The following is a 263,953-nucleotide window of genomic DNA, read 5'->3' as shown; positions in this document are numbered from 1 at the left end:
ATACTTTAAATGAAACACTTAGAGATATACCACTGCTTCTGGACTATGGAAGATACAATTAAAACTCCCACATTTCCACAATCTTTTCCCTCGTCCCCTGCAGGCTGTCACCTGTACAGCTCTCTCTGTGCAGTCAGGGTCCATAATATCTGCATTTGGTTCTGCAACAAATTAAGATTTGAGTGTTGACAATAGGTTGATTCTTATCATGAAAAAAAAGGAACAATATCCACAATAATATGATGATGTAAATATGTGTTGCCAAAGAAGTGATATTCAATTTTTTCAATTTTATAATGTATTTTAATATCCATTAATTCTCATTTTATGGATAAAATATCATGTAAAATGTCACAGAGTTTTTATGTACACTTCTGTCCTTTATATTACTTTTTTCTTCCTTTCTTCTGCCTCTCCTCTCTCATGGTTTTGCTTTCCACAAATGTCTGGTGATCTTTGATTTAACACACAAAATGACAAATGAAGAGTTGTTCTGATTCACTTTGGTACCAGGAGCGGGCTTCTTCTGCAGATTTGATGGTCTGTTGATCCAGCAGGTCTCTGTTTAATGGGCTGGCTACCTGTGGGATCTGAGTATATGGTTCATGGGGAAGGCATAGGCAGGCTGAGTTAGAGCTCCCACAGTTGCCAAGTGATGAAAAGTCTCTACTCTGAGGATAGGATACTTCAGTGTAAATTCACTTCTGGAAAAAGCTGTTTTTTCCTTCACCTCCTCAATCCCCTGTGAGAGTCTAAGATTATTACCACATTCTACTCTGCCTCTCTACCTAGATTCACAACTCACACCAAGGGCCTCTTCCAGGCAATCTTCCAACTGATTCAGAGAGCACTTCATGGGGCTCCAGCTGGTGGCGAAGCCTCTTGCTCACCACCCTGATTGACAACCCACCACCCATCCCTGCCCTCGATATCTGCTGACTCAAAATCTGGAGCCTCTCTTCTGGTGAAATCACTTCCTACCTCCTCTGACAGCTGGCTCAAGTGTCCTGCAGGCTGTGGTTTATGGTTTCCTATGCCTGTGTTATTTACGAATAAGAATATTGGGTACCTTCCTGGCTCCCAAATATTTGTCCAAGTGATGGCATCTAGATTGGTTTCAGCTTGTGCGCAGATATATTCTTATTCATATACATTGACTATCACATCAGTGAAATCTATGGATGAAAGGAAAGGGCTCAGGTCTACCATTTTGATCAAGAAGCCTTTCTGGAATCATTTTAATAGCCCAGAAATTACCTGCTCCTCCTTAATCTTCTTTGTTGGATTTTTCTTTCCTCCTTCTTCTCCCAGCCTCTGGATATTGGAACATGCCACAGCCTGATCCCGGAGCAGCGTCTCTCTCTTACCTCTGTTTTCCCCTAGTGATCTTATCCAGCCATCTCATGCAAGGCTATAAATACCACAACATGCTGAAATTTTTGTCTTTAACTCTATGCTCTCTCCCAAGCTTCATACTCACATTTCTAACTACCTGTTATAAATGAGCCTTAAAGTTTCCTCCTCTTCCTCTCTGCTCTATTTCTGGGCCTGATCTAGGAACAAAGCTGAAAACCTCTGTACAGCTTGGTACTGCCTTTCATGTTAGGGAGGAGTGCACACTTGGTCTCCCAGTGCTGTGGACTTAGATACTCATTCTCAAGAGGGCAGATCTGGCCTGGTTTAATAACGTCCAATATCCTCGGCCATTACAGCTGGCAGAAATTCACCATTTCTTGCATGTATCTGTTACCCATTCCTGATTTGCAGCACTGGTGTGCATGTTTCCTTTTCAACATGGTCTGTTACTCTGATGCCTTACTCACACCCCCTCTTTAGCCACAGTCTACCTTCCTGGGGGGAGGGTTTGCTTGTCCTTGTGCATTCACCTCTTTACTGCAAATGTATTTCGGGTGACTCTTTTCTTTGTTTCAGATTTATTTAAGTAGCGCTGTCACCAAGATGCATGCACTTACGAACCTTAACTTTGGTACAAATCACCGTAGAAACAAGTAGTTTTCAGTATGTTATTTCAGAATATTATATAATTACAAACAAAAAAATACACACCTAGATGTTTGCCTTGCCTTCTAAAAGATCATGTCATCTCAGTATAAAGCAAAATAAAGGTGAAGGAAAAGAATTACATGACTTCTAAAGCTTTACTTGTCTTCCTTAGTGAGTCCCTCCTAATTAAAAACTCCTAAGAGATTCACAAAGGCCAAGTTGTTGTTTTTCTTTTTTATAAGCTTCGTCATCATACCTGCAATTACACAAGTTACCATCATTACCCTTCTCTCAAACCACAGCCTCTGGAAAGGATACGCCATATTTAGAATTGTGCCCTGAAGAGAGGGAACCACCTGTACTATCTAAGGTTATGTTGGAGAGAATGTTAACCACAAAAAACCCCGGACTTAGATAGACACTATCATTTGCTGGGTGTGCTCTTAACTATTTAGAGCTGTGATTAAAATTAGAGTGTTAGTATGACATTACTCTCTCTTTTTTTTTTTTTTTTTTTTTTTGCAATGGTGGCACCATGGTGGTTAGTATGAGGCTCTTTCCTATTTCAGTTGATTCTTGACACAAGTATGGACCAAATACATGATTTAAGGTCAACCCTATTTTTACTACCTGTTGTGTTTTTTTAAATTATTATTGAGCTGTATTATATTTAAGGATCTAAAGAGAGTCCATTAAATGTCATATATTCATTCATTTTGTCTTTATTCATTGAAGTCACTCATTTTATCATTATTTGTTGAAGTCACCTTCCCAGAACACTGAAGATCATTCTGTCCCATATTACTCTGTTCAGATCGCTTTGTTTATGGCAGCCTAAAAAAAGAACCACCCCGATTTCAGTCTATTCCCCAAAGCCTCTCAGAAGGGATGGGCGGTGAGGAATAAAACCACAGAAGAAGCAAGAAAGACCTACAGAGGAATGAAACTGAGAGAACAAAGAACCACAAGTAAACTCAGTTTCTAAGAAAGCCAAGACCAGGAAATGCTTGAGGAGTCACAATTTTTAAGATAATCTTTAATAATAAGCCTCTAATATTTTAAGAAAAACATACTTATCTCAGTTTCTATGGCTGACAAACCCAGTTTCCAGTGAGGAGATCAGTTTTGCAAAACTTTATGAAAACATAATTTAAATATTAAAATACTTATGACAATTTTGGAAGGAAATATGCATCTACTCATCCAATGTTAGAGAAATTTGGAGAAAATTCAGTTTTTCTTTTTCTTTTTCTTTTTTTTTTAAGATTTTATTTATTTATTTGACAGAGAGAGAGAGAGAGAGAGAGAGAGACTGAGAAAGGAAACACAAGCAGGAAGAATGTGAGAGGGAGAAGCAGGCTTCCTGCTGAGCAGGGACCCCAATGCGGGGCTCAACCCCAGAACCCTGGGATCATGACCTGAGCCGAAAGCAGATACTTAACAACTGAGCCACCCAGACACCCCCAAAATTCATTTTTCTTATGAAAGACCTCTTATTGCAGCAAATGTGAATTTATCGGGCACTTGCTCAGAACTTCTCATTACGAGGTAAATCATTGCATCTTCAGCATAGTCAGCAAGAGGAGTCCAAAGCCCTCAGGGAAAGATCCTTCATCCTCTGACATGAACCTTTACACTTAGATGCTGCACTTTAAAAATCTACACTTTATAGAGGTGCCTGGGTGGTGCAGTCAGTTGAGAAACTGACTCTTGGTTTTGGCTCAAATCTTGATCTCAGGGTCATGAGATCAAGCCCCACGCAGGGTTCTGTGCTCATCGTGGGGTCTCCTTGAGATTCTCTCTCCCTCTCCCTCTGCCCCTCCTGCTCTCTCAACCTCTGTCTCTAAAATAAATAGGTCTTAAAAAAAAATAAAAACTACCCATATATATTTTTTTTCCCCAAGATTGCCTAGTTATTTAGTAACTTGCTAGTGTTCCATTATTAATCGATTTGGACCATATTTTTATAATTTAAATATAAACATTTGAAACATTATTTTAATGGCTGTATAACAAGCCATTATATACAAGGGACATAAGTGTTATCTAGACAGACAGCAGATAGAATGGTGGAAAGCATGGACCCAGGCACTGACGCAAATCCCAGCAACTGACTAAATCCCTCTGGGCTTCAATTGTCCTCATTTATAAAATGAGAATGATAATAACACTTTATTCATAGGTTGTTGGAAGGGTTAAATGGGTTAATATGTGGACAAAGCTTAGGAAGTGCCTGATGCACAGGAAATCCTTCCAAGGGTTTTGATATACAATTGTGTCTAATTTTTGCTGTTATATAGAAAGTTGCCATGAACCATCCTATAGCTAAATCATTGCTCACCTCTATTCCCTATTTCCTAAGGATACAGTAATAGAACTGAAAAAATTGGATCAGACTCAATAAACATTTTAAGGAATTTTTTTTTTAAAGATTTTATTTATTTATTTATTTGACAGAGAGAGATCACAAGTAGATGGAGAGGCAGGCAGAGAGAGAGAGAGAGAGAGAGAGAGAAGCAGGCTACCTGCTGAGCAGAGAGCCAGATGTGGGACTCGATCCCAGGACCCTGAGATCATGACCTGAGCCGAAGGCAGCGGCTTAACCCACTGAGCCACCCAGGCTCCCCCATTTTAAGGAATTTTAATGTATGTTGTAAAATTACCCTCCAGCTACCTTGCAACAGTTCATACAACCAAGAGCAATGTGTGAAATTACCCATTTCTCATAATCTAGCCAACTGGGAATACCGTCAAAATTTTTTTAAAAGATTATATTTATGTATTTGACAGAGATCAGAAGTAGGCAGAGAGAAAGGCCGAGAGAGAGGAGGAAGCAGACTCCCTGCTGAGCAGAGAATCCGATGCAGGGCTCAATCCCAGGACCCTGGGATCATGACCTGAGCTGAAGGCAGAGGCCTTAACCCACTCAGCCACCCAGCTGCCCCACCATCAAATTTTAATATTTAACCTGATAAGGGAGAAAATTTGTGGTCTTGCTTTACTTTAATTTTTTTTTTAATTCCTAGAAACATCATGGATTTTTTTCATATCTTTAAAATCTTTTTTGTTGTTGTTGTCATTTTGTGTACTATCAAGTGTGTTCCACAATTTCTTTCCTACTGATTGTCCTTTGTCTGTTCAGCTCTAATTTTTTGGAATCCCTCTAAGAATGCATGTTCTGAGATGGCCTTCATATTCCTTATCTTTACTATCACTGAATTAATTTTGTATCATTTCCCTTTGAGACAGGATAAGTGTCTTAATTGATTTGCTAAAGCATTACATTCTTATCTCAAGAATCCAACCTACTTTCCACTGTTTCCATTGCATTATTGTATTTTTATTTAATTATCTTTAGTAGGCAATACATTTATTTGAGTCAACATCGAAAGGTTATAAAAATCTATACAGCAAACTTCCACTTCCAGGAAGATAGAGTAGATGTGCTTTTCCCCACACCTTCCACTAAATACAACTAAAGCTCATGAATGTCACGTATAAAACAAATATAAGGAGATTAAAAGGAAAGAAGAAAAGGCAGATTGGGTAAGAAGAAGACCCAAGGAATGACACATGGTGACTTCTCTAGATTTCCTTTTTGCTTCAAATATCTCAGACTTGAAGCTTAAAAAGCTGACAACCCAGAAACACCAATGGACATTTAAAAAACAATAAAATAAAATAAAATAAAAGCCCTAAGTTGCTCTCTTTAGTCAAAGGACTAGGAAAAGGGCACCATAGCAAAGCAGAAAACATTTAAACACTGCAGGAAAACTGACCTCACCCCCACCCAGGCCAAAAAAAAGCCAAGTGGGGGCCTGAATGTCCATCTTCACCAGGTCATAATGAAGCAACACCATCCTGCCCAAGTGGTGTCAGAAAAGGCTGAGTCCAGGTGGGAGCTAAGACCTTCAACCCCACTGGGTTCTAAATGTATGTCAAGGAAGTTTTTAAGGCAATTCTATTATAAAGAGGGGAGGCTAAGTTAACAGACTCCAAGTTGCATAAATATAACATCATACCTAGAAAAGCCAGAAAAAAAAAAAAGTATACAGAGAGACATACTTAAGATCATTATAGAAAAATCAAAATGGAATTTTGGAAATTGTTCAGTGAGAGGGGTCAGGAAAAAGAAAACAAGAGAAACAGAAAACCAGAACAAACAGAAAACAACAAATAACATGGCGGACTTGAGTCCTAACATAGTAATAATTACAGTAAGTGTTATTATGGTGGAATTTTATTATTTTTTTTATTTTTATTTTTTGTATTATGGTGGAATTTTAAATGTTTCAATGAGCATCCAGTTCAAGACGGGAGGGGGAGCACTTGCGTTTCCCTCACCACCCCGGGGCCTCAGTGGACTGTAGATTTTGATACATTTCTGGAAGGTAGAAAGTAGATGAAATCATGCTGACAGAACATAGAACACAGGAAACGGTAGAATGATATGAAGGATGTAGAAACCATTTTTCTTGGCTAAACACTTGAGAAGCTAACCAGACACAAATTCCCTAGATCTACTAACTAATACGTTATTAGCTGGCAAGATGGGACTCCACACCCTATGGATGGTGATTCTTTTGATTGTTGGGGCCTGGGCCATATCAATAAATATTTTAACCCTCACACCTAATAACCAATCTCCTCTTCAGTCATTCCTTCTTCCGACCATTTATGAAACTTCTGCTCATTCATTTAACCAATAGTCACTTAATAGGTATTAAATGCTAGGCACTGCTGTAGATACTGGGAAAACCTGAGTGAAGAAGATGGACAAGGTCTAGGATGTGGTGGATTTTTCATTCTAGCAGAAAAGAAACAAAATCATGAAAATAAAGAATTAAGCAAGAGTATTCCAAATATAAATGAGTGCTATGAGGCCAGGACATTGCACAGACTAGTGTACTTACTTCCACCTGCTCACCACAAATAACTGTATTAGTCATTCCATGGCTACCCATACCAAGGGCTATCAATACTCTGCCTACCCCAAGTGATGGGGTCCTTGTTGCTCTCAGGGAGTGATCTGAGCCCAGGAGCTCCTCCGTAAAGAATGCACTCTTACCTCGCTGTTTTAAGTCAGGTTTCCTAGAAGCCATGTCTCAGCTGAGGAATCCTGTGCAGGTGATTTGTTGAGGGAGGGTTCTCAGGGGGAAATACTGAGGGAGGGAGAGAGGGAAGCAGGATTGGGCAACAGAGGAGTTGGGCAAAGGGGTGTTTTCAGCTGACATGTGGCTCCTCTTGACCTCACTGGGAGCTCTTGAGCACAGATTATACCACCGAGGTTGTCCTACCCAGAAGCAAAGGAGACTGAGCTGGTAGGCCTGTGCTTCGGTCAGCCTTTGGCTAGAAGCCAGCCTAGGACAGGGGCAGAGAGGGAGGGATTGTAGAAGGTGACCTTTCCAGCAACACCATATGAGACAGCTCCTGTCACTGGAGGACTGTCCCCTAGAGAAGGGTGTTGGGTTGCAGCTGGAGAATGAGTTTCTGGGTCTGGGAAGGAAATGGGACCTAAGTGGAGCCTTAAAGCATTGGCTAACCACTGTCTTCTTCAGCTCTGTCATTCTGAATTAAAAGAGATGAAGATCTTTTTTAACTGCTTCTTAAACAGTCTTCCATCAGGAGCCATCAATCCAGATTCACCTGCTCCTATCTTACAAAGAAAAATCTTCCAGGTCTCTGACTTGTAGATGATACCCTTCTCTAGTTTCCATTGCTAAAACGATGTTCCCTCTCACTGGACTTTTTTTCAACTGACTCAATTAAAATATGGAAGAGGGGGAAGGCGTTAAAGGGGTGCTGAAATCACTCTCTTGAATTCAACATCTGAGTTTGTTGGCTTTTTGAATTTTTTAACTTGGAAATTTCCCTTATTATAGGGTATATTTTTGTGGATGCCATCCTGTCGTTAAAGGTTAGCCTTTTGTGGTGACCAGCTCCCTTAGTACTACTGGCAGAGTATAAATCCTGGTAACATCAGTTGTATCGTTTGGTCTCAGACCCTGCCTTCCTTTTTCATTGAAGCAATAACTGAATTTCAGGGGGAAGACAGACTCTCCAAATTCAAGCTTAGCTGACTACCAAAAAAAAAAATGAGATGAAAACTCCCTGGCTCCACCTTTTTTCTCTGTGACACTAACAGCACACATTTAGCTCATTCATTCAATCTTTTTAAGTTACTCCTGATTCCTAGTCTGGGGGGTGGCACATTTTCCCAGGCTTTTGGAGTCCTCAGAGTGTCACAAAGGCTGAGTTTCCTTGTCTCTCATTCCTGAGACAAGGAAAGAGGAAAGAGAAGAAGCAAGAAGACAATTTTCTATCCTCCTTACCATTTACAAACAACAGTATGTCCTGATTTCTATCATGGATGCAACCTGGTTTCTCAGCACTTAAGAAATCAAGTTTTTCCCGTAGCTCTAGCAAAAATATTCCTGGAGGTCTATGCCAACGTGCCAGAAATGAGAAAGGGAAAGTATCCCAGTTGAAGTTTGGTAAACCATAACTCTTCCCCTTGTCAAGGATTTCACATCTTTGCTCACACTTGAGGAAATTTTCAAAGCTGATTTGGGGGAATTAAAAAAAAAAAGCCTATTTGATAATATTTCACAAACATCTCTAAAGGACTTGCTCAGCTAGGAAAATTCCAAGCTTGGCACTAAACAATGTAATCCATCAACAGGCACCAGTAAGTCTCGCTCATTATGAAAAATCCATAGCACAGATCGTTACCAACCATAGACCTGGGCAGAAGGGGGCCCTAACATAGGCCTCATAGTTAAGAGGGCCTCACTCTGGTCCTTCTCTAGCAATGACCCTCCTCATGCGGTGAGAGGTCCCAAGGAGCCACAGAGACATGCCTACTTAGGCCTGTATAGCTCCTTATAAACCGTGTTCCAGGTATTAGGTACCCTAGAATTTCAGCACTGGCACAGCCCCTGTCCCGATTCCCTCTGCCCCAGAGTGGACTGTTCTGGTAGACACAGCTCTCTGCTGGGGGTTAATCAAGGGCTACTGCAAAAGCCTCTGTAGCAAAGGAAATAAAACCCTTAAAACTGGGAAAAAAATCCAGAGGGAAAAACTATCTTAAGTAGCTCTAAATTTTCCAGAAGCAAAAAAAAAAAAAAAAAAGTAAGAAGTAATATTCCAATAAACCATCATGTAATCAGTATTTGAATACCTTTTGGATTATTTGCATATTTTAAACAGCACTATAAAAAAAAATCATTGCATATGTGCCTCTTTTCTTGAGCTGAATTTCACACAGCAGAAACAGGAGATAACCCCTGAGGGGCTGGGCTTAAAAAACATTTCATGGCTGAAGGGCAAAGGGGAACCTCTTGCTACTAGATGGAGTTTGCTTTCCCCAGAGACACCTTAATAATGTAGCATGGAGGCAGGACAGACTAAATATAGCATGGAGGCAGGACAGACTAATTTTCAGGAAGCCAATGGTTTTCTGGAGGAAACTCAGCTCCTGATGCTGAGATCCAAAGTTGGAGAACTGGTCAGAATGGATTGTGATGGTCTGACCAAGTTCTGCCAACGAAGAACAGCAAAGCTTCACAGAAACACTGACCAGAAGAAAGAGGAGGCATGGGATGGTACTGGAGCTCAGTGTATGAAGTATGGGAGAGGAGGCTAGTTCTATACAGCATGAGGGGGGAGTGGAACGCACCCCCAGACCGGTGATCCATGCAGAGGTTTGTCAGTCTAAACCCTTGCCAAAGCGCAGGGATGGGTTCAGACTAGCAAAGACATCACGGCAATAGGGGACAAGGAGAAACAGACTGTCCGACAGCAACAGTTACAACAGTAGGTCTGATGGACCGATTCATACAGTCCCCTCTCTTCTCTGGATTGCTAAGGCAGAGCTGGTCCCCCCTGACTGAGTCCTTCTTTGGACAATATAGGAGGAGAGAATTCAGGAGGAAGAATTTGTGGGTGTTTGAATTAGTAATTGGAAAAATAATGTAAACACATTTGCATCTCAGTCTGAAGAAACAGGTCATTAAATACATATACTATCAGAGTCACAGATTTATTCACACCACAGTACAGAGAAAATGCAAGCTTTCTTACTGCTTCTTCATGTATTCCTACCTGCTGCCTAGAATGGAAATCTATGTTTTAGTTGACCGCAGTAAACTTGTTCCCTAACATTATTTAAATAGTTCTTTAGGAACTCCATCACTTCGTATGAAATTCTCTGGTTCTCAGATGGATTCATTCATCCTCTGTCTTTTTTCAGGATGGGATCTGGGTAAATGGCAAAAGATTCTGGCCTCATGAATATTAAAAAATAGGGTCCAAGGTTATGCACAGTGCCCTTGGATCTTTGCTGATCCCTACAGAAGCAAGCTTGTCTGTGTCTCTTGCACTGGTGATCATTGAGGCTTATGTGACTGGTTACATACTAGTGTATATGATCAGAGACCATGGCGTAAAGCTATTTGGCCTCATCCTAGAGTTTCTACCTTATACCTATCATAAACCAAAAAACAAAACAAAAACCCTCAATTGAAGTAAAAGAGTTAAACTGGAAATAGCTCAAATATTGGAAAATATTGAGGGTGTGAGATTATTCACAACAGTGTTACAATTATAATGTACTTATATAAAGGACCAATTGGTTTAATACATGTTCTTTTCTTCTATTTGTATGTACTGGTTCATTGAAGTTAATAAATCCCAAAATAAGTTCTAGGAATTATAATTCTATGCCTTTCGTGATTCAAGGGTCAAACAAAATTCCAGCCGGAGATAAGTTCCAGTGTTCTGGGGAAAGAAAGGCACATGTTTACGATCATGGTTACAACCATTTACAGTGATATTGTAAGCAGTCAGGATGTTCTTCTCATTTCCCCAAGCCAGAAAAAAAGGAGAAGTCTCCCACCAAAGAGTTTGAAAGGCAAAGAGTTTGAAAGAATTGGTCACCTTCCCTAAGCCTTAAACCTCAAAGATGGGGGTAACTAAACTAGAGGTCTGCGCTGTTGGATAACCCCTGGCTGCCGACCAGGGTGTGCAGTGGGCAATTTGCCTGAAGTAATTGTGAGCCCGGAATCTCTTGGGCAGAATCCTTGGCTTGAGAATAGTGTGTCTCCAGGAAATTTCTTTGCTGGGGGGTGGGGGTGGGAGTTAGAGGGTGAGGGCAAAAGGGTCTACTTTACTTGAGAATTTTTCTTCCAGCAGAGAGATTGCAAAATAATCCTTATTCATGGCTAAATGTGTCTTTCCCAGAGAGATTAAAGAAGTTTCTTAGAGCCAGAGAACAGCTTTAAGGGAAAGACTGTTGAATTGAAATTAGATTGAGCCTGGAACTGCTTTGGTCAATCTGTCCTTGGAAGGGCTAGTAACTTTTGAAAAGAAATCCTTAAAATTAATATCCTATTTTTGTTACAAAGGAAAAATTGAACCATAAGGTAACATAAGTGATAGAAAATGGACAATGTTAATATAAATCAATTGACTGGTATTGTTTAACTTGAGGATTTAAGTAGTTAAGTAATTCTTCATCTGGAAAGGGCTTATGGCGAGGTTATAAATGTTTAGATGGGCTTCCTGTTCAACATGGGAGAGGAAACACATGTGTTTGTCTCACTATCCAGGGCCTCAGTAGACAACAGATTTGATAACTTTCTGGAAGATGGAAAGCAGACGGCATCATGTTGACAGATAACAGAGCCCAAGAAACAAGAGAACAATTGCTGTGACGATAGAAGCCATTCCCCTTGGCTAACCCCTTGAGAGGCTGGCTGGGAAGAAACAGGTATAAAGAGTTGAAAGGGACAGAAAAATAGAAGTCTCTTTCTGCCAAGGCAGCAGCTGTTCCTCTCGGCCATTCACTCCTTTCCCAGGCTCCTGGCCACGCAGAAAGATGGCTGGCACCGGCACTGACTCCCCTATTCTCTCAAATTAGCCCCATCTAAACATGGATAGAATCAAGGCTGCCCATGTGGATACTGATACCTCAGAGTAAAATGACCCTCATTTGGGTATTTGCTAGCTCTTATTCTCTAAATTGAAGTCTGCCAAGTACACCAAACATGCAGTCAGCTCTCCCATGCAGGGGAGAGGTCAACTGGAAGAAAGACTGATTGGAAAAATCTCACAGCTATCCCTTCTGTTAATCAACCCAATCCTTCACAAAAGGGAACAGAGATCTCAGCATCAGCAGACATCTGAGACGAACCACAGCACCAATGAGAGGGACGTATTATGAAAAAATAATGACTCCTGAGGGGCGGGGGGGAAGCCATATTTCACAAAACTAAGAAAATTTAAGAAAAAATATTTCAATTAGTATTCTCCAAGCAGTTTAAGAAGATACTAAGAGACTGAAACCAACATATAAGAACAGGTTGCTGTAGCCATGGAGAGAAAAACAGCAAGATTTTTTGTTTTTGTTTCTAAGATTTCGTTCATTCATTTGACAGACAGATCACAAGCAGGCAGTGAAGTAGGCAGAGAGAGGGGGAAGCAGGCCCTCCGCCAAGCAGAGCCTGACATGGGGGTCGATCCCAGGACCCTGAGACCACAGCCCGAGTCGAAGACAGAGGCCCAACCCACTGAGCCACCCAGGCGCCATGAAAAACAGCAAGTTTTTAAAAACATAAATATTTTGGCTTAAAGAGAAAAATTAACAAAAGAATATATGGTTGATCACATCATGACCCCATTTTTTCACCGGTGACTTTATCCACATCGCTTGCTATTTGACATCGTGGTACATCCCCTATTTGTCTCTGGGTTTGTCCACACCAATTCCTTTAGCCAGTGATGCTGGTCAGTGTGGCAGAATCTGGAAAAATTGCTCCCTTTCTTCTACTTCTGCCATTGCCGTGGAAATGCCTAAGACGGGAGTCTAGATGTACATGGAGTAGAGCCCCAGTTGGCAGCTCTTAGACATACTACAGAGCCCAGCAGACATCAGCAAAATTGCCTAGTTGAGTCTCAGCTGATAATCCCCCTCAGGAAGGCTTTCTCTAACCCTTCCATCTAAGGAACCCCTCCTTGGCAGTTATAATGGTCCCCCCTTATCACAGGGGACACCTTCCAAGAACCCCAGTGGATGGGTGAACCAGGGATGGTGCCAAGCCCTACAAATACTGCTTTTTCCTACATAAACGTGCCTATGACTAAGTTGAATTTATAAATTAGGCACAGAAGAGATGAACAACAACAGCTAATAATAAAATAGAACAATTATAACAATAAGCTTATAATAAAAGTTATGTGAACGTGGTCTCTCTCTCATTCAAAATATCTTATTGTGCTGTACTCACCCTTCTTAGGTGATGGGAGAGAACATGCCCAGGAGTGGAGACCAAGAGAGGTGAGTGACCCCGGCGTTGTGACATAGAGTTGGGCTGCTGTTGACCATCTGACAAGTCGTCACAAGAAGGTACATCTGCTTCCCAGACGTGGTTGACATGGTCACTGAAACTGAAAGGGAAACCACAGATAGGGGTGGGACTCCTGCATCTCCTGGAGTTATACTGGCTTCATGGCACCCAACATTACTAAAGGATCTCATCTACATCTTTGTATTCATAGTGATTATTGATTCTCTCTACTTGGAAGTAACTGCTACCAGATCAGGGACCTCGTCTGTCATATTCAGTAGTGTTTCTCTGGCATCTACAATGCCTTGCATTTAGCAGGACAGCAGTAAGTATTTGTTGAGTAAATGAACAAAGAAAAAAAGAATGAGTTGGTAGAATGAAAAAAGAAAGAAGATTGGTTATTTGAAGTGATCATTAAAATATTTACCAACTGATACAGCCCAGGCACTGGTAGATTATGGAGGTAACCATCCAAAGAAGGCCTCTCCTCTTGCTAGATGAATAACACTTGAGTTAGGATATCTGGGGAAGATCCAGAGGATCCTTGAAGCATTTTGATTTTTTAACAACTGGGCTGGCCCCCAGTGCATACCATTTGAAGAGCCCTCTGCTGGTTAGGACAACCACGTGATGTGCAACAGTAAGGTCCTGTAAACTGGACAAATCCAGCAAGCGACTTAAGTCGCCCCCAAATCATACATTGCTATTGTTGGACCTCCTCTCTGTGCATCCATGGCTCCGTGAAAAGCGCTTGCCTCCCTCTGGCTTCATGGGATTGAAGTCATTTAAGGAAAAAGAATGAGATCACTTACACTTCTGAAAAACTGCGGGACTTCTAAGCTTCCCACCAGCCCCACTCACATTTCTCTGAAGTCAGTGAGGCACTACTTCTGTTTGGCAACTAAGTGCTGCCCTCTCTTATTTCCCAACGTCCCCCTCCTCTGCCAAGATAATCTTTCCCAGACAGGAACATTCAGAAGAAATAGAAGTCTCCAGAAATGGGAGGGGGGGAATCCCACAGAAAAGGCCCTGGCAGGGCTTAGTTAAATGAACTCTGCATTTGGATAGAAACCAGCAATTGAAACACATATGAGAAGATCAGGAGAGAAGGTGTACTGGGTAGTTCATCAAAACAAAAATTTAAAAAAAAAAAAAATTTTTTTTTTTTTAAATTTTCAGGCTATGGAGAAGAATGCTAGTTGAAAGAATGAAGTAATTAATTTTCTATACAAAATAATCGTTAACCACAGACGGCAAGCTAACTACTAACCAAACTAATTGGCGTTATAAAACTTCACTCATTCCGTTGAAAAAAGAAGAAAGCCTGTTAATCAGAGCCAATCTTTAAAGAAAGGAATGGTTTATTTCTCTAAATTGCCTTTCCGTGAACAAATGAGAGTAACTGCTAACAGTCCTTTGGAAAATCTATCAAGAATGAATGAGAACAGTTTTAATGGCTTCAAATGGTTATACCCAGTTGTTTCTAGCATATGTAAAAATTGATCATCATTGTATTAAGTATCCTGTCTTGTTTCTTAGAAATAGTTTTCCCCATACATGTTAACATTTAAGACATCAGACCATGCAATGATACGAGGATTAAAACCACAAATAAGTTGAACATTAATTAAGAAATGTTTCCATTTATAGAAAAACAGAAGCATTATCCCAGAAAGGGATAAAAGAGCTGCAAGTACACAGCTCTTAACCCTAGAACCTCCTGCTGCCAAGAACCTATTAAATATTTGTAAATAGAAAGCAACCATAGAAGAAAGGCTTTCTGATTAATGGGGGCAAGTCTCAGGAAACGTCCAACTTGAAAGATATTATTTTCCCTGCCTAAAGCCAAGAAAGTCTCCAAACCCTCATCCACTATAGCTTCAGGAATTTTTTAAATAGCTTTTTTTTTTTTCCGCCAGAACCATTAATATTATAGAGCCGACAAAATTCCAGCATCCCTATGTCTTATAATAGTGAAAAGGACTCAAGAAGAATCAAAGTAATTAAAAAAAAAAAAAAAGGTGACCAAACTATGTAGGCACAGCAGAAATTAACTTTGGACTATTGGTCCATTATAAACTCTGGCTTGTGAAATTATTTTCATATTCATCTAAAATCAAGAGGTAACTAACATGATATATCCTATGTGACATGGTGTGTCCAGAAAAGACCAGTGTAGTAGTGATCATTCCACGTTCAGGGTTTAAGCAATGACTTAGTAATTAGAACTGGAAACGAAGATGGAGATGTATGATAGATAAGCATATGGAGAGAAAGGGGATGGAGTAGTCAGTGATGACTAAGATTATTTCAAAAAAGTACTACACTTCATTCTATAGTTTGGGTGACTCACTGTTTTATAAACTCCCAAGCTGAGTCACTTCATTATCAAAAGCCAAAAAAAGATGCAGTGAGAGCGTCAGCTGGCTTGTGTCCTTACTATCTTCGGGCAGAAACTGGCAGCCTCAAACCAGAGTGATGCCTGAACAGGTCCTATTTCTCTTTCAAGTAAACTCTACACCAAAACTAGTGCAAAATCGCTATTGTCACCCTTACACACTTGCTCTACTTACAGAGAAGGCCAGAAATATACTTTGAGAATCAATGTGTAATCGGGGAAAAAAAGGTTGTAAGAATCACTTATCCCCATGTTGAATCAGTAGCTCAGGCACTTTACCTCATGATACAATGTTAGATATAGCTTATTACTATGTCAGTTGGAGCAAAGCTTGAGACCAAGGTCAGACCAAGAAGGAGATGGACAGGATGGCAATAGGTAAACGTTGAGCGAATGTGGAGGACAGACACACGTCTAACATTAAGAGTGCAAAAGACCTAGTGGCCATTGAAGGAAACTTAAACACCCCGGACAAAGAGGTGCATTCAAGGTCAAGGACACAGAATTTGGAGGAGTGCATAGCAGGTGTCAGAAGCCATGCACAGTTTCTCCAAGAACCAAACCCCACACCAAGAACAAACATGAATAACAAGCAAGCGTGGATAAGAGGTGGAGAAGCACAGAGGGGGGAGACCAGAGACTCAAGATGTGAGTCCCTAACACCTTGTGTAGTGTGGTTCTTACCCAGTTTTAAGGTCCAAAGGTAACTCTGCCTTTGAATTGCCTGTGATAATTTGGTAGTCTTAAAAGGGGTGGGGGGTGGTTTCTTGTAAGTCAATTCAAGTTGCAACCAAAGAATTCTAATTAACTTAGTGTATGTGCATTATAAAGATCTTGAAGTATATTGCCAAGATACTCTCCAGCAAGTTCCTAAGAACTCATTTACACAATAACAGGGTCTTGTTTTTCTCCACTCATATTAACTCCGGAATTTCCATGCTTTCAAATCTTTACAAATTCTCTTTTATATTCTAATGGCTGGCATAGTCAGAAACATCTTTTGTACAAGATGGCTTCACCACAGAAATATAGGAGGAATGGATGGCAGGAAAAGATTCTGGATGCAGAGAACAAGTGCTCCTATTGATATAGATTTGTGCTATCTTCCATTTGGAAAATGATGAGATCATTTGTGGCTAATTATGAGATAGTAAGATCATGCTAAGCAAAGGAATCTTGGAAGGAAGAGTAGAAGGGTGGGTGAGAGTATGCCACATCATCGTCTAGGGGGAATGGAACACAGAACCCATCCCTGAGTCTCAAGAAAACTGCCCAACCCATAAGGGAGATGAGCATTCAAAAGGATACCTCACCCACCATACTGTATTAATTATAACCTGACACAATAAGAGAAGATGTGGTGTAAATATTAGGAAGAAGGAAACACTATCATTTTACAGAGAAGACTGATAGCCTATGAGTCACTGAAAATTATATATATATATATATAATGTTATATATATATTCATAATTTTATATATATATTCATGAAAGTGTTCAGGGAAGTAGTTAAAAATAAACATATACAAATCAATACATTCCTGGTAAAGCTAATTAAAATATACAATGCAGACTGTGACACTTTCAATAAAAAGCAATAGAAAATTCCTGGGAATGGTCATGAAAATAAATCTGTAAGATCTATATAAGCAGCAGCAACAACAAAAAGCTGGAAATAAGGACTGTTTAAGTGGAGAGACATGTTTTGAGAAGGGATTATTTAATATCATACGATGTAAGTTATGTCCTGAATCAATTAAAATTCAATGATGATTTGTTTAGAACTTGACAAAAATATTCATCCAAGAAAAAAGTCTATGAGGTTTATAAAATGTTGGATTAATAGGGGGCACTTATCCAAACACATATTAAAGCAGTAATCAAAAAAGTGTGGCACTGCAGTAGAATAAATAGAAAAAAATTCAATTAAATAAAAAGAATAATGTGGGACAGAGACACATGTGACTTGCCCGCTGCCCTCGGTCTCCCAGAATCCTGTTGATCCACGGATCAGTAGAGAAGGGAGAGCATGGGGGAAAAAAACAAAAAACAAAAACAGACTAAAATATATGATTATTTGGCATACGATAAAGGTTACATTTCAAATCAGTGGGAAGAGAATGGATTAATTAATGAATTATATTTGGGAAAAAATTAAGTTAGAACCATCTATCACATTCGGTCACAAAAAACAAACAAACAAACAAACAAAAAAACAGTATCTTTTCCAGCTAGTTCAAGCGGAAAGGAATTTATTGCACGGTACTAAATTGTTTGCAGAATCACTAAGAGGACTGGAAAAGATAGGCTATCGGCTATATTTCCAGGAATGACTCCAAATTGGCGGTCCAAATTGCTGAGTCGTTTCCATGGTTGCTGGATCCAAAAACATATTGCTTCTGCTAATTTCTGTATCACTGAAATGAATGTCATATACCCCACCTTTCTCCCCGTTCAACTTACTGGCAAAGTCAAGTCTCACATAATTCCATTCAAGTCACAAAATCTAAATCACATCAGAAACACTATTTCGTCAGGTTTCAGCTTTCCTGCACATGCAAGGCAAGGAGGTGCTTTAGATCAATTCGCACAAACCAAAATAACCCTCAGATAAATTATATATAAAGAACCAAATTACAGAGTAGAACACAATATAGATATATTTATGTATTTAAACTAATTTAAAATTATAATCACATTTTTTGAATTATCCTTATAAATTGTGTCATATGCATTAATAGATCTATTACATGTAATATACATATTTAATTTATAAAATATAACAAAACACCTATGTACACATATTCATCTGGGACAGAGAAAGAATGAATGAGAAACAAAAGACAGTATGCCAAAGTGATATCAATGACTATTTCAGAACAATGGGATTGTGGGTTCATGTTATTTCTTTTTCCTTGCTTATCATTTCCTTTTTTTAAAAAAAAGATTTTATTTATTTATTTGACAGAGATCACAAGGAGGCAGAGAAGCAGGCAGAGAGAGAGGGGGAAGCAGGCTCCCCGCAGAGCAGGGAGCCCGACTCGGGGCTCGATCCCAGGACCCTGGGATCACAACCTGAGCCGATGGCAGAGGCTTTAACCCACTGAGCCACCCAGGTGCCCCTTGCTTATCATTTCTCAAGTGGATAAATAATAACATAGTATCTCCTTTCCTATAAGATTATTTAAAAAAACAAAACAAAACAAAAAAACAGAACAATGAACAAATACAATTTAGAAGAAAGATTTCTTAAATTCTAAGTAAAATATTTACTAGCAAATATTTTAAAGAAAAGTTAATGCTTACAGCAAACTTACTCTCTCACAGACACTGCTCTCAGTGCTTTAAGGGTATTAAGATAGTCTTTATAACACCCCGAGAGGTAAATACCATTATTATTTTTATTTTACACAGGGAACATAAGACACATAAAAGGTTAAGCGAGCTGCCCAAGGTGGCACATCGAGGAGGTGGTTGAGCTGCGGAAGCAGCCGTGTTAGAAAACCCAAGCTCGGGGCGCCTGGGTGGCTCAGTGGGTTAAAGCCTCTGCCTTCGGCTCAGGTCATGATCTCAGGGTCCTGGGATCGAGCCCCACATAGGGCTGTCTGCTCCACAGGGAGCCTGCTTCTCCCTCTCTCTCTCTGCCTACTTGTGATCTCTGTCAAATAAATAAAATCTAAAAAAAAAAAAAAAAAAAAACAAGCTCTCAATTGCAATACTCAATACTGTTATCAATATTAATATTGTTAGCTATCATAAGCTGGGGATCGACATACAATGCAATTCAGCCATTTAAAGTGTATTATTTGGGGGCTCCTGGGAGGCTCAGTCAGTTAAGCATCTGACTCTTGATTTCAACTTAGGTCATAATTCTGGGGTGGTAGCATCAGGCTCCCCACTCAGGGCAATCAACTTAGGAATCTCTCTCTCCCTCTCCTTCTGCCCCTCTCCCCATGTGTTGTCTCTCTGTCTCGCTCTAAAAATAAATCTTTTAAAAAAATAAAGAATATTATCCAATGGCTTTTCATATATTCGCAGAGGTATGTATCCATCACAACAAATTTTGGAACATTTTCATCCCCCCAAAAAGAAATCCCACTCCTCTTAGCTGTCACCACCCACCCCTCCCCAGGGATCATAGGCATCCTACAAATACTTGACTCACATAATTTATTTATCCTGATAACAGCCCTGCAAGGCAGGGACTTATATCCCCACCATAGAGAGGAGGAAATGGAGACACAGAGAGGTTAAGAAATGTGTGTAAGTTTGCACAACTAGTCAATAGGGAAACTGGGACTTAAATTTAGGCAGTCTGCCTCCAAAGCATTTCTCTTAACTACTGTGATATTCCACCATCTACATATGCTATTACAAAAATGAAAACTTATGGGGCACCTCGATGGCTCAGTTGGTTAAGAGTCTGACTCTTGATTTTGGCTCAGGTTATGTCCTCAGCAGGGAGTCTGCTTCTCCCCTCCCCCACTTTTTGTGCTCTCATGCTTTCTCTCTCAAATAAATGAACTCTTTAAAAAAGTGAAAACTTGGGGCGCCTGGGTGGCTCGGTGGGTTAAAGCCTCTGCCTTCGTCTCAGGTCGTGATCCCAGGGTCCTGGGATAGAGCCCCGTGTCAGGCTCTCTGCTCAGCGAGGAGCCTGCTTCCCTCCCTCTCTCTGCCTGCCTCTCTGCCTACCTGTGACCTCTGTCTGTCAAATAAATAAATAAAATCTTAAAAAAAAAAAAAAGTGAAAACTTATGGACAAATGAGAATTATTCCAGGAGTATAAGAATGATTCAATTTAAATATAGTAACTTGTTATATCATGTCAATAATTATGGTTTAAAAAAATCATGTGTCATGGGACGCCTGGGTGGCTCAGTGGGTTAAAGCCTCTGCCTTCAGCTCAGGTCATGATCTCAGGGTCGTGGGATCGAATCCCACATCAGGATCTTTGCTCGGCAGGGAGCCTGCTTCCTCCTCTCTCTCTGCCTGCCTCTCTGCCTACTTGTGATCTCTGTCAAATAAATAAATAAAATCTTTAAAAAAAAAATCATGTGTCAAAAAGCACTCAATAACATTCAATATCTATTTCTTGGGGGAAAAAAGTAACAAAAAGACAGACGTAAAAAGCCCTAGACGAGTATAGAAGGATGCCGACACACCTATTTCCAATAGCTCTAAAACGTTACAGTGACGCAATGAGGACATACATAAATAACAATAAAACATGTCCATTGTTGCTATCTTAACTTAAATTTATTCTGGATCTTTCAACTAATGCAGTAAGTCAGAAAAAGGAAAAACAAAGGTTTCTCTTGAAAAAGAAAATGCAAAGTGCTTATTTCTCTATAATAGATTACATACATAAGCAAATACTATCGGCTTCAAATCATTTTCGGCAATACAACATTCCAGTAATCTAAGAAATTGAATGAAGACTGTGAACAATAAAACAACAAGATAAAGGTACGGGGGAGGAGTGGGGGGCGTGGGGGAGAGCTCGAATCCATCTTGGCGGCAGCACAGCCCCCATAAACTGGAAATCATTAAGTCTGGCTTCACCTTCCAAGAAAGCATACCCGTTAAGATTCTTGACATTCTTTTCCCTCGCTTATTTTGCCTGGAAAAATACTTGAAACCACCATGTTGGACAGATCGTTTATTTTTGTGTGTCAGTGTTTTAACTGGAAGGAAAGGGAGATGATTTTTCATGGATCTTTAGGTTACCATGATCTGACATTTTATTACTTACTGGATTTATTGCCCACATGGAAAAAGGAAGAACTCAGGCAAAGGAAGAATGGACAAGCTACAGACCAACATTATGGATCCCCTCCTTCCCCGACTAGGTAGTCAAAAACTCGAGTTGTATGGAATAAAAAGAAAGAACCCCAGAGTCCTTTCATGTCCTTGTGGTCACGAGGAAATTACATAGTGGGGATGTCAAGGAGCATCTCGCAAACTGGAGCCACCAGAGATCCAGGCTGAAGGGAATCCTCCGTTTTGCATATCCAGGAGCCCAAGTGTACCTGTTCAACCAGGGGCCATCGGGATATCCAAGAGCTGTAGCTTAACAAATTGACCAGGTACTTTTGATTCATCATTCACTTACGCTTCTTTACTCCCCACCCCCAAAGACTCTGGTGGTTAAGAAATCAATATATTAATTTCTCTCTCTTTTTTTTTTTTTTAATTTATTTATTTATCTGACAGACTGAGATCACAAGTAGGCAGAGAGGCAGGGAGAGAGAGAGAGGTGGAAGCAGGCTCCCTGCTGAACAGGGAGCCGAATGTGGGGCTCGATCCCAGGACCATGGGATCATGACCTGAGCCGCAGGCAGAGGCTTTAACCCACTGAGCCTCCCAGGTGCCCCCAATTTCTCTTTTTTAAAGACTTTATTTATTTATTTGACAGAGAGAGACCGCGAGAGCAGGAACGTGAGCAAGGGGAATGAAGAGGGAAGCAGGCTTCCTGCTGAGCAGGGGAGCCCAAAGTGGGGCTTGATTCCAGGACCCTGGGATCATGACCTGAGCCAAAGGCAGATGCTTAACGACTGAGCCACCCAGGCGCCCCAATACATTAATTTATCTTTAGAAACTGATCAGTAGCTGAGAGGTCCCAGAGAAAAACAGACTTGGAGCAGAACCCTGGTCTGAATCCCAGAGGACCCACTTAAATACTATGCATGACCCTGGCTGAGGCACCAAACCATCATTCACTGAAAATTAACCACATCAATGTCACCTTTAACCTGCCGGTTCCCTTTTTTATTAAAATCTCACTTAACCTCTCTATGGTTTTGGCCCCTACTGATCACCTTTCCTCCTTGGTCTTTCAGAACACAACCTTTCCGAGTTTCCTTCTACCTGGCAGGCAGATGGTCCTTCTCCTTATTCTTGAGCTCACTCCTTACCTCTAGGATCTGACTTCAGCACTCAATGATTGGGTACTTCATTTATTTGGGTTTAAATCCTTCTCCCTGTGTAGACTCATCCAAATCTAGAATTAAGTCCCAGACCTTGATCCTGAGACCTGGAACTCCAGACAAGCCATCTCCCCTGGAACAGATCATACAGACCAAAGTGCAACAGACTCTAACCCGAGCTAAATGTCTATGCTGTCCCTACCGGAGTCAGAAAATGAGCTCCTCCTGTGAACTTGACACGACCAGTCCATGCATCACTCTTTGAGGAGCAAGACTTCTTTTCAGATCTCCAACGACTAGATCATCAAGTTTTGTGGATTCTACCTTTTGCCCCCTCATTATGCCCACCTCCATCGCTTTAACTCAAGATCTTATGACAACCCCTTCAACAGCCTCTTTACTGTCTCTACTGATCTCCCCAGCATCGTTCCAGACCATGCCAATATTTCCTACACATTTCTCCCAGAATGACCTTTGTCAAAGGCAAATTTGAGCATCTAAAATGGCTTTCCATGTCCCCAAATTATTAAAGCTCCTTTGCTTTGTACATAAGGCCCATCATGGTCTGACCTCATGCTCTCTGCAGACCCTGATCTTCGATCACCTTCTCCCATTCGTCAATTAATTACTTCTATTTTTCCCAAACACCTCATGCTGCTCCTGGTATCCTTGCCTTCCTACCCTCCCTTCTTTCTGTTGGCGTGTCATTCCAAACCCCTAGGCTTACTCTTTTTCCATCCTCCAAGGATTGGTTCATCTGTCCCTTTCACAGGAAGTCTTCCTTTATCCCCAGCTTAACGGGAGGCATTGGTGGCCACAGTTCTTCACCATTATCTGAATTTAGGTTTTTGCCATGGCTTTATCATGAGCAGAGTACACTTACCCACACTTTAATGATGAGGTTGGCCTTGTACCTTGCTTTGGCCCATAACACAGATGCACCAATGATGATGTGCCGGTTCCGAGTCCCTTTAAGCAAACGTCTGACATCACCATGAGAAGAACACATGAGCCTGCCCCAGAAGGAACATAAGAAATTCACGGAACAGAACTTCTCCAGGGAGCTGACCTGACCAAGTCCAGCTTTGATCAGCTCACCCTCAGAGGACTCGCAAGCCCTGGGATAAAAGCTTATTGCTCTGTACCGCTGAGATTTTGTGGTTGCCTCTCAGGCAGTAGGCTGTCCCTCAGTCATACAGCCAGTATGGTTCATTTGTCCCTTCTCTGCTACCCACCCTCCCCCTGTTGCATCCTCACATGTTTCCAGCCAGTTTCTCTCCCAAATGAGAAAAGCAAAGACTGGTATGTGTTCCTGCCACTAACAATACTAAGCATATCACAAACTTCAGTCAGAGGGGAAAAACAATGCATTCTTATAGCTTCTTTCCCAGTAGCAAGAACACCCCGCCTACCACTATTCCCTCCCAATAAATAAAACCTGAGCTCTTTCCTTTAGCTTATCCTCTAACCAAAACAAGTTTACCCTTGACTTTTACAAGACTGATACCTACGCATATATGTGAACCTTTATGAACAGATAACCGCCACGTGAAGAGACAAGTTTTTCTGCCATGAACAAGTTGACTTTAACCTAAGTTATTTGAGGAGCCCAGCTTTCTTGAAGTCTGGAATCACTTTAAAAACTTTGAGTAAAAATACTTTTATTTTTCCAGGGCTTTCAGCTGAGTTTTTCTTCATCACCAGCAAGGATGCTGGGCATTGGGCCATGTTGAGGGTTTCATATTCCAAAAGATTTGGTAAGACATGGAACTGTGAGAGCAGAAATCTGAAGGCACTGTCTTAGGCCATGGTCCAAAATCAAAAAGACTGGTCCATGGTCCAAATTCACCATTGAAACTGGCAAACAGACAAGGCAAGCAGAAAATCCCTGTGTGAATCTGGAGACAGGCAAGTTGGGTGCCCAATTCCCACAGTCACAACATGGTACCACTGACCTGTTTTAAGAGTCAGTGCAGCCCCCAGGCACTGACTGAGACTCCTGCTGGCATGAGCACCATCTATTGGGAAACTTTTCACGTGGTCGCCCAGAAAGTTTGTTTTGAATTTTCTCACGTCATAAATATAGACAAGCCTTGTGATACTTGCACGGAGATATTACAAGCAATGATTAGGTATGGGATTTAGGTGTGGGGGACATGCTTCTGATAGGATGTTAAATGAAAAACAGAAAACACAATTGTTTGCACACTGGTCTCATAATACACATTCCTAGAAAAGACTGGAAGGAAAGACATGCCAAAAATGGTGGGTAGGTTAAGTGAAATGGAGTCATTTTTTTTTAAATGTTTCCATTTTTTAAAGTGCTTGGTGTAAAAATATAACTTCATGATGAAGATAATAATGATCTCATATAAAATAATATCTACAAATTAAAACTGGAAATTGAAAAAGAAAGGTTTCTCCATGAACCCTGCACCAGAGCCTTGCTCCAGAACAACCTCCCACCCCTGCCTCCCCACCCTCCCCGGAGATAAGCCTCTCTAGGGCTAGAAGGCTCATTCCAGTCTCCATAGCCCCTTCTCCAAACTGGGCTGGAGATAAATGACTCACCCTTTGGCTCTAGGTTTCTAGACTCCACACAGACTATCGTCCTTCTAATACATTACAATTGAGAAATTACTGTTTACTTCAATTCTATGCCAGTCATATAGTTGCCAGTCATATAGCTTCGTTTTCTGGATTAAACATGGGACATTACCTTCATCTTTTGCTGAAGGCTTTGAAATAGTTCATCAGCAGAGGTATTCTGCTTTTTTATTGAGTGTTTCTATACACAGAATAGAAGGCTCATTTTCATTTCTTCTTCAGAGGATAAATTTGGAGACCTCTGCAAACCTAAGACCTCCTCTGCTGAACATACTGTCCAGCCTGTTCTAGCTTTAAATGAGTGTGAGTGAAAGCAGCTGGTTCCAATCTCATTTGGAGTAACCCTTCACGGGCTTGATGTTAAAACTGCTGTCAGCTTTCATTCATATGAACTCACCTGCTCTGCTTGACCTTAACCTCTGAGGTTGTGTTTCCCAAGGAAAGAGGTGAATTTTTTTCTGGATACTTGTGACTATCTCCTTCCTTGACTCTCTCCCCGCTGGAATTAAGTTGAAGATTTCTGAAAAGAATTTTCTATATTGGTACAAATATCCCCATCATTGCCTGCAAGCATAAAGCAGAATGTAGGGTAGGGGTTGGGAGGAGGAAGCAAGTGAAGATATGTTTTTCTGTCATAATTAATCTCTTTTATAAGATGGCACAGGGGCACCTGGGTGGCTTAATAGGTTAAGTGTCTGGCTTTGGCTCAGGTCTTGATCTCGGGGTCCTGGAATCGAGTCTTGCGTCAGGGTCCTAGCTCAGGGCAGAGTCTGCCTCTCCCTCTGTGCTTCCTCCCCCTCCTCATATGCTCTCGCTCTCAAAAAATAAATAATAAATAAAAATTTTTTAAAAATAAGATATCGCAAAAACATGACATTATGAAATAAAGGCTAATACAGTTTCTTCCTGCCACAGAGGCAGAGAGATCAGAGTCAGATGCTCATGTGCTAAAGCCTGAAGAGCCATTTCAAGAAAAAGCTGGAATTCTGAACTTTGGATTAAGAATCAGCCTTCAGAGGGGTATGGCAGCAGGATGAAAGCCTGTGACCCTTACCAGTCTTGGGCACCCATGCTTCTGCATGATGTCGCCTTCAAAGACACACAGAACAGCCAAAAATCATCATTTAAAAAAAAAATCAATCTTAAGCATGCAATTCAAAAAACAGTAGATGATACCCAATTTGAAACCCTTGTCTTCCCTCAGATTTACCATGAAGATCAGGTTTATATCTCTTCCCCCCAATCTCTTCTACCCTCTTCATGCTCCTGTCCCCAGTGAGAACTTTCTGTATCCTTCCACTGTTTCTAGGAGCAGAGAACAGTGCTCCTCAGAGAGCAAAAGCCGTGGTGATAAAAGGGCTTTTTCATGGGGAACACACACACACACACACACACACACACACACACCACACCCCCCCCAATGTTAAGTGGGGATCCCAGAAGCTCTTTTTATTTACAGCCTAGACTTCCTCCTCTCTTCTGTTGGGTGTCTTGGATGGACCTTTGTCATCCAAGGGACCTTTTGAAGGGACCTTTGGACCCTTGGATGTCTTTCAAGTCATCAACCATAGACGCCCACCCTCTCACTAAACTTCACTCTGACAGATGGACAAAGGTTTTCTTTTAAAGATTTTATTATTTATTTGAGAGGGAGGGGGAGGGGCAGAGGGAGACACAGACTCCCCACTGAGCAGGGAGCCCCACTCAGGGCTGGAGCCCAGGACCCTGAGATCATGACCTGAGTCAAAGTCAGATGCTTTAACCTACAGAGCCACCCAGGCACCCCTGGCTAGGGAAATTTCTGAGAAGCAAACACAACCAATTGAGTATTTAATCAGATATCACACCTGGAGCTCTGTCCCAGCTGTTCCACATAGAAGTCTTAGCTCTGGTAACAATCGTCCTGGTTGCAGACTACCAGTAGATGGCCCTCTTCCCCTCAAGCTAAACAGGAGTCTACACCCCAGGGGGGTCAGTGACGGTAGTGGAGTGGGGAGTGAGTATTAGTGTGGGCAGAGCCTCTCCATGAGGAATTAGAAATGCAAGTCAGAGTCAGAATTTGGCCGCCTCGGTGAATCCCACTGGCGCCCCTCCACCAGGTGCTCTGTCTTTAGGAGTGATGGTGTCGGCTCACGCCATCCCTGCCAAAGTTCTAAGCTTCGTTAAGAAATCCTGTGCCTCCAAAGTTTTAAATGTTGACTTCTTTCCCTCCTTAACCCTCTTCTTCACCAGTAATGAGATTCATAGGTCTTCAGAGTAGCAGTGAAGTTAATGTTTAATAATACCTGATTGTAAATCCACACTGGATGAATTCTAGAATCTTCGACCATTACACATACCCAGAGAAAAGTTTGTTTGCAGTCTCCTCCAGTCAGTAACTGGTCAGGTCAAGCCATACTGGGGACACCAAAAAGTGACATATGTAATTGCTAAAAGGCTCAGATGAGCTCCAATACTGACCAAGCTTACTCTTCACTGATAAAATAAATTTAAAAATTTTTAAAAAGGATAAAAAGTACCTTGCAATGGAGAGGTACTTGCAATGGAGAGGATCACTAGCTTAGTACTGAGCTCCCCTTCTTAGAAAAACAGAGTTAACAAACACAGAAAAAAAAAATTTAAATATTAAAAAAATATTTTTTAAAATCAGTGTGTATTTTCAGTGCAATTTAATAGACTATAAGGATGCATACAACTTATGTTTTTTAAAAATATTAAAAAATATTTTTTAAAATCACAGTGTGTATTTTCCGTGTAATTTAATAGACTATAAGGATGCATAAAACTTATATAGGGTGCTATGGGAAAAGTTACAGTCAGAAAACAAAAATGAGTTCTTATGGGGAAAAAAGATGATTTATGTAATTTAAAAATAAATGATAGAAGCCAAAAGTAGCAGAATGAACAAATGGACTACTAAAAACAAGTTAGAACAACACCCCAAGAATTCACTTGCCTGTTCAATACATTTTGCCTAAGCCCTTCTTCTGTCCACTGTTCTCACTCATGTCCAGACACTGGGGATACGAGAGGCAAACTGGTCACTGCTCTCATAGACCTTTCATTTTAGTGAGACTCACTCTAGCATTTGGAGCAAAACAAGACATTGATATAAATGATAAGAGGAATGGTCCGTAATATGAATAATAGAGGAAGATGACCCTACGTCTTCATAATAAGGTCTTCCAGAAGGAGACTAGAGAGCAAATGGAAAAAAAAAAAAAAAAAAAAGGTAAAAGAAAAAGTGTTCTGTGGGCTGACGGAGGTTTACATCACAAGGACTCACCGAGTCCCAATGAGAAAAGTTAAAGAACCATTCAATTACATTGATTCAAATGTTAAGGCATTTAAGTTAAAAAGCATTATTGGAGGTAACAAGGACCACTCCATTATGGTGGGAGATTTAATTCACTAGGAAAATAATTTTAAACGTAAGAACACCTAATAAAATAGCCTCAAAATATAGGAAGTAGAAAGTCATAGATCCTCCAAGGAAAAGTTGACAAATATGCCATCAAAGCAGATCTCAAGATGTCGGTCTCACTGGTTGACAGGAAAAACAAAACAACAAAATAACAGCGAGTGTTAAAACATAATCAACTAGCTCAATCTAATGGAAACATCCAATTTTGCCTCCAACCATTAGAAAATAGTAGATCTTCTCAAGAGTGGCAAGAGATGTTTAGGGGAAAGATACCAAGACAGAGACTTGTGATTTCTGAATTCCAAGATGAAATGCTGCACTCCAATGATGGGCCAGACTGGCACCATTCATCACTTCTGCAGCGTTCAACACTACAGACAATTGAGCAATGTTAAAAATTTCTTAAGAAAAAGATTATTACCCAAGAGCTATAAACTGAACCAAAAAATGTTCATGTGAGAGGAAAGCTGAAACATGTTCCCCCACATACAAGCAGTCACAAAGTATGCTTTCTAGAAGAAAAAAAAAACATTCGCAGAGACCACATGGAAAATGACTCAGCATAAAGAGGTAAAGAAAAAGGAAGATAGGGTATAAAAATTCTAATGAACAAAATAATAGCAGAGCAATCTAAGGACTTATTGGCATATGTTACGAAAGAGGCTTCAAAGAGAAATTGCATTATGAGGAAAGGATCTGAAAACAAGTATGCAGATTTTTAAAGATATATGAAGAGTTTTTAGAGGAAAGGGTAGGAAGGAAGTAAAACTGGTAAATTTCTGAACTTGAAAAACGGAAATACACATGGACATTCTTTTATTGGTAGAGGTTAAAATATCCTTGAAAAACATTTTTAACTTAACTAATTAACTAAGATTCTATTTATTTATTTGACAAAGAAAGTGCACAAGTAGGCAGAGAGGCAGGCAGAGAGAGAGGGGGAGGCAGGCTCCCTGCCAAGCAGAGAACCCGACACGGGACCCGATCCCAGGACCCTGAGATTATGACCTGAGCCAAAGGCAGAGGCTTAACCCACTGAGCCACCCAGGCACCCAATTAATTTATCTTTAAAGGCAATACGAGAGTGTTATAACTTGTGATGCTGGTACAGTAACAGACTCTCAGACCTATACCGAGGTTGGGATCATCACAATTTCTCACCTGGTTTCAAATACTATTCAAAACCCAATTGCACTCTCCAGTAGCAAACACTCCTATTTTTCCAAACATACTTTTTTGTAAATCTCAGATTTACAAAATTCAGATTTACAAAAAAATTTCAGATCTGCAGGTGGGCAGCTCAGTGGCCCAGGATGCAGACTCTGCAAGAACCAGGTGCTGCACAGGACACAGACACTGAGATGACAACATTTTTAAATGTATAACTTGGAAGAAACTGAAAGATAATTTCAAGGTGGAAAATTAGGACAAAGAATACAAGGATACACAGAAACCTAATGAAGAGAAGAAAGAGAATAAACTTAGTAACCCAACCATACAAGGCTCCATGGAATAAATAGCAGAGTAAAATCAAGCTTTTTGCTGTTGATAAGCTCTGTGCCCAAAACAAAATAATAGAGAATTGGAAGATTGAAAACACAAAGAAGAAAACAGCAGGTTTAGGAACATTAACATCCTGAGAAGTCTCAATTTAAACAAACAAAAAGGGGCGCCTGAGTGGCTCAGTCTCTAAGTGTCTGACTTGGGCTCAGGTCAGTATGGAGCCCAGCATTAGGCTCCCTGCTCAGTGGTAAGACAGCTTCTCCCTCTCCCACTCCCTCTGCTTGTGTTCCCTCTCTTGCTGTCTCTCTCTGTCAAGTAAATAAAAATCTTAAAAACAAACAAAATTCTATTTTACCAAGTGAATAAAAAAATGTTCAACAATATCAGTTGAAGCCCTAAGTACTTTGGCCAAAATAATCATAACGAGAGACTATGAAAAGATCATATGGACTTGAATCCTACACAGAGCGTAAGTTATTTTAAATTAAATATATCACCACAAACTCTATTAGGAAGAAAATACAGATGTGCATCTAGCAAGAAATTCACATCTTTTTCAAGTTTTTTTTTTAATCTGACACATTAATTCTAAATTATAAATAGAATAAATGTGTAAGAATACTTACAAGAATACTGATACAAAGAAATAGTATGGGTAAGTTTCCACATTGTATTTAAACACATTTACCATTGTAATAATTAACATAGACATTAAATTATTAAAATTAATGTTAAATTATCAAATATAAATTGTTAAACTGAGTTAAGATCAACAGTTTTTGTTTTCTCTTTCTTATCCTTTCTCCTTCCCCAAATGCATAAACATTTGTAACTCCCAGATTGTATATATCATATATATACATATACGTGTGTGTGTGTATATATATACAAACAATTCCATAATTGGTGTTTAAAAAAACTGGCTCTCTTCTTTGAAAAAACAAAAGTACATCTCTACTTCTTATCACACATTTAAAACAAATTGCAATGAGGTTGAATACTTAACCACTAAAAAAATAGAAGTACAAAATAAATGGAATAAAAGATAATCATTTATAAAATGGAAGATGACGAAGCATTTCTAATTTTGTCATAAAATTCAGGAAACACAAATGAAAATAATATAAAATTAAGGGAAAATGAAAAACACTATGTGGCCAAATATATTGTATTCAAAGCTAGGAAAAACATTTATCATATATATAAGAAAAACAAAGGGCCATTATAACAAATAAAGAACTTCCAAATTAAAATGACCAATAACTCACAAAAAATTTTAAAAAAGGTACCTACAGAAAAATAAGCTTATGAAAAAATTCTCAATTTCACCAAAAAAACACAAAGAAATCAAAATTGAAAGAAAGAAAGAAAGACATACCAGTTGGCTAAGAATCAAGAGATTGTTCAGTAGGAATATTGATGAAGACTATAAGGAAATGGATTAGTAACTGGAAATCTTGAAAGACACCCAGGAAGCAGTATCAAAAATGGAACACAAATATTCAGTTGTTGTATCAGCAATTTCACTTCTAGAAATTTATCTTAGGGAAGTAATTAGACAAGCGCACAAAGATACATGATTCTTATCTCAGCATTTTTTTTTTCTAAAGGAAAATTATAAAAACTTCAATGTTCACCCAGCATTATTTTAATTACAGGACAAGCACACAGTGGAGTATCATATAGCAATTTAAAAGTCAAGATACATGTGTGTATATATATATATATATATATATATATATATATATATATATATAAAAGTTGTTCCCGAATATGAGGGGCAAAAAACAAAAAAAAACTGCCATGACCCAATTTTTACATGATGTGGTTAAAATGTATAGTTACATCCTGGAAGTATAAAGATGTGACTTTATTTCGTTATAACTGAATTCAATCTTTTGAGGTCCTAGTTCTATTCAGTGATAGAAAAACATCAGTATCAGTCAAGCAGGGTGACTTTGAAAATTATTTTAAAACCGTTTGTTGAAGCTTAACTCAGTCTCCTCTGGGAAATCTCCTCATTCCATTTTTTCCTTTATTCTTATCTGCGAAACTTCTCCCTTGAAACATTGGGCTACAGAAGGAAGTTCCTGGATATGCCCTCAAGTGACAGAGGAGGTGTGGTCTATCTCTGAGATTCACAAGGATTGCAGGGTCCTTGCGAACCTGGGGTCAGAGGACTGGACCTCAGCTTCTGCCCAGGCGTGGAGGATCCTGTCTTGCTTTCATTCATGTGTTCGCAGCAGTCATTGCTGGTGTCTGTGGTTCCTGACACACCCTTGTGCCATGAGCTCATGGGCATTCTCCCTTCTCCATTCCAGACTCTCTGCCTCTTTCCACACACCAGGTTTTTCAGTGTTTGTTCAAAACAACATGGTTTGGTTTGGTTTTGTTTGATTGTTTTTAAGGCGATAATAGTGCTAAATGTTTTTATGTTTTTTTTTTTTTAGAATATGAAATCACGACTTTCATAGAAAAAGAAAATGAAGACACGGCAAAGATGTTGTTTCGCTCATTAATTAATAAGGAAACCAGTAAAGTTGCAACCCAGTTCAAGGAACTCTGAGAACAGACCTGGAATTCTTCCCATCAGAATTGAGATGGAGTAGGACCACTGCCACCAGGAGGCGCCAAACTACAGTTGGGAGGAGTGAGTTTTGGCCCGCGCAGGACACCCTGGGGCAGTCTCTTAAGGTTCACTGCTTCCAGTTTGCCTTAATCATGTCATTGACCTTTAAATAATATGCCACTGGGTTTAATGTAATTAAATCTGATTGTATTGCTGGTGGGGTTTACAGTATTTGATTGAATAATGTCTTGCTTCTCTAAAATCTAAACTTACTCATCAGCACTAGTGCAAACATCTGACGACCTTATTTTCTCTACTGTAGTGCCTTTCTGTACATCATTTTATTGTAAATTCATTTCCTTTCCTACATTTTCTATTATATCAGTTACAGAATTCCAAAGATCTTTTAAAAAAATTTATGAGTTAGGTAGATTGCATTATTTAAGAATCTCATTTCATGATAATAATTTCTAAACAGAAAATTGTTCATAAAGGTAGGTATTGGCTGGGGAGAGTCTTGAGAACCACTGCATCAGACCCTTCTGCTTCGTTCTTGAGATCTGTGCTGTAGGCATTAGGGAGAGAGAGTATCTGCAGTGGAGACCATGACATTGGACTTCGGTTGGGTTTGCCTTCCCCGAAATTGTGAGTCTGAGGAATCCTCCTATTAAATGGCTTCCTTGGGGCCGATGCCTCATTAATATAGAAGATACTTGAAATTTACCATCCCATTTCTGTTCCAATAAATGTGTATAAATTAATGCAGTGAACACTTAGGGCACTTCTTGATTATTATTTCCCATAGTACTTCCAAAACTAAAAATATGCTCACTTATCAGCATAATTCTATATTCTAAATATGTCATTCCTTTCTCTATTACTCTCTGTGCAAGGGTAACTTCAATTTTACATGATAAATTAATTTTTAAAATTTATTTAGTTTAGAGAGAGAGGGAGCATGAACAAGCGGGGGGGGCGGGCAGAGAGGGAGAAAGAGAGAGAGAGAGAATCTTCAAGTAGACTCCCTACTGAGCACAGAGCCCGACGCAGAGCTGGATCTCAGGACCCTGAGATTATAACCTGAGCCAAAATCAAGGGTCGGCCACTTAACTGACTGAGCCCTCCAGGTGCCCCTATATGATAAATTAATTTTTAAATTAAAATTAAAATTGAATTAAAACTAAAAATTAAGTTAAATCAACTTAAAATTTAAAAATTAAAGTAAATTGCACAGGTCGAAATCTGAATTCAGGATTCAGGGTAAATTCACATCTTTGAAATATTCTATGGGTACCTGAGGGGGCTCAGTTGGTTGAGCCCCCGACTCTTGATTTTAGCTCAGGTCATGGTCTCTCAAGAGAAGGAGGCCCAGATAGGGCCCACTCTCAGTGGGGTGTCTGCCTGAGATTCTCGCTTTCTTCCTCTGCCCCTCCCCCCACTCATTCTCTCTTTCTCTCTCCCTCAAGTAAATAAATCTTTAAAATTTTTTTAAAATTTAAAATATAAAATGTTTTGTATCTGAATGGAGTGTTTAACTCACATGTCACAAAATAAGGCAAGGCTATCAAAGAAAATTAACAAAAAATAGAATCAAGAATTAAATTCAAACATAAGAAGGTAGCAGGAGAAATAATAACACAACCCAATAGCTATTGCTTGGAAAACACTAACAACAACCTCTCCCAAAGCTAATCAAGAAATAAAGGACATATCAATACAGTAATAGTGAGAAGGGAATATAATTTACACAAAAGTGGTATCTTTTAAATTTTTAACAGACTTGTACTTTTTTTTTTTTAAGATTTCATTTATTTATTTGACAGACAGAGATCACAAGTAGGCAGAGAGGCAGGCAGAGAGAGAGGAGGAAGCAGGCTCCCCGCTGAGCAGAGAGCCCGATGCGAGGCTCGATCCCAGGACTCTGGGATCATGATCCAAGCCAAAGGCAGAAGCTTTAACCCACTGAGCCACCCAGATGCCCCAGACTTGTACTTTTTTAAAAACAAAAGTTGCTAGTTCTGCCAGACCAGGTAGAGCAATCATTATTTTTTTTAATATTGTTGCCAATTTCAGAGAGATATTCACTAATAAGTGTATGAAGTATATCAAGTATCACCTGAAAAAGTGATGTTTTAATAAGAGGAACTTATTAACATACACTCAATCTCGTGCTTCAGAAGTAAACGGACCTCCTTGGAGATATCCCAGAGGGAGCCACTACCAAACACATGTGCAATGACCTCATATTCTTCTCCTTACCCTCACCCCGAATCTGTTCCTTCTGAGTTTTCCTGTCTTAGAAAATGGCCCCATGACCATGCAGTGCTAAGTCAGAGGAAAGCAAGTTTTATTTTTCCTTTCCCCTTACCATACACATTCCATCACGTTACTAAATCTTGATTGCTTTTTTCTCTTACATGTATCGAAAATATTCCCACTTCTGTCCATCTTGACTGCCAACAACCTAGTCTAAGTGAACACCATTTTTCACATTAGCACAGTGCACTGACCTGCTTTCATGCACGCATACCCCCATCTAGGCCCTTACCCAGTCAGGAAGCTTTCCAATCAACACATCCCATCATTTCTCTCCCTGCCTTGAAACCCTTGGGTGGCTCGCTAGCCTTTATGCCAAAGAAAAACTCAGCACAAATGACAGGGTTCCACCTGACATAGTTCCTAGTAACCAGCCCATGGTGGCTCCCTTTTTCTTCACGCTCCTTGTGTGGAATCTTTCAGGTACTTCGGAACATGCTTTAACACTTTCATGCGTGGCCTTCTTCCATCAACCTTTCCTGCTCTCCTTCACCTAGACGTCTACAGTCCTCAGCTGTGAATTTTATTTTATTTTTTAATTTTTAAAAGAGTTTATTGATTTATTTGACAGACAGAGATCACAAGCAGGCAGAGGCAGGGAGAGGGGGAAGCAGGCTCCCTGCTGAGCAGAGAGCCCGATGTGGGGCTCGATCCAAGGACCCTGAGATCATGACCTGAGCTGAAGGCAGAGGCTTTAACTTACTGAGCCACCCAGGCACCCTCAGCTATGAATTTTAAAGGGACTTTGTCAGGGAAACCTTGCTTGGGGCTTCATCCCCACTCTTAGACAAGGTCAAGCCTCCCACAATATTCTTCTCATTTAGAATCATTACTCTCCCAATGGAAGTCTCTCTCTCTCTCTCTCTCCCCCCCACTCCCCCTGCTTCTGTCCCCTCTCTCACTGTGTCTCTCTATATTAAACAAAAAAACAAACAAACAAATAAAATCATTTAAAAAAAAAAAGGTAAGGTGAAGTATGATCCTATTTCTGAACTATTAAACCCAAGTAGAGATAATGTAATATGATCTCATGAATATGTAACTGTGATTAACAGGAACCTGAAAAAAAAAATTAGGGCTTTTCTTTTTCTTATATCCTGAAAACCCTTTAGATAGGGAGTCCAGAGCCCAAGCAGCAGTCACAGATAAAAGTTTAAGAGTTGTCAACTTAGAGATGTTTTTAAAATGATGGGACTAGATGATAGATTCTAGTAAGAAAAGATAGGAAAGCAAAAGAACGGGCACAAGACCCTAGTTGAGGAAATGATTCAATAACACATTCCAGTAACACCAAAGAAGTGACCAGGTGAAATTTCCAAAGCTGGTGTCATAAATGTGACTTTTAAAGCTGCTGCTGGTGAAGACTTTAAAGTGAAAAAAAAAAAAAAAGGTTTTGGAAACTAGCAAAGGGCTCTCTTTATTATTTTTTTTAATTTTAAAAATTTTATTTATTTATTTGAGAGAGAGAGAGCATGAGCAGGGGGAAGGGGCAGAAGGAGAGGGGGGAGCAGGCTCCCCACTGAGCTGGGAGCCCGATGCAGGACTCAATCCCAGGACACCAGGATCATGACCTGAGCTGAAGGCAGATGCTTTTTTTTTTTTTTTTGACAGAGATCACAAGTAAGCAGAGAGGCAGAGAGAGAGAGAGAGAGAGAGAGAGAAGAGGAAGCAGGCTCCCGGCTGAGCAGAGAGCCCGATGCGGGGCTCGATCCCAGCACCCTGAGATCATGACCTGAGCCGAAAGCAGAGGCTTTAACCCACTGAGCCACCCAGGTGCCCCCGAAGGGATCCTTTTAAAATAGAAGCAGAAAATTTAGCAACTCTGACACCCACAACAACATAGAAAGTAGAACACGTACCTATCAACTGGGTGGTTTAATTAGGAGGTTTCCAGGTAGAGGGTTGGCGGTTTTGTTTGTCTTCCTTTTGTCATTTATAGTAAAAGGCAACAAGAGAGGAACTAAATAAAAGATTGGTAAATATAAAGGAGCCAGAATTGTTTGAAAATGTCAATTTCTAAAACTGGCAAATGATGCCAAGCTTCTGGTGTAAAACAGAGAGAAGGCAGCATCAGGAGAACACGGTCTAATAATGAAGCTCAGCTTTCAAGGGTAAAATATTTTCCTTGGAGATTAGAAAGATCTAAGTTGGTGCTTCGAAGAACCATTCGAACAACAAGGCTTCTAAAAAAACAACAACAGCAACAAAACACTAAAAAGTGGTATCTCAGCTATAAACATCCACACGCAGGTCTCTGCGTAGACAGAAGTTTTCAGTTTCTGGATGAGTATCCAGGAGGATGACTGCTGGCTCATAGGCTGAGAGTAAGTTTAGTTTTGTGAGAAAGCTTGAAGCTTTAAGTTAAGTTAAAGTTTAAGACAAACTTTTCTTCCAAAGTGGCTGTACCATTTCGTGTTCCTGCCAGCAATGCATGAGAGTTCCTGCAACTCCACATCCTAACCAGAATATGATGTCTGTCGTATGATTCTAATGGGTATATAGTAGTATCTCATTTTTCTTCTACTGTGTAATTCCTTAATGATAGAGGAAGATGAGCCTCTTTTCATATCTTATGTGCTATCCTTAGAACTTGTTCTCCAAGTGCCAGTTCAAGTCCTTTCCCTGCTTTAAAATGGATTATTGTTGAGTTTTAAGAGGTTTTTTGTATTAAAATAAATACAGAGGTATCTTCTGCAAATATTTTCTCCTAGTCTGTGGCTTATTTTTTCATTCTCTTATGTCTTTTACTGAGCAGATGTTTTTAATATTAATGAAGTCTAGTTTATCAGTTATTTCTTTCCTGGATCCTCCCTTTGGTGTTTTATCCAGAAATGCATAGCCACGGCCAAGATCATCTGGATTTACTCCTATGCTAACTTCTAGGAGTTTTAGAGTTTTCTATTTGACATTAAAGTCTCTGATCCATTTTGAGTTGATTCTTGGGAGGGGGTATAAAGTTTGTGTCTAGATTCATGTTTTTGCCTGTGTATATTCTGTAGGACTCTTAAAATGGTACCCTTTTTCTGGAATGCATTCTGGTATCCTCCACCAAAGTTCAAAATTTTAATGAACATTCCCTATGATCCAGAAAAGGTTAGAATCTTAATATTCCTCAAAATGTAACACTATTTGTTCACATAAGTTGGTTATACTGCAGTAACAAATGAGCCACAAAGGCTCACCATAAACACAGCAGAGTGTTTATTTCTTGATCATACTGTATATTCGGTATGACTTGGCAGGGATTTTCTCTGCCTTGTGGATCAAGGTCTCAGGTTGGTGGGGACTTCAGTCTTTTCATATTCACCTCTCCGTGCTTGGCTTTCAGGGAAGAGATCTGAAGAGTAGCACAAAAACTTTTACTTTCTCAGCCTAGAAATGACATTTGTCACATGCACTCAGTCTTCCGGCCATAATTAGTCACATGGACTCACCAAGCAGCAACGTAGTTTTCCAAGAGGCTTGGAAGGAGGGGAAAATAAAATATGGATGAGCTCTAAAAATCTCGACTTCAATTACACATTAAGGTGGCTACATATTTACCAACCTTGGATATTTCTGTTACTGAGTTAAAAAACAAAACAAAACAAAACCCAAATATGTCACAGACAGCTAACCTCATTTTGTTTCAAAGAAATCTCTCTGCTTCTTCCTGGATAATAGTTTCAGATATTAAGTTCTATTCTTTTATTTCTCCCCTACTCTTAAACATATCAAAGGCTCTGTGCTTCTCAGCTTGAGGAGGAATGTGGCAGGACCACAGCAGAAGACCTTGGATTCTACATCTGGATCTTCAATCCAGAGAGGTACCCGGGGCTCCGTGTATCACGTGACTAATTTGCTACTGCATCCTTCTCCTTGGGTAGCTCATGGATATCTCAAATTTTACTCATTATCGTTTTCCTGGAAATTTGCTCCTCATCTATGTTCCTTAGTTCACCACATCACATCCCCATCTGTCCAGTGGCCAAGGTCATCACCTGGATTTTGACCTTATCCACACAATCTCCGGGCACCAAGTCCTCGAGAATCCAGCCACCTCCTTCTCTGCACCTCCATTACCACCTTCATCTGTCATCCCAGCTAATGGGAGAGCCACTGATCTTGTCTTTTTCCTCTGGATTTCCTCATCTTCAATTTCTTCTGAAATGTAAAGCAGACCGTGTCACTCCTTTACTTAAATACTTTAACCCATTCCCCATAATTACCAAGATAAAATGACTCTCTAAATCACTCAGAAATCATGCCTCCCTGCCTTTTAAGCCTCAATCTCACAGTCTATACTTGCTCTTCTTTCCAAAATGACATGCAATCTCTCACCAAGCACTTACACACCTTGCTGGGAATTCCTATCTACCTGGGCCAGAAGTGTGTGTGCCCTTTTTCTAACGAGTGGTTTGGGTGTGTACTAGTTACCAGAATGGATGCAAGTTCAGGAGATTAACAGAGTCACACCTTTGTGCAACTCTAGCCCAAGGGGAGCGTTTCGAAGGGACAGTTCCTGGGCTAAGATGGAGCCTTCCTAGACTATTCTTACAAAAATAGTCCCCCTCCCTGCCATCTTTATTTCTTTTATTTGCCTTGAACTCTGTCATGCCAGAGTTTCCTTCATAGCTCAATATATTTTCTGCTTCATTCCTACTAAATTCTAAGCTCCATTAAAGACCGTGTCTATCTCATAAACAGCAGTACCAAACACACCTAGTATAGGGAGGGCTCTCAAAGAGTTCTTGGGAACAAATAAAGAGAATGAGATCATGATGACTATCACATCTAATTATGGTTTTATAGTTCTTAATCAAGAACCATTAAGCAAATGGCACCAAACTTGTATTTTTGTTCCAATCATTTGTATCATAAAAAGGAGGCAGAAAGTATAAGATGATCTCATTCTCAAAGAATTTATAATCTCGTTCGGGATGCAGTCTCACCTGCACGCCTCTACAAGCATGAGCACCCCACAGAATGAATCATGCACCTGTTTATGACCTGTTACCTTCTATCGCTTTTCCTGGGCCAAGTTCTTTAAAGGATTTAAAATAATGCAACACATTGTACCTCTCATGGAACTCATAATTTGGGAAGCCAAGATAAGGACATATGAGGAATTATGGATTGCTATATAAAATAGATGTAACTATGTTCCAATTAATTCTGTAGACCACAAATATTAGGTCCCCGACTTTTCCTCTGAGATCCACTTTCCTCATATGTAACAGGGGCTTTGCAAAGACCAAAATACAAATTATATGAGTGTCTTCTGTACGCTGCAGAACACATTACAAATCCAACATGTACTAAATTAAAATCTTCCCAAAGCATACCAAGGTAAGTTAAACAAGACACACTCAGAAAGTACAAACTCATATTGACAAAATGTTAAGTCAAAAGCCTTGACCTTGGCTTTTCTTTGTTCCTACTTAATTTTAACTGATTCTTAAACATGAGGGAAAACCTGCATCAGGTTTATGGAACCAAGGAGCCATTTCTTGGTCTTGAGTGCCTTTATTTGTGGTTCACACATTTTACTTCATTTAAACAAGTGCGTTTTAAGCACTACTTAGCATTGTGCTCTGTGAGGTGGGGAGTATCAAGTCAGATTCCTTTTCTTGAACGTTTCTTGAAATGTTCAAGAGATAAAATACAAACCAATTATAAACAATATTATACCACAACAGAATGCATTCTGGCTTCCCTGATGTCAATGCAAAGACAGAGAGTATTCCATAAAATAAAATATAAGATCACTTTGTGAGGGTCTCTGGGTCTTAGGTAATGTGTGCAACAGAGATCAGTGGTCTAGCTACAAACCTTTGGGAGTGATTTTTACTTTCTACTTTATTCACTCCTGTATTCCTTGAAATATTTATAAGTGTGTGTAATTTTTATCATCATAAAACTCAGGACACACACACACACAACCGCTGGGGAAGCATCAACCCCAATTTGCAACTATTGTGATAAAGAAGTTTTAGAAGCTTCAGTATGAAAAAGTTAAAATGTATCTGAAGAATTGCAGAACAGATTAGTGTTCAGCCAAGATGGGGGTCAGGGAAAGGACTGTGGCTATCAAAGTGTAATAGGAGGGATCTTTGTGCTAAAAGAACTACTCTATACATTGTATCAATGTCAATAACCTGGTTGTGCTTTAGGCTATGGTTTGGCAAGATACTGCCATTGGGGAAAACTGGGTGAAAGACAGAGGAATCTCTCCATATGATTCTTACAATTGCATATGAATCTACAATCATCTCCAAAGAAAATTTTCAAATGTTAGCAACATTATAATTGAATAAAATTGGAATCCAAGAGCCCATACTGGTATACATAGATGGAAGAGGGCAAGACTTTCTTACAATAGAAAGCTAACCAAAAATTAACAGGAAAAAAAAAGAATTAGAAAGTCATCACTTGGCAATCATCAGAGTAATGATTCATTCATCCAAGAAGTATCAATTGATGCTAAGACTAGACATCAAAATTCCATGATGAATAGAGTATTTCTTACAAAATGCCATTATTACAAAGAAAAAAGCAAAAAGAGTGTTTTCTTTACAGTGAAGAAATCTGACAGGCAATATCGTCATCAAGTAATCGAAGCTGACATCACCAGGAAAGGAACAAATCAGCCTCCTGTGTTACTTGCTGGGATGCAGTGAGAAGAACCACAGCAGCACTTGTGTTATCTTACCAAAGTAATATCAATCTAATCATAAAGATATACTAAATGCACCCACATTCAGGGACATTCTACAAAATCACTGATCTATGACCTTGAAATGCCAAGGTCAGGAAGGTCAAGGGAAAACTTAGGGATTGTCCAAGATTGAAGAAGACTCAAGAGATGTGGTAACTAAGTAATCAGTGATCCTAGACTGGAGTCTTTTGCTGCAAGGGACGTTTAGCTGAAAAACTGGTGAATGAAGCTTGAATGGGGCTGTGAATAAGATGGTTGTTTATCAGTGTTAATTGCCTGATTTTGATGATTGTATTCAGGTTGTGAAAGAGAATGTTGGTAGGAATCACATAGTATTCAAGAATGATGGGGCATTATGTTGGCAACTTCCAAATGGTTCCAGGAAATGTTCTGTGAACTTGGCAAACTTTTGAGATTGTTTCAAAATAAAAATTATGTTTTATATAAAAAACACAACTGATAATTTTTTCTGTAGTCTAGAGCTCAAGAGATCGTGGTATGCCCAACTTCTTCCTCTTCTGATAAGCAATACACAAACAAGGAGGCCAGCATGAGTGAAAATGGAATTCTCTAAATCAGGGGTTGGTACAGTTTTTCTGTAAAGGGTCAGATAGTAAATATTTTAGACTTTGAGGGATGATCTCTGTTGCAACTATTCAATTCTGCTATTGTAGTACAAAAACAGCCATAAACAATAAACTGGTGGGTGTGACTGTATTCCAATAGAACTATTGACACTGAAATTTCATATCATTTCCATGTGCTGGAAAATATTCCTCCCTCACACCCCAATCATTTAAGAATGTAAAGCTCATCCTAAATTCACACAAAAACTATAGATTTGGCCAATGGGTCTTAATTTGCTGATCTCAGCTTTAGATTTTAAAATGGTCTTTACATGCCACATCGTTAAACAAATTAGTAAATAATTGGTAAACATAAGCATTATTAATTTATGAGAACTAGAGAATTTTATGTGAGGATTATCAAGGTACAGGTGAATGTTATAGAATGAACACACCCAGCTTTGGAAGATGGCGGACCCATTCGGCTCTTAGTTACACACATTTCTTCTGTCAGATCATGCCTGAATCCAAGCCCATCCCAACTCACATACAAATCCTATTCCCTCTGAGGGCTTGGGGTTTGGTGAAGCTCATTTGGTGCTAAAAATAATTTGTTTAAAAAGGTCTTGCATTGAAATGTTCTTACCTTGGTGTAACGAAGGGAACTGATAAAGGCTTGTTTTTACAGTTTAATCTAGCAAGAGTCACAAGCCAGGTTTAAGAAAAAGGACTAGAGAGACACCTGGATGGCTCAGTCAGTTAAGCATCTGCCTTTGACTCAGTCATGGTCTCAGGGTCCTGCTCAGCGGGGAGTCTGCTTCTCCCTCTCTTTCTCCCCCCGGCTCATGCTCTGTCTCCCTCTCTCAAATAAAATCTTTAAAAAAGAAAAGAAAAAAGGCTTAAAAGCATTATCACAAAATTATACTTCCAAAGTTGAGGGACTCAGAGTAAATTAGAAGGAAGACAGAAAGTGGAACCTAAGAGTTAATTGGGAAAGAAAATGGGAAAATCATGTATCAACTGAGGCTTTGAGTATAGGAAATTACGGTTTCACTAATTTAAAAAAGAAAACATCTAAGAGGTGGCTAATTTGTGAAGAAGAGTTCTAAAATATCTGATTTCTAACAATCTTACATCTACCTAAATTTAAAGGTTCAGAATTCTCTTCCAAATAATCATTGAGACATTCATTTGAATAAACATTTTGTTATCTTTTCCAACATCTTAGCAATATACCAAAACAAATATGATTGGCATGTAACTGGAAGATGGCTGTGACTTTTGTTATTAAAATTAATAAGTATGAAGGGGCACCTGGGTGGTTCAGTCTATTAACTCTCAGTTTCCCCTCAAGTCATGATCTTATGGGTCATGAGATCGACCCCCAACTGGGGCTCCGCACTCAGTAGGGAGACTGCTTGAGATTCTCTTCCCCTTTCTCCCCTAAAATAAATATATCTTTAAAGAAAGAAAAACAACCAATAAACATGAAGAGCACTGTCATTTTATAAACTCCTAGTGAGAGTTTTTCATCAGGTCAACCAGAAAGTTTTCATTAAATCACTTTTTCCAAAAGAAAGTCACGCTAAGAATAAGACTTTTTCCTGATGTTGAAAAGCCGCCGTTATGAGCTGGGGAAGCATATGGTGGCTTCACCTCAAGAGTACATAAGCCCTAGTGGCAGGGAAATAAACGTTGTTCACAGAAGGCAGGCACCATGAAACCCAAGCTGGAAGACTCAGGGGTAAAAGAAACAGCACTGACCACAACCGCACACCGCCAAACACTGACCGAAAATGAATTTATTAAGGTCCAATTAGTATGTTTTTAATTTCAAATCATCCAGAATATATGCACATGAAAGTCCAAGTTCATTTCATCACTTTCAACATAACATGCTCTGTATTTTGTATAAAGAATGTGCAAACACCTTTCTGCTGACTGGTTCCCGCTGTTTTTCTCACGGTGGGCGCCTTACAAGTCTGCCCTCTGCTCAAATGCTGACCACGCTGACTTCTTCCCTCCTAGACAAAGTGATTCTTCTGGACATCCTTCTCTTAAACGTACTCCCGACTTTCCCACACCTGCTTCATGACTGTGACTTTTACCGGTTACTTTTGCGAACAAACTGGTGCAATAACTAGTTCATCTGGACCATTCATTGAGCAGGTATCACCTACCACGGTGATTCCTAAAGAACAGTCAGTATCCAGTCCCATACCAATGCACTCAACCCATTTGCTACAGGAGGGTCCCAAGCCATTTACTACGAAGATCCTTTATTCACTTAGCATGTTTAATGTCTCCCTGTGACCTTCCTTCACTTCTACATATGGGCGTGGCCACCAAGAGCTGGACATTGGCTCCTCAAACGAAATTTGGCATTGCTAGACATATTCATTAGGGTGTCATGGTTATTTGTAACAACTGTTTCTAGTCCATCTTGTGATATAAAAAAGTCACTCTCAACTAAAGTGACCACTGCATTTCCTTTGTAAAAAGGCAATTTAACTGGCTTTCCTCTCAACTGCCACCCATGTGGCGCAAAGCAGGAAATCCCTTTTTATAAAAGGTAAGAGCATAAAAAGACATTTCACATTTAAAAAAAAAAATCCTTCATGGGAATATGTCCTAAGTAAATAATCAATTACACGGACAAAGTTGTATGTACACAAAATTTTTGCAACATTGTTTATAGTAGTGAAAATTAGAAATGACCTAAGGAGTCAACGGTGTGGGAACGGTTAAATAAATGGAGTTGCATCCATTAAATGGAATATTATATAGCCAGTAAAATCGTTTTTGTAAAATTTTTAATGCTGTAGGAAAATGTGGCAACTCTGCAGTGGAAGAAAAAAAAACTGGTTATAAAATCATTTACGTATGATCCCAATTATATAAAAAGTTATATAATATACATAGAGGCATACACGAGGGAAAAGCTGTTAATGGTGGTTACTTCTGGGTTGTGATAGTACCAGTAATTATTTTTTTCTGTTTTACACATTTCTGTATTTTTCAAGTTTTCTACAATGACTATGTATTATTTTATAATACAGAAAAACACAGGCTATTAAAACATTCTTCTGATGTACTGATAATTAGAATGTACTTCAATATTATAAATATGTGGGAACAATATTACTGTGCTTCGACTTCTAGGACTTTTTTTTTAGAGTACATTTTCTTTTGGTAATAAACCTACATTCCCTGTTTTACATGTGTTATGACACTTTGATAAGAAGGTAATATTAGAATTAGAGCATTGTTTCATAACCTAAACAAATACTGGCTTTGACATCTAGGTTCTTCTAGGTCCTAGAAGATTTAAAATCAATACTCTTTAATCTTTTTAAGTAAGGCATAATGCATACATACATTACATGCATGCTTTCTAAAAATCATTCTAATTTACAGTTTCCCTACAGAAGGAAAAAAATGGAATTATAATAGTTCAAAAACCGCCTATAGTCTTATCCATCGCAAGCATGCTGGTAAGTATACATGTTTATTAAATGAAATGTATCCTTCTGGAATAAAAAAAGGGAAGCCTGTATGTAGATGAAATTGTGGATTCAATTAGTCAGAATTTATTCTGACTTGCACCAAACCACACCAAATCGTCAGAAGTCTAGTTAGTGTAGTCTAAATGGGCACTCCCGAGTCTGTTTATGAATTCCATTGCAAGATCTCCATTTTCTACTTTTCAAAAGGAACGGGATCGGGATGAAGGGTGTCCCGTGTCCCGTAAGCTAATTTCCGCATACCTCAAGTCTTGCTGGGTCTAGGAACGAATACTGCCATTGGTTAGTGTTTTAAGTACAAGAGTTTATTTTTCCTCACTCTCTCTCACACCCCACCTGGCCCTGGCCCTGGGGAGGGGGAGCTGTTCATCCCTCCATCCGTGATGGCTGGCTCCTCATCTTGGTTGCCTTTCTAAACCACAGAGTGGTCATTGCTGTGAACTCCAGCCAAGATGGTGTGGTTGAGGGAGGAAGCCGAGCGGTCAGAGCCTTCCGTGGGGCCACTGGTACTGTCGCTGCGCTGGCAGCAGAGGATCTGTCTGAAGGTGGCGCTCATCTCCTTGTCGCGGTAGGAGTAGATGATGGGGTTCATGGCGGAGTTGAATTCGGCCAGCAGAAGGAAAAATTTCTCATAGGCCAGGACGTCACACTGTGGACAGCACACATCGAGAAGTAACAAGACCAATCCAGGAGTCCAACAGATGATAAAGGCACCTGTAAAGGGCAGGGATTGAGAAGATTTTTATTTTTCTTATTTATTATTTATTTTCTAATTAAAAAAATTTTTAAAGAGATTTTATTTATTTATTTTACAGAAAGAGAGAGTGCTCCTCAAGAAGATTTTAAAAGGAAGAACAAATATTATATATATATATGTTATATATATATATATGTATATATATATATATATAATATAAAATTACAAAGCAAAGCAACTTGGTTCAATATAAGAACACTGAGATTTGGGGCACCTAGGCAGCTCAGCCATTAGGCATCTATCTTAGGCTCAGGTCGTGATCCCAGGATCCTGGGATCGAGTCCCACATCGGGGCTCCCTGCTCAGAGGGGAGCCTCTTTCTCCCTCTCCCTCTGCTCTCCCCAACTTGTGTTCCCTCTCTTGCCATCTCTCTGTCAAATAAATAAATAAATAAAATCAGTAAGTAAATAAAATTAAAAGAAATACTGAGATTCAAAGCCACCAGACCATCATCTGAAAGGAAATGCTCTTTTGCTGGAAAAAAAAAAATGAAGAAAATTTTAATGTTAAAATAATTTAATAGTATCTCATTGATCCAGATGAGATTTGGATCATTTTGAGTACTTATGATGCTCAAATTGAGTATTTATGAGACGATGATAATGATTACTTCAAGCAAAACTCTGAGTTCCCTAAGCAATTGAGACATGATGGACTGGATAGGAGATACCCACCTCAACAGTTATGACGGTAGGGTTTTGAGCAGTATGAAACTGTTTTAGGACAAAAGGTAAGCCTGTGACCAATGTCCTTTAACATTTAGTTTAAGGCATAATTTCTGAGTTCAAGTTGAATGGACTCAAATCCTTGCTTTGTCGTTTAAAAAACTGGGTGAATTTGGACAATAATTTTCTTACTTCAGTTTTTGGTTGTGGAAAATAGAAACAATCGTATTTGCCTCATCCGGTTTGTTGTAAGGCATAAACGAGTGCTAAGAAAGTAATCGTTAAGCATATATTTTTAGCAGTAACAACAATAATACTGTTATTACCTGCTCAGTATCATGGGCCCATTTGGAAATAGAAATTTCCAACAATAAGATGGATATTTATTTTTTATTCAGCAATCACTTAAAAGGTACTGTTCTACACCTTTAAAAATACTAATTCATTTCATCGGTACACCACCATATGAGAGAGAAACCATTACCCCATCACGTGATGACGGAGCTGAGAAAATACTAGGTGATATTCCTGCTTCCTGAACTTAATAAAATTTAATGTTTACACCAAACTTCATGCTTTAGATGTTTTACTAATTTAGATCCACTTTCTCTTCTTCCCAGCTATTCCGAATTGTTAAGATTTTACTAGAACCGTCGAAAGAAGGGAAATATAGACTATATTCTTAATTTCAGCTGATTTTGTTCCTCAAATCACTAATCTGGCTCGCAGGGGAAATGGAAGTTGTGAAACAGCACCAAAACCAACTGCTGTGTTACCCTGGGATCTGCTGGGGTTCCTCAGCCAAGAGGACATGGGTCAACAGAACCAGTGGGCCCCGTTTCAACCCATGACAGATCACCCTGCACGGGTCATCAGGCTCCATAGCGAGCAGACAGGAACAGGGAGGACCCCCGAAATGCATCTGAATCTTCAGATGGAAAGGACAGTGGCCTACGTGGATCCAGGCTGGGACTGGGGTCGTGGATCCCGACCAGCCTCAAGGAGTGAGTTTCGTAAAATGTAAACACAAGAGATTTAGTCTCCAAACAGCTCGGTTTTGAATGCAAGCTTTCTTTTTTGAACTGATTCAGCAGGGAAATGAAAATAAAGGAGAGAAGTACCCCCATCAAGCTCTTTGTTCGAAAACACAAATGTGTCTTGGTTTTAAACTGCTGTTCACTTTGAAGACTGTCCAAGGTGCTTCATTTTCTAATAAATACAATACCTTAGACTTTCCTCAGAGAGGAAAAAAAAAATATTTCAAGTATCAGGAGATAATAGCCAAGGAGCTATTTGAACTTCAAGTAAAAATGTTAATAAAGCCTACATTCCAAGTCCTTGAATTTCCTTGCTTGAAAATCACTCAGAAAGCTAAACATAAAGGGAAATCAAAGGAATGCCTCTTGGGTTTCAGAAATAATGCATTATTCATTGAGAAGCCAGGAAGGGAATTATTCTCAGGGTGGAAAATGCTTGGATGGAAAATGCATGGTCCCATTATTCCATTTACTTGGAAACTAAAAACATGCAGGCCCTTCATGAATGGGAGAGCATTCTTGTAAGTTTCCTTTCCCTTTCTTTTATCAAAGCTCGAATTGAGCTCAAATTCAGAACTTGATTAGATATACCAGCAACATGCATCTCAACAGATTTATTTGAAATAAAATGATCTTTTTCTCCTCCCAGGCAGCAGAAGGGAACATCCTTATTCTCACAGACTTTAAGTGACAGAATTCAGATATGGTCATTTGTTGCTTGTAACTTCTTCCAATTTTTAAGTTCAAAAGGAGCAAGATCTTTTCAATAAAAGCCAGAGTCTCAGAAACTGACCCATGGGTGTTACTTTCAGACCAGAAGGAGAAAAAAAAAACAAAAAGGCAAGGAGACTTGTTAGATTAGAGACAGGAAGTGGGGACACAGGAGCTGACACAGGAGCTAATACATGTGAACACTTCACTGAGGAACTCAGACTCATGTCCCTTCTTCACCAAAAGGAACTGTTTTTTAGTGCTGTGATCAGGCCCAACTACACAGTCCTAAGACTGTTTGGTTCTTCAAGACTCAAAGAGTAATTCGAGGGACTCACAGCAGAGGCCTCAGAAATCAACACCTGAATCCAATCATACAGTTTTCCCTTCTTCTCCCTTCTCTTCTCTTTCACTAAGGTGCCAAGGACCAAACTGACCAAAAGTGAAGATGGGCTACTGAAGCAGAAAATCTCAAGGTGCTGAGGCTTCTAAACAATAGTCAGTGGGACTCCTGGTTCACTCAGTCAGTAGACTGTGTGACTCTCGATCTTGGGGTGGTGAGTTCAAGCCCCACATTGGGTGTAGAGATTACTAAAAACTAAAATCTTTAAACAAATGAAATAAATGAGTGAGTGCATGTTATGGAATCAAGTTTGCTTAAATTAAGGATTTACCCCCAAGCTTCTAAAAACATACACAAACTACACCCAGGCCCCTTTAGTAATAAGCAGTCAACCATAATTCCATTGGGTTATGGACCCTATCAACACCTAATCTGTAGAGACTCAAGGGCACACCAAGAGCAGGTTAATAGAGTCCAAAGGACTTCCATTTCCTCATCAGTGAAGTGGAAAGGTGAAAGCTCCCTGCCTACTCCATAGGGTGCAGTGAGGATCACGCTAAGAAACAACGTGTGAAAGCTCTCTAGACACTGTGTATCTACGTGACTATACTACCTACACACACTGTGGGCAGCATGAGCAATGCCTGGTGTAGCAGAACCAGAGCAGATTTCTGCCAAGGGCAGAATGTGGAAGCATGTTTCGATCTGTAGACGATCTGGCAGCTCCAAGAAGAAACCACCTCAACTGTAAGAGAGTCCAAGGCCTTACAGTTGAGTAGAATGAGGTAAGAAGGGAGAGCGAGGGAACGCAAAGAAGCATGGGAACTCTAAATCATTCTGAAGGTTCTCATGGGTCAACTCAATACCTATACCAAGATGGCACATAAAATGATGGAGTACTTGGTGGGGACACTGCTTTATGTAGCTTGTACATTTCCAGAACATTTCCGATGGACATATTCCCACAGATTAAGGCATAAAATGTTATCGTAACATTTTAGATCTACGTTTTAGATTTACATTTTACGTTTTACATAAAATGTAAAAAGGAATCATATGCAACAGTAGGAAAGTAAAAGGAAGCATAAATACTTTATGGTTATTTACTATAAATTCAGAAGCAGAAGTAGCAGAAGATAAGATGTTCAAGGTCATGAAGGCTTTGGGTGTCTGGCTGAGACATCCGAAATTTCTCCAGTGTGGCACACTAGTTCTCAGGACTAGTCACACATTATAATAACTCATAAAGCTTATAAGAAAGAAGGATCTTCACCTATACTCCTCCATGAGATTTTAATGTCATTGGCCCTCCTAGTTGGTGTCTCACTGAATACGGAACACTATCATAGAGTAGGAGAAGAAAATAATCTGGATAAAAATAAAGACAAAAACACTGGATGTTTCCAAATTCCAGAGGAGAAATAATGAAAGCCTGAATCAGGGCAGTGGCACTGGGGGTGAGTATGAAAGGATCAGTAAAGTATTTAGGAGACGGACGCATGAAATGGGTAAGATAAAAAGAATCTAAGTGCGATGCTTCGATTTTCCACTGGGGTGAAGGAAGAACATTGCTACCTTTCCCTGAAGGAGGAAAACACAAGAAAACAGGTTAATGGGGCTTTTCTGAGGGGAGATGAGGAGAGCAGAGAGGATGACCGTGAGTTTACCCATCCATAGTCTGAGGCTCCTGCCAGGCTTCAAACGCAGAATTTTAAGGACATGATACGCTCATGGCAACTTGAGTTCTGGGAAACCATCTCCTAGCACGCTGAACAAGAGTGGTTACATCCTGCACTATTTGCCGATGTCACAAGTTACACGGGGAGAGAGCTATTCAAAAAAATAGCCATGGGTTAGAATAAAATAGCTGAAAGTAGCTCTTCTTAGACAAGCTTCATTCCTTCCTTCCGCATCTGTCAAATCCATCCGTGAGGGCCCCCGTGCCCACGAAGACGGAAGGAGAGGTGCTGGAATGCAGACGTGAAAAGCAGAGAGGAAGGAGGCTGTTTGGGAACCACGGGTCACAGCTGCAGATCAAGATCGTATTACCACACCTTCCTTCAAATCTACACAACCTCATCAGCTCAGTAATGCTTACCATCTGGTCTCACAATTAGAGTCTTTTTTTCTAGAGTGGCTTTTCCCTAACGAGTTAGACTCTGCTTACATATGGAACATCAGGACCAAAGTGAAAGAAAGTGTTTGACAGTTGAGAAGACTGCTAGGAGGGACCCCAAGATTTCTGATGAAGAAAAACCAGAAAACATTTCCAATCTGGCTGGCAAATTTATGTTTTTATAAAAACAACAACAACAACAACAAAACCCCCAGACATCCCGCAGATCTAAAACGACTCAAGGTTAACTCAATTCCACACCAGCGGTGTGTTCAAGTCAACCTCTTCCTTGGTCTCAATCTTCTTGTTTCTCAAAAGGACTAGGACACGAGTCTAATCTCAGAGGCGGGTAGTATTAGAGGCTGAGGGGGACTTAGGTGTTCAAATACATACACTCCTTCCATTGCCACTAAATTGTGTATCCCAGAATTCAGTCCAATTTCTATAGTTGTTATGATTTCTGCTCCTGAGGTACACATAAACAATTTGGCTAGCTCGGAAATCATCTAAACTATGTATCTTAAAAGAGGCTACATTATTAGATAATAGACCACGGGTTAAAAAGTTTATTCCTAGGTCTAGCAGTCAAGGGATCATTGCAGTAGAGATGTAAATGACTTTCCGAAATTAAAGTTTTTTTCTGTAAGAGTAACCTAGATTATTTATAAGATCCTTTTCTGAGAACACGGAGAAGATAAAAGTAATGCATTTGTACTTCTTCATGGTCTTAGTAAATGCTTCATATGTTTAAAGTTGCACGATTTCATGCATCGTGTGATGTACTCATCGTTTCCTTCACCCCTGAGAGCAACGTTTATCCTTTAAGGAAGAACATTAGCTACATGCAGATCCTCGGGGTGCCTGGCTGGCTCAGTTGGTGGACCATGCAACTCGATCTCTGGGTTGTGAGTTTGAGCTCCACCAGGTATAGAGATTACATTACATTGGAAAAACAAAACAACAACAAAACCTTAAAAACAACAACAACATAGAGATTTCAAAGCAGAACAGAATACTCATTATGTTTTCTTTTGAATATTCCTGAATAAAAGCTTCAGCTAGTACTGTCTTTAGCAAGGCAATGCTGGCTTTCAGATACACAGGAGAATGCCACCCCGGCTTCCCTTCGGCATATGACGCTCTCTTTCACGTCAAATGCTGAGTACCATACACATACCTGCTCCATATCCTACAAGAGACGGTAAATCTCATCCTGCAACTGGACACTGGAAAGCACGTGCCGAAGTGGTTTGCAGGCCAGCATCCCCTCTCATAGAACACATCTGTGCTTGACGACATAAACCACTTCTCCATGGCTACAACCCCAGCCGAGTAAGCAATGCCTTTTATCTGCCAGTTGTGACAGGCTCCTGACCAATTCCTCTTCCTCAATGCTTCTTCCCCAAAGCTTGCACAGAATAGCCAGAGCGATCTTTCATAAGCATAAATCAATTCGTATTACATCACTTGCTTGCTTAAAATCCTACAAGGTTTTCTTCTTGAAATCCTTACTGTGATCTGGAATGCCCCATAGGACTGGCCCCTGCCATTCTCTCCAACATCATCTCTTTCCACTCATCCCCCATTCACTAGATTCTAATCACATGCACCAAGCTCTTTTCTGTCTCAGGACCTTTGCATTTGTGGTTCCTTCACCAAGGAACACTCCTTCTGGAGATCTTCACAACTACTTACTTACCATTAAGCATCACTTCCTCAAAAGCAATCCCTGTTATCCTAACTGAAGCTGCACACCCTCCCCACTACACTCTCCCATATTTTGTCATCTTCCTATCGCTTATCTTTACCCTAAATTCTCTTACTGATTTGACATGTTTATTTTCTATCTTCCTTCGGTGAGAATGTCAGCTTTGTAAAGGGAGTAACTGCGCTTTCTGTCATGTCTGGATCTCCAGGGTCTAGAACAGTGGCGGGCATGTGGTGGACATTCAATATATCTACCACACATCAGTCACATGTAACCACCCAACAGACATATCAGAAACAAGGAAAATTAATGAGTAATAAAGTAACTGCATAAGGTTTAGAAAATAAACATCAGGGGCGCCTGGGTGGCTCAGTTTGTTGAAGCTTCTGCCTTCAGCTCAGGTCATGATCTCAGGGTCCTGGGATCGGGCCCCGCATCAGGCTCTCTGCTCAGCAGGGAGTCTTCTTCCTCCTCTCTCTCTGCCTGCCTCTCTGCCTACTTGTGATCTCTGTCTGTCAAATAAATAAAAAAATAAATAAAATCTTAAAAAAAAAAAAAAAAAGAAAGAAACATTAACACCAACAGGACGCAAGGTCTTTAAATGGGTGCTACAATGCATTCCAAAGGGCATGAGGTGGACCCTAGAGGCAAAAGTCTCACCATATATGCCTTTGTTACTGTAACATAAGCAAATCTATTGCTAACAATCCTAGTGGACATCAGATTCTCTCGTGAGTTCTGGAGAAACGTGTTGGGCTCAGTGATGAAGGGAGACACGGCATTACCCATGTTGCTGCTATAGGAATGGTTCCGTAGAATCATGCTGTCCCATCAGATCCTGGATTCTGCAGTGTCACTAATGCACCAGACACACCTTTGTGCTAATCCCTCAGAATTCAAAGTTCCATGTTGGGGCTCTGACAGGTGGTGATTAGGTCTCATACCCACGTTCTGGCTCTCAGTGTGTGGAGAGAGAATATATTCTGTGCCTTGGCATACAGGATCTTACTTTTTTTTTTTTTTTAATAGAATATGAAGTACACTTCAAGGGATGTCTGGGTGGCTCAGTCGGTTGAGTGGCTGCCTTCGGCTCAGGTCATGATCCCAGGGTCCTGGGTTCCAGTCCCACAACAGGCTCTCTGCTCTGCGGGGAGCCTGCTTCCTCCTCTCTCTCTGCCTGCCTCTCTGCCTGCTTGTGATCTCTGTCTCTCTCTGTCTCTCTCTCTCAAATAAATAAATAAATAAATAAATAGAATATTTTAAAAAATCATTTAAAAAATAGGATATAAAGTACATTTCTAATCACTTATCATAATCAGTATCCATGCATAATATTAGTGAATATTTGCAGCACTTTTCCAAGTGTCATGCCTATATTGCTGTATTTTTTTCATATACTTATGTCTTGATAATTTATAATAGTTTGCTTACCTCAAGGAAGACTCATAATTTATGAGAGGATAAGGATAATTCTCATTAATTATATTTTTCTTCCCAGCATATTGTATCAGCTGTGTTCCTTTCAGTGACTGATGTCTAAACAATGGTACGAAGCTAATTCCTTCAATTATTACATCTTTTTTTCCCCTATAGAAAATTTGGAAAATGCAGGAAATTACAAATAGGAAATTTTAAAAATCACTTAGAGCCCTGAAGTCTAGAGATACTTCAGTATGTGATCCTCCACTTTCAAAATGTTGCTTTTTTTAAATTCTAAACGTGTGCCTTTTTTCTGATTGCATATGAAATTAACATGGAATGACTGTTGATTAGTGATAGGGAAGGGAAGTAGATCTTTTATCTTGAGGACCATTATTTTGTTATCTAATTAGTGTTTTCATGTAGTGGATGTACCCTAGCTCGGTCAATACAACATCCACTGGAACTGGTGAGGACATTAACTATAATTTATTTGTGTTTCCTGGAGGACTTCAGGTTCAATGTAAGATACTGAAGTACATGCAAATCCATGCAGGGACATCATGCTTCAGGGAATGTGTGTATTCACGATGCAGGAGACTTTCCCGAACAGGGGTTTCCCTGGGAAGTCAACTGCCATTAGAGCCAGCTTTGTCCTATCCCTAAAATATCCAGTGATCCCATCTAACGGGTAAGCAAAATGCTGTATTAGACAATCACACAGAGAGAAGTACACTCCCGGGAAAGTTCTTATCTATGAGCAGTTAATACAAGATTGTAATAATGTTCAAATAAGACAGAAATAGCTTGGCCAACTCGTTAGCTCCAAATTCTAAGGACTCAAGAGACAGCTGGTAAATGAAAGACGCAATGAGTTATATGTCCTTACACAGCCACAGCCATGCCCCACTTCCAGCTGTAGCTAATAATCTCCCAGAGTAGTATATGACCCCTGAGGTCTCTATAAGCATACAAAACAGGAAATGCTTGAATTTAATTTTAACAAAACCAATGCATATGAAACTATGTTAAAATGGATAACCATCTCTCCCCTTCCTCCCTAAACATGTTTTCTGATTTCTACCCAGCTGTGTCTTGGGGTGAACTAGCTGAGGACAAGACTGGCTCACCAGAACATCCCCACCCACTAATAACCAAAAAACAGTGCTCCTCCAAATGCCTACACCAAAGCATTTTCTTGCAAGTGCTTACTATTCTCAAATGATGGATTATAAAATTGTAAAAATATATACAATTTATATATATGCTCACACACATGATATGAATGTAATAATATAACACAAATGTGTATGTGTGTGCACAGATATACATTTACATGTGTGCATATATATACATACATATGTATGTATGTATGTATATACATATATATGTATGTGTATATATATATATATATGCATACATAAATACACACACACAAGAGTCATATATTCATATCCACATCCATCACTGCATTTTAGGGTATTTAAAAAAAAAAAAAAACGAGATTTATTTTCTTTTGCACACAGTAAACTCTGAGACTCAAACAAAAAGGATGCCACTTAACATATTCTTCACATAGAAAATAATTCACCATTTTCAGAATAGTGATATCTCTTTTGCCTTCCAAGCCCTTTGATGGCAAATTTTTTTAAAAAGCAAACTTCACCCCTTATTTTAAAAATGATAAATCTTAAATCTCACTGACAATGTTGTCGACTCCAGACCGACATCAACTAACTCAGAAAGTGATACTAAACATATTGCATGACTGCGTTCCAGCTGTTACCAAGGTAATTTGAATAATATTTATTCCTTTACAAAGATAAATAAAATCTACCCCCCAGAATCTTTCCCTAGCAAAAGTTCAACATAAACATGGAATTTATAATCAGTTTTGCAACATAAATAAGGAATTTGTAATAGGCTTTGCAATATATTTAATTTTTCCACTATGAATTAAGATTCTCCCCAAATGACGCAAGTCTAAAAAATGAGTATTAAAATCTGGTTGAAAAATATTCACAAAATGTAGCTGATGACAGCATCCTATGGATCTTATTCTTTACAGTTCATGAACTACTGGCATGGGTCACCAAGATATATATTACTCAAGAGACAAACTTGAAGAACAAAAAAATGTAATGAAAATTCCATTTATTATTCATTTCCTTACTAACAAAACAGGGGGAAAATTTAACCCAAAAGCAAATTCAGCAAATTTTGTGAAATATTATTGCAACCTAAAAATGTTTATATAAAATTATGTGTGTATAAATATATATGTGTATACATACATTTTAATAGCTAAAAGATAATGAAAAGAACAACAACAGAAATGGTAAATCTAATTATTCTTTTCAATAATGGCTATCCCTCCTACAGTTACTAGATGTTCTGGATTGATATTTACAAAGCACAGATTCTTGGCAGAATAGGAAAAAGATATAGTCTGTTCTACTAGGATATGATAGTTGTATGTTTAAGAGATCTCTCATTATCAAGAATTTTGAAGTTTTAAAAAGAAAGTTACAAAAGCAACCATTCAATTGGGAGGTGGGGATTTAGGCTAAAGAGTTCCAGACTTAAAATCATAAATATATTTTTCTACATGAACTTCAATTATTTTAACTACAAGCTCCGAGCAAAATATTGATTGCTCAAAACTAACAAAACAAGATTAAATATCACAAGGCAAATTCTAAGACATAAATCCTGAACAAAAGCCTATCAGTTCTAAAGCCTTCAAAATAAACTGCAACAGTATCACTTCTGGGAATCTGCCATACAGATATACTTACACACAATACAATTGCGCTTGTGCAAGGAATTCTTTGCAGCATTACTATTTAATTCCGGTATGGTTAGCATTCAGTGTTATATTAGTTTCCGGTGTACAATACAGCGATTCAACAATTCTCTATATTACTCAGTGCTCATCATGCTAAGTGTCTTCTTAATCCCCATCACCTATTTCACCCAACCTCCCACTTACTTCCTCTCTGGTAACTATCAGTTTGTTCTCTATAGTTAAGACTATTTCTTAGTTTGTCTTTGTTTTTGTGTTTTTGTTTTTTTCCTTTGTTCGTTTGTTTCTTAATTCCACCTGTGGGAGAAATCATACTGTATTTGTCTTTCCCTGACTGACTTATTTCACTTGGCATTACACTCTCTAGTTCCATCCATGGTTGTTACCAATGGCAAGATTTTGTTCTCTTTCATGGCTGAGTAATATTCCACTGTATGTATACACACCACACCTTCCTCATCCATTCATCAACCGATAGCATTTGGGCTGCTTCCAAAATTTGGCTATTGTAAATGTTATTGTAATAAACATAAGGTGCATATATCTTTTCAAATTCTTCGGGTAAATACCCAGTAGTGAAACTACTGGATTATATGTTGATTGTATTTTTAATTTTTTGAGGAACCTCCATACTGTTTACTGCAGTGGTTGCACCAGTTTGCATTCCCACCAACAGTACACGGGGGTTTCTTTTTCTCCACAACCTCACCAACTTTTGTTTCTCAGCATCATTTATTTTTAAAAATAGGAAATAGTCGAGGTAATCACAACTAGAGAAGAAAAACAAATAATACTGTATTCATGAAGTAGAATCCTAGTCAACTGGTTATTAAGATACTCCATCCTGATACCAATGATCTCCAAGATACACTGTTCAGTGAAAAAAAAAAAACATAAAGAAAAATATGTACAATATGCTGTCAGTTATGCTTTAACAGCATCGAAAAAGCACGTGCGAATACAAACACAAAGCAGATGTCCTATCACTAGCCCCAACTGAAGCTATCTATAAATTTTAAAAATGTTTAGAACATGAAATTATTAAAATGATACTTCAACGTTCTATTTGAACTTAAAATACCAATTTGTTTTCTCATTTGCCAATCCTTTCATATCGAGCCGAGGCCCTCTATGTGAATATGGGTCTGCTAATTGGAGTTCTGCATCATCTTTCATGCAAAGCCACACCAATAAAGCATCACATATTACTTCCAAGTTGGCTCCTTCAAAGTGGAGTCAGAACTTTAAAATTCTTGTAAAGCAGTTTAAGTACAAAAACCTTGCAAATTTTTTTTTTTATTTTCTCCAGACTTAGAGTTGTTCTCATCAGCAAATCTAAATTTCCTTTTGCAACTTGCTTTCATTAAATATTAATAAAATATCCACCTTCATTTTCCCAGAATCATCTTGTTGTACTCATTTTCATTCGATACTGTAATATTTAATTAGTTACGCTATTTTATAATAAACTGGCATAAAGAGCTTTAGGAGCAAAAACCAGCAGGTTCTTAGTAATAGGAGCTGAATTACTTGGCTTTAAAAAAATATTACATGTCAAGTACTCTCCTAGGTACTGGGGATACCACAGTGAATCAAAAAGAAAGAAATCTCTCACTGAGTTTAGGTTCTAGAAGGTTCTAGAAGGGGTGTAAAAGACTGTGAATCAAATAAAATCTCTCTTAGAGGGGGACAGCATTTGGAGCCTGGGAGAGCAGATGTGGAAGCCAAGGAGACCAGTTGAAGGTTCTTGTAGAAATCCAGACAAGAGACAATGACGGCTTTGAACTTGGCAAGGTGATCACAGATGTATGCTGACGGTCAAACTTATCTAATTTGAGAATAGAATGGATGTTTGAGAGAGAAAGAGAGACAGAGAGAGGAGTCAGAAAGCCTGCAAGCAACCAAAATAAAGGATTTAGTGCCAAGGAGTTTTGATAAGAGTTCAATATGTCTTGAGAACGAAAGCCTGACTGGAGTGGATTCAAGAGTGAACGGAGAAATTGGATACGGCAAGAACAGACGATGCTTTGATGCAGTTTTGCTGTGGCTAAGAGAAAAAGGGTTGTTGGCATTAATTGTTATGTTTTAGGAAGTTTTTGTTAACAACCATGCTGGTTAAGATAACATTAATAGGTCTATACTCTGTGTGTGTGTGTGTGTGTGTTTGTATACATATGTGCTTACCCACCCCCAACATATATATAAGCTCATACATATACAGAATGTTTTTAGAATGCTACATCAAACGTTGATTATTGTCAAGTACATGTAAATGGCCAGTGGCTCGGTGGGTGAGTCTTCTGATCCAGGAATGAAACGTGAGCCAGCACGTCTGACTTCACAACTAAAACTCCTCAGTGTTACATAGGATGTTCTTATCTTAAAAAGAACAGCTAGCAGACTGGGGAAGGTTTAAAACCCTATTAAGGATAGGATGAGTCATCAATAAACGGGCACGCCCATATACTGTTGACAGAAAATCACTGCACTATCTTTTTGAAGGGCCAGTTGGCAATGTCTAAATTTAAAATGTCCTCTTCTAGCTACCAAGTCCAATGTGCATCATCCAGAAATACTTGAAGCAGCACATAAAATTTGTGAATACAGAATGTTCAGTGAAGCAATACTTGTGATGGTAGAAAATCATAAATTTAAACATCCACCAATATTATAAATCAGCGGGGTACTCAACAGCGGGCACACGGACAAACACTTCTCCACGTAGGTCTTTATCCACATAGGAAGATTTGCAAACTACACATCCGTAAAGTTTATACCACATACCATTCATTATAAAATCGCAATAGGTACTTACATGCATATGTACGCTATACACATTATAGAAAGTCTAGAAAGACACACACCGAATTGTTACCAGCAGTTACCTCGAAGGCTCGGGGTGGTGAAGTGTAGATTTTAAATTTTAATGTCAATATTTTTGTAATTTTAAGTTTGTTTTTTAACTAGGAGCATATTTAATCATTAAGGGAATAGGTGACAATATTCAGACATTATTCCCATGGCACTCAAGAAGCTAGTTGTGGGGAGGAAGACAGATTGAGGTTTCTTAAGGATAACATTTTGTTCAGTCTCCCAGACTGTGTGATTTGGAAGACTTGAAGGGTATATATTCATATTTGCATGGACAACAGAGACAGGCCTGAAGTCACACACAGTTTTTTCCCTTACGAGGGGTGGGACATCAGACAACTTCTTCAGTTCTGTGGAGCCTTCATTTCCTTCTGTGTCAAATGGGGAAAGTACTTTCAGCACTAGCATGAGGACTGAAGGAGGGAGACCACCTCTAGACTAACAGGCCACCTGACAGACACCCTTCATTTTTTTCCCTCTTTCCTCCTCCTTCAGGAAAAACCCAAGGAATAAATCACCAAGAAATACAGGTCTTTGGAGTGAACTATTATTGGTTCTCCAGGCCTAGAAGTAGCAAAGTGGGGAGCGGCACTAACTTCACCCTAGCCACAGAGGGAGCACAAGACCGCCTTCCTCCTCCTGGTTTGAGAATGTTCTGGAGGCGTCCACCAGTGTTTCTTGATGGGCTCTCAAATTTTAGGGCCGGTCCTCTTCCTACTTTAGGTGGAAAGTCAATTAAGTATTTTCTTTTACTTTCTTACTTTTAGACTCTATCTCCTTTGAACAAGGATTGGAGCTAAGAGAAAAATTAGTAAAAAGTTGAAAGGACCCTGATTTTATTGTGCTTCAGACAGAGGAGAACAATTGCTAAACACTAATGGGTTACCTCAGTCTTGCTATGCTATAACAGAGTTCTAAAAAAGGATGAACTCCTGGCTCTGGGGGGCTCAGGTGCAGGGACACAGCTGCCCACAGCCTGGCCAGTGGAGTTCCCGGGGAGTTTGCTCCAGGTTTCTGTGGAGCAGACGCTGGGGTCTGGCTACCTGGCAGCGTGGGCCCACAGCCAAGAAGGGCAGGACTGAGACACGTCCCCTTCCCCAGTCCAGGCCCAAGGCAGAGGCCAGATTCCTCACTGGGAAACTGGATGAGAGGGACTTGTTTTTCTAATGACAGGGTCTGACCCAGCCGAGCTGTCTGAGGAAAACAGATAAGACCGGAAGGGAACTTCTTCAGGGAGTGGACACCGGCCACCCATTTCTATTTTCTCCCAGGTTACCGTTTAGGAAGGGATGGAGGGTACTTATTGGGCAGTACAAGCCCTGAGTGGGATGCTCGGCCTTGGAGGTCCTCCAGCCTCTCCTGTGGGCTTGGAAGCTGCACTCCAGAAGCAGCACGGCCACAGGCAGAGGGTGTGCGCTGAGGGAATTCCAGCACAGGCTAGTTTTGGCTAACGGGGGGAAAAAAAGATAAAAAATAATTTTCCTAAGAAAAAAAGCAGCAATAGTACTGAACCAAATGAAGCCAAGAAGGGCTGGACGTTTTTCTTGCCGTTAGGGAATATACAATTCATTTGCCTATCTGTAGCTCCAAAGGATTGGTCAAATGTATGCTTCCAGTTTACCCTGGAGAGAGAAATGGGCTTTCCCAAGTTAATCCAGGGATACGATGCTAATGAAGACCCTCCGGTCTCATTTGTGATTAGGCTTGTTACCACTTAAGATGTAAAACAGTGCTGATACCTTCCAGGCCTCTCATTTTTCATAAATATTACTCATGGCTTCCTGTTAAGAAACCTTTATTTTTCAGACACCTGCTGTATCATCCAGTCTTTGATGGTCTGTTGAGCTTAACTACCTAAAATGTTGGGGGGCAATGATACCTTTTAAAGGCATTTTTACGCAGTATCTTTTGTAATGTCTGATTGAACTCACCAGGGACAACCCATTCATGGAACTTTAGAAAGGCATCTCAGGATGTGAACTTTAGTTCTGCAAGTTTGTACATAAGTCTTGGGTTTTTTAAAAATTCCCCATCGTGTTCCATAGTACAATGTGGAAAGTAGCCCTACATTAAAAACAAAGCAAAGGATCAGCAAGAATTGCACAGTAAGATGGAAGAATATAATACTAGAACATTCCAGAAAGATGAAACTATGATTTTAATAGTAAACTAAGAGTGAGGTTGGTAGATCAAAGACTTCTAGAGTCAGGTGCTATATGGGTATTAAAGAAGTACATAATACATTCAAACATGGCTTTGAAGTTGGGGGTTGGGTCCAGTAACTTGTCTATCAATATGCAACTTTTTTGTCAGGCAGAAACATTTTTTCCTACATCGTGCCCTCCCATCCTTTCACCCCCTTAGCGTATTTGCAAAGCCCCCACGGATCAGAATTGCAAACAGATCAGACACTGTTTGAGACTGGAATGTCACTTTGTTTGTTAGAGGCACTTGTGTTCTTCAATTGAGAGCATCCCCATCACACCTTTCTTTGCAGATCAGAAGACATAAGGTAGAAGAAAAAGACACCTGGAGAATTAATTCCAGAGAGACAGAAACACTGAGGATATCTAGAAAGAAAAAGAACTGGGTATTCACTAGAATTATTTTATTTTATTTTATTTTTAAACTAAGCAGATATCCACACTACACTTACAATGATATAGTTTCTATACCACTACCGTTGAATTTGAAGACTTTGGGATGATTTCATAAAGATTACATAAAATCGTCAAAGAATTTTTAAAGGAAGGGAAGAAAATATTTAATGGGGAAACAAGGGATTCAAGAAATCCTACTAATTAGACTTAGAGTCTTGCACAAGTCACATTTCACTGGCCTTCAGACATACATTTCAGAAGCTGAAAAGATGGATAGCTCTTAATCATTTCTGTGACATCAACCCCTCAAGAATCCAGTGAAAGCCATGGCCCTACTTCAGCAGGAATAATGTTCTAAAACAACATTTCGCTTATATAAAAAAAAATTTTCAGACAAAATTATTCTTCCCAGTGCTAGTTATGCTTTCAGGAATTTTTTTAAAAAAAAAGTGTTTAATTTTGTCAGTAGCTGTCAATTGTGGAACTATGACATCAGAAAATTAATATAATTTGGCACTTTTATTCATCTATACAGGAAGTAAAAATTCTCTCTTATTGGTTGATCTGTGCAAAGAAACATGAGTTTAAATCTAACTTCAATACCAGTACTACAGTGAGGACTTCCACCCCTCGGCCTGTTTACTCCTTGTTCCCTCATCCCACTCCTCTGCAGACAGAAAAAGCTCACAAGAGAGGCAGTATAATGCTATAAAAAGAATGTTACTTTTAAAATGAAGAGAGCGGGGGTGGGGGGTGGTCCTGGGTGGCTCAGTGGGTTAGGACTCTGATTTCGGTTCGGGTCATGAACTCAGGGTCCTGGGATCAAGTCCCGCATTGGGCTCTCTGCTCGGCAGGGAGCCTGCTTCCTCCTCTATGCCTGCCTCTCTGCCTGCTTGTGATCTCTCTCTCTGTGTCAAATAAATAAATAAAATATTTAAAATAAAGAGAGCTGGACTTAAGATTTTGTTAAAGTTATGAGGTACTCAAGGATCATCTGGTTTACTGCACATATTTATAAGATAAAGATAATGAAATTTAGAAGACCTTGTTGCCCTTTCCATACAACATAAGCCAAAGAAGGCCCATCCTTCGCCCCATTCTTACTTCTCTGGGCCTCAGTATCCTTATTTGCAAAAGGAAGATCACTTACAGCCTGAATAGTCTAAGGCTAATTAAACTAGAAGTTTGATTTTCCCCTTTTCTATAGAACTTAATTCTTATTTATGCTATAAGCTATAATATTCACAATATCCAGCCTTTTGTGTGGTGTATGTCACCTTAACTCCAAAACAACCTAGGAATGTTTTCATTGCATTAGTGTAAAGCAAGAACAATTCCTTGGTGTTTTAATTGTCATATAAAGTAATAGATTTTGATTTGTACCAAAAAACCTGATAGCCCTTAGATGACTCAGACAAACAGGCAATTTTTAAAAATGCAATACGAATTATTCCATCAGAACAAATGATGATTCTGGAGATCTTTGCAATTAATATTATGAATGAAAAGGTTTAGAGGGGGCACCCGGGTGGCTCAGTTTGTTGGGGGTCCAGCTCTTGATTTTGGCTCAGGTCATGAGCTAAGGATTTTGAGACTGAGCCCTGCACTGGGCTTTGCACTGAGTGTGGAGCCAGCTTGGTATTCTCTCTCCCTCGTCCTCTACCCTTCCCTCCCACCCCCTCACGTGCACACATACCCTCTTAAAAAAAAAAAAAAAAAGAATGAAAAGGTTTGCTACATATTGTTACAGAGAAAAATCTGACTATAGCATACATACATACATACATACATACATATGCATTCTCTCCTTCACATCATGAAATCACTAGGAACCTTAAATTCACTATGAAATTTTCAGATATTTGAAAAGGTTATATATTTTTTTCATAGTTGACACTCTAGGAAATGCCCAAATTAAATTATAAAGTAAAAGATGAAAACAGCCGTTTTTTTGGTTAAAAGGAAAACAACTTCCACTGATTGTTCAGAAGTTAGTTCAACAAAATCCAGTCCAGAAACAATAATACCAAGCAGCTATTTTGTGCAAAACGATGTGTTAAGTGTCTTTGCGGTTGGAATGCAGAGATGAAATAAGACACAGTTCTGGCTTAAAGAGCCTAGAAACCGAGGTTGGAAAGAAAGGCACTGACGTGACTAAAAGGGAAGCAGTAAAGGGGGAGCTGAAACAGGAGACAAGAAGGCAAGAGAAAGTCATATGTAGACCCTTTTCAAACTTAAATGCGCATACGAGTCACCTGGAATCTTACTAAGATACAAATTCTCATTTAATAGGTCTGGGGGAAAGCCTGGCAGTCTGCATTTCTTAGAGCTTTCTCATGGTTTGGGAGGCTGGAGGTCCAAGACCAGGACACCAGCACGGTCAGGTTTTGGTGAGAGCCCTCTTCCAGAATGCAGACTGCCAACTTCTCATTGCATCCTCATGTGATGAGAGGGACTAGAGAGCTCCGTGAGGTCTCTTTTATAAGGGCACTAATCCCATTCATGGATGGGGGCCCCACCCCCATGACCCAAACACCCCCTGACAACCCCCACCTCCTAATACCATCACCGTGGGGGGTGGGGTTCAACAAAGGAATTTGAAAGGGATGCATTCGAATTACAGCAGTTATATTTCCTACTTCTTTAAATCCCTCTAAACTTTCTGTTATCTCTCTTAAAAGGAAAAGGAGTATTTGGTTATGTGAACTTGTATCCAAAACATCCATCAGCAACTTTTTTGTATTTTTTAGATTTTTGCTCATATGTGCCAAGGGCTGGGGCATCTTCAGTTACAGAACAATTAGTGACTAAGGTGATTATCATTCAAAAAATACAAATCCTCTCTTCAATCTGTTCCTACAAACTGCTGTTTAGGGTAAAAGCCTACCTCCGCTCAACTGCTTCTGAAAGAGAAGAGTGGTGATGAGCAAAGCCAGATGGCATTTACACTCAGAGTGTCCTTCCCTTCTTGAATGTGATGTACAAGACTGAACGAATTGTCTTCAAAGGCCCATTCTCCCAGGCTCGAGAAGTTACACGTGTTGAGGTTGACATGAGACCCATTAGGAGGAAGGCAGAGGGAGAAGTGGTGGCCTAAGGACACAGCATCTGCTGACTCACTTTCCCACCACAGAGAGTGGCAAACTGAAACCGAGGCTTCAATTTAACTCTTCCTCCACACTCTTGAAAGTACAAGAACTTCCATTCATAGAAGCCTATGATGGCAGCGTGATTACAGAGTGGAGGTGGCTGGGGAGAGGACAGATCGCGCTCTGGTTTCTTACGGGGAACTGTGAGAGGCAGAAATGTAAAGAGATAGATTATTCTAGTTGAAATGAAGCCACTGACTAAATTCATTTTTTTCCCCACAGGAAGTCTTAAAGGGTCCCTCCCAACCCCTCAAAGCCCCCTAATAAGACTTTTGGTCCCAGTAAGATGGTGTAGATTACTTTCTCCCTGTAGCTCCCAGATAACTACAAATATAAACCGTGGGGGGAAACCATAAGAGGCAACCCAAAAAACCCAAAACAAATCAAACCAAAACCAGAAACTTCTGAAATGCAGAAAAAGGAAGGTGAACTGGTTAGAGACCCTAAGACTGAATGGTCTTGCAATGTCCACCCAGCAGGAGAAGGCCAACCAAGCCCAGATTTTCCACATGCCCAACCCAGCAACAGAAGGCAGCCCAGTTAGGATCATACAGAGTCCCACCAACACCACCAGGCTAACCAGCAGCACTGGCAATGGGGATGATTCAGAAGCTCTGCTGACAGTAAGTGGCCGGGGAGAATACTCTCCTTACTCACTAGGCCTCAGACTCCCTTCCCATGTGAGAGACAGCAGGCAGCTGGCTGTACCAGCAAAGGGGACACTGCCACAAAAAAGAGGCCTCACCCAGGAAGTGCCCTCTCTCCCTGCAGTGTTGGGGCAGAGGGAGGAGAGAGGAAGGAGAGAGGAAGGGAGAACTGCAGAAAATAGGTGCCAGGAAGTGTGCCTGTCCTCAGCAGCCAAAGAATGCCTCTCCTCACCCCTCACCAGAGGCACTGGGAGGCCCTTCCCAGGAAAATGCCTCCATTTCCTCAGGTGGAATGAAGAGGGCCAGTGGGATGTCTAGCAACTCCAGATAAACAAATACCACTACAAAGTCTCTGAAAATGTAACTGTCATTGGAAGCAACAGCCTACAAAATTAGGACAAGGTCTCCATGCTAAAACTAAATGGGATGGCTGCCTGGTAAAAGCAAAGATTTATATAAGACCACAAGCCTTCTAATATAATAGTCAAAATGTCCAGACACAATGAAAAAAAAAATCACCCATCACACAAAAAACTAGGAAAATTGCTATGTGATTAAGAAAAGAATCAATGGATTCTTCATCAATCCATCTTGATCAATCTTCATCAAGAATCAATGGATTCATCTCCAACACAGAGATGAATCAGATGTTGGAATTACTGACGTCCTTATCAAAGCAGTCATCAAAAAATGCTTTGATATCCAACTGCAAGTTATTTTAGAACTGTAAAAACAGAAACATCACAGCAAAAAACTAGAAGTTATAAAAAAGGACTGAACTGAAGTTATTTTAATACACGATAACATGCAGAAGCTTAGTGGGTTCAATAGTAGAAATGACAGAGGACAGGTCATCAGTGAAGGTGATAATCAACAGACTCTATGAATTTGAACAAAAGAGAGAAAACAGAACAAACAAAAACAATGGCAGGAACTGAGACAATAAGATCCAACATTCGTCTGTATCATGAGTCCCAGAAAGACAAGACAAAGAGAGTGTAAAAGAATTTTAGAAGAATCAATGGTTTAAACTTTCCAAACTGCAAGAAACTAAAAGAGAATAAGCCCAAAGAAACACACACCAAGATATTTCATATTAAAAATTTAATTAATTGGGGCACCTGGGTGGCTCAGTGGGTTAAAACCTCTGCCTTTGGCTCAGCTCATGATCCCAGGTTCCTGGGATCGAGCCCTGTATCGGGCTCTCTGCTCAGCAGGGAGCCTGCTTCCTCCTCTCTCTCTCTGCCTGCCTCTCTGCCTACTTGTGATCTGTCTGTCAAATAAATAAATAAAATCTTTTTTAAAAAGTTTAAAAATGTAATTAATTAATAATAATTTTTTTTAGAAGAAAATGTTGATGACAACCAGAGACAAATAAGATCCAACATCAGTAAGATCCCTTCATCAGTAAGGGAGCACCAGTTCACAAAACAGTAAAACAGTAAATTTCCTATCTAAAACTATGGGGGCCAGAAAAAGTCACACATTTTCCAACTGCTGGAAAATAAAAAAAAAAAAAAGCAACCTTCAATTCTATATCCAGCAGAACTATCCTTTAGGATGAGGGGGGAAAATAAAGACATCCTCAGAAGAAGGAAAAGGAAAAGAATTTGTTGCTAGCAGACTTACCTTGAAAGAATGGCTGAAAAAAAAATTTTTTTTTTCAAACAGAAAGGAAATGATAGAAGAAGGAATCTTAGAACCAAGAGGGAAGAACAACAAAAGGAACAGAAATATGGTTACTTAGCTGAGAGCTACAGGGAGAAAAAAGTCTCTTGTCTTACTGGACCAGAAGTCTTACTAGGATACTCTGTGGGGTTGGGAGGGACCCATTAAGACTATCTGTAATAGAAACAGACAATCCTCCTCCTAAGTTTTACAAAACCTATTAGATATGTGAAACAAATACTCTACTGCCACCTGATACTCAGAACTATGATATTTCGAAGTGGGGAAGGTCAAGGCACCTCAATGGAAGTAAGGCTTCCACACTGCCAAGTGGTAAAATGTTGACATCAGTATACCATGTTCAATTACGCATGTATGCTGTAATAGCCACAGCAACCATTAAGCGGGAAATACAAAGAGATCCACTCAAAAACACTGCATATAAATCAAGATGCAATTCTAAAAGCCATGAACTTCTATTTGGGATTCTGCACATCAGATACCTACCCATATATAAAAGCATAACGTCATTCAGGGAAAAGTCCTGGAGTGGATGGGTCTCCTGAATCTAACTGGGGATGTAGATCACCAGAACTTACTGGGCCTCAGTTTCCACATCTCTGAAAGAGAAGCAGCTGGAGAGGTATGTCTGTCAGACAAACTGGGACATGTCCAGTGATAAAATCTGATTATAAATTATGAATCTCCATTCTTCTCATTTACCCTGTATTACTCCTTAGGATTCAGATGTCTCTAAAAGTGCTCTGAAAATCAAAACAAAAAAGATTTTTGCATGGAAAATATTCTTAAAATATGCTTAAGAAGAAAAAAAATGGGGGAAAACCCACTGATTTGTTATTTCCCAACAGATAAACAAGGGGCCATTGATGGGAGGCTGAATTATTCAGACTAGATTAAGAGTTTAGCCTTTATCCACTATAGTATAACTTCCTTCAAAATTCATTTTAGCTTTTCCCTGAAATCAGAAAAGTGGTGTGTGTGTGTGTGTGTGTGTGTGTGTGTGTGTGTGTGTTTTAAGGATAAGCCTTTCCTCTTTTTTTTCTGGTATGAAAATTTCAGAACAATTAAACAGATACATGTAAATCAGAAATCTCAAATATTCTTTGAATAGCAAGGCATTCTTTTACTCTTTGTAGTTCCTATGCTACTCTAATCTCTGAATCATTATAACGTTTATTTCCTTCCATTGTAAAGGTAATAGATAATCAGAAAGGAGAACACAAGCAATCCAGGAGCTAGGTAGTGGGGGCAGGGTTGAGTGGTCTGGAATGGACTTCCCTTCCTTCCTGTCCAGAGTTAGCCTTCTGGATATAGTCAGCATCTGTTATCTGGGGTTTAATCACTGCTTAGTTTTCTCTCTCTCCTCTTCCCTCTGTCCCTCCTCCTATTTCTCTCTCTCTCTAAACAAAAAAATCATCTCTGTAATTTTAGCCTGTTGTAGAAACACAAGCTTATCTTTTCTTTTTCTAACACCAGCCCAGTATATGCCAAAATGCTTACCTCAAAAAATTATCTAATAAAAGCACACATTCCACTCATTCTGTGGTAAATTTTCTTTTTCATATTTAAACATTTTTCTTGGATGTGATTCTCACAACTCTTAGAGCTGTTAACCTATTGTCAAAGTACTTTAAAAAACAGTTTTCTTCTAGGACAACAATGTTTAAATTAAAATGCTTTCCTATGTATAACATATAAATATATTCAGCAAAAATGTAACGAATATAAGATACTTCAATTATATATATCTAAGACAGAAGTTTCTGTAGTGGTATTGGAATCACTTTAAGGACCAATTCAAGGATAAAAGAAGTTTCTAAAAATGACGATATGAGGACATTTTTCACTGATGCAAAAAGAGTTTTAGATTTTTATAATTTTAGAATTAAAAAATTAAAATTAAGAATAAGACTTCTATAAATACCCATATAGTGTCTTTTACTATAATATAGGTACCTAGTCACAACAGCTAATACGTGTTTGAAAATATTCAAAATGCACTGATCAAAACACTCTGACAAAGTGAATAAAAGAATACTAATCTAATTAAGTCCTATTATATAAGAGATTATAATCTTAAGAAATTGATGGTAATGATGTCGCACATAACAACACTGCCCAGGGAGTAACTCACGGAACTATCAAGGGAGGGGAGGAAGGGTAGAGAGAAACTACACCAACAGACAAGGGAGGAGAACGGCCTAGAACCACTCATCAGAGACCGGGCAGGCATCAAGGCATCAATGGTTCTCACCCACTTTCGCACTGAAGAAAGGGGAGGGGTAAAGTTCCAGGCTCCCCATGGAAAAGGCTCTTCACTGGAAGAGACTAAGTCCAGAGAAAGGAGCATAGGCTAAAACAGATGATCTGAGGCTAAATTAGATTATCCATAAAAGGCGAAGAATCTGATTGGCCCTAGACTCTTCTAAATCCGCGTCCAGTAAGGCAACATCTTTAAGCGTTGGCAGGACATGTCCTCATCTACTCTTTCTTCTCTCCAGTTATTCACATGTGAGGACCACGAAAGCCCTTCTCAGATAAAAGGGAACATTATTGTCTGCGGGATGGGACCACAAGTGACTATTTTCTTTCTTTTTTTCTTTCTTTTTTTTTTTTTGACTGATTAGACAAGCCATTCTACTTCTACTTATATTAATCTCTTTTTTTAAAATTACGTTCAATTAGCCACTGTATAAGTACATCATTAGTTTTTGATATGGAGTTCAATGACTATTTTCTTTCTTTTTCAGTATTTCCCAATTTATCTTTACAGTGGAAGGAAATTAACATAGTAATTCAGAGATTAGAGCAGAACAGGACCTATAGAGAGAAGAATGACTTTCTAGTCAAATAATTGAGATTTCTGATTTACTGGATTTAAATGGATTTTAATTGTTCTAAAATCTCAATGGTCCCTTATTTGTTTCTGGAGAAATAACAGATCAGCAGGTTTTTCCCATTTTTTTCTCCTTAAGTGTATTTTAAGAACATTTTCCATTTAAACCAGGAATTAAAGTACTGTTAATTTAAAATATTTAGCATTTAACTATTTAAGAAATTCTTAGTAAGCTATTTTAAAATCCTTTAATTATTATTTTATTGTATTTTAGGACACGACTATAAATGATACAATGATTTAACAGTAAAAACCATTTTTCCTATTAGACTTTACTATTAAATTACCTTAATAGTTTAGTTTCAATTATTAAACTCTTAAGGTAGATTACTCCTATATAAATTAATGCCTTATCACATAATATCTTTGAAAGAAACCCAGAGGGAAATACGAAGTACACTAATGACCCAAGTAGATAAATACATTTTAACCAACTGCACTGAATAGAACATTCTCTCCTGCCAGAGAGTCTCACTAAGAAGTCAGGTCTACTAGACACGGTGAAGAAATGCCTTTTCCTCTGTGGAACAGAAACTCCCTGACCTGAATACAATTTCCCAAAAAGCCGCCTAAACTCAGAGACAGCAGCTCAGGGAGGGAGGAAGTGCCTTGCTGAAGGACAGGGAAGGCGTGCCCAGCATCCCTGGAAGAGAGGGTGCACATTCCACACACAGGAAAAGGTCAATGGGGCTTTCCGTTTCCATTTCAGAAGGGACAGGAGAACTAGGGACCGGACACCAGAGGGGTGGATTATGTCTATGATCCTGAGCGCTTTTGTTCCATCCCCTTACTCCTAACACTTCCTGTTTCTCAGTTGAGATCGGAAGGAAACAGTAAGACCCAAAAGATCCAGGTGCCTGTATAAGAGATGACAAGAAAGCAGAAAGGCCAGAGAGCCGCGGCATCGGTCTAAAGGAAACCTCAAAGGCAGAGAACCCCGAGAGAGCAGGGAGATGGATGAAAAGCAACCAGGGTCCCTGTGGACCATGGAAGGGAGAGAGGAAAGCACAAAAGCAAAACAGAAATAAAACCATTAAATCACAGGTTTTAAATACTTCAAAGACAATGGAAAGAAAAACACAACTTCTTTCCAAACACACCCTGCTTTTGACCACTCATAAGACTAGGATTCTGTGCCGGGACCCTCTCCTCATGAAGGTGAGTGGAAGAACCTATCACAGAACCTTGAACTTGGGAGCTGGGATAGTGCCAAGAAGCTCCCTCCCTCGAAGGCAATTCTTGTCTTCCTACATGCAAACGTCTGATCCCGAGACAGAGTATAAAACCTCAAAAAAGGAAAACTCTGGTCTTTTCATGAGAGTTTACAAAAAAAAAAGAGAGAATTAATAGAGGTCAAAGGCCTTTTTGCTGACAGCAGAGTCCTCGTTTAATTGTTTTTACTTTTAAAAGCAAAGAGAGAAGAGGCGAAATTGAATGAACTTCTCCTTTCACAATAAAACTGTTTTCAGACGTTCCTCATTCAGAGAGCTCTGAAATCTTATCAATGGAGCTAATGTTTAGCTCCTCAGGTTCCCATCAACTATAGAAATGTGAACCAACTATTGATACACAGTCCTAATGTCTCTTGCTGAAGACAGTATCTTCACATCCTAGCTTTTCCCCCACAACTCAGAAACTGTCCAGAGAGAAGGGTTAGAGATTCCATTCTCAATGTCCCCTGGAATCTGTCCTTCCTTCTCCAGCCTTCCGGGGAGAGAGGGTTGCTTTCAGTGCACAGGGAGCTCATCCTGCCTCTCCAGGGACTGCCTCAACAAGTGAAGCTGGCCTGAGCAAGCGCTCACACGTGGCAAGGTCAGATGTTCAGCCCCCCGAAGGTCTGGCACAGAAATAAGGCAAGGCAGTTAGCAAGCACCAAATGAGGACTTTGTGGCAGACATTTTGCCTTTATTCTTCAATGCAGTGTGGGAAGTAGGATCGGCTTTCCTGCCTCCCAGATGAGGAACATAAAGTTGATTTCAATGGGCTCATCAAGCTACCACCCAAACTGAAGTCGGTGTGCAAATTCAGGTATACCTCTGTATTCCCAGACCCAGAAACTCATCCAGTATACAGAAGTGCTACTTACTTATCTATCAATGTGGAAATACAGTGTTAAACTATCTGACTCAAAGGTATTTCCCCCAGACCGTGTCATATGATAAATACAGAGAAGCCCACACATTAAGCACAAGTTTGTACAAGTAGCATTTACCACTGTTCCAAGTTGGTCTGAGAGCCAAATCAGAAAGGTTCGTCCTAAGAGAAGTGAAAATCAGCATCAACTTAACACATACACACACACACACGTGCACAAACACACACAAACACACACACACAAACGCATTCTCTAAGTCTCTGAGTCAAGTTTAGCAAAAGTAGTGATGAAAGGTATTTTTCCATATATCTTAAGTAAGTATATCCACTTTTAGCTTTAGACATCACGAGCCCATGGAATAAGCAGGAGAGACCAGCAGATAACCACACGATATGCCCAAGGAACAACAGCCCATTTTCGATGGAAGACAGTAAATGGAGGGGGTAATGGGACATCAGTCTCCAGAACAGACTGGACTATCATTCTAGAAGGATGAAAATATTAGGGTAAGAGATTTAGGCTTTCCTTCTTAGGCAGTGGGGGACCCATCTGAATTAACAAGTAGGAAGATCACCATGACAATTCTGCAGGACAGAGAGGAAAGGTATGATACTGTACGTGGAGGGAAGGGCTCTGACCTTCAGTCTGACGCCTGCAGTACTCCTCCCCAGGAAGGCTGGCAGTTATTAGACTGTATTCGTGAGACGTGTCCAAACCTGACAAGTATCAAGTCCTTTATCTTTGGCAGGAGATGAAGGACTACAGGAAGTTCCCCTATTGCTTTTTTCCTTGTTCCTGCCCACAGAAAATGCCATCATCTCAAAGACTGCCTCTTCTCAGGGGAAAGCAAGCTCCATACCTAAGAACTTAGAAACGTCTAGCTCTTTCAATTCTAATCACATTTCCCCTTATTTTCTCGTGTAGGTATCTCCCTAGCTTTTCAACTGTTTTATCATTATATACACAATGTCTTTAATAAATGTGTTTCTATCAAGCTTCAAGAACAATCTCATTTGTGAGAATAACTCATGGTTTCCTTCTTATGAGAATGGCACTCCCACTATCTTTATTTTACAAATGAGAAAACTGAGGTTCAGAGAGCTCCAGAAACCTCTCCAGGCATTTCAGTTAACAAATGGTGGGGCAGGGATCTCAGTGCCTCCAGAGGTCCTCACTCTAAGCCACAAAGCTAACACTGCCGCAGGAACAAATATACAGCATAGACATATGTCAAAATGGCGGCGGTCAAATTCAGGATGAGTTTGGTATTCTTACTCTGATATTTGTTTATTTTAAAACATCAATACTAGGTGGCGTTTACTTTGATAGTCAGGAATAAATTAGTGATTAGTAAATTAGTATCACACGCAGCCCTTGGGAATCAGCACCATGAAGTCCAGAAGGCCCAGTTCCTTGCTCTGCACAGAGATCCTGGACGTGGCCACGGGGTCTCCCTTTCCTTTCTTTGCAATGGAGGTAGAACAGTTTCTAAATGAGGCAGATGACATTTGAAGCTTCTCAGGTTTCTCTGGAAAATGTTAATTACCAACCACCTCCCCCACACACAACTCACCAAAAAAATAAACAGAAAATCCCACTGACTCCGATCAAACTATACTTAACTAGGAAAAAAAAAAAAGTGTTCAGATGTTATCAAGAAATAGAATCTGAAGGGAAAAAACTTTTAAAAGGAGCACGGTATAAGGTGCATGGCAAGCTGCACCCCTCAGTCTTCTACACGAGCTACAATAAAGTTTCTTAATGGTTGCTGGAAAACGATATATAATACCTAGGGCTATGTGTTCATTCTCAATAATGTAATGACTTTCCAGCTGGAAGATAAACCAAATTCACCTCAAAACATACTCCAAGGGATGAAAAGCAAAATTTTAAAAATGTCTTAAACTTCTGTGTGGAAGGCAGGAAGTATGAAAGAGACTAAGAAGTACTGTGCTACATTTCATTCCAAATGAGTTAACCGATAGATTAGAAAGTCATGCCCCACAGAAAGGCTTTCACTGACCGTACTTTGGCAGCACGCCACCAGCCTTCATGGAAGAATGTTCTAAGATATGACCTCTGGGACACGGCCCTGCATGTGAACACCGTAAGCTGTCCAGCACACCACACCAGGGCCAACGTGTCCACCACAGATGAAGACCCCCAGGAGAAATGTCTACTTTGGGCTCAGTACTCAGAGGCGCTATTTCTCCTGATCTAACCTTTGGTCACCGAATCATGGACCTTTTGTGTTTATGTCCACATGAACTGCCAGAAAGTACGCCCTTACCTCACTCCATATCACTTTCTGACATTGATTCTTCCCTCTCTCTTTCTTGCTTATTTTTAGTTCAACTTTTGTCCTCTGAACTGTATGCCTCTTTCTGAGCTGCCTTAAATTCTTTTTTTCCACAAAGCATAAACCAACACAGGCACATACCCTGCACACGTCTGCAGGACTGTTTATATAATACTGCTATTAGAACATAAAACCACCCAGCATGAATGAAACCAGCGTGTCTCCTACAGACCAAGAAGGAGAAAGTAAATTTTCATTCCTATTTTAACAGCGAGATCCAAACACGCGTAAGGTCCGTGCCCCACAGGCCTTCCGGCAGACGCTCAGATTACAGCCTGACCCCAACAGAGTTGCTGGCTTAGCGGCAGGGTCACAATTATGCTGTGATTATGTGTTTCTGCACCACTGTGCTCAGGAAGTCGGCGGTCGGGGTGTACGACTTCCATCCTTGAGGTGGGTGGACAAAGACAACGGTCAGGCGAGAGGTGTGACATTTCAAAAACAACCAGAGAGGAAGAAGAAGGACAAGGGAAGGGATGCATCAAGAGGCAAGGGAACCCGCTAGGAGTAATTTCCCAGCAGCCAAAGGGAAAGAAAAATCCAAGATGGAGGTGTTCATTGACACATTCTTTAAGGAAAGGTAAATAGCTCAGGTGCAAATACTTTTTTTGAAAAATGTGGACTTAAATACATAGTATCCCCTTTAGTCTTTCGCTCCATAACGGATTCCTTTTTAAATGGTACTTTTCAAAAGTAAATATTTCTTCCAGCTATAATCCTGTTGAAACACACAGCAGGTCTATGGCGGACACGCTCCCTCATTGGACCCCCCCAATGAGTCAGACCCCGGTAGAGCCCACAATCTGCTTCTAACAAACAGAATATGGCAATTTGGGTTGGAGGAGTCACTCTCTGGACTAGGTTCTATTGTAGGGCAGAGGTGAAGGGATTTTTCCAGATGTGATTAAACCTACTCAATCAAAAAGGAGATCAACCTGGGTCAGCTGGACTTGATCAAGTCAACTCTTTTCAAAAAAAAATTCTCCAGACCGGAGAGGAGACTGGAAGCAGCAGAGACTCTCCTCCTTGCTGCCTTCGAGGAAGCAAGCTGCTGTGAAAGCTACAGACCGTGAAATACGCTCTGTCTGCACCGGGGAGGCTCTCAGATGCAGATCCTCCCCAAGTCCAGCCTCCTGAGGAGAACAGAGCCCAGCCCGACAGCTCATTTCAGCCTGGTGAGACCCTGGGCAGAGAATCCACGAAGGAGGGCCTGGAATTCTGACCTGCAGAAACTGAACTAATAAAAAATGGGTGCTTTACCACCAAACTTGTGGCGATCTGTTATGCAGTAAGGAAAAGGAATCTCACATCTCAAGACAATCAGCTGGCACGGGAATTGCTGATAGTATTAGCCAAACAAAAACAAGTGGAATAGGGATTTCAGACTCTTTTTACCCCGGGAGTATCTATTCTTTCTTTGTTGCTTTAATGCTTTTTTAAAGCCACTCTATAAAGACATGACTGACATTAGACTCTTTTTTTTTTTTTTTTAAGATTTTATTTATTTATTTATTTATGAGAGAGAGAGAGAGCACAAGCAGGCAGAGTGACAGACAGAGGCAGAGAGAGAAGCAGGCTCCCCACTGAGCAAGGAGCCTGATGTGGGGCTCGATCCCAGGACCCGGGGATCATGACCTCAGCCAAAGGCAGTGGCTTAACCAACTGAGCCACCCAGGTGTCTCCTGACATCAGACTCTTAACTATTCACATCACTAAAGCTGCCGTCATCACATCTAGAAGACCACCGCATGGCATCCTTGTGAGATTTCAGGGCTTACCTGCTCCCAAGAAACCTGCCTCCCATAGGCCAAGAAACACTTAGGCTGGCCATCCTACGACTTCCATGATTTCCTAGTCAGTCAAGCAGAGAATTAAGCTCCATTTTTAGATTATTACAGTGATTCAGCACATCCAAGTCAATGCCTTTGAGCCTGACGCTAAAACACCATTTCTTTTCCCTCACCTGCCATCTGGACATGAAACCCACCAAACAAGCATGGACCCAGCAAGCTTCTGACAGACCTGAGAGGAGCAGCCTGGGCTTTACTTCCATTTTAACACTGAAATCAAAACACAGTCTACCACCAGGCTACCAAGCAGAGATTCGGTTCCATAATAGCATGTTCTCCTGGCTATGCACAAAATTATACCCTGATGATGTATTTCCATGCCACTGTGCCCAAACAGCGGTTAGGCAGCAATGGCTCCAGCACGGGTGAAGGGGTTAGGCATGTGAACATTTGGGAATAAAAGAAAGACAGGGAGAGGACAAAGTTTGTCCCTCTTTCCAGGGCATTTTCTCTTCATCAGAAACTGAAATTAAATTTTTTTAAAATTTTTATTTATTTATTTGACACAGAGAGGGAGAGAACACAAGCAGGGGGAGCAGAAGAGGGAAAGGGAGAAGCAGGCTCCCTACTGAGCAGGGAGCCTGACACACAGGGCTCAATCCCAGGACCCTGAGATCATGACCTGAGCTGAAGGCAGATGTTTAACCGACTGAGCCACCCATAATGCCCCCTTGCATTATGTTTTTTTGTGTGGTGAATACAATGTTTTTGGTATGCAGTGAGAAGGCCAAGCATTTTCTCTTCTGAAATTATTTCAGGCAACAAAGCATTGGCAATGTTCCTTCAAACTGCTATGACTCCTATACACTAATTAAAACCAGTAGCACACTGAGATGTACTGGACCCAGCAGAAATGGCCAATTTTCCATTTCTAACTTTTGAAATATTAAAAGGAAGCAACACAGCAAATTTGGAGTGCTCGTTCTGAAATTACAAATTCTGAGTGAGAGCGCAGACTACTGTAAATAATGAATAATCTTCAGCAATAATAAATGATAATGATCTCTTGAGACTCAGTTTTAGCATCTCTGCAATGGGAACAATAGTACTTGTGCTGTTGAAACTATAAGGTATACATGTATTATAAGAATTTTTTTAAGATTTATTTTAAAGGGAGCAAGAAAAAGAGAGAGAGAGAGAAGCAGACTCCCCACTGAGCAGGATGCCTGACCCGGGGCTCCATCCCACAACCCCGAGATCATGACCTGAGCGGAAACCAAGAGTCAAACACTTAACCAACTGAGCCACTCAGGCACCCGTCATGAGAATCTTCAGAGATTACATAGGTCTATGAAGATACTTTAATTCCTATAAACCAAATGTTACAAGAATGCAAAGTGTTTCTTCATGTTTAATAATTGATGCTTTTGCCCTTAACCTGGCAAAGACAATCACTAAATTTTAAAAATGAGTGGTTATGTTATTCCTAACAAAATTTGAAATATTTGGAAGTAAATTTCATGGTTACTGTCAGAAAAAAAATATATCAGTACCAGTCAACATTTATTCAGTGCCTCAATGATTTATTAATGTCAGGCATGGCTCTAAATTTTCTCACTTGATTCTCATGAGACTTCTCATGAGAATTAAGGCCATTTTGTAGATGGGGAATATGGAGCTTCGGGAAATGGAACAGTAAGTGGTAAACCAGGACACAAAAGCAAACAGTCTAATCCAGAGCCCACAAGTAACCACTCAATGGTTTCAAACACATTTCCTGGGTGGACAGGCCAAGAACACCGCCAGTGAGATGTGGTCTGGATAGCTCTCTGTCGCTATGAAGCAAAGACTGCTCCTGAAGAGTTGGGAGGTCTGGTGTGGAGGGCATGTCCACCCACACCGTGGGAGAGTGCCACAGACGGACATCTGAAGAGAAGCCACATCACTGGCATACCATTTAGGAAGCCTACAGTGGAAAGGACGCTCCCCAGAGTTGTGGACTGAAAAAGTCCTCTCAGATTTAGAGCCCCATGACTGACCTTGGCCAGCTACCAAACCATGTCAGGACCTCCACGGCTGCAGTAAGGGCTGTGAAGGTCCAGCAGCAACCACACGCAGACCAGTGCCGCTTGAAGGCAGACTAGACAGAGAATGGCCCTATGCAAAGGGGAAGGAAATGAGGAAGCTAGAACCAAGAAATAAATAAAAACAGGAACTAGAGAACAGGAGGGGGCAACTAGCCAGAAGAAAACAAAGCTGAAGTAAAACCAGAAAACAGAAATACGGTAGGGCCCTGGTTCCCAAACTGTACCCCAAGGCACCGTAGGGTTCCACAGTTCATTTGAAAAAGGGCACTGCTGGATATTTTAAGTTTGAGGGCATCAGGGACACTCAACATCTGTCAGAAAGTGTGAAAACTGACAGCTTGAAGTAGTTCACAGTTTCAACATTAGATGGCATTCAATTCCTTTCTATGACATGTTTTTGTGTTCTTGTCTGCTATAATAAAAATCAAACGTTGCCTGAAACTCACTGTGGAACAGGAAAGGAGGATGGTGGTATCTGATTCGAGTCCAAACTTGGAAAAGTTGCACAGTGGTGAAAAGACGCATACAGCCCTTAGTCGCTGCTGTTAAGAATTAGGTTAAAATGATCTTCTTTCTCTCAATTTATTTTATTGTTATTGCTGTTGCTCCAAAATGGCTGCTAGTTTATTAGGAGCTGTGTACTTGGGTTTGTTTGTTTAAGATTTATATATTTATCTGAGAGAGAAAGGGGGTAGGAGGGTGGGGCAGAGGGAGGGAGAGAGAGAGAACCTCAAGCAGACTCCCTGCTGAGCACAGAGCCTGACACAGGGCTCAATCCCGGGACCCTGAGCCCACAATCCAAACCGAAACCAAGAGTCAGCCACTTAACAGACTGAGTCACCCAAGCAACCCAGGAAATGTATAAACTTATTAAGTTGACTTAACTGCTTAATAAATTAAACTCTTATGTATTTACTCAGCACTGTGAAAAGATGGAAATAAGGACACTGAGAAATGATGGGAACCTCTGCATGGGGGACTAAAGTCATCCAGGGCAGACAGCGTGGGGGAATCTCAGAGCTGAGCGGTCTCCAGAGACTTTCAGGATCCCTGAGAAGAAAGCCCCACCCAGTCCACAGAAAACCCGCCTCACTGAGTCCCAAAAGCATAATGGGTCCCGATCCTTCTGTTCTGCAGCTTCTCACAATATAATGAATAAAGACCCACCACAATGAGGACTAATCCAGGGGCTTTAGGTTTCAACATAACAGCATGATCTTTCTATACAAATACCAAGTTATGCCTTTTGTCATAGTATCTACCCAGTACCTACATTCCTGGCATCTTATGTAACCGTCTTACTCATGTGAGGCTTTTCTGTTCCTGCTTCACCTCTCCTTATCCAGACAGAGGAACGGAAGCATGGGGTGACTGCGCCCACCGCCCAGGACGACACTGCTCTGTAGCAGGGTCAGGACTGAAACCCAGGCAGTTGGAACTCCAGAGGTAACCCTGTTTTCCCTGTGCTATGCTGTTCAGTTGTTAGGCCCGTAGGTTTCTAGAAAAATAAATACACTTGTTAGACGTTTACACGGAACAACGTACTTCAAAGTAGTGCAGATATTTAAGTGGAGTGAACTACATGCATTCCTTTTTTTTTTTTTTTTTTTTAAATTCTTAAGTTTCTCAATCCTGGAAAAGCTTCCATTTCTTTTCCAGGCCTGTGCTCATGAATAAAAAGAACATAAATGGTTACAACATGGCACTGTTAAGAGAAAAAAAAAAAAGCCTTCCATCCAAATCCTGGCATGAATATAACAAAATATTCTCAGTTCTTTGTGTTAAGAGTGTAAATTGGTACACACTTACTTTATGGAGAACACTAGTAATCAAGATTCATAAAGTCTCAGTGAGGAGAGTAAATATTCACATTAGATAATATTTATCTTGGGGCCCCTGGGTGGCTCAGTCGGTTGAGCGTCTGCCTTCAGCTCAGGTCATGATCCCAGGGTCCTGGGACTGAGTCCGACACTGGACTCCTTGGTCTTCGGGGAGCCTGCTTCTCCATTTCCCTCTGCCAGCCACAACCTCTGCTTGTACTTTGTCTCTCTGTGTCAAATAAATAAATAAACTCTTTAAAAAAATAGATAATATATATCTCAGTGTTATTTACCATGGCAGAGAGAGAGAGAGAGAGAGAGAGAGAGATGAAACTTAAATGCCCACTGATCTATCACTTGGAATGTCTCAAGTCTGTGTAGAAAACTCATGTTTTCGGGACGCCTGGGTGGCTCAGTTGGTTGGACGACTGCCTTCTGCTCAGGTCATGATCCTGGAGTCCCGGGATCGAGTCCCACATCGGGCTCCCAGCTCCATGGGGAGTCTGCTTCTCTCTCTGACCTTCTCCTCATTCATGCTCTCTCTCACTGTCTCTCTCTCAAGTAAATAAATAAAATCTTTAAAAAAAAAAAAAAAAAAAGAAAACTCATGTTTTCATACAGATGACCCACAGACACATGAAAAGATGTTCAACATCACTGATCATCGGGGAAATGCAAATCAAATCCACAATGAGATATTATCACCTTCCATCTGTCAGAATGGCTAAAATGGAAAACACAAGGAGTAACAAAGTGTTGGCGAGGACCTGGAGGAAAAGGAATCCTTGTGCTCTGTTGATGGAAAGGCAAACTGGTGCAGCCACTGTGGGAGACAGTATGGAGGTTCCTCAAAAAATTTAAAAACACAACTGCCCTATGATCCGGTAATTCCATTACTGGGTATTTACCCAAAGAAAATGGTAACACGAACTTGAAACAACAACCACAACAAAAAAAACCCAGATACACCCCTATGTTTACTGCAGCATTATTTATAATAGCCAAATTATGGAAGCAACTCAAGTGTCCATCCATGGATGATGAATGGATAAAGAGGTGGTGTGTGTATGCGTGTGTATGTACACACACACACGGAGGAATATTACTCAGCCATAAAAAAGAATGAATCTTGCCATTTGCAACAACGTGGATGGACCTAGAGTCTGTGATACTAAGTGAAATAAATCAGAAAGACAAATGCCATGATTTTACTTATACATGGAATTTAAGAAACAAAACAATGAACAAAGAAAAAAGGGGACCAAAAAAAAAAAAAAAAAAAAGACTCTTAAAATACAGAGAACAAACTGGTTGTTGCCAGAAGGGAGGTGGGTGTGGGGATGGGTGAAGTAGGTAAACGGGATTAAAAGGACACTTGTGCTGATGAGTGCTGAGTAATGAATCACGGACTCACTATATGGGATACCTAAAAATAACAGAATACTGTTTGTTAATTATACTTCAATAATAAAAGGAAAACTCATGTTTTTAAAGATTACTTAAGGGCATTAACAAGCACAGGATTTTTTTTTTTAATTGTGCAACAAAACTGTACTGTATAATCTCAGTTGAAAAGTATTCATTAAAACAAAGGACTGGAAAGAAACAGTGTATTCATTTTAATATTTTGCTTTTTCTCTGAAGGGTTTAGAATTCTAGATTTTCTTAATGTTAATTTTTTAATTTTCTTCATCTGCCCTTTTTTCCCTCCTGACAAGTATGGGTTACCTTGGTAGTCAAGAAAAAAGTCATAATATTAAAAAAGTGTTCAGTATCTAAAGAGGTAAATGCAGTCCAGCAATATCTGATTCCTCCCTCTCACCTAGGCTGTACCACTCCAAACCTCATTTACATAAAGCTTTCCTGATTATACTACTGATAGGATTCTCTCCCTTATCTCCATTTTTAGACAGCTTTATCTGTACTTCCTTGTTGGTATTTTTGTGACCGCCTGCCTTCTCCAATCATCACCTATATACATATGGAATCTTTCCTACCAGACTGGGGGCTTTCGGGTGGCAGGGCCAAATCTGCTTCATAACTTACCTGTCATCAACCTTACTCCCATCCGGCCTTGTAGTTGGGTCATCCTGGTAAGTGAGTAGGGATTATACATTTTGGTATTTGTTATTCTAATACCCAAAAGGCAATAGAGGCCATGTGAACTGAATTAATTAGTAAATACTTGCAGTGTTCTTTATGGCCCTCAGGGGCAGTGACTAGATCCGGGGAGTGGCCCCAGAAAATGGTTCCCTCCCAGACTGTGGCTCAGTGTCTGTACCAGTCCCTCTATAGCTGAGGACATTGTGGTCTCTAGAGAGACAAGAGTGTTCCACGCATGTACTGTACAGTAAGTTAGCTGCATTTTCCACCAAGTTTCTCATTCCACACCAAGTTTCTAGGATTCTACATGGATAGATGTGCATGGACAAACTAATGGGCTGAATCCCCATACAGGGCTCTCAGCTCCATTTCTATGGGAAGACAGGGCAAAAGTGCCACCGGTGATAACAGAGGCCCGTAAAGTGGCTAAATATCTCCAAGAAATGGCCGTGCTTTGAAAACAGTTCAAAGGATTAACTGCGGCCAGTTGCAGGCGGAACGTTCATGAACACAGAACAACAGGAAAAGCATGTTCACTCGAACAGGTGCCGGACAGGATTATAAGCACTTAACATGCATCATTTAAATTTTCAAAATAACCTCCCCTTTTGAGGAGAGAGTGGTAAGTAATGCTCTTCCCCACCCGTAGGGAAAAGAAGCTCTGAAAGTTTAAAAATACTGCCCAAGTTTAAAGTTGATAGGTCAGCTGAACTGGGATTTTTAACCCATGGACATATCCATTCTAATCCCATGTTCCTTATGCCAGGCTGAAGAAAACAAAGGAATAGTGGGGACAGAATATTCTTTATGTAACCTGTGAACAACTAAATGATCGCTCTGTCCTTCTCTGTCAAGGTCTCCATGCAGACCCACGTAACTGCAACAGGTTACCCACCCCCAAAAGAACATGGTTGCCTTATCTCCCCTTTAGAGGTAACAAAAACTTTCTCCTTGGAATAGAAAATTACATGTCTACCTGAAAAAAATCTTAGACTTGCCATGATTTCTCAAGGGACCTGTACAGTAAGTTAGCTGCATTTTCAGTCATTAAAGGTGACAAGTTTTCCTTGGGTGCTAACAATTAGCATGGATATTCAACTATTTTGAGAGTAAAGTCTATTTAGTGCAAAAATATCAATCTTCTTCACAGGAAGTTTTTTAAGAGCCAAGCACCTTCTCTTAGTAATATCATTTTCTCCATAATTCCAACCTCCATTACTTTCTCTCTTCATTCCATGGCTGGCAAAGCAAGTCCACAAACACCCAAGTGTGGGGCCCATCACCGGTCTTACTCATTGGGTAAGTGGTACTCATTATGTGTCTCTTTTAGTAGGAGAGGCAGAAATAGATTTTTTCCCCCAAGATTTTATTTATTTGAGAGAGCAGGAGAGTGTTCACAAGCAGAAGCAGAGGGGCAGCAGGCTCCCTGATGAGCAAGGAGCCTGACACGGGGCTCGATCCCAAGATCCTGGGATCATGACCTGAGCTGAAGGCACGGAGCCACCCAGGTGCCCCTGAGAAATAGATTTTAGAAATGAGCAAGGACAGGTTTAATGCCAGGTCTACATGACTCAACTGATGCCGCCACAGAGAATCTGCTCCCGTAGGTCTGGGCTAGAACCCAGGACTGAGCCTGTTCAACAAGCAGCCCAGGTGATTCACGGGCTGGTGGTCCTCCAGGCACACCTGGAGAGATACTGACAGAGTGAAGCCCCTCATGGTACAGATGAAGAAACTATCACAAGGGTTAAGTGCTTTGCCCAAAGAAAGAGGCAAATTGGAAGTTAGAACATGGTTAATGGCTTTGTAAACTCTCTACATCACATTTCTTGCTTGGCGTTCCAAACGTTTTTTTGGTCACTGCTCTATAAGTAGCAGCTGCAAAAACATTCATAACTTACATTTATGTGACATTTCCTATACAAAGAGCTTTCACAACCACTATCATATATGATCTTCACAAAAATGTATTATCCACATTTGCCAGATGAGCGAACTGAAATTCACAGGGATTAAGATTCTTGCTTGAAATTTGTCTATTATATATATTTGGGGCAAAGTAGTAGGATGTAATGAGTCTTGATCTAGTAAGCCCTTGAATGTTAACATTATCTTTTTTTTTTTTTTTTAACAAAACTATAAATATTGACTTGGGAGATGTTAAAATTGGTAGCAAAACTTAATTTAAAATAAAACTAACAACCAAACTCAATAACACTTAATACTAATTAACCCCTCCAAATCAAGTACTTTTTATAAAATTTAGCTGTAAAGTAAGGTCAAGGAAAAATCAATGTGGGAGGAAAAATGAGAACTCACAATGGTAGACAATTTGTTACAACCTGATATGTTTTTAAAAACTGATAAATTAAGTCATTTTATAAGCTATATAAAAACATGATTCTCTTAAAAACTTCAGAACTTTAAATCTGAAGAAAAATGTAGCAAACTAGAAATGCTTTCATTGTGCTATATGTTAAACTGTTGAAGTAATTAAAACAGACTAGTAATATACACTTCAGAAAATACCTTCTCAACAAAAATGTTACTCCGATTTAAATACATATATTTATAAAGATAGTCCTTGAAGTCTGCATGAAACAATGGGTCAAAGTACTCCATACCTCAATAAGTCACAGAGTAATAAAGCTACCTACAACACTATTATTAAAGCTGTAAGCCTGGTTGCTGAGGGACGACACGTGGGTCATGTATTATACTGTAATATATCGCTTACTATGTAATGTACTATAGACAGATCAACCTATGAATGACTGCATTTTCTAATTCTGTTCCTATTTTTTTCTGCTCCTGCTTCTAATGCCTTTTAAGTTTAAATAAGGCATCAGCCTTAGAAGTGACAGAACCAAATCAGATTGAACTACAATGCTAAGACATTCCATTACAGAATTATAGCAGTCTTGTGTTCTAGACTTATTGCTCGCATCTTGTTTCCGCAGCATCCTCTTGCATTTTAAATAAAATGCTGTTATGTATTGATACTTGCAAATATGGTAGAGTATGTGCATGGTACCTTGCGACTAATTTATTTTATTTTATTTTTTTAAAGATTGTATTTATTTATTTGACAGACAGAGATCACAAGCAGGCAGAGAGGCAGGCAGAGAGAGAGGAGGAAGCAGGCTCAACGCTGAGTAGAGAGCCTGATGTGGGGCTCGATCCCAGGACCCTGAGATCATGACCTGAGCCGAAGGCAGAGGCTTAACCCACTGAGTCACCCAGGCACCCCGCGAATAATTTATTTTTATGAAAACCTCTTTCCTGGCCCCCCGACCCCTGACCAAGACAGTATAGAATTTGCCAAACTAAATAAAGCTGGTGCTTCTCATCTCTACAACTTCTGTGTATCTGGATCATTACATACATACTTTGTAGAACGTCCAAATACAGACTCCCATTTTTGGTCTGAACCTCACTAATTCCAGCTCCTCAATTTATAGGGTGGCTTTTCCTTTGGGGCAGGGGCAATTTACAAAGGAGCGTTCCAGGCTACCACGTGCTCAGCTAGGTTAGCGGAGCAAATCCCTGCAGCGTTAACATGGTGAATCACTTGCTGGCTGCCGCAAAAGCTTGTCAGCTTTTCACTTCATCAGTTCGCTGGGCAGGTCCTGGACTCCTAAGTGTATCTTCCCCTCTCCTAAAAGAAAGGAAAATAACTCGGGCAAATGAATTCACTCTGGTTGCATGAAGAGAAGCTTTTTGAAGTGCAGAAATGCCCATTTAGAATGAACTCATGGAAAACCCTGCTTAAAATGCAGTGTTCTTTGTGTCAACAAAGGTCTGCTTGGGCAGGATAAATAGGTGAAGCCATGAATTTCCAGTCTCCCGATGCCAGATTAAATCCCACTTCTTCAAAAAAGACCCTGTTATTGCTGTGTCACCCTATTAGAACTTCTTATTTGCTTTGGATCATCACAGTAACTCCTCTATTGGCGGAGGAGCCCTGCCAGGGTTTAAGTAAAGCCATGACCACACTCAGTCTAGACACTATCATCTGCACTAAAATACATGAATAAAAAGTCGCTTCTCAGCAGCATAAGGCTGTAATTTAAACCTCAAAGAAGAAAAATATCAAAGGTACAAACACTAGGGGGAAAAAAAATCCTTTGTTCCTATGGAAAAACAAACTTTTGTTAAAGTACTTTTTTTTCCCAAAGAGCATGATGAAGAACATGTAAAAGGAGAGAATAATTCAGTTTTGAACTGGATGGATGTCGTATACAGTATGCTCGTAAGCCAACATAACTTCGAGACACAGATAAAAGATTTTATTAAACCAGATATGTCCCTCTATTTCTAGACAACTCAAAATACATATCAGAAGTATTAAATAAGCGAAACCATTCATGTATTTAAATCGATCTCAGGATAATATGGAAACCTATAAGAGAGAAAAATCTTTGTAGAGAGAGTTGATTGCCGTCTAAAATGCGTTCCTTCCCATTCAACGCTGTGTATTGGGGTTGCAGGATAAAGTGTATCATCTAACTTTCAGATCAACAACAAGTACTTTTGTTAGCACGTCCCCCCAAAATTGCTTTTATTTGCTAAATCTGGCAATTCCCACACACATATGTGTGTTGAAGTGTAGGTGTCCATATTTCCTGGCAATACTCTTTCAGGCCCTGAAACATACATGTCACTACAGAGCCCTTCTTACTTCCCACAGGATGTTAATTTACACATGTAGAAATCCATCCCTTTCCTGACAGGTCAGTAACGGAACTCCTTTCCTTTACAAACAATTGCATGTAAAGCTGCTAACTATGGTCAATTTTAAAAAAAGATGTATTATACCAGTTCAAAAATGAGGGCAAAAAACGATACACACAATATTGTCTTAAAATTATGCAAGCCTTCCCTCCCGCCTCCAGCAGATTTGCCAGCCTAGCAGGACTTATGGTCATATCTAAGTGACACATTAACTGCACTCTAAGGAGGTGACTGAATATTTAATTCAATTCAGAGTTCCAAGAGTATTTACTGAAATTATTTCTTTGCTGGGGTTCACATGGCAAACTCTTACGTACCATCTAAGCTGTAATTCCGAATCACCATCACGAAGTCTTTCCTTTTCACCGCCCCGATGGAAAGACAGCATTCTCACAGCACCTTGCATATTTTATTTTTACCATACTATATTGCATCTAACTTAAATGGCCTATCCTGATCTACTAAAATGAGAGCTCCTTGAGAACAGGGCCTCTATTTTCACTGATCTTTGCATCCCTATCCTTAGAGAGGACCTACTCCTTAACAGAGGACCTATTAGACATTCAATACATGTTTGTTGACAAAATAAACTATTATTAACAAGCTCACTCTGGAACGTAGCCCCCCAAAATGTCCTTGACAGGCAGGACATGGAACTGCCTTACAACTACTCCTCTGAATGAGACTCATTATTACGTTATGCTGAATTTCAAGCCAGACAGGTATATTTCTATTGTTACCGGGGAGCCTGTAAAATTCCATCCGGAATAAAAAGTATATTTCACTGATTTATTCTACAAATATCTAGAGTTGGCTAAATGCTAGCCCCTGTTCTAGGTGCTGGGAAATAATAAAGCCCCGCCATCGTTGGAATGTCCATAATGGTACTCCGAGGAGACTGATGAAGTAGCAGTGAGAGAGTAGGAGTTAAGTTATCTTTTATCCTTTTCTTTCCAGAGGAACAGCGATGAGGCCCCAGCTCAAGTAACCCTACCTGGATACACTGTCAAGCTGGGCCTGAATAGGGAACGGCAATAAGGTGTCATGACCCCAGTCTCTGGCTAGTCTTCCATTTACACCAAACGTGTCCTTCACTGTAGGTCCAAAGCAAACAGAACCGGTGCCCTTCACGGTAGCTGGGCTACCAGCTGTGCCCTAATAACAGCACGTCCATTTGAAGGAACTGAAGACCTTTTTTTTTTTTTTTTTTTTTTAAGATTTATTTATTTATTTGATGGGCAGGGCGGTGGGGAGAGGTGCAAGGGCAGGGAAGGGGCAGAGGGGGAGAGAGCGTTAAGCAGACTCCGTACTGAGCCCGGGGCCTGACATGAGGCTCGATCTCACTGCCCTGAGCTCACAACCTGAGCTGAAACCAAGAGTCAGACGGACACTTAACCGACTGCACCACCCAGACACCCCCGACGACCTTTTCTGATAGATACTGGCAGAGTGGCCTGTTCCGTTTCAGAAGCCCTTTTTTTTTTCTTTTTTTTTTTTCCCCAAAATTCATTTTAAGGGTTAATGCCATTTAATCTTCAGAGAGTTACCAAGTCAAAACTGCCACTACTTATGACGCTAACAGGACTTTGAGTACATCGAGCTGCGGCTCAAGAAGATGCAGACACCACTGCAGTTCAGACAAGAGCTCTGGAAAAGCAAGGGCCCGTCTGAACCAAAGGTACAGGCTGTAACTGGAGCCGAGAGCAGCTAAAACACAGTAGGACGTCTACACAGCGGCCCAGAAAGGAAGCACTATCTCAACCACCTAATCCACTGGCCGAGGTCTGCTGGCCTGTGGGTGTGGCAAAAGGACAGAAGGGCGAGGGTGCACGTGCTGACAAGACCTAATGGTAAGGAGGAGCTTTGCTACCTCTCGGGTTTTATATGAGCCGGACCCTGGCTGCCTTTGCTTCGTGTGCGCAGCATCCAGTGGTCCTCACCACTTGAGAAAGGTCCCACTATTAATTCTGAAACTGAGGTTCAGAGGGATTAAACCAAGCACTCACGGTTACGAAACCAGTAAGAGAGGAGTCAGAGCTCGAATTCTACACTCTGGCCTATCTTATTCCAAATCCCCTCGCTCAAGCCCTCAGCAACAGTGGATTCCTGGGGGTCACCACGCACCGTTCAAGGAATCATTACATCTCTTGGGACCTTTCCTGATAAGGACAAATGTCTGTGCAGCGCTCACAGGGGGACTGACAGGAGCCCCAGGAACACGAAGTCTGCATGAGGCCTAAAATAAGAAAGAGCTTCGTGTTCTGGCTGCTCCGTCCACACCTCAAAAGAAACTCTGTTAGGTTCGTGCGGTATTTTTGTTTTTTCTTTCGGTTTGAGAGTTGCTTCTGAGTAAAAATATTTGAATGGAGTTGGGCAACAAAAGGGTATAAAGAACTGGTATTTCAAAGTTGTTTTTGCTTTTGACCAGGGCCGTGGATTTGGGGTCTGGGCTGCCCTGTGGCGCTTCTGTAGGATGTCCCTCCTGACCACACCCAGGGTGCCAAGCCAGCCGTGTGGCTGGCCAGACAATCAGGGCTCTCATGAATATTCTCTTAGGTCCCACCTCAAAGAGGTCTTAACAGGGATGCCACAGGGACCTGAGGAGACTTAGGATGGCTCTAGTTCGTGTGCAGAGCAACAGGATGTGCAGCTGGTCACCGGCGGCCAGGGAATAAGAGCCTCTGGTACCCACTCCTTTCCTCTCGCAACAGGACCAACTGGGAAGCCTTCTCTTCCTGGCACAGAGCTCTCTATGGGGGCGGGGAGGGGGGTAAAGCAAAACAATTCATTTGAGATTATCCTGTATGAATGTGCCCCTCCCTCTAATGGGGCATAGACATCTAAAGCTAATTATTAAAGAAGTGGATGTGGAGAAAGATGACCATCCCTTGCTCTTATTCCATTTCTATTTCTGTGTTTTCTACTAGAGAATTCTGCATGGTTGACCCACGAGAGTTATGTCCTTATCGTTTTATTGACAGGGTGGTAAGCAGAACTGTAATCTTGGAAATCAAATTAGCCAACTTCCTCCTACAGATGAAAGTACAGAGAAATTAAGGCACAGACAAAGTAATTTGCCCAGAATCACCCAAATGGTTAACAGCAGAGTCAGGAAAGATCCCAGAGGCATCTACCTTGATGAATATTAACTGGGAAAACACACACACACATACACACTCCCCGTGGGTAAAACAAACTTGATAATAAACTAAGATAAATGAGAAATTCATACAACTGCTGTTATTAAAGCTGACAGGATGCTATAATGTATAAAAATTACCTGCTGTGCAAATAATTCAGTTCCCAAAGACTTTTGTCATAGTTTCATTACAGAGATTACTAGGTGGTTATAATAAGGCCAAATTCAAGGTGACCCTTTCTGTGGGTCCAGGTACCTTTATAGCCACAATGTTTACTCCCATCCTGGCAGTCTAGCCCCATAAATACATGCTGAAGTTCACAAGGAAGAAAATGATGGAAATTGTGGGTGGGACTGAACAACATGGAGACATACCTGGTAAGAACAGAACCTTTCTGGAAGTGAGCAAACCTGGATCTTGGCTTGGGCCACCAGAGAACTCAGATCTAAATTTCTCAATTAGCCCGGGAGCTTCAGTCTCTCTCTTTGTAGGATGAAGGAGCTGGACGGTGTAATTTTTTTTGTTTGTTTTTGTACTATTTGTAATTTATAAGGACTCTTTCAGCTCTAAAATTCAAATCTGGACAGATCCTTGCTTTAAAACAAAGCAGAAACAAAAAACAGAAGTTCTTCCTCACCATCTATACAATGGATCAAAACCAGAGTTGAAATCTGCATTTAAAAAGCCAAAAGAAAAAGTGGAAAGACCATAAACAAAAAGCAGAACCCAGAAGCAGAGTGACCACACACCCTGCATGGACTACACTTGGTTTAGGCCTGTTGCTCCTGAGTCCCAACCAATTAGTGCCTGTCTTCACTACCAAAGGCATCTCATTTGGATGATAAATTATATGGGAACCCCTACAGGGAACTGGTGTTATCAGGAACCCCTTACCACCTTTGATCACCTACAGCCAGACGCCTAAATGCCTTGGTGTATTATGGAGGCTTTGACTCTCCAGTCAAAACTCTCCAGCACACCCACCATATGCTAATCACACCTGATTCCTTCAGTGCCTGGAAGATAAGGAGCATTGCTCCTGCCACTGCTTTCCTTCTCTGCCTCCATCCTACAGAATGGCATTTCCTCCACAAGCATCAAGACCTCTGCTAGATTCAGTATAACTCTGTTTACTCTGTTCCCTCAGTATAAAACAGGCGAAATACGACTTTCCTTGTGTAAGGACCTATTTAGAAACTGTCCCTGCTCCCCTTCCCCCAGGGGATTTACAGGTAACACAGCCCAGATACAAAGGTGGGTCAGGCCAGGTGGAGACATCCGATCAGTGGGGGGCATGCATACTGTCTCCCTGGTTACCAAGGAGTATGGGCCCCGCCCTTTGGGAGCCCTTTTGGCGCCAATCCCAATCAAGGTGTAAGAGGCTGGTTCAAATGTCTACTAGGGTAAATTGTCTCAATTGGTCACCTAGCATCACTGTGGAGTTGCCTGTGTGTGTGTTACAATCTCATTGGCCACCTGTGCGTGGCCAGGCCTGACCATATGGCCTTTGCCCTTAAAAGCTAGACTGTGAAACAGAGAAGGGTTGCCCTCTCTTGTAAGAGGTGCGGCCCCGAACGTTCGGTTAGATTCTTGATGCTTGGCACGAAATAAAGTTTTGCTTGACCTTCGCTTTGTATCAGTCTCGCTCCTTTAATCACGGACCCATTATTGGGACATAACACCTTGGTAAGATTATATACGGCACGTGAAGACTGGTGCCAAGTATTGACCCTGGCACAGGGTATGCAGGTAAAAGGTAGTAATTTCATTTCAGTGATGATCATTTCCAACCAGAGCAGATCAAACTAGAAAAAAAACCATGACTCCTCCCTGCTCCCCAAAGAGGTAAGCCCCACCTGGATTTATTTTGCTTTTTTATGTCCCTTACTCTCTCCTGGGGAAGGATGCCAAGACCTCCATACAGTAAATATTCTTCTCCTTCCAAATCCTGCTTCTTTGCTTTCCTAATTATCACCAACACAAAGGTCAACACGAGGAATATGGCAAGAAAGGCAAGGACTTAACAACTCAAGATAGACTGTGTTCAAATAAGGAAGAACTTCTTGATGACCACTCTGATTCAACTAGGAACACACTCCAGAATTCTTGGCAAAATGTCAATAGGGAGAATTCAAGCCTGGGGAAGGGTTACATGGCTTTTTGCTTGGAACCGTGAATCCTTAAGTGAAATACACCTTGAGCAAAACACTCTCTCACAAATCAACAGTTGGTTCTTGGTGCTCCATCACCAAGCAGTGGAAACGGACTAACAAAATGACTGTCATGAGCATCTTTAGCAGAAGGAAGAGGAGTAAGGGAATGTTCCCTTCGAGATTTCTTCATCAGAGGAAACAAGGCACAGACAGCTAGGCAGTATCAACAGCAATGAATGGGATCACGATGTTTCCATTAAATAGCACAGAGCTGTTGGAACTTTATAACAAAATACAGCCTGTGCTGGTAGTTGTTTTTATTATAGAGGCAGGATCGCATGGAGGTAAAAACAAAAGACAGGAAAACCCCACATGGGCTCTGGAACCAGACTGCCTGAAATGTTTTCTAGCCTCTGTCCTTATCTAGCTGTGTGGCTCCCGGCAAGTTACCTCATCTCCCCATACCTCAGGTTTCACCTCTGGAAGGTGAAGATAAGAAATAGATAATGGCACCTATATTCTGTAGAGCTGTTTTTTTGTTTGATTTGGTTTTTTGGTAAATACTAATTCCTCAGGTAGAGAAGGGCTGGGCACATGATTAATGGTACATAAGTATTTGACAACGAAAAATATTAAGACTCAGTCCTCAAAAGTAGCATACATACAACCTTGTGCTGAAAAATTGCTACCGGTATTGCCATGATACATCTCAAAGATGTCTTTACTTTATGTTGACTCCTGGGAGTCTGACTTGTTGACGAACACATCTTTCGTTGATCATGGGAACTGAACAGGTCTGAAACCCAGAGGACATTCTGACATGGCAAAATGGAAACTGAAGGTTTCTAACAAAATTAATTAAACCTTAATCATCATCCCATAGTCACCTCCTAAGCTGTTGTATTTGATTGGAAGGCACCTAACGTGATAGAAGTGTACCTAGGTCTATCTTCTGCCACACAGCTCAATACACTGGTCTTAGCTTAGTGAATTCACCACGGCTCTCTCTGCTCCTCAGTTCTGAAGCCTTGATGGCTTTGCACCACGTTCATTCATTCATCAGTTACTTAATAAGCATCTACTTTGTGCCAGATACCATGACAGGTAATGTGGACCAAATGGACAACATGTCATAACAGTCCCTGCTGGCCATCACAAAGCTGACAATCTGGCAGAAAAAACAGATGTTAAAAACCAAATGTGCACCCACAAAGCCTGATGATCAATAAATGAATTTACAGTGGGAAGAGCTTCAAGTAGACTAGATTTGTTTCTATAAGAACAAGTCATGTCTTCCATCCAATCATTATGACTACACAGGATTCAGAAGAACACATTATACAAATTAGACATCACCTTGACAAACATCCAATTGTTGAGGATTGTGAATTCCCTAGGCTAAGCTTTCCAACCACCCATTCCCTCACCCCACCCATTCTTCCACTCATGCTGCTTTTCTAAAAAAGGCTATAGTCCATTTAGTTTCTCCTTCTCATATTACAATCACATACACATCTTGCTTCACCAAATTTTTTCACATATCACCCTGGTTGGAGTTTTCCATGTTCTAAAATTTCTTCCATCACACCCCTATAAAAAATGTTATTCATTCCAGAGATAGTTACACATATTCAATCTTCACAGAGGCTACTAGTTTAAACCTCAGAGGGCAACATTAATCCTGTTATTTTCATGTTTGGGGTTGGCACGGTGGTGAGGGAGAGGCACTCAGGGGCGGATCTACACCAAAGCTATTGCCCCATAAAGCCTCAAAATAATTCTCATCTAACCTGTAAAACGATCCAATGAAGCACAGAAGTTAATTTTATATGAATCATGAAAACTTACTACACACCAGAAGGTGCTACACATTATATAAAGGGCAAAATTAAAACAATAACTTGGCAGGTTCATAGTTCAAGTTCAGCAGTCAGTTTACTGGTGTTTCTGTGAACTATAAGCAGCACTCAAGATAGTAATAGAAAAAGTACACCCATATGAAAAGTTTCAACCAACATTCAGAACATCAGTAAATGAACAACTATTTCAGTAGACGTAGAAGTAAAACATCTCATGTTATTTCATTTCACACAAAAATAACAATCATGGTAAACTAAGACAGGGCTTCTGTTGTGTCAGCCATTTCAAGGTTTTGTTTTTATTCTTGGAGGTCTACCAGAGGACCACAAGCAGGATAATCAGGTATGAACTCCTGGATGCATTCGCCCTTACCCAAATGGATGGGACTGATGCATTAACAAGAATGTTAGCTTAGTTAGCCATAATTAGGGTTCCCTTCTCCAGTGGCTCAGATTAATATGAGTCCCAGAGTTTCCAAGGAGCCACACAATCCAAGTTACACTCATTCAACACTGCTCTACAAATTGATGCAATGAGCATTACAGGAACTTTCCAGTGAATTTCCACGGGAAAAGATGAAATGCTCAAGATGTTTAGATATTTTCAAATGGTGATCAAACATTAATCTGAATGTAGCCTGTGGAAGAAGTGTAATTCAAGAGGGTAATTATTTAAACAAATTTTCACTGGGTGAACTTCTATTTTTTATTTAAAAAAAAAAAAAAAAAGGTTTATTATTTGAGAAAAAGAGTGGGGGGGATGCAGAGAGGGAGAGACTGTCCCAAACAGACTCCACACTGAGCATATAGCCCAATGCAGGGTTCGATCTCACCACCCCGAAATGATGACCCAAACTGAAACCAAAGGTCAGATGTTTAACCTACTGCACCACCCAGGCACCCCTCACTGGGTGAACTTTTAAAACAGGTACTCTAAGCTCAAAAAGAAATGTTCTCTGTTTTTCTTCTTGGGTACGTGGCCAGGAGTCAGCACAGGGTCTGGAACATATGATGTACTCAGAAGTATTTTCTGAGTATGTAAATGAATAAATATATTCCCCTGATCCTTCCCATGCATTTACATCTAAGAAAAACAACAGTGAAACGCAGAAGTTACCGGAGTGTATGGAAAATAAAATCTTCCTCTTCACTTTGAAATATGAATTTTCCGCCACTAAAAACAGAAACTTAATGAAAACATAAGTTTCCATTAAGATGGTCAACAGAGTGCTATTTTGTGCAGCAGATCTATACAAAACCTTAGCATGTTTACCGCCATATTTGTAATTACAACTACAGAATGTGGAAGATAACTTATTTAGAAAGAGTCTCAGAAAAACAACTATATATGAAAGCATATTCATATTATAAAAAAGCAACTTACTTTCTGAAAATCTGTAATAAAGAGACCACAAGGCAAAAAATAACATGATTTGGGCTATAAGGAAACCCTTTGAAAGCTGTTATTTTCAATACTTGATAGCTAAATTCATTATGACCTCTTTTACATTGTATTACTTACAGCGCATCACTGAGACATTTCCCCAAAACCAATTCTGCAACTGTAGAAAGAGCTGTGTGCTGACTTCATCCTAGACATTTGCTATAAAGTGCCTCATCCCCCTTTTAATTCCTGTATGTTCATTTGCCTACCACTATAAATACGGTTTTATATAAAGACAATAATATTCTATAAAATAAGTTAACGGTCAAGACAAAACTTACCAAGCACAATGACCACCGTCTTCAGAAGACTCATCATGGTATCCCGATTCCGCCGGGGTCCAGAACTATGCCGAGACATTCTCATAGTCCTCTGGCGAACATAGCCAAAGATATGCGCATAGAGAACCACCATGACGACAAAGGTCACCAAGTTGAAAATGGCCCAGAAGACTAAGTAAGAGTCACTGTAGAGGGGTGCCATGTTGGAACAATTTTCGATATCACAGATGCAGTTCCAGCCCACACTGGGTATAGCGCCCATGACAATGGCCATAGTCCAGATGACCACAATCACCACCACCACCCGCCGATTGCTCATCCGGGTGTGGAGCTGCATGCGGAAAACCGTAATGTGCCTCTCGATTGCAATAGCCAGTAAGTTGGCCACAGATGCTGTCAGGCTGGTGTCAATGAGGCCCTGGCGGAGGAGCCACGTGCTGACAGTCAGTCTCCGAGTGTTGGGTCCTGTGTTGAACATTAGGTAGAAATAAGCCAACCCAGCAAAGAAGTCTGCAGCAGCCAGATTGGCCATTAGGTAATAAATAGGAAAATGGAAGCGGCGGTTGACATAGATTGCTACCATGACCAGTAGGTTGGCCAACATGATGAAGATACAGACAGTGATTCCAAGTCCCATCACCAGCTTGCTGACCGTGTTCCATTCTGTGGCGAGATACTTTCCACTCCGGTTATAAAAGAAGGCAATGGACTCATTGTAGAAGCACTGTGGTTCATTCATGGCTGTGAACTAAAAGAGAAAGGAAGATGAAAAAGAATGAAGAAACCACAGATCCAAATTTAAAGATGTAAAGTATGGTAAATGTGGCAAAAAGAAAAAAAAAAAAGAAAGAAAGAAAGAAAGAAAGAGAAAACCTACACACACACATATACAAAGGCAAAGAATCTGAAAATCTGATCCTGCATAACATTCTATTATTATGCTGAAAACCCAAGGCTCTTCAGTGTCTTAGTGTCCTCAAGATTAAAGACAGCTGGAATTGAATAAATGACAAGGTCTATGCTTAGTGGTTGCAGGTCATTGAAGTCTACTAGAAAAGCCACATGGCCCAGAAATCTTGCTTAAAATACATGAGACAGATGAAAATTGAGCAGAGATTGCAACTGGAGTATTTACCGTCGTAAAACCTACACTGACCTGTTATTTAGGCAATCTGTAAACACAGTTGGTTTATAGAGAGGGTATTATTGCTCCATTATTCTGCATTTCTGTTCTCACATAGTATGTTCGATCTGTGACAAACACTTTGTAATGCAAGTCCCCTCAAGGCCCATCAGTACCAACATTTCAGAGAGGTCACCATGCATCAAAGCTGCTCTGCCCAAAGCCAGCATTTGCTGTTCGACATTCCTGTGGTCAACACTGTCTACCCCCATGACTCCTTATCCCCAGAATAGCATTTGTCGACCAATCTATGACGTTGGAGAACTTTTTTTCTCTTTGGAGGACATAAAAAATATGTTACCTAATGTAACCTCCAATGTAATCCAAACTGTAGTTGACACTTTGACGCTGCTCTACAAAAAGTGAAGTGTCTTTCAGGTTTTTCCAAAATGTGAAGTAAGGACGTTTTATTATGTGTTCTTATTTTTCAGCAATTAGAATACACTCATTTATTAATTATCCTCACTTGAATCCAAAGGGGACTGAGCAAGTTTATAACATAATATAGGTAGTCAATAAAATGATTAAAATTAGAAAATAAAGAGTAACATAAAATAGAAATGTGAAAATTACACATCAAGTACAATAGAGATTTTCCTGAAGCCTTGAGTTTGTCTGAGACTCCTAGAATCAGAAATTATTTAAAGACAGGTCACATCCTAACTTTTTATGCTCAACCAATGACTTAGCAAATATGACAGTTTTAACCACTATTTTTTATCCAATGTTATACTGAATATCCATAGGGTGTGCATAAATTTTAATAAACACTGTGCGAAATGCTTATTAAATGGTTACTATTCTGACTTGTCCAGACATTTAGTCTCTCCTCATTTAGACTGTAAGACCTTTTAGATCATGTTTCTATCATTACCCTTACCATGTGTATCATTATTTATCAGCTGTTTGATAAGGAGATCTCATTAAGCTGTCTCTTAAGGAGATCAGGGCCCAAGAAATGAGTGAAGACCTTGTCTTACACACCCTGGTAATTTTGTTTACTTTCCAAAAAGTCTCATTCATTCGAGATCTGAGAACCTGGTTTGTCATGTCCCACTCTACCCCAAATCTTGCCAGTCCTCTGGTTATTTCATCTAATTTTCTTGCCTTTCAGTTTCTTGACCCCAACCCTAATAACCTTCTATTTCATTATAATTCATAATTCATATAATTTCAGCTGCCCACTCCCATGGTCACACCCTGAACTTTGTAACCACTCGGAACTATCTCCCTCTGGAAATAAATTTTACACTTTAATTACTCACCACACCTGTCATTTTTCCAATTTTCTCATTTGATGCCCAATACATCAATTCTTTGAAGTCATCTATTTCCTTACGCATCCTACCTTCCCCACGGGATACTCTCGCTATTTTCTCCCTTTCCCTATACAGCTTAGATTTCATAGTATCCATTTCAACCTCTTTATTGCTAAGACAGAAATACATTCTCTCCTTGAAGATTCTGAGGTCAGATCCTTCAAAACTCAATTATTTTTTTTCTGGTTTTAAGAACAGTTACACAGTAGATAATCCTCAGACAATAAAATATCCCCCAACAAAATTTGAAGCCTCATTCCATAATCATACACATTATTTTCTATAGCAAAATATATTAACATATACATTAAATTAGATAAATAAGTTATAAATAACCTCACATAAATTCATTCTGAGGTTTTGCCACTAAGTGAATTATGAAAAAGTCTTCAGTTTTCAGACCTTGACTATTGTAACTTCAGATAAGGAAGAAGAGACCTTTCTCCTTTAGCTTACTTGCCTCACTGCCCTTCCGCGATCAGTCTCTTGAAATAACACCAGTCTTGGCTGAATGCAACTGGATGTCATTTCCACATCTGTACCAAGGCTTCTAAGAAACGTTCAAGAAAACGGACATATCTGGCAGATTGTTTCTGATCTAAATTCATGACATCTAACCTCAATGGAGACTTCAGGAGCACAAGGGGTTTGATTTTCCCATCATTCTCCCTCTTCTCCACAGTGGCTAACTGAAGCTTACCTACTGTTGTTCTCTTTGATGAAAAACAAAATCACCTATTCAAGAATCCATCCTTTCTTCCTCTTCCGTTACAATGGAAGGGGTCTACCTTCCATCCAAGTGTTGTGAACTCCTACACCTGACCTCCAGCCTCAACCCAAACGGCTAATGACTTCCAGCCCTCTTCTTTAGCTCTAGGTAATGGGATGTGCTCTCCCTCATCTCTGCTTCTCAGAACAGTGGTTTTCTCTAACAAGATCACTTGGAGGGTTTCTAAAACATGGATTGCTGGCCAGATCTTGAAAATTACTGATTCGGCAGATATAAAGTTGTTCCCCAGGTGATGAGACTGATGCTGCCGGTTCAGAGACCACACTTTGACTCCCACTGGCCTAGAACAATCATCCCCCAGTTTTCACCTGGCTCCCTTGCTCTCATTCTTCATGCAGAAAGGAAACCGTCAGTTTCCCTAGACATTCCCAAGTCTAGGCAAGGTGTTTTCTGCTACAGCTCTCTGCATTTATCCCACAATAACACTCAGCACACTGTATAATAATTGCTCAATTAACACTTCCTCATAATAGGCCATAAACCCTATAAGAGCAGAAATCTTTTCTTGTTCATTGTTGTACAGCATTCAACTGTTAGATTAGATGCTAACTATATGTTGGTTGCATTAATAAATTCCAGAAATGTTTACAAGCTTCCTTTCTGCAAAGGACATATAATACACAAAAAAATAAATTCTAACTAGAAATGCAAAACTCTCTCTTCCCTTTAGCCCCTATAACCGTTTACTTTCTCTGGACAAATCCATTTTTTTTTTTTTTGACAAATCCATTTTTAAATCAAACACCAAGCACACAGTATTTCACAGTGTTCCAACTTTGTAAACACCAGACCACATTTAATGACATAACTTACATGACTGTTTGAACCCCAGTTTTATCATCTGTGAAATAAGAAAACTGAGCTAAATTATTATTATCTGTATCAAGAGAATTCTGAATAAGAACTTTACATTTCATAAAAATTGCAAGCTAAATATTAAGACAGCACAAAATATGCCTGGAGTGGAAATAGTAAGGATAGAATATACCTGAGAAAAAGAGGGAATGTCAGCTGAATTGAGGGTAACAGGACTGAACTGAAAGAAGAATGAAATCTCCTCTCTTTTCATCTGCAAAAAGGAGGTCTGGAGTATAAGTGAAGGTGACCCCGACAAAGCCACCAACGGGGTAGAGTCAACCAGCTTTCTTACTTCTTGAGGACTCAAGGGATTTAGGCAGAAACCCAAATCAAGCTCAGGGAGAATCTAACTCAACTATGATTGGACTATAATACACTCAAGCAGTCATGCTTATAACAGTACAGCAAACAGAAAAAAAAAATTAAATACAGTAAGACAAAAATGCAACCTCAGAGGAGAGGACCATTCTGAAGAATAGAAAATACCCACCTTGAGCAGATTTACTGGTGGAGGAGGAAAGGTTAAAAGAAAAAGATTAAGTTATAGGACATTACTGATTTGTATTCTCAAAGTACTTTGTTAGGGTACTAGCACTGAAAAGAGCACAAGCCATGGTGAACACACAAAAAAAACCAAACAAAAAAACCAGTAAAAACTACATGGAGATTGTAGTTTCCTACTGCTACTGTAACAAATCACCACACAGCTTAAATACAAATTGATTACTTTGTAATCCTGGAGGTCAGAATTCCAAAGTGGGTCTCTCACTGGGCGAAAATCAAGGTGTTAGCAGAGCTGTGTTCCTTTCCAAAGGTTGTACAGTGACTTTTTCTTGTCTTTTCCAATTTCTAGAGACTGTCCACATACTTTGGTTCTTGGCCCCCCCTTCCCTGAAAGCCAGCAACAGCCAATCAAGTCTTCCTCACACTGTATCATTCTAATGCCTACCCTTCCCATCCACTCCCCCTTTCCACATTTAGGGACCCTTGTGCTTACACTTAGACTACCCAGATAACCTAGGATCATCTCCCCATATCGAAATCCTTAACTGAATCACATCTTGTCCAATAAAGTAGAATATTTACAGGTTCCAGAGGTTAAGTAATGGACATCTTTGAAAACCACTATTGTGCCCACCAAAGATGAAAAACAACTTCTGAATTAAAATCAGCAATTCAAACAATGAAACAAAGTTGAAAATTCCAGAAAACATGAAATGGCAAGTTGAAGACATATTGAAGAAATTCACTCAGCACTCAGAAGATCAGAGATGATAAGAGTCAAAGGAAAGGAGGCATATAGAGGGAAACATCTAGTTACTATGAATCCGAGAAAGATCAGGACAAAGCTGAGTAAGATAGCTTGAAACATAAGTTACTGCTTAAGAAGAAAGACCTCAGATTACTGGTTTGCGTTTGTGTAAATTACAAAACAGAGTTAATTAAAAGCAACCAGAATTTAGATATAACTTGGTTAGATTTTGCAATTTCAAGGGTAAGGATAAAAATTCTTTATGTATAAAAAGAAAAAACAAAAAAATAAACAAAAAGCTAACAAATCAAATACCTAGAGAAAGAGAGACAAAATAGGGTATTGCCAAGCTACTGCGACAGAAGAATTCCAAAGGACAGAACACAAGCAAACTAAATCTCCATTAAATAGAGAAAATGAGGTCCATAAATCCCACAACCAACTATACTGATGTTCCCACATGAGGATATTATACAACAGTTTCAGAAATGTGGCAGGTCACAAAGAACATCCTCTACATTTCCTGCCTAAAAAACACAACAGAGCAAAAGCAGTGGCAGCAAGCATGGAAAGCCCCGGGAACACAGGTGCCTAAGTCACTGCTCTCCATGTGGTTCTAAAACTTAAAGCAAATATCAAAAGTAATGCTTGACAGTGTACTTATAAAAATAACTTAATCTGGAATTAGAATCACTTTATCAAGAAGAGCCTGGACTACAATGCACTGAAATGAAGGAGAAGTATATAAACGTTCATTTTCTCTTCTTTCTCAAGAATCAAGACGTGCTATTTCAATCATAACAGTAATTTTCAAAAACGTTAAAAAACCACCTCATTGAATTATTATCATATCATTCGTAAAAAATCTAGGGAAAACAAAAACATGATCAGATGGAACTCAACACTTTTATAAAGCTTACTGTGCTAGGGGCGCCTGGGTGGCTCAGTGGGTTAAAGCCTCTGCTGCCTTCAGCTCAGGTCATGATCCCAGGGTCCTGGGATTGAGCCCCGTATTGGGCACACTGCTCAGTGGGGAGCCTGCTTCCCCCTCTCTCTCTGCCTGCCTCTCTGCCTACTTGTGATCTCTTTCTGTCAAATAAGTTAAAAAAAAAAAAAAAGATTTTTTTTTTTTTTAAGATTTTATTCATTCATTTGACAGAAAGAGAGAGAGATCACAAGTAGGCAGAGATGCAAGCAGAGAGAGGGGGAAGCAGGCTCACTGCTGAGCAGAGAGCCCGATGCGGGGCTCGATCCCAGGACCCCAAGATCATGACCTGAGCCAAAGGCAGAAGCTTAACCCACTGAGCCACCCAGGTGCCCCAATAAACAAAAATCTTTAAAAAAAAAAAAAAAAGTTTATTGTGCTAAATCCAAATCACAAGTCAGAAATTTCTCTGTAATCAGAGAAGTTGCAGAATTCTGCATTGCCCAAGGAACAAAGATGTAAATAAAACAGGATTATTTTATTCCGAAAAAATTGTCCTTGATGCTAAAAAGAGAAGTCCCCATTCATGCCCTTTTCACATCCACCAATTACATCTCAGGCTGATGGAGTGGAGGGAGGCCTCTTGGCTGCCCTGCACAGCAGATGTTCCCAATCTGAGACGTTTACCTCACCCTATCATGTGATCTCGAAAGAAGTCATAACAATTCCATCAAGCCTGAACGCTAAGGAGCCACATACGGTGTTCATCTTCATTATGCACCTCACTGACTTGTCTGCACACTCACAGACATTTAGAGAATGCCAGCTAGGGGTGGGGCACTGCACGGCACTAGGGCTTACAGGGGTACCAAAATGATCCCCCTGGTGCCTGCTGCACATCCCCTCACAGTCCACACAATGTGATTTTTTAAGACAATAATGTAGTCATTTCCACCTGTAGCCAGGTGGAAAAGAGAACATGTGGCACAAGCTCTCAGACTGCTAATTAACCTTTTGTGATTTAGTAACTATTTAGATAAAAAGTGTGTATGCAACTGACATTCTAAAAGGGAGATTTCACTCTACACTGGATAAAGGACCAGTCGTAAGATATAAATCAAGCTTAGTTTCCCATTTCTGCTAAAGTAAAACAATGGAGTGAATGCTTCTCGCTGATTCTGATGCTGGGGAGAGCTAACTCGTCTTCAGTAAGCCCCATAACTGCCCAGACTGGTGATTCTCTTATTTACAAAGCAAGGTATGAAGGCTAAGTCCCCTAAATTCAAGTTCCTCAATCTAAAATAATCAGGTCTTCTACACATTTCTTCCCCCTTCCAAAAAAAGAAAAAGAAAGAAAGAAAGAAAGAAAGAAAGAAAGAAAGAAAGAAAGAAAGAAAGAGGGAGGAAGAATCAGAAAAGAGCACAGAATTAGATGCCATCTTTATGAAGAAAAATAATTCTTACCCCATTTAGAGCCTCAACTTAGAAACCAAGAAGTGAAAGGATCTGCCACTAGAACTAGAAAATGGGCCACAAAACAATGCTGATAGAAACAAAAAATGTTTGAAAGCTATAATTTGGTGGCGGGGGGCAGGGGGCAGATGGTGAGGGAGATAATCTCAAGCAGGTTCCACGTTCAGAGCAGAGCCCTACGTGACCCTGAGATCATGACCTGAGCCTAAATCATGAGCCAGATGCTTAACTGACTGAATCACCCCTGTACTCCTGAAAGCTAGAATTATTACCAAAGGTACAGAATAGATCTGTTACAGCCCCTTGCAAGGGGCAGAGATAAAGTGGGGAACATTATACTCATCAAATATCCTACAAGAAAATGCTGAGTTGGTCCTAAGAGGAAGGAATTTTTTTAAAAAAAATTACTAAAAGGATTCAGAGGTTATGGAGAAAATATAATACTCTTTTCAATTCATTATTGAGTTAAAAGGGAACCACAAGCCAAGGTGACAGACAGCCCCGGCAGCACACCGTCAGATTACAGAGACAGGGCATTAAATATTACTGGGGGAAAAAAGGAGCCCTGAGCCTTGACAGAGGCAGTGAGCTAAAACTAAGAACAATCACTAAGCTAGAAGGCTTGAAGATCCCTTATCAGTAAAAGAGTGCAGGGGTGTGTGTGTGTGTGTGTGTGTGTGTGTGTGTGTGTAATCTACCCACTTGCACTAGGGAAAACAAGGAAGTCTGTCTGTCTCAGTTTAGGCTCCAGGCTAGGAAACAGATAAAAAGTCTCCCTTCTGAGTCATGACCCCAAGCCTATAAATCACATATAGTTGTGATCTGAAGTTAACTACCTGCCAAGTCTTGTGAAGTCACAGGACAATGACCATAAACCATGGTCCTGGGTGTGCGATATCCTCACCCCCTTCCTCCTGCTGCACACTTGCCTGGCACTAGCAAGCAGCGAACCTCTCCGGAAGACCAGACCTGAGGGCAGCCCCAAACCAAAGACAAACTCATCACCAAAAGAATAAGGACACACGAGGGATACCACATGTGAGAACCAACAGAACAGTCCACAGCAGGATTAGCCCCAAGCATAGCAGATTAAAGATTATCAGAATATCAGATTTAACATGCATACCTGACATCTAGTCTAAAGGTGATCTCCTTCCCCTGATGCAAGCTTTCCTTCCAATGCCTCTGCTTCCCAGCCTGTGTGTTACTGCCACTCAGCATTCTATTTCCATTTGTTTTTAAACCTACCTAAAATTACTTGATATTACTGTTTTTTTTTTTTTTAAGATTTATTTTAGAGAGAGAGCACACAGGCAGGGGGAGGGGAGGGAAGAGGAGAGATAGTCCCAAGCAGACTCCATGCTGACTGTGGAGCCCAATATGGGGTTCCATCTCATGACCCCAAGACCATGACCTGAGCTGAAACCAAGAGTCGATGCTTAACTGACTAAGCCACCCAGGCACCCCTCCTGTTTTGGTTCTATATTTTCAAACTCTACTTGGCTATCTTTGTATGAAGCCAGCATAACTGTTACAAGAACAAACAAGGAAACTAAGAGCAAAAGAAATTATTAGTCAATATTTTTTTGAAATATAAATAAGAGCTTCTAAATACATTATATATTCCTAATGTATATTAGACATTTATGCATTTACATATTATAGTGATATTAGAACATATATATAATTATATATCATACATAATATACAAATATAATTTTATAATTCAAGAATAAATAGGGTTTAATCCAGAATGCAAAGATGATCTAACATTTAAGTGTCTAATAATACAATTTACCACACAAATTCAAGGAAAGGAAAAAAGCCAATGATTATCTCAACAGACATGAGAAGAATATATTTGGCAAACTGTAGTGTCCTTTCATGATAATATGGCAATGTAAAATTAGAAGGGAGCTTCTTTAGCTTGGTAAGAGATCTATGGCAATTGTCAGTGTTGATGGAAGTATTCCCTTTAAAAACAGAAATGAGGGGCACCTGGGTGGCTCAGTGGGTTAAAGCATCTGCCTTCGGCTCAGGTCATGATCCCAGGGTCCTGGAACGGAGCCCCGCATCAGGCTCTCTGCTCAGCAGGGAGCCTGCTTCCCTTCCTCTCTCTCTGCCTGCCTCTCTGCCTACTTGTGATCTCTCTCTCTGTCAAATAAATAAATTCTTAAAATAAATAAATTAATTAATAAATTAATAAAAACAGAAATGAAACAAATTACCAAATACTTTTTTAGCATGTATTGGTGGTCATAGCCAAAGAACAAAAAACAAACAGACTTGGAAAAGAAAAACTTATTGTTTTTCACAAATGAGATAATCAGTTACATAGAAAATGCAAAGATGACTGTATGAATAGGGCTTAGCCAATTTGTTAGATTAAACATCAAGTCACATGAATCAGCTGTGTTCCTACACACACCAGAAAAAGTATTTTTTTCATTATTTCAAGAACTCATTTACAAGAACAAAATCTCTAATGTACCTAAGAATAAGTCTAAATATTCAAAACTTACAAGTAAACCTAAACAGAGAAAATATTTTATGGCTAGAGAAAGATTTTAAGATGTCAATATTCCCACTATTAATATATTAATTCAGTGCAATAAAATGAAAAATCCCAAAGGGTTCATCATGGTGCTTGACAGTTTCCCTGAACATTGACTTGGAGGTATACAAGAATCAGAATACCCAGGTAACTTGGAAGACAAGTTGTCCTATAAGATGCACCACATTTTTAAAGTCATAGTAGTTAAGACATTGTCACAGAAAATCATGAATGGCCCAATGGAATAGCGAGCCAGAAATTTCATAAGAGACATGCTTTACCCATCAATGGAGAAAATGATGTAACTGTTCCTCTATATGAAAAAATTAAATAAATTGATTATGCCACACACAGAGAAATCAATTTCAGGTAATATAGAGACATGTGTGAAAAATAATAAATCTCTAAAACTTTTAGAAGAAACTAAGACATATGTTTATAACCCATAATCAGATTTTTCCAAACAAGGCCAAAACATTGACAAAATATGACTAATTAGAAACCCGAGACTTCTATGCTGCAAAGAACTTATAATTAGCAAAAAGAAAAGCCGAAGACTAGAAGAAATTCTGGCAATGTGCACAAAAAAGACTTACAGTGAAATGCAAAAAGCAAACAATCCAATAATAGAACAGGCAGAGCTAAGAAGAGGTAATTCACAGAAGATGAAACCTTAATGGCCAATAATCACATGAAAAGGCAATCAGGAAAAGGAATCAGAAAAAGTTAAATACAAAGTGCAGTCAGATGCAACTTAGGTCCATCAGGCTGGCAAAAATTAACATGTGTGAAAACATCAGGAGTTGTCAATGGGAGTAAAATTTAGTACAACTGCTTTGAAAAAATGGCAGGAGCCACTCAAATTGGACATGTTCCTACATGTGACTGAGAGATTCTAATCCTAGAAAAAACTCACACATGTGCCTAAGGAGGCATGCGCACGACTTTTCATTGTTACTCTCTTCTTTAACATTGAAATATCAGGGTGCCTGGGTGGCTTAGTGGGTTAAGCGTCTGCCTTCAGCTCAAGTCATGATCCCAGGGTCCCGGGATTGAGCCACACATCAGGCTCCCTGCTCAACGGGAAGCCTGCTTCTCCCTCTCCCTGCCCCTGGCTTGTGTTTCCTCTCTTCTTGTTTTCTCTCTGCCAATCTCTTAGATAAATAAAATAAACACATTGAAATATCAGAAGAACATAAATATCCGTCAAGTGGAGAACGGGTAAGTTATAATCTCGACAGAGAGGTATGCTATGGAGCAGTCAGAATGAACAAAGAGAGCTTTATGTATGCTGATGACTAAAGCAGTGGGTGCACCACACCATTCTTGGGAAGCATTTCTTGCAGAAATACTAAATATCGTTTGTGTTTTCCCACGTATGTATATATATCCACCAACACACGCAGGGAGATGACAAATCTCCATGTCGGACGTGAGCCAAGAGGGAGGTTCATTAAACTAGCAAAGACTACAAGGGGTTTCAACTTTATCTGTAATTATGTGTTTCATTTATTCAAGACCCAAAGATTTTGAAAGGATTACACCAAAATGTTTAAATTTTACAAGGCTGGGTAACAGATCTACCACTGTATTGTAACAGTCTCTACACTTTTCCGTAGGCTTGACATTAAAAACAACAACAACAATAAAAACCACACCGGGGTGCCTGGGTGGCTCAGTTGGTTGACTGCCTCCGGTAATAATCCTGGAGTCCCTGGATTGAGTCCCGCATCAGGCTCCCTGCTCAGTGGGGAGTCTGATTTTTCATTCTGCCCCTCCTCCACTCTCCTGCTCTTTCTCTCATTCTCTTTCAAATTAATAAATAAAATCTTTAAAAAAAAAAAAAAACCCACGCACAGTTAATGCAGTTGGAGTCACAGCAAATGGGTTGCATTGTCAATTAAAGAGGGCACGGGAGGAACGAGAAGGAAGGGTAGCAGCAAGCCCAACAGTGTGACTCAAGAATAACACCTGGATATGGGATGATACTTCCCTTTCAATTGCCCATTTCCTGGGAGACAGAAGGGGAATGGGAGGCGCCACCACAGATTCATAGCGGCTGGGAGCTTAGGTCTTAGACTCAGCGAAACCGGAGTTCAAGTGCCAATTATATACCACTCCCCTCTCAGTGCTCCGTTTCCTCAACTGAAACAAATGGAGAAAAAAACACCACCCATTTTGAAAGATGGAGTACTTATTACTCAGTCTCTGTGAGATCGCTTCTCTGGAAACTTTTGAATTCAGTAACCCAGAGAGCTTGACATTCATAAATCAATGACCACCTCCAAACACAATGTTCTTGAACTCACAGATGAAAACAGTATGTCGTTCATCCATGAAGCAAATGAAAAATTATTTTCCATTAGCCCCTCTTTTTCATAGTCTAACAGTAGAATGTTTCCTTATTATCTTGTTCCAATTTGTTTTTTTCTTTACAGCGATACGGGTGTGGACTGGTGTCTATTTCTCCTGATGCTTTATCTATCCCCATACAAATACCTCACTGCCTTATTCATTTTAACTTTATTATAAATTCTGGTATCTGGAAAAGCACTTTTTCCCATCTAGTTTTTCTTTAAGATTTTATCAGATTTTTTTTACCTTTTAAATTTTATTTTTTTAAAGATTTTGTTTATTTATTTGACAGACAGAGATCACAAGTAGGCAGAGAAGCAGGCAGAGAGAGAGAGGAAGAAGCAGGCTCCCCGCTAAGCAGAGAGCCCGATGCGTGGCTCGATCCCAGGACCCCGGGATCATGACCCGAGCTGAAGGCAGAGACTTTAAACCACTGAGCCACCCAGGCACCCCTGACCTTTTTTATTTTTATACAAGTGTTAGAACTCATGAGGTTTCCAAAAAAATTTAGTATTTTATTGTGATCACATTCAATCTACAAAATGCATTTGCAGGGAACTGACATCAAATCAATGAGTCTTATGATCTGTCACAGCACCTATACAAGTCTTCTCGAAGGTCTATGAAATTTTGATAAGTAATCTGAAAGAGCTCTTACGTCTATTTTACTATTATTCTTAGGGGCTTAATACTTTTCACGTACTTACACGTTGCTTGTCTGGATAATTTTCTCAACTAACAGTGGTTTCTTTTATTATTGAGATATAACTGATAAATAATATTAGTTTCAGGTGCTCAATTTTTAAAAATAAGATTATTTACCTATTTAAATCTTTGTATTCTATCACCTACACTTATATACTCTTTTATTCCTACAGAGCTCGTCTGCTTTCTTTTTCTGTAATACAGAAAGCAATAAAACATGCACCCAAAAGCAGCAGCATTCACTACTTTATTGGTTTTTTTAATGATTTTAAGGAAAATATGTAAAAAAGTTCTAAGAATAAGTGTATATTCCTGATACATCATCTGAAAAAGCTAAACATCACAGTGTAACTACATCCATAATCCTCACAGATTCCCCATCGTGCCTCCCTGTTTCTTCCACCTTTTCTTGCTCCACTATCAAGGAACTGAATTCCCATCTGCAAGTTCAGTGTCATCCTAGTTTTCCGAGCTCATCCTGAATGAAACAATGGCCGATGAGCAGCTGAGTCTCCACCTTGATGGGTCTCACAGAGGTAGGAAGATCTTTGCCTGACCATGACTGTGGAGTCCTGAGTCCCCACTGGTCACCCACTCCATCCAGCATGTCAGAGATAAGCCCAGAACACAAGCCATAGGGCTGGCTGGGGTTCTTCTGGGTCCTCCCCTCCACTGTTTTAACCAGATTCCTTCGGTAACCTAATCGACTACAATTAAGGTCATGCTAGACAAGAGTTTGGGAGTATGCAAAGCCCTTAGAGTTGGGGCTCAAAGCCGATTCTGGATGAACAGATCTTCTTTCCAGGCCTCAACTAAGCCTCCAAAACTTACCCATGCTGGCTGGTGGGGGTTCATCTAAGTGCAAATATTGAGACATCAGGAAGCTACCTAGTTCCACCATGTCCTATCCCTCCTTTCTCTGAGACTGGAGGTTCTTGCTTCCAAAGTGGGTCTGAATCCCTGAAAGTCACTTTACTTCCAACTTAACCTTTCAAGAACTCAATCTATTCCATGACTCTTTCACAAACTTTCTGTCTTAGATGCTAAGGTGAAGGTAACAATACACTTCTTTCCCAGCCTGTGCCTGCCTAGGATTACCGTTTATGAAGTGGGATAAGTTTAACTGAAGGGCAGTTCTTAAGGGATGCTGTGCAATTATGAAATAGCAGTATCATCACAGACAGGGGATGGAGGCTGATTCTTTCAATGACAGTCTTCTTATAGCAAGGTACGATTCTCTGAGGACAGAAATCCGGACTCTGTGATTACGCTCTCCTCCCCTGGGAAACACAGCAGGACCCAGCCCCACCTTAGTGTCTATTCCTGGAAAAGCTGCAGTGAAAGTTCAAAGAAAAATAGTTGGAGAAGCTAGGCAGGTGAAAAGGAAACTAGGCAAACAGCATCAGAATGGGCAGGAAGAGTGAGAAAAACACATCCCTTTTGAAGGCTATAGAGGTAGCTCCATTAATCATTAAAGACTAATTAGAAAGAAAATATTGGAAAGAAAAAGCAGCAAACACGAAAGGTCTTTGTACCCAGATATCTTCATTATATGAATAGAAGAGTCAAAATGTGCCCTCATATAGATGAATGGATAAAGAAGATGTGGTGTGTGTATGTAAATAAGATGTGGCGTGTGTGGAATATTACTTGGCCATAAAAAGGAATGAAATCTTGCCATGTGCAACAACGAGGACGGACTGAGAGGGTATTACGCTAAGCGAAATAATTCAGAGAAAGAAATTCTGTATGATTTCATTCATATGTGGAATTTAAGAAACAAAACAAAGGAGCAAAAGAAAAAAGAGAGAGACACACACACACCAAGAAACAGACTCTTAACAATAGAGAACAAACTGATGGTCACCAGAGGGGAGGCGGGTGGGGGATGGGGGAAATTGATGATGGGAATGAAGGAGTGTACTTGTCAAGACGAGCACTGAGTAATGGACACAACTGTTGAATCACTATACTGGACACTACAGTGTACACTATTGCACATTAGATTATACACCTGAAACTAATATAACACTATATGTTAACTATAATAGAATTAAAGTTCAAAACTTACTAAAATGGATATAATTATTAAACATTTCCTAATCACCACTGCCGAGTCCTTTCTAAGTAAAATCACGTGGCCTCGGGGCTCCTGGCTGGTTCAGTCCCTGCAACCCGCAACTCTTGGATTGTGAGTATACGCCCACGCTGGATGTGGAGTTTCCTTAAAGAAAATGAATAGGGATGCCTGGGTGGCTCAGCCGGTTAAATGTCTGCCTTCAGCACAGGTCAAGATCCTGGGGTCCTGGCATTGAGTCCTGCATTGGGGTCCCTATTCAGCAGGGAGCCTGCTTCTCCCTCTGCCTGCTGCTCCCCCTGTTTGTGCTCTCTCTCTCACCCTCTCCCTCTCTGGCAAATAAATGAATAAAATCTTAAAAAAAAAAAAAAAGAAATACATAAAATCTTTTTTTAAAAAAATCACATGATCCTGGGTACCTGGGTGGCTCAGTGGGTTAAGCCTCTGCCTTCGACTCGGGTCATGATCTCAGGGTCCTGGGATCGAGCGCATCAGGCTCTCTGCTCAGCAGGGAGCCTGCTTCTCTCTCTCTCTTTCTCTCTGCCTGTCTCTCTGCCTACTTGTGATCTCCCTCTCTCTCTCTCACTCTCTGTCAAATAAATAAATAAATTAAACCCCTTTTTAAAAACCAGACGACTTTTTGTCACGTGAGAGAATTAACTCCCTATCCCTCTTCCCCCACCTTTATTTTATGGAAGTTGGTTTGGAGGGGGAAGAAAATGTGCCCTCCTATTCTGAAATAAAATATCCTCTCAAGCTTTCTCTGAGCTTATAAACACAAAAGAGAGCAGAGATGAATTTAAATTGCAATATAAGCACAAGTTTTCACCTCTAAGAGAAATGTGGCTCAAGACAGAGTAAGTCGGAAATCTGAGTGTTTATCTACGCATGCATTTGTTCCTGGCAATAGGCTGGAGTTTTCCGAACTGTTTATCTACCTTGGCTTTCCTCTGATGGATCTCTGGCACACTACATAAGCACATCATACACACAGACCATTGTAGAGGTAACCACCTTCTCCCTGTAAAGAATTCTCAGAATAATTACAGGGAGGGGGGGGAAGGAAGAAAATAATACAGGTTCACGTACCTAAGGGGCTGATAGTGCCCTTAACAGATATTTTGCCATTTAAACAGATAAAGGACTTCACAGATATTTTGCCATTTAAACCTAGGAGCACAGTGTATATTACTTGAATTTTAGAGATTAAAAGAAATAAAACTACAAGAGATACCTATATTAAAACATGCCATAGCGGGCCGCCTGGGTGGCTCAGTGGGTTAAGCCTCTGCCTTCAGCTCAGGTCATGATCTCAGGGTCCTGGGATCGAGACCCGCATCTGGCTGTCTACTCAGCAGGGTGCCTGCTTCCTCCTCTCTCTCTGCCTGCCTCTCTGCCTACTTGTGAGCTCTGTCAAATAAATAAATAAAATCTTAAAAAAAAAAAAAAAACATGCCATAGCTATGGGATTTGACCTAAAATTCACCTGTATCTCAGCTCCGGAACTCTTTTTTCTCAATTCCATGTTAGATGAAGCCAGACCACACCATGTCTTCACTGTGTGGCACTGGAAATATATTTCAAATTCCAACTATTTACATTTTAGTCTAAAAGCCCTATCCAGCTGTCTGTGATCCCTTAGAGACTAAAAATTTAACAATTACAATCATTCTTTTACTTTGGAGCCTTCAGTGTATGTCTCATTTTTTTTTTTTAAAAGACACTTTTTTTTTAAGACTTTATTTATTTGACAGAGAGATCACAAGTAGGTAGAGAGGCAGGCAGAGAGAGAGAGGAGGAAGCAGTTTCCCGCTGAGCAGAGAGGCCGACGTGGGGCTCGATCCCAGGACCCTGAGATCATGACCTGAGCCGAAGGCAGAGGCTTTAACCCACTGAAACACCCAGGCACCCCTGTTATACTATTCTTTTTTGTTTTTGTGAACATTTGAAAACTGCCATCATAAAAGGTTCTAAAAACCTAAAAAACTTTAGTTTCAAAACTTTTCTTTCAATGGCAAAAAATGCAACCCACTTAATATGGAATTCAAGTGCTTTAATCCAAAAGTATCTAGTCTCTAACATCAGAAATAAAACCTCTAAAACATACATTTTGGAAATATGATGGATTTTGTTAGAGGAACCTATTGGGTAATGTTCAAAAACGCCTGCCTTCCAAGAGACAAGTAGAGACCTACTTGTGTTCCATGAGAACACTGGGTATCTACTAGTCCCTATTTACCCAAACTCATGTCTTTAAAGAAAGCTGCAGGAAATCACTTTGAGGGATCAAAATATCTTTGTTTCCCAGGCTTAAAACCAAGATAGCCACTTCGCAAATGACAGAATGAAGTACCTTGTAAAATGCGGTTAGAACAGAGTCCTCTCTTACTGGAATCCCAGGGAGCGGGACTGGAATACCATTGAAATTATCCACATCGATCCTGGGCTTGAGATAGGCCAAACTGTTCATGCATGTAGTGAACCACTCAGCCCTTCCAATCAAAAGGAAAATAAAACTTCTAATCCATCCTCTACCCACGGTCATTGGATGCAACTCAATTAAAGCAATGTTAACCAGAATTCTAGAAACAGAAACCGGCCATTAAGAGTGGCAAGACTTTTTTATTTCCTACCCCACCCCAAGTTCATATCTGCAGGATATGAACACATTAATTTAACCTAATGGTGAACGTGTTCCCGTCTGCCAACATTTCCCTAAAGGTTTCATTGGGCAAGGAACTCTTTATCAAGGCCTAGACTAACACAGGAGTATCTTAGCTACACATGGTTTTCCTGCTGCTACTAGCCCAGTTTCGGGGCAGTATTTATCTCGCTTCGTAAGAACAAGGTGCTTTCTCAACAGGAGAAAACAAAAATCCACCTCACAGTCTAGTCAGGGGCAAAGCAGGGAATACAAACTTGTCCCACTTCAAAGCACAAGGCCTATCTGTCACTAACTAAACAGCAACCCCAGCCCAAGTGACAAAGGAAGCTTTCTTCCCTATTATTGTTTGAAACAATCACAGGCTATTTGTTCATATTAATTAGCTTATATCTAGTATTAGGCAGCCTTGATTAGAAAAATGCTCTTTGTTACCAAATGAATAGAGGAAAACAAAACCAAAAGCTTTTTTTTTTTTTTTTTTGCCTTAGAAAAGGATTGTCAGGATTCTCACACTCGAAGGTGGGTTCATCTTTACATAGGTCCCTGAATTCAGTCTAAAAGAATGCGAGTGGATATGCCAGACGATACCAGGCTAGGCTGATGGAAGGAACTGCTCATTTCGCCTTGTCTGAGGAGATGGTGTATTTCAATTACTTTCACTTTCTCTGAACCTGGAGAAAATCTGGGAGAGTAGACATCCATACAGACTCCTGAGCGAGGGCAAGTCAGCCTGGGACTAAAATCTGACTGCACAAATTACATGTAAAGAACAGATGTACAGATCATCAGAAGGCATGTCGTTGACCAGAGGACCTGGGAACAAAGTGACCCAGGGACATGCAGCTCTCCAGGAGTGTAAGCTCCCTCTCCCTGGGACCTAAGCTGATAGTTTACTGCTGACTCCTTCCAGGTGGACTTGGGTTCCTCCAACAATCCGAGGCTGCTTGTTCCCAGCACATACTAAGAATAATGGGACCTGCTACCCTCATTGAGATCAATTAATGAACTTGTTCAATAGAACTATCAAAAGTCAGAGTCTGAAGCCAGCCCCATGACTCCAAAGCTACACACGCTTCAAGACTGATGTTTAATTCTTCTATGTAGCTTGCGAGGCACTGTAAGAATCTTCTCCGACCTTGTAACCTAACCCATCTCCCTCCTCTACAAACCAGAAGTAGGCTGATAAATACCTAACAATGGGCTCTTAAGAGTCAAGAACTGTGTTTGCCAATTTCCCTGGTTAAAGACTCCACCCGGGCTGAATGCAAGCTACAAGCATGAAGTCAGCTGGCTCGCACGGTTCCTGAAAATGTTAACAGTTGGATCTCAGGAGCTGGCAGAGCTGGCCTGAGCACATCTGTGCTTACCACCTCACAACCCAGTAGACGGCAGCTATCCTGAACGGACCCCCCAAATGCTGGGCTCTCGCTCTCCCCTTGGGACATTCGACACTCACACGTGCTCCTTCTCCTCCCTTGTCCAAGTAAGGACAGATCAGCTCCCAGCCTGGCGGTTCTCCTTCTAGAAGCCTTCCCTGATCCTGCAGATCTTTCCTGGCTGCTTTACTTTTCTCCTAACGTCCCCATACTTCTCTCCTAGCAGGTGTGACACTGGTCTCTAATATTTTGTTTCCCCATCTGCACATTTCCCACTACATTTCTAAACCCTGCAGGGCAAAAGCCTTGTTTCTTTTATTTATTCTTGGACTCCCCAGGCCTGCCCACAGCGAGTGTGCTCAACACTGTTAACTAAAGTGTACTGAGTCCTCGGTGCCAGACTTTGTTCTAAGTTTCAGACATATTATCTCATTTCATCCTTAAAACAATCCTATGAAGCTGGCTCTGTAATTTTTATGGGCATTTTGCAGGTAAGGAAACACCTCACAGGGCAGAAACCTTTCTCCCACCCCCACAGGCTCAGGCAGTAAACGCTGAGCCAGGATTTAAACCCCAGGCAGTGGACGGGAGAGCCCTTGCACATCTACCCCAGGGTTTGACTTTTTGCTGCCCCTCCCACCCCCGCCACTGGTAATTCTCAACAAGAAAACTTACTATATTTAAATTCTCCCCAATGAGTGAAATTAAATACTAAGCGACAGGATGTCATCAGGTAGGGTTAAACTTTAGGAGGGCTTTTTCTGTCTCCCAAGATCCAATTTTTGCACTCTGGGGGAAAACATCACCCCCACTGACAATGTGTGTTCTAGACTTTTCACTATGCGCTTACATTAATGTATCCTACAGTCGTCCCTCAAAACATACGATCTTGGTTTACGGTTTGAATGATATCTTCCTGAATGAGTCTGCATTTTACTTTCTTTTTCCTCCGTCAGGTATCTTAGGGAGAGAGAACTGTGTTGAGATATGTACTTACCATTTTTCTAATTGCTTCATGGTACTTAAATCATAACAGCACGCCTGAACTGTCGCTCTGCTATCGGATATTCAGAAAGTTGTGTACTTCTTGGCCTTCAACTAGTGCTTCAGTGAGTAAATACCTTAATGCACGTCTCCTTGGGCTCATCTACACGTGTTTTTCTAATGCAGTTACTGAGATAGGAAGAGGGTATATGGAAAGGGAAAGAATTTTAATAGATGCTATCAAAGTACTCTCCGGAGTGACTGCACCAATTTACCTTCCCACAGAGGATTTACAAGAGCCCTATTTTCCCCAAGTGTTTGTATTCAATACAACATCTTTCTACCTTGGGTGGTGTTAAACATTTTAATTAAATGAGTCACTAAGAAATACTTCTCCGGCTTGCCAGCTGATAGTAGCTTGTGTAAGAGCAAAGAGGCGTGCGGATAAGATGCTCCTCTGGGAGATGCTGACGGAAGCAACAACCAGACAGAGGGGCTGAAATCCTTGCCCAGAAAACCGGAGCTAGGGCCTACCTCACTTCACCAGAGGCTCAGAATGGCTGCTGCATGGGGACTGCCACAGCAGACTCTGACAGGGCAACCTCGGGGAACGGGTGCTCGGTCTCACTACACCCTTACAAGGTCTCTGCAGCACTAAAAATCCGACTGAGGGCAATGGAAACCAAACAGCCCAAGTCAATGAAATGCTGGAAAAGCAAGATCCATTTACCAGAAAGAGAAATATACACATGATGGTGGTAACAATAAACTTTCTGGAAAATATCAAATGCTTTAAAATCTTAAAAATAACAGGAGGACTTTATCCAGATGACAAATTCCAAGGTCTTTTTTTTAGAAGAGACAAAAATCACTTCTATATACATGAAGTAAAAATGCTCTCTTCCCCCACCCCACCCTCCACCTCCAGCATCTTGGCTCTTCCCTCCACATATCCCTAACTTGAAATACCTACAGAACCCAGGGGCCTGGAAAATGATACAGAACCAAAAAAAAAAAAAAAAAAAAAAAAAAAAAAAAAAAAAGGTGGAAAAACATTCTGTATCACCAAGATTTAAACTTCAAACAATATGGTTCTTTTTTCAAAGGTATACTTTTTTCTTAACCTTGGCTTACAAATGATTATCACAAATGAGATGGGGAAGGCCACACTCTAAAAGGAGGGGCGGAAGACGAAGGAAGAGCAGATGGGAAACTAACTGTTGAGCCCCTGCTACGTGCTCCGCTTATCTGCTATCGCTTAATCCAGAGAACCATCCCGCAAAGTCTGGTGGCACGAGGAGAGGTCGAAGCTGAGCGAGGTCAGCATGACCTAGGCCATCCAACCACCGGGATGTGACTTCCGGCCCAACGCTCGCAAAGGCTGTTTCCCCACTACACCACACTGCCAGTTAAAACGGAAAAGGTCCAATTACTACTCTAATAGATCAGACTGTAAAATCATCTGCAGGCCATGTTCTTGCCACGTGACTGCTGTTCACTGGACAGGAAAAATAACGCATGACTACGGTTCACAAGTTTCGGGAGGGGCCTCTTCTTTGCAAAGCTCCTAGAACAGGTCAAGGCAAAACAGTAATTAGAGGAAGCAGACAATGAGACTGCATTCAGAAAACTTCTAAGAGGAGATCTGGCCTGAGCTATTTCATTAAAACCCTAAAAAAAGCCAAGAGAGGGAAAGTGGCAGGATTTGCCCTCAACGGTCTGGACCGGGATGCCTCTAGGAACAGACAGACATTCAGAGCACTGAAAACGAAAACCCCTCCGCACGGAGGCTGGTCCTCTGTCATCACTTGCTCATTGTTCCAGCTGCTTTGAACTCAACAGCACCTCCCCCACGAAAGCACCGTTATCCAAATGCCCACTAAATGATCATGACAAGGTTTCATCCCGTCCCTAGAGTCAGACGCGCCTTCTGAAACTCAATTTAAATATCTGGTACAATTAAGATTAGTGCAGACTTATGCCAGGTTGAATCACTTACCTGGGGTTGTGAATTTAGAGGGCTGGAAGTGGACGCAGCAGCCATGGCAGCTCCGTAGTTGTGGGCAGTGACCAGCCCCCAGCACAGCCGTGCCACACACAGGAGTCAGGTCACGTTAGCTGTTGATCAGATCACGGTCATGCTAGGAGGAACTGTGTACCTGGAAAAGGGCAGGAAAATCCACAGTTAGCCTGAAAGGACTAGGGCGTGGGAGTCAAGTACCACTGGCCAGAGGAAGCAAAAGTCCCCGTGCCACATACCAACTCCAAGCTTAATGAAAGAACCCAGAAGACAGCATCGCACAACTCAGAGCCAGGACTCCCATCCCACTCAGCCAAATCATGTCAGGTTGATGTATTTTCAGAAATCGGAATCCAGCTGTCCTTGCTGGCTAGATGTTTGAGGAGGCCATTTCAAGCTGTAAAGCTGGGGACGGTGGGCCCAAGGGAGACACCACTCCATCATTCAAAAACAAAGGACCCACGATCGGTAACTGCCAGTTTAAATACAAAGGGCAAAGAGAATAATACCACCGAGTGTCTTAAAGACCATCCAGTTCCAGTATACCCATTTGGAGATGGAAAACTGAGGTGTGGAGAAGACACTACGGTCATACATTTCATTAACGACAGAAGCAGGACTGGAGCCACAATCGAACCCCAGTCTCGTATGGATTATAAGACAGTGAGTATGTTCCATGATCACATTTCCTCAGGAAACTGAGTTACCGCTAAAATTAAAGAAAGGGAAGACATTCCAAAGTGATAGGAGTCCGTTACAAGAATGAATCAAGAACTCCAACTGCTGGCTTCATTCATCTTGCCCATGAGTGGGGAAGAGTGCATTTCTACAGCCTTCTTGACAGAAGGCTTGGAGAGAGGATGCTAGATAGGCACAAAACAGTAACACACCTTCTGTTACTCAAAAAGATATTGAATTCTCTGCAGTAAAGGGTGGTCCCCAGTTCTGTCTGAAGACCGAAGTGATTGTTTCCACACTATAATTCGATCCGTGGGGTTTTCATTGTTAAGAATTTAAGAAAAGTCTTCCCTTCTAAGTTCTCATTTTTAGGTTGTTTTCGGGCCACCTAACAGTACCCTTTCTTTTATTCAAAAGATATTTATTGAACATCTACAGTGAACCAGGGGCATAACGAATCAAACTGAGCAGCCCCTGACCTCAGGGAGCTCTTGTCTGGAAATATCCTTTCTCGTTTCACCAGCATGCAAGGTGATACTCAACACATCTCAACTACTGGAAGATGATACTTTCCATTATAGCAGAAGTAAAGATTTAACTCTTGAGCTGGACATCTAATCCAAGCCTTCTGAATACCGAATTCTCTGGCACCACTCTGTACCAGCTGGATGATGCCAGGCAAATCGCAAAATCTCACAACTGTGTCCCAAGAAATAACCGAGGTTCTATGAGCCTGAAGTTCTGACTTTTATCCCATCTTTGCATATTACCCTTCATCCTAAAGTTTCAATTGCTTTAGGTTTTGTTTAGAACTATGGCTCCTTCTTTCTTTGTCTTCTCTGTTATAGGGATTACAGCTATTAACAGGTAAGGAGTAAAGCTGTCCAACTATTTTGGTATACAACACTTAACGCTAAATTCTTCAGGTGCCCTAATGTCTCCTTAATCCTCGCTTTAGGGGAGAGGAAAAAAAAAAAAAAAAAAAAAAGACCATTGTTCATCATACCGTGACTCTAAGTAAACAGCCTGGGAGAAAGGTGTATGTACAGGGGAGTGGGAGTGCCTTTGGGCTTGAACGCCAAGCCTCCACTGAGAAAATTACAGGACACCCATGGTGCGCTGTTTTGTACTGAACTTATTCCCGGCATCATTTGTGTCCATCCCTACTTTTTTAAAAAAATTTTTCCTCTTTCCTTCTCATGTGTTTATAATTCATATTGTCTTACTTTATCATATGTGGGGTGGACAGATGTATATATAACCAAACAGGCAAAGTGAGATTCTATTCTTAAAATAAGCAGGCAAGTGAGATTGTATTCTCACAGACTCACACACTGTGTGCTCGGGTCCAATATCTAAGCTAAGTCATTTAGCAATATGACGTTAAAAGATTTTTCAATATTGAGAGTACAGAGAATTGCCTGAAAGATGACTAGAGAGCAGCTAGCCTGTGGTGGGGAAAAGGATATAGAGGTGGAGGCGGCAAATATGCCTGGTGGCATCACTGCCAACCAGCAAAGGGGGGCAGGCAAGACACTGGGATTTAATGAAAGCCTAGGAGATGCTGAGCACTGAGAAACTCATTCCGCATACCGTTTGAGGCACAGGGTGTCACCTCATTTCACGGACAAGGACCCTGAGACTGTAAAAGTTTGTGTAGCATAGGTAGCCAAAGCCACACATCCCGGACACGAGGGAGAGGACACCTGTCCAGGCCCCACTCCAGGGCCATGCTCTTTCCACAGACCAGTCCCCCTCCCCAACTCATGTGAACATAAATTAAGGACAGAAAGTGCTTAGGCTTGAAGAACAAATTTCAGACGGTCCTGAAGAAAGCAGGATGTAAGCCAGAGGCCCTGCAGAGTAACCAACTTCCCCAAACTCTGAAACAGAGAACCCTGGGCTGCTGCTCTCATTTGTAGAAAACGGCAACGAGGCATTCCTAATTTTGATTTATGTCACACACCCTTCAGATACGTAAGAGAGAGCCCAGATTCTTAGTCTCCTATTTTCAAGAAACAATCAAGAAAATAAGGCAGAAAGCTAACTGCCTTCTCTAATGCATTTCAGACCTATCGAGTTGTGAGGCTTCTGTGGAACCTATTCTGACATGACAGGAGCCCTTTATGAAATGGCACACGGTCACTTAACTCCAAAAATACGAGGGCTAAGCGATACTACCACAAAGGGTATAAATCAGCTCTCTTGTGGGAGTGAAGCCCTAAAACTACATTTATAAAACCTATGTACTTCCCAGCTTATTTACCAAACTGCACAGATCATGGGGGAACTAGACAAGATAAGAGGACATCCTAAATACTAACATTCAGTCCCTACCCAAGTAAGCCACCTCCCTGTGACATGCTAGTCCCCTGCTGTCCCAGAGCCTCGCAATGCCAACCATAGCATCGCACCGAATTTCTGAAGAAATTAATCCCTCTTTGAACTCTTCCAAATATCTGGTTGCCTGTCCTGTAGTTCTTCCAATGGGCCACCAATCCAGCTCTCCACTCCCTTCACTTGAGCTGGAACACTGTGCCCCAGCTACAGAGAGCCACGGAGTGAAGGGGGTTGGCCCCACTGACCCCAGCTGCCCTTGGGTCATTATTGTTGCTCTCCCCCGCCCCTTCTCTACTTCACTTAATTCTCCATTCTAGGCATCTCTTCTGATCTCTACCATTCTTCCCCAAACCGCAAACCGCTTCTCATGCCCTTCACTTGCAGAAGATCAGCTGTCACTTACTTATTTACTGGCCCATTCATCTACTCCTCTATAGTCATTGGGTATGAATTAACTCATTATCCCTCCCTCCGATTCAAAACAGATGTACAAAATACAATTCCTAAGTAAGAAAGCTACATAGGCTCCTTCCTCCGCGCCACATTACCAGAGAAATCACCAACTGACTCTAAGAACAGGAAATATCCTGAATCAGCCCTAGAAGCCCGGCTATTGCTTGAATTTTCAGAAAAATATTCTAGGAAGAATCAACATGAGAGGCTGACAGGAGGACTAAGGAACAACATTGCCTTCATGTGAAACCACACTGAATGGACAGAAAATAAGCAAATGAGACCCCAACAGATTCATAATGATACTCCTAGTTCAGAGGGATGAGGGGTGGAGGGAATGAAGCCAGGAGGCACTGGAGCACCTTCCCAATACACTCACTCCTTAGATGGGGTTCCTGGCTTCAACTGAGCAAGTCATCTCTGGCTGTATTTACTTCTGATTTACATATGGCCATGATGACTGCCCCAGAAAACATGTGGGGAAAAACATTACCAGCTGGCCTCTGACATGGGCTTGCCAAGTGACAAAGACCTTACTAAGTGCCACCCCAAATACCTAAAAGAAAAGTCTTTGGTTCTGAGGCAAACTCCCCTTTGTTTACTTCTGCAGCTGATGCTGGCTCCTTCTCTAGGCCTCACAGGAAGATGAATTTCTAACTGGCAAATTAATGTACTATAAATCTAACCATTTTCCTTTATCTGGACTTGAGTCCAGCAGTGTCTCATTTCAGTCTCTTGAAAGAATACAGGGCAATACCGGATACTCAATATGCATAGACTTCCCTCCCTATGGATAAGCAACAGAGAAAAATCCAAATCCACCAGGCAAATGAAAAATATTATGGCTCAAGAGAAGGGAAGATTCTAGGATCAGAGCAAGTATTTACTTAAGGAATGGGGGTACTATGTTAAGAAAAAGCTTTTAAACTCTCGAAGTCAGAATGAGTCTGCATTAACCAAAAAGAAAAAAGAAAAAAATCTGAATTATGAACTTGAATGAAGGCAGTCGATAAAGCAGAAAACAAAAAAATAAAGTAAAAGACGGTTTTCCAGAAGAAGATAAATCAGAGCTTGGTGGGGGAGGGGCTTACATGGGTAAAGATTTCAAAGTTTCTATCCCCAAAACATAACAGATGAATGAAAAATACCAAAGGGGGGAAGAAAGAAGTCATCCATGCTACAACCAGGAAAGAATACATTAATGTTTAAAGCTTTAGAAAAGCGTTACATATAAATAAAGACGTTTAGATGAAGTAGGAAAAAATGCCAGACTTTAAATCTGTGTATCCTTCCACAGGGAACTCTTTTTAGTCTGGCAGAAACCAAGTAGAAAAAAATACTCTGAACCTCAAACCTGGAGGAACAAGATGTGAGATAGGAAGGTCAGAGCTAGAGGTTGTCTTTCTTGGTATGTATTCCCCCTACCAGAGCAAAACAGCATTGCGAGCCAGCCTTATAGCATCAAAGGACTAATGTTCTCTGGATTATAAGCAGATGAAAATGTAACAACAGTAACACCAGAAAGATAACATTGCACCCACTGAAACAAACACAGGATACTTAACAAATGCTAATTCAAAATGCAGTAGAAAGACTGAAATATCAGGTTTTAAGAAACTTGCCCAAAATGTAGAGCCAAAAATGCAAAGGAAAATAGAACGGCAAGAAGGAAAAAGGTAGTGGATAGTCCAGGAGATCCAAGAGCTCAAGAAGAGCAATTCCAGAATGAAAGAAACAAGGAAATGGGAGGAGGAGGGACACATAACTCAAAACATTTCCTAAAACAGAAAAGTCATAAATTTGTTGACTATTAGAATCCACTGAGTACCTACCTGCCCGATTCAACTGATTTTAAAATGTCCACATTAAGCATATGATTACAAAAATGTTTTAAATGGTAGAGATAGAAAAAAATCCCATGGCCAATCAGAAATTGGGGGTGGGTGGTGCAGATAAACAAAGAATTAGGGATCAGATAGTCTTTAGACTTCTCAACAGCAATCTGGAAGCCAGAAGACAATGAGGCAAGCCATTTACAACCTACAAATGTATTGGAGGATGTTCTTCAGCAAAACAGGGAAGGAAAATAAGAAAATAAAAGGCATGTAATACAGAAACAGGAGTTCAATACAGGAGAAAAAGCAAAGGCGTGTCTGGCATCATTGAGAAATGCGATCCCTGACTGACAGGTGATGGGACTCAAAAAGCAGCTTTGGCAAAGTAACTGTCCGTCTGGATACATCGAGAGCAGACTTCTAGAACTAACAGAATTTAGGACTGAATGAGTACACAGAACACAAACATAAAAAGAAAGATTAAAACTTTGGAGGATTTGCAGAAGAGGAGAAGGACTCCTAGAATTCTAGACAGCTCCACTATCAACATGAACAAGGTCACGATGGCATTAACACTCAGGAATGAAGGGCCCTAATCAAAATCATGACCTGTATTAGGACAAAGAGGTACAGGATGGGAATGTGTGTATGGCATACCTTCCCCGTGGGACAGCTAGAAATATTCAAAACTGATATACCAAAAAGTACAAGTAAAGATCTTAGAGATCTTAGAGATACAATGAAAATACTGAACAAAGCCACTAAAATGAATGAAAATGCTGTTTACAGTGAAGGTAAAATGGTAGCGAGAGAAGAGCTCCTTTTCTTAAGCAAGTCTCCGAACAGCTACTTGACAATTAAAGTTACAAACATGCAGCAAAAAATAAAAGCAAAAGAAAAAATAGTCTCACTGCTGACACTACAAATTTAAAACTACAGCAGGCAGAAGAATTACAACAGAAAACCAAGTGGATGCCATGGAAGAGGGGCTTGAGAAAAACCACACGTACTTATAGAATTTACTAGACCAATTAGACAGTATGGCTATGGAGCACAGAAAGAAGAGAGTCAATATAAGAATAATTGGTAGATCTGAGGACAAATGGCACTTTAGTTACTTAAAAATACAAGCACATTTTTCTTAAAAGATGTAGAAAATTTAAAGAGCTTACTACAACACAAACAACAATAGAAAAAAAAAAACAAGGTGCATTAAATCAAAATTAAGAACTTCTGTGCAAAGGACACAATCAAAAGTAAAAATACAGTCCATGGAATCAAAGAAAATATTTGCAAATCCTAAATCTAAAAAAGAGTTAATATCCAGAATATATAAAGAACTGCTACAACTCAACAATAAAATCAAACACTTAAAAAATGAACAAAAGACTTGAACAAACATTTCTCCACATACAGATGGCCCAAAAGCACCATGACAAGATAGTCAACATCACCAATTGTTAGGGAGATGCACATCGAAACCACAATGAGATAGCACCTCACCGTTAAAACGGTTGCTAACCAAAAAAGCAGAAAATAAGTATTGGCAGGGATGTGAAGAAATCGAAACCTTTATCTTACTGCTTGTGTACTATGTACTAATGTGTACACTACATACTAATACCAGTAGTAGTATTATGTACTACCGGTAACATGGCTCAGCTCCTATCGAAAACAGGATGGGGGTTCCTCAAAAAGTTAAGAATGGAATCATCATATGACCCAGCAATTCCACTTCTGGATATATCACCAAAAGAACAGAAAGCAGGGTCTCAACAGAGATATTTGTATACCCATGTTCCAACCAGCATTATTCACAATAGCCAAAAAGTAAAAACAACTCCAGTGCCCATCAGCAAGTGAATGGAGCAATGATGTGGTAGTAAATACGAGGGAATATCACTAAGCCTTCTAAAGAAGAAAATGCTGACCCAGATTACAACCCGGATAAACCTTGAGGGCATTAGCTGAGCGAAATAAACCAGTAACGAAAAGATAAACCCTTCGTGATTCCACTCATACATGGTACCTAAAGCAGTCAGATTCACAGAGACAGAAAGCAGAAGGGTAGCCGGCAGCAGCTGTGGGGAGGAGGAAATGGGGAGCTGTTGTTTCATGGGTACCGCGTTTCAGTTTGGCCAAATGAAGAGTTCGGGAGATCTGCTGACCAGCAATGGGAACATACCTAACAGTATTCAAACCTGAAAACAGGTAAGACAGTGAATTTTATCTTAGGTATCTGCTACCACAATTAAAAGGGGGAAAACAGAGAGCTCACCACCTTCCAGGGACACTATGGGGTAAATGACCTACAACTGAAGCACTAAGTTAAGTTAGTGAACCACAAGGGTTAAAGCATTCCCATTAAAATAAACATCAAGGCGGGGCAGTGGGTAGGGGCTGTACATAGCCACCATCATCCTGACCACAACAGATAAGACAGGAACACATTTCATGGTTTTGTCAGAAATACAGAATGACTCAAAAAGTATATGTTCAGGGCGCCTGGGTGGCTCAGTGGGTTAAAGCCTCTGTCTTCCGCTCAGGTCATGGTCCCAAGGTCCTGGGATGGAGCCCTGCATCTGCTCTGCTCAGCAGGGAGCCTGCTTCCCCCTCTCTCTCTGCCTGCCTCTCTGCCTACTTGTGATCTCTGGCTGTCAAATAAAAAAATAAATTCTTAAAAAAAAAAAAAGTATATGTTCATCCAAACTGTCATCTACTTGCAATAGCAAGAACAAGGCACTTTTATTAAATATAATTGGGATATAGTTCTCGAAAAAACCCACTCAATGGTATAATGCAACTGGTCACGTGATAAATAAAAATAAGGTGCTGAGGGGAGCCTGAGCACAGGCAGGCTTTCAATGTAAACACAGAATACCTGGGATCCTAACAGGACCAAAAATTGCAGTTATTGTAACTATTAAAAGCTATGTAACCGAAATGCAGATAGATGTAGTGAACTGAGAGAAAAACTCCATCAGGGCACCTGGGTGGCTCAGTCAGTTAAGCATCAGACTCTTGGTGGCAGTTCAGGTCATGATCTCAGGGTTGTAAGATCGAGCCCTGCATCGGGCTCTGCACGAGTCTGCTTTCCCTCTCCCTCCGCACCCGCTCTCCTCAGCTCACTCTCTCCAAAATAAATAAATAATTTAAAAAAAAAAAAAAAAAAGACTTTCTGAAAATTGCCAGAATAAGGAAAACATTCATCACCTTTTGAGAGTTAATCAATACTCTTTTATTTCTAACGTCAATAAAAGGAGAATTTCAGGCTCAAAGAGCCAAAAAAGGAGGAATAAATGGTTAACTAAAGATCCATGGTGCATTCTTTTAGCTCGATTTCCTAGCCTTACCACTGCTTCACATAAAACCAATGAAGCAAATGGTCCAGCTGGGATGAAGAAAGCTGTGATCATTCTCAGGGTCCATGTGCTTCCCATGCAGACTTAGAACAAAGAAATCAGAAAAGCACTTAAGAAACCGAATCGTTTCCTCATGTTTTGTTTTAAAATACCATCTCTACCTGTGGCGGCAGAAACTTTTCCTCTCTTCTTCAAAGTAACAGGCCCAAGACCTTGCTTCAATATATTTACTGAAGACAAAATGTTTCGTGTTCTTAAATCTTTTCTTTTCCTACATATAGGATCAGTTTTTCCATTTGCTTCTCCAGCTTTTCAATCAGACCTTTCACTCTACACTTGGCCTAAAAGTCTATCATTCTTTCCATATGGCACTCAGCGGACGCATTCCAAGGAAGGGATACATGCGGCCAGCAGAAGGAGAAACGAAAGTACCACCATCGCCCATTTTAACATGTATCTTATCTGTTCAGTGTCCAGCATTCTACAGATGTTAGAAACTGGCCCAAAATGATCTAAAGAAACTCACTGTTCTGATTTCAAAGAGTGCGCTGACAGGCACACTGTTTTCACTTTTGAACAGTGCTCTTGACGGGGAGAGATCCTCTCCTGAAATGTCTCAAAATAACCAGGAATTGTCACAACACAAGTGGCAGAAAAATCTCAGAACAGCTGTCGCTACTAAAGGGGAAAGATGTGTTGCCCATCCTCTGTTTATCGTCTCAAACTCAAGCTAGTCTGTGTTACATTGCTTAGAAAATGGGGGAGAGGGGTTGTACTTTAGGAAGAGTAGATCAGGAATGGGCTAGAGTTACAGCTTTCAGGGTCAGAAAACAATGAACAAGTGAGTGTGCTCCATCACGAAGGGGGAGAGAAGGGATAGGGATGAAGGAAGAAACGTCAACTAAAAAGACAGAGAATCCTCTTGAAAGGTAGGACAAATTTCTCTTTGGATAAGAGATAGACTCGGGATGCCTGGGTGGCTCAGTTGGTTGAGCAACTGCCTTCGGCTCGGGTCATAATCCTCCAGTCCCAGGATGGAGTCCCACATCGGGCTGCCTGCTCGGCGGGGAGTCTGCTTCTCCTGCTGACCTCTCTCCTTCATGCTCTCACGCTCTCTCTCTCTCTTTCTCAAAAATTAAAAAAAAAGAGAAAGAGAGACAGACTCACTACTGCCAAGCCCCACAATGTCTAAGCTCTTGGTCTTCTTGGTATCTCATGCCATGACCCTCAGCCATTTGCACAGGGACCCAGAGTAGTGCAAAGACCAATGGGACTCAGGACTTGTATCTACGGGAAAGAAGTACCCTGACACAGAGCATGGATAAATTTTACGGAGGCATGTTTAGGGAGGGAGCCTCTGAGCTGTGCTGGAGTATTTGCAGTCCCTCAGTTTCAAGACCTGGAGAATAACAACCTCTCTAACCAAGCCTGGGGCCAAGCTAGACTCTGCCAAAAGCAGCCACTGGAGGAGATGGAAGGTATTTCCTCCTGAGAGCAAGCGTGTATTTCTCAAGTCAGAATTCCTAAATGGCCCACAACTGAAGGAATATGGACATGCATATCCACGTTAATGGAGGTAAGGAGAAGAGAAGAGGGGAAGAAAAGAGAGCAAATGGGGGGGGGGGGGGGCAAAGTATCCAAAGAGTTGGCCAGAATACAGAAGTCTACAGCTGTGATAAGACCAGTGACTCAGCCCAGAGTAACAGTTTGTAACAGCAAAGGGCCTGTTAACAAAGGCATCTAGGAATTCACACTGGGTAAAGAATTAATACTAAGTAAAGATTTTGCTATAAGGATGCTTGATACATTGTTGTGTATGACTGGCAAACTTTACAAACAATCTAAACACCTGATACAAGACTTGCCAAACTGAGTTACTAAAACTGTTTACATACAATTTAATTTTATATGATAAAAATTTGTATAATTTTTATACAATGAAAATTAAATTATATTGAAATTGTGTATCTATACACTGCCCGCAATTTGGAAAGACATTCAAAGATAATACATATATATTTACTAAGCCCTGAAATGGTACATGGTATCACTCAGAATATCTTGTTTTGCCAGAAAGCACTCAAAGAATCATGGGGACATGTTAAAAGAACAGGGAAGTTAGTTTGAAGGGCAGTGTCTTGGCCTAAAATAAAAATTTTTAATCTTCAAAATAAAAGACAGTAACAGCTTTAAAACCTTTTAAATAGAAATCCAGGAGTTGATTTTAATGTAAATAAATAATAAAAGGTAATGTAATGTAAATGTAATGTAAATAAATAAATAAAAATTTGGCAAGAAATGGGATATTTACATAGACCCAAACACTCTCCCACAAAATCCCATATACATTACAAAGGGAAATCAGAAGTTTTACAGTGGAGAAGTCTGGAAGACTTTAATCAAATCTTTGAAGTAAGTATAACGGGAAATTGGAACAAACGGACTCTGTGTGCCACTGAGAGGATGTGATGAGAAGAACAAAGTCTCACTTCTGTGATATTCCTGAACAAGTTTCAAAATCTGAATTTAACCAAAGGAAACATGAGCCAAACCCAAATTGAGGGATGCTCTGCAAGATAACTTTCCTATAACCTTTAATTTTAAGTTTTACTTATTGAAGTAAATCTCTACACCCAATGTGGGGCTCAAACTCACAACCCTGAGATCAAGAGTCATGGGCTCCTCTGACTGCGCCAGGCGTTCTATAATTTTTTAAAAGATCAGGTCACAAAAGGGGGGAAATAACACCGAGAAACTGTTCCCTGTTAAAAGACAAGAGACATGGTAAACGAATACAATGCAAGATTCTGGACTGGATCCTTTGCTATAAAGATTATTGAGGTAAGTTGGGGAAAGTGCAGGAGGACCTGAAAATTAGACACAATAAAGATGCTCATCTCCTAATGTGGATGGTGGCTTTGTGACTATGTGAAGAACATCCTTGTATATGGGAAATATATTCTATAGTATTTGAGGGTGTCAACATTATATCAACAAGTCACTTCTTTTTTTTTTTTAAGATTTTTTATTTATTTATTTGACAGAGATCACAAGTAGGCAGAGAGGCAGGCGGGGGGTGGGGGGAAGCAGGCTCCCTGCTGAGCAGAGAGCCCAATGTTGGGGATCATGACCTGAACCGAAGTCAGAGGCCTTAACCCACTGAGCCACCCAGGTGCCCCTCAACAAGTCACTTCTAACTGACTCAGTGAGCTAAAAGGTCCCTTCGTACTTTCGTACTCTACTTGCAACTTCTCTGCAAGTCGGAAAGAGGAGGGAGAGGAGGAGAATGAGGAGGGGAGAAGCAGGGGCGGCAGAAGCCCCCCCATCCAAGAGAAAATGTGTTTAATTGGAAAGGAGTGTTCATGTGTCACCGTTTAACACAGGAATACACAGGCCCGAGAATAAATTGAATTTTACAAAATTTAATCTGGTTAGGAGTTACTGTTACAAATTACATGACTACCCCAGACACACATGCGTCTGACTGTAGAGAAGACAGGAAAAGAGGTCTCAGACAAACGGCTGTGTATGAGAGGCACGCTGCCAGAAGTCAAATAGGTCTTTTGAAAGAGGAGAAAAGTCTGGACCACAGCGCACAATGCAGGCAGCATCACACCATGAAGTTTTGCTTGAGTTTCAAAGCTAAAGAAGTATTATGGCACCAAAGAAATACATTTCCATGCAACACAAAACAAAGCAAAAGGCAGATGATCCACCAATGTGGCCTCAAGACGTCTTCAGTTTCCAGGCTATGGGGGACATGGGACAAGGTACCACGTTCTTTGAAGAGGGTGGATTATGAAACTTCTTCTGCCTACCAGTGAGAATAATCTCTTCCAGATGCTGTTTGGCTCTCAACGTGCTATTCAGAAATATAAACGTTTTATTTTTTTTCAAAGTTCAAGAGCCAAATAAGAAACCGCGTTTCCTTTACTAATCTCTAATTAAACTGGAGATGAGTTATCTTAAAAAAAAAAAAAAAAAGAAAGAAAGAAAGAAAGAAAAGAAAGAAAGAAGAAAAAAATCCCATCCATCCTAAACCTAGACCTAGACATCCTGGCCAATGTTTTGAGGAGGGAAAGAAATAATACCTGTTGAATACAATGGGAACAATGAGGCGCTTAATTTAATTTCCTTTCCTGCTTGCTGTTTCTCAGTGAGGTCCCTCCTGGCGATCTCTCTTTAAAACAGACTTCCTTAGAACAGTAAGTATGGAGGGAAATCTGAAGACCGCTAGGATTGGGGGACAGCATGAATTGTTCCTGACTGGGCGGAGGCTATGTAAATACCATTGGTTCCTGAGAATTCTCGAACATGCTTTTGCCAACTTGAAAGGTCAGTAAGGGAAGGCTGGCCTTCTTCATTAATATAACAATTTCATGAGTAACATTTTACAACATTATCATCCCCGCTGAAGAAATTAGGAATGTGGAGCAAAGGGAATTAGAGGACTCTCCTCAGTGTGCCATGATTTAGTAACTAGGTAAACAAGCAAACAAAAAAGGGGCCCCTCCCGAACTTGCGTGAATGGTATTCTAAGTCTTGTTTTCCTCTTATGAAAGGATTTTATATGTGACAGTGGTTATCTTTTTAAATTATTGTTGAAGCTGTTTATCAGGAAAGCAGCAGAAAATGGGAAGATGGTGAAGCCTTTTTACAAACTGCAGAGATAATAAAACCACCAAGTAGCCGCAGAACCCCTATGCCTGAGACGTGACCTAAAAACCAGCTGCAGACCTAAAAACAGCTGTGAGACACCACTTTAAAGGCTTCTGACCATCTAATCATCAGTCTGAAAAATGCTGTGCTACTTGTCCAGAAAAATCACAGGGGGAAATCCAAATATGTAAAGAATGGAGAGTGTCCTACAGAAAAACATCTCGCCAGTGTGAAAAGATATTATATGGCTAAGCCCAAGAGAAGAAAAAGCATGATAAAATTAAAAAGGGTATTCTGATAGAAAAGGAATCAGAAAAAGAAAAAAAAAAAGTTTTGCTCAATGGATGTTACCTGAAAAATCTGGAAGAGAGAAAACCCTCCAACCACACTCAGTGGCAGAGTTTCTACCTGAACAAGGGTTTCCTGGGGCTTAAAAAAGTAAGGAGTGTTCTGTAAGGCCAGGGTTCATGTGGTTGCCGTTTTAAGCCAAGTCATGGAGATAAAATAAGCAGGCAACAGATCTATAAATCCTCTGTGTTTCGAGATTTCTTCATTCTGCACTACCGTGGCACGGGGTTCCAAATGAAGGTGGTATGCTCAGTCCACAGCCCAGAAGGGGATCCAGAGGCAACAGGAACCAGTCACCTCTCTGAAGAGCCATCCCTGTCTTAGTGGTGGCTGTGAAGGTGACCAGGATGACAAGGGAAGACTCTTCTCCTGCTGGGGCCTGATGGTTTCGTTTTGGAGCCTGATCTCAAATCCATGTTACATGAACTTCTCTCAGCTGGAGTTCATAGCACCACACTGATTTCTTTTGGCCCCAATCCTGCATTGCAGCTGTTTGTACTTATTTGAGGTATGGTGTATTTTGAAACAAAATGAACCAGATTTCCCCTACTGCCTAGGTCAGTGCCTGGTAATGGAAAACATTAACTCTTTCACGACCAGTATACTGACAACTGTAGTACGTCTATCATATATGTAAGAAGACACAAAGGAGACAGGGATCCGCTGCTGGGAGAGGTTCTCCAAATAAGCTTATTTCAAAGCCAAGGGCAGATATTATACCACTTACATAGTTTCTGGGCCCCATCCATCTCCAGTTTCAGCCAGCTTACAGGTTTTAAAAGAACAAGAGTTAAGAGTTCGAACAACTATATGCCAACAAACTGGACAATCTAGAAAAAACAGATATATTCCTAGAAACAAACAACCTACCAAGACTGAATCATAAAGAAAAAGAAGATCTGAGCAGATCAAACACAAATACAAAGATAGAAACACTAATCAAAAACCTCCCAACCAAAAAAGGCCAGGCCTAGATAGTTCTGCTGGTGAGTTCTACCAAACATGTAAAGAAGAATTAATGCCAATCCTTTCCAAATGCTTCCCAAAACAACTGAAGAGGAAGGAATACTCCCAAATCCACTGTATGAGGCCTACATTAACCTGATGTAAAAGCCAGATAAAGATACTACAAGAAAACATAAGCCAATATCCCTGATAAACATAGGTGCACAGAGTGCCTGGATGGCTCAGCTGGTTAAGCGTCTGCCTTTGGCTCAGGTCATGATCCCAGAGTCCTAGGATCAAGCCCCATGTTGGGCTCACTGCTCAGTGGGGAGCCTGCTTCTTCCTTTCCCTCTGCCTGTCACTCCTCCTGCTTGTGCTCTCTGTCAAATAATAAATAAAATCTTTAAAAATAAAAGTGCAAAAATTCTCAAAATTTTAGCAAACCAAATTCAATAGCACACGAAAAGGATCATACAGCATGACAAGTATGATTTAACACTGCAAGTGTGGCTCAATATATGCAAATCAGTAAGTATGATACAACCACGTTAATAAAAGGTTAAAATACTGTTATCTTCTCAACAGATGCAAAAAAAGCATTTGACAAAAAAAGCATTTGACATCTGTTCATAATAAAAAACTCTCAACAAATTGGAACTAGAAGGAACATATCTCAAAATAATAAAGGCCACATATGACAAACTCACAACTAACATCATGTTCAACACTGAAAGGTTAAAAGCTTTCCCACTAAGATCAGGAATGAGGCAAAGATGGCCACTCTCACCGCTCCTATATTTAGTATTGGAAGTTCTAACCAAAGCAATTAGGCAAATAAACAAACAAACAAATAAATAAATAAATAAAAGGCTTCCAAATCAGAAAGGAAGAAAAGTTGTCTGTCTTTGCAGATGACAGGATTTGAGATTAGAAAATCTCAAAGACGCCACCAAAATAAAGAGTTAGAATAAATTCAATAAAGTTGCAGGATATAAAATCAATACACAATCATTTCTTTCTTCACACTAACAATCAACTATATTAAAAAGAAAACAGTCCCATTTAGAATGTGTCAAAAACAATAAAATGTTTAAGAATAATTATTTGATGAAGGCATAAAGAGCTGTATGCTGAAAATTAGGAGACTAATGAAAAAATAGAAGACACAAATGGAAGATATGTGTTCATGAATAAGAACATTGTTAAAATGTCCATACTACCAAAAGCTGTCTATCAATTCAAAGCATTTTCTATCAATGTTCCAATGGCATTTTTTATAGCGATAGAAAAAAAAAATCCTAAAATTCTTATGGAACTACAAAAGACCCCAAACAGCCATTGTTCCTGAGAAGGAATAAACCTAGAAGCACCCCAATTCCTGATTTCAAACTTTATCACAAGCTATAATAATCAAAACTATATGGTATTGACCTAAACACACACACACAGCACTGGGGGTTATAAGCAACCAATGAATTGTTGAACACTACATCAAAAACTAATGCTACTCAAACATAATTTAAAAAGAAAAAACGTGGGGTGCCTGGGTGGCTCAGTGGGTTAAGCCTCTGCCTTCAGCTCAGGTCATGATCTCAGGGTCCTGGGATCGAGCCCCGCATCGGGCTCTCTGCTCGGTGAAGAGCCTGCTTCCTCCTCTCTCTGCCTGTCTCTCTGCCTACTTGTGATCTCTGTCTGTTAAATAAATAAAATCTTAAAAAAGAAAAAAAAAGAATAGTTGTTATCAAAAAGAGATAACAAGGGTTGCTGAGGTGGTGGGCAAAAGGGAATCCTGTGCCCTCTTGCTGGGAACGCAGACTGGTGCAGCCACTGTGGAAAACAGAATGGAGGTTTACAGACAGTCAGAACTACCATATGATCTAGCAGTCGTACTTCTGGACTTCACTACTGAAGGAAAGAAAATCATTATCTCAAAGGAGTATCTTCACTGCTATTTTTATTGCAACATTAACAATAGAAAAGACATGGAAACAACCTAACTGCCCATGGACAGATAAATGGCTAAAGGAAAGATGGTGTATATATGATATGTATAATGAAATATTATTTAGCCATAAAAAGGGGGAAATCCTGCCTTTTGTGACACTGATAGACCCTGAGGGCATTATGCTAAGTGAAGTCAGTCAGACAGAAAAAGACAAATATTGTATGCCCTCACCTGTATGTGAAATCTAAAAAAGCAAAGTCACAGAAATAGTGAGTAGGACAGTGGTTGCCAGGGGCTAGAAAGTGGAGGAAATGGGAGATGTTGGTCAAAGTTTACAAAATTCCAGTGATAAAATGAGTAAGTTCTGGGACTCTGTACAGCATGGTGACTATAACTAACATTCTGTACTATACACTTGAAAGTTATTAAGAGAATAGATCTTAAATGTCATGACCACCAAAAAAAAAAAAGGTAATTATAAGAGATAATGGTTATGTTAACTAAACTTTTTGTAATCATTTTGCAACATATACCTACAAATCATCATGTTGTGCATCTTAAACTCAGTGTTGTAGATCAATAATATCTCAGTAAAGCTGGGGGTAATAAGACTCATGGATAAAAGTGGACAAGGGAAATAGGTATTTCTAAATTGAGTGCAAAATGTTACCAAGCTCTCAGGTAACTAAACCAAAAAGAGAAAATGTGTATTAACTATCAGGAGAGAGAGACTACATTCTACTAAATCTAAGTGAGAGTCAGCATGTGGAAAAAACAGAAAGAAATATTAATATGGCCACCATTTCTTCTCTACCAACCCTCAATGAAAGCAGAAGACAAAAATCCATGGGTCTTAGGATATTTGCAAATGACATATCCAATAAAGGGTTAGTACCCAAAACTTACTTGTTTAAAAAACTTACACAACTCAACACCAAAAAAACCCAAATAATGTAATTTTAAAATGGGCAGAGGACACAGACAGACATTTTCCAAAGGTATACAGATGGCCCACAGACACATGAAAAGATGCTCAACATCACTGATCATCAGGGAAATGCAAATCCAAACTACAATGAGATACCACCTCACACCAATCAGAATGGCTAAAATCAAAAACACAAGACACAAGTGTTGGTGAGGATGTGGAGATAAAGGAACCCTCTTGCACTGCTAGTGGGACTGCAAACTGGTGTAGCCACTGTACAAGACATATGGAGATTCCTCACAAAGTTAAAAATAGAACTACCTGTCAATCCAGCAATCACACTACTGAGTATTTACCCCCCAAATACAAAAACAGTAATTCCAAGGGATACATGTACCTCTCTGTTTACAGCAGCATTCATCATAATAGCCAAATTATCGAAGCAGCCCAGTGTCCATTAGATAGATGAATGGATAAAGAAGGTGTGTGTGTGTGTTCCGCATGTGTACACACACACACACACACACACACATACACACACACACACACACACACACACACACACACAATGGAATATTATTTAGCCATAAAGAAGAGTGAAATCTTGCCATGTCATCATGTATGGAGCTAGACAGTATTATGCTAAGTGAAAAAAGTCCATCAAAGAAACACAAATACCATATGATCTCACTCATCTGCGGAATTTAAAAAACAAAACAAATGAGGAAAGAAAAAGGTAGAGAGAGATTGACAAACCAAGAAACAGGCTCTTAACTATAGAGAACAAACTGATGGTTACCAGAGGTAGGTAGGGAGGTAGGTAGGGTAAGGCATAGAGGAAATAGGTGATGGGGTTTAAAGAGTACATTTATCATGATGACCACCATTGTCGAATCACTATACTTCACACCGCAAACTAACATAAGACTGTATGTTATCTATACTGGAATTAAAATTAAAAACTTAATAAAAAGAAATTTTAATCCACAGTTCTCATAGGGCTGAGACTCTTAAACCCAGAACACACACCAGAATGAACAACTCTCCTCACCTCTACCAGAGGCTTTTGCTTTAGCAGAATCCAGTCACCTGTAGTTTTAACACCTTCTTAAGGAAACCTCCATTACAAGCCATTATCTTAAATCAGAGTTCTACGGAGACATCTATACACGGACAATGCATTATCGTCCATGTGTATACAACTGAGTGATCTAATAGGACACAAGGTGAGAGGAGAGGTTGCCAAAGCAGGCTTTGCCACAGAATATTAAAAACACCGATTCCTGGGCCCTATGAGAGGCTCACTGAATCAGACTGTGTGTGGATGTGAACCAGGAATATGTATTTTAATGAGTGCCCCAAGTGAGCCTAGGTTGAAAGCCAAATGTGTTAACTAGTGCATTAGACTAGTGATTCTCAAACTATACCCTACAATTCATCGGAAGGTTTGTTCAAACACCAGACGGCTGAGTGCTGACCTGCAGAGTTTTTGATTCTATAGGTCTGCAAGGGGCAGCCATCTTGCACTTAGTAACAAGTTCTCAAGTGATGCTAGTGGGGCTGCACCAGAGACTACACTTTGAGAACCACTCATGAGACTGTTCCTTTAATCTATCACTTCCCTCAAATGGCCTTTGATACAACTGGAAAGTAGACAACTCAGGACTGCGGTCTCTGCTAAGTGCCTAAAGTCTAAGTGTTCAGGGCTGTTGAATAAAAACCAGTCTCATGTGTTTTTGATACAAGAAATAAAAAGCAAATTTGGTCTTTTCTTTAAAAAGAAATAACATTGTAATCCAAACAGAGAGCAATTTTGCCTATTCAATTGTGAGGATTTCCAGAAATTTTCTTAGGAAGGAGCCTTTGCATTCTTCAATAAAGACTAATTTAAACTCCACGGGTCAGTGATGAAAAGATCTGAGTTCAGGTGTTGCCCTTTATAAATCTTGGACATGAACAAACACTTACTGAAGCTAAGAACATGTCATTTTGAGCAGGAGTTAATCCCAGTGTGAGTCCACAAGAATAAGAGAGCTGCAAAATGTACCCAGCACACCATTATACGAACTGACCCACGGAATGAAGGGATTTAATGCTGTCCATCTGAACGGTGAAAGGTGTTTGCCAAAACCAACAGTTATCATGTGGACAAAGTCAACAGCAAGGTTTCCTTTAAGAAAAGGACCAGCCAACACGTCTGAGGCATTTTAAATTCATTTCCTGGTCAGAAGCACAAGATCACACCATGATAAAGGAAATAGCTGGTTCATAGAAAGGTTTAAGTTATTAGTCATAAATTTAAAAGAAGGCAGAGGGATGTGGACACAGATAGGTTTTAGATCACTTGGAAATGGAATTGGATCCATCTAAAAGATAATTCCTATACACTACATGATTCTCAGGGCGGCTATAATAACCCTTTTAAATCCTCAAGTCTAAAGTCTTTGAGATCAATCAGTTCAACCCAAGAACCATTTCATTAGGATCAAAAGCCTTGGTTAAGTCAATAAATCACACAAATGGTCATAAACGGACTTCTGAATAAAGATGACATCAGCCCCAATTCCTTGATACATCTCCACCCAATTTCCGGTTAAAAAGACAAGCAAAGGGTGCCTGGGTGGCTCAGTGGATTAAGCCGCTGAATTCGGCTCGGGTCGTGATCTCGGGGTCCTGGGATCGAGTCCCGCGTCGGGCTCTCTGCTCAGCAGGGAGCCTGCTTCCTCCTCTCTCTCTGCCTGCCTCTCTGCCTACTTGTAATCTCTGTCAAATAAATAAATAAAATCTTAAAAAAAAAAAAAAGACAAGCAAAAACCTCAACATGGCCTCAAAACCAAGAATAACGGCCTGCCATTAATAATAATAATAGGGGTCCCTGGGTGGCTCAGTCCTTAGGCATCTGCCTTCAGCCTGGTATCCCAGAATCCTGGGATCGATCCCTACCTCGGACTCCCTGCTCAGCCGGGAGCCTGCTTCTCCCTCTCCCACTCCCCCTGCTTTGTTCCCTGTCTCTCTCTGTCAAACAAATAAAATCTTTAAAAATAATGATGATGATGATGATGATGATAATGATACCCAGCAGTGATATCTACTAAGTACAGTGCATTATCTATGAAGTACAGTGAAGGTGGGGCTGAGTTAAAAGCAGTGAATGTCCACTGTAACACTTCATTTGTTGATAAAGAACAATTAAAAGCGAGAAAGCTCAGACCTCCTCCACTCTACGTCCTTTTCCAGAATAAAGGGTGGGTACCAAAGAAAACAGCGGGGAACAGCCCTGTATGACGCAGCTCTGCTTTCTGAAATAATCATGTAGCAATCCATTATTTCCCCTTTCTCCCATCACCCTCGGAAATCCTGTGCAAGGAACTTTTTTGGTTAAGTCAGTAGGCACAAGGAAGAATCCACAGGCAGGTCCAGGGCCTCCCGAATATGGGAGAATGCAAGTCTATTCTAAAGAGATCTGGGTACAGGAAGAATTCTAACATGCAGTTGGTCTGTCTGTACACCCGAGGCTCTTAGCACTGATTTGTAACTCGGTAAAGAATGGGCCGAGCTCTAAATGGGGAGACTTCTTTGGGGCATGGAGCCAGGGTTTTCTCCTGGGTCAGAAGTCAAGGTAGGGGGCTTCAGTGGCGAGGTGGGGAGGGGGGTGGTCATCCTTGCCAATGGTGCCACTTGCTCACTGCATAAGAGCACATGGCTAGGTGGGAGGGGCAGGGCTGGAATCCAGCAAGCACCCTCCCACTCACTGTGGAGCTGTGCCTGCCCAAAAGAAAAGGCCTTCTGAAACCAGCAGAGCTACACAGCGAGTAACAGGGGTTGGTTTCAAAGTCAGTCCAAAGTCAGGGTCTGCACTGTCCAATACGATGGTCATGCGTAATACGCGAACAGTGCAAAAATAGAACATTTCCATCACTGCAGAAATTTCTATTGGACATGCTGGCGTGCGGTCCACAAACACTGTGAAGTGGAAAAAAGCTCTGTTACTTTCTAATTAAAACAGAAGCGGGATAATTCTCTTCTACAAAATGTAGTTTTTCAGAGAGTTCTGTCCTTCTGGAGTCAGAATGAAATCTAGCTACAACCAAGTAGGCATTAAGGCAGTGATGATAAGATCACAGCCAATTAACGATTTCTGTTCACTGTTTCCCAATTTTTCATACTTTAAAGTCAAATACATGGAAACACAGAGCGGTCCTAAGTAAATCCCTTAAAAGGAAGAGGGTTCTAATTACATATTCGTCTATATTCCTCTATTATGCTATCCTTGTAAAATTCCCTTGAGCAATCAACTTCTTATCTTACTTTTAAGCCACCCCACACTGCACACGCCACAGTAAATCACTGTAATACTAGAGTATGTATTGTAGCTATTTTAAGACAAAACACACTTATTTTTACCAGACAATATTCATTGTGTGTCAAAGTTAATCCAGAATATATTTCAGAAAGATCTTTTAAAATGGAGAGAAGTGTCACACAATATCAATGGGAGAATAGTGAGGATAAATGCAAGTCAATATCTATCAGCTTCTGAGAGCTTAATAGGTGGGCATCCCTTTTTAAATTTTATTTATTTTTTTAAATTGCTTTTCAGTGTTCCAGAATTCATTGTTTATGCACCATACCCAGTGCTCCATGCAGTACATGCCCTCCTTAATACCCACCACCAGGCTCATCCATTCCCCCCACCCCCCCCCAAAACCCACAGTTTGTTTCTCAGAGTCCAAAGTCTTTCATGGCTTGTCTCCCCCTCCGATTTCCCCCAACTCACTTTTCTTCTCCATCTTCTAATGTCCTCCATGCTATTCCTTACGCTCCACAAATAAAAGAAACCATATGATAACTGACTGTCTCTGCTTGACTTATTTCACTCAGCATAATCTCCTCCAGTCCCATCCATGTTGCTACAAAAGTTGGGTATTCATCCTTTCTGATGGAGGCATAATACTCCATAGTGTATATGGGCCACATCTTCCTTATCCATTCATCTGTTCAAGGGCATCTTGGTTCTTTCCACAGTTTGGCGACTGTGACCATTGCTGTTATGAACATCGGGGTACAGATGGCCCTTCTTCTCATCTGTATCTTTGGGATAAATACCCAATAGTGCAATTGCAGGGTTATAGGGAAGCTCTATTTTTAATTTCTTAAGGAATCTCCACACTGTTTTCAAAACTGACTGCACCAACTTGCATTCCCACCAATAGAGTAAGAGGGTTCCCCTTTCTCCACATCCTCTCCAACACACGTTGTTTACTATCTTGTTAATTTGGCCATTCTAACTGGTGTAAGGTGGTATCCCAATGTAGTTTTTTGTTTGTTTGTTTGTTTGTTTTAAAGATTTTATTCATTTATCTGACAGAGATCACAAGTAGGCAGAGGCAGGCAGAGAGAGAGAGGGAAGCAGGCTCCCTGCCAAACAGACAGCCCAACATGGGGCTCAATCCCAGGACCCTGAGATCATGACCTGAGCCCGAAGGCAGCGGCTTTAACCCACTGAGCCACTCAGGCGCCCCGTCAATGTGGTTTTTATTTGAATCTCCCCAACAGTTAGTGATGATGAACATTTTTTCATGTGTCTGTTAGCCATTTGTATGTCTTCTTTGGAGAAGTGTCTGTTCATATCTTCTGCCCATTTTTTGATGTGATTATCTGTTTTGTGTGTGTTGAGTTTGAGGAGTTCTTTATAGATCTTGGATATCAGCCCTTTGTCTGGACTGTCATTTGTGAATATTTTCTTCCATTCCGTGGGTTGTCTCTTTGTTTTGTTGACTGTCTCCTTTGCTGTAGAGAAGCTTTTCATCTTGATGAAGTCCCAAAAGTTCATTTTTGCTTTTGTTTCCTCTGCCTTTGGAGACCTATCTTCAAAGAAGATGCTGTGGCCAGTGTCAAAGAGGTTACTGCCTATATTCTCCTCTAGGATTCTGTTAGATTCCTGCCTCATGTTGAAGTCTTTTATCCATTTCGAGTTTATCTTTGATAAGAGAATGGTCAAGTTTCATTCTTCTACACATACCTGCCCAATTTTCCCAGCACCATTTATTGAAGAAACCATCTTTTTCCACTATTTTTTCCTGCTTTGTCGAAGATTATTTGACCATAAAGTTGAGGGTCCATACATATCTGGGCTCTCTACTCTGTTCCACTGGTCTATGTGTCTGTTTTTGTGCCAGTAGGTGGGTATCCTCTTATCCCTAATTGAAGGTAAATAAACCTGAGGATCTAAAACCATAAATACACATAGGATTTTTCCTGCCAAGGGTAACAGGGCAAAGCAATTCAAATTGTCAGTAAAAGAATATAAGGACCAGGCGAATTTGCATGCCTAGATCAGAAACTCTGGAAATCCAAGCAGGTCATCAGGAGCCCATTTTGAAATCTTGGAATACTCCAAGGTAGAAGAGTGTTCACAGGTGCACACTCACATCTCAAGTGCTGATTCAGAGAAAGGTTGGCCTAAGTACAAAAAGCAGGATGGCACACAAATCACCCTAGCGCCCATCCTCCGGGGAAACCTAACATAAAATTTGCTTAGTGGGAAGTGTCTTTGAAAGTGCAGGCATCTCTGAGAAAGCCTAGTCGAGTTTCCCTACTTAAAAGGACAAGTTCCTTCTGTTTTGGGGGAATGGAGGAAGGTGAACTATTATTTGGAATTCAGTGACTACAAAGTGGTGGCAGCAATGACAGAATGAGCCGAGTCCCCCAGGTTTCTGTACAACTTGGTATGACTGGGAGCTTCCTTCCTTCCCTCCCAAGAGCACCATCCGTCTGAAGTCATCTGTCTGGGAGCCCGCAAATGAAAACTAAATCAGTCTTTATGGGAATGAAGGCAAGATGTGAGCCACAAATCTTCATTATCTCCCAACACCTCTGATTGTACTTCATGTTCTCGTGGCTCACAGAAGCAAGACTGTAATGGAAACCAGAATTGGGCTAAGCAATAATCCAAAAGTAACAATGTATTTACAGGTACCTGTAAACATTGTGCCAACTGTGGTTTTTATACAGTGTCCTTGTATTTTTAGTCGTGTCACAATCCGATTAATGATTCCAATAAAGTTTATCCCAACAAATCAGACTTAGGAGGAAATGGCCAATTCATCACTCCATGAAGACATAATCAAGGCTCTATCATACACTCAATAGACAGCTGACACAGTTCTTTGTGCCCATAAACATCTGTAAAGCATATGACTTGAAAACCTTCACCTTCCAATGATAGTAATAGTCACCAGTTTTGGCCAACACTGACTCTGTAAGACATTTCTCCCCACCCATCCTAGTCCTCAAATGGCCATATCTATGAACTAAAGTTTGCTTCACTCTTATTCTCTCTTTTGTACCTTCAGCTTTGTTCTCTCCTCCATTCCCAGCCCTCAGAATAAAAACATACTATAATTCACATTTTTAACAGAAGAAAACTCCCTTGACCCCAGCTACGACTTCTTCCTCTCTCCCCACCCCCCACTTTGCTCCTTCCCTCCACCACCCTCTCTGTTTAAGGCCAAGAACACTGAAATAACAGATTGTGTTCACTGCCTTTGCATCCTTCAATGATGCACCATGGCTTCTGCTCTCACCAACTCAAAATTTTGAGAAAAGATCACTTTCCTCTAAATAAGGACATTTCTCTGTCTTCATCTTACTTGACCCTTTAGTGGCATTTTACACTGTCAGTCACTGTCTTTTTAAAGTGGCCCTACTCACAGAACCATACTCCCTTGATTCTTAACCAACTTTCTGACAGCTCTCTCTCAGCCATCTTTGCAAGATCCTCTTCCTCTGCTGATCTGGAAATGTTGGTGCACCCCTGAGTTCTCTGTCTGGCTCTTTTCTATTCTCCTTCTGCTCCCTCTTCTTAGACCACTTATTCATACCAATGGATCCCACAGATTTTTGCAGGCTGATGGTTCTTAACTATACATCCCCATTCTAGAACATTCTCCCACACTTCAACTGGCCTATATATAATTTAAGGACCTCACATTTTAAAATATTCCAAATCCACTTATTATTTTCCTACGTTGAACATGCCACTAAATCCTATTGACAACACTTTCCAATAGATTCTAATCCACTCTCTCTCCTCTGCTGCCCAGTGTCCCTTACTTAGTTCAGATCATCTTCCCAGGACAATTGCAGGAATCTCTATCACTAATCTTACTGCACTTCTCTGCCCCTCTCCAACTTAACCTGCCATTGTAGGTTCAGATCTACCTGAAAAGCTTGTGGAAATCCTTTCAATTGTTAAAAACTGAGACGGAAGAGACAAACTTAGATTCATCTCCATACTCCACAAGACCTCTCATAATCTGGCCTCTGCCTCATGCGTGAGCAAGTCTTCCATTATTTACCAACGGAACTACTTGATGTTCCTAGAACACACCATATTATTTCAAGCCTTTTCATATCTATTTTCATGGATTAAAATGCCCTCTTCCACGACTGAAATGCAAAGTAAGCTCCTCTTTATCTTTTGTCGCCAAATCCCAGCAGTCTCCAGTCTCCTTCTTAGCCACACACTCAGACATATCACTGCCAGCAGAGAGTTGTGTATCCTCATATATGTCGTCATCCCTGCACCTTGCACACAAGAGATAAGAGCCACCACACTAAACTATTTATGACACAGCTGCTGGACTTTGTGCTCCTTGAGGACATAATCAGCACCATAATTATCTTGTTGTACTAATGCCCAGTGCACCTGACACACAGTCCTCAATAAAGGCTTGTGGAAAAACTAAAGGAAAAATGAATAAGGACACCCAGCTATGAGAAATGAAGAACGAACTAAAGAACTGGTCTACCCCAAAGCGCAAAGTACTTAACCACTACTTAACTATATGTCCTAGCCAGTGGATCTCATTCATTCATTCATTCGTTCGTTCATACAACAAACACTTATTCAGCACCCACGATACACAAAAGGCCATACCGCACAAGAAACAACGTGCCAGTAACAGAGTCTTCTCAGCTTTCTCAAGTCACTGCAACCCCCGACAATACAAGAGCCTTCCTGGTCAATCCCACACATTCCCAACTGTCACTAGAAAGACAAAAGAAAAAACACACACGAATTGGTAGAAAGATGACCCTATCCTGGTTAAGCATTATACCTAACCTTCTTTAACACATCCCTAAGCTCATTCCTTCTTCCTTAACACACTCACCTGCTTCGTTCATCATGAATTTGGAGTTCACCATTGTCCATATGAACATCTGCATTACAAATCCCATATTAAGCCAATTCTATTTCTAAACGTTACAGCCTCAACATGAAAAACATTCCCAAATAATTTGGCTTTATCCAACCCATACCTCCAAGCAATAACAAAGACAAATCAACATGAAAAAAATTTGCAGTGGTCTAAGGTGATAGATCTTTATACCACATAAACAAATACAGTTTCTATGAAAAATAAAGCTTTAACAGACCTAAAAGAAAACACAGTAGAACACTTATGTAATTGTAGAGAAAGGGGAGGCTATTTTAGCATAATTCCAAAGCAAAAGCCATACAAGATCGATAGAGTGACTAAACATTTAAAGCTTCTTTATATTAGAAAAAAAAAAAAAAGGAAATGCACACTGGAAAGTGTTTTACATCATATGAACACATTACTATCTTAAAAGTTTTAAAAGAACTATGTATGATATACAGTTTAGACAAATAAAAAGAAACCTATAAATGACCATCCTAAGAGAAAAACAATTGATAAACATGAATGAAAATTTACAAGAGAAATACAAATGGTCCTCATTAAGGATAAGAAAATGTTATAATTCACCTTTCAAAGAAATGGTCAAAGAACACTCAGTTTTAATTAAGTATGGCACTTTCAAATACCGTGATCACAAGTTTCAATATGAACAATCATCCTGATCCTGCAGGAGGAATCTAGCAATGTCTATCAAAAACCAAACAAGCATGCTCTTTGACCTAGCAATTCTGCCTCAAGATATTTGTCCTGGGGAAATAATCAGTGGCCTATGCTAAGACAACTATATGAGGACATCTATTACAACATTGTAACAGAGAAACTGAAAGTAAACTTAAGGCTCCAAAGAAGGGGATTATCTAAGTAAAAAACATATTTGAAGGATAACACATGTCCTACAGTTAAAAAGTCCCACTTCAGACTTCCTTGCCAGGAATACGAAGAACAAATTACCCTCAATACACTCCTAGTACAAAATCATCTAAAACCGCTGAGTAATTGTATACATATGCGTCACATAAACACATACACCTACACCTGCCTTCATAAATGCCTAGTCAAGCTGGCCAAAAGAGTAATGAACCTCTTGGAAAGCCAAAATGTGTTAAGAAATCAGTCAATGTGAAAGAACACTGAACCGAGTAACCAGGTACACCCCAATCCTGGGTGACTGCTAATTTTGACTTTCACTGGCAGAAAGCAAGTAAAAAGTAGGAAGTCAAAAACCTCTGCAGAAACTGGGGACATCCCACTCACAACCCCTAAATCCCCTAAATTTAGGGGAAAAGATATACTGACCCTCATCACATAGGAAGCACGTAAGGAAATTGAACTGGCTCAGACTTGAATATAAGCAGGAAAGAGTCTCCCCTGCGAATTTGCATCCAGATACATGCCCTTAATACTGGGGAGGCTTGAATTCACACAATCCATGTAGACACTCAAAAGATCTCAAGCTGAACATTAAACTGAAGTGAACAGGACCCCAAAGTGCCTTCAAGGCATCTAGTAGAAGCAAATGCAAGATTTTTCTGAACTGATTCACTTTGAGTTCTCGAAGAATTCCCAAAGAAAAAGTTCCTAGAAATGTGAGGTCACGTTAAAAATTTAAAAAAAAGAAAATCGCAAAACACATGAGGAAGTAAGCCAACACATACAAGAATCATTAAGAATAACAAACAGAGTTGGACCTACAAAATCTACAGATAATGGAATTATTTAATACATTCTATAAAATAAAAACATTTATGGGAGGCTGGGTGGCTCAGTCAGTTAAGTGTCTGCCTCTCTTTCTGTCCCTCCCCCTTGCTGGTGTGCTCTCTCTCTAATAAGTAAAATTTTTAAAAAAAAATTTGATATGTTCCTAAAATTTAAAAAAAGGCAGTATATTGTGCTCCAAGGTCATTTTTTTAAAAAATTTTATTTATTTATTTGACAGGCAGAGATCACAAGTAGGCAAAGAGGCAGGCAGAGAGAGAAGGGGAAGCAGACTCCCCACTGAGCAGAGAGCCCGATATGGGGCTCGATCCCAGGACCCTGAGATCACAATCTGAGCCGAAGGCAGAGGCTTAACCAAATGAGCCACCCAGGTGCCCCTCTAGGGTCATTTTTATAAGAAATGTCAGTTGACAGACACATGTATGTACTTTGAAGAGCTGGTTTTAAAAATTGTTAGTGTATGCTTATTTTAAGTGGAAAAATTTGTCAATTTTTGGTTTATGCTTTTTAATCTTTTCCAGGGATTCTGAATTCTGTATGTATCATTTTTATAGCAAGTTACCTAAACTTCTAAAAACAATGCTGAACATATATATTCGAGTATATGAAAAAACATACCAAAATGTCAACAGTCAATATTTCTAGTTTATAAGAATTTGAATGATTTTTACCTATAGTGTCTAATCCATAATCACACAAGTATAGGTACAAATATAGATAAATTATATGTATAAATACAGAAGGAAACAGGTGGTATTTTAAAACATATACAGTGGCTTTACAAGAATGTTATTACTACATGACCTATAATTTTTATATTTTACAAATTCATTTTTTATTGTTAATATTGTTTACATTTTACACATTTCCTTTTGTTGTTTCAAGATTCAGAAAAAAATTAACATGTGCCTATGAATACACAAGTGAGCCAGTTGGTCTCAGAATTCTGGATAGAATTTTGTGTAAGAAAACCCCATTTTAAAATTATCAAAATTGAGAACCAACATGCAGCACATCCACACATTTACATACAATGTTTTCAGAGGGTTACACTGTTATGAGAAAGTGTTGTCTTTAAATGTTAGAATTTTAAAGCCCACAACCAAAATAGGTGCAGATCTCATGAGCCATCTGCAGAAGGATAACAGGCAGAAATAACAGAATGCTAGCAGTGGCTGTCCCTGGTGGTACAGTTTCCTTCTTACATTAAGATCAGGGGAGAGAGAGAACAAGAGGGCCAGTCAGGGTTTCTCAATGTTGACACACATCTGGCCCCCATTTTTGAGTCCTGGGAATCAGAGCAGTGCAAACAAGAGAACTAGGAAAATAAGACAGGAAATAAACCACCTATCTTAAAACACATTAAAATTTAGAATTATTGGCACTTAGAGAAGCAAAGTCAACATTGACCAGGGCCTTTCAACATAAGGAGGAAAAACCAATGTGACTAAGGAAAAAGGGCATAGCTAATAATGCATGGCAGCTGCCACATTAGATGCACGATTTGTGTGCTGGCATAGAGTATCTTTAACCTAAAAACCAGATTTTAATCTCTTATTTATTCAGGAATCAACATTCTAACTATAGGCAACATACTTTGATGAGACTTTAAATATGCATTATTATTAGCAAATGAGAGGAATACCTCACGTTGCCTGGTTGAGTTTACACAAAAGGTCATGACTCCCCCTTTCTACAAGCAGATCCCTAATCAAAGGACAGGAATACAAAGTCTCAGAACAAAACTTTTAATTTATTCTATCCAGTCTTCGTCTGATCTCTAAAGGACTGATTCTGCTGTGCCTTCCAAATTCGCAACAGACCTGATGTATAAACATCGAACCATCAAAGACAGTTCAAGAGAGCACTCTGCTTCCAGAAACATTACAAGGAAAAACTAAGAGCTTCTACACCTGCAAATAATAAACTTCAAAGACAACCCCAAACTAGCCTGGCATTTATCACTAATGTGCCTAAGTGTATGTGTGTATACTCAAATCGACCAACTATAGTTTACCTAGTCTTCTTTAGCTCTGAGTTCTTACATAGTGTCCTCAAACTTCTAAGTGTGCTGTTCATAAAATTAATAGCATCTCCCAAATGGAAGGAAATGTCTAGTCCAGTTCTGCCTCTTATCCGATGCTTTAATTGTGCCTACATTCTCCAGTAGCTGCAGGAAACTTCCAATGATGGGAAGATCACTACTTTCCAAGGCCATCCATGAAATCCTCAAGCAGGTTGCTTCCTAGAAATTCTCTCTTAGATGTAGTTCAAGTCATTCTGACTGAGAAGCCCATGCACGGGACCCAGCCGCTCTTCTGTAGTTAAACTGAATCTCATCCTTCAAACACATGAAGGTGTAGCAGACAGATGAACCTAGCGGTCACGTCACCCGTTTCTTTCTTTTTGTCATTTCTCACGATGTGTTTCACACTCTCCACTCAAAGCACAGCAGCTCTCAAAGGGTGACAGCTAAAATACCTGACAGTACAGCACCCTTACTGGATGGTTCTACCTAAGCCAAGAGATGGGGAAACAAACCTGTCATTTGCACATGTGTTAATTTTCACATGTGAGGTGTACAGAGAACACACTGCAATGAAAGAAAGTCTACACATTGGTGTAACAGCCGCTTCAAACGTCCCCACTTCGGAAACTGCTACTACTATGAAATGGAGAATTATAAAAATTAAAGTTCTGAAATCTGCTGTTTCTCAAAGAAAATGTGGTCCACCAATAAAGTCTGCTTAAAAATGCAAAGTCCTGGATCCTTCCCAGGTTGCATGAATCAGAATGTCTGTGAGAGGGCCTGGGACTTTGAGTTTTATAAAATATAGTCTCTGGTGATTACGACACAATGTAACGGGTGAGCACCAGCGGCGTACCCCACGATGGCTACACTGCTGTTGCCTTACCACACACACATCTCCCCTGGCCCTCTCCCTCCAACTCCTGGCAGTCCACAAAGGCAGAAACAAAATGACCAGTACCATCTCACCTGCTTTCAGTTGATGGCTCAACTGGGATTAGAACCAAGTAATAGTAATCACTTCTTTTAGCTCCAGTCCAAGCTTGTCCCTAAAAAGGAGAACAGCCAGTCTGTGAGGTAGGAGGAGAAGGAGGAGAGGGGCTGAGTATTAGATGGGGCTAAATTTGGGCAAACAGCCTAAAGCAATTATCCACACTTGATCCTTGGAGGTAAGCAGTAAAAAGCTGAGAAACTCTTCAATGTGGAGGAAGCTGCCAGAACAGGAGAGAAGGGAGAAAATCCCAAGCAACATGAAGGGGAATTCCTGTGACTGTGCAGGACACACTAGCTGGCTTCAGCCCATGGCTCTGGGAAGGTTCTGTTGTTTCACTCTTAGAACGTTGTCGAGTACTCTTGATTTCAAATGAAGCTTTATGCGATTTAGAAAGCATTTTCCCCCAGGTAAGCAAACTCAAAATCAAAGTCTGCGTTTGCTGCAACTAGAACCAAAATCCAAAGGTCCCTTTTATATGCAGGGGTGAGGATCAAAGTCATTTCCTCAGATATCAAGGAGAAATCCTAACCCTGAACACAAACTGTGCCCATCACGATTCTTTCTGATGTTCTGGGTCCTCGTTTTTCAAACTACACTTCACTCTCCTGCCAAACACAGACGCAAACTGCAGACAAAGCATCCTACCACAAAACTGAATCTGAAAATGCCTGGGACCAACAATTCCACAAGAAAGGGGGTGAAAAGTCCAAACCCGAAATGGTAAGTGTAGTAACGATGATCTTTTACCATGTGGTAAAAGATGAATCCAATTAATGTTACCTTAAAAGGCATTTCAGCAGCTCCTCTCTTTTCTGTTATAACTGCCCAGGATAGGCCTCAGAAGCCAGCAGTTTGGTGGAGACATTTTCTGACCAATGTACTACTTCACCCTGTGTGGACTCTATGACCCAAGCGTTAGTGGATTCCATAATCTGTCAAACATTTACAATTACAAGGGGATCAATAAAAATGGAATTGTCCTATGGTTGCTTTCTAGATTGCTCCGATTCCAAAGTAACAAAGAGAAAGAAAAAAAAAAAAAAAATAGGGACCCTTAAAATTACATTCTGTTAAATCATGAGACTGGAAGGGACCTTAAAGATTATCTGTTAAATCCCTTGGCCGTCCACTCCCTCTTCCAAACAACTCAGTCGTCAGGCAAGTCATTATCAAGGGCAATTTCAACATATTCAATAGTCTGACCTCTCTGCTTAGCTCCTCATTACTCAGAGTCGCCCGGTGACACTTCCAAATCCCCCTTCTAACTGGAACTGGACATTCATACAGCTGTTTTCACTCACATACAATATATCTGCCCTTGGATGTCAAGTTCCCAGCTTCCCACCCTGTCCAATAAAAAGGCCACGGTCTACCCCCTCAGCTTACCACATACCAGCTTGCTACCTCTCGGGCTCTTTTCTGCCCTTTCAAACCCCAATTCGGATTAAACTCCAAACTGCCTGTTCTGTTCCCGTTCACAGCCTCCAGGGGTCCCATGGAGAAAACAAGATGAAGATGTCACTGCTAACTGATGTGTTCTAATCTCAGCAGAGCCCACAACAGCGCCGTTAGTGCTGTCACTTCTCTCTGCTCTCTTCCATTTCTCGTGGTACTTCTTCTAATTCTTTAATTCTCTCAAATAAGCTCCATAACTTTCACATCCATCGTGAGAAATCAGTAAGCGTCAGGCAAGAACCCCCTTTAAGTTCTGTCCTTCCCCTCCTGCTCCCCCCTACTGCCCATCACTTGAATAATCTGGGCCATTATTTTCACATATCTTCTCTGGTTTACATACCACACACAGCCTAGACCACACCTCTCAGTGAAATCTTTTATGAACCTCCTCCCCACCCAGATTAATTGCTACCTGTTCTTTACTGCCTCTGAAACTTACACATACTTCAGATTACACGGTGACCATTTGGCTGGTGGCACCAACATGAACACCTACAGGACCAGGGATCATACACCAATGAAGTATCTAGCAAAAATAGATCTTAAATGTGCATGATGATACAGAAACCATTTGCACTAGAACCAATCATAACGATGCTCACCGCCTTACCTTTTAAAACCCTGCACCAAATAAAATGCAGAGGAAACCAAGTTCACTTAGCCAAAGGCACACAATGTCAGGGCCTTCGTTTTCCTTCCTTCTACTTCTTGAGGTGAAAAAGCTAAGGAATACGTCCGTGGGTATTTTCATAGCCTACCTGTGGTTCACAGACTGGTCCACGTTCACTCTACCCTCAGTGGGACAGACGCTTAAAGCACACAGATGCACACTTCGCCGATTACAAGGAAAGGATGCAGTGTTGAGTTGAACTCACTGTTACTCAACACTTACCAAAAATATTTTGTGAGAAGTAACATTCACAGACAAGACCTTGAAAGGTACTGCGCCCACTGTTCCACAAGGAATGTGGAAGGCCTATGCTTGGACAGAGCCACGCCAGCAAAGCGCTACCTATCTGAATTATCTTGCCTTGACTCCCATAGAACTGCTTTTCTGAGATAAGCTTTGGCATTATGCCCTTGACCCATATTGAGCAACATTATTTTTTTTAACCCCACTGTTACATTCATTATGAAGACTGTATTTGGAGACACTGTTAATTATACTAACATAGCTAATGCTTCGAGAACCCTAGATAAAACCTTCTCTCCTCCCAGGACCAAGAAGTGTTGGGTCCTCTCTTTAGTCCTGATGCTCACAGGTTATCCGGATCATAGAGCTGATCGTGTTCTCTCTTCGTGTCAACTACTAGGAAGAAGAGTGAAATGTCAAGTTCTTTCCTAATACGTGGGTAGGACCCCTCAGGGGGACCCTCCGTCATGGTCTTTGCTTAAATTCACACTCTCTTTCTCTCTCTGCATTTCCTTCCTGTGCATATTAAACTTCTTTTTCCTCAGGAGGAAAATGTACAAAGAACCAACACAGTATTTTCAGTTAGCTCCCACCTCTACAGTTTGTCAGTATTCTAAAGACAAGGCCTCCCTTCTCACTCATTTTGTAGCTCCAGAGTCTAATAAGCAATCATTTATTGCCAAATTGAATTACATCGCGTGATTACTTCCAGTTATGGCTGAAATGGTAAACCACCTCCTTCTTAAGGAAGGTCATTTCATTTCCTCAGAAGAATAAAAGTGGCCTCTGTCCTTAATACCAATGGCATCTAGAAGGCATTATGGAGACAACCTTCAGGAAAACACAGTAAACAAGTGCAGGTATAAACACTACATAATTTTTAGTTATTTCCTATCCATTTTTAGAATACTTGTTCCATTTGTTAGTAGTTAACCAGTTCTTCTGTAGAAGCCTACTAACCAGGAATATTCCACAATCAGTTAAATACAGTGAATGCAGTTAAACCCAAAATATGTTATGGCATATTAAAATCTGTATATTCAAAGGGTAAAGGATCAAGAGAAACCTCAAGAAAATGTTCTCTGTTAGAATATCTAACTGTGGGGGAGTGAAAATATTAACACAAAGGGATGAAGTATATCCACTAGTGAGGGCAGATCAGTGTCATCCAGGACTGATTATTATTAAAGCTTGCAAATCCGAGTTCTGCAAATCCGCATTTATACAAGTTTTGATCTTTAAATTTTTCTGAAATTCAGCTGGCAGTACTGTGAAGTGTTATCATTGTTTTGGGAAGGAATTTAATAATTTCTCCTCACTAGTCATAAAAATCATCTCTACTTTTTGAGACCTAACTAGGAATCTGCTCTAAAGAAATTATTCAAGGGGTACCTGGGTGGTGTAGTTGGTTAAGCCTCCGACTCTTGGTTTAAATGATCAGGTCTGATCTCAGGGTCTTGGGATCAAGCTCTTCATGGGGCTCCACACTCAGCATGGAGTCCACTTCTCTCCCTCCTTTCCTCTGTTCCCCTCCCGCGTGCATGCGTGATCTCGCCTTAAAAAAATAAATCTTAAAAAAAAAAATCATCTGAAATGCAGAAAAAGCCATGCATACAAAGGTGTTCACTGAAGTGAGAGGTAGAGCTACTGCTGGAATTAAGGTCACCTCTAATTAGGATATATTATTAATACAAAGGACAGGATATTCATTGTACTCAATAAGATACTGACCCTATAAAATGTATCAAGAAATTAGAAGGAAATATCTCATATAAAGTTGACAACTGCTATCTCCAGGTGATAACTGTAACTTGTTTTTACCTTCTTTATATTGAGAAATGAGAAAATGAGAAATGAGAAAACTAAATGTCCAAAAACAGGACAATGGTCAAATGAACAACAGTTTAACAACTTAATCCAAATGAATTACTATTAGGCTATTAAAAAATATAATGATTCAGCCCATATGGCCACATCTAACAGTAAAGAGAAAATGGTCAGTAAAGGCACAAAAACAGACATATAGATCAACAGAATAAAAGAGCCCACATATGCTTATATGGTCAATGAATCTACAACAAAGGAGGCAAGAATGTAAAATGGAGAAAGTATCTTCAACAAATGGTACTGGGAAAACTGGACAGCTACATGCAAAAAATGAAATGGACCACCTTCTTATAGCATACATAAAATAAACTCAAAATAAACACCTAAATGTGAGACCTGAAACCATAAATTTCCTAGAAAGAAACATGGGCAGTAATCTCTTCCAAATCAGTCATAGAAACATTTTTCTAGCTATGTCTCCTGAGGCAAGGAGACTTAATCAAAATAAAAAAGCTTCTGCATGGAAAATGAAACAATCAACAAAACAAAAGACAATCTACTAACTGGGAGACGATATTTACAAATGACATATCTGATAAAGGATTAGTATCCAAACTATAAAAAGAACTTCTACAACTCAAACCCCCAAAATCAAGTAATCCAATTTTAAAAGTAGGCAGAAGATATGAATAGACATTTTCCCAAAGAATAAAGATGGGAAACAGACACATGAAAAGACGCTCAACATCACTCATCATGAGGGAAATGCAAATCAAAAGTATAATGAAATATTACCTCATACCTGTTTGGATGGCTAAAATTGAGAACACAAGAAATAGTGTTGGCAAGCCTCTGGAGAAAAAGGAACCCTCATGCACTGTTGGTGGGAATGCAAATTGGTGGAAAACCGTATGAAGTTCCTCAAAAAATTAAAAACAGAACAACCCTATGATCCAGTAACTCTACTGTGCATTTCCTCAAAGAAAACAAAAACACAGATTCAAAGATAGATGCTTTCTATGTTCATTGCAGCATAATTTACAATAGCCGCAATATGGAAGCAACCCAAATGTCCATACCTAGATGAATGAATAAAGATATGGTGTACACACAAACACCACACACACACACACACACACACACACACAGTCACTCAACCATAAAAAGAATGCAATCTTGCCATTTGTAACATGAATCGACAGTCACTCAACCATAAAAAGAATGCAATCTTGCCATTTGTAACATGAATCGATCTAGAGGGTATAATGCTAAGTGAAATAAGTCAGATGGTCACATGATTTCACTCATATGTGGAATTTAAAAAACAAGCAAACAAAAAAGAGACCAAAAACAAAACAAAAGAAAACAAAAGCCCAGACTCGTGATTATAGAGAACTGATGGTCACCAGAGGGGAGGTAGGTGGGGGGATGGGTGAAATAGGTGAATCAGATTAAGAGTACACTTATTGTGGGGGCACCTGGGTGGCTCAGTGGGTTAAGCTGCTGCCTTCGGCTCAGGTCATGATCTCAGGGTCCTGGGATCGAGTCCCTCATCGGGCTCTCTGCTCAGCAGGGAGCCTGCTTCCTTCTCTCTCTCTCTGCCTGCCTCTCAGTGTACTTGTAATTTCTCTCTGTCAAATAAATAAATAAAATCTTTAAAAAAAATAAAAAATAAAAAATAAAAAAAAAAAGAGTACACTTATTGTGATGAGCAAGGAGTCATGCAGAGAATTGTTCAATCATTTTGTTGTATCCCTGAAACTAATATAACACTGTATATTACACTTGAATTAAAAAAAAATTAACTTTTTTAAAAAAGAAATGGTCAGTAGAAACAAAAACACATTTGTTAACTCTAGGTAGAAGTAGGCCATAAAATAGACCACAGTGGAAATAGGCCATAAAATTAACATGATTAAATGAAAAATATACTACATTAGGGAACTGCAAACATGAGTGGGTTTGTTTATTTAAATATTGCCATAATGCAGTGGTTTCATAATGTCTGGTTTATAGTTACTGTAAAATTATTTATTTATTTATTTAGAAATTGGAAGGGGAGGTGAACCATGAGAGACTATGGACTCTGAAAAACAATCTGAGGGTTTCGAAGGGGCAGAGGGGTGAGAGGTTGGGAGAACCAGGTGGTGGGTATTAGAGAGGGCACAGATTGCATGGAGCACTGGGTGTGGTGCAAAAACAATGAATACTGCTACACTGAAAAGAAATAAAAAATTTAAATATATATATATATATATTTAGACATGAAACCTGAGCTGATTCTTGCTCCTAGAGAAGGTGTTCAACAAGGTCCCTAATTCCTGGAGCAGATAAGAATTTGTGATTTGTGGTCTTCCACTTTGAGGTGGCTAAATGCTTGAAGAGTTGCCAAGATTCCATTTCCCAAGGTCATGGTGACAAAGCAGCTCTGCTTGAGGGTTGACATTCCCTTGAACAAGCAGAGACGTTCAAGTGATGCTCCTAAATCTGAAGATAAAATTCCTCCAGGGAGCTTTAGATTTCTGTCTATACAACTTCAATCCTTGAGCTATCCAGAATGCCTTTCCTTAGAACACTAGGTAGTACATGAGAACACCCTGTGCCTCTTCCTGGCTTTGTCTGCCTTGAACTTAACCTAACTCCATGACTCCAAACCCTTCTGATTCACTTATTTCTAGTACTAGCCTTAAGCAATACCTGTGCCTATTACCTGCCTGGATTTATGCCCAACCTGTATCCCAAACACCACCTACATGACCTGCCCCTGCTTTGTCCCAGATCAGGAGCCCTGAGGTCCTGGCCCGGTTTCCACATAGTTTCAGCTTAAAGAGAAGATAATTCAACAACAAATAAAGGAATATGAGCAGATGGAAAAAAAAAAAAAATCATTGAAATACCCACAGCTACCCAAACTTCTTGAATAAATATTATGAATGAGGAATTAGATAAAGCGCAAACAGAAAAACCATGTTGTCTTGTCTTTTTTTTTCAAGTACATTTTACTCAAAAATAAGAACAAGTGAAATAAAGCACTCCTAAGTAAAATAATGACTTAAAACTTTGAAATTACAAAAAACTCCACTTTAATCAACTGATTTAATATGCGTGTAAGAAAAATAGAGTCATCAAGTACTTTTCTTCTGTTTCTCTAAGACCCATTCTTTATCAAATATTCTTTAATTAAACTTGGAATAGTCATTAAAACTGAATTAGTCTTCTACATGATTCCTTAGCCCTTTAAATCTCTTTGAAATAACCTCACTCACTGTTTAATGGGACTTGGATACTGCACATTTCCCCCAAAGCAACTACTCAGAAAATAAACTGAAGGAAGATAATGATTTTTCACCTTCATAGACTCTCAAAGGTTAAAAAAAGAAAAATTTAACTTCAGGTATGCACGAACCGCAAACCAGGATGGTAAAGCCGTAAGGATCTGCTCAGGAAAGTCCTAATCTCTGCCCACCCGTCCCTGTGGCCGAGAGAAGCACTAACTGTGCCATCCTATGAGCCTGGCCTTACAATACAGGTAAGGATGTAAGTACCCGGAGTTCTGCATTTAACTGGAACCTGTCAGGCTAAATTAGCTTGTTGACACGGGATCATCAGGTCTTTGAACATTAAACAGCCAGAGCAAAGTCGAAAATAAAAAGTACAGAGTCATAGAAGATGACAAGAATGATTAGTGCAAACCGATTCTAGTAGACAATGCTACATTAGTTTCACGTGTACGACACAGTGATTCAACTCCTCTCTAGGTTCTGCTCTGCTCACAAGGGTAGCTACCATCTGGCACCACACAACGCCATTCCAGTATCACTGACTATACTCCCTATGCTGGACCTTTTATTCCCATGACTGACTCATTCCTTAACTGGAAGCCCGTATCTCCCACTCCCCCCCACCCTGACCCCCACCCACCGCTTCACTCACTTTGCCCATCCCCCAACCTCCTTCTCTCTGGCAACCACCAGTTGGTTCTCTGAATTTATAGGGCCAATTCTGCTTTTTTTCCATTTGTTTTTTAGATTCTGCTTCTGCATGGAATCAAGGTGCCTGTCTTTCTCAGTCTGACCAAGGCCTCTGTTTCAAGATAAGGACATAAAGGCCTGGAAAGTGTGGGGACAATCAAAGGCCCCATGGGCAGTGGTGACAATATGGGCACTTGACTCCTGATCTCGCATCTGTCTCTTTTAGTTTCAAACTTATTAATTTCCAATTTAAAATATTAAAACAAAAACAAAACCAAAAACCTCTTCACACAGATTTAGAACAGGTAAGGGGAAAACCCTAAAAATCCTACTATGGAGAAAAAAAAAATCTTCACAGCAATAATTCCTAATTCCATTCTTGGAAACAAACAAAAAAAGCCACTGAGAAGTTATGAAACATTCACCGAGTCGTGTGGTCCTCACTTACCAAAACTTAATTTCAGTGTTTAACTTTCTTCCAGATTATGCATACCTACTAAATTGGTAATAACACTATATAAGTATTTTTTAATCCAACCAAAACTACACCTATGTATCCAGGCAGGGCTTTATACAGTTCCTAACGCAGAGCAAGCCTTCAATAAATACCAGCTGTTTTTAGCAACACACAAAATTGCTATAACATATACTTACACCTATCTCCCCAAAATAGCCTTTCTATTCCCACCTGAATTTCATTAAGTGGGGGAAGAAAAGTCACAAATAGGAAGGCCCACTAAGTATCACAAAAAATTGCCAACTCATCAGACCAAAAGGCCCGCCTTCCATCCGTCATTCACTTCTAGTACTCTATTTCGCTTCTGTTACTCAATTCTTCCATGACTCTACAGTCCCATGTGCACACAACCCACCACAGCCCTGCAGAGTTAACCCCTTCTCACTCTGCAGATCTAATCAAATGTCACTTCTCCAGGGAAATCCTGATTCACTCCAAAGTCAGATAAGATTCCCCATTTAATCTCTTTTGAAACTCCCTGTTCTTTTTCCCTTCTAATACTCACCATATTTTGTAAGCATATATTTGAGTGACCATTTGGTCAACAGCCCCCTTCCCACTAGACTCCATGCTTCATGCCTCCAGTGATAATGACTGCTTTATGTACCACTTCATTCCCAGCTACCAGCACAGGAGCTGGTATTGTACATAATAAAGACATGTTGAATAGTGAATGGCCCTAATTCCACATAGGACAGCAAAAGACCAGATCATGGTTTTCAAATTTTCTGAGTTATGACCAGCACTTTTTAATGAAAATGAACAGGCCATAATAGAAAATACAGGAACAAAAAGTGTTACAGTTTTGAATTTGTAGTTAAGCTGCATGAAACTTGTTTTATTCACATATATAACCATTGCTAACCTTGGGACATGGTAAAAAAAAAAAGTTGAAAGCCACCAAACCAGATATCCCAATACAACTCCTCCCAATTCCCATTAAAATGCTCAAGGTGCACAAAATGCCAAAAATCGGCAACAGTACTAGAACAAGAAGGGGAAGCCAAAAATCAAGTCATTATTTCCACTATACTCTTTGAAAGATAGATATGCAGCACATTCTTAGACCACATAAATCTGAAAGATACACACTGCATCTTCTGAACTTCAACAGGACAGATGCTCTGATGAATATAGGGAAAATCCTGAGTCTAACTCAGGAATGCAGAAGAATGCAATATTTATCCATGGGCCTGATAAATATGAGGACATTCCCCAACTACACAGGAGACACCTTTCCAGCCAGCTAAAGCAAGGGGCCTAATGGTCCCAAGAGCTAACGAGGGTCAAAACAGACAGATACAAAATACAGTGGCAGATTTTATTACAGAATAGAAGACAAAAATCTGAAGTCTATTCTTACAATTTAGGAGGTAAAACATATATAAATTTAAATATAAATGTATAATGGAAATTGGAAAGGGAAAAGAAAGCAAGAATAATTTAAGGCATACTAAATTCTTTGTTGTGCAGGGAAGTGGGATCAACGTAATTTAGTTCTTTGACTTTGAGAACCAGAGAAACCCCGGTTTAGGAATGTATTTGGAAAAGGGAGGCAACCAGTTGTAAAACTGGAAACTAGACTTGGCCACTTCAGATACTACAGATGTACTGAACCAACAATGCACAGAAAGAGAAAATAAAGGCAGAAAGCATAATAACAGATTGAACCACACAAAACCTGCCATTTTCGTAGGTCAGGAGCAACCAAATATCAAGTTCACACAACAACCTTTCAACAATGAAAATAGTAAAAGCAAACACATTCAGTGTGCCAAACATTTTTAAACTATTAATGCAAGATTTGTGTGTTGTTTCTTTACAAATAGAAATCTGTAGGCTTAAAGACATTATGTAATTTATGTAAGCCCAAATGACTAAATATTGGTGGGGAAAGGCAAGCTTGAGTACGAAGTACTCAAGCCATGGTATCTTTCATAACAAAGAGAAAAAAGTTAAGGGTAAGAGTTAGGTTCAAACATGTTGGTTTTAACAATAAACGTAAAAACCATACATTTCTTGTAAGAGGTATGCTAAAACAAAATCCAACTAAATGCTCATAGGCAAAAATATATTAAATAAAAGGACACTGAAACTTTAAAATCAGAAAGGGTGAGTGAAGTCTTTTCAGACAAAGACAAAAAGCAGATTGGTAATATATTAATATAAAATAATCCTCTGTGTATTTGGAAAAAAGTAGTAGTTCCAAATGCACAGAGGATTATTTTTTATTAATAAACACTTCATAAAGGCCCAATAGGAATCTTTATTGAATATTATGCTAACACACAGAAAGTGCTATAAAGAAATAGACAAAAGCCCATGTGTAGAGACTAAAGGCTCATTATCAGTCTATGACAACTCTAGTACAGAACCAGGACACAGAAAATGTGAGTAATATTATAATGGCTGAATTAATAAACCTATCTGTACTTGTCACATAGAGAAAATACTGCATTTTCCAAGCATCACAAAACCCTCAGCTGACCAGAAACAGAAACTGTACAAAACCCATTTAGTTACACGATAAAAGACGTCTATGCCAAAGTTCACATGTATACAATAAAGCAATAATTGGCCACATCATATTGAGCCATATTGAGTAGCGTTCCTGATGAAATCAGGTATTAGCAAGAATGTTTACTGCACCTGTACTGTTTTACATTTTCACAGCATTTTTCTGAGCACAAAACAGAATTTAAGCTAGGTCCATTAAAAATATTGCGACTTTCAGACTGAAAATTCCTCCTTCCTCAATGACAGGCAAAATTAGCAAAAATACTGCTGATAATGCAAAATCACTGCAAATGAAGTACTATCTGTCAAAAAAGCCAAAGCTGATCAATCCCCACCCTTATACAATTTCATCACTTAAAACAAATGACCTAATTTCAACTCAAGAAGTGAGGCTCAGACTTTTTGCTTATTTTCCTAATTTTTTCCAATCAAATCACCCCTTCCTTGTCTCTATCAAGGTCTCTTCTCTTCACACCTTCACCTCCCAGTTTCACATGACTCATCTTCCCAGCCTCAGTATAAACACCACTTTCTCCAAGAATCTCTTCCCACCCTCCCAAAGCTAGTCTCCCTGCTATACTCTTCCAGGACACCCTGCTTTTCTCAATCATTCCAATCACACTGTGGTTTACTTGTTCAAGGCTGCCTCCTTCCCTAGACTGTAAATCCCAAGCACTCAAGACCGTACGTTATGGACTATATAACATGCTCAGTATATTAATTTTTAATTTAAAAAATGTCTGTTCAAAAGACTTTCTTCAGAAAGTCTGAGTTCTACTATGTGCCAGGCACTGTACTAAGCATTGGGAACAGAGCAGTAAGAAAGAAAAATTTTTAAAAACTACTTTCCCTCACTTAAGAAGTCAAAAGACAATACAGTGAGGAAAAAAAATATATCAGACATTCGATAGATGAGAAAGGTCATACAATTTTAAATGAAGTCATTATTAGGGCAGGCTGCACTAAGAAGGTGGCATTTGAGTGGAGACCTGAAAATGGAAAGAGAGCAAGCATACAGACACCAGGGAACAGAGAGCCGCCGACAGAAGCCACAGTCCACTGCTTGCCCACGGAGACGGCTAAGAAGGCGGCTGGGGCTCTGGGAACACCAGCACCTGAAGATGGCCGAGAAGCCAACCAAGCAAAGATGGGAAATAATGAAACATGTTACATACTAAACATTGTGACTACCAGGTTGTCACTGGAAATTAAACATGATTTTAATGGCACGTGTACTTAGGACACAACACGGGACGCTACTGACTCTTCGGGAAGATCAAATATTCGAAAAACTGCAAGAAATGATCTCAAAATGGAAGGAGGGAGTTATTCTTGAGGGACAGCACTATGGCGGAGGCTCCTGTACTTTCCAGATTCTAAAAGCAGCGCGTACTGTTTTTACTATCAAATGGAAAGAAGTGTAATTTTAAAGATTTATTTATTTATTTATTTATTTATTTATTTGACGGACAGAGATCACACGTAAGCAGAGAGATAGGCAGAGAGAGAAAGAGGGAAGCAGGCTCCCCACCAAGCAGAGAGCCCGATGTGGGGCTCGATCCCAGGATCCTGGAATCACAACCTGAGCCGAAGGCAGAGGCTGTCACCCACGGAGCCACCTAGGCACCCCAGGAGTGTAATTTTAAAGAATCATAAAGGCCTAGACAGAAGAATGACTAAGAACAGATTTGTCCTTGTCCTAGCTCACATGCAGGAAGCCATACCAATATAATGACACAAAATGGAAATACACTGTTAATTAGAAAAGTTTTTTTTTCTTGACCAAGTAAATAGCAAAGTTATACTGTATCCTATTTTTACCTTAATCAGCCAATGGAAGCTTACATGTACTTGACCAGATTTTATAAATCCCCACGACAAACCTGTTGGGGTTTCCACATCTGGTCTTTTGGCTAGGGGGAGTTTCCAGAGTTTCGCTGAGTTTATCAGCTTGTCTTCTATTGTAGCAATGACTGTAATAGCACTTTCATTGCTCTGAGTCCCGCGGTAAATTAAAACTGTATTTTGCAATTCCTCTTAGCACCCAAACTATCACTGGTGTTCTGATTCGTTTCAGAGTTGTCTTTTCCTCTGCCAAAATGAATTGTTTTGGGAGCTTTCATGCACCCAAAGGGACATCGAGCTGGGACTTCTTCCTCTGTATGATCCCGGGACTGCTTCATCAAGAGAAGCTGCAGTGAGCGCCCAGGGAATGTGTGATACAGCCTGTAAGACTATTTCAATCACCTGCTAGAAAGAAAAACAGCCTGAGAATCAAAATACATCTTGTCCTTGTTCAAACACCAAGTATGGGGTGCCTCGGTGGCTCAGTGGGTTAAAGCCTCTGCCTTCGGCTCAGGTCATGATCCCAGGGTCCTGGGATCAAGCCCAGCATCAGGCTCCCTCTCTCTCTGCCTGCTGCTCTGCCTGCTTCTGCTCGCTCTTGCTCTGTCAAATAAATAAATAAAAATATTTTTTTAAAAAAACACCAAGAATATTGAGGGTGAGAGTCCTTTCACAATGTATGTGTACATCCAATTATCACATTATACACATTTTCTGTCAATTATACCTCAATAAAGCTGGGGGAGGACATTTTGTATATTGAAAAAAACATGAGTATATATACCACTCTTCTCACTCTAAAAGTGCTCTTCAGCTTATCCCATAAATTTCACTGGCATCTACTCTGACATATAACAATTTCTCCCCAATACTGCCAGGCTCTGACTTCTCAGCCAAGCTTCAAACTCAAATTCCAGCTACCAGCTGAAAATCTTTGCCTAAAACCGACATGCCTCACTGGAAGAATTCTTATACTATCACATCCCCTCTGCTAACGGCTTCAACAAGCCTTTTTTTTTGGCCCCCAGTGACTCTGCCCCATTCTGTGGGCACTGCAAGATTGACACAAAGCAAACGATCATTCTGCCACAAACCCTAACCAGTCACTCACACGCATTCGCTGGGCCTTCTACGCTTCCATGTGGAATGAGCTGCTCAGTCAGCCTGTGCACAGAGGCCAGAATTCTACTGCAAATCCTCCCTCTCCTCCAAGGCAGAGTTCTCTCTATCCTCAGACGCTCAGGCAGCACTTGGTTTAAACCTGTTTCAAGTATTCATCGTTGTCCGCCTGATCTTAGGCATTTGTTTTCATGGTTCTCCATCTTTATGAGCTACTTGAGAGCAGGGACCATACTTCCTGGATGTATTTTTATTATTATTATTATTATTATTATTATCATTTTTTATTTTAGTGTTCTGAGCCAAGCATGAGGACTTAACCATGGAAGTGCTCCAGGACCAGGATTTCTGCCTCACGAAGCTGAATTGACTAGGTCTCAGAGAAAGTGACAAGGGATCCGGATTCTGTTGAATTTGGAAGTCAGTTATCCTGCCCTAGCCTTTGAACTTTTAGGTCTCTGTGTCGACGCCAAGGACAGCAAGCAGTTCTGTATGGAACTACAATATAATACTGAATACAGAATGAATGCCTCATTTTCTTGACGGGACAATAAGCCCTCTTCCAACAAATCACAGCCCAAGATGGCAAAGCAGCTCCTTCACAAAAGGCAATTCTGTCTCTGCAAGGAGTCTCCCTTATTAGCAAGAGCCTACCACCCACGCCATCTGATTACGGACTTGGAAGAAGGTGCTCACTTAATACCGGCACCACGAAACCTGCCACGGATAAGGAGCTCTACCTATCTTCTCCGGGGCCATGCTCGCTGGGCCTACTGCAAACGTCTTGTTTTCCTCCTAACAAAAGGTTCGCAGATGTCCGAGTCGTGCTCCCCAAGGACCCTCCTCCCCTCACCGGACACCCAGATGAAGCAGAGTCTTGTGAGAATGACATTCTTTGCAATGCTATTTGTTGTCTCTGTTGTTACGCAGCTGGACATAGTTTTCTTGCTCCCTGTTCCTAACAGCCAGACGTCCGTCTCTGATAGAAGAAGCCTCATGTAGTGACACCGGACTGCACCGGCTCAGGAAAGCCTCACGTGCTCCTGGGACTTCGAGCATCTGAGCCCTGGCAGCAGCCTTCATGACAAACAGAGACAGGGGCGAGCGCGTGCACACAGACACACAGGTACCTGGCTATCTATAAACAGACCTGCACGCACACATAGAAATATCTACACACACGACAAGTTTGTAGATCTGCACGAGCAGAAACACAAGTGTGGAAGGCCGTGCGACCCACTGTTGACAAAGAAGGTACATCGCATGCTTAAGGTTAAAGGGGCTGAGGGAGGTTATTGTGTTTACTTCAGACACATCTATACTGCTTGGATCATTACAAAATCCACATCTTTTTATAAATGGATGCAGCGACCTTCTTCCGGTTAGAACCCTTTCTACTGTGTTCACTCCCTCTGGGATGGAAACCAGTGAAATGCATTAACAGCGAAGTCCGGAGATAGGGTGGCCTCAAAAGAACTCTGACTCTCCAGTGAACACTAGATTTGGATTATTCTAGTAAAGCATAAACTGAATATAGAAACTTAAACACACATAGGGTCAAAATTGGTATCTAAAATGAGAGCGCCTGGGTGGCTCATCCTGTTAAACCTCTGCCTTTGGCGCAGGTCACAGTCTCAGGGTCCTGGGATCCAGCCCCGCATCAGGCTCCCTGCTCAACGTGGAAGTCGGCTTCTCCCTCTGACCCCCTCTTGCTCATGCTTGTGCTCCTTCTCGCTCTCAAACGAATAAAATCTTTAAAACAATAAAATAAAAATATCCAAAATGAGATGGAAGCAAGTCAAGGTTGCAGGTAAGACACAGCTGCATCTGGCTCTACAACTGACACAAACAGGTAAATCTCAGGAAAAAATTCAGCTTTATAAGTTGACAATGAGAATACCAGGCTCTGTGTTCTCCTGTTTACCAGGGAAAGGCTAACTTACCTGGAGCCACCACGACCCAAATGCAAGACTAATTCCATAATCGTGCTCCATATGTGAAACATTTCAAAAGAATTTCCATTAAAACAGTACAACAGAATGAGAACTCCCTGAAAAGGAACCTTACACATCTTGTTTTCTTCTGTATCCCAGTATATGGCAGGTGTGCAACCAATATCCACTGACTATGGGACAAATAAATGAACAAATGAAAGAGTAAGGAACAAGTAAATGAAAACTAGAACTAGCAAGCAGATAATGCAGGTCTTATTCCCATTTTACAGATGTAAAAAGAGAGAAACATTGACTTAATGCAATAGAAGCAAATCTATTTGCTACAAATACAAAGCCTTTTGATTCCCTCTATCTTGATCCCTTTTTTCTCTTTTAGGTTCCTTGATTTCTCTCCTAGCATCCTTCAAAATCCTGATCCTTCAGCAGCCTTCACTGACCCTGACCACCACCACGCCCTTGAAGGTCAGGTGTCCCTGCTTGGTGCCCCCATACTGCCCGGCACTCATCTCCCTCCTCCCACTGCTGCACTGAATCACACGGAATCTGTTAACATGTCCGTACGTTAACATGTCTGTACGTCCTGGAGGACTCCCAGCACCAACCACCTAGCACAATGCTTATTACACAGCAGGCAGTCACTTCAGTGCTGCTAGAGTTGGGGAGAATTGGTCTCCTCTGCCCCTGAATTATTTCTCCTTCCAAAGAGCCAGGAATATCCTTCTGTTCGGGCAGAATTTCAGGATGAAGGCAGTTTACAGGCCGATCTAGGAGAACCACTTAAACAGACAAAGAAAACCGAGGAGGACAGATTTACATGAAATCAAATCTAGTCCATTGTTTTGATATTTAAGGAAATGGATAAAGGGAAACTTGCTACAAAGAAGTGGTTCACAGGAGCACCCTCGTAAGCATAGGCACCTATGATGGCTGTAATGAACAAAATTCCCTTCAACGGTTTCAACCTGGGAAATCCCACCCCCAGAGAGACCCACGACCAGGTGTTATGGGTCAAACTTTCTTTTTCTCTTTAAGAGAACCGGGCTGGTTTTGAAATTCTTTTCCCTTATCTCCATATTAAATACAACAAACACAGCCTGCTCTAGCTCATTCAAGCTTATACATGTTTGTTTTAGCACTAAAGTTAAGATTCTGCCCTGTCATTCTAGCACTTTTTCAAAAGTAGTACTATAAAAAAAAAAAAAAATTATAACCTCGATCCATGCACACAGTACAATAGTCCTCTTTCCATTTCTGAAAGAAATTTGAATTTTACATGAACTTCAAGGTTCATGTTTCTATAGCGGCAATCAGGTGACAGGAGCTAACATTAAAGTGGTAGGACAATCTTCTTTGCCCCATCTCCGTAAGTCAGTAACAACAATGCTACTATGAAATCATACTAACCTGCAGGAAAAAAATGTCAGGGCATTTAAATAAAATCACAATCACCACCATCCTCTCTTACTTCCCTCCCTAAAAACTGAAAAAACAAAGTATCCTTCTAAGAAACAGAGTATACAACCCTGGGCTGCTTCAAGTTAACTAATTAAACATGCCAAAGCCTGGTTCCCTTGTAAAAGATAAAACTGGTGGGAGGATCCTCCATTCAAATTGTTTCCAGAAGATAGTAAAAAACAGCTCGCCTAATCTCTTTTATTAAGGCTCTTGGGTACCGCAGCATCTCCAGATTCAAGGCATTAGAAGACTTAGCCAGACTAGCTCACCTGTGACCTACAGCTGAAAAGCCACCCACTCCTACCTGTGACATGGAGGCACTGTGGAAGAAGAAACAGACCAGCCCCAAAGAGATTCTTCCTATCTGAGAGGTTATGAACTAGACACCGTAGCTCGGAGATTTAGGGAGGAAATAAAACAGGAGGGAAAAAAATTATTGGAAAGGAGATTTTTTTTTTTTAATTTTACAGAGATCACAAGTAGTCAGAGAGGCAGGCAGAGAGAAAGAGGAGGAAGCAAGCTCCCTACTGAGCAGAGAGCCCAATGTGGGGCTCGATCCCAGGACCCTGAGATCCTGACCTGAGCCGAAGGCAGAGGCTTAACCACTGAGCCACCCAGGCGCCCCTGGAAAGGAGATCCTTAAAGAAGTATTCATCTATACCCTGAAGCTACTTCTATTGGAATTACGTTTAAAGGATTTTCAGGGTTGGGTCTAGCCCTCACTGCAGTCCCCAAAGTATTGCTCTCTCCTACCTCCTCCCTGGATCCTTTTCTCCTCCCCTTTACAAGGCCATTAGCCCCATTTTAAAACTAATAATAATTCCTTCTCTTCTGCACAACAAATATCCAACCGCTGTGGTTAAACACTATGTATAAGATAAACAGGGTCAAGAATGCTGGTTGCCATCAGAGTCATGTTTAAATTAGCATTAACTAGCAGGCCCTTTCCTAAACAAAACAAAATGCTTTCTTGGTCAGCTCTGGGCCTGGAGAGTGATTTTAACTCACACGCTCAAAAAGCCTCGCAAGCATCATTAATTCCTGCTCAATGAAATTTCTCCAAAGACCACTATCGGTTTGGGAGGACTGTGGAGGAAGAAACTACGTATCATTTATTCTATCATTTTTATATAATCTGGATGAGCTGGCAGCAGTGCCCGAAAATTCACTAGCCATGAGTTACAATGAAAAGTAAAGGAATCAAAGTTCAGTGCTTTCACACATTTCACCTCTCACGACGCCCCAGTAGGCGTCACCATTGTCTTTTGGCATGTTGGGGGTTAATGCCTAGTCCTTCCCAACCCCACATAGCACAACTTCTTAAAATAATATCCAAGGTCCCCGCTAATTTACCACCTGGTCCCTTTCCAGCCTTCAATAACCCCAGACTCCAACTATATCTTCATTCTCCACCATTCATCTTTTAAGAGATGCATCCATTTAAGGATCCTTCAAGGCCCTTCTATGAAGTCTTCCCCAGAGTCAGAAGTTCATTTTCCATTCCCGAGCATGCCAAGGGTTCTTGGGTTCTACAGCTGCAACCTAGTTATGCAAGCCAGCTACTATGTTAGCTGCATGTTTCCCCTCTGCACTGCTGCTCCTTCTAAAGCCTCCTTTTTAGCATCTTTGTGTCTCTCTCTGTAGGAGGAATTCAGTAACTGCTTATTCAATTACAATGTTCTCCTTTTTTCCCAACCTTCTAAGGCATCCATGATAGTTCCCCAGGCGGTATTTTAAGTAATAACACAAAAGGGATGGAGGGAGGGGGCAGGTTATGTAAAAACAAGAAACCAAATAGTATGATGCTGAGTTAACCAGGCCAGAGCAAACTTGGAGACTTTAAACCAAGAGCTTATGTTCCCAGTTTTATTACATCACACTTCACTTTTAAAATAAATCATGTTCCTCAAGTGTGTATGCATATGGGTACAAAAAAAAAAAAAAAAAAAAAAAAAAAACCTAAAAAAAGACCAGCCACACATTAAGCACAGACATTAAAATCTTGACCTTAAACTAAATTTTAACTGTTATTTGTTGAACACTTGGGAGATTCCCACTGAAAATGATACAGTGTATTCTGCCCAGAGTGCAACTTTCTTTACTAAGCATTTGAAATAAGATTCTTGGCCCTAAAAATCACAAACTTAAAGACTGAATGTCATTATGTAGCAAAAAAAAACTTAGCAAGTGAGAGCTTCATTTTCTTTGAATTTCCCAGTCTAACAAAGCAGATTCAATAAGGCCTTGAAAAATCTATGGTATAATTTTTTTTTAAATGAAATTTCTGTTTGGTAAATATTAGCTTCAAATAAAAATAGAAGTTTCCAAACACAAGTTGTTGAAAGAGCTGCCCTTCCCATCTCTGTATTTTTCCCCGTCTTTCACAGGGATACTGAGATCCACCGAGTGAGTGTCCACAGCATTGGGCAGCTGTGGGGCAAATGGGAAGCTGGTCAGCTCCCACGACAGAGACGACCCTCACATCACATCACTTTTAAGGCTGAACAAGTTCACTCACTGTAAGAGAATAATGGAAGTCTAAGGGGGTGTGGGGGAGTATTACTGATGCCCTTGTGGAGGAGGAAAGAAAAAAACAGAGGAAAATCAACCCCCCTAGGTCAAGGTTCTACCCTACCCACCCCTCCAGGCATCTCGTACAGCGGGTTTTTTTTTTTTTCTACCTTTCATCCTGTTGCCCTCTCACTTCCCTTCTGGAATAACCCATTCACACTTTACTCTCTTCGTACTGTTCCAGCAAAGGATAACCAGGCTTCAGGTTCTAATTACTTGGGGGAGCTGGAAAGAACAGCGAAGATCATTAAATCCATCCATTTTCCAGATGAGTACCAGGAGGTGAAAGAAAAGCTGACCTGACTGGCTGAGGTGGTACCACTAGGGGACGTGGTGAGCATACAGGCTCGGATTAGGACAAACCACTCTTCCCGCCTGGCCCTGCATTCGACTGGTCCCTTCCCCCTAAGCACTACCTCTTTCCCTATTCAGCTTCTTTATCCTCAAATTAAACAGCGTGAAGCAAAACACAGACATAACACACTTAACAGTGCTAATCGTTATTCACAGTTTTGCATTCAAGGCAAATTTGCTCACTCCTACCAGATTTAGAGAACCGAGGACAGAAACAACTAGATGGTGCAGTGTGTGTGAGAGACAGACAGACAGAACGCAATTTAGCTCATTCCAAGCCATCAGAACGTCAGTATACACCCCTTTCCTTCAGGCCCACTCTTCTATTTGACAAGGGAATCGCTTCTTAAAATTTAAAAGGTTTCCCAGTGCAGTCTCCCTTTAACCAGAATCGCAGGCTTTAAATCACAGACCTCTGGCTTCACAGTTATGCTTACGCTGGGCAAACAACACTTATGCAAATAAGTGAAAAACACGGACTGTTAGAGCCTGAAGGAATAGAGGATTTTATCCTAATAACGGCAGTTACACGTTTCCGATATTCAGGTTTGCAAATGTGCACCTATGCCAATGGGAATCGGTGCAACTTTAACAAGGGAGCACTCTCTGAAAACCCACATTTACGAAAAATCCAGAGATTTCAACAAACAAGAAAAGAAAGAGAAGTAGCGACAGAGAGCAACAATCTCGGGCCCCAGACCGAAGGCAGCAACAAGTCCTGGATGCCGTCATGCCTCACACACCAAAGGCCAAATGGCAGCAAAGAATAAAACAAGAATAAAATTTAAATCCATTCATAACAAACTAGTCCTACACAAACCAAACGAGCCTGTCGGTTTCAAAACCACCAACTCTAAGCCAGGTCCCTCCCTTGCCTTCAATTTCCCAGTTACTTGCTGAGCGTGTTTGTTAGGCGGCTGCACAGAAACTAAGTTGCAAGTCCGCAGCTGGAGAGAGACTAAGGAGTCGCCCGAGAGAAGCAAGAGGTGCGGGAGCTTTGCGCTGCGGGGCGCAGGGTATCCCGGCGATCCACGTCCACCCCGACCCGGCTTTGGGGTAATTTCGAGCCCTCCACCCCCTGCGCTCTCTCTCGCGCTCCCACCGAGACCCAGGTAACCCGAGGCCACCTACGTGTCACTTGGGTGGGTCCGGGACGCAAACGCGGCACCAAGCGCGGGCCCCGGGGCGCACTGACCTGGCCGGGGGGGTGGCACGAAAGGGCCGGCGGCCCGGGCGGCTGCGGCAACTTCCCTCCCGGGGCTCGGTCAACTGGTTGGCGGCGGAGGCCAGGAGAGCCTCGCCTCTCGCAGGCCAGCTCGCAAGCGCGCACGCCCACCCACAGGCGACCCAGGCGAGCGCGCGCGCGCGCGCACACACACTTACACTCGCTCGCACACTCGCACGCACAGCCACAAAGCCTGTCTGCCCCGGGACAGTGCGAGCCGGGCGCGCCGTGCGGCGGCGCAGGCGACGCGGCGGCCACTGGCTCCGCGCCCTGTCCCCCGCCCCGCGCCGCGCCCGCCCCTTTACCTGCGCCCGCCGCTGGCCCCCCGGGCTGGTCCCCCGCGGCGCGCTCGCTCCCCCCGGCCGGCGCCCGGCCCTCCGCCCGCCCCCTCGGCCGTCGCCCGGAACGGGGCCGCCCCCTGCGCCCACCCCCCCGGGGGAAGCCGGGGAGGGCTCCGCGGCGCCGGCGCCCAGGCCGCCCAAGATCCGGGCAGCGCTTCGCCGCGGACCGAGCAGTCGCGCCCCGGGGAGCGCCAGCCGCCGCTGGGGCCGCCTGCTCGCGCTTTGGCGCGCGGGCCGGGGCGGCGGGGGAGGGGGCGCCAAGGGAGAGCCGAGGCCGCGGCGGGGACGCCAGCCTCCTTTCTTCCAACGCCTTCTTTCTTTTCTGCCGGCTCCACGTAGCACCAGTCAGCAACTCCCGCACCCCCGACTCCCTCCCCCGGGCCCGCTCCGTCACCTGGCGTGACGCCCCCTCCCCCATCATGGCGACCTCCGGGCACCAGCCGCTGGGCGGGGGCGGAGGGGCGCCGAAGCCGCCCGTTACGGTCTCACTCCCGCCCCCTCCGCAGCCCCCAGTGACCCACGGTCGGGGAGACCCGCGGCCGGCGGCTCGGATGCTCGCCCCTCCCGCGCTCACCTCAGCGCCCGCCAGCTTGCTGGACTGGGGGGGCTCCCTCGCACCGCGCGTTTTCATTTTGTCGCTCTTCTCTTCCCCCTCGAAAAGCTCTGGAAAACATCGCGGGCGCGCAAAACCCCTGAAGTCTGGGCCTCTCTCGTAGTTCAGCTTCCCAACTTTGCAGAAGACACAAAGTTTCTCCCGGCACAGCTTGTAACTCGAGGCTGCAGAGAGCCGAGAGTCGACTTTTCGGCTAGAAAGGTGCACGCGTTTCTGTGTCTGAGTTTTCCGCTGACTCGATCTGCAGACCACAGCAAGTGGGACGGGGCTCCCCTAGATCTCCGGAGCCGGGATTACACGCTTCTCTTCCGCTTTCCCAGTCAAACTTTCAGTGCAAACTACCAGTTGCAGGAGAGTGATTAAGGGCGGGGAATGCACACCTGGAGGTGTGGGCGGGAGCGGCGCCGGACTGAGGCCTGGGGATCGGGAGGAAGGTGGCAGCCACCAGGGGATCGCCCTGGTCCTGTGTCAACACCCGCTCCCTCGGGGGCTTTCCAGCCGCGCCACCCCCCACCCACCTCCCGCTGCCCACCCTTGGCTTCTCAGGATTTCCGCAGTTGGGGCACTTCTCTGCCTCTCGCTCCGCTGCCCAAGTCGCCACGCCTCAAAAGTAGCTGAGCTGAGTGCTCTCTCGCCTGAAAGGACACATAAGAGACCGGGACAGCGGTGTGGCATGGGGACTCACTCAGCGGGACGGTAACTGCGTGGGAGAAAGAAACGCAGAACGGAGGTGGGGGGGCTGCACTGGTGGGAGTCGCTCGATCTCCGGCTTTCCGAAAGGAGAGGCCCCTTTAAACCGCAGTGGGCGGAGAGGGGAAGACTTCTCGGAAGGGATGCAAACTTTTCTAGATACAAGTGAGGTGTGCTTCTACTAGGACCTGACCCGCTCCTGCCCGCGACTGCTTAGAACTTGACCGTGCTGGCCTGTGGTTTTCACAGGATGCGCAGGGCTAAGACCTGTCCGCTAGTCAGTTACTACCTAAAGCGGTTTCTTTTTTAAAAATAATCTTTCAAGAGCGCCTGGGTGGCTCAGTGGGTTAAAGTCTCTGCCTTCGTCTGAGGTCATGATCCCAGGGTCTGGGGATCGAGCCCCGCTCGATCAGCAGGGAGCCAGCTTCCTCCTCTCTCTCTGCCTGCTTGTGATCTCTCTCTGTCAAATAAATAAATAAAACATTTTTAAAAAAATAAATAATCTTTCAAATCCTTCTCCTTTAAAAATATGTGTGTATATACATATATATGTGTGTACATGTGTATACCTGTATACATATGTATATATACATATGTATATATGTGTATATGTGTGTATACATATGTATATATGTGTATACATGTGTGTGTGTGTGTGTGTGAGTGTGTGTATTTATTTATATATTTTTTTAAAGAATTCTCTACACACCATTTGAGGCTTGAACCTGCAACCCGGAGGTGGAGACCCAGGCTATAGGGACTGAGCCAGCCAAGCGCCCCTTTCTAAAAAAAACCATACATTCCACTTTCTCTCCTTTCCTACCAATTTACGGTTTATTTTACAATAATCCACTTAGAATGTGAAAAATTAGAAATGGTAATACACGCATGGTGCAAATATATTCATTACAGTATAGAAATGCATGTACACACTCTTATTTCAAATGATGAGAGACATGGATCTTACACTCAAAAAATATATTGGACAAATAGGACCATATCCACTATAAAGTCTAAGTATGATACAATGTATATATTGCTAAGAAGAGAAGAATATATGCTGAAAGGGTTTTGTTTTCAACCATAGCTCTACACAACTCAAAATCAGTTAATTTTCTTTTTTTTTTCCCAAAGATTTTATTTATTTGACAGAGATCACAAGCAGGCAGAGAGTCAGACAGAGAGAGAGAAGGAAGCAGGCTCCCCGCCAAGCAGAGAGCCCCATTAAGTTCTCCATCCCAGGATCCTGAGATCATGACCTGAGCCGAAGGCAGAGGCTTAACCCACTGCGCCAGCCAGACGCCCCACACTTAGCTAATTTTCATTTCTCCTGATTACACATTCCTTATTTACCGCTAGGTTTCTCAATGCCAAAACTTTACTATCTAGTGAAAAGAATATTCTACATTTTATTTAAAATAGTAAAAGTATGATACTAATTTTATCAATAAGCATTATAGATTATTTAATTTAAACAAGTATTTCAATGTCTAGCCCCTCCTCATAAGTCAAAGTGTAAATAAGTTTCTTGTTTACCACTGCCCTTGAATACTTTTGAATATACTGATTCTCCCTTACCATCTTAAGGAATATTGTTGCTTGTGTTTTGATTATATATTAACTGCCTTAATATATAACTGCCTACTCTGTTGTCCTGACATCCAATGGGGAGTTCTATCCACATAAGACATATATGTATTCAAGAGTTCTAAGTTATTTGCTGCAAAATACTTTATTTCCTCTTTATTTGGTCTACTGTGGCCTAAAATGAAATGGAGGGCAAAAGTCAAGGTCAGCCTGGACAGACTTGTCTTTCTGACAAGTGTAGACCTGTCTGAAAAAGACTGCTCTGCAACCAGCTTTAAAACAGTAACTTTCAAATCAAATGTAAGCTGTATGCCCAGTGTAAAAGGGAGTGAGAGAATGAAATCCAAAACAGAATTCAGCTCAGCACAGAGATTAACTCATCAAAACTAGTACTGTGTTCCAAATAAGCCAGTTTTCTCCTCTGTAAAATGGGATAATAATACCAGCATAGTCTATTTTACTGGATTCTGAGTTGTCTTTATCAAAGTAAGGTAATATATTTGAACAGTCTTCTTAAAACATTGAATGTTTTCAATATTGAAACACTGATGTTTCAATAGAGAGGAAGGATACTGTGATACACTTTCTTCAGTGCTTTCACCTGCCTGTGGCCCTCTTGCCATTCAGGCCATTCTCTCTCCAGGATAGTCATCCAAACGCTTTCTGCTCTAACCTTTCTCTCTTATCCTCTGCCAAGCAGTGTTTCTCTAGATCTGTTTCTTCAAATGACTTCAGCAGAGCCGAAGACTCAAAGACAGCTGGTGCTGTCAAATGTGAGAAAAAAACATTTTCAGCAAAATGAAGAGAATTTTAATGAAGAGTATTTCAAGTACAGTTTACACTATTATCTCAAAGGATACTACCGACTTCGTTGGATTACTAATGCTATCTAGCTAAGGGTCCAAGAGTTAAAACTGACGAAGCATTTAGGATGGAAAAATTGGCTGTCACTGCATTAGGCTCTATCATTCGTTCAGAAAGGGACTGCTGGTCTTGCCAGTTCTTGGCCGGCCTCCCCATGTTCCCTTTCATCTGGCAAAAAATCTTTGAAATTTTCTAACGAGAATAATCAAAACTATCAACAAAAAGATCTGTTGGAAACTTTCCCTCTGGTCTGGTAATGTAGAGACTGGTGCAAAAAATATATTTCCGTGAAACAATACCCTGAGAAAACACAGCCTGCTGGGAAAGTTCTTCAGGTGCCTCTGGGGCATAGGTTTCTTCCTTCTTTAAATGGGGCATGTGTGCTGCTCTGGTGTTTTTCCTTTGGCCAGAAAGAAATCATTCTCCTGAGGAAACCTTTCTATTTTCAAAGGCCAGCGGCAGAGGTGGGTGAGACAGCCCAATTTAGTTTTGTTTTTGTTGTTGTTTTGTTTTGTTTTGTTTTGTTTTTCTAAAAATGCTCTTGAGGGTAGAAGTAGCATAGGGAGACTCCAGGAATGGGGAGGAGAAGTTGGGGTTGTGTGCACAGCATTCATGAGGGAGGGCAATGAAACAGAAACCCTCAATGGTGTGCCTCTGTGCTCACCTGCTTCTCATCACACATTTCTGGCCAAAAGATCTAGCTCGTCTGCAGCAGATCAAGGACTAGCAATTCCCTTTCTATCATGTTCCTTAGCCAAGTGAAAAGGCTTTGATAGAAAACAAACGGAGAGGAAAAAAAAGAATATGAAGATCAAAAAACATGTGTCACGTGTATAATTTTAGAGCTAATAAGACACCTATATACAAAGGAAGCACAGAAAGGGTCATAAAACAAAAATTAAACAAAAATAGCTAAATTGCTAGTAAAATGGATAGTGGAGAAAAAAAAAAGACTATGAATGAGATTATAATTATAGTTCCAGTACAATTTTTTAATACTAAGAATAGTATAGTCCTATATCCCTTCTGAACATTAAAAACTTAGCTAAAATAAATACTTCTTAGCAAAATATAAATTTATAAAACCAGTTGATCCAAAAGATTTATAACATGAATGTATCTACAACCATTAAATAAATTGAATTTGCATTTCTAAATTTACCTACAAGAAAGCTCAAGGATTTAGTGGGAAAGATTTATGAAATCATCGCAGATGATCTCTATTCAAATGGTTTCAAAGATTAGAAAAAGATGAAAAGCATCTTGATGATTTTATGAACTAATAAAATCTTGACATCAAAATCAGAAAGGGAAAAAAAAAAAAAAAAGGAGGGGCGCCTGGGTGGCTCAGTGGGTTAAAGCCTCTGCCTTCGGCTCAGGTCATGATCTCATGGTCCTGGGATGGAGCCCTGCATTGGGCTCTCTGCTCAACAGGGAGCCTGCTTCCCCCTCTCTCTGCCTGCCTCTCTGCCTACTTGTGATCTTTCTCTCTGTCAAATAAATAAATAAATAAATAAAATCTTTAAAAAAAAGGAAAGAGGAAAATTATTGGCCAAATCTCAAAAGGCATTAAGAATATGTTATTCCTACATGCAATGTTACCAAACCCAGTTCAGCAATGGGTTTTAAAAATATACTTCAGGGTGCCTGGGTGGCTCAGTGGGTTAAGGCCTCTGCCTTTGGCTCAGGTCATGATCCCAGGGTCCTGGGATGGAGCCCCACATAGGGCTCTCTGCTCAGCAGGGAGCCTGCTTCCTCCTTTCTCTCTGCCTGTCTCTCTGGCTACTTGTGATCTCAGTCAAATAAATAAAATCTTTAAAAAAAAGTTCTTTAATAAAAATAAAAATATACTTCATCAGATTAATATCATAATGTAACAATGACTTAATATTAGAAAATATAAAGTAATTTGTCATTCATTTATTTTTTTTATCTTAGCAAACTAGGAAAGGAAGGAATTTCATGAGCACAATAAAGTGTTGCTACCAACAACGTAATTCTAGAAACATTATTCTTAATTTTAATTCATTAAACATTTTTCTATTAAAGTCAGCAACACAAGGACAGATTTACCATTTTACCATTTCTACTCAACATTGTACTGAAGCCCCTTGCCTGTAACATGCACACACACAGAAATGAGAAGCTATAAAGGTCAGAAAATGAGAAAATATGATTTATAGATGATATGGTTGTCTGCTAAGAAATTCAAGCAAATCTAATAAAGTAATAGAACAAATAAGAGAGTTTAACAACATTGTTGGATAAAAGGTCAATATAAAAGAAACTGCAGCCCATTAGAGAAGATAAATTCTTAAAGGTTGTACTCATAATAGAAACAATATTTATTATAACTTCAATAAAAATTCATAGAAAGGTAGCATATCTGTGAAGAAAAGTATAAAGCTTTATTGAAATACAGAGAAAGGCTTAAATAAATGTAGAGATGAATCATGTTCAGAGATGAGAAGACTCCATGACCACAAACCAGTCTACTCCAAATTGTAATACAGGGTCTTTCGTAGACTTTGACAAAGTGATTCCAGAATTCATGTAGAATTGGAAGAGGCCAAGAATGACCAAGACAATTCTGAAGAAGCATAGGGAAGAAAAACTTCCCCTTCAGATATCAAAAGCTTCATATTGTAATAATGTGGTGTTGGTGCAGTGACTGGTAAATAACTAATGAACAAGAAAAGCAGGTTCAGAAACAGAACCACAAGGACCTGCAGGGGCTATTATGTCATTCAATAATCTAATGAAAGAGAATGGTAGGTTCAGAAACAACCATTCATATAAATGATGGATAAGTCAACACAAATTAGTAAATCAGAGATGATCTGTTTAGTTAATGATGCTGAGATAATTAGCACCCTCTTCACATTTTTTAAGATGGGATCCCTACCTCACACTGTAACCAAAGTAAGTTCTTAGTGATTTTAAAAGCAAGGCAACACCTCCAGATTTTTAAAAGATCTTCAGCATTTCAGGGTACAGAAGAATTTCTTACACAAGGTACAAAAAGCACAAACCATAAAAACAGTCTTCTCTTCTCTTTAAAAAAAAACTGACTCTAGGGGCGCCTAGGTGGCTCAGTGGGTTAAGCCGCTGCCTTTGGCTCAGGTCATGATCTCAGGGTCCTGGGATCGAGTCCCGCATCGGGCTCTCTGCTTGGCAGGAAGCCTGCTTCCTCCTCTCTCTCTCTGCCTGCCTCTCTGCCTGCTTGTGATTTCTGTCTGTCAAATAAATAAATCAAATCTTTTAAAAAAAAAAAAAAAAAAAACTGACTCTAATATGCTGGATTCTTGTGAGTTCTTGTAGTTGATATGATGTTTGCTTCAAGCCCTGCAATGATTATATATGTATATGAGTATATAATATATACTATATATTCTAGAGCAAAATGAAAAGAGCAGTACAAGAGGCTGAAACATATTTGGATATAGACCCCTTTCAGAACCTAATCAAAGCTGTGAAACTTCTCTACAGATGAATGTAGAGTATATATCTTGTAGCACAGGCCTCTGACTACAATAATATCCTTTCTTGATTTCTTGGGTACCAGCCAGACTTGATTTCCCAGTTACTCTTATAGGTATTTGAGGCCACACAGCTGAGTTCTCTCCAGCAGAATGTGAGCATAAGTGACTTCTGCCTAGTGTAGGAATACCTATAAAATTCTCCCACATGTGCTTCCTTATGGTCTTTGTCCCTTTGGGTTGACTGGGATGATGATGCCCACACCAACCTTGGAGCCATGGGTTGAAGACAATGGGCAGCCATAAGTCCTGAGGCCTTAGTGTCCATATGAGCGAGAGCCTATCTACTGATGTGGGCACTCTCTCTGGACTTTTGCCTGAGAAAGACATCTATTGTTCTTTGAACCAGTAAATTTGGGGATCTATTGGTTAACTTGGCTTAACTAATGTATATACTTACATGCATTTTGACTTACAGCAGGTCAATGACACCTGTGGATTGATCTGAGAAAAGGAGAAATTCTGATGTACTGCCTTCTGGAGTGAGCACTCACCAAAAGTGGGCAAGTTAGAGATGGTACATCTTTGCACAAACTCTGCTCAAATAAGCACTGATTACATTTCACTGAATGGCTCCACCAACGTATGCTCTGCCAAAAACAGAGACAGGATAAATTCCAAAGGTTTTTTAAAAAAATGGACACGAATGGAAGAACCCACTCATGTGAACCTCATTTTACCTTAATTACCTCTTTAAAGGCCCTATCTCCAAATACAGTAATATTCTGTGGGTTAGTACTTCAAAAAAATTGGGGGGGAGATACAATTCAGTGCATAACACTGATTAAGGTTGGAGTTCTTATCCATGATTGCCAATAACACTTGGCCAACTCATGTGGACGCCTTGGAAAGATTACAAACCTTATATACAGTGTGATCACAACCTTGGGAGGATTACTATGCAGACAAGAAGTAACTTTGCAGAAGTCACTGCTAATTTGCACCATAGAGACGGATTTAAGAAGTTTGAAACAGTAAGGCAAAACACTTTAAAACTCCTGGGATGATGTAGTATGATCAGAAGGAAGGAAGTAATAGCAAATGAGCCTTGATAGAATGTGCTGATGAGGTTAAGATATCTTTAATTTCCAAGGAAAGATCTAGAACACCTATGAAAAGTTATTTGTAAAACCCTTTTCTGGGACTTTACGTTTCTGAAAGGTTAACAACAATAACCATAACTTCCCAGAGCGAGATTGGCACTGACTTATAGAAGTTTAGACCTAGAAAACCTGGACTTGACCCATTTGGCATAGGTTTTGGCAAGGGTAAATTATATTCAGTATCATAATCTATTCCAAGATGAAGTTGAATGAACACGATCCTCCCCATTCCATAATTCTTCTGACTGGTAAAAGAGAGGGAAGAGGTGGAACTTCTATACTTCTCCACAAGTAGGAATGCTGACCCAGCCTTTGTCAACAGCACAATGGACACATGAATGAAGTGGCCACCATGGCAGAGAAGAAGGCTAAAGACTCCCACTTACCAAAGCTGACCTCTCAGATGTTCCTTCTAAATATCCAAACTGCCAGCTACAGAGACCTACTCAAAGCCCAAAGTATGGACATAAACAAGGACCGACTCTGAGCAACTAGTACAGACCATTTCTTGAGAAGACCAACTGGCAACTTAGTGGCAAGTTGACTAGGTTGAGCCTCTTCCCTGCTAGAAGGGTTGTGGTTCATTTCCACAGGAATAAACATCTATTCTGCATATGGTGTTGCTGTTCCTGGCATCAGGGTCTCAGTCACCATCACTATCCAGATCTTATGGAATGCCTGATCCACAGGCATGGAATCACATGCAACATTCAACCAAGGCATTTAGTTTACAGTGAAGAAGATACATCGTGTGGTCTTATCACATAAAGCCCCACCCAGAAGCTTCCTGTGGAGGGATGGAGAAGCTGCTAAAAAACACAGCTGAAGTATCAACTTGGAGGCAGGACCTTTCAAGGATGGGGAACTCCTTTCAGGATGCAACATATGCATTGGATCAGAGACCTATTAAGGTGATACTTTATCATCAACAGGAAAAATATACAGGTCCCTGAAATTAGAGGGCATAAGAAGGAACCCCTACCATCACTGTCCATGACCCATTGTGGGACTTTGGTCTTCTCTCCCTATAATTCTGAGATCTACAAGGTGGATGGTCTATACTCTTACCAGGGCTAAAAGTCTCACAGCAGAAGTCCCAGTGAACTACAAGCTGTGGTTTCTGCTTGGGCAGTGTGTGGTCCTGGGGTGTCAAGACCAGAAGACAAGGTGTTGTGGCTGTGAACAGATGAACTAAAAAAGAACATGGTTACCCAGGACACAGAGCCCAGAGGAATGAGGGTTTAAGTCCCACTATGAGGTGTTTTACCAAGACTGGCAGACATGTTACCTGAGGGTGAAGAGATTTAGAAGGTATAAGGGGCAAGGGATGGCAGAGTGGGAGAGCAGCTAAGTACCAGCTGTGGCCCTGAGACAAACCGCAGTGATAAAGATAACAGTTGGTCCCTCCTTCTTATTAGTTTATCTTCAGGAAGAGAGGCCCACCTGATCCCTGGAGGCACTACTACCTCTACAAGCCTCTGGAAGTGGATCCACGTAGAGCAAGTACACACATGTGAAGACGTGACATTCAGATCTGCTTCAAGAAAGAACTCACTGATCAGCTGCAAAGATAATCCATGGCTTTTAGCAATTTCAGGGTCCTCTGTGTCTTTTGAGGTGAGGCCACATTCTTCCTAGGACATACTTTCAGCAAACAAAAGAGGGAAGTGATAGCCAAGAGTAGGCTCATCTCCTGGTGGGCCATGGCCAATGACTAAGCAAGGGGGTGGTACAAGTTCCAGAGTGGGACTTCTCTAATGGACTATCTTTGTTCCCAAGATCCTATCAGGCCTGCAAAAACTTTGCTGGTTCTGTGTCATGGCCTGATGCCTCCCCTTGTCTTATCCTGCTTCTCCAGCTTTTCCTTTTCCCCAATAAATACTTTGCACTCCCAACTCAGCCACAGCATCTACTTCCCAGAGAACGCAACCTGTAACAAGTATACTCCACAGTCACCGCCTTTTTAGAACTGGATTATACTTATCTTTAAATAATGGTCATGTAATAGTCACTGTGTTTTTAGAAATTGCTTGAACTGGAATTGTTAGGGGGTTTATCCCTTTGTTTATCCTAGTACTGTAAATTAATATTTTTTATATTTTATATATAATATAAAATATAATATAAATATAAATACAAAATATAATATTTTTATATTTATATATATAAATTATATAAGATATATAAAAACTATATAAAATTTATATTTTAATGATTTGCTTTGCTAAAGTTTTTTTTTTAACTTTTCACAAAAAAGATCTAGGATCTATTCATCAGCACTATTTATTTTCTGCTGAGTATCTCATTAACTTTTTGTTTTCAGTGAAATCCTTCCTATTGATTTCTTTGGTAATTCTCTTTAGTTTCTGGTGCTAAATGCTTCATTAATTTATTTTTTTTCTTTTCTTTTAATAGTAGTTTTTAAATGCTCTCAACTTGGTATATAGCTCAGTCACTTAGACTAATTTTTACACTTCTCAACAAGGCTTTATGGGAGGTATGTGTTGTAGTCTGCATATCTCTGAATGTTTTCTGTTTTCTCTGAAAACTAGAACTACATTGTAACCTAGAAACCTCTTCAAATTTACAAAAATGGTCTTTATATAATAAGTTTACAAATAGGTTTGCAAACCTTTATAAAATAGGCTCGGGAGAGTTCTCTTCTACTACATAGTTAATTGTGCCTTTCCTTCCTTCCTTTTTTTTTTTTTTTTTTGGTCTCCTTCAGGAACAGCTCTATCCATACCCATACACTGGTTCTTTGTTCTCTATTCTCCATTTACTTACTCCCTTCTCATTTTTATCTCTTTGCTTTTTCTCCCTGGGAGAGCTTATAACATATGAAATCCACTCTATTGATCTTATGATCCATAGCATTTTTCTCTTTATTTTATTTTTTTTAAGATTATATTTCTTTATTTGACAGAGAGAGAGACAGAAATAGGGAACACAAGCAGGGGGAGTGGGAGAGGGAAAAGCAGGATTCCAGCTGAGCAGGGAGTTCCATGTAGGGCTCAATCCCAGGACCCCAGGATCGTGACCTGAGCCAAAGGCAGATGCTTAACGACTGAGCCACCCAGGTGCCCCATATTTTTTTTCTTTAATCACTCTAATATAAATTTTATTTACATTGAATTTTACATTTTCTTGCACAGCTTCTTCTTGTCTTCCTTCTTTTTTCATCTTATCCAATTATCTTAAAAAAAAAAACAACTCTTGCTGTTAACATTTCATATCAACCTGCCCTTCTCCTTACTCACCTGCTCTCATTTCTTAAAAACTCGTCTTTTTACACTCTATTACATATGTATGCCTAACTCAGTATCTAATGCTTAGTAAATACTTGTTGGATTCATTTAGTTTAAGTAAATGAACAAACCTTTGACTGTAGGTCAAGTCCAAAGCAAAGTGGAAAATAATATGCTAACAAAATTGGCAATTCATTCAAGTAAAAATGAAATGTCATTAGTTTCCAGTTTTACTCAAAATCAATTTTTAAGGTATAGTAAGAGAATTATCCAATATTTAATTTCAGTTTGTTTAGAAGAAATAACCAATTATCAAGACTGAATCCAGCCTAGGTAACTTAGCACCTCTTTTTAAAATTGCCTTGAAGAAAAATTTATTTCCGAGATGTTGAAATCTGCCCACCGTCGTGTGTTCTGCATTTATATTTGGGGCTCTTTCTTTTTGTGTTCTCTCAAGGAAAAAAAAAAAAAAGAAGAAGAAGTCTGAATTTGAAACATTAACAGTGGAACAGTTGAAAAAAAAACAAAAAAACAAAAACCTATTCTGGTAATATTAACCAGCCACAAATGGCCAGGGTAAACTTCTTTCATGAAAGCTTCTTGCCTAGAAGTGGGATTGGGTCATTATGTCTGCACAGTAACCACCCCTGCAAACAACATATGAATGCCAGATGGTTGGAACTGTTCCATTAAGAAACTGATGTTTTCATTGTTTGGAATTTGATTTTGTAGCTTTCTCCATATAGTGATTTGATTGTAGCATTTAGAAGCCTTGAGAGCTTTCCCATAAATTATTCCACCCCTTGAATATGAAACTAGGGGAGGCTTATTAGCCTGTTTTTCCATTAGTATGTCATTCCCACTTTCTTGCTCAGATGTGGATAATTTAGGCAGGATTCTTAAAAAGAAAATGTGGGTTTTGTGCTTTGGTTGTTCTCGTCAAGGAACGTGCTACTGAATAATGCTTCCCTCACTTTGTCCCTCGAATAGGTATATGTGAATTTCATTTAAAAAATTAAATAATACTAGCAAACAAAGTCTTACTGTGTACTTGCATGGTTCATATATTACTTTTACAGTTTTAACTATTCTATACATTTTATCATGTTAACTCGTATGAGCATCGCATCAACTCTGCAAAGTCAATACTGTTATTATTTCCACTTTATAGATGAAGAAACTAGGGGAAAGTCAATTGAAGTAACTTTCCTAAGGTCAAAAAAGCAGTGGTAGATGTCGGATGTCAACCTTGGGGGTGTTGGAAAATGTCTGAGTCCGTGTTCTTAACCACCTCACCCCACATTACATTGTTTACAAGACTAGTGCTCTAACCCCTGAGCTATGGAGCCTTCCCCTAACATTACATTGTTTAAATCGCAGCTAATCTAATTTGTTCCAAGAGAACAGTGACAAAACTAGATTCTCTGCTCCTTATTTCGTCCTCATTAATGTAAACAGGCTCTTGCTATGATTGTGGCAAATGTCTTATTTTTTGCAAACCTAAGAGTATATGCCAGCATGTATAATCATCTATCAATAGGATCCGTCAAAACTATATCTCGGTGAGATCTATTATTCTCTTAAAAAAATAAAGGCAGTTTGGGGAGCCTGGGTGACTCAGTCAGTTAAGCCCCTGCCTTCAGGTCAGGTCATGATCCCAGGGTCCCAGATAGAGCCCCATATCAGGCTTTCTGCTCAGCAGGGAGTCTGCTTCTCCCCCTCTCTTTGCTCCTCCCCTTGTTCCTGCTCTCTCACTCACTCTCTGTCAAATAAATAATCTTTTAAAAGAAAGAAAGGTTTTTTTCCCCCCAGAAATCCCTTACAAATTACTCTTGCTATGAACGCTCTAGTCGACATCCTTCATTATGTTACAGTGGGTCATGATTTAAAACAAAAACAAAAACAAAAAACCACTCCTTTGCATTAGAACTGATGTGCAGCTTGAAGTTACAGAAAATGGAAGCGGGCTATAAAATCCAAACTACAAGGAGTTACAATTGCAAAATAGCAATTACTGTGATAGGACTTATGATCAGTAGGTCCTAGTGAGAAAGCATATGCCCGCGGTCAAGGTGAAAAGACACGGGGACATGATAATGACAAACATGTGGAGGATGGCACTGCAAGAGGATAACTCAGAGAAACCAAGTAGTTGAAAGGGCTTTAGAAAAAATCTTTAGTCACAGGCAAGTATTTAAATGGCATCCTAAGACTAGTTCTGATTTGTCAAGTCCACAGGCAAACGGATGACGTAGAGAACATACATCTGTTGTCCTGCATCCATGCTTGCTTCTGCTGACAACACCCTGATATTCCTTTTTACTATTTCATGTTGGCTTAACCTTTTCCTCTCATGTGGTCCTGGCCATTGAAAGCATTCAATTCCACAGTCCCACTGATCAGTTCAAAGAGGAGACAGTGATCCTATCAGAGCCAATGATGTACAATCTTGGGTACTTTTGCTTGAGCCGATGAGAAAGTAATATATTCTCTTTTCCTGCTATAATTGGAGTGGTGAAACTGAATACCTAAAATGTCAGAGGCCACCATGAATGAGAACTTCCAAAGGCGTAAGCCCACACTCAGAAAAGTAGCATAGAGACATAGAGGGAGTGAGATAATATCCTGAAGACATCACTTGAACCCCTGCATCAAGGTGTACCTTTGGTCTGTCCCTCGAACTTTTAACTTACATAAGCCAATACATTCCAATCTGTATTTAAGCTCTTTGAGCTACCCAAGGAGTTCAGACAGGGGAAAAGAACTAAGAGTCTCTGGCCCCTTCTGAGAGAATTTGCTTTGTGTTCCTTTGTAAGGGGAAACAATAGAGCACTTGAAGAAGGCTCTGGAGAAAAACAAAAAGATTGGGATTTAAGGATATCCCTGAGCAGAGCTAATCTTTCAGGGCATGAAAAGAGAGAGTCTAGATTGCCCTTCATAGAAAGGCAAAGAAAACTTTCTGTACCTTTACACAGAATCCTTGGGGATAAAGCTGAAAAGAAAACAATTTCAACAGGTAGCAACTAAAAGGTTTCATTTGTGTTACTGTGGCAGATTTCAGAGACTTGCCTTTTAGCCAATAACCCACAAGGGTGCTTTGTGCCTCTGACCTGAGTTCCCATGCTTCCTACGAAATGTATTCCCTGTATAGGGATTAGTATGGTGTGGCACACTGCTGGTGGCAACCAGAAACCCTTACTTTTCTTGTCCCCTACAAGTGGAATTTTAGCTGGGTTTACGGATGTTCAGCTGGAGTCCCCACTTCCAAGCCAACTTTGTAGCCAGTTATGATCATGTGATTAGTTCGCACTAATGGAAATGGAAGAGTATGAATGGGAGAAAAGTGTGCAATTTCTACATCATTTGCTTAAAAGGAGATTGCTTGTCTTCCATCATCTAACTTGATTCAATTTCAAACAATTAGCAAGGATAACACCCTAGACACCAGAGAAGCAACAAGATGAAAGAAACAACGTCTTGGAATGATTAAGTGAAGACAGGAGAGCTATACCACCAACCAGGACCACTCATCACTAGACTACTATTTGACAGGGAAACAAATTTCCATTATTTAAGCTCCTGTATTTTGGACCTCTCTTTTGTGTGTATGTGTGTGTGTATGTACATATGCATCTGTATATATACATACACACACACACACACACATATAGCAGTTAGCCCCTATTCTAATATTCCTATTTCTGAATCTTTCACCATTTCCTCCTCTACTTTTTCATAACAGGTAATTTGCATTTCATACTGTCTCCTAAATCACACTCCATCTGGCCAGGGTCTTTCAGTGTCTCCTGAGTTTTTACAAACTATTGCAGCCGTCACCATATTGCTTTGTCCTCTAACAACAAAGCTGAAACTTTTATCAAATAATACTGAGAAAAACAACTCTGCTTAAGTATGAAAAAGAAAGCCCCTCAGCTATGAGAATTTCGTTTTGATTCATTTCTAGACACGACTGCTTTGATTTTATAGGGGGTATATCTGTGTCATTCTCAATCATCAGGAGAATGATGCTAATGATTCTCCCAAATATTTCAGATCAAAATACCATAACTTGCCCTATAATTTTAAGTGCATCAAAGAGGGTGGGGGGAAGAAAATTGAGAAAATTTTTTCCCATAAAATATCTGACATTTTTCTATTTTCTCACCTTTGGAAGTGTGTGTGACTTGATGATTAAGAACCCGGTCATCTTTCCCCAAAAGTCGGAGGGTGTGATTGGCCCAGCCATACCTCAGTCTGACTACACTCTGTGGCTGTGAGAGGTCTCCTGGAGATGGAGCTGGATGTCTGAGAGCAGCAGGTTGTAGATTCTTTAAAGCACACCTTTCACGTGACTCAGTTTTTTCTCAGTCTCCTTTCCTGCCTCTATCATCCTGCTTCTCCTACTCCCAACTGCATTCATCACTCCTGATGGTAAGTCTTTTATTTACATTTTAATTTTTAGTTTCTTTATAACTTTAAGTTGACGGTGCTCCCCGAAGCACCCCAACACTGCTCTCCCTACACCTTTTTTTCCTTCTGTTCTTCCTGCCACTGCCTGATTCTCACTCTGTTTCATTTGAATTCTTGAGAGTGAGAATCCCTTTGGCCTCCCTAATCCCTAGCTGGACAAACCTTTTTGTTCCATGCTTTCCTGTAAGACTGGCTATTTTGGGGGTTAGAGAGCCTCTGTCCTCCCCGACAACTACAGTGTAGGGGGGTAGAGAGGAGGCTATGCTGTAAAACATACCTGCCTATTCCCTTCATTTGTGGGGCATAAAAATAGGACAGAACCATTTTTCTTAGACATGGCTATGGGAATGGTAAGCACTGTGATTAGTCATTGTACCACAGTAATGAATATAAAGTCCACTGAACTTGAGCCGCTCATACAGAGTGGACAAATCTGGTGTGTATTTCCAGATTTTGTTTGGTGAGGACAGCTCAAATAAGTAAAATGGACAATTCTGTGTGGCAGGCCTCTAAAGTAGAGCAGGGCCAAAAGTTCTGCTAAATGAAACGACAACCTACTGAATGGGAGAAGATATTTACAAAAGACATAGCCAATAAAGTGTTAGTAACTAAAATATACAAAGAACCTATACAACTCAACACACACACAAAACAAATAATCCAGTTAACAACGGGCACAGACATGAACAAATATTTCTCCAAAGAAGACATACAGGTGGTCGACAGACACATATAAGATGCTCGACATCATTCATCATCAGGGAAACGCACATCACAACCACAATGGGATAACACCTCACACCTGTCAGAATAGCTAATTTCAAAATCTCAAGAAACACCAAGTGTTGGTGAAGACGTGGAGAAAAAGGGACCCTCTTACACTGTTGAGAATACAAACCAGTACAGCCACTGTGGAAAACAGTATGGAGCTTCCCCCTAAAATTAAAAATAGAACTACCCGGGACGCCTGGGTGGCTCAGTTGGTTAAGCAGCTGCCTTCGGCTCAGGTCATGATCCCAGCGTCCTGGGATCGAGTCCCGCATCGGGCTCCTTGCTCGGCAGGGAGCCTGCTTCTCCCTCTGCCTCTGCCTGCCATTCTGTCTGCCTGTGCTCGCTCTCTCCCCCTCTCTCTCTGATAAATAAATAAAATCTTTAAAAAAAAAAAATAGAACTACCCTATGATCTAGTAATCACACTACTAGGTATTTACCCAAGGAATACAAAAACACTACTATGAAGAGATATATGTGCCCCTATGTTTATTGCAGATTCTTTAAAATACCAAATTTGGAAGCAGCCTGTGTTCTTTGATAAATGAGTGGGTAAAGATATGGTAATATATATGAATATTATTCAGCCATAAAAAAGAATGAAATCTTGTCATTTACAAAAACATGAATGGAGCTGCCAAGTATAACGCTAAGCAAAATAAGTCAGTCAGAGAAAGACAAATACCATGATTTCACTCCTATGTGGAATTCAAGAAATAAAAAAAAGTAAAAGAAAGAGAGACAACCAAAACACAGACTCTTAACTATAGAGAACAAACTGATGGTTACCAGAGGAGAGCTGGTTAGGGGATGAGTGAAATAGGTGAAGGGGATTAAGAGTATACTTATCTTGATAAGCACTGGGCCATGTATGGAAATGATGAATTGCTATATTCTACACCTGAAACTAATATAATACTATATGTTAACTATGCCAGAATTTAAAAAAAAAAAATTAAATTCTGCTAAATAAAGTTCCTACCAAAAATCTACAAGAGGGTGAGGGGGAATAGCTCAATATATCAGTAAAACCCCAGTCGTGCTCTGTCACCATGGCAACCTCTTCCTGCCTTCCAGCAGCAACTACATTTCTAACCAGATGTCAGTGTCCCTGGGATCCCACGAGCAAAGGCTATATAAATAGGCAAGCTGAAGACCAGTCAGTGACCAGAGAGCCGAATGCATACCTGCATTCGGTATGACGAAGGTATGACATACCTGCAAGATGTCGAAAGCATACCTGCAATACCCATGTCCCTCATTTAACCTGAACTTCTCTTGGGGCAAGTAGTAGGGTAAACGCTGTAGAACTCTGGCCCTCAAGAAGTCACTAGAAGGGCAGTTCTGAGGTTGTTCTTCAGGTCTGCTTCTATCTTGAAAAGAAGAAACTTTTCTGGCCCAGCCCAGCCAATTAACTTCATTCAGGATTCTTACATTTACCTACCCTACCCAAGGATGGAAGGGGAGGGAAGAGAACTACCAAGGGAAAGTAAACACGATCCACCAAGACCATTAAGAAAGCCCATGGTGGGAGCGCCTGGGTAGCTCAGTGGGTTAAAGCCTCTGCCTTCAGCTTAGGTCATGATCCCAGTGTCCTGGGATCGAGCCCCACATCGGGCTCTCTGCTCAGAGGGGAGCCTGCTTCCTCCTCTCTCTCTGCCTACTTGTGATCTGTCAAATAAATAAAATCTTAAAAAAAAAAAGAGAGAGCCCATAATGGCTACTGTTCATCATTCTAACCCTCTTCATAATGAGTGGACAGTGAAAAATAACCAGATAAAAGGAAAGAATCTGACACTCAAGAGAAGAGTGGTTCTCTTTTGAAAAATCAGGAAAAAATGGCCTCAGTTAAGAATAAAGGTGAACACTAACTAGAACTTTTAAGAAACATTCTAATTGATATTTTCAATGAGATTTAAAGGATGATGCACAGATGAAATGAAAGCAGGCTACTGTTTGTGGTACTAGAAAGTAGTAAGTGAAGAGTGAATTCTTATAGATTTAAAAATATAATTGCCCAAAGTAAATAAATTAAAGCAAAACCAACAAGTGGCAGAATGGACATTCCTGGAAATCACATTAATGGTTTAGATCCACTGCTGCGCTCTCCTAGCTAGAACAGCATGTAACCATAAGGTAGTGTTTTGATGGGATCATGGACTTCACCGTTAGGGGACCCTTGTGAGTTCAATCCATAGCTCTACTGCCTTTATAGTTATTTTGTCTTGTGCTGTTTTTGTTAACTTTTCTAGGCATTTATTCCTCATGTATCACTTTGAGGTAATAAGAATGTCTTTTTATTGGAGCCATGAAGATTCAACCAGGTAATTTATGCAAACTCTAAATGTCTGATACATAAAATACTTAAATGTTAGTTATCATTATTAAAACCCAGCAAAAAGCAAAAACGTGGACTTCTTAATAGAGAAGATAAAGAACATGGAAGAGAAATAGAGACTGGATGCTATATCTATCCAACAGAGTGTTGAGTAAAACTTTTCCAATTTTACAAAAAAAGTCTGGGGGCAGCTGGGTGGCTCAGTCAGTTAAGTGTCGGACTCTTGATTTCAGCTCAGGTCATGATCTCAGGGTCCTAGGACTGAACCCTGCATCAGGTTCGGTGCTCAGTGGCGAGCCTGCCTGAAATTCTCTCTCTTCCCCCCCCCCCAGCTCAGACAGTCTCTCTCTCTAAAATAAACAAATAAATCTTTAAAAATATATATGTAAATATATATTTTAAAAACGGTAACTCATGCTGACAACTAAAAATAAAGAAACTCCTGTGCACACTTCCTAAAGACAGACACTAACAGGTAGGGACAGACTTACATGGTATAATAAAAGATGTCACAAGGGTCCTTAGCCATTACTAGCACCCTTTTCCCCAACCCCAGGATAAAACGGAAGGGCGAGGATTTTCAGAGAGTTTACATAAATCACTATATGTGATTCTCACTGATGATACATAGTATCTAGTGAAACTGCCATTAGCAGTGAACATAGCAGAAGCAGCAGGGACAGAGAACCTGTGGCACCTGACTCAGTCCAGTATATTAAGGAAACTCAAGAAATGTCAAGTAAGTAGGAGGCAATCAGTGAAGAAAACCATTCATGGTCAAGTCCAAAGGCTCTCTCTTGACAGCTTGGGGAAGTTTTAGTTGGGGGAATTGATTATAAGATACAGTAGTAAGAGCACTTGGGTGGTCTGTTGAGTACCTGCCTTCAGCTCAGGTCATGGTCCAACATCCTGGGATTGAGTCCCCTGCTCAGCAGGGAGTCTGCTTCTTCCTCTCCCTCTGCCCCTCCCTCCACTCATGCTCTCCCTCTTGCTTTCTCTCCTGTTCTCTCTCTCTCTCTCTCTCTCTTAAATAAATAAATAAAATCTTCTTAAAAAGATATAGTAGGGGCGCCTGGGTGGCTCAGTGGGTTAAAGCCTCTGCCTTCGGCTCAGGTCATGATCTTAGGGTCCTGGGATCGAGCCCCGCGTCGGGCTCTCTGCTCAGCAGGGAGCCTGCTTCCCTCTCTCTCTCTCTCTCTGCCTGCCTCTCTGCCTACTTGTGATCTCTGTCTGTCAAATAAATAAATAAAATCTAAAAAAAAAAGATATAGTAGTAAGAAAAAAAAGAAACGGGTAGAGGTACAACTCTAAACTTAACAGAACTTAAGAGACATACTGACTATTTCGTGTATGAACCTTAGTTGGATTCTGACTCAAACAAATAAATTTTGTTTTAAATAATGACACAGGGGGCGCCTGGGTGGCTCAATGGGTTAAGCCGCTGCCTTCGGCTCGGGTCATGGTCTCGGGGTCCTGGGATCGAGTCCCGCATCGGGCTCTCTGCTCAGCAGGGAGCCTGCTTCCCTCTCTCTCTCTCTGCCTGCTTCTCAGTCTGCTTGTGATTTCTCTCTGTCAAATAAATAAATAAAATCTTTAAAATAAAAAAAAATGACACAGTTGGTAAATTTGTACTGTGACTAGGTATTGAGATATTAAGGAACTATTTTTAATTTTTAGGTGTGATGAAAGTATTGTGGTATGTTTTAAAGGGTTATTTTCTTTTATAACACACTGAAGTATTCAAATATAAAATAATACAATGTCTGAGAATTGTTTCTAAATTATCAGAAAACACATATGGGTATAGTTATTGATGAAAAAAAAATTATAAATTTTTTTTTAAGTTTGAGTGTTTGAATAAAACAACCATTATCTGCTGTTTAAAATAAGCAGACCTAAAACAAAAAGAAAATATAAGTTTGGAAATAAGCAAAATGAGAAAATACTATGCAAATGATAGTTTAAAACTCATTAACTTTATTAAGGTCAGAATAAGTAATATTCAAAGAAAAAATTAAGTGAGATTAAGATAGATGGGTCATCTGAACAGTTCAATTTATCGAGAGATGTAGCAATGAAACATTGTATTCAAACAATATTGCATTAACTATCCAAAGCAAAAATTATTAGACGCATGGGGAGATTTCAGTATGGTAAAAGAAAGTACCAATCAATTGGACTTACAGATGAAAATATTCTAAAAGCAACTATTACAAGACAGATGGCAATAGTGTAAGATTTCAAAATAACTACATAAAGTTACTTCTAGGAGTTTAAAAATGGTTTATAATTTCATTCATAAGTCATCCCCAAGTGAGGTCAAGGCAGAAAAAAATGCATCTTTTATAAATGCAGTCAAGTCCCGTGTTAGGCCTTGAGGACTGAAAGGTGAACAAAAGAGAGCTCTCCCTCAAGAAGCTGACATTCCAGTGGGAGGAGACAGAAAAAATCAACCAATAAACAAACTACCCAACAACTAGCAATCAGAGCCATAGAGAAGATGAGAGAAAAGTCACTGCAGAGCTCTTAGGGGAGCACTTAGTTGAGATAGAATAGTCAGGAAAGACCTTTTGTAAAGATGGCATTTGAACAGAGACCTGAGGAACTACAGACAAGGGAGGCAGGAAGGGGTGGGAGTCGGGGCTCCATGTAGAAGGGAAGCCCAACCACCCCAAGATGGCACTTTGCTCCCCTTATTTGATAAGGGGGTTACATACCAATTTAAAAAGTCTCCAAATAGGGGCACCTGGGTGGCTCAGTGGGTTGAAGCCTCTGCCTTCAGCTCAGGTCACGATCTCAGGGTCCTGGGATGGAGCCCCTCATTAGGCTCTCTGCTCAGCAGGAAGCCTACTTCTCTTCCTCTCTCTCTGCCTGCCTCTCTGCCTGCCTCTCTGCCTGCTTGTGATCTCTGTCTGTCAAATAAATAAATAAAATCTTTGAAAAAAATAAATAAATAATTAAAAGCCTCCAAATAAAAACAAGCCAACACTTAAAAAAAGATAAACTGGGTAAAAATGTGTGAAATATGGAAAGTATTTTAATGTGGTTTCTCTTTTCTGAACATCCATCCCATTTGGATGACGGTCAGGGTAATGAGCACTGTTAGCAGAAGGAATGCAAGAGAAACAAGACTCAGTGTTCAGCTTCTGACTGTCAAATGGTTTTGCTCAGGAAGAAAAGGATTTTCTAAATTCTGTGAGCTCTCACTTACAGGATTGCTAAGTTGATCACAGAGTTCCACTACCAGGATCACACAGAGAGGACTCAGGAAGCAAAGGCCAGGCCAACAGAGGAAGGAGTGAAAATACATCCTTTCTTTTTGCAGTGGAGTTTGGAGAGAAATAAGAGGTGGGGTGAGGCTCGGCGCCAGTGATTTCACTTTAGTCCTCCCAGTGTAGAGGTCAGTGAGAGACACGGAGGAAAGATATCGTGGAAGCTGAGGGCCTGAAGCCGGTGGACCGCTTCCCTAGGTGCTCAATCAATGTTCAACAAGGTGTGAGAGCTATCACGCAGCACTGGTGCAGGGAGGTGGCTAGGAAGATGGCTTCCCACACCCGGATGTGTCCCGTAGGGGAACCGGATGTTCCCATGTGCCTTCATGTGTATGACCCAAGGCCACTGAGTGGATTCAACAGTGAGTGCCTACTGTTGAAACCAAGAGTCTGTGGTGGTGGGGACTTGGCACCTTGCTTCATTTCAGGTGGGAACATGTCCACAGGTTATTTCAAGATCTGTGTAGTCCACTGAGTCCCCTCCAGAATGCAGGCAAGAGTTTATCGTCTTCCTTCCAACTCATGTTTTCACTTTCTCGGGGTTTTATAGATATTTTAGTGAGGGCCCATGTAAGTGGGCTTCGGCAAGCAATAGCCTTGTTATTGGCACACCAAAAAAGAGACTGGGATGGCTTTAGCCACCCCACCCCAGCACCAGTAATCTCTATCCCTCCTTTATTCTTGGAGGTGAACATTGACTTTCTCAAACTTACGTAGAGTGCTATGCAAACCCAACTTTGGGCTTCCATTCAACACTATAAATGCCTCCGACTCCTTCATACACAGAAATTTTGTAATCACTGGTGGCAAACACAAACGCCATCTTGAACCTTGAACTCTCAACCCTTAAATTGGGCACTTGAAATCTAAAGTTTTGAAGCTGGCGTTTCTGAGGCAGGGACTAACAGGCTGTCATCTTTCTATCGGCAATTTTAGATCCCAGCTCTTCTGGATCCGATTTCCTTTGAGTTACTTAATTTTTTTCTATTAAAGATTTTATTTATTTGACAGACAGAGATCACAAGTAGGCAGAGAGGCAGGGAGAGAGAGAGAGAGAGAGAGAGAAGCAGGCTCCCTGCTGAGCAGAGAGCCCCATGCAGGGCTCCATCCCAGGACCCTGAGATCAGAACCTGAGCTGCAGGCAGAGGCTTAACCCACTGAGCCACCCAGGCGCCGCTCCTTTGAGTGACATTAAAATTCCATCCTCCTCTCTCACAAAAGGCAGGCACCTCAGCAGAACTTCTGGAAATAAGGGCCATAAATTCAAACAGTCGTTTACTCCTGACAGTACTTTCTTATGATTTCCTTCTTGTGCGATAAGTATCTCAAAGAGAAATGTTGGGACATAATGACCGATCGCGTCCTCTAGGAACTCCACCGCAAGTTTCGGCTAATTTCATTGATGCAACTTGGTCCTCTTCTATTTCTTCTCCTTTTCCTATCCTGTGTTTCATCTAAAGAGAGGCAAATCTGGATGTCATAAGTGAAAAAGAATCTAGAATCTCTGTAACTACTCACCCCATCTTCGAACCCCCTCTCTGGTATCCCGTTAGTGTCGCTGCTGTGCGACCCATTATTACCTTCTCTGCCTATGCTCCCCCTGTCCCCTCTGAACTGTTCATTCTTTCTGCTTCTGTGGTTTCATGGCCCTCGCAGCCCGTCTTCCAGCAACATCTACAGGCCTCGATGGATACCAGAGAGGAACCGCCCTTCACCATTTTTGCTACGATTCAACACTATGGCTATAAAGGTGTATCTTGTTAAGATGTGGATTCCTGGACCCCTGCCAAATCAGGAACTGTCAGCAAGTCCTGGAATTCTTCATTTTACAAGCTTTCTGGGTGATTATGATGCATACTAACCCTTAGGAAGTTAAAAACATATATATATAAAAGGCCTTTGGTCCACTCAACTCCGTTTTTTGACTCCTTCCTTCCTCTCTCCCTTCCTTTCCTCCTTCTTTGGAACTTAATTCAACACAGTGCACTGGGTTTCTGGTTTTCAGTCTCCCCACTTCACTGCCACTCTTTCCTCACCCCTTCTTTCTCATCCTCCGTCTCTCTGTTTCTCTCTCCTACCCTGCCCTGCTTTGCTCTGGCATTGAAGTGTATCCTGGCAATATGCTGAGCATTACAAGTATCTGATCCCCTTTACCAAGAAGGGGGGAAGGCAACAGGAAGGGAAGGGGAGGGGGAGGAAGTAGGGGAGGGGAAGGGAGGAGAAGGGGTGAGGGGAGGGGAGAACAGGAAACCAAGCTGGGCAAGAGCTGCTGGGCTGAAATCTCCCTTGAGCTTTGGACACGTAGGCTCCAAACTACAGAATGGTAAAGAGCCAGGAAACTTGAAAGTAAGCACAGCTGGGATTCATAAAGCCCCCTCCCTCTTTGATTCGGGGAGAGACATTTAAACAGCTGACCTACGGCTCCAGTGTTTCTTCTCCATCATATGGAATGTGTGATAAACAGATATTTAAGAGCCTACAGTGTCCTGCCCTCCTTTATCCTTTACCAGAATTTCACTAATTATTTTTCAAGAAAGTTTCCATCTGATGGGCCTTCTAGAAAAAGGCTTAACTCTTCCATAGGCTTTTAGAGTTCCGTGTTAGTCTAGTAGGAAAAAATTCTCTTCAAAACCTGTTGCCTGCAGAAGTGAGTAATACAGACCTTCTGGGGTTGTTGTTTTATTAAACACAAAAAGCTAAAAGAAAACTGGTTAGAAATTTACTGCTTTTTATTGCAGTCAAGGTTACTGAAGAATTGCATGTTAATTAAATGATGGCTAATAAAAGTGTGTTTAAGCTATATGTATTCCCAGACTCAGTAATTTAAAGGAAATTTATAGTAATCTTTTTGTCAAATAATGACTTCTTTTTGTTAAGCAAATATTCATCTTATCTGGCACATTAATGTTGATTAAAAATCCTTTTTCCTTAAAGTGGAGGCATATTCTCTCTCACTGAGTGTTTTGCTTTAAATGTTGGGAGAAGCAGGAACTCTATACCCATGTTTACCCTGCATAAGAAATGCTAATTTTATGTAAGTTAACTGGTTCGTAGAATTGTCTTAGATGAGTAGGCTTTGTGTCCAGGAATGAGAAAAGTTCTCTCGCTTGGAAAAAAAGATCCATTTTATCATCCTCAGTACGTTTTTAAAACAACAAATTCTGTTTGGGTTGCAAAAGTTCACAAAGAGATCTATTTGATTTGCTGAATTTAAATCACTTAGAGACAGCTTTCCTAGAGATAGGAAGGGGAGGAGGAGTCACAGCAGCACTCACTGAGAATTACCTTCCAAACACCGCCTCTCAGTCTGGACTTCACATCAAGATCTGGCCAACACAGTCCTGAAATTATCAGCTTTCTATAAAATCACAGCCTGCCGTCACTCAGAGTCTTTGCCGTCGAATTAATGCACATTCTCCTTTTCACAGCACTCTCCCTTTAATTCTTATTCTTCTCGCTTAACTTTTATAATAACTTGATTGACACCTATACCCCCCTCTGTTGAATGGATTCGCAACAGAAACTCTCAGTCAAGGGACCCAGGCTGGGGGAGGCAGTGGGGGAGAAAAGTATGTGTATAAGACAGGGAAGTGATGGAGAGAAAGTGCTGACACCCCCGCCCCATGGCTTCAGTATGCCCATCCCAAGTCTGATAAACATCTCTTTCATATTAAATATTGGCTGGAAGTACTTTTACATAAAGGAAAAAGTAGACCTTTTTTTTAAGGCTCTGGAAGGTGAGCACAAGATCAAAGGAGCCAGGATCGGAGTTTCTTGACTGGAATTCTGCTAACACAGATGGAAAACCCATTAAAAAAAAAAAAAGTCCAATCTATTCACAAATAAAAACAAGCCACTAGGTTTTAAGAGCTCTGGCTAGTGCCCTGTGGAACATTAGGAACCAATTAAATGGCTCTTTCCTTGTTGTTGAGCCTAAATGATGCTGTCTTTTCCCCTTTTCTGCTTAAACCAGCTTCATGTCCCTGTGATAGGAGTCCCCTCTTCATTGTCATTAAACCTCTGTCTCCACAGCATGTCAGAATTGGTAAAAATCCTGCATTTTATCATGCTGGGGCTAGGGGTGTGGGGACAGCTAAGCATCCACTGTATATCCTGTCGTATTTTCTTTTGCCCCCAAAAGACAGTGGACAGTTGCTTAAGGGCTGGGTGCATTTGTATGTTGAATCACAATGTCCAACCGTTGACAATGATTCTGTTTTTCATTTGCTTAAACTTTTCACCTCCCTCTTAAGCTTATCATGGAACATATTCTTCATGTTCTGCTTTTAGTTTTCCTTTTTTAGGCATGCGCACATGGTGCAGCTCTGAGAGGACAGAGAGGTAGGCTTAGTGCGTTATTGTGAAATATGGACTGGAACATGACATCAATCCTTCCAGTTACCGTCTGAGAACACACCACTCAGCGGGTCTGCTTCCCGTCTGCCCACCAAGACCACAGCCCCAACAGACAGGATGATGTCTCACGTCCGCACATCAACAAATCTACGTATCTGCTCCCGGGGCATATTCCTAGGAGCAGGGTGGGAATTACACATTGGAAAGAGCTACCAGTTAAGTTCAGCAAACCACAAGTCACATGGCTCTCCGCCGGTACAATACGCAGACGTGATCATCCTTGCACATTTTGCCATAGAAAACAAACAGGGAAAGAGAAGGAGCTTGGACGGGTCGCTTATTAAATCTCTCCAGAATGACTAAGACCACTCTGGAACCTCAGGGCACTTTAGGTAGGAACGGACAATGACCTCACAGGACTTTTTGGAGCTTCTGCTCCCTGCGAATCCCAGTCAGTGTGTTCCAAGTTCAGTCATGCGTCTTGTTAATGGCAGATAATTATGCCAGGAAATGATAGAGGAAATGTTATCTCGAAGTTGAAAAATGGTTTTCATCTTCTATCTACCATAACCCCAAAGCTTAGCCTCACGATCCTAGTGGTTCATCAAGAAACACTTCTTCCTTAAGAAACACTTGCACTGTGGCACCCGGGTGGCTCAGTGGGTTAAAGCCTTTGCCTTTGGCTCAGGTCATGAGCCCAGGTTCTTGGGATCGAGCCCCGCATCAGGCTCCCTGCTCAGTGGGGAGCTTGCTTCCTCCTCTCTCTCTGCCTGCCTCTCTGCTTACTTGTGATCTCTGTCTGTCAAATAAATAAATAAAATCTTTGAAAAAAGAAAAGAAAAAAGAAGCACTTGCACTGTTCTGCTTGGACCCACCGCACAGGATCTCACCGTTCCTTTCTTTTTTTTTTTTTTTTTTTTTAAGATTTTATTTATTTATTTGACACAGAGAGAGAGACATCAGAAGCAGGCAGAGAGGCAGGCAGATTGAGAGGGGGAAGCAGACTCCCCACTGAACAGGGAGCCTGCTGCGGGACTGGATCCCAGGACCCTGAGATCATGACTTGAGCCAAAGGCAGAGGCCCACCTGTCTAAGCCACCCAGGCACCCCTCACTGTTCCTTTCGAAGTCAGCAGCAGGATTAAATTACGCACCTTCAGGGACAGCTGACTGGCCATCCGCCTTGCTGTCTACACAACAGTGCTGCTTTTTATGCTTTTCTAGGAAACCGAAAGGAATAGCTGCCTTCCTAGAAACTGCCTGGTGACCTGGCACTAGCAGATGCATCTAGGTTGCCTAGTAGAAGTCATTCACATTTGAGTGGTGACAAAGTGTAATGGGAGGGGAAAAATCAGACCAGGGAAAAGGAAACCTGATTTTGGCCAAATCTCCTTATCAAAGGCGGCACCCAATCTCCAAGCCCCAATGTACTCAACTATTAAAGGAACAGCAGAAAATTGACATTCACAAGCATTTGGCAGAACTTGTAAATTTTTATGTGCACAAAACCCTTCCAAAAGCAGACCTTTTGTCCCCGTGTTTTACATGAGGAAACTGGAGCTCTGAAAGGTTAATTAATTTACCCAGGGTCGCAAAGTTAAAAAGTGGCAGAGCCCAGATTTGACTCTTAAGTCTAACTAGCTTCGAGGCTAGTGCCGCCCCTAAATCCACACGTATGAGACCATTATGCTTGGCTCATGGTTAGTGTTCTGCTCCCTTCCAAAGTCCCTTCTAGCTTTAAAATACAGATCCTTTTCTAGATCCCAAGCTTCAGGCCTATTCGTTTATGCAACTCACCTAACTCACTGCACCCAGAGTCTGGCACTATCTGCTCAATTCCCCCTCTTTAACTTCGACCAGGCTACTTTCTCAAACCATCTTCATGTCTTTCAGACCTAACTTCTGGCTACCCTCTTACTCTAACGTCCCCATGTCCCCCTCTTTGATGCTAATCAGTTTATGCTCCACTGTCCAGTACCATTTGTCAAGTTCTGACCTTTTTCTGTGTGCTAAGAGCTCCTGAAATCTTCTTTCGAGATCTCTTCAGAAAAAGTTAAAATAAGCAGAGCAATTCCCTGAACCCTCACTGACTTAGTTGACAATTGATTTGCATTAAACAAATTGTACTCTACATGTATACTGTATATTTCATATGATATATATTATATGCATATTTCATATAATATAACCATGTATAACAATATATATAACATATACCAAATATAAAATAAGGTATAAAATATACAATATGTACTATCCCATGTATATATGGCCTGTGGATAACTGTGAGAACACACACACACACACACAGAGACACTTCATAAGAATAACAAATACTTTTCAATAACAGCGCAGTATTTTGGAAAAGCAGTATTTTCCTAAAGGAAATAAAAGCTGCAAAGATCCAACTCTGCCCGCAGTGAAGTCAACCTTTTATAGGAATAACAGAGGATTTTAGTTCCTGGCAACCACATGTTCTCTCTGCTTTCCAACCCAAAATAAGGTATTTGTGGTGGTCTTCCCAAAACAAAGGAATGTGTCCCCCCAGACCCCGACCCCTACTTACCCACATAAAACAAAGAACTGCCAGAACTTTGAGAGAACAGTATTTTAGTTAGGAATTACGCTCCGAAAGTATGGGATCCCCTTCCCTCAGCGGCCATTCAGCAAGAAATAATTTCAGTCAAGCACTTGGCCTGAGGAGAGGACAGGAGGAAGCTGATGCCTTCCCTCTCCTCAGGTAGGAAATCCTGGAGGTCACGACTTTTGCTCCCCGTTTAAATTTATTCTCACACCAAAACATCAAGTTCTCCACAAGTTTTGCCCTTCTATTTTTTTCCAAACCGACACAATGTGTGAGAAAGACAATTTTCTCAAATTTGCCTGAGTTATGTGGCCGTGCTATTTTTGGTTTTGTGTTTGAACAATTTTACTTCGAAGTGCACCATGTATTAGACTGTGAGTTAAAAGAATTGGCAGGTGCAGAAGGCAGGAAAGGAATACTTTGGGTAGGATGAACAAGAAATCCTACAACTCTCTCTGCACAGGATTCCGCATCTGTTGCCCTGAGGTAGTAATACGGGGAGACTCCTAAGATTATTATTGTTCCCTCCCAGCCGGAGCCAAAGAAAACGAAGGCAATCTGGGACCTGTCACTCTTTCTCTCTCCTCATCAGCTTTTTCTCTCACTTCCTCCCTCTTCTTGCTCACCGGGAACCTCAGTCCAAACCCTGCCCACAGGGACTGGTCATTGACTAAAAAAAAACCACCTCAGCACTGTGCACGTCAGCTCCGCACTAGAGTCTCATTAAATTTTTGGAGTGACTTCTAAAAGCCAAACATTATTTTTAGTGTTAGGCCTCCTATTTCCTGGGGAGGAAAAGTGGCTCAGCCACACATGAGAATGAACCTGGTCCTAGACAGATCCTCAACATGCTTCCCCCAACCTCCCTGGCCGCAGGGAATCCGATCCCAACTTTCTCATCCCCACCTCGGTTCTCTCAAGGCAGATCCTGGGGGAGAGACAAGTCCAAAGTAGAAAATCAGAACACATCAAAATCCTACTGGTAGAAGACTTTCATGGAGTGGCTGGTTCTCTGGATACTTCCCAGGTTCGGATGAGTTAGGTATCAGGGAAGAAGTTATTCGGGAATGTGACCAAGAACATCCTACTAGAGGAGAACTACAGCATTCTTTCTATCTCATGCTTCTCCCTGAACCAACACCCTGATAAAGGGCGGGGCATTAACATAATGAATGCCTCGCTCCAGGGACAAAGGAAGAAGCAAGAAGAACTTCTGGCAACCCCTGAGCGTTCAGTCACAGGAGAAACCCTATTTGGGGTTGGCTGGTAGAAAGCAGTTACCAAGAAAATGTGTTGTCCACCCAGAAAAACGGTGTAACTGTGGAACCCACCTCAGAGGGAAATTTTTAAAAGAATAGTCATATTGGCTTGTTGGTTTAAGCATTTATGAAAAGACATAGAAAAGCTAAAGAAACAGCTAATTTAAGTAGAAGGTGGTTCTGGAAACTGATCCAGACAAAGGGCAGGTGCTACAGAAATGGAAAATACAAACTTAGTTGTAGGGGCTTGGTAGTTTTCAAAAGAGCTGATAGTACCTTACTCATAGCCTGTAGGAAAGTAAAGAAGCAAAGTTGATGTCATTGATAAGAATTTTGTGAGATCATGGAGCACCTGGGTGGCTCAGTGGGTTAAAGCCTTTGCCTTTGGCTCAGGTCATGATCCCAGGGTCTTGGGATCGAGCCCCACATTGGGCTCTCCATCAGCAGAGAGCCTGCTTCCTCCTCTCTCTCTCTGCCTGCCTTTCTGCCTACTTGTGATCTGTCTGTCAAATAAATAAATAAATAAATAAATCTTAAAAAAAAAAAAAAAAAAGAATTTTGTGAGATCGGATCGGGGTGCCTGGGTGGCTCAGTGGGTTAACCGTCTGCCTTCCGCCCAGGTTGTCACCTCAGGCTTCTGAGATCCTGACCCTCATCAGGCTCCCTGCTCAGTGGGGAGTCCGCTTCTTCCTCTCCCTCTGTCCCTCCCCACCCCTCTCATGCTCTCTCTCTCAAATAAATAAATAAAATCTCTAATTAAAAAAAAAAAAAGAATTTTGTGAGATCCGATGAAAAATGTCTACCCCCGAGGGTCTCCAGAGATCCTCAGAAGGATCCATGTGAGCTCTTTTCAGAGGGTGATGACTTGGAGGCCTGAATTCTGCTTTTAGGAGAATATTCTGCTAGTCTCAGGCCAAATCTGAAGTCACTTTGTCTGACCAGTGTTTATTTAGAGAAGGAACCAGTTAAAAGGAAAGTCTTAGGGGTGAAAGATCCTTCCCCCCACTTTTCTAGAGCACAGGGAGGCAGAGAACCTGAATACCTTGGTCCAGATCTCTCTCGTTAGACTGAATTTGTTGAGGTGGGAGTTGATTCCAAGGTAAGCCAAGCACCTGGATGGATTTTACAGATTGGTAAATACCCTTCCTCTGTTCTCAGCTGAAGGGAAGAGACGGAGCTCCCAGAGACCACCATATGTGACCAGCAGGAACTCCTTGAGGGTTGGTGGAAAACTGCAAAGTGCTTACTCAACTACATGGTTTCCTTAAGAGTTCTAAAAAACTCCTTAAACCCAGATTCCTAAGAATCCAGCTATGGCTGGGAGTGCTCTCATGTTGGGGGCAAGGGGAAGAGAAGAGGTATAAATTCTACATTACAAACTAGTTTAATGCATGGGGTAATCATTTGAATAATAAAAAAAAAAAATCGAAATAGTTTCCAAGTTGTCATTTGCAGTGCATAGGATTCCTAGCTTATCAGTAATTACTCTCATTATACCAAATTTACTTTCTCTATTTCTCTTCATCAGCTGGATGTAGTCTCTTACTGAGCTGATGCTTACTACCTCGTCTACCCAAGTTTAGCTTATATAAATCGGCTGCCATCTCCAGTGTAATTATTCCACAGGGTTTACAGAAAGGAAGGTAACTGTGTGACACTGAATGATACAGGATGGTTAGTGCTAACGCTGGCGAGTCACGTGACCTGGGGACATGACTAGAACTAGAGTGGATTTGATAACAGTACCCGCCCCACACAGTTGCCGTGAGGATTAGCTGCCGTGACAAGTCTCTGACACTAAGTGGCCTACAAGAGCTGTTCAGTGAATGGAGCTTCCTTCCCAGATGTCTGGGTAGTGGACCCTTTTGAGACTCCTCTGTTTCCCGCTCAGCATCACACTGGGCTGCCACTGGATGGATGTGTTATCTGATCTCAAGTACCTTTACCCGCTTCTCCACTCTCAGACCTAGAAATATGCTGTTATTCCTCCCCTGAAGCCTCGAGTTCTCACAGTTTCTTCAAAGCTTTGCTTCACACCATTGCACTGAACACTATTTCCCCAAGTTCCTCCTGGCCTCCACTCTGTATCTCTCACCTTCCTCGGCCAGCTGCATTTTCTAACTCCGTCATTTTTGCCACCCTCTTTAAGGGTTCACAGCCTCTGTCCAGAAACGGTCTGCCCTGCATAACATTTACGTGTTACACCTTCAGGAGGCTTCTCCACAGTCCAGCTTCCAGGGATAGTCCAGCTCTTGAGAGATTAAAAAAAAAAAAAATACATAAAGAGAAAAGAAAAACAGAAAAGATCGTATAGGCATTCAAAAGCTAATAAATTGTTCCATGTGGCTGGGAAAGCCTACATATTGAGAATTAAATGCAGAGTTCATGGAGAACCAAGAAATTATCTTCATTCTCTACCTCAGGTTCTTATCCAATTTGAACAATATAAAACAGCACTTTTTGAGTTGTTAGTAGGTGTCAGTCATAGACTGTTTTATATAGGTTATCTCATTTCATCTTTAAAGATTTTATCAGTAAGTAATCTCTACACCCAATGTGGGACTTGAACTCACAACCCCCAGATCAAGAGTTACATGCATGCTTTACCGACTGGGCCAGCCAGGTGCCCCCTACCTCATTTTATTCTATTTCCATATATGTGGACACATTCATTATCATAATTCTCATTTTATGGATGTTGAAATTGAAGCACAGAAAGATGTTCAAGGTCACAAAGCCAGGGAACAACTCAGACATCCTGGGCCACTGCTCTACATGAAGGGGTTCAAGTCTACTATGGTTTTCAGGCTAAGAGAAAGTAACCATTTCAGTTCAACTTGTTTTTTTTTTTTTAAGACTTTGGACCCTGATTCTCTTCCTGATATACTGATAAGCCTGGAGGAAAGGATCTGACAAAGATAAAAATGTTAATGCACTACTCTTGGAGCACCAGAATTTTCTGTAATTCTCTATTCTGTAGTAATAATAATAGCTGCCATTCACTATGTGATGGTGCTACATGAAACCTTCCTTATTTCATTTAATTCTGAAAATGACCCTTCTTTTTTTTTTTTTTTAAGATTTTATTTGTTTATTTGACAGACAGAGATCACAAGTAAACAGAGAGGCAGGCAGAGAAAGAGAGAAGCAGGCTCCCTGCTGAGCAGAGAGCCGATGCGGGACTCGATCCCAGAGTCAGACCTGAGCCGAAGGCAGCGGCTTAACCCACTGAGCCACCCAGGCACCCTGAAAATGACCCTTCTAATTACTTATTAATATTCCCATTTTATAGCTGAGAAAACTGAGGCTTACAATAGTTTAATGACTAAGTAGTGAGTCAGGATTTAGTTTAGGTCTCCCAGATTCCAAAGCCCTTATTCTTTCCAAGATACTGTCTTCTACTTGTTTTCTTTGCTTTTAGAAAAAGCATGTAGGTGATCTTCTCGCCTGTAGTCGCTGACCTATGACCATCTTTAATTCTGCATGAAAAGATTAAAATGATAAAGAGATTAAAATGATTCAAGTAATCAATTTCTGGTTATCTCAAGTTGCCAAACAAAGCGAACTTATCCCAGGAGCCAAAGCCTTTTACCAAGAAAAGGAATAAAACAAACACATTATTTTATCTTTCTTTATGTGGTTTGTGACTCCCAGTGAAAAGAACTCGGCTGTAAAATTAAGAAACAAAAACCAAATGGTTCTCAGTGAAGTTCTGGAATCTATTCTCTTTAACAGGTAAGGGAAATGGAAAAAATAAAAAACTACTAAACGAATACTGATTCCATGAAAAGAATACGAGGGCATGGGTTGAATCCCAGTTCTGCACAAGCCATGCATTTTTAATCACTTTATTTCTTTGAGATACAATTTCCTCATCTTTAAAATGGGGCTAATACCTGCCTTGCTTAACCCAATAGCTTGATGGAAGAATTAAAATAAGAGAAGGTACACCGGTGTTGTATTAATAAAATCTATTTAATTACATTGCTCTGTCATCCACATTATCTTTGGAGTCAAATGGGTTAGGGTGTATGTAAGTCCTAATTCAGTCCCTGACTAAACCTGGATGTCAGATCAGGTTACCGACCTTCTCTGCCCTTCCACTTACCATTGATAAAATGGATGTAGTGAATATTTGCTAATTGCCTACCCTAGAATCCAATCCCCACCTCTGCCACCCTAACATTATCCATAGTTCTCATTCATGAGTATACCCCTGACTCATGGATTTCAAATACTCTAGAGGTCACCTGATTCCACTTCCAGTTTCAAGGGTAAATCTTGATTGGATTAAGGAAATCATGGACTAAGACTGCCTTGCCCTAGTGATCGGTTTACAATCATACTCTGATAACCAAAGAGACTGGTTCAGAAACAAGCAAATTCATTACTTCACTATGACTAATGAGAGGCATTGGAGGTTTGCATTTGAACTGAGCTTTGGGAAAGAAGCTTCCTAGCTTTTATGAGATAATACCTTAAAAAAAATTATAGGTCTACTTTTGGACAGAGGAACTACTCGGACAGAGTAACTGATATCTCAGACAAGCCTTCCTACAGTAAACAACTGGGAAACTGGACAAAATATATAAAACAACTATTTCTACACAACATACAATTGGAACAGGATTGTGACACCTAACAGAAAAAAAACAAATGAGTTGAATCTTGTGATAACCCCAGCTTTCTGTACAGAGGCATTTACCAGACACTGACAGAAGGAAGAATCCAGGCAGAGCACAGGGGCCTTAATAACCTGAGGACACAAAGACCAGAGTTCAGGGAGGCAAAACTAGCTAGAATTTTTTTTTTTTTCAACTGGATAGAATTTTTATGGAGCACCAGAAAGGAAGGAGTTGCATAAATAAATTGCTCCATAAATCTGCATGGGGATTGCCTCGAATGTCTGACCAAATAATAAACTGTGTTATTTAAAGCATGAGACTACGCAAGAGTAACTGGTAGGCAAGGAGTATTTATCTGAAGCTGTAAACTGAACAACTACAAGATCCTTCAGAGAGTTAAGAAACACTTCAATCTGCCCAACCAAAATGGAGAAACCTCACTGAACACTCAAGGCATCGGTTAGAATCTGCAGAAGGTTACACCTTAAGAATAAGCCTTAGCCCTGGAGCCAAGGCTACTTTAGACACACTCTAACAGAGCTTTAGAAATGCCTTGAAAGGATAAACAATATCTAGAAGTAAGTTGCCTTCCAGAATAAAACCCAGCACAGATTAAAGGAAGGCAACAAACACAAGACACTCAACAAGGCAATCATCACAATGTCCAGAATCCAATAAAAATTATATGTGCTCAAAACATTAGGAATTAGGTAGATGCAAATCAAAACTTCAGTGAGATACTACTTCACACTCACTGGAATGGCCCTAATACAACAGTATGAAAAATAACAAGGGCAACGATATTGAGAAATTTCCATATCGCCAATGGCTATAGAAAGTGCTACAGCTGCTGCAGGAAAACAGTTTGGTGGTTTTTCAATGAATTAAACATAGAATTACTATATGACCTAGAAATCCCACTCTGAGATGTTTACAAAAGAAGGCAGATGTTCAAACAAAACTTGTACATGAAGGCTCATAACAACACCAGTCACAGTGGAAACAACCCAAATGTCCATCAACCAATATGTGGATAAACAAATGTGGTATGTCCATTCAATGGGATATTATTCAGCCATAAAAACAAAGAGGTACTGATGTAGGCATGCTATGACATGAAAACTCAAAAATATTGTATTAAGCCAGACACAAAAGATCACATTTTGTATGATTCCATTTATATGAAATATTCAAAATAAGCAAATCTATAGAGACAGAAAGCAGATTAGTGGTGGCCAGGAAGGTTGGGAAAAGAGGAAATCAGGAACGACTGCTTAATGGGTATACAGGTATACCCCATTAAGGTATATGTACATATACCCCATGGGTATATGTTCTCTTTTGGGGTGAAAAAATTGTTCTCACGTTAGATAGAGGCGAGGTTTGCATATTACTATGAATATACTTAATACTACTGAATTGTACACTTTAACATAGAACGGTAAATTTCATGTTATGTATGCTTTACCACAATTTTTAAAAATTGCATGTATCAAAAAGTAGGAAAATTCTTGTTGTCCCCCCCCCCCCCTTGGAACTTTTATTATAAAACAGGGAGAAAAATCAGAGAATAGAAACAAATCCACGGATGAAAGACTTGATGGAATGAGCAGAAAAGGACATCATTATTATTATTTTTTTAAACTAGGCTCCATACCCAGCATGGAGCCCAACATGGGTCTTGAACTCACAACCCAGAGATTAGGACTTGAGCTGAGATCAAGAGTCAGATGCTTAACTGACTAATAACCCAGTTGCCTCCAAAAAAGGACTTTAAAGCAGTGATTACAACTACATTAAAGTATCATATTAGTTATGTGTTGCTGTGTAACAAATTAACCCAAAATTTAGCAGTGTAAAATAGCAAACACTTATTATCTCATATTTCCCAGGAACCAGAAATTCAAGAGTACATTAGTTGTGCCTCTGAGAACCTAATGATACCTTATGCAGTTAATAGGATTAATTTTTATTACCAAATTAATCCTATTAATGGCATATAAAAGACAACAAAATATAAAGGGCAGTAAAACTAAAGATGGTCAAGACAGAAGTAAAATGGCAAATGTGGCAATAAATATGAAAAGACCTTTTCTGGTTTTAATTTCTTTAAAAGGTAATTGGAAGACTTCTTCTGGTTGTGACAGAGTAAATGTGCAGAAAACAACTATAAAACTGAAGTAGGAATACAGTGCTAAGACCTTTATCCCAGGACAAAACCCCAGAAGACTCAAAGAAAGCAAAAAACTTGTGTGTCACCTCCTACAGGAGATACAAAGTCATGAGGTAAGTCTTCTCTGGTTATGTCACCTGCTGGAATAATCTTGGGAGAAAAGCAATAGGGTTCACATAAGGAACTTAGATGGGACCCATCTTAGCACACCCTGAGGGAAAAAAATGAAGGTCAAACGAAAGAGTGTTGAGACATGCATTTATTTTTAGACTTGTTTGCAAATCAAAAATCCGCTATTAGATCACAGAGGAAAAAGTGAAATATCTGTCCCTATGGAATTGAACATGGAGCGAAATTCTAAAATTCTCCATTTAGCAGCTCTTCCATGGCATCAAACTGATCCCCTTCCAGCCAGTTGGGATGCTCCCAGCAACTGATAACCAGGAGCCATTTGAGAGCTGTGGAAAGTCTCTCCAGACGACGTTCTTAGAGGATGTCACTAAGCTTCTTGTTTCCATGAGTACCAAATTATTTGTTTAAAAAGATTTCCTATGACCTCACGTTTTTAAACTGGGGGCTTGTCGTGTCTTATTTAGAAAGTCAGCACAGTCCATGTCTGAGCAAAGTAATGGGATACAACAGAATAAGGGGGTGTGGAGCTCCCCCTCCCCCCTCCACAACCCGGGTCATGCTGAGGACCAGGAAATGGCAGAAGCACGCGCTCACTGTGAAGGTAGAACCAGGGAGGTGCGTGGAGGTGAGTGTGGGAATCTTAAGAGAGAATAATGTTCCCATAAACCCAGTGAAACAAATTGAGATTTTAAAATTCAGTGGTGCTAGACTGTGACAACATCAATTAAGGGTTAAATCTCTCCTGCTCCTTGGGGGTCAATGCGGTTAAAACCTCCTGCCTTCTTTGGGAGTTCCATGTATCTGCTAGCCGTCTCCAGCACTGGTTCCCCGCCCTTGCTGTACAATGGCATCACCTGGGAAGCTACAGAAACTACTCATGCCTAGGACCCATTCCCCGGAACTCTGACTTCATTGCTCTAGAGTGAGCCCGGGCATCAGCTTGTTGTAGCGTCCCCTGCTGATTCGCACGTGCAGCAGCGTTTGAGAACCGGGTCTCTACTGCTTGGTGACATAAAGTATGGTCTGAGGAGCTCCTAAGAAATGCAAATCTCAGGCAACATGGGGATTCCACAGAATCAGAATCTCCACTTTACTAAAACCTCTACATGCCTCAAAGGTAAACTCAGTGTGAGACATTGCTTGATTTTCCTGACCCCCTCCTACAATCTTCAGAGCAGTGGTTCTCACCATGGGCTTTATATTAGAATGGTCTGGAAAGCTTTTTAAAAAACAGTGATGCAGGGACCCTCCCTCCAGTGATTTCGATAGAGCGTGGCCCCGGCATGGCTTTTTGTTTTTTCATTTTCATGAAAAAAACAACAACTTTCCCAGGGATTTTAATATAAATCCAAGGCTGAGGACCATTGCTATAGAGATTCTTTTTCTTCTTTTCCTTTAACAGCCTTCAGTGTAATGACAATTTCTGTCAAAACTTTAGGCTCCTTGGAAGAGGTAACACTTTAGCTATTTTCCAACATAGGCTATGAAACGTTAATGTGCAAAGGCGACCACCGTGTTGCGTCTTAAAAATGTGGATTCCCTGTGCCTCAGTTTCCGAGAGTTTCCTTTGGTAAGTCGGGAGTGGGTTCCGGAATCTGCAATTTTTACAAGCCCCGGCTGGAATTCAGACATGTGTGCTCTTTGCATCATAGTTTAAAAATCACTGCCCTGGTGTGACAGAAGAATCAGAGAGTAGACTTTGATGGGGATAGGGAGAAAGACGGGAGCCTGTAAGCACCCAGAGTTCAGGGTGAGCAGAAAGAAGTTATGCAGGCAAAGCAAAAGATGGAGACTCAAAGGTCACTAAGAGAAAGATGGCACTGGATGGCATGATTCCCAAGAACGAGCTGTGAAGATCAAGGCTGTCTGTACATGCTACTTCCTACCCGAGCAACTCCATGTTGCCCAAGACCACAGCATGTCTGATCACAGTGAGCTCCATCTTGGAAGCCTCAAGAGAGGAAGAACTTTTAGGGTTTTAACTGCTACTTTCCAGGGCCCTGAGGTTTTCCCTTTCCCTTGTGACCCACCAGATTAAGAAAGAGAAGAAACAGAAGCGCTCAACCTGAAAGAACAGTGTTCAAAACCCCAAATCCACCAGTGCATCTCGCCTTATAGAAGCAAAGTGTATGAACAACTGTACGTTGAATTCTTACAAATCAAATGACAGTTTGAATCCCTCTGCAATATCACTAATGATCAGGAAACTGCAAATCAAAATCACAATCGGATATTAACTGACACCTGTGAGGATATCTATTATCAGATTTTTAAATTTTTTTACGTAATCTCTACATCCATTGTAGGGCTCAAACTCACAACCCCAAGATGAGTCATGTGCTCTACTACCTGAGCCAGCCAGGTACCCCCAGACATCTATTATCAAAAAGACAATAGACTGGGTGGCTCAGTGGGTTAAACCCTCTGCCTTTGGTTCAGGTCATGATCCCGGGGTCCTGGGATCAAGCCCCTCATCGGGCTCTCTGCTCAGCAGGGAGCCTGCTTCCCCCACCCCTGCCTGCCTCTCTGCCTACTTGTGATCTCTGTCTGTCAAATAAATAAATAAATAAATACATAATCTAAAAAAAAAAAGACAATGGACAAATGTTGGTGAGACGTAGAGGAGAACCCTTGTATACTGCTAGTGGAAATGTAAATTAGTACAGCCTTTATAGAAACTACTATGGAACTTCCTTAACTAATTAAAAAAGAACTATCACATGATCCAGCAATCCTACTTCTGAGTATATATATCCCAAGGAAATGAAATATGTATCTCAAAGAGATGTTTGCACTCCCATGTTCTTTGCAGCATTATTCACAGTGACCAAAATACAATTGCAACCTAAATGCCTAGCAATGAATAAATGGATTAAAAAAATGGAACATTATACAGCCGTAAAAGGAAATCTTGTCATTTGCAACCACATGGATGAACCTGGATGACATTATGCTAAGTGCAATAACCCAGACACAGAAAGACAGAACTCTGGAATTTCACTTATATGTGGAATCTAAAAAACTCAACTCACAGAAACAGAAACCAGACAAGACCGCCAGGGATTAGGTAGGAATGGGGAAGATGGGGAGATGCTGGTCAAAGGTAATAAACTTCCAGTTATAAGATGAATGAGATCTGGGGATCTAATGTACAGTATGGGGACTATAGTTAATAATACTGTATCCTATACTAGAAAGTTGCTAAGAGAGTAAATCTTAAGTGTTTTCACCCCCCCACACACAAAGGTGACTATTTAAGGTGATGGATGTGTTAATAAGCTTGAGTGTTGGCAATCGTTTCACAATACGTATGTATATCATATTATCATATTGTATACCTTAAATACATATAATTTTTGTCAACTATACCTCAGTAGAGCTGGTGGGAAAAATCACTGTGGCAGGGGGAATGGGCTTGCAATTTTAAAGACTCCCCTGATGAATTTTGCTTATCTGATCTTCTTAATGAAGGACATACATTTACTCTGGACAGTTCAAACATTATGATATTCCCTGGCACATAGAAATTTAAAAAACAGAGAGAGATTATATTTACTATGATGGTGGAATCTGTCTAATCTATACCTCAGAAGACTTATCTCAGGGGTCGTGACCAGTGCTAGGAGGCTTAGTGAGATTTATGTCTATCATGAAAGAGCTTGCAGAGAGGAACACAATCAGGCAAAAACCACAATTTGTCAATGATTGACCAAATGATAACTCCTTAGAGACGGTGTAAGTGAGAAAGAGTGATTCATTTTCCCTAACAAATCCATTCATAAACCATTTAGTCTCATGCAACGAGAGCTTACTACGAAAACACATGGGTTTAAATCTCATTAAATCCCTAATTGTTATTAGTTCCACTTCCCTTATGGGAAACTCTAGAAAGGGACAAAGCAATGGCTAAGCCCGGTTGCAGCCACTCTATACCTTCCAGTTCACTGACTAATCGTCCCAACAAATGCTCACTTTGCTACACTATCAGAACAAGCACGGACAAGTCGCTTGGGAGGCGATGCTCAGCCACGCTGAAATCAGACCTCTATCCCCTGAAACAATTTCAGATTACAGAACGGAAACCTCTTCTTCTAAAAAGTCAGGTTCTAAGCAAGACGTTGGGAAGATACCAGCTCTCCATTCAGGAGCTCAAAAGACCTCTCAGTGTCGCCGAGCCTTATTTATGGAGTGACGTTCTTCATGATGCGTGGGGATGGCAGGCAGAGCTAGAAGATCGAACCCACTGGAGGAGTCCATTAACAGTCTGAGCCCTTGTCTTCACATCTACCTGCCTTCTTCCACCCTTAGCACCTGACTCGGCAGACCCCCCCGCCCCCACCCCAAGCCCATGTTTCTTCCATGAAGGGCCACAGTGTGACAACCTGATGTATGTTCTCTTTGTCAAATGGTTGCCACTATCAAGCTAATTAACACATCCCCCACCTCACATAATAGTTGCATCTTTCTGTATACACGTGTCTGGCTGAGAACATTTAAGATGTATTTTTCTTAGCACCTTTCAAGGACAGAATATGGCATTAACTCTAGTCACTGTGCAGTACACAAAATCCTCAGAACGTAATCATCTTAGAGCTTATAGCTGCCAGTTAAGACCTTTTGACCAGCATCTCCCCATTTTCCCCAGCCCAGCCCCTGGCATCCAGCATTCTAGTCTCTGCTTCTGCGAGCTCACTTTTTTTTTTTTTTTTTAAGATTTTATTTATTTATTTGACAGAGAGATCACAAGTAGGCAGAGAGGCAGGCAAAGAGAGAGGAGGAAGCAGGCTCCCTGCTGAGGAGAGAGCCCGATGTGGGGCTCGATCCCAGGACCCTAGGATCAGGGTGAGCCGAAGGCAGAGGCTTTAACCCACTGAGCCACCCAGGCGCCCCCAAAAGCTCACTTTTTTAGATTCCATAAGTAAATGAGATCACACAATCCCTCCCTTAATTCTCAGTCATGGTGGCCTATCTGTATTTGCTGCATCCCAGATCTGAGGTTGGAAGCCCTACTACCCTCCCAGTCCTTGTAGGGTGTTCTCAAATACAGGAAGCTGACATTTGGTGGGGATCTGCACCCAGAGTAGGACCACAAAATGACATCTGCTGGGCCAGGTGAACCAGCCTCTGAGCGGAGCCCTTGAGGAAATGAAAGCCCAGCAGGATTCTGATTTTCCTCCTTAATTAGCTTCCTCCATTCCCTTAGGCATTTGTTCCCTTAGCAGGATCCTACCCCATAAACTTTCCTTTGTCTTGGCTCAAGGGTGTTAAGTAAATACCTGGGAGCAAGATCTGCCCGTGGCTGGAGCCAGCTTTTTGCAGCCCGCAGCAGGCTCTGGGGCCAGACAGCTCTGCTAATGCTAATTGGATGGCCCTGTCACACTTGCTGTCCCCGGAGAGCTGCTGCTCTACCTGCCTGAGTTCCTGCCAAAGGAGCCCTAGAGTTCCTGCTCAAAGAACTGCTATAAACGCGCACTGATTCCCAGCCAGTCTCCCGAGGGGTCAACAGGTGTTTATCTTAGCCACATTAAAGGACTTGTTTTCCCATGACCTCTGGGTGTTCTGAAATGGAAAGGTCAAAGGACAAACAAAATAGACCATAACTATAAATAATATCAATCCCATTTTTAAAAGTCAGATTAAGGCAACTCAGATTATTGATCAAATGGAACCAATGTTAATCTAGAAATAAATGTCATAAATCTCATCACCAGGTGAAAGTTAAAATCACTCATAATAAAAGAACACTGAAATCTAGGGATCCTTGGAATCTCTCTGTTTCTATCTCAATAGCTTCTCCCTCTCCTGATCCTTGATGGCTCGGAGGCTCTGTCAGGCTTTATCACTATGCTAATTTTTTAAAGAAGAAATGGGGAAAGTTTAAAGACAGGAGAAGAGAAGTGAGGAGGGAAGAGGCATCTTTTCACTTTTTCTATATTAGGGAATCTGAATCTATTTCTTTGGCTGAATTATGCTTCCAGGCAAAACATTACAGTTGAAATGTTTATCTTTGTTTTCCTGGTGTTGGATGAAGCTGGGAATTCATTCAGCCATCCATTCGTTTGTTCACCAATTGTATACTGGGGTTATGATGTACATATACCTATGATTTATTATCCAAATGGGGATAGCCTAGAGGATGAAAGGGATGCTTAACTGTTTCTACCAAGACAGAAGGACAGACCAGGACCGTTCCGAACAAAATGGGAGGTGTGGCCACCTTAATAACTGAACACTTCCTCTGTACCGGGTATAAAATCAGAAAATGGGTATAAAATGTCAATGGGGTGGGTAAAGAGGCTCTTCTTCATTCCTGGATTCAAAAATCAGTACTAACTCCCACCTTTTCTCAAAATATCAAAAGGTTCCGGTTTTTTCAGGTAAAATAAAAATATTGCTCAGGTCTTTCACCCACAAATTTTTTTCTAGCTTGAATAATTCTCTCAACCCAAACAGGACCTAACTTTTCTTCTGTGATTTCTGAGAACAGGCTCAATGTTGATACATAATTCTACATTTAATTATACTAATAGATGATGAGCATCTCACTGAGACCCAATCTTATCCCAAAAACCTACTGTTCTCCCTCAAAAATGAGGAAATTACTATGTCACCATTCAAGGGAAAGTAGTCAAGACAAAGTATGAAAACATATATGTATGTTTTTGTATACATATATGTATACACACATACAAATACAAATCTATACATTCAGTTTTAGAAAGATTTGAGCATAGCTGTTATTAGTTCATAGCATATGTTTTCACAGAATGATATTTATAGTTTAGAAATAAAATTTGCCCACCTTATCACAGTTGATTCTCACAACTGGCTGGCTTAGACACGATCACTATCCCCAGCTTACAATTGAGGAAATTAACTACCATAGGCTACCACAGGACAGGCACTCGAAACTCCTAACCCTGATTTCATCACTCTTCTTACAATAATACAATAACTCATGACAGATGTTTAAGTGACCACGTTGTCAAAAATTCCTTCTACTTCCATCACATTTAAAACTTTTCAAAGCATTTTCACATTGACTCAGTATACTTAAGGGGACTGCTACGTGTCATGTACTGACTGGATGCTAGAGGCACAAGGGGGATAAAACTGTCCCTGAGTAGAAGGAACTGGAACTTTGATACATAAGACAGATAAGGAAACGGTCCCGTTCAGCTGATAAAGTAAAATGAAAGAGTTGCAAGCTATGCCAAGAGCCACACAGCAAGGAGTGCCAAGGCCAGGCTGAGGGCTGAGGGGACCACACAAGGCATCCCAAGGATGTAGTGCTTGCAAGAGAAATGGGAGTTTGCCAGAAGGACAAACTGCACATGCGCACATGACCCTAATAAAGTCAGGGAACATCAGGTTATGTGAAACAACAGTAAGTTGTTTATAAATAGTTGTAGCAAAGGTTGTGTTTCAGGATAGGAGGCTGGATCATTGGTGAGGCCTAGAATGGGAGCCTAGAGTGTTTGGCTAAGAAAGTTGAAATTCATTTTATAGGCTTAGGTGCCAAAGAAAGGAGAAGGAAGTGATGGGGGAGACAGTGAGACACCCAGGGAGGCAAAGGCACGAGGCTTGGTTGGGATCTAAATTCAAGAGAATGAAGAGGAAAGAATTGCCAGGAAACAAATGTATCGAAGACAAAAGTTGGTAGGACTTGGGGTCTGGATGCAGAAGATGAGGGGTGAGAAGAAAGCAAATGTACCTCTAAGTTCTTTGAGGCATTGGGTGATTAAATTTCATGAACCAAGACAGGGCACCTAGAGGGATGAGCAGATTTCTGAGGGACACTACGGAGTTCAGTTTTGTATCTATTGAATGTATATACTGAGTGTAAGGCCCATAAGCTGTCAAGTGGCGAGAAAACTCGAGGAAACTGGCAGTAGACTCGTGAAACTCTAGAGAAAATTCTAGACAGTAGTTTCAGTTTTGAAGGTCACAGGTGAGGTAAATACAGAAGGCCATTCACTGAAGAAGGAAGTAGAAGAAACCTTCCATGGGGGGTGGAGTTTAAACAATAGAAGGTTATTATAGTGTTTTGTTTTATTTGAAACCAATTAGTTGAAAATAGATGTTTTAATTAAAATGTAGCAAAACACTTGCCCCTTCTTTGTTTTTTTAAGAGATCTATACATACCTCCACAAGAGTTCTCCTACAAAATGGACTTTGCACCACGTACATGGAAAAACAAGATTGGAGGAAATCTCTCTTCCACGATGTCAAATTGATGAATGCGTGATGACCTTTCAGAGGGAGAGATGCACTAGGGGAACAAGGGGCATATTTCTAGAGCCCCATAGGACTGACCTTCAAAGTTTCTTGACAGTTCCAAGACACCCTCTGAGATCACAACATTTCATTCAGCTTCTCCATGTACTTGTATCTAAACAAATGGTTGCAATGTCCACCACCCATGTTCTCATCCCTTCCAAAGATCAGATGTAGATTTCCCCATGGCCAGCAAGAAAGCCAAAGAATGACTGAAACCCCTAGCTAGCCCTGGGAAACAGGCCACACAGTGAGGAAGAGGGAGGTTATTTCCCTAAGCGTTCTGTAGTGAAGTCACTTTTGGCTCCCTTCTGGTTGTAGACAGCCTGTGAGATTGGATCCCATCATACAGTGTGAATATGGTTCTGCCCTTGGGCGAGATTAGGTTCCGCTGCCACCCCCCACCCCCAAATTCATATGTTGAAGTTTTAACCCCCAGTACCTCAGAATGTAATTGTGTTTGGAGACAAGGTCTTTAAAGAGGTAGTTAAGTTAAAATAAGGTCTTTAGGCTGGACAGTAATCCAGTATGACTGACGTCTTTTATCAGAAGAGATTTGGACACAGATATGCATAAAAGAAAGACCGTGGAAGACCACAACAGGAAGGCTGCCACCTTCAAGATAAGGAAAGGGGCCTCAGAAGAAACCAAACCTTCCAACATTCAGTCTGGACTCCTAGCCCCCACAACTGTGAGAAAATAAATTTCTGTTCTTTAAGCTACCTAACCTGTGATACTTTATTATGCATGCCTGGAAACCAACACAGGCAATGACAAATGTGGTGTCGAACATGTGCCAAGGACTTCCCAAGATGAAGTTATGTAGGGGAAAAAAAAATCAGGCTTATTTTCCAATTAAGGGTATTGATGATACACAACTGCATTGTGTAAAAATGTTAATTGATTTACAGGCTCTGGAGAAGTCTAACCATCCAGGAGAGAAGCTAGCATGTGGGCACTTGAGTTGTCTATCACCACCGCTATAGAGTTTCGTGGGGCTCAGGTGGGACTTGGGGTCTATTGTACCCTGAGATGGAGTGAACTGCTTTAGGCAGATTATACTGTGTTGATTCTGCAACACTCCTAATATTTGAAACACAAAATCCTGAATATAATATGACATTGCAAAAGCAGAAGGAAAAAAATTATGGCTGATATCTCTGCTTGTGTGACAAGTCACTTTTCCCCCCTCTCCTTTCTCCTTCAATTTGTCACCAAGTCCTATAGACACAACTTTTGAAATTGGCCTCACCTCTGTTTTCCCACCCATACTGACTGTGACTGCTTTCACCCAAACTTGTATAATTTCTGGCCCATTCGACTGTCCACTTACCTAAACTTTTCGGGGGGAATGAAACAGTATGTAAAGATTAAGGGGCACAGTCTCTGGAGTTAACATTCCAGCTCTGCCCTTTATAAATTGTGTGACCTCCCTCAAATCAAAGCCTAAAATTTTCATGATTCAGAGGTAATAACAGTTCTCTCTTTATAAGGCTGTTGGAGAATTAGTGAAATAACAAATAAAAAGCATCTGGGGGTAGTACATAGTAGGAGACTCAGAAAATATTAGGCATGCTATTACTAACCTTTAAAAATCCATTGCCTTGCAACATTGTTTCACGCTGTCTTCTGCATAATTCCACCAGCCAAGATTTTCTTGTGCTTGGCTTTCTTGTCAGTGATATTATGAAAACAACAGACACACTGAATTTTCTGTTTCATATATCTAGTTTCTTCCATCTGAGTCACCTCAATGAAGGGGCTCAAGCTCCCCATGTGAAAACCCCCATCTTCGCTGACATTTTCCAAGTCCCTGTTGTAACCCATTCTCCCTGCGACACCAAGCTCCTGAGCTCTTTTTCCAAAGCACAGAACTCATCTTTCCAATCCCTCAGGGGCCTGTTCAAGGTCATGAGCTGAAGCCCAGATACTTCCATGGGGACCACAGCGCCTTCGTCAAGACGCCTGCACCTCCACAGTCTCCCCTCCAGCCCTGAGGACTGTGCAGGGCCCAAGAAACAGCAGGTGATGGGCCAGTGAGAGGAGTGCCTGAGAACCATGCGAGCTCTGAGGCTTGTTTCTTCTCCATCAGCATTATTAGCCTGTTGTAGAAGCTTCCTACAGCTGTCGTCACAGACTACCATGAATTTCAAGGTTTCCAACAACAGAGTTATTGTCTCACAGATCTGAAGACCCAAAGTCTGAGCTCAAAGTGCTGGAAGGGCAGCACTCCCTCTCAAACCTTCAGGGGAGACTCCGTCCTCTTTTCTCCTATAAGGACACCAATCAGTAGACTCAGGACTCACCCTGAAACCAGTACGACCTCCTCTTGAGATGCTTACCTTCCCAATATACTTGAAGTTCCTACTTCTTAATAAAGTCACATTCACAAGTACCTGGGATTAAGACTTGGACATATTTTTTTTTGGGAAACACAACTACAAACAAACTACCATGGTCAAGGGTAAGAGAGGTATGATTAGAAAACAGAGAGCTCTGACCGTGCCCTGGAAGGAAATAGGATTTTCATCTGCGGTTCTGAGACCAGAGCAGTCTGGGCGCTGAGTGTGCCATCTGGGGAGAGCCCTCAAGTGGGCCCAGAGCAGCTGGGGGACAGGGTTTTCTGCTCTCTGGTTTCAGATCCACTTGTTAAAGGTTTTTGTTTTTTTCCTATGGAGGATTATTAATTAATAAGGCAAATTTGAGAAAAGGAAAAAAATATTACACGAATCCCATCACTCTTACATCTTTTTTTTCCCCCATGTTTAGGATTTGGTTTGGGTTTTGTTATTTTTTTAATGAATAAGCTTATACTAGACATACAATTTGTACCCTGCTTTTGTCTTATACCAAAATTATTAAAATCAAAATTATTTCCATTAATATACTCTCTATAAATAACGTATTTTTTAAATTTAGTTTCATATTTTTCAAAATTATACCTGCACAGAACTTTATAAGGTTTGTTACAAAGATAAAAATAAATCACAAACAAACAAAAACAGCAATCCTCTGTATCGTAGATCCCTCCCGTGTCCCACTGCCCAAAAACAAACACTTTCAAGAATTCTCAGCTGATTCCTTACTTTCATATACCTCGATAGCATGTTTATAGTATTTCTTGGTTTCTCAGTTTTAGATGTTATCTATTGTCTGGTTGGCACCTCTGCACCTCTTCCCATTTCCACCATCACTACTATCGCTAACACACACACACACACACACACACACGCAATCACACGTATCTTATCTCTCTGTACTCGTGATATGTTTATGTATTAATTGCACTTAGATCAACAGACAGTGTTGACATTACCTGCAATTAAGCCAGGAAGTGGAGCTATACTTACTTATTTCATTCTTAAGCAACTTTTACCTGCCACAGTATTAATAATTGCATTTTTTGTTTTGTTTGCTATATAGTTACTACGAAGACATTTTCAAATTCTTCTCCATGGTCTAAACCTCCTTTCGAGACTCTATTAATTTCTTCTACTCTTGGTCTTAGCCAAAAGGCCGAGAAGCGATCTATTAATTTCTTCTTTTGGAGCCTTATTTCCTGGAGCTAGCTGACGTGTTTCCATGAGCTCAATGGCTCCCTAGACCAGCTACACAGCTGCCGTCCCGGGATCTCCTGTGGACCTTCCCCTGAGAAGTCCCTTTACCTCCATGTTCCCTTACCTTTCCCAGGCCCCAATGTCTTCCTTTTTATTATTTACTCTCTCACTGTGGTGGAATATCTCCTTCAGTAAGGTCCTAGGAAATGATGTTTTGATGGTAAATCCCCCGAGACCCAGCACATCTGAAAACATCTTCAGTCTATTTCATAGTTAACTGATTCTCTCCTGGGTATAGAATCCATGTCGGAAATAATTTTCATTCAGAGCTTGTAAGAAAAGCCTCCATGAATCTCTAGCTTCCTCTGGTTGCTGTTAAGAAAACCAAAATCATTCACTGCCAACATATTCACCCAACACGTCCCTTCCTCTATCTCTAAGCTTACAGGATTTTCTCCTTGTCGCCAGAGTTCTGTAATTTCATGATTATGAGGGGATCAGCCAAGGGCAGGAAACTCACCATACGCCCAGAAGACACTTGTTTAAAGACTTTTTAATAAAGGAAGTGGTGAAAGGAGCCCAGGGTCTTGGAGGCACTTCGGAACTAGCAAGTGCAGAGGGCTAAGAGCACTATTTGACGTGAAGGAGCAGGACGAAGAAAGACACGCCTGTCTCAGATTCTGCTTGCATGCTGCAGCTCTGGACAAAGGGTTGCACAACAGGAACTGTAGCAGCAACAGGAGTCGTGGCTGCTAGGACTGTGCATGACCTTGCCATAGTCTGGGTCATCTGGTTGTGATCAACAAAACCGCATTTATGTCCTCACTCACATGGTCTCCCGGTGAGTGCTTGGTGCTGGCCAGCTGTGTCTTGGTCTCCAGCTGATCAGATACTCCTTCCCATGTTCACAAAGAAAAAAAAAAAAATACCTTCCTTTTGCTGAGTACAAGGGTATACGTTAGATGTGGATACAGGAAGAAGATTAATTGGTAGAAATTAGCTGTTGCAACTTAGCTGGTGGAGAAGGAAGAAAGTCCAGCTGTCCAGCTGGGAGGAAGTACAGCTTTTGGCCCACTCCTCCAGGGCCCTGTTCCTTTGGGCAAGAAGAACACAAACAATAGGATTTGTCTCTGGAAGGCCTTACAGATGGCCTTTCCAAGGAAAACATACATGAACAGGTCATGAAGGAAAAACATCATCCAAAGGACCCAGGATGGGCCAATGTGGGTCCCCATAGGGCCACTAGCCTCTATAAAAGTATCTTTGTATGAGCTAGAGAAAGACAACACTTCTGTGGGGACATCAGAAAAAGATGCCCACTCAGGGCAGATTCAGCCCTGCAGGAGCACAGCTCAATGAACAGAGCCTGGCTAGAGGCCAACCACCATTTACTCCTGGGTTAGGCGCCTTTGTCTGTCAAATGGACAAACTTTACAACTATTTAAAGTGGCCCCAGGTACTCATTTACAGAATACAACAAATTTGTCGGGGTATGGACCATGACCAATAGAGTATCCTAACACCAGATGAAGGGGTCTATTGTCACCCTCCCAGAGCTGACTCAGAGTAAAACAGTAACACAGATTTGGGAAAGCTAAAAAATACAGGAAGACGAACAGTAAACAAGTTAGCAGACCCAAGAAAGGTGAATCCTAAGCCATCAAGTCAAGACACCATCGGAATTACACCACAAAGAGACCCTCAACACCAACAGAACTTCCAATATGCTACCAGAATTCCCATTCCAAAGGGGATCAGACCTGACTTCTCCCATTTCCCTCATGTGTCCTTTGCTTTGAAGCAAACTTCGCCTATAATCATAAGTGTGTTGTTCTTCAAGGGAGGCCACTAGGAGCCTGGGAGGGACTCTGCTAGCCATCTGCAGCAGCAGCCCAGGACCGACTGCAAGAGCATGGGAAGCCCACCCAGCATTTAGCTCCTGCTGATCCCTTGAGCTCAGGTGGGATGGAGGAAGAGTTGTTCTGTAGGACTAACAAATAAAGGGATGGGTCTGTAATCGCCAAAGGGGGCTACAGAGAGCTACAAAGTCTTTGATGGAAGAATTCCAAGGCAAAGCAACCTCTGACACCCCTTGTCCTCTGGGTTTTCAGAAGCATCAGAACAACCTAGCCCATTCTACTGCGGGGACTTTGCCAAACCACATACCTCTTGCAGCTCCTACCTCATCCTCCCAGGCCCTGAAAAAAAGGTTTTATCAGGAGCTCACTTTCCCATTCCTGGCAACTTAGCTCAGCTAGGAATAAAGAATGCTCCCAACAGTAGGTGGTAAGTCTAAGTTCTCTGGGGAGCCTTCATTGTGCTTTTGCATCTAATATCTTGTTGCCGCTCTGTGTCGGCATTGGGGAGATTTCCAAGGACATGGAAGTCTTTGTCTTCCCCAATATTTCAGCATTAGAGTCCCCGAGACCCTTTCAGGAGATCCAGAGGTCAAAACTCCTTTTATAATACTAAGATATCATGTGCTTTTCACTACATTCCTATTTGGACTGATGGGACGAAAGCAATGGTGGGTAAAATTGTTGGCACAAGTCAAGGCAGGGACAACAAACATGTACTCGTGGGCCAGCAGTCACTCTACTCTCTACTGCCACACATTCAAAAGAGGGAAAGCCAGTTTCACTTTAAAATGTCTTGGATGGGGGGCGCCTGGTGGCTCAGTGGGTTAAGCCGCTGCCTTCGGCTCAGGTCATGATCTCAGGGTCCTGGGATCGAGCCCCACATCCAGCTCTCTGCTCAGTAGGGAGCCTGCTTCCTCCTCTGTTTCTGCCTGCTGCTCTGCCTATTTCTGATCTCTCTATCAAATAAATAAATAAAATCTTTTTAAAAAATAAAATAAAATAAAATGTCTTGGATGGGGTGCCTGGGTGGCTCAGTGGGTTAAGCCTCTGCCTTCGGCTCAGGTCATGATCTCAGGGTCCTGGGATCGAGTCCCGCATCGGGCTCTCTGCTCGGCAGGGAGCCTGCTTCCTCCTCTCTCTCTCTGCCTGCCTCTCTGCCTACTTGTGATCTCTCTCTGTCAAGTAAATAAATAAAAAATCTTTAAAAAAAAATGTCTTGGATGAACCAGTAAAAAGGGTAACTTTCATTATCTGGATTCTTTTTTATATTCTGTCTGATGAATTTGGCAGTATGCATGAAGTTAATGCATAACAAAGTAACATGTTTGTCTCAGAGAAAAATGCTTGTGCAATTTTGAATTTCAAGCTAAACTAGGTACTTTTTTTTTCATGAAGCATGATTTTTCCTTGAAAGGAAGCTGAAAGACAAATACTCATATACAGATTTGGGTGTTTGACAGAAAATTTAAAAGCAAATCCATCCCTTGACTCTATCATATGGACAGTATTTGTTGCCAATTATAAAATTTAAGCTTTTGAGCAAAAATCACAATTTTGGAAAATTTGTACCTGTATCATGAAACTGACAGCTTTCCAGTACTTAGGGATGTTTCTATCTTTAAGCTGCTAAAATTGTTTTTCTGAGACCAGTGCTGAAATAAACGATTGGGATGCTTTGATGTTATATAATAAAATATGTCAACATTTTAAAGATCTCTATAACTTAGTGAACCAATCGTGTAAGATAATGGGCAAAAAAATCCATTCAAAATACCAAATAGACCAACAGACTTTTCTTGAAGCTGAGAATGAAAGTTCTTTGATACAGTTTCAGATTTCACAATGCAACTCATCTTTAAGAAACTACCACATGCTGGGGCTCCTGGGTGGCTCTGTTGGTTGGGCATCTGTCTCTTGGTTTTGGCTGAGGTCATGATGTCAGGGTCACGAGGTCCATCCCGGAGTCAGGTTCCATGCTCAGTGCAGATTCTACTTGCGATTCTCGCCCTCTGCCCCTCCCCCAGTCAAGCTCACCTGCTCTCAAATACATAAAGCCTTAAAAAAAAAAAAAAAAGAAGAAGAAGAAGAAAAAGAAACTATCACTTGTCAAGGGGTAATTTCTGTATTAATGGCTGTGCTCCAGAGCATAGGTAGATAGACTGCCTTTAGGATCGTAGACAATCCATTGCAACAGAAAGGAAGGTGGAGTATATGGAGACAGAGGCAAGCTGGTAACCTTGGAAGAAGCCCAAGGATATGGAAGCTCCGTCCTGACTGCAATGGTCTCAGGGAAGTGAGAGGCAAGAGTTCTAAAGAAGGGAGAAGGAACTGAGCAGAGAGTGGAGGAGGATTGCTAGGCAGCCCCCCAGGGCCCACCTGAGGGTTACGGTCATAAATTTAAAGTGAGACTAGCCGGGACATTGAGGTGGAGAACGATATTAAGAGTTTTCTGTTGAAATAATTTTTTTTTATTGATTTCTTTTTTTTTCTTATAAAGATTTTATTTATTTATTCGACAGAGAGAGATCACAAGTAGGCAGAGAGGCAGGCAGAGAGAGAGGAAGAAGCAGGCTCCCCGCTGAGCAGAGAGCCTGATGCGGAACTCGATCCCAGGACCCTGAGATCATGACCTGAGCTGAAGGCAGCGGCTTAACCCACTGAGCCACCCAGGCGCCCGTTTTTATTGATTTCTAAGAAAGAAAGGGAAACTACCACTTGTCATTTGGTGCAATGTCAAAGGAGAATAAAATGTCCTGAAACGGCTGCTAATCTACTCCTCCCTTTCCCAACTCCTAATCCACACGTGGCGCGGTTTTCCTCATATACTTTCACCAAAAGAACATATCACAGCAGAATGACTGCAGCAATGGATGCAAGAATCCAGCTGTCTTCTGGGAAGCCAGCCACTAAAAGATCTGCAAAAATGTAAAATAATCACCCTCCTTTCACTAAATGTTTTGTCTTTAAAAATATAGCTTTTAATTAAAATACTCCTTAGAGTGACACATATGAGATATAATTATTTTAAGTGATTAATACATAATTTAAATTTTTACTATCAAGTATATTGTTTTCATAAAAATATATTATTTATGTGAATATGTAATAGGCTTATTACCTTTACTTTTAAGTGACTTAATAAACAGTTAATAAAATTGTCTTAGTTCTACTTTCTAAATGTGGTAAATTCACCCATAGAAACAAATGCTAATTGGGCTCCTAAATAATTTTTTTTTTAGATTTTTTTTATTTGACAGCCAGAGATCACAAGCAGGCAGAGAGGCAGGCAGAGAGAGAAGGGTAGCAGGTTCCCCGCTGAGCAGACAGCCCGATGTGGGGCTCGATCCCAGGACCCTGGGGTCACGACCTGAGCTGAAGGCAGAGGTTTTAACCCACTGAGCCACCCAGGCGCCCCAATTTTTAAGAGTTTGAAAAGGTCATGAGATCCAAACAATTGAGAACTCCCACTCTAGAATATGATACAAGTCAACATGGTTGAAGCTAGCTCACTGGGCAGGTCCTTAGGAAGAGGATGAAGCAGCATTCAGGTTCCCATGATCTACCAGGGCCCATGTTACGTTGTTCATAGCATCGAGGGAACATGAATGGAGAGAGGATTGCACCACAGATTTCAATTTGTCTACCACCAAAAGGACTAGCTGCTTCAGAGAACTCTGAGCCTGATAAAGAACAACTGCCATCTCTGAGAGCAAAGTCTTCCTCTCTTATTTGCTCTGGAATGACCTATAAGCTGCCTGTTGGACCAGCCACCAGACAGCCCCTGTGGAAAGTGGCCACAGGTGCCTTCCTCTGAGCCTAGTGCACGGTAGATGGGACCAGTCGTGGTGAGACTGAGTGGTTGTATGGTTCACACAAGACATCTGACGGCCAACCTCAGCAGCTCAGCCCAGCAGATCCCCGGCTCAAGTCACACATTATCACTTCATTTCTTTTCATCTTCATCTTTTGGTCTTTAAAAATAAAGAATAAACAATGTGTTCATTCCCAGGGTTGCTGAGAAAATCAAGCAAGATTTCTGCTGCAAAACACTATCTACCAAAAGTTGGAACAGTCAGTTAACATGACCGTCACCTCCACCTGACACAGTCGAGAGATCTTTAGGTCACCTATGCTTTCTTGGGTTCATATGTCCTCTTCCTTAGCACTCAAATTGTTGTGTAATCGATCTCCAGAACTTTTTCACCTTGGAAACCTGAAACTCTACTGATTAAATAACCACTCCCCATTCCTCTCAAAATTGATTTTGAAGTAATCCTTCCAGAGCCATGATCAGCTAAGCTGATGGGCTTCACAGGGTCCCCAGGAATTTTCTTCACCTTCCCATTAGCTACTCATCAAGCATGGATTCTACTGAGGGCACCATATGACAGGTTCTTTGCAATGTTTTGAGGCTAAAAATATTTTTTTTCCTCAAAAATCTCACAGTATATTTTACAAGTGTGTCAGTAACTAACTCTGGTCATAACATGCAATTAAGATCTGTACATGTGGAGGTAGCCTGGAAGAAGCAGCTCATCTACCAAACTGAGAGAGGCATGCAAAGGAAGCATGTGAGGGTGTTACTAAAGCTTCATGGAGAAGGTCCTCAAGTTGGGATCTGAAGAACAAGGAGGCAAGAATTCAGTACAAGAGAATACTGGGAAAGTTCCAAAACACAATGGATTCAGTCTAATGTGAGGTAGTTTTAGTCTAATGTTTTCTCATCAATTGTCTAATTCACTGAAGAGGTTTTAAGTTATAAGGATACTAGGCAAGAACTTCAGCAGAGCGGGGGTTGGGGTGGTTATGACCATGACAGACCAATGAAGGAGATGATTTTTGCAGAGATTTGGAAATCCTGCCTGTGCAGATAACACCTCTCACGAATATGCACATATCCTTCTAGGGACAAATATTCAGGATAAAAAGAAAAATTATTTGACATACAATGGAATATGACATAGCCATATAAAAGGATGAGGTCATTCCATTTATGACAACATGGGTGGACATACGCTAACTGAAATAAGTCAGACTGAGAAAGACAAATGCCATATGATTTTACTCATATGTGGAGTCAAAAATCTCAAATGAGCAAACAAAAAGCAGAATGAGACCAACAGAGAAAAAAAATGATGGTTGCCAGAGGAAAGTGGGTAGGGGGATGGCAAAATGGGTGAAGGGGAGCGGGAGGTACAGGTTCCAGTTATGGAATGAATACGCCACAGGAATAAAAGGCCATAAGGAATACAGTCCATGATACTGTAATTGCCTCCTGTGGTGACCAATCATGGCTCCACTGGGGTGAGCGCAGCATAGCCTACAGACTCGTGGAAACACTATGTTACACACCTGAAACTAATGTAAATCTCTTTCTGATGTATTTTTAGTTTTTTTGTTTGATTTCAAAGCTTGAGTTCTGTTTACATTGGTAAAAAGCTTACCAATTGTGCAGGGAGGTTTTTCTTTTGAAGTCTGTTCTTTTGCTGTTCAAAACCATTTTTAAAAATCGATCTCTTTGGAAACTATTCCTAAAGCCATATTTACCGACAGCAATCTCAAACATATCTGTTGGACATATGCCAAGTTAAATATTGATTAAGTGTTTAACAACTGATTTACTTTCCTTTCTGCCTAAGTGTTCTAAAATGGTGACAGGATTGTTCTACAGCATTCCGAACTTTATACTTATATTCGTATAAATACTTAGTTGAAACTCAGTGTTTTATGGCTTCAGTATAGAAGAGTTATTCCTGCTACAAATTCTATAGATGTTTTTAATAAACAATCAAAATATTTACAGACCCATAAATTTTAAGATCCTTTCTCTCCTGCAACTGTAGTAATTGCTTCCACTTTGCTTCAAAAGAAGGACCCGACAAGCTAAAAGGTAGGAAGAAGTCAGGACTGGGACCCATCATGGAGAATTAAATAGTCCCAGGGCTCTAGAAAGCACTCCCTTGGATACAGAAGTCTAATGGCCTGGGGATGTCTCAACTTCCAAGGCAGAACTCACCTGAGTTCCTTCCTAATTTTCCTGGCTCCTGGGGGCTATTATCCAGAAGCTGCATGCCACGGAAGAATCCTAAAACCAAGTGAAATAACCCTGAAATGCCATTGTCTTGGCATAGACGTGAAGCCAGGGTAAACATACGGCCCAGGTAAAAACCTATGAGAATTGCCAGCAAGCTTAAACTATGCTCCCCTTCACCCTGATTTTATTTTGCTATGTCAATGGCATCATTTAACAACAAACTAATTCAACAAAAAATTGAATAAGGGCAGACGCCTGGGTGGCTCACTGGGTTAAGCAGCTGCCTTCGGCTCAGGTCATGATCCCAGAGTTCTGGGATCGAGCCCCACATCAGGCTCCCCGCTCAGCAGGGAGTCTGCTTCTCCCTCTCCCTCTGCCTGCCACTCTGCAGGCTTGTGTTCTCTCTCTGTTTGTCAAATAAATAAATAAAAATTTTTTAAAAATGTTGAATAAGGGAAAATTTAAAAATCTACCTGGGAGACCATAGTGATATATATATTTTGGAGGCGGGGGACAAAAAAGATGGATGTTTCCCAGATGTTGTGGGCCAGGGGCAAACATCCAGGTGCTTTCAATTACTCGAGAAGCAGGAGAGTCTGTTTGGACAGAGCAACTCCATGTATAATTTAGATTCCATGATTTAGGAAGTTTAATAAGACAAAGGAGAAATGCCCTGTACTAATGTGTTTCATCAGCAAGCTCTCCAATTATGGAGCCTTTAACTAACATGCCAGGAAATCTTATGGTCTGCAGGATGCAAAGGGTATAAAAGCCTCATTGGGTTTCTTTTTCTTCCATTTCCTCCTTTAGTATCAATTTTTCCATGATTAGTTTTAACTAAAGTAACTATTTTAACATCTCTCTGTCCTGAAATATAAAGTAACACAAATTTTTTTGCAGTGACCGTTTTTCCTTTTTTCACCCTGTGATTTAAAAATATTCTTTTCTTTGAATCAGTTCAGATACTAGCGCATCTGTTTTAAATATAATGCATTTTTTGGGTAGATATTTTTCCTCCCACATTTTTGTTAAGTGATACATCGGCTTTATTGGTTCATCTTGAAATGATATCTGCTTCTTTTAAATATGAAAACATCTATGAGAAATTGAGTATATTATTCATAATTAAATACTATATTTACAGACATGCGTTTGTGGTAAAAGATTTAAAACCTGTGTGAGAACTTCAAGGTACTAACTAGCTCTCAGGAGGGAGGGAGAAGAAAAGATGAGGCTTCCGCTGTATTGGTAACGATTTATTGCACAGAAAAAAATTATGTGAAGCAACTATGGCACCTAATGAGCATCTATTAACTCTCTTAGTGGGGGCTAGAGGTCATTTGCTGTCGCCACAGGAAGCTTTAGGAATAAAGCTAATTATGCTGAATTCACATGAACTGTCCCGGCATAAAACATAAGAAGAACAAATATCATCAGATAGAATGTGTCATGCTTCTATGGGGGAAAACCTGGCTTTGAATCCCAGCTCGGTCACTTTGTAGATACAACCTAGGATAAGCTATTGAATCCCTCTGAGCCATAATTTCTCCATTTGTAAAAAGAGTACAGTGATATTGACTTTGTGGGTTATAAAGAATATTATGTAGCTATACGTGCAGAGTATAGAACCATGATCAGACCTTTCCATAATCCATACAGAGTGATGACCCATTTATCAATCAGTCTGAAATTCACTTCTACATTGGTTTCTAGATTTATTGAACTTTTTATAAATGTCCAACAAACAAATTTCAACATTCCTCACTGAAACACTTTATAAAGTGGTCCAAGCAGCCGGTGCTAGTGTGAATGTGGGTAGTGTAATAAATGATCCGAGTACACAGAAGAATTAAAGTGGATACGGAAAAATGAAACCTTGAGATGGTGCTACTGCGAAAAACTATCCCTTTAAAAATTTTTCATTTTTGTGGGAAAAAAAAAAAAGAAGAGGACATCTATGGAACTATCTACACAGAGGGAACAGAAAGGGAAAATTCATCATTGCTTTCACATGTCACATTTACTACTCTTACCCAAGGTTACATAGCTAGTGAGCAGGAGAACTAGGTTTCAAAGCTAAGTTTGGTTTCATTCTCAGAGCCACACTTTTCATGATTCTACAAAAGTATTCCATTTCTGGAAGCTAATTCTGATCAACACAGAGGAATCTGTTGGCTAAGTGGAGGTGGTTATTCAATACGACTTAACGGAGAGAAGAGCCTATTGGTAAAAATCTCTAAACCACTTCATCTTTGATTTCTGGAAAATATAAATGTGAGAAAAAATGTAATTCTAATACATTCCTACACTGGGGAATTTTATTATTGACCCTTATCAAGAGGGAGATTAAAAAACAAATCAGGGATTACTGCAACCATTGTAGTCACATAAAATGAATTGTGGTGAATGAACCTCATTTCTTTTTTAACAGATTTATGATAGGCTGATCAGGAAAAAGACAGTAGAAAAGAGTTATCTGTGCTTTAGCAGGGCTCTGGACTAAATCTCCCATTCAATCACTCAGTACACAATTACTAAACCCTAGACCTGGCGGAGACCCGCCCTGACATTTAAACAGCCCACGCCATCCATGCTTCCTACAGCACACTTGTCAGAATCTGTTCACATATTTCCAATGGTGCCCATCAGTATATTTCCACCATCCATTCCTTGAATTAACTGACTCCTGCTCATCCTTTAAGACTCGGAAATCACTGCTTCCAGGAAGCCTTCCCCAATGCCCCTTCCCCTGAAGCAGTCCCTCACACACTGCAGTGCTGTGTACAACCAAAGTTTCTTGTGCACAAATTTATCCAAGCACCTATCCCACTGCTTTGCAACTGTTGGCTTACTTGCTCGTCTAACTCTCTGGATTTTAATTATCCTACCAGCAGGAACTCTGTTCTCTCTCTGTTGCCAGCATAAATTAAGTGTCTGATAAATATTGTTTGGAAGAAAAATATATTCAGCAGTATTGAAAGTGGTACCAGAACTGACACATTAAATATGCATAAGCCTTCTTCCCTTTTAGTGGTCAATTTCTACATTTATTCAAGAGAGTTTCTTTTGTGCTTGTCCTGATGTGACTATCAGACAGCTGCTCACTTTTGGGTGTTCCTCCAGGTCACCTTACCCATCTAAGTTACAGACAAACTTCTTTCCTCCTTGGGTTGCCCAAAAATTAACTGTGGAATCAGAACAGACTCAGACAGAAAGCAGCTGCATGCATTTCCAGAAAACAAACAAATAGCAAAGTCTAAATCCATAGGAAGCAATTTCCTAATTGTCTCCATGATTAGGTAAGAGCAGCTGTACGTGGTTTACCTCTTTACCCTGATCTTTATATTAATCAACACCAACCATTTCATTTCAGAGATGAGAATGCAGAGGGGACGGGAGGAGACGTGAATGGCTAAGTGCAGTATTTTAGGGCAAGATCTGGAGCCCAGGACTCTGCTCTCAGGCCAGGCAGGTTACATTTTCATATTCATAACTTGGTGCCCCTGAGTCACAGTTTCTTCCCTAAGGCAGCATCCCAGCAGGGTTCCAGAAGGATCCCTATCACCTTCGGGTTCTATCAGGCAGTTTGAAATGTCAAAACATTTTCAAGTGTTAGAGGGGGGATAGGGTTTGGATCTCCACCTACAAATATTATACGCCCGTCATGTCCCTCAGCACAACTTGTCTGCTCAAATGCACAAGGTAAGATAGCCCAGAGGGTTGAGGAAGCTTTTTATTTGATCTGATCTGATTGCTTTCTTTCACTAGAAAAGAGTTATCTTCTCTGAGTCATTGATGATTGGCAGCAACTGCTCTAGCTGAATCACTCAAAACCTGGCCTCCTTGGTCAGCAGACTCCCATCCAATGGACAGCATTTCAAATCTCAGAAGAACCACGACTATTCCAAGATACTCAGCACCCAGACCTGGTAAAGACTTGGATTCTAAAACTACTGACCTGCGACTGGGATGCTGACCTCCTCGAAATTCCTTGTGGCAAGTGTCTCAAGAGGACCAAGATACAAGGTTTTACAAGGGCAACAGGAATTAGGGAAATTATATAAAAAGCAGATTTTTTTTTGTCTATTTCTATCTCTGTTTCTAGTGGATTGTTCAACGTTGCAAAGAGAGTTTGAGTCTCCTCCTATTGGAGTTCAGCACCCCAATCTTCTCATTTGAAACTGGCATCTCCTTAATGAAAGAAGTACCAGCCATGGGACCGCCGAGACAGTAGAAGAACACCAGCATCACTGGCCGGTCAGTAACATCCACTTACAAGGAGTCCTGGTGGACCTGGGACAGTTGGGAGTTCAAAATAAGTAAACCTTGCCTGATTTTTTTTAAAGGTCTATAATATACTTCCGGCTTACAAATGACATCTGGCCAGCAGTTCCCCATTTAGCTTATCTGCTTCTTACTAAAAAGGCACTGGGGAAAAGGTAGAAACCGATCACAAACCAAAACTAAATCAAGAAAGTACCTTCACATTTAGATTCCTTCTTTCGTCTGCCTAGAAACACACAGGATTTTTGTCCTCCATTTTTATCATCAGAAGTGTTTCCAGGGGCGCCTGGGTGGCTCAGTGGGTTAAAGCCTCTGCCTTCAGCTCAGGTCATGTTCCCAGGGTCCTGGGATCGAGCCCCACATCGGGCTCTCTGCTCAGCGGGGATTCTGCTTCCCTCTCTCTCTCTGCCTGCTTGTGATCTCTGTCTGTCAAATAAATAAATAAAATCTTCAAAAAAAAAAAAAAGTGTTTCCAGAATGTGTTTGACGTTATGCAGTGAATTTCGCTCAGGAACAGGTTTCTATCTTGCAATTGAATTGTTCCCACTGTTCCACTTGTCTGGGGCTCTTCTGCAGGAACACAGGCTTCACCTGGGAGAAATCTCTGGCTCTGCCTTCTACAACTCTTATTTTCTTTCTCGTCATCATCTTTTTCTTGTACTGCAGGAACATGCCCGTTGTGTATTGTACTTTGCTGATGAGATTTTCCATGGTCCCAATGCCCCCCCTTTCTCCTTATTTCTAGCGTTTAAGATGTTTTTAGGTTCTCTGTGGTCCTTCTTTATCTACCTGATAACTTCACATATGCCCACTGCCCACAAAAATGCCAGAAGACACTCAGTGATTACATCCAAATGATAATAACCAAATTGCCTATCATGAGTGGAGGCAAGAAATTCATACTTCCAAATATATAAACAATTAGAAAGCATATCATCCAGGTGCAGTTATTAGAAAAATTCAGATTAATATCTACCTTCATGTGATTTCTGTACAAAGAGCTAACACAAGGGAGAAAAAGAAGCAAAATACTGGAAGGGGGCACATGGTTTCATGCTCAACTCTCTGATAATCAGAGAACAGGATAAAAAATTTCAAGACAATCACTCGTAATATTCCAAAGTACTGCAAGGTTAAAAGCAAAGAAAACACAGTCCGTAGAGCAAAAGATAGAGAATGAAGGGAAAAAGACAAATGGGAAAGTACAGAAAATGCCAGAAATAAAAAAAAAAAAATAAAATAACTATAATAAATGTAAATCAAATCACTTTCCCTAGGAAATAAAAAAAGTCTCTCAGAGATGTCAGAAAATGAAGTTTTGCTCTATTCCATTTCTACAAAATAAATTCAAAGCAAAAATAATACAAAAATGGCTATAAAAAAGTCAGTGATATAAAGTTAATATCTGACAAAAATAAAGCAATGATCACAATATAATATCAGACAAATTGTAATTAAAGGCAAAAAGCATGAATTGGGTCTAAGAAGGCAATTCATATTAATAAGAGATTTATTTAAAATTAGTAAATATGGGCAACTGGGTGGCTCGGTGGGTTAAAGCCTCTGCCTTCAGCTCAGGTCATGATCTCAGAGTCCTGGGATCGAGCCCCATAACGAGCTCTTTGCTCAGTGGGAAGCCTGCTTCCTCCTGCCTCTCTGCCTACCTGTTATCTCTGCCTGTCAAATAAATAAATAAATAAATCTTTAAAATGAGTAAATAATATTCATGACTGTTTTTATACATTTCAATAAAACATAAAAACACTAACAGTGGAATAACAGTATTGAAAAATGTTAGCACTGGGGCGCCTGGGTGGCTCAGTGGGTTAAGCCGCTGCCTTCGGCTCAGGTCATGATCTCAGGGTCCTGGGATCGAGGCCCGCATCGGGCTCTCTGCTCGGCTGGGAGCCTGCTTCCCTTCCTCTCTCTCTGCCTGCCTCTCTGCCTACTTGTGATCTCTGTCTGTCGGATAAATAAATAAAATCTTAAAAAAAAAATGTTAGCACTATTTTGGTCATTCTACTAAAAACTTTTAACAGACTGTTATTATTGATTGTGATCAATATATGGCACTTCAGGTATTCAGGTACATGATTTTTTTAGTCTACATGAATAAAAGTTCCTGAGGAATCCTCGAATCAGCTGAGGGGGTAGCCTTGAGCAAGCTTAGTCTCATGGGTCTGAGAGAAACAGTGACCAGATGGTTTAGGAGCCTAAAGAATTATGTGATCAAATATTCATGCTGATCTAAAGTATATTCTGTATCCCATAGGATAATTTCCTAATTGGGCAGGGTTTTGTCTCCCAACTCCCTTCATTAGGTCATTCACTACTTCTAGGATAAGGTACATAGTAATATTAGTGAATTGCTTGGGCACATACCTTTGAAGCTTCTTTCACTATTCCCAGCCGGATGAAATATTGTTTGGAATACCATGACAATGGACAGACCAGTTTGTAAATCCACAGAGCAGTGCTGTCACGGTGAGGCACATCCCTGCCTGGAATTTGCATGTATATCTTTAAAAATAAGTTGCTGTATCGTCCATAATGGTGATGGCAGGTCGTGTTAGAAATGGTGACATATCAGGGCTTCAGCATTGGTCTCCTTCATTAACAAGGTAGACCATCATCAGGGTAACCACCAAATAAATCTTGGTAGGAGGAAATCTACATTTCTGAGTCCATGCATAACCTCCATCCTTGCCAGTATGATCACTTTGTACAAAAGCCCACCAAATAAGCCATCTGGGGGAAAGAAACTGATATTCAAAGGATGGGTCATCTTGTCCACCTGACTGTTGAGATATTCCTCTACAGCAGGTGCCACCTGATGAGATACAAATATCTCCACACTCTTTGGCCATTCTGTGAGGTCCATCCACGATTTCATAAACCAATCCTCTTCTTTCTAAGTCCCAGACCTGCTGGGACTTAAAGTTTATTTCCCATCGTCTGGCAGGCATATATCTCACTAAACACCATGGAATGTGTTACTTTTCTCCAGCAGAAACATCACACTTGCAATAGCAGCTGCCATCAGAGATACCACTGATGGTGAGTTCTGTAGTCCACGTTAGTAATACCACTACGTACAGTATCTTACCATTTTCTCATTGCACGGTACACTCAAGCTGAGAAGTTATTTTCCCTAAGTATGATAGCAATCTTGCTCAAGAATTCCCATGCGGAAGGTTTGACTCTGGAACTACTTTTTGTGCCAAATAGCCAAGTCCCAACAGTAAACAGAATTCTCCCCAGTAGCTCAAATTAGGAGACTTTAATGAAAACGCCATTACAAATATATGGGCAGTATTAATAAATGTTGAGGTACCTTGAAATTAACACCACCCAGCTTGAGAGACAAGGGAAGGAAGCAGTGTTACTGGATCCCAGTAAGCAGAGTCACCAGTAGAGAGCTGTACTCATGGACAGTCACAGCTACTGCCAAAGATGTAGCACTGAAGCAGGAAGAATTCAGGAATAAATATTCTGATATCTCTCACATACCACGACTGATCTCTATCAGCTTAATCTGGTTGTAAGTCAGATAACGAACCCTGGGTGATATACTGGGAAGAGATCAGGCTTCTGGGATAAACAAGAATGCAGAGAGGGTAGATAATGGGTATGGGAGTGGGGAGACAGAATCATCAGTACAGAAATGCATGAACAAAAAAAGCTTATGTGACCATGTGTTCAGATAACAAGGTCTAAACTAATGATCTACTTAGAATGTGTGACATTTATTGCATGAAGATATGTCTACAAATTATTTTTATAATGATTTATAGTCAACATATATATATACTGTAATTATAAATTTACACACACACACACACACACACACACTGTTCGGACAGCCCAACCAATAGCTTTTCTAAGAATTACCCCCTCCTTTTTTACCCATCCATCTATATGGTCTGAAGTGCTGAGTAAGCCAGTAAAGGTAGGGTCAAGAATAATGCAGAAAAAATGGAGAAAATGGAGAAGAAGATGTATAAAGCACCTCTTTACCAGTCTATTCCTGAAACACAGTATCATATTGCCCTTGAATCCTATACGATTCCCTAGAATCCTTCAAACAAGTCTACCTACAGTTGACCCATGAACAACATGGGTTTGAACAGCACAGGTCCACTCACATGCGAATGTTTTTTCAATAAATACAGTAAAGTATGGTAAATATTTTCTCTTCCTTATGATTTTCTTAATAACTTTTTTTCTCCAACATACTTTACTGTAAGACTATAGTACATACTATATACAACATACAAAATATGTATCGATTGGCTCTTTGTGTTATCAGTAGGTTTCCAGTCAACAGCAGGCTATTAGTACTTAAGTTTTGAAGGAATCAAGTTACCACAGATTTCTGACTCCCTGGGAGTTGCAGCGGGGGTCACCACACTTAACTCCTACGCTATTCAAGGATCAACTGCATTTTGCTTAAGTTAGAGTTTGGTTTCCTTTACTTAGAATCCTAACTAATAGACCATCATTATGAATGCAAGGCTAGATATAACACAACTTTAAACATTAATAAATCGTGTCAATTTGAGCTTATAGCAATGTTTCCTTCTCAATCTCGGGTGGTTCTTTTTGAAAAATATGAGAAATTAATAAAAAGAAAAAGAAATATTACATGTATTGATTGAATGGAAAAGAGTCACAGAAAAGAAATGAGTGTGTCCCAGTTTTTCTACTACAAAAGCAGAAAACCCATTAAATCTATGTAAGCAATTCTAGAAATTTATTACTGCAATCGCACATGAACTTTGGTGTAGAACATAATCTTTGAATTATCCTGAATCCCTAAAGCGCAGAGTGTTTGACTCACAACCAGTTTGATTTCACTTTGTCAATGTACTCACATTTCAGAAATTACCAGAGACCTTTTCTGTTCTCAAACCCCACGAACATCAGCAGCTTCTGAAAGTCTATATACTTCCCATTGGGGGAACACAAATAAAATAGATATTCTTTTTTAAAAAAGATTTTTAATTTACTTATTTGACAGAGAGATAGGGCACAAGTAGGTAGAGAGGCAGGCAGAGGGAGAGAGAAAAGCAGCTTCTCCACAGAGCAGGGAGCACTACGTGGGGCTCCATCCCAGAACCCAGGGATCATGACCCAAGCCAAAGGCAGCCACTTAAGTGACTGAGCCACCCAGGCGCCCCGAAGAAGCAGGCTTCCTGGGAGCAGGGAGCCCGACATGGGGCTCGATCCCAGGACCCTGGGATCATGACCTAAGCAGAAGGCAAACGTTAACGGACTGAGCCAACCAGGCATCCCTAGATATTCTTGAGGGAAAGAAGGTTTCAAGAAAATGACTTCTCAATGCAGTTTGAATCCATAAGCTTCCTCTGCTAAAATTCCCCATCTCAAATTTCTATATCAAGGTCTTAGCTTAAAACACTTATCAAAAAAATAAATATCCTTAAGAAAATAACATCATCCTAATGTTCTCTCCTAAATCCAAGCTAACTTCAGGAAAAGAAGTTTAACTTAATGTCAGAATTAGCCATAGAAAATTCGGTCTGGGTATATGTTGAAAACATCATTAGACTCTAATCCTGACCCAAGAAAGGTTAAAATGGTTTTGCTTGGTTGATTGTGTTTAGTTAGTAGAGGAATGTTTGTTCTCCCTCTGTACTGCTATCATAAAACACATTGATCATTGTCTGTAACCATTTGGTTTTACTGTTTATATTTGAGAGATGTTGCAATATTGAGCAGGGAAGTCTCTGTCATAGGAGGGAAATGATTTGGACCATAAATGGTTGTTTACAAATAAAGCCAGCTTATTCATCTGTTTTCCGTTTATGTTGCTAATTATCAGACCTAAATGAGTGTTTTCATTTAGACATTTCCTGATTCTCAAAGTCTCCTTCAGGCAGATTTTGAATACCAGGGGATTTATTTTTCACCAACCATCACAAGCAAATATTTAGCCTAATTTCCCCAAACGTATTATTGCATTGTGATTCCTGCCGCCTTATCTTTCCCTAATCTCATGGAATGAACATAAAAATAAGGACATTTTAAATCCAATGGAACAACCACTGGATATTTTCATGTGCTAAACCTGAACTAGTCATTCAGAGTGCAAAAAAATGAATACAATTCCTGGTCTATCTGGAGAGGAAAAGAAAACAGAAGATACACAAGTGTTGACCTCTATTCTCCATAAAGTCAAAGCGGTTGTTCAGAGTAGAGGGTAACAGGGAAGAAAGGAAGATTCAAGGGAAGGACATAAAGAAAAGAGCAAAATTTGGGATTTGCCATTAAAACAAGGGCAAGCATTAACTGAGTATTCTGTGCCAGGCAAGGGAGACATTGCTTCAATATACATTGTTATTTTAATCCTTAAAATAATCTTTTGATGTAGGTAACACTGTTCTCATTTTAGAGACTAAGTAATGGAAAATCAGAGAGGTTAAATGACTTACCCACAGTCATACAGACTAGTAACTTGTAGAGTCAGGATACAACCTGCTATTTATAAAAGGAATTGACTAGAAAGAAGCAAAGAATTGCTAAATGGCAGTAAGTGCCATGTTCGATTTAACATCTATGGACTTGGAGTAACACAAACGTGGTTTTTCTTTTTCCAGCAAGGCTTGGCAACTCAAGAAAAAGAAAGCAGAAGGCTAATTGTTGAAGTCATCTAGGATTGGCTGAGGATTGATCTGGTTGTGGTGGGTAAACCATAGTCACGGCAAAGGACCTGAATGTGCCGAAGAGTCCTGTGGAAATGGATATTAGGTTAAAAAGGGAAGAGGTGCCTGGCTAACTCAGAAATCGAGCAGATGACTCTTGATCTCTGGGTCCTGAGTGCAAGCCCTACACTGGGTGCAGAGATTACTTTTTTTTTTTTTTTAATGTGTAGTGTTAATGACATTAACATTTTTTCCTCTTTTCTTTCTTTTGCAGGGTGTAGAGGGAGAAAGAGAATTCCAAGCAGGCTCCATGCCCAGCACAGGGCCCAACATACGGCTCAGTCCTACAACCCTAAGATCATGACCTGAGCCAAAACCAAGAGCTGGAAGCCCAACTGACCAAGCCATTTGGAAAAACATTTTTAAAAAGAAGTTCAAGATTTGATCACTGGAAATTACAGCATACCATTGAAATAAGTTAAGACCTAAATGAAAGGGAAGACATCCCATATTCATGGATTGGAAGATTTAAAATTGTTAGATAGAAATTCTCTACCAATTGATCGATAGAGTCAATGAAATCCCTAACATAATCCCAGCTGCCTTTTATTTGTGCAGAAATTAATAAAATGATCATATGAAAATTCTAAGAACACAGAATAACCAAAACATTATAAAAGAAGTACAACATTGGTGGACCCACACTTCCCAATTTTAAAACTTACTATAAAGCCATAGTAATCAAAACTGTATGACACTTGCATTGGAATAGTCATATAGATCAACAGAATAGAGAGTCTAGAAATAAATCCATACATTTATGTCCAATTTATTTTTGATGAGTGCCATGAAAGTTCAATGTAAAAGAATAAACTTTTCAATAAATCTTGCTAAAAGAATTACCTATTCACACACAAAAGAATGAATTTAGACCACTACTTCACATCATATCAAAAATAACTCAAAACAGATCAAAGACTTCCATGTCAGAGCTAAAACTATAAAATTCTTAGGAGTAAAGATAGTATATGTCTTTATGGCTTAGATTAGGCAATGATTTCTTAGCTACAACACTAAAAGCTCAAACAACAAAAGAAAAAAAGATGTAAATTATATTTCATAAAAATTTAAGACATATGTGCTTCAAAAGACACTAGCAAGAAAGTGAAAAAAATCCACAAAATGGAAGAAAACATTTGTGAATCATATACCTAATAAGAGACTTATATCCAGGATATGTAAAGCACTCTTTAACTCAAGAAATAACCCATGAAAAATGGACAAAGGATTTAAACAGACATTTCTCCAAAGATAACAAACAGGCCAAAAGCACATGGAAATATGCTCAATGTCATTAGCCATCAGGCAATGCAAATAAAAATGATAAGGAGATACCACTTCACATCCAACAGGATGGTTATAATAAAAAAAAAACAAATACAATAACAAGTAAAGATACAGAAAAATTAGAACCCTTGCATACTGCTGGTAGGATTGTAAAATTGTGTAGCCACTTTAGAAAATAATTTGGCAGTTCTTTGAGAATTTAATCATATGACCCAGCAATTCTACTCCTAGGTATATGACAAGAAAATTTAAAATATATATTCACACAAAAAACTTTTGCATATAATATTTGCAGCAGAATTATTCATAATAGCTCAAAGGTGTAAATCATCCAAAGTCCATCAACTGACAAATGGATAAACAAAATGTGGTTTTACACACAATAGACTATTATTTGGCCATAAAAAGAGATGACATACTAGTACATGCCTCAACATGGATGAACCTTGAGAACATTATGCTCAGTGAGATAGAGAGCATCTTTTAGGGAAATGAAAATGCTTTAGAATTAATGGTGATGTTTGTATAACTCTCTGAGTATACTAAAATCCACTGAATTATACATAAGTTTTTGCAGGTAAATTTAATGGTATTTGAATCATATCTCAATTTTACAATTGAAGAACTCTGTGAAAAGATGAAATATAAAGGTCGTTTTATTTGGTACAGGAAAACTCCCTAAATTAACCCATAAATTCCATGCAGATTCAATCAAAATCTTAATGGAACTTTTTCACCTGCCAAAATGATTATACATTTCTTGAGAAAATAAACATGAAAGAATTCAACTTTAGAAATCTGGAAAATAGTGTAAAACATAAGCCAGTTGACAGAGACTTAGTGCTCCTAGATATTATTTCTATGTGTTAAAATACTACAATGCCTAAAAGCATATGCAGTGAGAAAATTTCAATTTTTTATTATTAAAATAATGCAATTATATTACTTTTATAATAATAAAACAAAAAATAAGCCAAAAAGGCAAATAAAAAATAAATAATATATGCATCTCCTTCTCCAGTGTTAGTTTATTCTATTGCAGTCTAAAAATCCCTCTTTGATATATCTTCATATGCATGATTTTAAGTTGCTTTTTCAGCCTTGTTGATTTTATCTGAATATGGATTAATTTATGAATAACCTCCCTAGAGTTTGGCACCTAACCCAAATACATTTAATGTGGACTGACTGGCACACAATAAACGTTTATTTTCTTGGTTATTCTGGTTACTTCATTTACATGAATGTATCCTAAAATCATATTAGTCCTTTGGGGCAGTTAATGCACAAAGATGACTGATAACTGAGTCAAACTAAAGCCCCAAGACTTGTTCATAATCAGTGCTGCTAAGTCAAAACTATCTTTATCTTCTTGTCCCTTATGCAGTGGTATTGGAATAAAGCATATGACGTTACCTTAATTTCATCAAACTTCATCTTGATCTATTGTTCCAGTTCTTTGTATTTGATGCAATTTTTTAAGGTATTCATGAACTCCACCAGCTCTGTGATATCTGAAAATTTATAAGGAACAATCCTTAGATCATCATCCAAGTCACTGATGAAAAGAATTATCAGGACATCTTGGGGCACAGAGGTTATACATAATGTGAAACCTCCTTACGCATTAATTAATTCCCATCATGTTTCTAGCATCTAGCATCTAAGAGTCAGCTGGGTAGCTTACAAATTCTCTGGATTCACCTGTAGGGATTCTGATTCAATAGGTCTAATATCCACAGAACTACTTTCAGGTTTACCGAAGACTACATTTCTCTTTTCTGATTATTAGCATATTGGAGAGGTCATGTCATACATGTCGCTGAAGGCAAGATGCAGTGACCTCACCCTCCAGCCTGGCTCCATGTTAAAGAAGAGAATGAAGTTAAGGTGCAAGAAAGTCCATGTTGCATTCTTGTCAACGATGCTGCCTATGAGTTCACAGAGCCTTTTCTAATAATCAGTCCTAAAGGTTTACTTTCATACATATTCATTCAATTACCAAATATCTGGAGGGTGGCTAAAATACACCAGATATTATGCTATCTATACTCCCACTGGTGGTAAGAGCTTTTCATTGTATTCACGTTCACAACGGGTCTTATAATTCTCCATGGTACTTAGCTTGACAAGATAGAATAAATATATTTGCATTATTTTATGTTTGTATTATCTTCAGTAATGAAGGTGAAGACTTTTTTGTATTTTTCTTAGCCATTACAAATATTCCATTGATTTCCATGTATCAGTTGCCATGTTTATGTTTTCTAATAAACTTATAAGTTATCACTCTTATCTTTAATCCGTTATATGAGTTCCAAATAGTTTTCTCATTTTGTTTCTCTATTCCCATTTTTTTCTTGTCCTTTAGCCTTTTTTATGATTTTTCTCTTTTATAGCAAATATGTTTTTATGTCTTATAGAAAGCCAATACTCTTTTCATTGTGATTTCTTTCATTGTCTGAAACCATGCTTCAAACATCTTCCTCCAAGATTATGTAAATATTCAATTATATTATTTTAGAATATAATCTTTCATATTTTTATAGGTTTAAATTTTAGATATCTTTTTACCAGTTATAAATTCCCATTGGATTTTTTAAAAATATCATCCTTCAAAAATCTGATAAGGATATATATATATATTTTTTAAGATTTTATTTATTTATTTGACAGAGATCACAAGTAGGCAGAGAGGCAGGCAGAGAGAGAGAGGAGGAAGCAGGCTCCCTGCCAAACAGAGAGCCCAATGCGGGGCTCGATCCCAGGATCCTGGGATCATGACCTGAGCTGAAGGCAGAGGCTTTAACCCACTGAGCCACCCAGGCGCCCTGATAAGGATATTATAGCAGTATTGCTTAAATACCAAAAGTTGAGGAACTGCCTAAATGTATTAGAAGATGAGATTAGTTGATTACATAGAAAACATCCATAAGATAGAACCTTGTGCCAAGTGAGATTTTGGTCAAAAAGGATATTTTCTGATATGACAATATTCATAATTTCATGTTAAGCAAAACAAAGCAGGACTAAACATAGACACACACACACATTTATGAGGTCTGGAGCTAAAACTATACACTAAGTTGAAATCTAATAACTTTGAGCTAAATAGGAAAATATGGTAAAGTATAAACTATTTGGTTTTAGATGACCTGCAAAATATTTGGAAGTTATTTAGAAATTTTTGTTTTCAAATACAACTGTGCTGTCATTGTGAATCACTGACACTCAAACTAAGTCAGCAATAAACTCTCTGTAAATGAGCATAAATTTAGCTAGTTCTATATGGTCATACACTAATATAAACATACTGTCGCATTTTACTGATATGGAGTCAGCATGCTTCTCCACTTAAGTTCATTCCCACACTTAAATGATTTTTTTTTTTTGAAGATTTTATTTTATTAGAGAGAGAGAAAGAAAGACCATGAGCAAGGGGAAGGGTAGAAGGAGAAGGAGAGAGAGAGAAAAATCTCAAGTAGGCTTCCTGCTGTGCTCTGAACTAGACTAGAGGCTTGATCCCAGGACCCTGAGATCATGACCTGAGCCAAAACCAAGAATCAGATGGACACTGAACTGACTAAGCCACCACCCAGGCACCCCTAAATGATGTCTTAATGTCAATTAAAAACACCATTCTGGCATAAAGGTTTCAATAACATGTGTCAGGGGTCCCCAAGACCACCCCCAGTTTTGATGATCTGCTGAGAGGATTCCAAGACTCAAGAGAAAGCCGTACTCATGGCTGTGATTTATTACAGCAAAAATATCAAAGCAAAATCAAAGCAAAGGCCAGCGGAAATCATGAAAGCTTCCGATAGTGTTCTCCCAGTGGAGTCACAGAGGAAGCACTTAATTCCCCAGCAACGCACTGTGACAACACATGTAAAATGTTGTCTACCAACCAAGTTCATTAGGAACTCAGCCCCCAGGGTTTTTGCTGGGGGCTGATCACACAGGCACCCTCTGCCTAGCATGTTCCAAAATTCCAGATTCCCAAAAGGAAAGCTAGTATTCCGCAGAAACCACACTGTGCAAAAGGTCTAGGCTCAGTGAGCCATTCTTACCAGTTCTGCAAAGGATAGAAACCTTCCAGAAATCCAGGTTTCCAGATGCCAGTCAAGGGCCACCTTGCAAACAAGCATTTCCAAGGATAGAAGTTTCTAGTCTGCTGCTTTAAGTCTTTTCTGCACACCCGTTACAAGTTCTCAAGTCACCAGATGTGGCAATCACATACACACACGTGTTAGTCTCATCCATGTCCAAATAAAGTTAAAGAAAAGTGAAAGAGGTTTACCTAAAATTCACTTCTACTGGGTCCACAGATAAATTATTTCAGAAGCAACCAGTTCAGAGGGATCAGAAATTAAAATATTACAATGGTTTTTTCTCGAGTTGTAAAATTAATGCACATTCGTTATAGAAAATGTGGAACACTCAGAAAAATAGGAAAGAAGTAAAATTCACGGAAGCCCTCAAATGTAGATTTTACCATTGCTAACTTTTTCTATTCATGGATATCTATTAACCTATTAACTATTAAATTTTAATTTTCGTTACCTTCATTTTTCTATGCCATTAAAAATTCCCAATGAACATTTTTCATAATGAAAAGTATTTTATTCCTGGTAGTAATATAATTTTAAAAGTCTTCTCCTTTCAGTTGGATAGATAGGTTGTTTCCTGTCATTAATATTTCTTTAAGCCCTCATAAAACTTTTCAGTGGCTTCCTATTGCTCTTAGAATAAAGGTCAAAATCTTTAAAATGGTCAACAAGGCCCCACGTGACCCAGGGCTTCCTTCCCTCTGTGGCTCCAGTTCATTCTTTCTGATTCTCTCTCTGCCCTCAATCACTATGACCTTCCTGGAATTCCTCAACTGTGCCACTGTCTCCCACTTCATGGTTTACCCACGTGTAGGTCGCCTGTACCTTATATACTGCAATCAGCACAGTTTTAATTAGTCATGTCATTAAGTATGCATATTTTTAAAATATAAATCTTACATAACAGGCAGTAATCTCCCTGGAGGTGGAGGATATATCTGTCTTGTTCACTGATGTATTCCCTCCCAGGGCTAGATGTGACCACTGGAATATAGACACACATATTAATTATAGAACTAGAGGAGATGCATATGTAATAGGATTCTATCTTTAAGCCAACCAGTTACCCGGAATGTGAGTAGAGTTTTGTTTAAATGTTGCAGTCTGATCTCAGCGAACTCTGTGTACTAATCGATGGGCCTATGTCCCCATTTGGGTTACAGCTCTAATAGGGTGAGCTGCAGTGGCCTCAGAAAGCCAGTTTGGAAAGAATAAGAAGGTACTATCCAAAGATCAGAGATGCAGGCCAGAGGGAGGTCACTGGCCCAAGGGTGCAGTGAAATCTAGGACTGATGTGGGAAATACTCTGGTATTCTCGAGGGAGTCTCAGAGTTCTTGGGGAGGGGAAAGTGGGAAAAGCCTAACTTTGCTGTGGTCCAACATAATGAGAGCTCAGATCCTTTCATTCAGAATCAGAAGGAAGCGCTAGTTCTGACAACCTTGGAGGTCAGCAACCCCTGGGTTACAAACCAATAAATTCACTTAATAGGCAGTCAATGAGGCAGGAAGACAGAGAAGCATCTGGAAAAGCAGTTCCAGCACTATGCTTACTATTTAAGTTTTATTTCAAAATATACAATATTAATTTTGGGCTTTGTAGATAAACGTAAAATAAACGTGACACCTTTGTATTTGGCACATAAATAAAGAGCCACGAACTTATTTGTGTAATTAGACCCAGAAATTCTACTTAATAAAAACATCTTAAAATAATAAATCAAAAATATGAGGGAAGGCACAAAAAGGTGTTAAAAAACAAAATAAACTTCTGGTTTACAAAAATGCCTTAAAACCCTGGGATGAAAAACAAAAAGTCTTGATTCATTAATAGAACACTAACTAATAATGGTAAGGAGACAGATATATTATTGATACCACCAACAAGGGTATAAAAATTTTGGAATCTCATATAAAATTAGATAAGTAATATAGGCATCAGCCTGAGTGCAAAATGGCAAATAATAGGTTAAGCAATGCAAAGATTTTCAATATTTAAAATATTGAGTTGCGGGGCGCCTGGGTGGCTCAGTGGTTAAGCCGCTGCCTTCGGCTCAGGTCATGATCTCAGGGTCCTGGGATCGAGTCCCACATCGGGCTCTCTGCTCAGCAGGGAGCCTGCTTCCCTCTCTCTCTCTCTCTGCCTGCCTCTCCGACTACTTGTGATCTCTCTCTGTCAAAATAAATAAATAAAATCTTTAAAAAAAAAAAAATATTGAGTTGCAAAAGGACAGCGGTATATCCACTGCAAAATTGGGTCCCTGTCTTCGACTCCTGGTAGAATGGACAGGGAGCCAGCCCTGGCACAGGCCTCGGAGCCCATCAGACTAGCAATCTTCACTAGCTAGCTTGCTTTCTTTACCCTTCACTATCTGTGCTTACATACATTGAAGTGAAGGTACGCACGTTCCTAAACAAACAGTAATAGCCTTTAGTAGTAACCTCCATTCATATTTGTACATAACTCCAACGCATGGAGATAATATGTACACAAAAGCATCCAGGGGCACATGGGTGGTTCAGTTGGTTAAACGTCTGCCTCTGGCTCAGGTCCTGGTCTCAGGGTCCTGAGACCGCCCCATGTGGGGCTCCCTGCTCAGTGGGAAATCTGCTTCTCCTTCTCCTTCTGCCCCCCCTCCCCGCTCACGCTTTCACTTTCTCTCTCTCTCAAATAAATAAAACCTTTTTTTTTAAAAAAAGACATCCATCACAGTGTTATTTATACCAGTAAAAAATGGACACAACCTAAAATGACTAAGAATTAGAAAATCATTAAACATCCCATCATAAGTGAGCTCACTGAAATACTCTGGAACCCTCTGAAAATAATTTTCTTTTTTTTTTTTAATATTTTATTTATTTATTTGACAGAGATCACAAGGAGGCAGAGAGGCAGGCAGAGAGAGAGAGGAGGAAGCAGACTCCCCACAGAGCAGAGAGCCCAACGCGGGGCTCGATCCCAGTACTCCAGGATCATGACCCGAGCCGAAGGCAGAGGCTCTAAACCACTGAGCCACCCAGGCGCCCCCAAAAATAGTTTTCTAATTAAATTTTAAGTTAATTTTAAAAGATGTGCACTCGTAAATTTCTTCCAATTGAATAATAAAGGTAAGAATAATATAAAATATACAGAATCTACATCATATTTATAAAACATAACAAAATGCTAATAGCAATTACTGAGGTGACAAGTTAAAAACTTCTCCACTTTTTTGGAAGAGTGGAATTAATTTTAGAAGAAAAATTATATGTGAAAATACATGTGATGTCTGTTGGCTTCCATAGTTTTTGGCTCATAACCAAAAAACTTCCAAGGTGAGTGGGGCTCTGCGGTAGCCAGCCAGCCAACGATTCCCATTTTCAGCCCTGGTTCCAATGGGTTCCCCCCAAAGGGTCAGAACCCCTGGCCTGCATACCATCTTGATTCAGCCATATACATTTTTAAGGTGGGGATGTTCTTATAGCATGGATGAATGACAAACCTCCAGAAGAAAAAGAATATATATTTAAAGTGTACAACTTGATTTGATATTGTGATTTGACATTGTGAACTGATTACCAAAACTAAGATAATTAACACACATATCCCCTCACACAGTTAACGTGTGTGCACGCATGCGCGCACACGTGTCTACTTTCAGCAGATTTCAAGTGTACAGTACCACAGGATTATGTAAGATCACGGTGCTGTAATTCGCTCCTCAGAATGTTATCTAATAGTTTATCTGAAACTTTATCTGAAAGTTTATACCTCTTGATTTACATCTCCTCATTTTTACCTACCCACAGCCCCTAGCAACCACTCTATTGTTTCTATGAAATTGCCTTTTTTTTTTAGATGCCACATATGAGTGATACTATATAGTTTTGTCTCTCTCTATGCAGCTTCCTTCACTTAGCATAACATCCTTCAGGTTCATCCATGTTGTCATGAACAGCAGGATTCTCCTGATGAATAATACTCCATTATACATACACACAATATTTTCCTTTCTGTCTCCCGAAGGACTCATAGGCTGTTTCCATATCGCAACTATGCTGAATAATGCTATAATAAATATGGGAGTGCAGATATCTCTCCAAGATAGTGATTTTGTTTCCTTCAGATATATAGCCAGGAGTGGGGTGGCTGGTCATATGATAGATCATGTGGTAGAACGGAAGTTCTATTTTTAACTTTTTGTGGAACCTCTACGGTGTTTTCCATAATGACTATAAGCAATTTCCATTCCCACCAATAGCATATAAGGATTTCCTTTTCTCCACATCTTAGCCAACATTTGTTATCGCTTGGCCTTTTCATAATAACCATCCTAATTGATGTGTGGTGATAGCTCCTGGAACCACATACATTTTTATTTCCAGGTGAATATAACCCTTGGAGAGAAATAAGGAGCCTGCCTGTCCCTGTGAGGTCAACCTTAATACTGAATTATGCGAAGCGATCAGATCACCCCCTCTGCCAATGGCAGGAAACAGTAGGAAAGCAGAGAGGCTACATCTGGAGTTTCACCAATTCATGGCAACCACACACCATTACGAAGCCTCCTGTAGGAAAAAAAGAGTTTATTCTGCCCTCCCCAGACTCCAGTCCATTCCTGCCATTGTCCAGAGCCTACCATCCATGAGTTTAAAACTCTACATTTTGTTCCCCTCTTTTCAGTCTTTTCAGTCAAGTATTCTGTAGCAAATGCTTAAGAGTTAAAATCTCATGTGTGTCTCCTAGCTAGGAATTAACACAACATAAACAGAATTGCCATACGTTTATTCAGCGCGTATTTCCCTTTCACTTCAGGCCTAGAGCCATCTGAGGACTCATAATTTCACACTACAGGTCGCTAAACATCTGTATGCCTCTGAACAGATGTTATTTAGGGATGTGTGTGTCCTTTACTTACAGGAGAAACTGACTGAATGGTGGTTGGGAGGACCTGAGGCCCCTCTGCACAGTCCTAGAAACAGAATCTCACCGGCTGTGACTAGAGTTTGCTTTCTAGAAAGCCAATTCCTCCCACTCCAAGAGTCTACCTAGGTAAAACACTCTTCAACCACCTAAAGCGCTCTCCCCAAGAGTAGCTGTGCTAAATACAATTTTCTCCATATAGTTACATCTCCAGTAATGTTTTGGTAGCCCTATGACGAGAGACTCAGGCAGCTATCCTGTTCGCTCACCTGTTTCCCAAAATAGGAAATCAGCTCCTTGATGAAAAATCAAAGTAGCTGATGTTGGGGAGAGGGAGAGGAGCTGCGGAGCAGGGGCAGGGAGTATCTAGGAAGAAGGACAAGGGAACTTTCTAAGATGAAGGAAATAGGAGTTTGGGTCACACAAGTATATGCATTTGTGAAAACTCAAAAAATTAATACCCAAGACTTGTGCATCTCACGGTGTGTCAGTTTGACATTAAAAAGTGTAAATTAGGGGTGTCTGGGTGGCTCAGTGGGTTAAAGCTTCTCCCTTCGGCTCAGGTCATGATCCCAGGGTCCTGGGATCGAGCCCCACATGGGGCTCTCTGCTCAGCACAGAGTGTGCTTCCTCCTCTCTCTCTGACTGCCTTTCTGCCTACTTGTGATCTCTTGTCTGTCAAATAAATAAATAATCTTTTTTTAAAGTGTAAATTAATAGTTTTAATGACATACATAATACAATATACAGATATCAGTATACTGAAGTCTACAATTTACCTTGAATTATATCATCAAAAATAATATGGATTAGGGGCACCTGGGTGGCTCAAATTATTACGCATCTGCCTTTGGCTCAGGTCATAATCCCGGGGTCCTGAGACCAAGCCTGGTGTCGGGCTCCCTGCTCAACAGTGAGTCTGCTTCTCCCTCTTCCTTTCCCCTCCCCCAACTTGTGCCATTCTTTTCTCTTTCTCTCTCTTTCTCTCCTTCTCTCTCAAATAAATAAAAATCTTAAAAAAAAAAAAAAAGATGGATTAACAGATGTTTAGAGGAATGGTTAGATAGGTATATGACAAAGCAAGTAAAGTAAAATTTTCATTAAAGAATGTAGATAGTGGACATAGGGCTGTTCATTGTAAAGTTTCTTCAACTTGGCTGTATGTTTAAAATTTTTCATAATAAAATGCTGGAGGGAAAAAAAATCAATTCACATTCTCCATCCCTGCTCTAAATAAAATACGAAGTAAGTATATTACTTTGCTGTATCTGCCTTCAATAACCCCCTTTGCTCATGATCGTTTTGGGAATGTTTTGGGATTACGGCTCCATCCTTCTCTCAAAAATAGACTTGCCTATATTGATTCACTATAGTGCTAGTACTGTGAACATCACAAAGCTCAGCCTGAATTACTTTACCTCACCTGGGATATTCGAGGATCAGTATTAGATCACATTGGTTGTGATCACCATATGCTGACTAACTTAAACAGGGAATTTATTGGAAGGATATAAGGAAGCTTACAGGATTGATGGAAGGCTTGGAAACCAGGCATGGAACATGCAGAAACCAGACTGCTCCAAAGAGTTTAGGTAACAGCAAGTATACCACTGCCCCCCAGGAACTGGTGCCATAAGGAATTAATTCCAATAACTAACAGCCTTTCATCATTCTGCTCCTAATTCAAACTTTAGGCAGAGAACTTCCAACTAGCCTTCCTTGACCATCAGACTGTCTTTAAAGGCAAATTTTAAAGAAAATCCAGGTCCTGTTTCCAAAAGAAACTGGAACAGATGCTGAATAACCAAAAAACAAGACCAAAAAAGCTAAACAAAATAAAGATTAAAGCATACCTACATTCCTCTGTCACCCTTACCAGACACTGAGACTGGATTATTTACTCAAACACCACTGCTTTTCACTTCCATCTCTTTCTCTTGTTTGGTCGCTCCAACTCTGGGGCCATCTTGTTATCTCCACCAAAATTTCCTAGGTTCTAATTTTGCTCCCCTTCTCAGCCCAGATTCCATAATTTCATAAAGAAGCATCATCTCTCTATACTCATCACTTCCACTGCTGGCTAAGGATTTAAGACTGCTCCGGGTCCCAGTAGCATATCTAAACCTAGATGAGCCTGTATACGTGGGTCTACTTTGTGATTAGGAAGCTCTTCTACAGATATTTGAGAAGATGGGAACTTGGTTCAAACTTGCTCGTCCAGCACAGTATATTGGAACTTAAGGAAACTCAAAGAACTAACCAGACCTGCCTGAGTTCCACTCTTTCTAGAACAGGAATGCTCTGAGTTGACTGCTTCTTAGGAGAACTACTACCTAGACACAGGAGAGTAATGAAAGTCCGCAGAGCAGACTAAACCATTTTAAGCAACTGGATTTGAAATAACTAACAATTTCAGCAAAAATCTGTGAGGAGGGACTGGAGACTTGGCCCCGGAGCTGCACATTTGGGCCGTGTTTATGTGAGTCAGGAGAAAATCTGGCTCTGAAGCTGACACACTAGCACGGTTGTGGCTGGTGTCTCGCAGAGTAATTTGGAGTGCATCCAGCCAGGACTGGCCCTCCAGTGTGGGAGGCGGGAGGCCAGCTGGAATTATTTTCCAAGGGCACCACACCCCTGGATTTTCAGGGTGTCCTCACACCACTGGCTCCATTGTGAAAGAGCATACCCAATGTCAGATAGCAACCTGGGGGGTTCCCATCACCACTTGATTTTCCAAGTTCTGACTTCATTTTCTCCACGGCATTTTATCCTCATTTTTCTGGTTACAAGGGACTGCAGCTGCTTTATTTGGCTATGCTTCTCCTTAAAAATGGAATATTAACTGATTTAAGAGTTTATAGCTGCCTCTTCGTATTCAGAAAATTTTAATTCTAGTTCGGGCTTCATAAGTTATTGATTGCCTGAGTTTGGAAAAACCACTCCCTCTTCTCTAAATTGTAGTTTGTTTGTCTAAGAAAAAAAACAAAAAACTGTCCTGTGTACTTTAGATTATTATGAGGATGAAGTGTCATAACTTTTTATCATTCCACAATGGGTTTCCTAGGTATGTCTGATAAAACTACATAGGTTCTTTATATATTAAATATATGAAACATATAGCAAATCTTTAAGTCTGGTATTTGCCTTTAATTATCTTTAGGTTGCTTTTAAAACAAAATAAAATCAAGCACAATGATTATGAAAAGAATAGTGTTATAGTTTTTAAACAGAAACTCAAAAAAATTAAAAATTACTCATAAGTTCACTCACCAATGTGCATTTTGGAATATATACTTACATTTTAACCATGCATATATTTGCATTTGCAGGCATTTTTGAAGACAAAATTTAAATTTTAAATAATTAAAATTTAAGATTTTAATTATTTATTTATTTGACAGAGAGAGAGAGAGAGAGAGAGATAGATTACAGGTAGGCAGAGAGGCAGGCAGAGAAGGGGGGAAGCAGGCTCCCCACTGAGCAGAGATCCTGATGCAGGGCTTGATCCCAAGACCCTGGGATCATGACCTGAGCTGAAGGCAGAGGCTTTAACCCACTGAGCCAACCAGGAGCCCCAAGACATACATATTTTATAACAAAATTTGGACCAGAGATATATAGTTTGGTAAATTCCATTTTTATTTCACAATATATTGCATATATGGATATGTGAGATGATTTGCAAAATACAAAATATCTTGCAAACATTCCTCATCACTGTCATCATAATAATTTGTATCACTAACCCACCAAAACTTATTTTTTTCCAGGATAACGATTAATTTTAAGATTTTATTTCTGGGTCACCTGAGTGATTTGGTTAAGATAGCGACTCTCGATTTCAGCTCAGGTCATAATGTCAGGGTCCTGGAATCCAGCCCCATATCAGGCTCCATGTTCAGCGGGGAGTCTGCTTGAGATCTCTCTCTCCCTTTCCCCCTGCTCCTCCCCCCGCTCATTCTCTCTATCTCTTTCAAACAAATAAGTCTTTAAAAAAATTACTGAGGATGTTACAGCTTTCATGGTTTAATTTAGGGATATGATCTATCATTTGACTGTTACAAAACTGTCTTCCCCCTTTACCTGGGTAGAAAACTAAACCATTAAAATTTTTCCTAGTATTAGCAGAAAAATGGAAATACATGATGAGAGAGCTCACAAAAGAGAGAGTATAATAATCCTTCTTTCCAATAATAATAAATGTTCAACCTTCCTATTAATTAAGGAATGGTTACAGCAATAATACATAAACATTTTCACCAATTATGTTATTAAAACACACACACACACACACACACACAAGAGAATATTGATGGCAGCTGTCCATTAAAATAAGCAATACTGGCGGAGAAAGTGCTACAGCTTTTAGAAAGTAACGTAGTATGTCATAGGATAATTTAAAAACTGATAGTAATTTATCAATAGTCACAGTTCTAGAATTCCCTTCTAACAAAAGAGTTGATTACAGTAGACACTTTATCACAGATTTGGCTGTTACACTTTTATCTATGTTAGTGAAAAATAATAATACAAATATCTGAGAATAGGAGACTAAGAGGCTCTTAGTATACCCATTCAGTGTAATTCAAGGCCATTGGAATATGATTAAACTAACTTCCTAATAACATTTGTAAATACTTGTTATATTAACATGATAAATTCGAAGTTAAGAACACTTCATAGGCTGAATGTTATTGTGTTTCATGCTTTTGGAGGCATCTATACAATCCCGTTTTTGTCTTTCACCAGCAGAAGTGGATTCTCTTCCCTCTTCCTCCACTTACTTGCCTCCTGACTGGATCACCTCAGACCCACTGAGGTACTCGACCTTCTCCAGGCCTCCAGGCCTCTGGCCATAAGAGGACACCGGATCCAGCCTGAAGTTTTATTCTACTTAGGTATATTACCCTGAAAGCCTTCCTAGCAGCCTCCACATTCTTTTCATTTCTTCCCTGACCTATAACCTCTCTGTTGAAGTAAACACACATCTTGGAAAATAACACATCCTTTTTCTCCTTTCCTTTAGTTTGTACAATGGTCAGGTTGCTGCCATGAGTGAAAAAAAAGAGGACAGTTGATGGGGGCTAGGAATGTGAGAAAGAGAGAGATGCCTACTTAGCCCCTTTACCAAAAAATTCTTATATATGAAGTGGTGAAGGAGGCTGTCCTTCTGCCCAGGGAAACTTCCATCTCTCCGAGGTAAGGCCAGAGAGCAGGAGTAAGTTCAAATCTCCTTCTGCTTTATTTTCCCACCTGCCATGCACTGTGGCTTTAGTAGGGGAGCGTATAGGTCATGGTCTTTTAGTTTCAACACAGCTTCTGTGTCACAGCAGCAGATGGAATTTCCTTCTGTACTCTAGAATGTGGTCTCCTACTATCTCTATTTTCTAGGGCCTTTATTCATTTAGTTTTATTTGGTTTTAGGGTCTTTAGTTATGTAGTTTTATATACCAGTCATAGCCTAATGGATCAATGGGAAAGAGTATATCATACACCAAGCTTTAAAACCAAATTTGGTAACACAAAATCTAAGTAGGGATTGTTAAAAAGTTGTCATTACCAAGAGTGTTTAAAATACCTTGATCACAGATTATTGTTTTCAATTAGTTAGCTTCGAATATCTAGTTGTAGATTTTTAATATTTCTATATTCGTATAATGTCATAAATAACTTATTTACATATATTTTAATAAAACTTATTTGGGGTTCTGCAACCCTCACATCCATTTCAAAATTTGTCTTCCTTTCCCTAGATAATGATCCTAAGGAAAATGTTTAATTGAGATGATCTGAGAAACGGGTAATATAAAAAGAGAAAAATAATTTTGTTTTATTTATGGACTTTAAAAAAAAATTTTTTTAAAGATTTCTTTCTTTACTTTAGAAAGAGAGAGTGCGTGAGCGAGGGGGTGGGGCAGAGGGAGAGAGAGAGAGAGAGAAGCAGACTCCCCAGTGAGCATGGAGCTTGACATGGGGGTTGACCTCAGGGACCCTGAGACCACACCCCAAACCAAAATCAAGAGTCAGATGCTCAACCGACTAAGCCACCCAGGTGCCTCTATTAATGGACTTCGAACAATTATAGCTTCAGGGGTGCCTGGATGGCTCAGTTGTTAAGCGTCTACCTTCAGCTCATGTCATGGTCCCAGGGTCCTGGGATCGAGCCCCACATCACGCTCCCCGCTCAGCAGGGAGCCTGCTTCCCCCTCTCCCTCTGCCTGCCTCTCTGCCTACATGTGCTCTTTATCTCTCCGTCAAATAAATAAATAAAATCTTTTTTAAAAAATGATGGCATCAGATGAATTTTATTACACTGCTTCAGGAACAAAATGTCTATTGAAAATATCAGACTCATCATCCTCTGGATGGAGAGAAATGTAAATGTCAGCCAACAATACATTAATGAGATTTTAGATCTATTGACTTACAGAAAGTCTAGGAGTTAGCACTGCATGCCAATCTTCAAGCCACAAAAACACTGCAGAAAGATGAAACGACAAAAGTGGTGTGCCAAAAGGTTTCAATTAAATGGAAAGCCATGAACGCAATTTAATTGGGATCTCCTTCCAGGGCCAGAAATGCGGCCTCCTGCTCTGTCAGGACCGCGCCTTGCTGTGGCTTCTGTGTGAACAACTACATGCTGAGGGTCTTGCAGTCACTCCTTACATCAAAGCTGTAAGTCAAGCTTCTCCAGTGACTTTAAAGCAAGTTAAATAAACACACATCAGGGAAAAGAGTAAAAGCTGTGGTTGAGAAAAACAGAGAGAATTCAAAACAGCAAGAAGCAGCAGATATTACAGAGAACCACTTTGTTTCCCCTTCCCCATTTGGCAGAGCCAAGGATATGAACTCCCCAAGTTTCTCAGAACTGTAATGAACACAGCAAGACACTGCCCAGGTCCCTCTTCGAGAATGAATTCACTGCCCAGCTAAGAGAAGTGTGGTCAGCAGCGAGCCTCCAGCTGACAGAAACTTCACGGTCAGTCTCCTCTACCTAGAACTTCTTCCTCCGTGGCCATACCCACCTCAGGGCAGCCTGTATCCAATGACCTAGCAACCTGTGGGGGTGTAAAGGTTTAGGAATTAATATATGCAGTGTGATTCCAGGCAGCTCTAATGTATTAAAACCACAATAAAATAAATAGAAAAAGAGGGTGAAGTTGAGAATAAAATAATACCAGGGACAGAATTAGTATACAAAGCACATTCTATAAAGTCCTATACTCTTGCTAGTGGTGGGCTGCAAATTTGAGTTAAATAAGAAATGTGCTCCCTGGGGCACCTGGGTGGTTCAGTCAGTTAAGTGTCCAACTCTTAATTTCGGTTCAGGTTATGGTCTCAGGGTCATGAGATCAAGCCCCACATGGGGCTCCATGCTGGGTATGGAGTCTGCATATGATATTATTTCTCCCCCGCTTTTGTCCCCCACCCCTGTCCTCTGCTCATACTCTCTCAGAAAGGAAGAAAGGGAAAAAGAAAGGGAGTGATGGAAGAAGGGAGGGAGGAAAGAAGAAATGTGTCCTCTGGTTCCAGGGAAAATGGCAGAATAGGAGAACCATGAGCTCACTTTCTCCCATGGATACAACTAGATAACACTTATATCTGTATAAATAACCCAGAAAATGACCCAAAGACTGGAAGAACAAGCTCCACAACTAAATGTAGAGAACAGACCACATCAGATTGGGTATGAAGGGCAGAGGACTCTGTGGGGAACTAAATAGACACATGGAACTATCTGCAGGAGGTGGGGAGCCACTGGTTTGCAGAAGGGAGAGGAAAAGACTATCACACTGGGGAGCCTACAAAGAGAAGATGAATCTCCATAATATTTGGCAAAATCTAAAGGGACCAAATTTCATGAGTTCTTAAAACCAATGAGACTTAAAGCCTGGAACTTTAACAATCAGCAGGCTCTACTCTGGGAGAGAGAGTGTGATAGGAAGTCAAGTCCCCACCCTTAAGGAGACAGCACAAAAAACAGCCTACAGAAATTAGCATGGACATATCAGTTTGAAAATGCCTGGAGCACATGGGAGGGAGAATTATTTACTTTCCCAGAAGGACAGAGATCACTGGGAGACTCCTCCAGAAAGAAAAGAGTTGGCAGGTGTCATTTCCATCTCCGCCCTCCCCCACCCCCCAGCAAAAACACATGGCCACCTGCAGGGTGGAAACAGCAAGGCACCAGCATTCACACCTAACTTGCTTATGCAGTGTCCCACCCCCTCCAGCCAGCAACCTCAATCCCAGCTTTGTGGGTCCCTTCCCTTAGAAGACCTGAACAAACCTTGCCAACACCAAGTCTCCCAACCACATACTTTGCAGGACCTCAGTCCTGGTGGCTGCCACCAGTCACCTCCCACAGAGTATGTAAGAACCTTGTTAAAATGGCACACCTGTCCCCACACATTTTGTGGATGGGCCTGACCAGTCCAAGTCTCAGTGGTGGCTACAAGTCCCCTGTGGACGAGGTAATCCTCTTTGTGGTAGTACCTCCTTTGTGAGGTAGAGCTCACAAAACTTGCAGGCACTGAATGCCCCACCCACACATGCTTTGCAGATTGGTCTCCACTGCAATGTCTTGGCAGCAGAAGCATATCCCCTCTGGCAGAGGACCACTACCACCCATTAAAAGTTCATGCTCCACCCACTACTTTCAAGAACAAGAGACTTAGCTGACTTTCCTAACACAGAAACAAAGACAGAGAGTTAGACAAAATGATGAGACAGAAGAACACATACCAAATGACAGAACGGGATGAAATTATAGCAAGAGACCTAAGCAAAAATGGAGATAAGTAATATGCCTGATGGAGAATTTAAAGTAATTATCATAAGGATCTATAAAGAAATCCTCGAACTCAACACTCACAAAACAGATAATCACATCAAAAAATGGGCAGAAGACATGAACAGACACTTTTCCAAAGAAGACATACAAATGGCTAATAGACACATGAAAATATGTTCATCATCATCAGCCATCAGGGAGATTCAAACCAAAACCATGTTGAGATGCCACCTTACACTAGCTAGAATGGTCAAAATGAACAAGACAGGAAATAAGTGTTGGAGAAGATGTAGAGAAAGGGGAATGCTCTTACACTGTTGGTGGGAATGCAAGTTGGTGCAGTCACTTTAAAAAACAGTGTGGAGATTCCTTAAGAGATTAAAAACAGAGCTTCCCTATGACCCTGCAATTGCACTATTGGGTATTTACCCCAAAGATACAAATGTAGTCAAAAGAAGGGCCATCTGTACCCCAATGTTCATAACAGCAATGGCCATAATCGCCAAACTGTGGAAAGAACCAAGATGCCCTTCAACAGACGAATGGATAAAGAAGATATGGTCCATATATACAATGGAGTATTGTGCCCCCATCAGAAAGGATGAATACCCAACCTTTGTATCAACATGGACAGGACTAGAAGAGATTATGCTGAGTGAAAGAAGTTAAGCAGAGAAAATCAATTATCATATGGTTTCACTTACTTGTGGAGCATAAGGAATAACACAGAGGATATTGGGAAATGGAGAGGAGAAGTGAGTTGGGGAAAATCGGAGGGGGAGATGAGCCATGAGAGACTGTGGACTCTGAGAAACAAACTGAGGGTTTTGGAGGGAAGAGGGTGAGGGGTTGGGTGAGCCTGGTGGTGGGTATTACGGAGGGCCCGGATTGCATGGAGCACTGGGTGTGATGCATAAACAATGAATTTTGGAACACTGAAAAAAATTAAATTAAAAAAATAAAGTAATGATCATAAAGATACTCAATGGACTTGAGAAAACAGTGGAGGACATTAGTGAGACCCTTTACAAAGAGATAAAAAAGAACCAATCAGAGATTAAGAGCACAATAATTGAAATTAAAAATACATTAGATGGAATAAATAGCAGTCTAGAGGATGCAGAAGAACAAATCAGCAAACTAAAGGATAGAATAATGGAAAGTAATCAAACTGAGCACGTGAGAGAAAAAAAGAATTATATAAAATGAGGGCAGACTTAGAGACCTCAGTGACTCCATCAACTGAAATAACATTCATATTATAGGAGTTGTGGAAGAAGAAGAGAAAAGGGGGAAGAAAATTTATTTGAAGAAATAATAGTTGAGGGGACGCCTGGGTGGCTCAGTTGGTTAAGCAGCTGCCTTCAGCTCAGGTCATGATCCCAGCATCCTGGGGTCGAGTCCCACATCGCGCTCCTTGCTCCGCAGGGAGCCTGCTTCTCCCTCTGACTCTGCCTGCCACTCTCTCTGCCTGTGCTTGCTCTCTCTCTCTCTCTGACAAATAAATAAAATCTTTAAAAAAAAAAAGTTAAAAAAAAAAAGAAATAATAGTTGAAAAATTTCCTAATCTGGGGAAGGAAACAAAAATTCAGATCCAGGAGGCACAGAGATAACCCAACAAAATTAACTCAAGAACACCCACAGAAAGACATATAATAATTAAAATGGCAAAAAGTAGTGATAGAGAATTCTAAAAGTAGCACAAGAAAAGAAAGCACTTACATACAAAGGAAACTCCATAAGGCTATTAGCAGACTTTTTAGCAGAAACATTACAGGTGGGAAGGGAGTGTCATGAAATATTCAAAGTGCTGAAAGGAAAAAATTCTGCAACCAAGAACACTCTAGCAAGGCTATCATTCAGAATTGAAGGAAAAATAACAAGTTTCCCAGACAAATGAAAATTAAAAGACTTCATGACCACTAAACCAGCCCTATAAGAAATGTTAAAGGAGACTCTTTGAGTGGAAAAGAAAGACCACAAGTAAAAGTAAGGAAAGTAGGAAGCATAAAAGTAGTAAAAATAAGTGTCTCTATAAAAATCAGTCAAGGGACTCACAAGATAAAAGGATGTAAAGTATAACACCATATACCTAAAATGTGGGGAGAAGAGAAAAGAATGGGTTCAAACTTAGGTGACCATCAACTTAATATAGACTGTTACAGGCCTAAGATGTTCTATACAAACCAAATGGTAACCACAAATCAAAACCAGTAATAGATATGCAAAAAATAAAGAGAAAGGAATATAAGCATATCACTAAAGAAAGCCAACTTATAGTGGGAGAAGGAAGAAAAAGAAGAAAGGAACAGAAAAGATCTATAAAAACAACCACAAAACAAATAACAAAATGGCAAAAAAAATACATACTTATCAATAATTACTTTGAATTTAAATGGACTAAGTGCTCCCATCAAAAGACATAGGATGACAGAATGGATTTAAAAAAAAAGAAAAAAGAAAACATGACCCACCTATATGCTGCCTATAAAGGACTCATTTCAGACTTAAAGATACGTGCAGATTGAAAAATGAGGGAATGGAGAAATATTTACCATGCAAATGGATGTGAAAAGAAAGTCAGAACAACAATATTTATATCAGGCAAAATAGACTTTAAAACAAAGAGTGTAATGAGAGACAAAGAAGGACATGGTCTAATCATTAAGAGGACATTGCAAAAAAAATGACAATTGTAAATATTTATGCACCCAACATGAAAGTACCCAAATACATAAGACAGTTAATAACAAATATAAAGGAGCTAATCTATAAAAATATAATAATAGTAGGGGACTTTAACACTGCACCTACAACAATGGACAGGTCATCCAAACAGAAAATTGACAAGGAAACAGTGGCTTTGAATGACACACTGGAAAACAGGGATTTAACAATTTCCAAACATTCCATCTTAAACAACAGAATACACATTCTTTTCAAGTGCGCAGAATAGATCACATAGTAGCCCACAAAACACATCTCAACAAATTCAAAAAGATCGAAGTCCTGCCATGCACATTTTGTGAATACAACACATGAAACTAGAACTCAATTACAAGAAAAACTTTCGAAAGACCACAGATATATGGGGGTCAAACAACATGCTACTAAACAATTAATGGGCCAACCAAGAATTCAAAGTGGAAATAAATACATGGAGACAAATGAAAAGGAGAACACAATGGTACAAAATCTTTGGGATGCAGCAAAAGCAGTTGTAAAAGTTTATAGCAATACAGGCCTACTTCAAGAAGCAAGAAAAATCTCAAAGAAATAACTAACCTTA

General features: G+C 40.5%; 1 protein-coding gene across 6 annotated transcripts; it reads right to left on the bottom strand.

The window, feature by feature from the left end:
- Positions 1–44,139: 44,139 nt before the first annotated feature.
- Positions 44,140–244,348, bottom strand: LPAR1 (lysophosphatidic acid receptor 1). 6 transcript variants are annotated; one of them, XM_059141419.1, is made up of 5 exons: positions 172,848–172,987; positions 151,129–151,208; positions 119,674–119,833; positions 97,159–97,906; positions 44,140–46,593 (listed from the first exon to the last, which is right to left on the bottom strand). In XM_059141419.1, exons 3-5 carry the CDS (start codon positions 119,716–119,718, stop codon positions 46,292–46,294), a joined length of 1,095 nt encoding a protein of 364 aa, XP_058997402.1. In that variant the 5' UTR covers positions 119,719–119,833; positions 151,129–151,208; positions 172,848–172,987; the 3' UTR covers positions 44,140–46,291. The 6 variants fall into 6 exon arrangements, with proteins under 6 accessions (XP_058997402.1, XP_058997403.1, XP_058997398.1 ...); XM_059141420.1 differs by lacking the exons at positions 151,129–151,208; positions 172,848–172,987 and adding an exon at positions 244,278–244,348; XM_059141415.1 differs by lacking the exons at positions 151,129–151,208; positions 172,848–172,987 and adding an exon at positions 173,793–173,931.
- Between the last annotated feature and the right edge of the window lie 19,605 nt (positions 244,349–263,953).

The sequence above is a fragment of the Mustela lutreola genome, chromosome 12, assembly GCF_030435805.1.
Source record: "Mustela lutreola isolate mMusLut2 chromosome 12, mMusLut2.pri, whole genome shotgun sequence".
NCBI lineage: Eukaryota > Metazoa > Chordata > Mammalia > Carnivora > Mustelidae > Mustela > Mustela lutreola.
This window is presented reverse-complemented; position numbering and strand designations above follow the sequence as displayed.

What these genes read in the sequence shown, in the direction of transcription:
- LPAR1 (XM_059141420.1), bottom strand. Translation starts at nt 119,718, where the DNA reads ATGGCTGCTGCGTCCACTTCCAGCCCTCTAAATTCACAACCCCAG. An exon ending in CTCTAAATTCACAACCCCAG is followed by an intron (nt 97,907 to 119,673) that starts GTAAGTGATTCA and finishes TTTCTCTTTTAG; the next exon opens with TTCACAGCCATGAATGAACC. An exon ending in GACGGTGGTCATTGTGCTTG is followed by an intron (nt 46,594 to 97,158) that starts GTAAGTTTTGTC and finishes TGCCCTTTACAG; the next exon opens with GTGCCTTTATCATCTGTTGG.